This window comes from Fundulus heteroclitus, chromosome 18, assembly GCF_011125445.2.
Source record: "Fundulus heteroclitus isolate FHET01 chromosome 18, MU-UCD_Fhet_4.1, whole genome shotgun sequence".
In the NCBI taxonomy this organism is placed as follows: Eukaryota; Metazoa; Chordata; class Actinopteri; order Cyprinodontiformes; family Fundulidae; genus Fundulus; species Fundulus heteroclitus.
Genome location: NC_046378.1, coordinates 32,388,855 through 32,638,341, shown reverse-complemented (window position 1 = coordinate 32,638,341; position 249,487 = coordinate 32,388,855). Strand labels below are relative to the sequence as shown.

Below are 249,487 nucleotides of genomic sequence, written 5' to 3'. Positions count from 1 at the left end.
AAGCAAATCATAATCAACAGAAATAAAGGATCTAAAAAATCATCAGTCTGTGTTATTCTATATAATGTGTTTCCCTTTGTGAATTGAGTTACTGAAATAAATGAACTTTTCTTGGTGACCGGGAAGATGGTGGAGCATTTAAAGCAAGACGGAACTTCACACAGTTCCAGAGACGTGTTGAAGATCTGAGTGGATAGGGGGCAGTTGGTCAATCCTAGTAGAACAAAATAGTTTCACTTAAAAAGCTTCCAAGAATAAATTAGTCAGATTGTTAAAAGTCGTGACATGATTAGCCCGAAAATTTTTTGGTTTCAAGAGTCAGTACAAGATGGATTATGGTGTGTTTGTGAACATACAGGTACCGTGAGAATTCAGCTTGCAGGCAGGTTACTTCATCTATGGATTTGCCTGCTCTTCAGCTGAGCTTTGAGCTTGTTGCTCTGGTTTGGACTCATCCCATCTCGCCGTGCTCCTTCTGCATGCTGACTCATCTCCTTCCTCTCCACATCTTCCTACTCCTACCTCGTCCGGTAAGTGCCTCAAAAACTCATCAATGCCAAAGGATTGCCGAGGTCACCTGGCTTCCACTCCGGCTCTTACTGCCGTGTCGCCAGGCCCGTCTTTTGCTCCTCCTCCTTTTCTCAAGCCGCGGCTCCCGCAGCCCAAATTTCAACTCTTCTTTTCCATTGACGCTTTGTTCATCTCTCTCCAGCGCTCCATATAATCTCTCATAGAGCATCTCAAGGAGTTCGCCCCCCAATTCTGCCAAGTCAATACCCCCTCTCTCTTCCACTCATCTTGCCTCGCAGTCCGGTCCTTGGCTCTTGCCAGTGCACTCAGCTTTACTAACGCCCACCCCAGCTCATATAGGTGAGATGTATTTCTTCATTTCTCCTCTGTTTTTTTTTTTGCAAGCATTACACATTTCCCATGCTTCCCTGCTTACATTCAGGCAGATCCTATGTTCCTATACATTCTAAGATCCCACCCAGGCTCTCCTCCAAGACTTCACAGGTGCATCTCATCAATGTGGTATCTCCTGAGGTTGACCAATGTGTCGCCTCTTCTCGTGGTTTTACTGCCATCTTTAGATTCTCTGATCCCCGCCTCTTGAAGGATCTTTCTATATTGCCGAGATTTGGCTGCCTTTAGCACTTACAGAGATGTCTTTTGTTCAGTTTAACCTGAGCTTGATACTTTTATGTCCCTCATTGCTGACCTTCATCTCAAATATAACTGCTCACATTTACCAGTATCACAAATCTATCGCCAAAATAGCTGCATCCGCCCTCATCCAATCAAGTGTCTGTCTAGACACAGGAAAACAAAACTTTCAGGATTTAATAATTCTCCAATCTGTAACAATGTCAATGAAGGTGTTTGTTTCTTTGCCACCTGTCCTTTTCTTCATATTTGCAGCTTTACAAGGAGGCTTATCCAAAATCTGACTGTCCTTGCCACTCATCTCTCTTCAGAAGCCATTGAGGACCCAAAACCTGATCTCCTGTCATCTTTGCACTCCCATTATTATTCCTAAATGTTGCTTTTCTTTTTCACCATCATCTGTCATCATCATCCTTTCGTTGAGTTCTTCCTCACCAGCTGTTTCTCAGCGTTTTTCATAGTACTTCCTTCCCCTACTTCTTCTCATGTTTGTGCTAATCTCAGTTCTGTGCTACGTGAACCGGAGGTGGTTAAGGAGGCTTTCAAGGGTTGTAAGATGAGGCCATCTAAATCACCCTTCTCTTCTTTCCGCGTTAGCCCTCTGGGGATAGCCACTCGCAAATATTCAGACAAAAGCTCCATAATCGACCTCTCAGCTCCTCACTCCTGCCCTCATCCCAGTATTAACTCCTTTATCTCTAAACCCTCCTTTTCCATTTTCTACGCCATGTTGGACCTTGCAATATAGCTCATCAAACAACCGTGCAAGGTGCTTGGCTCGCAAAAGCTGATATTGCAAATACTTTCAAAACTTGCTGGTTCCCGTCTCCCAGTGGCACATCCTAGGTATCAAATGGGATCCACATTTTCTTTCTTTTACGGTGAAGCTTAATTTTTGACTGTAGGAGTAGGTCCTGCTTGTTCAACAAATTGTCTGAAACTCTTTGTTGGATCCCCCCAATGTCACGAATGTTCCTTCCGTCTTCATTGATCCCCTGGCCCCTCTCTTCTGAAGCTCCAGCAGTTATTTCACTAGTAGGTAGGCGTCCCCCTGTCTGTGGAAAAATGGCAGGCCCAGCCAAGCAGCTCAAGTTCCTTGGCATCACCCTGTATTCTGAAGCCATAGTCGCTTTGCTGCCAAGGACAAAGTATCTCGCATCCATGAAGTTTGTAAGTCCTCCCCAGTTCTTTTTTAAATACCAACTTCTGTCTCTCCTGTGCCACCTTAATCTTTCCATGCGTATCATTCCCCAAGGACATTTCTTTATATCCTGCCTGCTCAACCTGGCTCTATCTTTTGTCCCTTCTCTGCTTTACCAGGTCACCCTAGACAATGGTTATCACTCTGACCTGGCCTTTTGTGCCAGTCTTCTTAGGGACTGAAGTAGAATCTCCTTTCACAACATTGTCATGTACTCGTCTGACTAGTTCCAGTTTTTTATGGATGCAGCTCCGTATGTAGGTTTTGGCGGGGGGGTGGGGGTGGGGGGGGGGTTCTTTCAGGGAGAATGATTTGAAGAAGTATGGTCTACTTCCTTTCCCCAGTCTGAATCCTGAGCTTTCCACAAGATCTTCCCCATCACTGTAGCATGTTGCTTCTGGGGCTAACTTTGAAAACTGAAGCGCATTACTGCTTTACATAGTAACGCAGCTGTGGTCGATGCCATTAGCAAAGGCCACTCATCTCCCATGACTGTCATGTTTTACCTCTGTTGCAACAGTGGCAGGCAATAACTCACAACCTCATCTTTCCACCCAGAGTTTTCTGCAGTCTCTGCCCATCAGCCAATGCTATAGCTACACCAATTCCTCCTCTTGAGGATCTGAAGTTAGACTAAATCCATCCCTTCATCCACTTCTTCAGTCAGCTATTTTGTTTTAAATTATATCTATCTCCTTCTACTCAGGTTGTATTCTCTTGCTTGGCACACCTTCACTAAATTCTATCACACTCACAATACTCCTTTCATCCCAGTCCTCATTTAAACAGTCCTAGCTTTTGCCGTTTTCTGTTTCGATAACAGCCGCTTTAAGCTTTCTTACATTCACAGTTTATTAGCAGGTATCAATTTTCTCCAAATGTCACCTTTCTCTGCCCTCTCCAAGCCTGTTCTCAAATCATGCCATTAAACTCCTTCTTAAAGGCATCTCTAATCACCGCGTCTCTCAGCCTGATTCACAAAAGCCAATTTCTCTTCCTACCCTTAAAAACTTCCTCATGGCCTTCTACTCTCGCCCTCCAACAGCTCTGCCAATGGTCTTCTTCCGCATTCGGCCCTTTTCCATTAAAAGCCCCAGAAATTAAAGCTCCAGGCTGTGGTTTCCTGGGGTAAACTGAAGGCTGGGGCTTTTGGGTTGTTGTGTTTCCATCTTCTAGAGGGCCATTGATGTAAAACATTAATGACATATGGGATGTTGTGAAGGAAAACGGCAGTACCACTCTGGTCCAGTGGGTGGTGGCAAGAAGACAGCGGTCAAACAAACAAAGACAGAGAAGTTGTACCCATATCCTGTATGAGGTAAGATCACTGTCGAAATAGTCTTGTACATAAAAGGACAGTTGTGTGCATATTAGTCAGACGTTGTGCATAACAAACATTTGTAAACTCATAATAATTGAAATCGCATTCAAAACATATAACATACAGTTAAAATTAACAACTTCAGTAACTAATATATATGAATTTCAAGTTTTAAATTTGTGCTTTATTCTTCAAGAACACAAACAGCAGCGGCTGCTTGAGAATACGGATTTTTTCTTTGAGAATACGAATTCACAACAGTGGTCCTTTTGTGATACATTAAGATTATTAAGTCGATAGGTTTTGTTCTCTCTATGTGTAATCAGGTTCATATTACACCCTTTCTATGCCTTGTCAGGCATGGCCCAGTCCGCACAGTCTCTAAGCTTTGGCAGACATGGATGAGTCCTCATTCCAAATACCTCTCTGCATACATTCTTCCCTCTCTATGCCTAGTCAGGCTCTCATAAACCCTCTCTATGCCTAGTCAGTCTTTCATCAACCCTCTCTATGTCTAGTCAGGCTCTCATCAACACTCTCCTTGCCATGGCATGCTCTTATCGTCACCATCCCTAGGTCCTCTAATTATCTCCCTCTCCTCTGACACCTCGCACTGTAGGCTTCCATACTGAGCTCCTTCCATTCATTTTTGATTCGGCACCCTCTCTTTGGAAGAAGGCTTCACCAATTGTAATCCTAAAATAAACATCGAAGCTCATAGCCATTCATAGCTTTCACATCTTCTTCCGGGATTCAAGCATCAAATTACTTTTACTGATTTATGATTTATGTTAATAAATCTCTCTAATTTCCTCATCTGTCTGTGTCTGAGTCTTTCGAGGTTGAAATTAAGTTTAGACGTAAATTCAAACTGGAAGACACACCCCAACTTCTCCGGCATTTCCCTAAGGTCTCGTCATGCTCCTATTTTCAAGCCAACCTGCATTAAGTCCTCATCCTACTTTAGCCTGTCATCCTGCAAGGTTTTGCTTATAAAGCTCTCCATCCATGTGGTCTCCTGCTCTTCAGCTGAGTTTCGACTCACCTCCACCCCGTCTCTTCCTTCACGCCCTCAGGCTCCTCCTGGCTTCCTTCTCTCCTCTGGCCTCCACCGCCAGTGTTCGGACCCCGGGGGAAGATTTCACTAATCCTAATCTTAAATTGAACATCCAAGCTCATAGCCATTTACAGCTTTCACGTCTTCTGCTGGGGTCCAAGTGCCAAAGACTTTTACTGATTTATGTTAATAAATTTAGCTAATTCCCTCATTTGTTTGTGTGAGTCTTTCCAGGTTGAATTTACTTCGACTCACTACCTTTTTAATAATTTCTACACCTTAAATGACAAAAATAGCCTTGTTACTTCAATTTAATTTAATCTTATTTTCATTCCAGCTTGTCATTAAAAAAAAAAGAAAAAATAACTAGATAACTTTCCCGGACAGAGTGTATTTGAAAGTAGTTGGAGGTGGAACAGTACTAAGTTGATGCCAAAAATAAAATTAAGAGGACAAATAAAACAAAGAACAATATTGCAGCTGTATGTAGCCTAGCATGAAGATCTCTGTAGCAGAGAGCACAGAGAGCCTAAGCAAAATGTAACAATCAAGCACCAGTGAGGAGGTTGGTAGCCTAGGAGGGCAGATCCCTTAGCCTTGTGAGACCATCCTGATCTCGCGAGCTTTCAAGGTTTCACTCTCAGATCAGTCTGGCTACTTTCCATTAAAGAAAATTTGGAGCCGTTCACCAAACAAACGTCCAATCAGCGTTGGCTTTGAGGCGGGTTGAGGTGTGACGCAACGAGAAGCGCAACAGTTCAGTCTAAAGAACATGGCAGCTTCAGCCGATGAAACTAGCGTTAGCGTGGCTATCGAGTAAGTTTTATCGGAATTACAGAGTATTTATTCACTGAAAGAAGAGCAAAACACTGCTCTGGAGGCTTTTCTCAGAGGAAAAGATGTTTTTGCTCTTCTCCCGACTGGTTTCGGCAAGAGCTTGTGGTTGTGTTTTCGTCGTCACTGTTAGTATGTCATATGTTTCGTTGATCTGATTGGTTTATTTGGCCCGTCTATCACCAACATAGGCCAATCAGCTAACCAGTATTTTCGCCCCTTCCCAAAGTTACTTCAACAGAAGGTTTCCAGATGGATATGCGGAGCAAATCCATCTGGCGGAGTCAGGTTACAGATCCCTGGCCATATCTAGAAGAATTTTTCAAGATGGTTGGATGCAAATTTAAATTTAATAGTGTTGCAATCAGCTGTAGCATTGAGCATGTCAGGTATCTCTTAGGATAATTTGTTATTTTTTTATGTTTTGATTAATCATTTGGATTAATCATTCATTTTGACAGCACTACCTGTTGTATACAGACAACCACACGAAGGTAATTCTTGCTAAACCTGATCTAGAGTCTGACCTGTTTTGTTCTCCAGTTGTGTTATCTTACATCTGTTGCAAAGCTGAGCTTTGCAACAGATGCAACCTCTACGGTTTGACTTTTTGGAGAATTAAAATACTTTTTGTTGTTGCTCAATAGCACACATATAAGGTCCTTTGAAATAGTTGCATTGTACTAAAATGCATACATTTTTAATGGGCATATTTGTGGGTGAAACAGGTAACCCATTTCAAATTTTAGAACATTAACATCTTAATATAACATTCCGGTCATTATGGCCTTTTACAAAACGCTATTTTTTTGGGGGCGGGGCACTATAGGCTCATGTGGTGCAGCCTAAGTTTTTGTCCTTTATAGTATTTTTTGTCATCTTATATTATTTTTACTTTTATACTTAAAGTAGTTTTGAAACTTTTATACATTTACTTGAGTAAAAAGCTTGACATGTTACTTCAATTTCTACTTGATTTAAAGTGTTTTTAAATCTAAGTATCTTTAAACTCTACCTGAGTAATAAATGCGAAGGCTTTTGACACCTTTGCTGGCATAGAAACACCTTAGGATTCCCTAGAATGATCTGGAGGATGTAGCTGGGGAAAGGGAATTCTGGGTTTTCCTTGTGGACCCGTGTCCCCTGCGTGTCCACCCAATCTCGAATAGGCAGTTGACAATGGGTGATGGATGGATGGATGGAAGTCCATTGCTGATTGCATCAGGCAAAAACAGGAACATTCTTAAATTGTTGACATTTTCTTTAAAAACATCAGTCTTCATAAACCAAAAATAGTGGGAATTTAAAAATGTATTAAAATAAACTTGAATCAAAGCTGCTGTTTTGAAATATTCATCATTGGACTGAAATATATTTCAAAAGTCACATGAGAACTAATCAAGTTTCTTTTAATCTTGGATTGGTAATACCTGAGGGAAAAAGTATTATCTATAAAGCTTATTTTGTTTCTGGCAGTTTACTGTGAAAATAAAAGATTGTGAAAATAACAAATCTGGCAGTCCTATGTGTGATGTTGGAAAAATTAGCATATTTTCTGTGAAGTGCATTGAAAAAAGGTATATGTTAAGCACCCTTTTGTTTTTGTGTTTCACCTTGTTTTAATGCAACCAGAGAGTCATCTAAAATTAGCAGCGCAGTTTGAGAAACAGCAGGTACAGCGCACCGTACTAATAGACTCTGGAGGTGAATTAGCCATTAACTGAAAAGGCTAATTCACCTCTAAACCAGATGTCTTTGTAAAAGTGGAAAAAGTAAAACTGTAAATAGAACATTTAGAAATGTGTTAAGGGATATATTTAAATTTTTGTGGAACTGTCTATTCATGAACACCTGGCACAAATTCATTTGATAAAAAATATAATAAAAATGTCAAGCATCAATGACATAACATAGTTTACATGTTTTTTTTTTAAACTAGAAGATGCTAGAAGTTAAATTTATCACATTAAGTGTATTACCTTTCCTTGTGATTCTCAAATGAGTGTTTCCATTACCTTCTACTGCATTTTACAAAAGTATTAATAGTTTCCACCTTTTCTCAGGGTACAGCATCAAACTTCAAAATATTTTATCAGGATTTAGTATGATAAAACACAAAGTATTATTTAATTGTAAACTACAGGATTTTCTATTTTTTTCTAAGCAGACAAGAAATATCTAATAAGTGTGACAGGGAATTTGGTCAGAGCTACAAGGAAGATTGATGGAACAAAATACAGGGCAAACCAGGAAGAAAACCTCTAAGAGGCTGCATAGACCTGGGTCTAGCATCACAACAATCCTAAACATACACCCAGAACTATATTGCAATGGTTAAATAAAAGCATGTTCATGTGTTAGCATGGCCCAGTCCAGAACTAAATCCAAATGAGAATCTGTCTTTTAATGAGAGACATACCCCAAAAAGCTTGCAGGTACAATGACCATTCCTTTCATCTTTTTTTCTTTTTTTTATATAATGGAAACCCTCCCGTTTCAGTTATGTGGTACTTTGTGTTAGCCTGTCACATAACATTGCAAAATGTAAAGCTGTTCAAGGGGTGTGAATACTTTTTAAAATGCTGCATTTTCTATTTACAAATCAAATAAACATAAAACACAGACACATGTGCAAATAAACAAGTTAATCCTCTTGTTTCTGTCTGACCTCTTTTTCTTAGCAGCCTAACATATAGGTTAACTCCCGCCCCCACCTCCCTCCGAGACATGAGGACACCATCAAAGTCTTGTTAGTTGAAAAAAGCAGAACCTGAGCAGAGTTTTAACAGTTGACCTGTATATTTTGCTTGAGCTGAAATATTATTAAAACATACGGATTTTTGTGAACCATCCACTAGCCTGAAAGTGTTTCCTTTCATACTATTACTTATTTATATCAGTTTATTTCACTTTGATGTGAGCAATGGTTGTAATTGCGTGTACCTCAGTCATCATGTTTCCTTGATGAAATTTTTATCTGTGTATAAATTATGCACTAGTGATGTATAATGCATTGATGGAATTCCGCTTTTTCGACCAAACACGACTTTTTAAAGTTTATTTTCTTAATTTAAATTCTTCTTGGTGGGAACCAAATGTATGATGCTTGTGTTTTGCAAGCTCAAGGAACCCCTTTTTAAAAACATCATGATAGTAAATGCAAACACCATAATGCATGTTAAACAGACCTTAATCTTAGAGAGCTCTTTCAAGGGTTTGCAGTGAGTGCATTGGTAATTTGCTTAAAGCCTTAGGTGGACTGTGACACTCCTGAAATACTTGCAGTGGACCTCAGACTTTAATTTCAGGAGAAACCGTGGTACGGTAATGTACAGAGGCCATAATGTCATGTTTTGTATTTCACAATATCCAGTATTCTTTTCCGTGCTTATATCCACAGTGAGTTGCATTGACCATAAAATTCTCGGTCAAATTTCAACAATAAAACCACCCAAAACATGATACAATAGACCAAGTAAAAGGAGCACGTAAACGGGGAAGCAGAAGTAAAAATGTGGCATGCATTTGTGTATTTGCGTCCAAGTCTTTTGCGAGTCTTATGGAGCGTGTCTGCCAGTTTATCAGTTAATCAAGCCTAGCCACTGTTTTTCGTTTGGATTAAGGTCTGGACTTTCATATGACTATTCCAACATGTGCATATGCTTCAATCTATTGTTCATTGTCGCTCAGGCTGTGTTTAGGCTCATTGTCCTGCTGGAGGGTGAACATCTAACCTTCTTACAGCCTCTAACAAGTTTCTGCTGTTTAGCTTCTTCCATCTAGCCATTAAGTTTGACCAGCAGTGGCGGGTCTACGCCAAATTTAGCAGGGGGGGCCGGGTGGAGCAAATGATTTTCATGGGGGTACAGAACAAAAGATCGGGGGGAAAAAATAAACAGGTGAATATTTCATGGTTAATGATAATGAAATATTAAGTGAGCCAAAGAGCCAATTGTGGCTCTGGAACTGCAGGTTGCAGACCCCTGATCCTATCTCAATACGGCTGGAGCTAAACGTGAAACAGCTTCATTTTGAAATTATTGTTAGAGTAAAACTGTAAAGGTAAAACATACAATTGGTCCAAGTGGCCAATTAGTTACAGTATCTTTGTCAGCATATATCATTGTAAGAAATTCATTTAATATCATATCTTTAGTACAGGGGCCAGGACCAGTTCTACGGGGGCACTGGCCCCCGTTGGTCCCTGTCTAGAACCGCCCCTGTTGACCAGCTTCCCCGACTCTGGTGAATGAAAACATCCCTCCAAAATAAAGATGCCGCTACCATTTTTCAAATTGGGTAGGGGTTGTGAAATTTGATGTATAGAACTAGTTTTCTGCCACACATAGCATTTCACATGCAGGCCTCGGTTGATAAGAGCACCTTCTTGCAGTTTGCCCCCTTGGTTTGTGACAAGCTAAAAAAAAAACTCTATTTATGTCTTTCTTTCAACAATGGCTTTTTACACGCCACTGCTCCACAAAGGCCAGATTGGTTTCAGTGCACGACTGAGAGCTATCCTGTGAATCTTCACAGCTCCTCTAGAGTTACCATGGGCCTCCAGGCCACTTCTCTGATTATTGCTCTCGTTGCCTGGCTTGTCAGTTTAGGAGGAAGCCATGTGTTGGTAGGTTTCCAATTGTGCCATACTCTCTTTATGAATGGATGGATTGAACACGGATCTATTGTTCTATAACCCAACCCTGCTCACACGTTCTTAACAACATTCTCCATGCTGTGTTGGTCTTCATAAAGCTGTTTGTTCTCTAATACTCTCTAACACACCTTGGCTTTTATAGAAACGCTGGATTTATGCTGAGAAACTGAGATTTAAATACACATCGTTGGACGTCGATAGATCTCCTTTATGGCAGCTGGACAAAGGGGTCCGAATTAATATGTATGCTATATTTTCAAGACCTTTATCAGCAAATTTTTTTTTTGGAAACCGTATATTATTTTCTTTTCACTTGTGAAAAAACATGGGAGATGTTTTGTCACAACTAGGTGAAGTTCAAGGGGCATTAATATTTTTGCTAGTCAGTTTATGTAGCTGTTTTTCACTGTGACAAAATTCTGAATTGAAATTGATTGATCTAACTTTTCATGGTTTGCGTTTTACCGTTAAACTTATTTCTGAGTTTTGAAAGCAGAATTAGTCTATTTTTTTAGAAAGTTATGCCAAAAACAGCACTACACGCCTTGATGTATTTCACCTACATTCAATGCTTTCAGGTCTAAGAATATACTCAGAATAAACCTTTCCACTATTATTCATATTAAAGGGGAATGACTATACAATTTAACGAAAACTATTTAAAGGTTGAACAAAGTAGGTAAAACAACAGTTTCAAGTGGATCTGTTCTATCTTTGCTAATTGGGCATTTAAAACATTGGCTGTCCTACAAAATAGGTTGGAATCCTTTTAAAAAGTGCTTGTATTTTACTTTGTCATTGTTCTGTTTTAAATTTTGCATTGTTACTGTAATAATAATCTGTGCATTATATTTATTATATTGCTCACACTTTATGTATTTTAATGATTGTCTCTTTACTGTTGTCTCACATGTTCATTGTGGCATTTGCTGCTGCTTTTGTTGGCCAGGTTAGGCTTGTGAAAGAGATTTTAATCTAAATGAGTCTTTTATCTGGCTAAATAATGGTTCGTCCTGATAGTGTTTACTTAGTCCTTTTTGAGCCTAAGAAGAATGTTACACCAGGTGTAATCCGCATACATTAACATTGTTGTGCCATCTGCCAGCATTAACTCAGAACCATCAGAAAGCTGGAGACAGTTGACACAGCTACTGTAATTGCCAGTCGACCATCCTGCAATGCCTCTCACTAAAGTGTCAGCTCGGTGAGGTCAAAGACCAACCAGATCTACAGAGGTAGGCTTACCTAACTTCTTTCTTTTTGCACCTATTCTGGGCTTTGTTGACTCGTTCGGCTCCATTGCTTCTCCTTGTTTAGGCTCTGCGTGCATACGGAACATCGTACCTCCAGTCATGTGGTCTTGCAATAGCAAATATACACAAAAGCGCTTTGTTTACTAACAAATAGAGCAAAGACAAAGTGTGTCAACAAGACGTAATAATTTCATCGTAAAACCTTTTGTATGCTTTGTGAGCTACTGGCGTCGAAATTCATAAAGTCATAGTACATGTCTTGGCCCCTTTAAAAGAAATGTTTTATTTATTGCTGAAAAAAGAGAAATTATCACCCTTAATTTAATTTAAACAATCTGATGTAAAAATGTATATGTCAAAACTCTGAGAATCTACAAAATGAACGTAACGGAAGCCGTTTGTGAGTTTATATGTCACTTTCTTATTAGGTTAGTCTCGTTTCAGAACTATTAATTAGTATTCAACTATATTGTGGTTCCTTGGGCTACCAGCATAATAATGGATACATTTTCTCATAGTCACTTTTCAACGTTAGAACAACAGGAGAACATGTCTTTCAAGGGCAGATACATGTCGGTTTTCTTCACTTGCGAATATGGCTACAGGTAATAGCTTCTCTCTTAAGCTTGCCCACTTCTACAGTTAGCAGGATGGTAAAGGTGTAATATTCTAGGTTCTGTTTTGGTTTGTTTACTCTCCTGCCTTAGGTTCTCTGGCTGCTTTGAGTTTTGTCTTGTCTAGGTTCCTGTTTTGCTTGTTTACAGTTAGTTTATCCTGTTTTGGTCATCTGTGTTAGTCTTGGCTTTATCTTCTGTTTTAGTTTTATACTTCGGGGTTGTTTTGTTTCTTATAAGGTCTGGTGTAGTTTGTTTCTGTCCACTTGTCCTCTCAGCTTTTTAGGTTTGGTTTCTGATCTGTTCTTGTTTTGAGCCTCAGCACTGATGTCTGGTCTAATTACTTACTCTGCACACCTGCCTAACTCCACCCCTGCTGCAATCACCTCTCACCAGTTTCACCTGCCTCCACCTCCATATATACTGTTGAGACCAGACATCAGTGCCAGGTCGTCTTGTTGGTCTTGTCATGTTTTTGGGTGAGTCAATCCTGATCTGATGTTTGTTTTTGGAATTTTTTTTGGAAGTTTTTCCCTTCCAGAGAACCTGAGTTATTTTGTCATGTTACCAGTCAGTTTCTGTTCCTATGAAGTTCTGAATGTTTTTTATTAGTCTTTTTGATTATTCAGTCCTTTTTGCTTTGCTCTGCTTTTTGTTAAATAAATCCCTTTTTTAAGAACCTCTGCTGGTCTGGCTAAATTCTTGGTCCGCTGCCGTGATTCATTACAAAAGGAGGTAAAAAAAAAAAAAAACATCTCCAAAGCTTCCTGTTAGAAAACAGCTGTAAAGTGTGGCATCTTGTGTGTGACAAAGTGTCAATAACACCAACTTATTTCTAAAAGTTTTTTACTAAGTAATAAGCACAGCATATGGCAATGATTGGGATTGACATTGTGTAACCCTGCACGCAAAGGTCTTTGTTTTGTAGGCTACATTTCGTATATTTTAGTGTTTGAGATAAAGCGGAGAGGGAAATTATGATACAGTATCAATACCAAGATTTACTCAGCGGGAAGGAGATGTAGAGGCAGAAGCTGGCACATTCAGAAGATTGGCAGCAGGGAACAGATGGTCAGGAGGAGAAAGGAAACATGACCAGGATGTGTAGTTATGCAAAGATAAGCAAAGGAGGTGCAGGGAGTGCTGATGAGCTCTGAGACACTGGCATCCTAATTCTGTGTATAATAAAGCTTTACAAGTATCAAAACTTCTGGTAGGAGGAGGCAGCAAAAGAAGTTGTGGAGTGTCTAAATAGCTCAAGTTTGGTCGGTTCTGTTAAAGAGCAGATGTTGCAACATTATTGTTATTTATTTTTTTTGATTCACGCAGCTATTTTGGCTTCTCACATTTTAATGTCACCCCTATATAGATGCAGTATCAGCTTAGATCACAGGTTTTTGCGACATAAAAAGGACGCCATGATGAATCATTTTAAACTTTTTCCACCCTTAGTGGGACATGCATTTTCTGTACATTGCAACTGGAAAAAAAACTACAACTAATTATTGAAGGGAAAATTGAAAAACAACGGCAGTTTGGAAATCCCATCCAATATAGTGAATTTGATTAACCTCAAGTATTGTTCTGCTGTCCTAGGTGGATTTGTAGAACGTTTGTCTACTTGCATAATTTAGCCAAAGCTGTAGTTTGTAGATGGTTTATAGAGCTCAAAATTATCTCGCTGTAGTGTGAGTAAGGGTAAGGATTTAACACATTCTACAGAAGTGCATGGAAAGAACATAAAGAATAAACACTGCATCCCCAAAAGAGCAGCATGTCTATGGTGAAACATAGTGCAGGTGGCATCCTGCAGTGGGGTTACTTTTTTCAGATACAACTGGGGTTTTTAGCTGGAGTGGAAGATGAATAGTGACTTCATATTTTAGCGACAGGGTGAGTCTGAGCATACATCTAACTCAACAAAAGAACTGGTTAAGCAGAGAAAGGGTTTTAAAAGGCTGAGCCAGAGACCAGAACTAAGCCGGACAAGAAAAGAAAATCTCATGTGAAGAGGTTTGGGGGGGGGGAGCAGATGTCCACACGACTTGATTGATTTTGCAATGATTTGAATGTTACACTGGGCAAGTGTTTTCAACGAAGTACGAGAGGGAAAGATTTTCTGAAATGGTTATTTTATATTTTGCATCCCAAAAGCTGTGGGGTTTTACATGAGGTGGACGGATTTCTAGGATCCGCTGTAGATCTGCGTCGCAGCTTGGAAAAGTTGACCCGATTTGGTGAATGTGTTGCACTGATGTTGCTGTTTGAAGGGACATCTTGCATTCTTCCAGAGTGTAACAACATGCCTGCCTGGTGTCCAACCCTCATTTCGAAATAAATGCCGAACAGCTGCACACTAACGACGTTACTTTATCAAAACTCAAAATGAATTTTCCTAACTGCAAAACGGACCAGCATGCTGACAAACCTGAGGCTTGGGGGCTTCAAATCTCTGTTTTATAATCTTATGCAATTCCATAACTAAGTGGTTCTGGCCCTGATAATTGGCGAGTGAAAAATCCACCACGGGCAGCTAAATCCTAAAATCAGCCCATTTTCCATGCAGTGGTCTGTGAGAACACCAGCTGCCGGTGCGCCAGCATCGATGCGAGCCCCAGCACAAAGCACTTCATTCTGCGTAGGGCGCGGGGTTCTGTTAGCGTCGATATGGATGGGGAGATGGAGGAGGGAGATTGAATATGCATTTACGCTGGTCCCAATGGGATGGTGCGTGTCCTTGAAAACATCCATTTGTTTGTGAAGTTAAAACAAAAGGCCAACACTGGTTCAGTTATTGCAGCTCTTTGCTTCAAACGCTGTGCAGTAAAGATACGGTCATTACCACAGATCTCTCCTGACCCAAAGATGACTCATCCTTCAGCGGATGCCTCGGTAGATAATAAAATGGAGCTTGATTATGTTACCAGGAAGATTTAGCCTTTCATTTGCAGTTCTTGAGACAGGATAAAGATGAAAAAGTTTCACTGCAAGGTGAGCCAAACATATGAAGGCATCTTTGTAAGCATTTCTTTACCAAATGATGCTGCAGTGTCTGCGCATCACAAAGAAAACTGTGGCATTGGGTTATATCTAAGGGCATTGTCAGTATTAATGTTTATACCTTCAGTAAAGAGATATTTTTTAATTTATCATGGATTAAAATGCCGGTGAAGATTTTGTCTTATGGTTTACTCAAGTATACTTTGATCAGTTTTAAAAGGCCCAGTTCATCGAAAATAGCTAGGATGTAGAGCATAGACGTCCTTCAGCGAGTCTTTCTGGATAAAGTTTTCATACAATGAACGTTTGCTTCTATAGAATAGAATAAAATGTAATTTTTTTTGTCCCACAGTGAGACAATTCAGGGCATGCAGTGTTCAAAATGTGGAACATGTACTTTGGAGATCTAAAACATGTAAAAGGCTGAAATATATATATATATATATATATATATATATATATATATATATATATATATATATATATATATATATTTTTTTTTTTTTTTAAATGATATAGTGTACACATCCTTGACAAAATGTTAAGTAAAAATAACTTTTTTTTCCATCATCAATATGAAACATGTATCAAAAAGGAAAAGAAGCTAATGAATCAACAGGATGATGTAAAAATAGAACGCTGCATTAACCTGGCTTCACAATGCTAATGCACCTTTTTTATTCAACTTTAGTAGTCGGCCTTTTTTGATGGGAGTCTATATTATATTTGTCTGCTATGCCTTGCGAGTTCTTTAGATATATCAGGTTGTAGGAAATTGGTCATCCCCAGTCCTCTGCTGGTAACCCCACAGATTTCCTGTCCGTTTATAATTTTTATCCACCTTGACAAATCCCCAGTTGCATCTGAAGTGAGGTACATCCACAGCATGATGGTGTCACCACTTTGTTTCTCTGCCTGACTTTACATTCTCACGCGATGCTCCTCAGCCACCTCCCAGCCATCACTTTCCTTGCTTAGTTCCACCTGCTGCCGCCTCTAATCAGACTCACCTGGATCACCTGTCACTCTCTTTATATATACCTGCCTCATTCCACTACTCCATACCAGAACGTCTTGTCTGGTCTCACTGTCCTTGGATATTTTCCACAGTGTTTTTGTCGCTTCTGTGTCTCGCTCAGCCCACGCTGGGATCGCTTCGGCTGTTTCTGGTCAAATTTGTTTCTGCCTGCAACCTCTGATCAAGTCTGGTTCCGCCTGCAAAGTGCTGAAAGCCTGAGTTCTTTTTAAATCAAGATTAAAAACACGTTTGTTTAGGATTGCCTTTGACTGTCCCAGTTTAACTGTTTTACTTAAACATCATTAGTTTAACTTTGTAGTCCAACCGTTTTTAATATTTGCTTTTAGGTTGCATTTTCCCATGTTTTATTTTGTTTAAATTTTTCTACATTTTATTCCAACTTGCTTTTATTGTGTTTTTTATTTTCCTGTATTTTAATCATGTAAAGCACTTTACATTGTCATTGTACTGAAATGCACTGCACAAATAAATTTGCCTTGCCTTGCCTTGCCTTGCATCGTCTGGTCAGCCATTCCAGCTTGCCTGTCCTCCCTGTCACCTTCCTTCTAAAATAAACATTTTAAAACGTAAACCTCTGTGTCTGGCTGGAATATTGGGTTTCCAGAGTACACAATTCACTACAGCCCAGAGATTTAAGTTTGGCTTCACCAGACCACAACAGACTCTCTTATAAGTTTTTTGTGAGATTTTAGCTAGTCATGTATAATTTCACTGAAAGACAAAACGTTTGTCTTGAAGAACCATTATTTTCACTTAAATAAAGGAGGACACAAGGAGATTCCTAATTGATGTCAAACACAACCAGTACTTGCAAGAAAAGCCTTTAGCTTTTCTATCCTTGCGAGTGGCCTCTTGACAATCTCCCTGACCAGTATCAATATTGCATTTTCATCAGTTGGAGAAATGTCTTGTTTATTTGTAACGTGTAGCACTTGCTGCCATTTTTTCCCCCCCCTGTAGCAACAAGGTCCTGGTTTGAATTTGTTTCTGCGTTGAGTTTGCATGTTCTCTCGGTGCATGCATAGGTTCTCTGCATGTACTGCGGCTTTACGGTTAATTGGTCTCTCTAAATTGCTCTTAAGTGTGAGCAATTTAGAGAGAGCAGTCCCCCGCTGATGGACTGACAGCCTGTCCAGTGTGAGCGCTACCTCTTGCTCAATGATAGATACCGGTCCCTCTGTGCCCCTAAATCGATAGGCGGGTATTAACAATGGATGGATGGATGTTGATGTTAGTTGTGTGCCAAAGAAAACTAAATACTCAAAAGCTGCTTTAACAAAGCATTAGTTTAGACAATTATTAAATCAAATTATTGTCTCTTTTTTTTTTTTTTTTTCATTTCTCTAACAGATTTGTTTGTGTTTATTTTTGCTGTAATTGCAACAAGTATATGTAACATTAAAGGTGGAAAAAAACGTTCCATTTTAACATGGGTGTGAGGACTTTTGAGATCCACTGTACCCCATCATCGTTGGCCTGTGAAGCGACTGATAAGCAAAATATTTTTTTTAAAATTCAGTATTCATAATGTTCTATGGCATAACATGTTCCATGTTCTATATTATAGCTTATTTTCTTTAACTTGTTTTTTTCTTATCATGTATTGATATGTTCATTTTCCATATACACGTTATCCTGTATCCTGAGAAGAAGCCCAACATCCACAGGGTGAGGGGTGAAAAACAGGTCAACAGTCCATCACAGAGACAAATGAGGCAATCATGCTCACTCGCACTCACACCTTTAATCAATTTGGAAGCCCCATTTAACCTAACCTGCTTGTTTTAGGACTGAGAAGAAAAACTCTTTGGAGGACATTAAAATTTCTCACAAAGAGGTCCCTTCTAAGATTTAAAATAGAAACCCTCTTACTGGCAAGTGATTTGCATAGCACTATTCACACAGGAGGTAATTGAGTTGCATGGAAATAATGGAACCTGGGTAAAGAATTTTTTCAGTCATAAAAAGAATCATTCAAAAGTTGCAAAGAAGCATAAAAAAAATGTTCAAATGCAAATCTGTAACAAATACTCACCTAAAACGTGATTGAAAAGGTAAAAAGTTACTGCATGATCTCAAAACTGATTTAAAGAACCCAACTGTTGATTGGTTTATTTTTTATATTATTTATGTTTTTCTACAGAGACCAGTATGGACACCATTACAAATATATAACTACAACTCAAAAACATGCTCCAGTTTCTGTGTCCTGCTTCAACTGCAAATCCTTTAACATGGCAAGTTTTAAAGAAGGCAGGACACTGATTAAGAAATACACTTTGCAAGGTTGTTAAATGTTAGGTTGGAGTCCATGGAGTCCAGGCCAACACCTAGATGTCTTGCATGCTCTGTGGTTTTTAACCTAACTGAGTCTAGTTGTGTACTAATCTCTCTCCTTTCATTTTTGAAACCAGATAAACAATGACCAAACCAAAAACAATGTTCTATCCACTCATTGATATTTTGGACACAGGGACTTAATTATTGTGAGGGAACGGTGACCATGTGGTGAACGAGAAATGTAAACCTAGATGTCTTTAGCATGCTTTTGTTAAGATATGTTATTGTACTCCAGAATCTGAGCCAGACGGAGCTTATAGATATTTAAATAAATGGGTCCAAGAATGTGGCTTTGGGGGACCCCAGGTAAACTGCATTTGTTCAGATTTATAGCTGTCAAATAACCCAGAGTAGTCTATGGCCACCATTTCAGATCTGAACCAATCAAGCACAATACCAGACAATCCACTCTATAAATCAGCATGTTATGATCAGTTCTGTCAAACGCAGTACTGAGATCTGGTCCTACCAACCCAACCCATCTAAATTCGCTAATACAATTTAAATAGTTTTAATTTACTATTATAAAACATGCAACAGAAAAAAGGAAATTACTTCCACGTCTGATAGAGGCATCATGGGTCTAAAATGGTTTAATACTAGGTCTCCCCAAATGTTTAAAAAAACATGGTTTCACAAAGCTGCATGATTGTTGGTTACTCTTCAGCTTGTTGGCAAGACAGCACGTATTAGGTTAGACAACTGACAAGATGAGGCCAGTATATTTACACTTTTATTGGATAATAGTAAGCACAACATGGTATACAACTCCAGACAAGATATCTGAGTGATTACCTCTAATTTGACCATATACAGAGATATTGTCATACAGTCCAGACTCGCAGTGTCCCATGAATAAGGCAATAAACAGATGAAATTGTATTCCCACTCGCCATCAATAACAAGTATTGCTCCTGGGGTAAGAAAGAAAAAACCAAGAAGCATATAACAGTCTCAGCACACTGTCCAATTTCAGATTTTACAAAGCTTGAGAGAGCAGCTGTTATTTCCCAGAGGAACACTGACAAGAAAAAAGCATGTATGTGTCTGACACATTGAATTATAAAATTCTGTTGACAAAAATTTTGAATCATTCTTTCTATTTCTTTTTCCTTTTTTTTTTGCTGCACTGCAGCAGCTAGTTGACAAAGTTTTCAGACTGTGTCCTGATCTGTGCAGTGTTTAACAGATAATCATTTATATGGAGAAACATGTTTGTCATAAACGTAAAACGTATTGTGCGGAGTGTGTCTGGAACAGCTGTTTTGATCAGTGAGTTGGTCGGAATCCTAACGCTGATGGGTTAATGCATATTAATGACTCGCCTTCGCCGTGCCTTTTTGTCTCACCGTTTGTTTTGATTTCTTTTGTGCGCTTTGGAAAACTTGCTCTGAAATAACTTGAAGCCTTTTTCAAATTGTCTTGTGTCACAACAGGTAGTTGGGATTCGGATGTGGGTCTTGCAACCTCGTTAAATCTGGTAGCGCACATGACGGAGCATTCCAAATGAAACAAAGGAAGGCGCAGAATGCAATGAAACGACCCACGGATATATGCAAAAAGGGGAATGTGCTCTTCTGCATCACAGATCTGTGTCAGCACCCCAAGCTTTTCTGCTGAACTCACATGGTCAATAAATTCCCGGCGTAAAGAAGGTACATGAGTAGAATTCTACTCTCGAAGATCTAATGAAATGACGAGAAACTGACCTTCAGGACACATGGGATTGATTCTTTACCCCCCCATCCTCTTGGTAATTGGCTTTGTATAGTTCTGCTTCGAATTATAAGTGAGTTGTAAAGAGAATGTATGTAACACAAGAGCACTTAGTCCTTCAAGGTTTACAGTTCAGATGGGCATCGATAGCTCCACTGGGAATAGAGATGTGCATGATTCCAATGCAGCATCGGCCCATCTAAGAAAAAGGTTCCCTTTCAAACTGTGCTGATTAAAAGCATAACTGATTCCAACATGAAAACATACTGCATTCATTTCTTTAGCGGTCCACCTGATTGTTTCGACAATTAATCTTGCCATTGCTTTTTTTTTTCTTCCCCTTTCCCACTGAGCGAGAAGCTAAAGATGTAAAAAGCCTGGACTATATGTTCAGACCCACATCTTTTCTCAGGTGGCTGACTCAGGTCAGCGATTTGATTTGAAGTGGGAGTGGCGTGGAGGACCACTGTGAAAAATTGAACCAAATTTGGCCGGCAGAATGTTAAACCATGTGTAAAATCCTTGCGATCTGCCTTGAGAATGCTCCCTGGCTGAAGCCGCCATTTCCCCTTCCCACCTCTGTCTTTGGGAACGGCCACATTCATTTCTCTCCGCCTCGTGGGAACCCTTTGAAAGAAGGGAGGATGTCCAGGAGCCCATTTACCTCCCCTGTGCATGTGCAGTCATTCCTGACATGCACTCAGACACTGGGTTACCACCTCTGTAAAGCAATAGCCTTTACACACAACACGAGCTGGTCTTTCTGTCATCACTATATGCCGTCCTTTTCAGCACTTTAAAAAAAACAAACAACACACGATAAGCAGTAATGCATTAGGCAACATTTTGGTTACTTTCAGTCACTTGTGTTGACTTCTGGCTTGTTTGCTCATTAGATGTGAAAGAGCTCATTTATGGCGTCTTTTGAAAAATGTTCAAACTCCTTGAACATCTTCAAATTTTGTCATGTTGCAAGTTGCAACCCCTAACCTAAATGTATTTTATTGAGATGTTATGTCATAGACCAGCACAAATGAGCACACAACAGTGAGAGAAAAATGACGCAATTAAATATGCATACGTATTAGCACCTTTTATTTTGCGATACCCTTAAATGAATCCAGTGCAATCAGTTGCATTCATCATAAAGACCAAGAAACACACCAGACAGCTCAAAAATAAAGTCGTGCAGAAGTCTAGGTTAGGTCATGAACGAAAACGCCAAGCTTTAAACACCTCACAGAGCAATGCTCAATTCATCGTGTGAAAATGGAAAGAGTGTGGCCCAGCTGCAGACCTACCAAGGCACGGTCTACCTAAACTGTCAGTCTGGGCAAGGGAAGACTTGATCAAAGACCCAGCCAAGAGACCCTGTGGAGGAGCTGCAGTGATCCACAACTGTGGATAAGACAACAATTACCAGGGCACTCCAGAAAGCTGTCCGTTATGGAAAAGTGGGAAGAAGAAACCTATTGTTGAAAAGAAAACAGTGAGAAGTCCTGTTTGCAGCCTGCAACAAGGCCATGTAATAAATGTTGTAAAGATAACAATAATCAATAGTAATAAATGATCTATATTTGTCATTGCAACATGCACTCCAATGAAATTCATCCTCTGCCGTTTAACTCATCTCTTAGGGACCAGTGGGCTGCCACTGTGCGGCACCCAGGGATAATTCTGTGGGCTAAGGCTCTTGCTCGGGGATCCAGACTGGCAGTCTGTGGGATTAAAACTCAGAATCTTGCAGGCTCTCCAGGACGCAAGAGACCATGTGTGGAAAACATGAGTAAAAAGATCCTTGGTCATTGATTAAAACCTATTTTTTGGGGCTGCACACAAAATGTAATGGAAAACTAACCATGCAAATCACCCTCAACACATCAATCCTTTGTTGGAACATGACCATGGTGGCATCATGCTGTGGAAAAGTTTTTTTTTTTTTTATAGAATTAATGGGAAGATGGACTGAGCTAAAAACCACCAGGAGCATCCAGGAAGACAACATGTAAAGGACTGAAAAAGGGGTTGCAGCTGTGATGGCCAAAGCTTATTGGCATTTTAGAATGGCCCAGTCAAAGTTCAGCCAGAAGCTGGAAACGGTTAATCTCACACCCTCTTGTGACAAAACTAAAGCCATTCTGCCAAGACGAGTGGGCAATAATGTTAGTCTTTAGAAGCTCAAAGCTTATGGACAAAAATAGCTAATTTTACACTTTTCAGATTTTCATTTGGAAAACAAAACAAAAAAAAAACGTCCTTTTTAGAGTTCCGCAGTGAAACACCAAACGACAGATTTCCTCTAAAATAACGAGAAGAGTATAGCCCATTAAGACCATTATAGAACAATCCAACTCGTTGGAATCATTTAATGTCATCATATTTTATGATTACTTTTTGGGGAATTCAGCTGTAGAAAAGCTATGGACACATTCCTGCAGCAGCTTTTAGAAATTCTTGCCCTGATCACAACAACAACAACAACAAACACAAGAATCTAAAGATTTCTGTCCCTGCTCCAAACGCATGTAACAAAGTAGCTGTGTACTCAGTGTAATTGTTTACCGGAGATCAGAAGTATTTCTAGGTGTTTTTCATTGGCGAAGCGTCTTCATTAGTCAAAAAGCGTGGGCGGGACTCTAGCTCTCTGCAGCGACTCAAAGTGGAAGCAATAAAGGAAAGCAGGAGCTGCACTTTGCCGACGAGCACCTCTGCCGTCCTGCTACACCACAGTCATCACTGCCCCCTCTGATCAGCGGAAACACACGGGGACTCCTGCGAAAAAAAAAACGGCAGAGTTCATCAATGTAACTCGGGTCAGTCACAAAACTGCGCCGTTCAGCTGGATAAGTCCAATCTTGGCAGAAGAGAGAAAGAGAGAGAGAGAGAAAGAAAGAAAGAGTGGAGTGTTGGCGTAAAATTGTGCAGGAAAAAAATAGAGAAGAATATGATGCTCAAGCAGCACTTGATCTTCATCCTCTACAGCCTCTGTGCGAGCGTCTTTAAAGGTGAGCCACCCCCCCTCGGATGCATGTTGCTGTTTTGTGCAGACGGGCGTGGTGTGCGGGGAGGTGGATGCTGCGTGGAGTGCGAGAGATCATCTGGCCGTCATGGAACATGTGAGCGCAAGTTGTGTCGTTCATGGCAAATGCGTGAGAGAAGAGAGAGTTGGCTCGGCGCTGAAACGGCGCAGCTCCCGGCCGCAGCGGTGCGCGGCCGCCGCTGTCTGCCGTCAGAGCCCAAGTGTGCTGGAATGCCTGGGAAGTTGACTGGTGCGGCGCAGCGATGGGGCAAGAATGCGGGCTGCACAAGTTTCGGTGTCGGGGGGCAACTTGGACGTCGCCTCGGGGGCGCGCCGTTAAAAGCATGCGGACGACTTCACCGAAGCCTTCTGTGTGCTGTGTCCCCCCCCCCGGCTGGTGCGGGTCTCCTGAAACTGATACAGGGTGCAGGAGAGGTGGCTGGTGTCTTGTTTGCTGAGTCCGGTGTCATTGAGTGGATATTTACAACCACAGACAGGCTGTGCGCTCGGGTTCACTGTAAAGAGGGTTTAACGCGTCGATTTCTTTTTTTTAAACAACGAATTTACAAAGAGAAAGAAAAGTCACCTATGCAGCAATGGGTGCATTAGGTAAGATTTTTGCACTGCTCACTGTTTAAAGTCTCGGCAGCACGTATTGCGTGTGCATCCCCAACAGTGGTGCTGCTCATTGGGCACAGCGTCGTGCGCCGCTCGGCCGCCCGGAGACGTAGGTGAGGTTGCGTGACTTGAAGCCTTTCTGCAGCTCGGTTTCGATGTCGCCTCACGACAATAGCCCGGTCTCCCCGCAGACCGTCCCGCTCCTGGACATGCCTGCGCAGCCACCGCCCTATAGGCGACCACCGTTCCCTAGCCCCCCCTCCAGAAGAGCTGCTGGTGGTGCCGTTAAAGTGTTCCATATGACAAATGACCAAATTAATCTGCCTTCCTCTCTTATTAAATGAAGAAAAAACATCCCATATGACAATAACGACATTTTCATCGATTTTGTGCAAGGTATTATATAATGACAGTAATCAGAGCAATTTTAACATAAAGCACTGAATGATTTCAACAGATTACTACTCAAGATCCCAGTTTCCCCTATTTGATCCTGAAGCAAAAAAAAAAAAAAAAAGTTAATATCAGTAGGACCCCTGTTCACTGAAAAGTCCTGCATTTATATATATTTTTTAAAATGACATTGAAGCGTAACATTAACATATTTTCTCTATATTAGTTTTAGATTTTCAGCAGATAGCCCCTCTAGATAGCCAGTGAGGGCACCAGAAGGGTTTTCAAAATGGGGGCAACTGATAATCTTGGGGGGCGGGCGGCATGGCAAAATTAAAAACCACCAGAGAGTTTTAGGAGCTTTTTATACCGTCAATCAAGGTCTCCACGTTCAAAAGTTGTGTGATGTAGGACAACAATAAATAACACAGGTGAGCATGCATAAATGAACACATATATAGATTATTCATTAATTAATTAATTAATTAATAATGCTGCAACTTACTGAAAGTTTTTCTTCCCTCTTAAATCCATATTTGTAATAAATATTAAACATAAAAGCCCCCCTGTCCCAAGCTCCAATTTGGTACTGATGCAGATGCTATACATTAGTAGTAGTTTACATACTTATCAGAGATGCACCAAATTTATGAAGAAACAAAATCACAACATATTTATAAAATATCCCTCAATAAATGATCTGTTTTTTTTTTGTGTGTGTGTGTGGGGGGGGGGGGGGGGGTAGTTGCTTTCAGCAAGTCTTGCCTCATCTAACATAGCTGTCCAACTTGAAATGCCATCATCTGTTATGCACAGCTGTGACCCGAAAAGACATCCAACCACATCCACAGCCAGCCACAGCTTGCCTAGAGACATGCCCCTTTTGGAGAGGATTAGGCGATGGTTTGAGTTAAATAACCTTGGAGGATTTTTGCAAGTTCTGTGATGTATTAACCTCAAAATGCTCTCATAACCTCAAACTGAAAATGTTATCTATCTATCTATATGACTCTCCCTCTCTGTCTGCCTGCCTGAGTCTGAGGTTAAAAAAAAATAAATGCTCTTGGTTTGCACACTGTACAGACAGATCAAATGGACAGCAGTTCGTCTGTCTGAGAATTCTTTAAACAAGCGCACCGCATAATTAAAGCAGACAGTAAAAAGCATTTTGAAAATTAGAATCACCTGTTTAGTTCCTCTCTAATAAAGCAATCACTTTTAATAACGCTCTTAAGAGGCACAGACAAATTACAGAACAAATGGACGCCGAAGCAAAGTGACTGTGCAGACAATGTGTCTGAGATTTTGAATTCAACTTAAAGCATCACTGGCATAAGGAATTTAATCCACCTATGTCATGGAATGTTCTGCAAAAACAGAGGAAAATTAGATGAATAAAAAGCTTTACATATTAGTTCACTACAAACACACGACAGGGCAGGAGTCGCAGTTACTATTTATGCTGAAAGAGTCCGATAAAATGATTTAAAGGTCCACTGACTTTAACTTCTGTCAACAGCGGGATCATTGTGAGCCTATGACTAATAATACAGAGACATTAGCATAGCTTTGAAGGCTTAGTATTACTGGTATTGACGGGGTTCGCTAAAAAGGGGGAAGTCATTAAAGACTAGTGAGGGTAGTGGGAGTAGCACAGCAGCTGCAGCAGGTAGAGAGAGAAGGGATAAGGATCATTTTAGTTTTCTATTTTGTCAGATCAAGTGAAAGATGTCTTGTAGTCTTCAAAGCTTAAGGAATGTAAAAAAAAAAATGCTATTCATACCTCATATCTGAGACGAAAATTATGGCTGTGAACTACACAGACTGATTTCGTTTAAAATTAGCCCCAATGTATTTGTCAGCTGGTGCTTTAAGTGGATGGCCTTAGCCAATTCCACTTAAAGCTTTGCTACCCCCCCATCTTTAAACTTCTATCCCAAAAAACTGCCAATCCAAGAATAGGCAGCACCAACATTTGATATGAATAAACTCTTTCTGCATCCATTCATAACTTCCCTTGCTCAGTCCCATGTTCTCTCTCTCTCTCTCTCTCTCTCTCTCTTTTGAGGGCATCAGATTGAGTGATAGTGATGCAAGAAGACTTTGACAAGGACATAAAAGTTTTACCACGACAACACTCTCTTGTGTGGATGTTGTTATTGGGTAAAAAAGACTTAAAATTAGATATTTCCAGTATCAATAAGGTGTTAAAATTCCAGTCTGGGGAAACATCCATCCATCCATTATATAACACTTCCATTCCTCATGGGGTCGTGAGGGGTGCTGGTACCTATCTCCAGCTGTCAATGGGCGAGAGGCGGGGTACACCCTGGACAGAGACAAACAGGACAAACAATCATTCTCACACACTTTCACACCTAAGGAGAATGTAGAGAGGCCAATTAACCTAACAGTCATGTTTTTTGGACTGTGGGAGGAAGCCGGAGTAACCGGGGAGAACCAACACATGCACAGGGAGAACATGCAAACTCCATGCAGAAAGACCCAGGGCAAGGGTAGGACTTGAACCCAGGACCCTCTTGCTGCAACAGCGCTACCCACTGTGCAGCCCTCAGGGGAAGCAGATGTAAGCTATTTAAGAAGGAACGTGTGTTTTCTACAGCACGTCAGGACAGGTCTGCAGGTTAGTCAGCTGGGACAGAGCGAGAGAGAGCAAGACTTTCAGCAGATATCTGGAAGGACGAACAGAGCGCAGCAAAGGTCTTGTTTTTCCCCCTTCAACTGTCTGTTATAAAACTTGGTGGATTTGGCAATTCTGAAAACTTTTTGAAAATCTTAGTTTAAGGAATACACACAGTGACTGATTCTTAGTAGCGTCAGCCAAGTATAAGATGCTACAGACAGATATATAATGTCAACTCTGCAATTCTTAAGCCTTTGTTTAAAACCATAAACCCCTTTAGAAATCGAAATTGAACTGAATTGAATTGATTCACAGCAAACGCTCTCTTATAAACTCGTCCTGCTTATCCTTGCAGGATCATAGGGGACTGATGTCTGTCTCCGTGGCCTGTGACGGAATGGCACACACAGGTTGCCAGTCCGTCACAGGGCAACACAGACAACACAAAATAAACAACCTTACATGTCCAAAAACTCATATCTGAGGGTGATTTAGAGCAACAAATTTATGCAATAGTATTTTTTTTTGGGCAGTGAGAGGAGACCTGAGGGCCCGGAGAGAACCCATGCATGCATGTGGAGAACCTCCAAACCACTTGCAGAAAGACCCCAGACCGGGATTAAAACATCAGACCTTCTTGCTGCAAGGCAACAGCGCTACCAGCTATGTCACTGTTTGGACTTGTAGTCTTAATTCAAATAATTCAAAGATGCATTGTTTTTAATGCTGTTCCTTTACATAACATTACATTACTTTTACATTCCATTTGTACATATGTTTTGATTTGCACCTCTTACTGGTCTGCAGTAATGGCCCTGTTGTCTAGTGCGACACCATGAAAACCTCTCGCTGCACTGGACAGCCTGCCATTGTTTTTATATACAGTAGCTTTGCTTGATTGTAACTTCAGATGCGTGGCATTAAAGAGCTGCGATCAAAGATTCATGCTTTTATGTCTATCATTTTATTTTTTTTTTAAACAGCCACCATGACGCACCAAACAAAATTGCAAGGACCTGCCTTCCCTTTTGTCTTTATAGGGCTTTTAAAATCAAAAGCTTCAACAAAAGTTGTGCCAGTTTTGAGGTTAAAAATAGTTAAGAGAAAGCTAGCCTACTTGGCACCAGATTTTGGTTCATGAGAGGAAAGAGAAAGAACAAGGCCCAGAAAAATGTATCTTGTCCAGGGGCTGTTCTGAGATAGCGCCCACTTCAAGGGCTACTTAAAATATTTATGATATGAGGGTAAAGTTTAGATGCACGAGGTGCCAAGGCCAGTGCTCCAACAGTATAAATCATATATGTTGCTTTTTAAAGATGTGACAAGTCGAACAATGACTAAAAAAAAAAAAAAAAAACGATACAGCAGGTAAACAGAGCACAGCACCAAGAGAAAAGCTGCATAATCACCTGAACATGTCATTAAAATGATTTGAATTTTTAATCTGCTTCAATTGTGGACTCTTCTCCAAACATTTGTGCAATTAAATGATATGACTTATGAAAGAGGTTTTCAGATTGTTATTTAAGTAAAGCAGTAAACTGAGCAGTCCTGTGGGAGTAAAAGCTTAAAATATTAGCAGCAAAACGTATTTCTCCTAAGGCCCATTCTTCATCCTGCATTTTCTTTCTAGTGCATAAGAAAACCACGTGTGCTCGGCTTGTCTCTTCTGGATTGTCCAACAAGTTCAATATCAATGGTGTATATGCATCTATTTTTTAATAAAGAAGTGAAAGGGAAAAGACAAGGGGAAAATATATTATAGCGCCTATTTGGGGAAGAATATATAAACATTTCTATTCAGGGACACAATGTAGACTTAATAAAAATAATTGTCGTTCATGTAAATAATCGATGAATAATTAAAAGAAGATATGAAAAACGCTTTTGTAATAGACTTTTCTCCTTTTGCCTCTTTATTCTCTTTAATATAGAACGTGTACAGTAGCTAATGAATGACAATGAGGTGAGAAGTTTAGAGGGGGAGAAAAAAAAAATGGCTCTCAGATCAGTACACTTTCGGGTCTATGCCATCCCCCTGTTTCCTCCTGAAGTCATGAGCAATTTTCCGAGAAACCATCCTCTCTAACAGGCAAACAAACAAATGGGACTGAAAACATAACCTCTCCAAGCGCAGGTATAAGGGAGCGGATCTACTGAGCGTTCACGGCCTAATCGACAGTTAAATTGCAGTGCGCCACATCACATACTGCAGCGATTCTGTAGACAAGACTTCAGCCTCAGCAGCTCTGTTCATGCACCATAATGTTGTGAGTCATTTCACACAGACTCATCCCTTTTTTTCCCCCTTCTTCTTCTTCTTCTTCGTCGCAGAAATATGCTTACTATTTTTTTTTTTTTTTTTTGCTTATGTGAAATGCTGGAATCCTATTAATAACTTCAGCCAACGGTGTGGCGCGCTGTCCAAACGTTTAAAATGTCGGCTTGACAGAATTTGTTAAACTTGTGCCGTGTGCCGCTGCTCTAGGAAAGGTGCTGTTGCACCCATATGTGCAGGAGTGGAAACTCGAGTCAGTCGGTGAAGTGTTGGAGTATCATCACACCATCAGAGCATATTTCACCAAAGGCAGCTAATGAAGACAGCAGACAGACTTGTCAAAGAGAGTTATCAGGTAAGATGGCAGGCAGGCTAGTAATGCTAATTAGCCATGTGGTGCAGCCATACCCAGGCTCTTTGCAAACCCCTCGACTGGTTGTAACACGGATCTGCGTCTTATGATCCGCACGCTTCTTTGTTGGACGGAGTCTTTGGCTTGATGTGATTTCCCTTCTTCTCGGGCGTTTCATCACTTTCCGTCTTACTAAGCCCAAAAAGCTCCCACACCACGAGGGGAACTTGTCTTTTTTTTCTTTTTTTTTTTTGTTTGAGCACGGTGCCTTTCATCATGCTTTATCTCATCAGACGTGTTGGCGAGAACAGCCTGGCAGGTGACATTTGGGTGTGCGTTTGACCATGACGTGTGGGGGGGGGGGCAGTGACGACGCTAATGGAGGATAAATAAAAAGGTGAAAGTATTTAGTCTCGTATCAAATACGCCGATGTATAAAAACACTAATAAAGAGGTCAGGCGGTATACGTTGAACATTCTTTTATGACACCAATTAAAAAAAAAATGTGCTCCTCGATTAGAGAGGGGATGGAGACTAGTCATTAAAATACAAACCTGGCGAGTGAAGGTTTTGAAATATTAGTCTAACAAAGATCCACACATTTTTGAAGTTGTAAAGACTCTCAGTTTTAAATAGCTCCTCTCGGTACATACACATATTATCTTACGTAGTTTGCAGGGCTAGCTGCAGAACCAAACATGGAGAAGCAGCATTTAGTTCCTATGCTCCACTTATCGGGAACAAACATCCAGAAAACTGTAAAAGTGCAGAAAGCCTGAGTTCCTTTAAATCAAGATTAAAAACACATTTGTTTAGGATTGCTTTTAACTGTTCTAGTCAAACTGAAACATCATCAGTTCAACTTTGTAGTCCAACTGTTCCTAATGTTTGCTTTTGGTTTCTATTTTTCCATGTTCTATTTTGTTTCTACATTTTATTCCTACTTGCTTTTATTCTGTTTCTTTCCGCCTATATTTTAATCATGTAAAGCACTTTGCATTGTCTCTGTACTGAAATGTGCTATATAAATAAATTTGCCCTGCCTTGCCTTGCCTAGATCCCCCAGTTTTGGCAACTGCTTTGCAGGTGCTATTTGCTTTCATTCAACACAGGATTTACAAAGCAGGCTGCAATAAATACATACAGATGTAAACAAGCCCATCAAGTCCAGTAGATAGGAGAAATTCATATGTGCTCCAGGATGCAGCAGTTCTCTCTTCAGCACCAGAGTATGAAGAGAAGTGATCAAAGAGACGGAGAACGGCGCTATAAATCATTAAGTTCTGGAGCAGGTCTCAAAAACCAGTGGAAGGATGCATCTGCGCAAATCCTCTTCGCTAAATTTGTAATTATATCAGAATAAATAAAATAAAATTGTGCCAAACTAGTGCTAGTAGTTTTTCGCCCAATCAGCTGCATAGCACCAACAGCTGTTGTCTTTGAGAATGTAATGCAGTTTGCTCCAGCAGTAAGGTACACGGCCATACATTAAAATGAGCGCTTTCATCTAAATGCATGCACAAGGCCTCATTTAAGTTAGGTCAGACTGCACTGGAGCAGAGAGATGTTATCCGGTTGGTGAAGCTTTATTTTTACGACAAAACTCCTTCTACGGAAAAAGAGAGACAAACTTGGAAATTCGGGAACTCTTGTCTTGCTACAAAAAGGTAGTTTGTATTTTGGACTCTGACTTTTGTTAGTGGAGTTTGCATGCTAACTCTGGGGATTTTAGCTTCCAACCAAAGTCCAAAAAACATGCATTTTAGGTTGATTTGCCACGTTAAATTTCCCTTATGGCAAGGCAAGGCAAGGCAAATTTATTTGTATAGCACAAATAGAAAAAAGTGCTTTGGATGATTAAAACATAGGAAAATAAAACAGAATGAAAGCAGGTTGGAGTAAAATGTAGAAGCAAAATAAAACATGGGGAAATAGAAATTAAAAGCAAATATTAAAAACCGCTGGACTACAAAGGTTGTCCATGAGTTCCTTCATGGTTGTCTGTGATAAACTGATGTCCAGGATATCTTGTTCTGCTGACATCTAGGAAAAGAAAGAAAAGGAAATGCATTCCTAAAGCCTTCTTAAATAAAAAACTGACAGTGTTTCATGATGATAAGGAATATTGATGCATAACATATATACAATATCTTAAAAGTATTCGTTTTGAACATTTTAATTTTGAATGGGAAATAAAGTTTTTCTGTTGGGGGAAACGTCTGAGACTTGCAGCTTGCACGTTCACACTTTAATCAGTCTAACAACACTACAAACTATTCAATCTGCAGAAAGAAGTCAAGGGGATCAGAATTAAATCAAGCGTCGCCTCTTAGTGTTCTTGTTTAAGCAACAGTTGACTGGTTTAGAAGCTTATTGTTGGGTATACTGAGAAGCTGTCACTCTCACCATTAGGCTGCTTGATTCAAACAGGATTTTAACGCTTCTGAAATCAGCATAAATATGAAAAGTGCCAACCGTCTTGCTTGTTCACTTAAACTGTCACATTGGGCATACTTTCAGACTGAAACTGGTGCAGCAGTCCTTATTTTGCTCTTCTCTCGTTCTTTTTTTTTTTTTTTTTTTTTTTTTCTTTTTTTTGGAAAGTGAGTTCTGTTACAGCTTGGATCTGATTCCAGCCAATGTGAACCACAAAATGCCAGACTGTAAGACGCAGGGAGCCTGTGAGATGTGTGGCTGAGCACATCTCCTGTGGGTTAGAATAATCAGTCAGCAGGAATAAGCTGGCTGAGCTGACGACAAGGTATGGCGGAGAAGGGAGGTTTACGTTCAAGGATACCCTTTCTCCACTGCTGAGGGTTAGCTTATCCCTGCAGAATTTCTCCCAGCTGCCAAGTGCTGGCTCTGGCGGTATATGCAGCATGCCACTGCAAATGATAATCCAGTGAAAAGAACCAATATGCTGCAAAAGAGCCAGCGGTGCCCTGCTTGCTTTCTGTTGACAGATATACATCTGTGGGGATAAACCCCTAGCTAGAGGCAAATGTGCCCAGACAAGTGGGGAAGGGGCTTTAAGATTCACCGCTCAACGCCTTAGCGCCATACTGCGTGAAGTCAGACTCCCTTTGCCCTGCTCTTTGTCATCCCACATTTACACACCATTCACCTTCTGAATGGCTGTAACCCCAGCAATGAATCTAAAAGACTGTAAGGCAATTACACCATAAAAGATTATTTTCGCCCGTTCCTGCGGGGGAAAAAAGGCTTAAAATCGTTCCATCCTGCCGTGAAGCCGTCATACCTGATTCTCATGATAAGCTTGATGCGTCACTTCTTCCTATTAAAAAGCAGTTAAAGCAGTGTTTATACCCCACTTTAAAATTCAGGAAACGTCACTATTCAGACATCTTCATTGCTTATCAAACATAAAATTACGTGCCGTCCGTTTGTCTTAGTTAACTCAGCCTGTAAATCGAAACATTTACTGATGCAGTAGCTCGTTGTGCAAAGACTTATGGAAACCTATACCAAAAAAATAAAAAAAATAAATGCTGGCTGGCAAAAGTATTCACATCCCTTTGACCTCTGGAGCTCGAATGAGGTGACGTCTGAAGCTGGACAACCTTAATAGATAATAAAAGGATTCCTTAACATCCATATTTCTTCGTATGTATTTTCGTTCCATTAAAATTCAAAAATTATTTGAACTTAAAATATACTTTTTCATACTCCTTTTAAAAATATCTGTTTTTATCACACTAACGTAAGAAATCTGTTTTGTTGTTATTTTATGTATTCTTTTTCACAAATTAAGAAACAGGGTTGATATAGTGTAAGGGTGATAACTGGAGGATTTATAATTGTATTAGTTTTTGGGAATATGGGCAAATTTAGATCTTATCATAATCTATAAAAAAAGAAAAATATGTAAAATTAGTAATACCTTCATTTCACAAAAGAGTCTTTGTTTATCTTTTAGTAACTGGAAAACGAAAAAGATTGTGGAAAACCAAAAATAAACTGCCACTACGGTTGACCACAAAATTATTTAGACCCCTGGCAGAAGTAGAATTAAGATAATTTTTCATTCAACTAAGAAGTTTGTTTCTGATAAGAAATTAGACTTTTAAAAATTGATAAAATAATGTAAAAGGCTTCTCTGTTTTTAAGCATGTTTTACTTAAATTTTATTCAAATATTGTGTGTCAAAATATATTGACACTTCTAATTTAATCAATGCAACAACAACAACAAAAACTTAATTGCCATCACAGCAATCAATCACTTAATTACTGTACGGCAATTAAACCCTTCTAATTGTTGCCGAGCAGCTTTTTGCATGTTTCTTCTGGCATTTTGACTATTTAACCTTGGAGGTGAGCCCCAAACCTTTAAAGCTGGAAGGCCTATTTACCATCACCCTAATCCTAGCTCCCTTCACAGATTCGCCATCAGATTTAAATTAGGACATTTATTGGGCCATTCCTACACATCAATATTACTACCAGTCAGGAAAAAAACAGCTTGGTAAAATAAAAATCATTTAAAATCTGTATCTGGCAGGAGGATGAATAAATTTGGATTTAAATAATACACATTTTATTTTTTTACAGAAAATCCAATAGTTAGCTTTTAGATAATGGAATACGATTATAAAATAAAAAAAGACTGGGAACTCAGTTTTTTTTTCATTATTCATTTTTTTTTTTTTTTTCCATACTTCACTAAATAAATTCCATACATTCCAGTCTTTTCAAGACCCCGCAGAACCCCGAAACATGGCGGGCTAAACATCTGCTTCAGTGGCAAATAAGCCTAGGTGGAAAAAGTTTTTTTTAAAAAGCAAAAGTGATTTAAAGTTTTGAAAGTATTCAATTTAGGCAGCAGTTTTGTTGAGAACTGCAGCAACACAAGAACAATGCCTGTTGAGTATCTGAAGAGACAGGGATTACGGATGAGCTGCGAAAAATGACATCCTGAGGTTTTTAAGTGATCAAATACCCTCTCAGAAGTGAAGCATCTCGTTAATGTCACATTTTAGACTGAATCATATTCAAGGAACAATTTAGACTAAAATCTGGGCCCATGTTTGACTGATTACTGCTGCGGCATCACATAATGATGTGCAGACTTTATACCACCTACCATGTCATGGCTTCTGCACATATTTACACTCATTGAGTTGTGCAACTAAAGTAAATGTCTAAAAAAGTAAAACAATAAGTTACAAACAATAAATAATGCATATATGTATTAAATGCAAATCATACGTTAGATGGAATGTTAAAATCTTTGTTATAAAAACTGTAAGTAACGGTTTTAACAGATTCTTTTTAATGTAGAGTTGCACTTATAACCAAAGAAACCCCTTTGTTTATTTCTTGTTAAAGCTGCAAATTTACACGTGCTGAATACACATTTTTTTGTTTAAATACATAAAATATTAAGGCCTTCATTTTATTTAACTTTAACATATCCTAGGTTGCACCTTAAATGTTTTTTTTTTTTCTTTTTATGCATACATTTTGTTGGAATGCAATGACTGCCAAATTTGCCTGTTAAAGAAACTAGCTAAAATTGATTTGCTTTTGATTTTCAGATTAATTGATTAATAAAAAACAAAACAGAAAATTATATATATATATATATATATATATATATATATATATATATATATATATATATATATATATATATATATATATAAGAAAAAGAATATATATATATGTATATTTGTTATTAGTTGCAGCCCTAATTTGGTTGCACATTATTGTTTTTGGGGTATCAGAGTAAAGAGAGCCTTATACACTTGCACACCACACTTTGTAGAGATTAATTTGCAAGAAATGTTGAAAGCTATTTATCCTTTTCGTATCACTTCACAGTGATGCTCTGCTTTGTGTTGGTCGATCACGTAAAATACCCCCAAAATACGTTGTGGTCATAACATGATAAAACGTGCAAAAGATCAATAAACATGAATCTTTGTGCACAGACCTGTATGTCTGTGGAAGAGCACAAACTGTTGAGAATTTACGTTGTTGTCTTTGGATGGTTTCGTTTTCCGCATCGTGTAAGGCAACGCAAACAATTCTGTGGCAGCAAGACATTTTCATATTCGTATTTAAAGCACATTTACATAACAGGATAAAATGTGCTGTCATAGCTAACCATACATCTCGTATGCCATTCGATCCTATGTTACAGTTTGTGCATAATAAAGGGTTTTATATTGTTAACGGTGAACTACATTTCATAATGCCTTTGTAAAGGCAGAATTTATGTAAAGATTTATTTGAAATGCGATGTTTAAGGTAAGCCTTTGAAAAATGGAAATATGAGTATGAGAATATGAGGATATCTGATGCAGGTCCTGATGTGAAGCTGGGTGGTAGGCGTGTGTTCTGCGAGAGGTTTGTGCATTCCCGACATTACAGTATTATGTCTGAAATGAAGCCTATACTTCATTTCATTGCTGTTTGCAGAGTTGACCTTTACCATTCTCTCTTGGCCTTCATATCTGTTGAAGTGGGCTATTGCCCGACTATGGATGAGCCTGTGAATCTCATTTACTTTGTGCAATGATCTCCCTTTTCTCCTTTTGCTGCAGTCACTGAACAAAGTTAATATTTTCTCTACAGAAATTGCATCAGTACACTATTCTTTGACCCAACAGGCAGGTAATCTGTTAAGTTATTTTTATCACAGTGGGTTGTTGTACTGCAGAGAACTCGCACAACTAAAGTTTTCTGTTGTCTTTTCAAAACCTATTCTCATTATACAGTGTGAAAAAAAGGACATCTAAGAAAAGCAGCATTACTGGGAATGTGGCCTAAAAAGCATTTAAAATGTCAATGTGGATGCTGTATACTTGTTTTTGAAATGTTTTGGATGTTTATATGAACAGACAAATGATGCCGGTGAATTGTGGGATGGGGCCTTTTGTCTGCAGGATTTCCAACAAGGGGTCCAAAAAAGAGATTTGTCAAAACCATTTACGAATCCACCAGTCCAAGCCTTTCTGAATCTGTTACTGAGTGCTCCTTTCTGTCTGTGTGTGTGAGGTGTCACTTTTCTCATTTTATGCCCCCGCAACATCAGTTGCGAATTTTCTTTTTTAGTCTGTGAGAAAATGGAAGTGTGGTTGTAAGAAATTGTGTAAAGTGTGATGTGCAGGAGTATCAATGAATAGGAGTTTGGGACTCTGTATTGATAAAGGTTGGAAGATAATACATCATTGTATCGATGTTCTGGCGTAATCTCTTGGGATAAATTGAAGAAAGAAAAAAAAAAAAAAACGAAACAGATACAAAAGAAGTATGTTTGTAGTTGTGCACCTGAACAGAAAATCATTACTTTTATTTTGCTTCACCGTAAAAGTACTGCATTTTTGTAGGCAATATTTTATGTTTCAACCCAAAAAGGATTTTTTCGGCAAGCAGTTCAAGAGAGGGATGTTTTCATGTTTTAAGTTTAAATAACAGCATTTTTTAGTCTCCTCTATGTCCTCTACTGAATACCAATCTTACTCAAGTTATGGCTGAAAACAGCAGGTAAACCTTCCTTTGGTCTTGATGGGATCTTATTTTGATTAGGTTTGTTAAAAAATGTACACCTGTGTAGGTTTGATACCCAACGCTATTAAAATTCTAAAAGTGGGACTTTGTCAACCTGCTAAATGAGATACTATTATTATTATTATTATTATTATTATTATTATTATTATTATTATTATTATTATTATTATTATTATTATTATATTAGTCCCCAGTCCATCCCTTGCCAAACAAGGCTAATGGATTCCTCTCAAGGTTAATAAAGACTAACCACCTAATCTAACATACATGTTTTAGCCTTTAGAAGGAAGTCAAATGACCTGAAAAAAGACACATATATAGGGAAAATACGCCAAATCCAAAGAGAAAAATCTAAGCAAAAAAAAAAAAAAAAAAACATACATCTTCCTGCTATGATGGGATCCAGGTGCATCCAGCAATCCTTTTTATAAGGACAATGGGATGAAATTGTAATTCACTGTGCATTTGTTTTCCTCCTCTCTATCTAGAAAAAGACAAAAATAGAGTCTTTTGAACCAGTCAATTTTATCTTTGTATTCCTGGATGTCCTCAGCTGTGAAGATTGCATGTTGCTACCAGAGAACACATGGTTTCTCACTCCATTGTCTTGTAATTTCGGCTCCTAAGCGGTCTGCTGCCTTGCCAGGGTCCGGTACACAAGGATGAACATGCAGAGATGCTTTTACATCGCTTACGGAGAGAAGCCGATTCTAAAATTTACTCACGGTATAATGTATCTTTTTCAATTTTAAAGACTCCTATCAAAACAGAACGCAACTGCATCCAAATCACAAAGAAAGATTTACACCTGTGATGCACCAACCAGACTTTTGGATCTGATTTCTGGTTTTTGCCAAGCTCTGACATGCTGATACTGATTTAAGCCAATTCCAATTTCTCTTTTTGAACTACAATTAAAAGCATTAAAAATTATTTCTCTAGCCCTTCCACCCTTAACAGGCAACATTGAATAATAGTTGAATCAGAGGCAGTGTTTTTTGAGTGGCTGCATGTTAAAGTTTTACAGAAAATTTAAAACAATGACAAAATGATTAGGGAGATACAATTTTAAGCTTTATTTAGCATCATACAATACAGATTAGTGTTGTTAGCATTAACTGTATACACAGTGCCTGTGTGTTCTTGCTAGAGACTGGCCAGGGCCGGTTAAGCTGAAAATCAGACAGTTCTGCTCTACAGGTAATTTCCGGTGGCATCTTAAAGTTTAACCATAATAGCAATATTTGTTTGCTACTCTAAAGCTGCTACTGTTAAGTAGCAACTCAACAGTAGCAAGTATTAAAGATATTTTCTTTTAAGATTGTTTATTATCATTGTGATTTCTGAAAAATCCCATAATTTCAACAAAGTGAAGAGCAGATATTAAAGTGCAAACAAGAAATCTACTTACACTCACGTGTTAATGCAGATAAATTTTGGATTACACCTTTTGCTGTTTTATTTAAAACCACACCAACATGATACAATAAAAGGAAAATATGTGAATATGCACTCCGTGGTAATGCGAAGTCGCCGCAAACCTGATTTGATGTCAACAATGACTACATCCCAACGTTTCAAAACTTGTGACTTTGTATCCATGGTCAGTTCCTTTTTTTTAATACAGTATTAGCACAGAAAGTCCACCAGTTTCACATAGCCAGACAGATTTTGCATCACTGGGTTTCTGTGCTCATAAAGGGCCTTCAGTCAGGCAGTCAGGCTGGATGAGCTCCAGATAAAAAGACTCTACTGCACTATCTTTGGAAAATTGATAGCTCGCTGGAATAACTAACACATTTTCAGGGACTTGTAAGCAGCAAATCATAGGCAGTGTAGTTCTTCATTGCAGGGTCAGAATTAGAGTATTGGTATGAGGATTTGATACGCTTCGCAGTTCTTCACACAGGTTCGCAATAAAGAGGTTTTGCAAAAACATCAACCACTTCAAAGAGTTACTGGCAGAGTATATAAAAGATGCAAACCATATCAACACTAGGTATGGACGGGTATACGATCTCAGTATGATGGCCTTGAGTAAAAACACCATGGTTTCACGGTATTAAGACTAAGATTAAAACAAAATGTCAATAATTTAAAACACGTTGCCAGCTAGCTTATTCCATGCCAGCTATAGTTTTGATAACAGTGCCATATTATTGAGCCAATGTGCACGACTCATTACGTTTCCACAACTTGACTGTCCATCCACCAATATTTCCAAACAGGCCAAGTAGTCTTTGCTGTGGCTAATAGTAAAGTAGTAGCCTCTTTTCAGCCTGCTGACCTGCAGTGTGTGGCAACAGGGGGTTGGAGGGCAGTGATGCCTTATTCTAGTGCCAAAGAGCTGGAGAAAATACTGGTTCACTCCAGGACTTGGTCTACATCTAATTAAAGAGCTTTAAACTGTAGGAATTGGTATGACTGAAGATCTTTACAAAATTATACTTCTTAAAATCGCCGTACAGCGTAATACTGTTTAGTTTGCATTCATGCTGGGGACAATTATCTTTTCATATTTGCTCTCCTCTTTTTCTTTTGTCCAACATATCTGTTTCACAACAAATAATTGAAAAAATATTCAATCGTAAATTGATGCCTACAATTTCTGTAAGTTGGGACAGGAACTTTACAAACAAATTGCGAGCATCCCTTAGCTATGATCCGGATAACAGTCACACCTACCGAATGAGAAAAGTAAGATAATGTCTTATCATTATTGCCGAATATCCATAACTCACCTTTCCGAAGCTTAGAAATGTATTGCTGCACCGGCTCCTGTGTCCTAACTACTGTGTCAGCATACTCATTATCATTACTATCTGTCAAATCTACTTGATAACCCTCACAATGCCATATATTACAGCTGCTTTCTGCCTCTTTTTCATTTTCCTAAATGTGTGAATCCATTAAGCGGTTGTGTCTGCCTCTGGGCTTGCGTACCCGAACCCAACCTCTTTAGCCTTTGGCAGCCTTTGTTTTTTTTTTTTTTTTGGCTTTATCTGTTGTAGTTTTATTTATAGATTTTTTTTTAAAAACAAATATGAACCTCTGTACTAACTGTTTAACACGTGTCTGAGTCATACTCTACAGCCCCAAACACTCTATACACTGTTCAGGAGTGCAAAGTGATGGCATCGTGGCTTTAAACCTCTCGGGTCATTACCAGTGTAGAGGCTGTTAGAGTCACAAACAAATTCAAACCTGTATGTTTTTTTTTTTTATGTAGCCAAATAAAAATTTGCTAAATGGGTTAATACTGACAAAATTTATGATAGAGCAAAAAGTATATACATATATGATTTATGTGTGACAGATACACATACATTCTGCGCCAGCGTACCAAGGGGGACAATTATTTTGCTCTATAACCTGCTTAAGTGAGATGCCAGCCCCCCAAAAAAAACTAACTTTAGGATAAAGACTCAAAAAGCACAAGCTTAGGCTCTTGCATGTTTATACCCTTTTATTGACTTCTTCTTTAAAGGCTTCCCACAAGTCTCAGCTAAAGCTGGAGTTCAGATACTGAATGCAGGCATATTTGCAAGTGAAGGTGGGGATAAAAGCGCTGAAACTCATGTCCTCATAAAGAGAGATCAGCAGTGTGTACGGGAGCTGCATACCGATGCAAGAGATGCCAATGCTTAGAGCCAGAGAGCACACTATGCTGGGGAAAAAAAAAAAAGCCCTAAGCTGAGAGCAGAGGGATAAAGAAGGAGAAGGTGAGAAGCAGGGAGGCACATAAACTGTGTAAATCCGAGGATGTGTCATTATGTAAGGTATCTGCCACTTCCCTTCCCTGCTGTGAGTTTGAAAATGCAAAAGGGGTTACCACAATTATATGTGAAAGGTTAACTATTACATGTGCTATCACTGATTTACCTTCTGTACACGCATTTCAGATATTAGTAGTCTGACATGATCATTCCTTTACAGGCGTATGCAGACAGATGTTTATAGGTACTCGGGTTTAAACCAGGTTTTAGGGAGATATCAGCAGGTTGCCAGGAAAACTGAGAGATCAGCAGAGACTTGGAGCAGTTTCCTGCTGCAGAATTGTAACATTCGGAAGGCTTGTGCACTTCAAATATCTTTCTATTAGAGTTACTCTAAGGGGTCAGTTTTTTTTTGTTTGTTTTTTACCAGATGCACTCAGAGACTACGGCCAATATGTCTCTTGTTCTTTTTATTTCATCGTGTTGCAATGAATATCAGCCAACGTAAAAAGTTTTTTATAAGACGTAACATTTTTTTTAATAACAGGTCAGCGAAGATGTCTGTTTGATCAAAATTATTTTTCATGGTTTTGGGCTCGGCTTAGAGAAATGCAAGTGTGTTACAGCTAGCCCATTAGACTGCATACTTAATTAGTGATGTAAACAGGGTTATAAATTACGGTAGACCGGGTAGATGTTTGTGGAGGATTTCCAATCTCAGATTCTGGTAAAGCTTTGAACCTGCTCCTACTGATTTTAGCTGTTTTTGATTTCACTTTAAGAACCATAACATAAAAAGAGATAAAAACAGTATTCAAATATTGTTTTCTAGCCATATTACCTAATAAAGACACTTTTTTTGCATTAATACATATGCTGTTACACTGCTGTTTGTATATATTACATTGTCCAAAGTATTCATTCGTGTGCCTTCACACACCTATGAACTTGTGAGAAATCCCTTTAAAAATTTGTGAGGCTTAATATTATGTCAGTCTACCCTTTTCGGTTATGACAGCTCTCCTAGGAAGGCTTTCCACACGGCTTAAGCGTTTTTGGAAAGCATTGACTGTTCTTCCCGAAGTGCATTAGTGAGGGCAGAAACTGATGTTGGATAAGAAGGCCTGGTTGACTGTCTCTGGTCTAAAAGTGTTCTGTTGGGTTGCAGTCAGGACGGTGCAGCCCTTGATTTGTGCATTGATTGTCCATCGTGTTGGCAGCATAGAATGTTTCAGAATGTATTAATATTATTTCATTTATTATTATTTAGACAGCCTGTGCTTTAGACATTTTTCTAAATAAAAGAAACTGGTAAAGCAAATAAAAGATAAAATAATAAATAAATCTGGAAAAGAATGCCACAGTGCTACATAGTATTAAAAGTCTTTGTGAATAAAAAGGTCTTAAGTTTGGATTTAAAAAGGCCAAAGTCACATAGAAACTCTATAAATCTGAAATGTAAGATGGGTATGGACTCTTATGTCCTTTAAAAATGAACAATGAGAACAATGTCTATTTTAAAATGCATTCTAAAATAGACAGGCAGCCAGTGGAGGAAGGATGACGTGCTCGTGTCTGGAGGTGTCAGTTAAAAGACGTGCAGCTGAATTTTGGACCAACTGAAGTCTTATGCTGAAACAAGTTTATTTTTTTCACTGCAACAAAGACATCAAGGCAACTTCTGAAACAAAAACCCACCCATCAGCTGTGCACCAAACAAAAGGGCATCAGGCAAGTGCTTTTTTCCTGTTAAATGCCGAGCTTAGAGTTGTCCGCTCTGGTTACCAGACAGAGATACAAGATTTGTCGCTCCAGACTTTAACTCTAGACTGCTCTAGAAGTCAATTGGTGGCATCCTTTACACCGCTGCATGCAGCTGATGCTTTGCATTGGACTTGATAGCGTAAGGTTTAGATTAAGCTGCTCAGCAATGGAAACCCATGCCATAAATTGCACTATGCAGTTTTCCTGAGCTAGTGTAAGGGCACGTGAATTTTGGAGGTCTGTTTGTATGGACTCTTCATAAAGTTGCTGACCTTTGTGCTCTATGTGCCTCAGCACAAAATGACCGCACTCTGGTGTGTTTGTGTTGTATACGTCTAGATTAGTTGGCTATGGAGCTCCAAGATAAAACAGAGTCCAAGAAGAACCAGCACCAAAGCAGATGTATCTTAAAACAACCTCAGTCTTGAAAACAGCATAGGCATTAATGTAAAAGCATAAACAGCATGAAGCTTCAAAACATTGTCATATTTGGACTGGACAATGATTTACATTACATGATTATTTCCATGGGAAATGGAGGTAGGAGGCAGTGCACCATCAATGACTGTCCTGTTCTGAACCACTACAAGAGCAACATCTGGTTCTGGTCAGAAAAAAATTGTAAATGGACAAGTTGTATATTACTTTTTTTAGTCACATTCACCCATACGCAATTACAACATTATTACGTTCATACACTGATGGGGTAGGCAACTTTTAGGTTCAGTGTTAATAATTAATAATTGGCTTCACTGTAAATAGTGTTTCCATGAACCACTATGACATTTTGAAATTTCAGTTATTTTATGACGGTAGAAGCCTGCAATGGAAGAAGTCAAGACAGATTTATCTACAGTAGGTAAACTACATTACATACATCTAGATTATCAAACAATGCAGTCAAGTTCATTTTGTTGTTCAAATTGATTAAAAAGTTGGTAAGGACACAGCAACTTGCATCAATATTGAGCAGATTAACTATTAATGGAAGATTACTTGAAAAATCCTGTACTATCCCTTTAATATGAAAATCCCTGTAGGGGATCGGCATAGCCCTGTAGTTAGAGGGTAAAAATGCCTATTTAAGTTTAGTAACGACCAGTACACAATTTGAAATATTGGTGCATAGAAAACTTTGTTGAACATTAAGTTAACTTTTTTCAATTGACGGCAATGAATAAAAGTGAAAAAATGAGCTCTGAACATCAAAGGAGCCTTTGGTGTTTTTCTTGGAATGAGAAAAAAAAAGTTTTACTTAATGCACAAGGTAAAAAATACCCTGCAGGAGGGCTAGATAAACTGGGCCATAGAGAACACTGATTAAATTTGTAAAAAAATGTAGGAAAAAAGTGGCAGAGGGATTTTCTACAGAAGGTGTTTATTCTTAAATTCAAGTCTATATTTAAAAGCTAACTTTTAAATACAAACATTTACATTTCAATGGATGAAGAAAAATAGATTTTTGAACATGCACCTCTTGCAATCGATGACAATCTACATTTTTGTTTGATGGACTGACCTTGTTCAGTGCCATACATAAGAATTCACTCCCACTGGCTTTTTATCTATTTTCTATATTCCAACTTGAAATTTAATGTTTTTAAATCTTATTTAATGTGATGGCTCTGAACAGTATAGCCAATGTGGGTGACGCAAAATGAGAAAAATATATATCTAAATAAGAGTTTGATAAAAATAAAAATAAAAAATTGGCACGTGCATATGCATACAGTGCCTTTGTTTTAAGGCCTCATAAATTCCAGAAGGAGCTGCAGAGTTCCGCAGCAGAGACTGGAGAATCTGTCCATAGGACCACAACAAGCTGTAGGTTCCATAGATTTAGACTTTATGCAACAGTGGCCAGCAAAAAAAAAAGTAATTACTGAGACTAATATTGAAATTTCCGGTCACCGAGAAAACTGCCATGTTTGGCACACAACCAACATCTCCCATCACCCTAAGAACACTATCCTCTCAGTGAAACATGGCGGTCGCAGCATCATGTAGCGGGGACATCTTTCAGTAGCAGAGACTGGGAAACTGGTCTGAGTCAAGGGACAGATGGATGGTGCCAAATACAAGGAGATTCTTGACCAAACTGGTGCCAGTCTGCCTGTGATTTCAGACCAGGACGAAGTTTCCCCTGCAAGCAGGACAATAACCTGAAGTGTACTGCTAAAGCAGCACACAAGTGGTTAAAGGTGAAACATTTGAATGTGTTGGAGTGGCCTAGTCAAAGTCCAGACCTCAATCCAATTAAGAATCTGTGGTTAGATTTAAAGATCACAGTTCACAAGCAAAAACAGTCCAACATGAAGGTGCTGGAGTGGTTTTGCCTCGTGGGATGGTCAAAACTTCCAGTGGCAAGATGTGGTGAGCTCATAGAGACTGCTCCAAAGCTGTAATTGCTGCAAAAGGTGGCTCTACAACATACTGACTTTAGGGGCTGAATAGTTATACGCACTAAAGTTCTCCGTTATTTTTTTCCTATTTCTTGCATGCGTCCCAATAAAACAAATAATACATTTTCAAAGTTGTAGGCATAATGCAAACTCTCAAACAGCCAACTTTAAGTCCAGGTCGTGCAGCAAGAAAACATGAAAAATGCCAAGAGTCGTCACTATTTTTGCAAGGCACTGTATCTAAATTCCTCAATGTCAGACACCTTATAGTTCTGATAGCAGTACCATATTATAAGGATCTTGAGAAATCAAGAAGCAGAAAGTACTCTAAGTATTACTAAGTCGCTTCTAATTAGTTATGCACCAACAAATAAGCCAGCTGCAGAATTGGCCAATTTTCTAAAGGGTTATCAGCAGGTCAGATCAAATAGCAGACTTTTTAAATTGATTAAATTAATTCTATCTATCTATCTATCTATCTATCTATCTATCTATCTATCTATCTATCTATCTATCTATCTATCTATCTATCTATCTATCTATCTATCTATCTATCTATCTATCTATCTATCTATCTATCTATCTATCTATCTATCTATCTATCTATCTATCTATCTATCTATCTATCTATAGAACTTGCTTTATCTGCAGTGAGTAGGCATGATTTTGTAGTAATGTTTCTACTTTTCCTTTTACTAATAGGTTTAGAGACACTTTAAATATTACAACAATAATACAAATAATAAATAGACAAACTGGACTTGGAGAATGTGTTGGCATTTATGCATTTGGATGGAATGTATGAATTTCAGGCTATTTAATATGAAGGTGAAGGAAACAATGTTCTGAAATGTAGACACTAGTGCTAACAGAGTAAAAGAGTGAACTTTGGTGTCAATAACAGCCCCACCTTTCCCTTTGTCAACCACATCTGCTATCTTTCAGAAATCCTAAAAAAGAAAGATGCACTTTTTAAGGATGGCAGTGCTGAAATAGTAGGATATAAAGCCGAGATGGAGCCTACAATAAGCTCCTGTAATGGTCAGGCTGGATAGGCCCTGGACTCTGTGGACTCTGGGATGATTATACATTTAGTATCCTCTAGTGTGAGGACATCGAGTGTGCGCTAAGTGACCTTAACCACTAGAGCTGTAGCATCCCCCAGATAATGACTATTCTGAACCCCAGGAGCAGCCCTCATCACCCCATAAATACAGGGACCATATGGACTCGCAGTGGAAAGCTACAGACTGTAACTTTTCAAATGGACACGCACTTGTTGGGGGGGTTGTGCTGTGGAAAATAAGAGAAAATGGTTGGCATTCATTGGTTCATGAGAACCTTGTTGTTGTGGAGGCTGTATTTCAGCTATACTGGTCTAAATGAGAGACATAAAGAATTTGCCAATATTAAATTGTATGTACTAAGTGAGGTATACTAAGCGTGAAAAATTGCCTCTGATAAAAACAAAGAAACAACGTTTTGGATTCTTTGGAATCAATGTGGGCAATCATCTTGAATTTATGTTTTCCGGCAATGCAATCTTCACAAAAGGGTACCCAATATACATTTTATTAGTTCATCCACAAAAAAAGAGTATTTCATAAAACCCAATAAACCTAAACAAAGGCTTGCCGATAGGTCACTGTACCTGGGAAATATATTTTTCCTTATATAATAAATATGGTTGAGTTGATGTAAAATGTTTTTTTTTTTTTTCCAGATTGGGAAAAAAAGCTGATTAAAAATGCAGGTACTCTTTCTTTACAAAGGTATCACAGTGCAAAAAGGTTTCCTGTTTCGATAGTTTCACTTCTGCCTGAATTGTCACTGTGGGGCCCCACTTTTCACTCGATGTAGAAGTGGGCCCTCTGGACACAATTGCTCTCTGTGGTGCTGACAAACTAACCGCTTGTGTTGTGCAGAGCTCCAAGCTTCCATAAGATTTCAAGGGTAGTAGTCTAAGTAGAATCTGAAGACATACTCGGAAATGCAGACTTTTTTCCCACATGAGCTGACTTGTTATTTTAACTAAACTATAACATGCTTTGCCAAAACTGTTCACAGCATCTACTTACTCAGCTGGCACCATGGAACAACAGCAAACCTCAACGTATTTAATGAGGTATTGTGTGCTGGGTTAACACACTAGTTCATAACTGTGAAGGGGGAGGTAAATGATACAGGATTTACACAATCTGATGAAAATACAAATTCGAAAAGGTGGCAAACATTTGTATTTAGCTCCTTCTGTCTTCAATAATCCAAAATTAAATTCAGCACAGCCAACTGCATCCAGAAGTCACCTAATTACTAAATAAAATCCATATGTATAATTAAATTGTGCTATAAATACAGGAAGACCAAGGAGCAACCCCAGACAGGTTACGGATAGGGCTGTGGAGGGGTTTGAAGACTGATTAAGTTTTAAACCTATCTATCCATTATCTAAAACTGGAAAGCGTGTGTCCCAGACCAATGGCAACCACACGCCACAACCTCAGACGCCACGACCTCAGACCTCAGCCCTGCATTAGCCTCTCAATTGACTATATAGAAATAGAATGGACCCTGAGGAGTAACTAGTGTACTATTCCCACCTAAATAGGCTATTCTATTAATTTATTTGTTATATTTATTTTGGTTACTTTTCTGGTCACTTTAGTTTATTCTTTGTCAGTATTGAATAACATAACTCAGGTCTCTTAAGTTATTTTGCTTTAAAAAAAATTCTGTTATGGTTAAAAAAGTTGGTTAAATAAAGATTTAATTGGATTTCTGTGTTTGTGTTCTTTATTACAACTAACTTAAATCATTTAGCAATATCATAAAATGTCCAGGCAGAGCTGCACATAAAATATGGTTTTAAATATTTTCAATAATTATCGATATCGATCAATATGCTTTTTTTTTTTATCGATACGCTTTTTTTACTATATCGTCCAGCCCTAGAAGAGCTGCAGAGATCCTAAGCTCAGGTGGTAGAATGTTTTGACAGGAAAACATGTTCTTCACAGATCTAGGCTTTCTTAGGCTGCAGCAAGATGAACCATAAAGGTCACACAGTTTTTTCAGTATATCTGTGAAAGAAGATGCTCTCGTCAGATAAGATGTAAATTACAATCTTTATTTCAGTGTTTGTGTCAAAGCAAGGCAAAGCAAGGCAAATACATTTGCTATACAAAAAAAATACTATACAAATGTATTTGTATAGCTTATTTCAGTACAAGGCTTATTTCAGTACAAGGACAACGCAAAGTGCTTTACATGATTAAAACATCGAAAAATAAAAACAGAATAGAAGCAATTTGGAATAAAATGTAATGTCAGTGTTGTACACACACATAGGCCTCATATTAATTTATGTATCCATCTTTGAATTTAAACTATCTCTTCTTTAATAAAGTCAAATAAACTAACTAAATTTTACAGGGAACAGTCAGTGTTAGTTGTGAACAGCCGTTATTTTAAAAAAGAATTTGGGAACCTCTGACCGTTTTTGTAGAAAAGAGTTGTGAGGTTTCTTTTGGAGGGCAGGATCTGGTTGTCTGAGTCTGGTTTGCTCTTCAGACAGCGTGTGTTGTGCAATTTGTCAAACCAAATGTCAAAATTAAGTGAATAAGGATAAAAAAAATAGCGTTTGTGAGAAATAAAGTGACTTCTGTGTGATGAATTGGAACTTTTTAAAAGCCTTTTCTCAAAGAAATGACACAGTACCTTTCCAAAAAAAATCATGTATTACAAACTGTGAGATAAATAACAGACTTATCTGAAAAAAAAAAAAAAAAAAAACGGTTTCAATGTTAAAAGCTTTACAGCTCACATCAAAAAAGTTCACATCGTTTGCTCTTTTATGTAACTAAACAAAAAGAAAGGAACAACAGAAACACATAATCACAAGGCAGGATGGTTGCCTTGAAAATAAAATGAAATTTACATGAGTGTTTGAAATTTATAATAAAAAGTGATCAGAAATATTTCCAAATAGCCATATATGTCTTTTTTCATAGTGAGGGGAAAACTGCTGTAGCCTTTTATGTATCAGCTGATCTGTAGTGGGCAGCAACATGTGTGGGAGGGGCAGCAGTGTGCTAACCTATGGTTCTGGCATCTCATTAAAATAAAAAACTAAAACTTACATACAGCATGATGACATTTCTGTGTTTGTAAACCGTAACACTTTAAACTGGCTATATCTTGACGCAGTAATGAATAACTCAACAAATATTGGAAAACTGTGCAACCATGATGATTATTGCTGCCGATTATCTTCTCTTAAAAAAACACATCTAGGAAACACCTTGAGAATATTTCAAGGTATCATAAAAACTTCACCGGGCAGATTCTGAATTACTCATATTTATTTATGGCAGCAGAAGAGCAGCAAACGGAAATGTGGGGTTTAAGATATTTTTGGTTATGTGCAGGCCTTACCAAAGTTATCCCACACAGATTTTTACATTTAGAAGTGGCACTGAAAATGAAGTTGTTTCATTCAGATCAAAGTATGAAAAAAAAAATACAAATGGTCTGATCAACTGACTACAGCTCATGACAGACTACCGTTTAGCTAGAAAATATATTATTTAATGATTTTTTTTCTTTTCAGATTTCAAGTTTGTAACTAATCAATCGAACACACAGATAATATAACATTGTTAGAATGTTAGCTGGATATGTTATTCAATCTTTGTAGGGGGGCACACTTTAACCCCCCCCCCCCCCCCCCCCCAAAAAAAAAAACAAAACATTTTACATGCTTTAGGGTGAACAGTAGCTCTGTGACCACTCCTACAGTGCCGAGGTAAAAAAATGTGTGTGTGTGTGGGGGGGCTTCTTTTGAACACATTTTAATAAAACGGCATCTCCGTGAACTAATTTTATTAGTAAATGTATTTTTTGAAAAGAGTAGAATCTGTCAAACCTGACTGACATCATCAATGAATAACAGTCCCTGGTTAATCAAGTGTCACAATTAAATTGTATGGGTCAATGTTGTAAACAACCTAGATGGGGTGCTGTTCTACTGATCAGCCTAAAAACTGTTTCATGGCTGTGTATGAAAGAGAAATGTTAGATTGATCTATACTCCATGAGTGAAAAAATTTTTATATCAAGTTAGATTTACAATTCATGTTGGTAGGCTATGGATAAGAACATTTCCGGTTGATTATTAAAGTGATCTTGTGTGTAATCTGTTTGCCTAATGTTTAATATGCGCTTAAAAACAATTAATCTCAAAAGGTACATTTTGTCGGTCAACTGAGCCTTATTGGATTTCAATTTTTAATTGATTGACTATGACAGTATATATGCGTTTAAGTACACATCATATGTGCCAAGAGTATACTGCACCAGTTCTTATCCTCTTTGGTATTCTTTTCAAATTATTAATCACTGCCTTTTTGATAATTGTAAATGAATGTTATTCTTAATTTAAAGCAGGCTCCATACAGATGTAAATGGGCTGTTAGTGGTCCAATCTTTAAACTGCATTTCGTTTAAGTCATTTAACTTAAATTGTGTCACTGTGCAGAAAAATGATTACCAGAGCAAAGTGGCTCTATGTAAGTGGAACATTAAGGTTGTTGACAGATCCTTCCAGCCTCAGACACCCAGCTGTTTCATATGCCCTACGAAGGTGTGACATTTAAGGAGAGATCCTTTCATTCACATCATGAAATCTAACACATTTCTATGTATAGTGTCAGGAAGGAGCTGAACTGTATGCTGCTCATTGTTTGGCCTTTGGACATTATTACAGGGTTTAAAGTTCCCTTCTTTAACATGGTAGTAAGTGGGTGCAATTATTACTGTGAATTAAAGGAAACCATGGAAACGGCACTTGCAATACGCTTGCCTTAAAGTCACATTTCTCAGAAAAGTTTTTTAGTAATTGGCCCAGTGCTTCAGAGTGCACGACATTTAACCAAAGAACAACCACAAGCACAGTTTATTCAATCTTTACTTGAAATATACAGCAATTGTAATTCATTGATTTTCTCACTTTTATCTGTTAGTGCATCTCGGCCCACGTTCCAAAAAAAATGTATTGCCATTTACAAACAGGATTATTTGCATAGCTCAAAGTCCTTTTGGTTAACGTAGAGTGGTTGAAATTGTTATAGAAGGTAAATGAAGCGTGTTCATGATTGCTGTTCAGAAGAAGGACAGAAATGCTGTAAAGCCTCAGAAGTCTCTCTCTTAGACATACATGCAAACTAACTCGCTCCTACACATAAGCAGAAAGATTTAACATATTTAGCTTATTAAAACCATTCTAAGACAGTGCCATTTTTTATCACTGATTACGCATAAAAATACGTTAGAAAATACGTTTACCTGAAAACTTCATTCGTGACTCCAAACAGTAACGATGACACTTTCAGCATTTGTGCTGTTCTGATTTACAGATTTACAAGCTAACTTGATGAGCATCTTAAGTTGGTGTTATTCATGTAAATTCATTCCTTGCCAGTAGAGCTGACTTTCCAAATTCATACACCATGCTGAGTTAAGTGTAGCAGCAGTGGGTCGGCAGGGCGCTGAGTTGTACATCATGATACTACTCTAGATTAATCACACTAGTTCAGAGGCGAGACACACATCTTTTTATTTACTATCAAGTTAATTTACTTTATATTTAATATTAATCATCATTTATTGGCCCTATCTGTGAGGGTGGGATTACACTAGACATTTCTTTTTTTAAAATTACATTTCAAATCAGGAGTGATTCTAGTTGCTTTTTACTGTGAAACATTTCTGTTATGATGCCGCATTTCCTATTACTTAGTATGAACTGCTCTTGATCATCACATAATTGAGCTAACTAATCATTATATACTGATTAGGCACTTTGTGTGATAGATGCCGTGTGTGTATTCCATTCTGATATTGGTTTCCGTTTGCTTGAACAAGGGCATTGTGATGAAAACAGTCCAGCATCCCTTTAAATGCATAGTCATTGGCAAATAATATGTGAAGTGTGTTTTTTTTTCTTTCATATGAAAATGTTTCATCATATGTTCTTAATTAATAAAGCGGCACCCCTTTTGTCTCAAAAGTATTGTTTTTGTTTTAATCAAAGTTTGACTAGAGTACAAAAAGTCTTTGATTAGATCTCTTTTAATATAGCACAATATTTCTTGGATCATTAATGCATTGTAATTTAACTTTTATATGTGTGGTATCTTTTAATGTAAAACAGTTTTCGCTGTATCTGAATCTCCATTGGAGCTAATGATTCTAACAAGTTTAAAGCTTTTGATTATACAGTGTAGCTCTATGCATAACAATGCGTTGTCGAGAATATATCAAAAGATCAGTTTCCGTTTTAAGATTACATTACTTTTATTGTAGTAATATAATTCAGTAGCCGTAACAATGAACTCTAATGATAAAGTCCCTTAGTATTGTTTCAATATAATAAGGAGATAAATCTAACGTAACTGGGCCTTTCCAGAAATATTTTTTCCAGCAAGCACTTTTAGGTTTATCCCCCCATGTTCTAAAGAATGTTACAGCTCTTTTGTTTTTTTTAGTTCAAACAGTTAATCAGGTATATCTCATAATTTTAAAGTATAATAATATGTTCAGTGACTTAAAGCTGTACGAGCTCAGAAGCAACAAATATGTACAAACTATAATATCACCACTATTTTGAGCCACAGGGACTGATTATTGCTCTTCACTTTTTTTCTTTTGGGACATTCTGTTTTCTCATACGTTTATGATTAAGCAGCTTAATCAACATTTTGATTAACTGCTCAATGCTCCACTCTGTAAAAGAGAGGTTCTCCTCCTCCTGATGCCCTGCTTTCATATCATTATCGCTCATTTGTTGATGATGCTTAAACAAACAAGCCTGTAGTTGTTCTGAAGTCATCATGGACCCAACTATATTTAAGTTTATGTAAATTACAGCCAGAGCAAACAGCATCACATTCTCAAAGGTCAAGAATATTAAACTGTGGACCCTAAATTCAAGCCAAACACTGAGTTGTGTTAAAATGGTTTAGTAAACAAGAAACCTAGATGCAGTCTGGGAACCTCCACAGGACCAAGCTGGTTTCTAACAGACAGCGGCAAGATCAAGTTTTTCTCTGGGCAGAGGCATAAGGCAGAGATCAGGTCACAATTCAAGGGGCAGGCAAGGGTCATACAAGGATAATCAGTGGTAGGGAGACAAATCTAAAGCATTAGGCAAGCTCATGGGTTAGGGTACAGAAAATAGGTCTTGGGCCGGATATCAGAAGCTCGGTAGAAGTCCGACAAAGGCAAAGCATGGAACTGAGATTAAAATGTGATAATCAGGCATGGGAAATTGCTGAACATCTACTGGCAAGAGCTTTCAGTAATCTGGCCCTTACTCAGGCTACGTTCACACTGCAGGTCTTGATGCTCAATTCTGATTTTTTTGCTGACATTTTTTTTGAGGTGGCTGTTCATACTACTAATAAATGGAACTGCCATCAGACTTCTGTCTGAACAGTCCAAGAACGCAAAGAGACCTGCGTGTGCGGATAACAGGAGTGAATGTATTTGTTTCTAGGAGTGTTCAATAAAGTATTGTTTAAAAAACAAAAAAAACAAAACAAAAAAAAAACATGGATACTGGCCGGCATCTCTTCTTGCTGTTATTAGAAAGGTGTTGAGCGATGGAAGCCGTAACTATTAAGACCACATCATAGCAAGACTATGTGAGGTAAGAAGAAAGCAGCACAGCTACTAAAAATTGTCTTTTATTGAGCGCTAACTGCTTCTACTGTTTGTGGATGTGTAATGAGAGTCAGGAGAGTAACGTGAAAGACAGATAAAATGCGACATGATCGTTCAGACTAAGGACACTTTGAAAACAATAATTGATACTAATGAGATTTTTTTTTGGCCCGTTCACACTGCCATGAAAAAGACATATATGGGGTGCATATGGGCAAAAATAACTCAGTGACTGTGGAAAACGTAAGTATACTTAAGTGTTCCTGCATTGGACCTGGTTCCTATAGTGCAGGAACCAGGTGCAGTGCATGAGGCTAATTGCAGTGGAGCAGGTGGAACAGATCTTAGGTGTGAGACCTGAGGCGGATTACAGCAGACAGGTGGGAGTGGTGGAATAAAGATGACAGGCACAAATCATTTAATAATTTCATAAAAATGATTGAAGAACATTCAACAAATGTTGCAAATATAGAGATTAACAAACACAAACTTTTCTGAATTACAAAAATGTGAATATTAACCAGTGAATCTGGCAAAAGGATTTTAAAATTTTTAGTGTCTCAGTTTAGAATGGACATAATTTCTCCACTGTAGAAGGAGCATTGAGAGGAAGCACACATTAATTATACATTTTTAAAAAACAGAAGTTTTCAAAGAATATTGCCCATTATTGTAGTTGAATGTTTTTTAACTTTATAATTCATCAGCAGATTGACTGAAATTGTAGGAAAGTTTTTATTTTAGACCAAACCCTTGCATTGACCATTATCCAGTGTACTACGTGAAGTTTTCTGCTGGAAAAGCATTGTTTGTGGACACATGACATATCACTTTCCAGTCCTATTAGCAGCCAAAGTTATTTTACCAAGGTATTCACACATCTCCCTTGATGGTATCATTGTGGAAAACCATTAATAAGCTATATATATATATATATATATATATATATATATATATATATATATATATATATATATTATATATATATATATTTTTTTTTTTTTTTATTTTTTTTTTTCGTCTTGTGCCATACTTTTAGAACTTCTAATTTTGAAGTGAGTGGGAATTTTCATTATGGTGACCTCAAATTTCCATTTGTGCATAGTAGAGTAAAGAGTCAAATCAAGCATGTCTATTGTTTAGTATATTTTGAACTAAATTGGCAAAAGAGATTTATTTTTTCATATTCTGTTAGACCATGTTATCTCTTTTTATTAGTTATTGTAAGATAGACTTTGACAGCTATCCTCACTTGGATAAGATTCACACTTCACATTGGAGCTCATGGTAAACAAAGACAGAATTTGGAAAGGAAATGGTTAAAAATCAGTCCATCATATGTCTTAAAAGCTGGACATTCAATAAAAGTCCAGATTTTTCATAAATCCAGCATCTTTAAGTGTCTAGCCTCGCACTCTTAGTCTGTCTGAAAAAGTTGAACAGCAGCAGCCTCATATTTTTGCCTAGCAGTTACATAACTGGCCTGCATTCAGAAGTAATTGCACTGGTATGCTTGTTGACAGTTTCAGTGAGTAAGGGAACACAACAAGGGATGCTGTGGTTTTAATTTCTAAAAAAAACAAACATTAAATTAAGTTTTAAGTGACTGGCTTTCTTTATCATACTGCAAATTACATGAACAAACATCACCCTTGATGCTTTGTAATGCAGTATGCATTATGTACTACTGATGATCAGATGTGACTCACTACATTAAAGGAGCAATAAGCAAAATTTCATTATTTTAGCTAGAACAAAAAAATTGTTTTTGTGAGGAACTAAAGGTATTTTTGTAGATGGACTATGGTTAAACATCACACACCATGTGTGTGATGTTTAACCACAAACAGTGGAGTGGCTAAAGGAGTGGCTAAGCCCTGAATTGCAGCCGTTCACGTGCACATACTTTGATGCCATTAACTAGGTTCCCTTGTATAGGAAATTTTTTGACCAATCTGTGTAATCTGATTGAATTTGACTTTGGAAAGTGCCTTGAGATGACATGCTTCATGAGTTGGCGCTATATAAATAAAGTTTAAAATTGAAATTGAAGTTATGAGTTACTTACTTATGAGTTACTTACTTCATCACTTGAAGTATTCCTCTGAAAGATGATGCTGCTCTGCTTTGTATTTATTATTTGCAAATATGCGCTTAAGAGCTGATGGGTGAGAAGGGGAAATGGGTGCTGTGTGCTGGAAGAGTTAGAGGGAAACCTTGCTTGATACACATCTTCTTTTGGTCTACAGACAGTGCTCAAGCTCCCCCTAGTGGTGAAAAATCACTTATTGGTCCTTTAAGGTAAACACTGGTGATTAAAAATAATTTGGGAAACAGGACTTTTTTCATATGAGATCAAACAGGGTAAGAAAATCAGCTTGAAAAATAAGACTTATATTAGAATTAGCTTAGGAACGTTGTGTTAAGCAGTTATAGTGCTTATATGTAAGTACAATGACTGTTCTTCAGAAATGAAAGCCTCTCAAGCTAGATCCTTATCTGGTTATCAAGCTCAGGTAATTATTTTGTGTCTAACTAGCCAGTCATCACTCACTGGCTTAATTTCCTTTGCTTTGATCAGTGATTTACTGGTCAAATTAATAATAAAAAACAGACCCCCCCCCCCCTCCCCCATCCCCTAAAACTAAGAAGTCCCACCATTTTTGCTCTATGAATGCATCAAAGGACCACAAGTACTTTTACATACTTCTTGAGTTAAAAAGAAGACAAATGTTAGGGATACATGGTTGGATGCATGAATAATTCCTAATCTTGTAATATCTTCATTTTGGTTATGAATTCAAAGCTACTACTTCTATCAGCAAATCATCTGCGTATGCTCGTTTTCTCCTTTATATGTTACAGTGTTGGAAAAAGCAGACAGTTTAACTAACAATCCAAATCCGTATTAAGGGTCACAGAAAATCTTGAAGCATTATCAGTTTTGTTTGCAAGCTCATTACTGCCACTGCTCTGCTCTATAAGAATTTGCCTGTGCTTATCAAAGAGTGAATTATAAAGCATGACATAAACAGGCATAATTAGACCATCAATCAAGAAAATTAGCTATGGATTATCCTTCCGCAATTGACCCTTTTTTTTGCTACATAGCTTCAAAGTGACACACAACGAAAGATTTTAAAACTGAGTCTACACTGTTTTATGTTTTGATTCTTGCCTTTTTATAGTTTTAAATACATGCATTGAATTTCAGCTAACAACAATGTGGTTTGCCTATTCACCTGTTGGTATTTTTGAGGTGACTCTTCTTTTGTGTGTGTTTCGCACGGCTACAACAAATCCACATCTAAGAGAATCTAGTTATTGTGGCTTTTTTCCAAAGCAAATAAATCTAGGCTGCAGAATATCATATTGTAAACATGACATACAGCAAAATGTAAAACCATAGTTAAATAAGAAAAAATATGTACATAACTCGCTAATAACCAAATGTTACATTTTCAAGTCTTTCCCTTCTATCATAACATAACTTACAACACTCTCTGTGTGTTTAAGCCTCTTAGTCAGCACCATCTAAATATGTGTAGTTAAGTCTGTATTACAGCAAAAAACGGACATGTTGATATTGACGGGGTCTTCAAACTATTTAAAGGCAATGTTTTGGCAGTTTTTCCAAGTTTATCACCTCCAGAATGCTTGAAATAAGAAACTTTCTGGTCAGGCTTCAGATCCTTAAATGAAGTTGAAATGCTATATCAGTGGAGACCCCAAACAAAGGAGCTGCCGATGTGTGAGGTTGATTGCCATGGAGTCACTTGTGGGTCTTCTGCTATACCTGAGTGAGCTCCTAGACAGGTTCTGAGACTCTTTTTGTTAAAGCAAGCAGAAAGTCTGCGGTTCTGACGTCTTGAGACGCCGAGCTGTGCAAGAGGTGGGGCAGCTGTGTGTGCATCTCGATCCTCGGTACATACCCAAAAGGACGTGACTGCTGCTTGAAAATCACTTAACCACATCGCAGAGTGGAAAGAAAGTTATATGAATACGCTGAGAGCCACAACGTTGTAGTTTTCCTTATTGTGCCCATTAAAAAAATAACCATGCGTTCTGGTATCATGTTTAATGATAGAATGCAGTGCAATATAATGTAATATGCGAATTGCTATGCATTGCACTTTGATGGATTACAATGCAATAGAAAATGAGAGAATACAATATAATGAAATATGTCACAATATAATGTGCTATTATGCAGTATAATGTGTTACAACATGATGCAATGCAATATAGTTAGCTACAACATGACACAATGCAGTATAAATAATATCAAGGATTACAGTTTGGTATAGTATGATAAAATAGAGGTAGAACAAAATGATGCCCTACAATACAATACAATAAAGTAGGAGAGTAGATCTCTTGCAATGGGAAGGTTGTGGGTTTGATTCCAGCTTCCTTCTGTCACATGTCGATGTGGGCAAGGCACTTAACCCCAAGTTGCTCACTGATCTGCATACTGGTGTATGAATGTGTGCACATTAGTGAGTGCGATTGGGTGAATGTAGCTGTAGTGGAAAGTGCTTTGGGTGGTCGGTAAGCATAGAAAAGCTCTACATAAGTTCAGTCCATTCACAATGTGATAGGTTATTTATTTGTTCACTATTTTAAAATTAAATATAGCCTAATGCTTAACACAGAGTGAAAATCCATGTAGGAATTTTACTACTACCCACCGACACTTTTCCTGAACAGAACTTTAATGTTTAGCTCACTTAAGAAGAGATAAAGCCTGTGTTATATTGGGGACTTTTTGGAAGTCACAGGAATGCCTGAAATCAGCGTGGTCATTAAATTTACTCAAATTTGTGTAATGAGTATGTTCAAGGTTAACAATATTTTACAAGACATTATTGAATAAATAAATAAAATGGAGCATTTCCAGGTTTAAATAGCAAGATTTTATTTTTTATTAAGTTGAGACTTCCTTCAAGCTGAACAGCCCATGCTGATCTTTATGTGCAGACTGCTGGGAGTTAAGGTCAAAGATATCTTATACAAAGCACAACACTTGAAAAAAAGCCCTGTATTCTCCCTTTCTAAGGTGTCAAAACCCGCTGTTGTGCCTGTGATGTCTCTGAGAAACACACAAAGTATCCTTTGCTGTCGGAGCTCTAAAGGCCCCAGCCATGACACTATTGACGAACGAAAGGAAATACTTTTTCTTTAATACATTTCTTCAGTTCCTCAATGTTATTTAAAGCCAATTTGACTAAATCATGTACACATAACTTCTCAAAAATTCAACAGCGATGAACAAAATTCAACCCTATGGTTGTTTGTCTGCTCCTAAACCTCAATTTGAGGAAAATAACTGTGCAAAAATCAGATAATTTGTAATGATCACAGCTTTTGGTCTGATTATTTTTTCACGTTGGCCATCTCAGCCTTCCATACAGTGGCTGCTCTATTTCCTGATTGCTAGCATCTGTTGTTTGCCCTGATTACTGGCACCTGTGATTGGCATTATTTAAGCTGGCCTTCCACAGCAAGCTGGTGCCAGATTCTCGAAAGCCTTGTGTTAGTAGACCTTCCAGCATTTCTTAAACCTGCCTACCTGTGTTCGACCTTTGAGTATTCTCTGGATTCCTGCCTGTTGCCTTGCCCTTGTCGGTCTCTTCACCGGTTCTCAGTTTCTGGACAACGACCTCTGCCTGCCTCTCGACACTGCCTCTCTGCTCAGTCCTCTCTGTACCTCTGCCTGTTGAAAACTGGATTTTGGACCTTGGAAACGGACTCGGACTGGACCTGTTGGATTTCCCCTGTCGCCTGCCCCCTTCAGGAGAAAGGACTCTGTTTTGGATTCAACGTCTTTTACGGATCCAATCAAGAGCAACCAGTCCTGTTCCCTGAGGCTTGTTTTTTCTACTACGTTACTTTTAATAAATTAAGTTTAACGTACTCTTGGTGTTGTGTGAATTACCGGGTCCGACTCCTGAGATTCATAACAGTAGAATCTGGCCAAAAGATGGACCCGTCCGCAACACCAGAGTGGCGTTCAGGTGTAGACCGGGCTGTTTCCGGGTTAGAGGGGCACATGAATGAAATCATTGATTTGTTGCACAATGTGGTCATTACTCCTAGGAGTCCGGTCAGTTGTGCCGCCGCAGCTTGTGTTAATCCCGCAGCCGAGGTTCTGGCTTCTGCGCCCGCCCGTGAACCCAGATTGTCTCCCCCAGAAGTGTTTAAGGGAGAGGCCGATCAGTGTCGCCCTTTCATCACCCAATGTGAGATTCAGTTCGAACTGCAGCCTTCCTCCTTTCCCACAGAATACTCCAAAGTAGCTTACGTCATCTCGTTGCTGTCTGGCAAGGCTAAGTGCTGGGGAACTGCCGAGTGGCAGAGAAGGTCTCATCGCTGTGGCTCTTTCAAAGCATTTTCAGAGGAACTGATTCGGGTGTTCGATCCAGTACTTCCAGGTAGAGAGGCGGCTAGAGCCCTGATGAGGACCCACCAAGGAGGCAGACCTATGACCAGCTACATAGTAGAGTTTCACACCATTGCTGCAGAGAGTACATGGAATGAGGAGGCTTTGATGGATGTGTTTATGGAAGGACTGGATGAAAGAATAAAGGACGTTCTGGCTACACGGGATCTCCCTGCCTCCCTTAAAGAATTGGAGGATTTGGCTACTCGTGTTGATCTCAGATTGGCAGAGAGACAAAGAGAAAGAGAGTCCTACACCAGAAGAAGCGTCACTTTCAAGAGGTCAGTAAATCCTGTGGCTCACCTTTCTGCTCTTAAGGTTTCAACAAAGGGGAATTCCATGGAGGAACCCATGCGGCTTAGGAGGTGCCGATTATCGACTGAGGAGAAGGATCGCCGCAGGAGACTGAAACTCTGCATATATTGTGGACAGAAGGGACATTTCATCCGGGATTGTCCTGTTAAAAGACCTGACCCAGTAGCAATACGAAGACTACTACTGAGCCAATGTCGCACACAGTCCTCTATCAGTGATTCTACATTTCCAGCCACCATCCAGGTACGAGAACGTTCTTTTTCTGTACCTGTGTTTATTGACTCTGGTGCCGACACAGAATTTATGGACGAATCATTTGCTCACAGTTTAGGCATTCAGTTGGTCCCTGCAGAGACCAAACGTAAGGTTTTAGCTCTGGATGGGCATGTTTTGAATCAATCTCGTTCCCAGACTGCTCCTGTCCAGTTCTGCATTGGGGGTAATCATTTTGAAAGTTTGGTCTTTACGACCATTAATTCTCCCGATCTCCCCGTGGTCCTAGGTGCTACCTGGTTAGCTAAGCACAACCCTCACATTAACTGGAGGCTTAAGGAGATCCAAGGCTGGTCAGAAGAATGTTTGGCAGGGTGTTTAACTAAGGCTGAGGGCGGCTCCAGTTGCAAGATCAGTAATGAGGAGACTTATCCTGACCTTACCAAGGTTCCAGAGCAGTACTGGGATTTGAAGGAGGTTTTTAATAAACATAGAGCTACTGCCTTACCTCCTCACCGCCCTTATGACTGCCCTATCGATCTGCTTCCTGGTACCATGCCTCCTAGAGGTCGTACTTATTCTCTATCAGCCCCGGAACATGAGGCCATGAAAAAGTATGTTGAGGAAGCATTAAGGGCAGGCATCATTAGACCTTCCTCATCTCCTGCAGGTGCAGGTTTCTTCTTCGTCGGCAAGAAGGATGGATCTCTTCGCCCATGTATAGATTACCGGGGTTTAAACGCCATTACTGTCAAGAATCGTTACCCCCTACCACTGATGGATTCGGCTTTTGATGTTATTCAAGGTTCCTGCATTTTTTCCAAGTTGGACCTAAGAAACGCTTATCATCTGGTGCGCATTCGTGAAGGGGACGAATGGAAAACTGCATTTAATACACCTACAGGACATTATGAGTATATGGTTATGCCTTTCGGATTAACCAATGCCCCTGCTGTGTTCCAAGCCCTTGTTAATGACGTGTTACGGGACATGATTGGTCATTTCGTCTATGTTTATTTAGATGACATCCTGATTTTCTCTAAAGATCTGGAGACCCACCAACAACATGTCCGTTCCGTACTTCTCCGCCTTCTTCAGAACAATCTATTCGTCAAGGCGGAGAAGTGTGAGTTTCATCAGTTTTCCACCACATTCCTGGGTTATGTCATCTCCCCAAACAAGATCTCCATGGATCCCGCCAAAGTATCTGCTGTTTTGGATTGGCCGACTCCTTCTGATCGCAAGCAATTACAGAGGTTCCTTGGGTTCGCTAATTTCTATCGTCGCTTCATCCGCAACTACAGTCAGATTGCCTCTCCACTTCATTCTCTTACGTCCACCAAATCCAAGTTTGTCTGGTCTGAGGCTGCCGACAAATCCTTCGAGCGACTCAAGAAATTATTTACTTCTGCCCCTGTTCTCAACTCTCCGGACCCAAAGAAACAGTTCATTGTGGAAGTCGATGCCTCTAACATTGGCGTAGGAGCTATTCTCAGCCAAAGAGGGGAGGACAGCAAGGTTCACCCATGTGCTTTCTTTTCTAGATCCCTATCAGCCTCAGAACGTAACTATGACGTAGGTGATCGAGAACTGCTGGCTGTTAAGCTTGCATTGGAGGAGTGGCGTCATTGGCTGGAGGGGGCCCAAGATCCTTTTATTGTGTGGACAGACCACAAGAACCTGGAGTATCTTAAGACCGCCAGAAGGTTAAACCCAAGACAAGCAAGGTGGGCCATGTTCTTCTCCAGATTCCGCTTCTCTTTGTCTTACAGACCCGGTTCCAGGAATGTTAAACCGGACGCCCTGTCCAGGATCGAGGAGAACCAAGGAGAGGATGAGTTTGTTGATACAGGAGGATTCATTCTACCTGAGAGCGCTCGCTTGGCAATAACCAGAACCGAAGTGGAGCAGAAGGTTCGGGACTTTCTCCTGAACTTTCCCGTTCCTGAGAAATGTCCTAAGGGGAAGTTATTCGTACCTGATCATCTGGTCTCACAAGTACTTCAACTTTGTCACAGTTCCCTTCTAACCTGCCATCCCGGATTTAAGAAAACATCTGAGGTTGTAGCGTCCCAGTTCTGGTGGAGTACCATGGCCAAGGATATAAGGGAGTATGTTTCCACCTGTTCTGTCTGTAACTCTGCTAAATCCTCCAGAAGACCTCCCTCAGGATTACTGCACCCCCTGCCTATTCCTTCACGCCCATGGTCTCACATCTCTATGGATTTCATTACCGGTCTGCCAGCATCTGCTGAGAACACTGTTATCCTCACCATTGTCGACCGATTCTCAAAGATGGTTCACTTGGTTCCCCTCCGTAAATTGCCGTCATCCAAGCAATTAGGGGAGATCCTGGCTCGTGAGGTTTTTCGTCTTCACGGCTTCCCAGTTGACATTGTGTCCGATCGTGGCCCTCAGTTCATCTCCAAGTTTTGGAAGGAGTTCTGTTCCTTACTAGGTATGAATGTCAGTTTGTCCTCTGGTTTTCATCCTCAGTCAGATGGTCAGTCCGAGAGGATGAACCAGGAGGTGGAGACAAAGCTTCGTGCTGTTTGCAGTCAGTTTCCCGAGAAATGGTCTCAGAACCTGCCTTGGGTTGAGCACGCCATGAACTCTTTACCTTCCTGCACCACTGGGGTGTCTCCATTCTATGTTGTGTTTGGTTATCAACCCCCGGTTTTTTTCGATTCAGGAGAGGGTAGCTAAGATTCCTTCTGCGCACGCCGCTGCCCTAAGGTGTCAGCGAGCTTGGAGAAAGGCCAGACGGGTTATGTCTAAGATGGCCCAAGGTTATACCAAGTCGGCTAATCGCCGCAGAGTCCCTGCTCCCACCTACCTTCCTGGACAGAAAGTTTGGCTATCCACCAAGGACCTACCTTTGCGTGTGGACTGTAAGAAACTGGCTCCCAGGTTTATTGGGCCTTTTCCTATCTCCAAAGTCATTAACCCTGTTTCTGTCCGTCTCCAGCTACCTCGTAATATGAGAATCCATCCTACCTTTCATGTCTCCCGAGTTAAGCCCTTTTTACAGTCTCGATTCGAGCCCACCTCCGGCACCCCTCCTCCCACCCGGCTCCTGGATGGGGAACCTATCTACACTGTCCGTCGTATTATGAGGTCCAGGCGCAGAGGTCGGGGTCTCCAGTATCTAGTGGACTGGGAGGGTTACGGTCCGGAGGAGAGATCCTGGATTCCGGGCCGTTTCATCATAGACAAATCCCTTATTAGGGAGTTTCATCGTTCTCACCCTGATCAGCCCAGAGGTCCGTCAGGTGCCGGACCTTGAAGGGGGGGTACTGTAATGATCACAGCTTTTGGTCTGATTATTTTTTCACGTTGGCCATCTCAGCCTTCCATACAGTGGCTGCTCTATTTCCTGATTGCTAGCATCTGTTGTTTGCCCTGATTACTGGCACCTGTGATTGGCATTATTTAAGCTGGCCTTCCACAGCAAGCTGGTGCCAGATTCTCGAAAGCCTTGTGTTAGTAGACCTTCCAGCATTTCTTAAACCTGCCTACCTGTGTTCGACCTTTGAGTATTCTCTGGATTCCTGCCTGTTGCCTTGCCCTTGTCGGTCTCTTCACCGGTTCTCAGTTTCTGGACAACGACCTCTGCCTGCCTCTCGACACTGCCTCTCTGCTCAGTCCTCTCTGTACCTCTGCCTGTTGAAAACTGGATTTTGGACCTTGGAAACGGACTCGGACTGGACCTGTTGGATTTCCCCTGTCGCCTGCCCCCTTCAGGAGAAAGGACTCTGTTTTGGATTCAACGTCTTTTACGGATCCAATCAAGAGCAACCAGTCCTGTTCCCTGAGGCTTGTTTTTTCTACTACGTTACTTTTAATAAATTAAGTTTAACGTACTCTTGGTGTTGTGTGAATTACCGGGTCCGACTCCTGAGATTCATAACATAATTTGCTTTAAAGATAACCAACAATGACAACTGTCTAAATGCCCACAATGCAATTTATTTCAGAAAGAACCTGCTCATGACAAAGTCTGAGGACACTCCGGGAGAAATATCGTTTTATGTCAGACTTTCTTGTCTAACAGTGGAAATTTCATGGTGTGACCTATTTTCTATGTTTACTCCTGTATTCATTGTATCACGTTGTAATTGTGGAGTAAAGTCTCTGAAGTACTGGGTATTTGCTGTCCTGTGTTCCAGTTGTGTTTGTGCATTTGTGAAGGAGCATGCAGGGAAGGCTCATGCTGAGGATATCTGTCACTCCACTACTCCAAAGAGCTTATCACAGAGGGAACACTTTCTGCCTCACAATTTATAGGAATTTGGATTCTTTCAGTGCAGCAAGTCTGTGTAATGCAGATTTTCAAGGGATGGTGGTTTTAAGGTGCAACTTTACTGTGTCTTGCAAAAGTATTCCTACCAACTGAACATTTTAAGTTTTTGCCATGTAACAGCCACAAACCTTAATGTATTTATTATGATATTATGTGAAAGACTAATGCAAAGTACTGCATAACTGTGTACTGAAAGGAAAATGATGTACTCGCTCCGTTAAAGCTTTTGTCTTCTTGTTGTCACATTGAAATATTTCAGATTATTAATCACATTTTAGCATAAGACAAAATTAACCTGAGTAAATATAAAATGCAGTTTTCAGATCATGATTTGATTTATTACAGGACAAACAGCTACCTCAACCAACCTGGCCCTAGGTGAAAAAGTAATTACCCCCTAAAGCTGTGCCACCTAACAACCGCCATCAAGCATTTGTGATAAATTGCAATGAATATTTTGAATCTTGGCGGAGGAATTTTTGCCCACTCTCGTTTGAAAAATTGTTTTGAAAGGGACATATCAGGCAAAATCTTATAATAACCCTTAAATACATTTTGTTGTGTACTATTTCTTAAGCGTGCAGAACATGTGAACATAGTCTGTCCAGGTGCTGAGTAAATATATTTAGATTATTTTCGTGTCATATTTTTCAAGCAATTCATATCTCGCTGTTCTCTCTGATTTAAAAAAAAAAAAATTACATGAAAGTATTTGCTGCGGAACTTAACAAGGTCACAGACTTCTGTCATCTGTTGTTCATTACACTGTCCCCCAGCATCCTACAAAAATGGCCGAATGGGCTGAAGTGGCGTGACGTTCCTCCTTTAGGTTTAAAGAGACAGCACCAAAACAACTTCCTCTCAGACGCATCTCAGAATAGGGGTAAAAGGGGGGACGTGGGAGTAAATTAATGAGGATTTCAGACCAAAGCATTGCAGTTCCACTTGACATAGACAACTACTGAATTATTTCAATGTAAAAAGGAAGGATTTAAAACCATATGTCTCCTTTAATAAAGCCACATTGGAAAGTTTAATTTAAAAGGTAGTGCCACAGCCTCTCAATCGGTTTTGTGTCCGGAATTGACACATGAAACCCACTCTTTTTTTTAACTTTTTTAACCAATTTAGAGTACTTACTTGTGTGCTTTTGTTTACTGTCCAGCTGCTTAACCCAAGTGCTCTGGAATTTAAGGTCACAAACTGAAACTGGTAGAGAATCCATGCTTCCATTAGTTTATGGAAACTATGGCAACTCATCTATACCCCAGAGACGCAAGGCCCCCGCCTTGTTAGATTTTATGTCTGAGTTTTTGTTTAGTTTTTATTTACTGTATTGGTTTTATATCAGACGTGGCGGGATGCACACATTTCAGAAAGTTATACTTTGGTCTTGCAAGTCCATATAATATTGTCTCTGAATTTTACAGGTTAGACAGTAATCTGGACCAGATCTGGGTCATGAAATTGACCCCAAAAACTTGATTAGGCGCAGTTAATTCATGGTTTAATGTAGTGGTCGTTACTTTTAACATGGGGTTAAGATGCTAAAGATTTTTTACTTTAATAAATAAAATCAGTATTTGAAAACTACCTGTTTGATAACTTTGTGTAAGGTATCTTTGTCTGAGCTGATTTTTTTGGATAATATTAAAACATTTAGGTCTGAAAAAAAAACAAGGGATATCAGATGGAAAATGATTTAAAACAGAAATACCAATGTTTTCGTGGTAATCTTCCACTGGTTGCTATGAATACATAAATAATCTCAACTGCACCATTATGCATATTTACCAAGTTAAAACTTTTGAAACAATTTCTTATTCTAGTTACTGAACTAAATAAATCTTCATTTTTTTTTTTTTTTTTTTTTTTTACTCACAGTGGAACTGTGCCACGGCTATGGATGAAAGGCTTTCTTTGTGTTGGTTCAGCGTTCTCACAGTAGGCATTAATGTCAAACACACGAAGAAGCAGATGGCAAAATGATGCCCCCAGTAAAAGTCCTTTAACGGCATCTGTTAATTGTTTTTGAAGATGAACAAAAGTTGGTGCAGTATCCAGGAACTGTATTGAGACAGAACTGTTCCAATTTGATGTTGTACTTTCTGATCAGTATTGATAAGTCAGGCTATTCTGTAAAATTGGTATGGACTGTTGCTTTTGTGTTTGCAACGTAACATAAAAAGGTTTAATCGTTTGAATTCATGGGCAACTCTTCTGTTATTGATTTTGCAGAACAAGGATTTGCCAGAAAATGATAACTTTCATAGCTTCTCACATTTTTGTTCCTTTTTAAATTTCATTAGAAGCCATAAACCATTGAAGGGTAGATTATGTTTCCACCAGAAAAGGCTAAATTGTTCCTATTGAGATACTGAAAGACTTCATTTCAATTATCTCCAACAGAATGTATTAAATTACCTTGACCAGGGTCTAGCAACACTAAAAAGTAACGTAAAAAATGAATTCACTGGAAATGATTAGTAATTGTATGTGTGTTAACAAAAAAGAAAGAAATGCAGGCCAGTTAAGTATAGCATTAATGTTTACTGCATATATTTTATCCTGGGATTTCTTGGCTGTATATTCTTGGGTTTATCCATCAGAAATGGTGGCAATAGACATACAGTGCCTTGCAAAGTATTCAAACCCCTTAAACTCTTAGACATTTTGTTAAATTACAACAACAAACCGTAATATATTTTATTGAGACATTATGTGGTAGGTAACTCAAAGATGTACATAATTTTAAAATAGAAAGAACACTATATCTGGTTTAGTTTTATTTATTTATCTACAAATAAAGGCCTTAAAAGTGCACCATGCATATGTACTCACCCCCCTGTGTGAATACTTTATTGAACCTTGTTTTGCTGCATTTGAAAATCATGTTCTTCTTTTTGTTCAACTTCAGAAATATGCACTACTCTGTGGCCATCTGTCACATGCCTGTCAAATTAAATCTAAAGAAAATGTTTATGGCTGTAAGGTGACAAAGTGTAGGAAAATCCAGGGGATATACATTTTAAGCAACATAAAGCCTAAATGACACTATTGCAGCTAGTGAAACATCTGATTTATAAACCTTTTTTGTTTCTTATGTTCCAGGTGTTTTCGTTAGTAAATCTCATTATTAGCATCATTCTGCCTCTACTTACATTCAAGATAAACAAAAAAATAGATCATACACACAATGAGCAGTGAGCAGTTTGCCAATAAACACTAAAGGCACAGATCAAGCATGGTAAATGATTCTCATTCTCAAGTTCATTGCGTCAGTTTGAAGAAATGTCAGATTTTATGCATGTCAGTGGAGTGGCAACACTCATGCATGATAGATGTTAGGCAAATAAAATAAAAGAAATGTCAAATTTCATCTTGACATTCATATTTTTCCCCCCACACTGCTTAAATTCATTACCTGCCTCACATTGATTTGCCCTCTGCGTGCCCCGGCGATCCCCATTCTAATTCGCTGAGAAAGATATTCAGTCATTGCCCTTTTTAAAAGCCCAAAGTTTCCCGACAAACTTCACGGTAATAACCAATCAGCCCCAGAGTGTGCCGTTGTGTTGTTGCCTGGAATTTATTTGTCCTCCTATAAATTATTCAGTATTTTGCATCGACTAACTGCCATACCTTTAAGGTTGCGGATCCAAGACCTTGGCACACCTTGCATGTTAATATGGGCAGACACACGAGGTGGGAAACAAATCAAAAATGACCAGGGTCTTAGTTGAGTTTTTCTGACAGGAACAACTTCTCTCAAACCTCTTTGTTGTTTGTATATTTTATTGAATAGTAGAGCTTTATTTATATATATATATATATATATATATATATATATATTAGGGCTGGGCAAGTTAACGCGTTAATTTTGCGTTAACTCATTAGACTATTAACGGCGATATTTTCTTTAACGCGCATTAACGCATGTTGCTTACATGCTTTTATTTTGTGAAGGTCTGTTGCTGCGGTGCGATAATGCGCCAATAACCTCGCTGTCAGCCAAGCCTCGGATTCAGAGGAAGAAAGATACTGGCCGGAAAAAACAAAGCCGACATGCGGAAGGCGGTGTTTCCCGCAGGTACCGCGAGCGAGCTTAGGCGAGGCGAGGCGGTGAGTTGGCGGCCGGAACAAGTTTTGTGCGGAGCGGAGCGGGGGGGTCTGCATCGACGCCGTCGGTGAAGTCGCTTCTCGTTTCAAAGCATCCATGTGTTTTTGCCTGTTTTTCCCTGCCATTCACTATATGCACGCGAGAAAGCAACAACTAAAAACCGTGTGTCAACGTCAAATAAACGCAAGCAACGCAAGCATATCGAGTTAGCAAGCATTTCAGTTTAAAGTTCTTCCAGCATGGAATATGACAGAAACAAGTTAGTTGTAACCACTGCCAAGTTAAACTTTGGTATTGAACATAAAATGGTAATGCTGCTCCCTGCTGTTACCTCAGAAATTGCCTGTTTTTGGTAGATTTTTTTTCCCCATAAAGAGAATTCCCTGTCAGTGGCAATAAGCTTTAATTTATTATTATTGCTATTTTTTGTTTTACATGTTTAAGTTGAGCTTTACACTAAATATGTGTTACTGATAAGTGCTACAAATGTTACAACACTTTTGTTCATATGGCAGCAGAACATTAAAATAAAAGTGTTCTTTACACTACTTTTGAATTCATTCTTGGAGTTTGTAAATACAATGCGATTAATCGCGATTAATCGCGATTAATCAGGGCGATTAATCGCGATTAAATATTTTAATCGTTGCCCAGCCCTAATATATATATATATATATATATATATATATATATATATGTATATATATATATATATATGTATATATATATGTATATATATATATATATATATATATATATATGTTTATCCTCTACTGTAAACTCCATGCTAAGCCTGTTGCTATCTGAATGATGCAGTAACAGCTTGTAGGGCTGAGCATCAGATTATTGCACAGTGGAGGCCTCCTTTGTTGTCGGGCCAGCATAGTGTGAGGTACTGTGGTCTGTCACCAACAGAATGTCAATGCAGATCCCCAGTCCATCTGTCTATAGACATCTACTGTGAGGGCACATCCCATCCCCTCCGACACCCGGCGCAATTACAAGTGCCTGGCAGCGTTACGCAGCTTGTAGCTAAGCTAATACACGCTCCCAGTGAACCTTGCTGCTCGCGTTCAATCTCAGTACTTGTCAGGAAATTAAGCCGAACCCATGCATGACAGCTGTGTTGTCGTTGAGGGCACTCCAGACAACCATCATTCCTGCAACCATCAATAGATTTAAAACAAAAGGGTCAAACCTGCGTTAGTTGGTAACGGAACTCAAGAGAACAGTGTTGGAGGAAGAAATAGATTTGAAAACACAATTTATGCTCAGTAGAAGCCCATGGAAAGCAGTAGAAGCCGTGTTTTAATGTAGATAAAGCTTGACTTTGGAAAAATGGGCCTGCTCAAATATTTATCTTTCATCATAAATGCTGTTCCTCCTAGCAGGGGTGAAAAATGCAAAGTTTAAGGAATTTGCCATTTACTGGTATTAGGTCAGCTGACAAAGTAAGGCCTTTAAGCATTCAGATATTGAAACAAATATTTCCTACTGCCAGCTGTGGCGTAGGTGAGGTTTTCTTTAGCTGCTAAAGTGATGAAAATACCTGCTGTTTAAAGGCTAATGAGTGCCTTGGAAAAATAAGATTTTTGCAAAAAAGGTTTTAATAGAAAACTCTGATGAAATGATCAATCTTGTACAGCTCCTTGTCAGATATGATTGTGAATGTGATAAAGGAATGTGAGGTGATGAGGTATCAGAAGTGTAATGAAATAGCTCTTTGTTACCTTTCCATGGTGCGGTGCCTTACACCTGCTACACATATATTTACAGAGCTGTGTGTTTATTTGAAATTATTTTATAAAAAATATCATGTTGTATAGTGATGCTTAGGTTAATTGAGTTGATCATGTTCAGAAATTGTGCATCTGTTATAATAACCCTTACCTAAATCATCAGGTTACATAGATAATAAAACAATGACAGTGCTTCATGTCGAAAGTGAAGCCCCGCCTCTTTTAAATCTATTTATTTTACCAGATTACCCAAAAGGCTCATAGACTGATGAGCTTTCCAATGCATACGCCACCTTTTGCCCAATGACTGCTGGAAATAGGCACAAGCCCTCCCATGACCCTGCATTAGTAAGTGGGTATAGACAATGGGCGGATGGATGAATCCCCCGAAGGGAAGAACAAAAGGTAAAATATAAAGCATGAATGATTTGTAAGCACTGTGGGAAATAATGGTCTAAGCTGCAGCTGGTTAATGATGCTGTAGTTGGCATCTAATTAGTCTTTTCTACAGTTTATTTAAGAAATCTTAGCTACGTTTGAGTAGCCCTGCTTCCAAGCTAAAGACTTAAACTGCTCAAAGCTGAACTGGATTACTCTACAGCGGACAAAGAATCTTTAAAACACAGTAGGAGTTTCGGAAGCCGGACAGAACACCTGTAATTTCAGCCAAGCACTGAGACGCGTTCAAAAGGTTTACTCAGGCAGCGGACCTCTGCGGGAATGAGCTGCAACAACCTGGCAGTGACGAGAGCTGGCTTAACTCACGCCAGCGGTGTCAGGCAGAATGGCAGAGATCAGATCGTAATCGAGGAGACAGGCCAGGGTCAGGCACAGGTAGTCAGAGATGAGCAACCACATACAAAACGCTAGGCAAGGTTCGTAGGTCAGGGCACAGAATCAAGGTCTACATCCAGAGGGTCAGAAGCCTGTAGAAGTACAAGAGCACGGCAAGGCAGGGAAATCCAGACGTGATCAAGGTCGTGACATCGTAATCAGGCGTGGAAGGACAGTTGGACATCTACATGCAAAGCTTCATATATGGACTGAAATATTGTGCACAGATTACAGCTAAAAAGTGAAAAAAAAAATAACTTTAATCTGTATGTGAAAACTAAAGCATGAGAATTGTCTCAATCTAAAGAAAGCACTATTTTGTATCATCTTGTGAAGCCAAGGTGTCAATACACCAAATTTGCTGTTTTAAAAAACACAACCAGACTTGCTGGTCCACCTCGACTAACGGGCTGGATGAGGAGATCATTAATCAGACGAGCCGTTAACGGCCCATGGTAGCTCTGGAGGAGCTGCAGAGCGGAAGCTTGCTTTCTAGCAAGACAATGGCTTGAAACATAAAAGCAGACTTTCAACAGAATAGTCCAGACAAAAGCACATTTTTGTAACAGAATGATCCAGACAAAGTTTAGGGATATATCCAAATGAGAATATGTGCCGAAATTTAATAATCATCATTCATCCAATCTGACTGATCTTGAGTTATTTTGCGATGAAGAATCTAGACTCTCATCTACAATCTCTAGATTAGCAGTCATACCCCAATATGGAGCGAAATATGACCTCAAAGTAGTGACTTATTTTTTGTAAAAATAATTTGGAAACCATATATCCATTTCCCTCTGCTTCAAAGTGGTTTTAAATGTTAAAACAAATTTGAACTTGATACCAAAAGGAGGGAATGATGTTAATCTAAAAAAAAAAAAAAAACATAAACTTGCACGTGTTAAATTTATTTGGCACGCAGAGGACACATTAAAATATACTTTCTGTGTGATGCAAGAGAGAGCAAACTACCTAAACAAACTAACCTTTGATAATTCCAGTGCAATTTAGTAACATTTTATCTCGACTTTTAGAAGAAAAAAAAGTAGCTAAACTTGGAACATGCAGAGATACTTTCTGAAATGATATTGCTGTCAGTTTTAATAGCAGAATTTTAGGTTGCAGCTGTGATATTTTAGATTTGCTTTTTGAGTGGCCATCACGGATGAGTCTTACATTTTTGCTTGCGGTTCTTCTATCCCTAAGGAGCTTTGTTATCTAACCAGCCTCTGTTTCTGTGTCCTGACATTAGCATCTATTTTCTTGGAACCTTCTCACACAGGTTAGTGCTGATGTGGTAGCTGCAAGCAAGTCCTCTTTTTTTCATACAAATTTATTCCTGCATGGAGGACCTGGTCCCACTCGCCCGAACCTCAGTCTCTTCATACGGCCGACCGAAAACACAACAACTCATGTTAACTTCCCGAAGCGCTGATCGCTAAGCAGTTGCTCTGGAGTGGATGAAGGTTACGTGGCTTTGCTCAGAGGCAGCCTTAAGGTAATCATAACGCTGGTTTTCCCAGATGGAAAAAAAAAAAAAAAAGATTCCCAGATTGGATTTAAATGGCTTACCTTCTGTTCATAGGTTCAGTTGGCTTACAGATTTACATGTACAGACAACTTCATAAAAAAGCTGGGAGGCTTTAGCCATTTTGTTTCAAATGTTCCTTAACAAGCACAACAAAAAAAAAAAGGCTTTCTCTTTCTTCAGATATCAGACACCGATTGCGTTTCAAATGTATGAAAGTTTAGAATTTTGTGTGAGAAACAGAAGTAAAGAAATATTTGCTAAGTGTTTGATCTATGCAGCTCCATCAGAGGCACCACGGGCCTCTGGGTTGCTTTTCTGCTGCTCTCCTTGCTCGTTTTTTTTTTTTTTTTTTTTTTTTAGGTGGAGGGTCATGTCCTGGCAGCTTTGGAATATTGCCTTTATCCTATTCATTTGAGGGTGCGGCATTGAAGAATGCCTGAGATATTTTCTTTAAACCATATTAAAAGAACCGACTGTTTATACTGAAAGTCAATTGGACTCTATTTACAGGTTACATGACTTCTGATGGCAATTAGGTGCGCTGCATTTTTTTTTAAAAGGATATCAGCGTAAAGGTAGCAGAAAAGAAATGCACCTATACACTGTTCAGATTTTTAATTGCAAGACATTTTTAGATAAACCTGGTTTCCTTTTCCTTGCAATTCACAATCGCGTCGTAATTTCTGCTGGCCAGTCATGTAAAATCCCAATAAACATTACATGCATTTTAAAGAATTTTATGAAAAAAGAACTGTGATAGAGGTCAAGGGGTTCAAATACTTCTTCAAGGCACTTCTCCAAGAAAACTAGCTAGCAGTTGGGACGTGGCGTCTTAGCATGCTCGCTTTGTCAGCTTGGTAAATGTGTTAAATAAGATAATCAACATTTCTAAATAAGCACTCAGTGACACAAGAACGGGGCAAAGAAATGCACTTACTCCGATAAAAGGAGCTGTCAGAAAGGATGAGAGAATTATCAGTCCAGCCTAATCTCCCTCCTTCAGTCATTACACATCAGTATGTTGAGTGTCTGCGTCCTCTTGCACAGTTCATGTTAGAATCACTTTTATTCAATCACTCTTTGCAAGTTTGGATGTGAGAACCATTATAACAGACAATTACGCTGTAAAATGTGACATTTTCAACAAGGAAAATTACAGCCACAATGTCTGACCAAAGGGCCTGAATAGTTGAACGTGAACATTTATAAACAACTTGGAGAACTCGAGAAACCGAATACAATCCTTCTTTTGCGACTACAGCACTTATGTTAAAATACGTAACCTTGAATGCTTAATGGATTCAGACCTGGGTAAAGCACTGCTTTTATATTTTTTGATTGCAGTAGGTTCATTTGCTTCATTGTGCTGTAGCGGACGTGAGTTCAGGAGTTTTGCATTAAAACAACAAAGTCTGTTTGCACAGACACTCGAAATCTTCAGAGGAAGGACACTTTTTGAAGAAATGAGACGGTGAATTATCTATAGGCAGTTACATATTTAAGCCAGAGTGACCTCCAGACACACGATGAGAACTGATGTCTAGCTGAACAGGGTTGTCTCCAACCACCCGCCATACTGGTTTTCAACAGTACAAGTAATTAACAGTATTGGCTGCCATATGATCCTTTGGCATAATAAACTTCTATTTTCAAGAGATGTAAAGTCAAGGCAGACATTTTTTTTTTTTTTTTTTTTTTTTTGTATAGGATCATTCATACACATGGTAAATAAAAGTGCTTTACAGGGGAAAAAGACGATTAAAGAAAACTCTTTGGCCTTTATGGGAAAGCTTCAGTAAACAGTAATGTTTTCAGTCCTGATTCAAACGAATCAATGCTTTCTGCAAATTTAATGTTTATTGGGGGGTTAGTTACGTGACTAAATGCCATCTCCCTTTGTTCTGTTCTGTTCTGTTCTGTTCTGTTCATGGTAATACTGATTAAACGAGGCCCTGATGACCTAAGGGATCTAGTACTGGCCTCTGGTGCTGCCCTCAGGGAGGCCATTTTGTATTACATAGCAAACGTAAACTATGAGGTTTCCAAAACATTTCCCAGTTCATCATGCCCCAGTGACAGAGAGAAGTTGAAATCTGATAAAGGTAAAAGGGAGCACCTTTACTGTAATATACTCAGCTTTCCCGGTATCTGATGAAGTTCCCCGTTTAAAAGCAATAACCTTACTGAACGGCCAACATGCCTTCTTTAAAATATAGGTTCCTTTTAAATAGCTTCTTACACTTTGTTCTTTGTCTGACTTAAGGTTTAAAAAAACTTAGACACTGACAGCAGCTAACTTTACACCTTTTGATTTCAGCAAAAACTTCTACACATGAGTGTTGCTTCCAATTGGGTGGGCTGATATGGTGAATATAAGTTGATTTCAGTCACATTACATTTCTCTGGGCTCCTTAACACATGTATTTACATTTTGGACTCTGAGGGTATATTTCATTTTAAGCAATAACTGGAGGTTTTTAGTACTGATTTTAAAGCTATTGACTGATTCATTTTAGGACAACAGCCAGGATTAACAAGATCTTGTGTTTGCTAAAGATATTTTGAAGATGCCACTTTGGATCCAAGTTTCCACAGTCATGCCTCCTCACTCACTTTCTTTTTATGCACCAGTTCAGCTGTCAGATAATTGCTTAGTAAACAACACGCTAATGAACGAGCAATTTTTTTTTTCTTCAATTTGTCAAGCTTCTTTCCGGTCAAAGTCAACTGAACTGTCAGGAACCTATGAGCTCATTTCCATATTGTTTGCAGTTGTATAATGACTCAAAATTAGCTTCTAATTAAATCCGAGGAATTCACACTTGAGTGCCGATAAGCGTGTGCGTTTGTCTTTGTGTTTTAATGTACACACTTTTGTGTATTTGTGTGTACACCGTGGCACCATCTAGTGAACTTCATTTTGTTGTTCTTCAAAGTGGAGGAAGAAAATAATGGGTGACAGACTCGAGCAAAAATGAGTTACACGGGTTTTGCTTCCCTTTGGGTAAAAGTTAATGGTATTTGGCTGACGCGGAGTAAAAACACAGAAATATATTTTCCCCCACATTTCAACACATTTTCTCGTGCTTCGAATTTTGCCGCGATTTATGGGAATCTTTTGCGAAGCGGACGGTCAAAACGGCTCAATGGTTCGCGCTCAAAAACTCTGGTTTGACACAGAAATATTGTTGCCCGCTTTTAGTTGCATTGATTCTGGAAGCCATGTTTCTACACCCCTGGCATTTAAAATGTGCTTTGCTTCCACTTTGTCTTATCCTGCCTGCTCCTGCATGGTGCCTGGTCTGAAAAATCACTTATCAATAACTTCTCTCTGGTGGCACATGTAATCAATCAAGCAGCAACCTGCAAAAGCAATAGATTTAAGTGTGATTCTTTTTCCATACAATGTACGCTTGTTATTAATCAGCTGACTGTTGTGTATTTCTTTCTCTCCTTTGTATAAATAGGGATTTTAAGGTGTTGTATGTAATTGCAGTGTAAGATCATCAAACTAATTAGCTAATTTACTCCACAGTCCTGTACACCATATACGTGGAATGGCGCTCCGTGAAGGCAGATGGTTTTGTGTGTATGTGGTCGTTAAAGCACACGGTCTCCTTGCTGATCAGTTATTTAAATTTGCATTTAAATGTGTTTGACCTTGAGACGTTGCACACGCTGCCTACTCTTTGTTGCTTCACACCTTTAATTGGCTAATTATTTTGGGTTTTGTGCTCTGCCTGCTTCATTATAATTTGCATGTGTGTTCTTTTTTCCATTTTTTTTGTGTGTTGTTGGCGAGAAGTGATTAGGCAGGAGATTTGTGGGTGTCGTATTTCCCTCCAATTTTTGTTTTATCGTTTTGAGTCGTCCTGAAAAGGTGTTTTCAAACCAAACGATCTTGGCCTATCCCGTCGTTTAACTCTTATGCTAGAGGATAAACATCGTCAGAATGGCCACCCTGCCGTCATATTTGTTGCCCTGTCAGTTGTTCTTTCAATTAGTTTTACCTACAAGTCACTATTGAGGAGACTGATAACATCACAAAAGCATGCAAGTAGAAGTAAACATGCGAGGAGAGCCTGGAAATGTCGTGGTATTTAAAAAGAGCAACACTTCTAAGCATTGGTAAGATCCTTTAAAAGTTTTTGACTCACTAAGCTTTTTAATGAGGTTCTGGTCATTTTGTCTGTACCCCTTTGTACTTTTGAGGTTTTGGTTATTTTTCGCACCGGGCCTTTGGAGCTTTAAAAGAGTTGTCTTACTGTAAAAGTTTTGCCTGTGCAAATTCTCAGTTATCCTGGTCATCGCAACAGCAAATCAGCTTGAACCGTAGGCAAACGTTCTTTCTGAAAACATTTCGACATCTATCCAAGAGTCTTTGTCAATTCTGGTGGCTCGCACTTGAGCTGTAAAAGTTTTGTATCTTGCACCAGTTTAGTCATTGAAGACATTTCATACTCGCTTTGACAATTTATGATTCAAAGTGATTTTCTATAATCTATCCATAATCTGCTGTAAGAATAGGCAGTTCTGTAATTCCAGTAAACACCAGAAGGTTGCATAGATTTATTTGGCTTTGATTAGAAGCCATAATGTTTTATATTTAATAAAGATCAGCTAGCTAAATGGGGATCGGAAGCACAATAACTAAATGCCAGATAAGAAGACACAAAATCTGGATTTAATGAGACTGAGACAATATTTTAACAGCAGCTTGGGGAAAAACAAAGCACTCCTTCCTGTTTTGTTTTATAAAACTCTCTATCTCTATCTCTATCTATCTATCTATCTATCTATCTATCTATCTATCTATCTATCTATCTATCTATCTATCTATCTATCTATCTATCTATCTATCTATCTATCTATCTATCTCTCTCTCTCTATATATATATATATATATATATATATATATATATATATATATATATATTGTGTGTGTGTGTGTGTGTGTGTATAAATAAAATATCTGAATTTGAATAATCCAGCTGAAGGCTGATCAGTTAAAGGAGCAATAGGTGAAATTTCATTATTTTAGATTGAAAGAACTAAAAAATTGTGACGTGAAAAATTAAAGGTATCGTTTTGGATACGTTATAGTAAAATCAGAATCAGAATCAAACATCAGTATAACGTCACTAGTCTCTTGTTTACAAAGCCGGCCGGCAGCGTGTGCATGTATGTCCATGAGAGCAGCTGCTACTCAGGGTTTAGCCCCTCCCTGCCCATAAAATACCACCTGCAGAGCAGTGTAGCATAGAAGCAAAATGGAGGAGAGCATGCACAGCTGATCAAAACATTATCATGCTAACAGCATTATAAAGTTATGAGTTACTTACTTTTTCACTAGACATGTTCCTCTGAAAGGTGATGCTGTTTTGCTGTGTATTTTTCCTTTTCACTTAAGCGCATACGAGACGGATGAGAAGGGGAGGGGAAAGGGGGGGCCGGGTTGCAGCTGGACTGGAGACAGAGAGAGTTGTGGCTTGGCACACATCTTGTTTTGGTCTACAGACAGCGCTTAACAGCTTACCTGGTGGCAAAATTTTGCGTATTGCTCTTTTAAAGCACTAGAATTGATAGAATTTATCAAAGGCAGTCTAAACTTTATTAAGGTTATTTCACAATGTGAATGAAACCAGAAAAGTTTGCTAAAGGCTAATGGTTAGCCAGTTGCACATCCTTGCAGTGCTTCCAAACAGAGCTGTCAACTCTCACGCATTTCCCTGATGGCACACACGCCGTTCCGGCTTCTTTCACAGCTTGTGGCCATCGGTAATTCCTGCTGCAGTTGGTGTCAACAGAGCAGCTGGAATAGCGATCAGAGTTATAAATAATTTTGGTCTTAACGTTATTCAGTGATTATTTGTACATTTTGGGTCTGTTTCATTTGATCCATTCATGCAGGTATACCCTATATTTGGTGTCAGCAGACAGAATTTCTGGAGATGAGCAACAATCAGAATAACTTGTATTTTTGTCAGAAATCTGGAAACGACCACGGAACCGTTTGTTTACAAGGTGCAATATTGAGCTTAAATGTTATGGATGGAGTTTAAACAGATGTGATTCTCCTCATATTGGGCAGCCTCGACATGTTGAAACAATAAAGGGATTTTTTTTTTCTGTTTAAACCCACTAACTGAATAAAAAAGTGTCGACACTTTTTAACAAAAGTAAATCATCTTTTTACTACCAAGTAACACAAATTCTGACACACACACGGGTTAATAGTGGTGGGGCCTCCTTTAATGCGTTTGGAACCAGATATCAGGCCTAGTCCACACCTAGCAGGATTTTTTAAAGACAAATATCTCCCCTACACTGTTTTAAAAAAATAATGCCATACACATGGGGAGGTTTTTAAGAAAACTTTTCATCCACATCAACCTTCAGAAATACACCACTGAGTGTGTTTTTTATCAAATATGCCAGACGCAAAGGGGGCAGTGTACCGCAAAACCAGAACTTACGTCAGCCAGTCAGAATCCTTCAAAACAACCACGACCTCCTGTTAGGAATGAATCATGGCACCGGTAGGTTCGATTTTCTGGACATATAAAGAGGTTGAGCATCTTTTGAACACCATATTACAATATAAAGTTAATAAAACCCAAGACATTGTCCAATGGGAATCATGTTAAACTGGCGGCGGCGGCATTGAACGACATTGTTCCTCCATAGTGGATGGAGAGCTGGTGCAATGCAGCTGATCTCTGAGCGCTCTTTCTCCTCTGCCCCTCACTGTATTCCAGCATTTGGGTTTGTAAAAATAATACAACCAAAAAGTGTCTGATGCAATGTAAAAATCAGCACCTCTCTGACGAAATTCATTTTTAACTCCGCCGTATGGCCAAGTGTATAAACAATGGTCTCACAAGCGTGACGCAGCGCAGGAATATTCGTGGCAGACCACAATGCGCGGGACATCGATATCCGTCTTTTCATGTACACACGCAGGCTCAAAACCATTTATAAATCTCCCCATTTGTCTGGAGTTTTTAGGATCATTCGTTTTAAGGGATGTATAACGCCGTTTATGTGTGGCTGAAAGACATAACCGATCAAAAATGTCTCGTTTTTCCCAGATATCCCGCTATGTGTGGACAAGGCCTCGGATTTCATGACCATAAGTCTTTATTAGTCAGCTATGTGAGAACAACAAAGGAACTCAAAACTGCTTCCTTTCTTACTTTAAAATAAGAGTTTCAAACATAGATACTGCAAGCTTTCAAACTTTTAAAGAGCTCACATTTATTTTCAAGTCTTCAAATAGTAACTAACTCTTCACCAGATTAAGTTACATACGGACCGCCTCCCTGGTGAGGTGTTCCGGGAACGTCCCACGGGGAGGAGACCCAGAGGAAGACCCAGGACACGCTGGAGGGACTATCTTTCTCTGCTGGCCTGGGAACGCCTTGGGATTCCCCTGGAGGAGCTGGAGAAGGACGTCTGGGCCTCCCTACTGAAGCTGCTACCCCCGCGACCCGACCCCAGATAAGCGGAAGACAATTGATGGATGGATGGAAAACACAAGTTTAGATGCTTTGTTACATAAATGGCAAAAATCTTGTACTTGCTTTGTTTTGTTTCAGATTCATAACGACAACTTCTATTAAAGCGCGTGTGGCATTTTTTCCCCCCTCTTTTGTTTAATTGACCAGTAAAATAATGTAAATTAAGTTTAAAGCTGGGTGGTCAAATTAAACTTAAAAAAAAAAAAACAAAAAAAAAATGGAAATTGGAATTGGCCCCACAAAAATTTGATAGGTGCAACTCAAAGAGCTCCATCATCCGAGGGGATCTCAGCGTCGCGTTGCTGTTCCTCCACATCAAAAGAGGGAGTTCTTGTGTTGGGGCGAGGGATGTTTTGAGTTTCCCTCGTGTGCTTGTTACCCCTGCAAACCAAAGATAAGCAAAAAATAAATAAATATGGATGGACGGATGTCTGTCGGCCTTTTTGGTCTGTGACCCGTTATTTAGGTGCTGTTGTTATAAAGCAAAACCTGGTCATTTTTACAGAAAGACGGAAAAATGTGCCACTTCACCTTCAAGTTCAGCATTTCAGCCTTCCCTCTGTGTCGTTGACATCTCGTCTCCGTTCAGACTTGGGCCATATGTTTTTTGTTCTGTAACAGTGGACTGAGGCATGTAAGGAAGTAATCAGCAAAGGCTCTCATGTAAGTGAAAGAGCATTAATTGAGGGATAATAATTAATTCAGATTTATTAGTTAATTGCTGCATCTGTTTATGGCTGCAGATTTGATTTTAATTTAAGATCGCGGCAGGCTTTTCAGTCAACCTTGCAAGTGCTCTGCTTCCCCCCCCCCTCATGAACACACACATGCAGTGATGATCCCCCCCAGTACCATCACACGCGCTTAACGCTGTCGTATCAGTACAACCGTTTGTCATTTCGCTCAGCCTCTCCTGGGCACAGACCATAACCCCAGTGAGAACTGCCTACATCCCCGGAAGCTTCTCGCACCAGTGGGCATACCCTTGTTTGATGAGGACACGCATAAACAATCAGGTTTGTTTTAGGTAACATAAATATTCAAAACAGATGGAAGTTGGCCTCCCGAGGATCACTGATGAAAGCCTTTGTAACGACGAAGAACTGCTAAGGTGGAATTGTTTTCTGTCAGCAGTCTCATATTTCATATTTCTTTTCAATTTTATCATACCTCCTTAAAAAAAAACTGCTTTCAGGTCGAAGGGGCTGTAAAGCACAGATTCTCTATCAATTTCAAGATGGGACACCGGTTGCTGTTCTCCAGAACATTAATTTAGCTTCCAGTCAGAAGGAATTTGTTGATAAAATGAAAAGATTCCTTTAACCTTATACCTGCCAGAAGAATACATATTGTTCAGCTTAACAGTAAATTCACTGCATGCAGGGCGACATGTGCCAAGTGTTTATTTCTGTTAAGTTTCGTGATCGTGGCACACCGCTAATGAAAACCCAAATTTCAGTTTCTTCACAAATTGGAATATTATACGAGACCAATGAAAAGGGATTTTTAGTCTAGAAATTTAGTGCAGTGGGCATTTTATGGCTGACGCCAGGTGTTTCCTAAGTACAGTCAGGGGGCCATTTGTGGCCCCTGGAATGTTTTTATGTGACCGCCAACCAGAGTTTAAGAATGGTACAAATTTGACCCGCCAGCCCAGGCAGTTATAAGAGATGGACAGTTTTTGTAACTTTCTATTGCTGACCAATTTATATCTTAAAATGAAAAATGTTAGATACATTAAAAAAGTGAGGTATGACTCATAAAAATGAGGAAACTATGTTTCAAATCTACAATGATTTACAGATCCCTTTAAAAAAATTAGACCGCTTTGTTCCATTAAAACAATATTAAATCGCTAAAAGGGGGGGGGGGGGGGGGGGGAGCAACAGTTTATGCAACTTTGATTAAAAGAGAATATATATTTGTGCAGTTAGTTACTTGCCAATTTGATCTGCATGGAAAAAACAAACAAAGGTATGCCACAAAAGGTCATGGAAAGTTGCTGGCAGTGCAGCTTTTTGTTTACTCAGTACTTAACTGCGTACTGTTATTTTGTAAATAAATTAATGCCTTTTCTGTTGCTGCCCACAGAGGTTAGGGAGTTTGTCTTGCAATTGGCGGTTTGCCGGTTTGATCACCCGCACTGACTGTCTCTGTCGTTGTGTCCTTGGGCAAGACACTTCACCCGCATTACCTGCTGGTGGTGGTCAGAGGGCCTGGTGGCGCCGGTGCATGGCAGCCTCGCCTCTGTCAGTCTGCCCCAGGGCAGCTGTAGCTACTAACATAGGTCACCACCGTCAGGGTGTGAATGTGTATGTGTGTGAATGAATGAATGACTGAACTTTAGTGTGAAGCGCTGTCTGTCAACCAAAACATGATGAGTGACAAGCCACGCCTCTCTCTACCTCAGCTTTTGCTGCAACCTGGCCCCCATTTCCCCTCCCCTCACCCGTCGCCTCGTATGCGCCTATTTGGAAATGATAAATACACAGCAAAACAGCATCAACTTTCAGAGACACACGTCTAGTGAAGAAGTAGGCAACTTATAACTTTATAATGCTGTTAGAAAGAGAACTTTTCAATCCGCTGGACGTGCTCTCTGCCATTTTGCTCCGACGCTATACTGCCCTGAAGGTGAAACTTTATGGGCGGGGAGCCCTGAGTGGCAGCTGTCGGCCTGGCTGCCGGCCTGGCTTTGTAAACAAGAGACTTGAATAACACGGAATAATGGTATGTATCATCATACCATACTCCATCTAAAAAGACACCTATTTTTTAGTTCTTTCTATCTAAAATAACAAAGTTATTGCTCCTTTAAGTAACAGACCAGAATGAAGTCACATGGAAGCCAAAAGTTTTTCAACATACATACACACTGATCTGTCTGTCACCCCTCACCGATGATAAATTAAATGGCCTTACAGAAAATAAATAGCCCCAGAAAGCTTAAGTTAGGCATATTTTGTGACTGAACAGATGTTTACTTATGTTTACTGTGTCTATCAACCTTATTTTCAATGGAAATACAGAGACAGCAAGTTGACGTTTTTTTGTGCGAGACTTCGGTTGTTCACTTCCAGTCACTGGTTAGCTGGCTAAAAAGTGATTCATGGAGCCAATTCGTACCAAATTATTAGTTATTATAATTCCGAGGAAGACCGGGAGCGTTTGTACAGTTAGAGGCTGTCATAATAACGGGTGTAAAAGAAAGGTTTACGTGGAGCAGGAGTGTTTTATTCATCGACCGTGTACAAGAGCTGCGGATGCGAGGCGTCCTACTTCCTTTAACACTGATACTCTAAAAAACAAACTGGAAATAAAGTTACAGCTTCATTCTAAAGCTAATTTACATTTTAACGTGACAAGCTTGCATCAAGATTTTTGAGACCACACATCGGATTGGTACAATTTCTAAATTCAAGCCTAAACATTAAGTAGGCAGAACGTTTTGATATCCTTTTACAACATCAGTTCAATCCCAAATATTTAGCACTGCTGTCTTTACTAAAATGGCCTTTTGACGTCTTTTTTATGCCAATCAGGTTGACATCAAATTGATAATTTGCTTCAAAATATTTTTATTTTAATCAGTTTTATTGATAATGATTAAAATCAGTTTTATTTTGTAAATGCCACCTAAAGCATATTTGCTTATTCTTTCATTAAACTTTATTCAGTTTGCATCAAGAACACATTTCCTGAATATTCTGCTAAATGAAAGCTGTTGTTTTATGTGTCAGTTTTTCTGTTTGTTAGCCTGATTAAAAGGCCCATTCTTCCCCAGAGTTTTATTACAGCTTTTTGGCAAGACGGACAACATTTTTATCATCAAGCTGTTGGACCCCTTTGATAGACTTGTCTGTTTTCAAACCAAGCATCTGCATCTTGTTTACTCTCCATGCTTTTCAGTGTACTGTAGCAACTGCGAATGAGACCATCTGGTTGTGTGTCGGAACGTGGAAACACTAACTGGTTTAGATTTCAGACTAAGAGGGAGATTCTAAGGAAAAAAAAAAAAAGTAACTACATCTTTATAGAGCCGAAGACCGCTTACCTGCTTTTTTTGTGTCTCATTAGAGCTAAAATTCAATTTTTGAGGCACATGGACCTCTAAACTTTGTGTGTTGACTTCACAGTTGAGTTACCAGCAGTTAAATTGCCACAGTGGTTGATAGCGTTTAGTGGCTTAAAGAGAAATGTCTTTTGATGTGTAGCAGAGAGATCATACCAAATAAAACACAAGTGGTTGGACATCAGCTATAATTGGATTCGATTCCAACTAAAAAAAAAAAGAGCTGCTTTTTCAACAGTCAATTGCTTTATTTTGTGTTTGTTCTGTTTTGATTTTTTGTGAACTTGCCTAATGATATTAATCATCAGTCACTGGGCCGTGGAGCTGTTCTGTGAAACGATATTAAATGTCACAAATTTGCCTCAAAACACATTTCAGATTACCAAACCTCCTAAACATAGAAGCTGACAAAGGATGAAGAAATGGAATGACAGATGATAGACAGGAGGATATTTTTGTGGTATTCTGTCAGACACCTTTTTTTAAAAAAGACGGAAATTACATAATCTACACTGAAATGGTACATTTGTGTTTCAGCAGAACTCAAGACTAGGATAAAAAGTTGGCAGCTATTCTAAATTTGAAATGTTATGAAAAAAATACTTTTCTCAATAATCCTATTATGTAGACTTTTTTAAACTCAGTCAAAAACTATGAGTTGGGGTCTATTTATTCAATTAGTTTAGCTCTTGGATAAATCATTATTTAATCAAGATATGATTTAGGCTCCCAAAACAAAGCTTCAATTTACACATTGAAGCTCTGGTGACATCACACAAGGCATAAGGCAACATTTCTTTTTTCTTAAATCCATTTGTAATGTCTGTTCTTTTATCTTTTTCTCTTTATTAGCATGTTACTATTTTAATTTGCTTACTTCTATTCTGTGCACCTGCAGCAAAAAAAAAATACAAAGCAAAAACAAAACAAAAACTCCCCTTGTAAATAGTGAGTGAGTATTCAAAGCATGGTACTCTCGGTGTTCAACCATGTCAAGACAGGGTATCTTATCTGTGCTTGACTATACCTTCTTTGTCATTTTCTTCGTCACCTTCTGTGTATGAATTGGCAAAATAATGAGGAAGTTGATCACGTGTGAGTTTACTGCTCAACTTTATCCACAGTCATCTCATTCTGAATGTGGCTAAAACCAAGGAGATGATTGTAGATTTCAGGAGTAACAGAAATTGTACCAGCACCATTACCATGCTGGGAGAAGAAGTGGAGATGGTGGAGGAGTATAAATACCTCGGTGTTCACCTGGACAACAAACAGGACTGGAGACGCACCTGTGAAGCTGTCTACGTGAAGGGACAGAGCAGACTGCACTTCATGAAGAAGCGTAGTTCCTTCAGGGTTTGCAGGAAGATGCTGCAGATATTCTATAAGTCTGTTGGGGAGAGTGTGATGTCTGCCATCATCTGTCAGGGTAGCAGCATCAGAGCAACTGACTTGAGAAGGCTGGCTCTGTTCTGGGGACCCATCTAGAACCTCTAGAGATTACTTTGCAAAGAAGGGTTCTTCATAAAATGATGAAATTTATGGATAATTCTAAGCATCCTCTTCATCAGACTGGTGGTCTACAAAAGAGTGTCTTCAGTCAGAGGCTTCTCCAGAGCCGCTGTAAGACAGACCGCTACAGGAGATCCTTCCTGCCACCATCTACAGCAACTTGTTGAAGAAACCCCCATGAGTTGCACCAGCATTTATTTTCCCTTTGGGATTAATAAAGTATTTTTGAATTGAATTTGAATTGAATTCTGATGTCATCATCCCAAACATACACACAAAACAAACTGTTATTTTTTTCCATAGTGTGTCAAACCCTCAATGAAATGCAAAAAAAACCCACGCTGTGCTTCCCATCTGTGTTTTCATTGTCATTGTATATTTAATTTAGAAGGAAATACACCACAGAATAGTGTCTTTAACCTTCAAAGTACCTCATTTTGGATGGATGTTGTTCTGTTGCAACAGTAGTACACATGTCTTTTTCCTGAACTAGGGGAGATGAGGTTGATCGTATCCTCGGGGGGGCTTTATATGACTAAGATCAACAACATGAAAAAAAAAATGTATGCACCACCTAGAACAGCAGCAACAGCAGCTATTGATACAGAAGGATGGGAGTAGTGGGCTTTCAGGGTCTCTTCTGTATAATTGGTCTGTAGCCCATTTTTAATGGTTAGCAGATGTACAGACTAGTATGGAAATTAAACATCCTTTTTCTACGCAGAGAAACAGTGAAATTTATGTAATTACATAAAGGTCAAATGTTTTTATCAATAGTCTTTTTTGTTGCTGTTGGAATTGAGGTCAGTCAACAAAAAATGTTTTATTTTCATACTTGTTCCACCTGAACAATCTGGATCAGTATTTATGTGAACCTTTTCAACTCTTTCTTTGTGTGAGCACTAACAAGGGTATTCTTGCACATATTAATGCACATCACAGCACTAAAACTTCTGCTCCTTTTAGCGTCCTGAAATTAGTGGAGAAAATCAAAATTGGAGAACAACTCATATGTAAATCGTTGCACTAAATCCTTTAAAGTCATGCGTTTAAGAGAAATAGTATTTACATCTTCAGACTAATGCACAGCATGTTTAAAAACCAGGTGCAGAATTTCCAGAGATTTCAGATTGTAAAGATTCTCCTAATTCCTGACACATAATAATTTCAATGTCTGTTAAAAAACCATCTCTTTACACTGGCCTATGTCTGATTGAGTATTAGATGCTAAATAGTTCTTTTTAACTTTTTAATTTGAACTCTTCTGTGTTTTGGTCATCCTTATTACAATTTTATTCTACTATTTTTTTGACTGTTGGCGTAACTTTTAAGTGCTTTTGTCAACTCTTCTTTTTTAAAGTTTGCTATATAGATACATTTAACATCATATTTGACATTGGCCTGTTCTGTTGCTAAAAAACTCATTACTTAAATATTTTGTAATGACGTTACACAAGTCATTCCAGATTTTCCAGTGTTGACCTGTTTTATTTTGAGAGTTCTTAGCCAGAATCTTAAGCTGTTTTGCAGGTCTGGATCAACATTGAGATCTGTTTCCTTATTCTAAAAAAAACGACGTTCCTCAAATATTCTACAGACAAGATGAAAACCCAAAATTACTCTCAGTGGCAATACCTTTCTTGCAATATATTTGCTCAGAAAAAGACATAAAAGTGCTGCATATAAAATGATGTATTCTTTTAAAACCCATGTCAACTTACTTGCCACATCTCTGCTGCACACCACCCACGACAGATACAACAACAGCTGACTAAACCAACATGTTAACTCTTACTCAAACTGTTTAGGACAAATGAGCTACCTAAACAAAGTAACTCATATAGGTAGAATTGAACTGTTGTTGAACATTTAATCCACACATTGATACAATGCATTTGAATCATATTTACTTTGACCCCTAATATTTAACAGAGATAAAATAAACTGAATTAATTTGGTTACCTGTTGGAAACTATTGGGGGAAATAAATCCCTCCTTAAATTGTCTTACAAAACTATTTTTGAGATTTGCTAACAAACAAACAAAAAAAAAAATCAAACAAACAAGACACACACTTCATTTATTGAATTTTAGAGAGGATATTTTTACACAAGGCATGCATGCCAATGGATCTGCGCACCTTTGATGGATGCGATTCACCAGCTACAGTCTTATAGATTTTGTAGGGTTCAGCAGTGTTATTTTAACAATCTCTTCCGGCTCCCCCCCCCCCCCCTTTTTTTTTTTTTTTTTTTTTTTTTGAGTAGACGGATGAAGGTAGGTATGGGCACAGTGAGGGCAATGGAGTGTGCCTTGCCTCAACCCTGTCACTTTGATAGAGTGAATACATTGTGAGAGATAATGGAAACTTTCTATTCAGCAAGGGCTGGAATAAAGAAAGCCTTCCTACTCATTCATCAACATTGATTACTGTACAGCCCATGGCCTGGAAGGAGCATGGGAGCACCACTTCTCACAAAGACTCTGCTGAATTGCAGGTACAGGAATAAAAAAACAACAAAAGTGCAATACTTGCCTTTTAGGAAACATCACCCCAATTTGTTTTAAGGTGAAGCTGTACAGCATCTGATACATTGAGCTCTAGGGTTATGAGGAAAGCTGTTTCGAGTGCTGTGTACTACGTTGTATAAACAACATGCTACGCCCCTCTGATATTGATAGTCTAACAGGGTGTAGTGACTAATCTTTTGTTAAATCTATATTTGCTCCACAAGAGGCGGAAGCTAATGGCGCATTAAGTGAAATCTTACACGAGACAGGTGCAGCTTTTGAAAAGCTTGCAAGGACTCTTTAGAAAAAAAAGAATTCTGAAACAGAACACCTTATGAAGACTATATGAGGGTTAAATTGCTTAATTTTTTTCAATTTGCAAGTTTTAGGGATTCGTTACTCTATATGACTCCCGTGGGTTATTCATAAAAAAAGGCTTTTATATCTCATGACTGTCACTAATATTTACTTTTACTAGCTTGAAAATGTAACTAAACCAGACTGATGCTAATTTGCAGATGCTGTGAAATTAATTACAGTTAACTTTTAGAAGAAACAGTTTCAGTGTGTTTTTTTTTTGTGTATATATTTTTTTAAGATTGCGACTAGGACTTATTTCAACATTATGTCATTAACAAATCAGTGTTTCCGTGGGAACAGGACAATGGGCGTCAAGGTGCTTCTCTGACGGGAGAAGGCGTTGCCTTAAATCAGGGATTGCACTTGTCTGAGTGCTCTGGTGTTCTGCGCCGCCATATGAAGCCGCTGAACAAAGAAGACGGAGACTGATAAAAAGAGTGGTAGAAACATTAGAATCAATACCGTGCCGTTGACGTTGCCATAAAAAAGTAAATAAAACAAGCCGAAATCTGTTTGTCGTGTTTTAAAATTGACATAAAAAAATAAACTGACGAATTATACCTGATGTGAGCAACATTTTTTTTTCTTTCAAAAAGAACTCATGGTTTACCAGAAATGACTTTAACAAACATTCCAGGTAAAGAGTGAAGCAGCAAACTGATGGAAAGTGAAATCCACAGGTAGCTTATAAAGGAAAACACGCTTCAGTGAAAGACTTGCACTTAACTTTTTCTTTAGAAGTGCAGCTGCTTTTAATATAGAGAGTGAAAATGTTTTCCATGTAGTCTGTTTGTAGTCTGTTTGTTTTGCTTTTTAACAAGTAAAGGCTGATTAAGTAGTCTACTTTGATCCTGTTTTTTTTTACCAATGGGAAATTCCCGCTTATTTGTTATTTTATTTAGCAAAACCTCAGTTTAAAGGACAAAATGACAGAAATTTTTTTTTGGTGTCAAGGTTAGAGACAAATCAGAATAAATATAGAAAATATTAAAAAAAAAAATCCTTTTTGAATTTATTTTAACGTTTTCTTTGCTAAAATAAACCCTGGACACGCTTTTACTCTGAAACTGAAAAGTTTAAGACAGTTTGTTTTTATTTTGAGCTCATCTATCAGATTTGCAAATTACATTACCCAACATTTGATGACGACCTGTCCAACCTGACTGTGGTGGGGGGATTATGTTTTTATTTCTTTTTTAGATTTGTGCATTGATTTTCATAGTTACATGGACCGAGTTTTCACAACATTTTTGCCGTAACTTTTATGTGCTAGTATTTCCTTCTTCAGCTGATATGGTCCTACGATCCTGACATTATTTAAGACGGCACTGTAAAAGGTTAACTTGATCAAAAACAGATCTTATTGCTGAAAACCTTACCCTAATGCCTCGTTATGGGGCAAAAAAAATGGAATCCTGCTGTGTGTGAGCCTTGTTCATTTATCTAGACAGTTTTTTTATTTTTTATTGCTTGGTCTCCTAATTTTCAGGGATGTCTCAATCTGATCCCAGTATTTGGCTTGAAGTTCCAGTTGAGGCATTTTTCAATTTTCCGTATCAGAGTAGCAGATTGCACTTATTTCTCAGTGTGTGTTTTCACCCTTCTAGTTGTGTCGTTGGGAAATATTTCCAGTTAAACAGTTAAGTTGCAACTTGCGAACAAAAAAGGCCACAGTAAAAGAGCTACATAGAATTTTACCTGTATAATTTCACATTTAAAAATGAAACTCTTGGCTGAATAGGAGTTTCCCATTGTAACACTGACAAAAAGCTCAGTGGATCAACTCACATTTAGACTAATCTAGTCAGAGAGGACATACGTACGTTTCCAATACACAGGAACAGAGAAAATAAATTATACAATGGTGGACTGAATTTGTGGCACTGTAGAGGAGAATATGGGCTTATATTTAATCTGGTGAAAATACAGTATAACACAATGCTACCCAAGATAAAAAAAAGTTCACTATCACCTGTGGGTTATTTTACCTTCTGTAACTGCTATTGGCTTGGATACATTGTTCTGAGATTTTGCTGGAAATCTATAGTCACATACCTTGAAATACATGCCCAACTGTTTTATCTATCAAACTGCAGAGCTAATATATACCCATTAAGTAGATGCTAAAATGAGGGAAAATTGACAAAACATGTGCCAACTTCCTTTTTTTGAGATAATGCAAGAAATAGAAAAAAAACAAAACAATGGATTACATGAATCCAAGCATGCTGCTTCATGCACAGTCTTCAATTGGTTCTGCACAAGGGACTCTAACACTGCAGCATAACAGAAACTGTGACTACTAACAGGAAGAAAGCTGATTTGTTCAGACACTTCAACTTCCCGTAGCACTACTAAGGTGTCAATCATGTGCATGAGATTTTTTTTTTTTTTTTAGTTTTACTTATGCATGTTACTGTCGTGTCCTGTACTGTAAAATATGCAGAAATTGGAATTAAATTTAGCATCAACAATTACCTAATCCTAAATTACTAGCATTGTGTATTTTTTTTTTTTTTTGATGCAGTAATTTGTTAACCCCCCCAGTAAAGGTAACATTCTTAGTTTTGCCACCGTTGATTGGTTTTGCACCAAATAGGATGACACCTCAACACCTTAAATATGCACAGAAGTAAACGGAGAACAGAAGACAAACTTGAATCCTCATCCTTGAACAGCTGTGGGTTTTATTTGATAGTTAACCTGAGTTTATTTGATGCGTGTAGTCTTTTCCCAGCTCGGTTCTAAACTTGATGACATTTAGGCACATTATTCACTGCATGATTCTCCCATCTTTTTTTCTTTTTTTTTTTTTGCAAATGTGCCTCTCAGATGCTGGATCTCAAACATTAACCCTTAAATTTTGTGGTCTGTGCAGGCGAACGTGAAGTAGTCAAGCTTCAAGTGACAGTTGGGAGTCATCCAATTACAATTTTCTTCTCCTGCTGCAAAAAGCCTGAGCAGCAGCAATAATTGTCGTTATATTATTATTTGCTTGAACACACTCCAGTGGTGCTTGCTTGTCAATATTTTCCCAATCCCCTGGAACAGGTGCTGTGAATCGCTCACATTGTTCTTGCGAGCCTTGTGTTCTGCACCTCGTTTAGGATCAGTGCTGTTGGTGTTACTTGGATGGCGTGTCATTTCACACTTTGAGGTTGAGATCATTTAAGCTGAATGGTTCTGCTTTCTATCCTCATTTCACCGGGCTGTAAAGTGAGACCTTTAATGCTGGTAGGTCTCAAAGTTGTGGGTAATCTTTCTGAAAGTCCCAAGTGGAAATCTTGGAAAACAGTGGCAGTAATAACTAGTATGTCTAGATCAGAATGCTATCGTGCAGCAATGTAGACTTTCTTTACTTTAAGTAATTTTTAGCTAATAGGCCTGACTAAAATAAAGTTTTGTCACTAAAGCCGCCTATAATATCCAGGTCCAAGGTTTGGCTCGACTCTGCAACTGTTGTTTTTATCCCCTAGTATATGGTATGGTAATAATATATTTGACTATTTATATTGACTTATACATAGTGCATTCCATGTTTGTGCATGTTGTCTAAAAATAAATGAATAAGACAGGGGGAACATTAAGAGAACATTAGTCCTCCAGTTCTACTTTCAAAATATTCACCATTTGTGAACATGAGTGCATTAAACATAACGTACATCTTAAAATCCACAGAAACCTTTACTGATTCGCATCAACATTTTGGGATCCACATGATACTGGCAGACTTCATACAATTCAAGGAACGCTGAATTTTGAAATTATTTTTCTAAATGAAAAAATAATTTTTCAAAAAGAAAAAGTGACCCCAAACAGGTAAAAAAGAAAATACAGCTTGTATAATGGTCAAGGCAATCACCGTCTTGAATCCAATTGAATTGAAAACCAATTAAATGACCTGAAGATCAGTCTTAAATAAACTTCAAGAGTTGGAGACAGTTTAACGAATGGGTCGAAACCACAGCTGAGCTATACAGATAAATATTATATGCATATAGAAGATAGAGGTTTTATAACCAACAAAGGCTTTTGTACTATTACATTCATATAAGCATTTTTAGTACTCATTTCCTGTCATTCCACTGCGGTACGTCTAGTGTGGCAGAGCATGCGCAATGTTTACCTTTTTTAGGGCCGTTTAAGGAGCACTGAAATATATTAAACATGCAAAAACCAATGGAGTCATCATTTTCAAAAGCACCTTTGCTCGAGACGGTAGCCTGACTTATGGAGAGCACTAAAAAGTTTTTGCTTTTCCTACTAACTTATTGTAGCATCTTTCCCTGATTTTGAACCAAGCAATAATAAAGCCGTCCCTCAAACTAATATCAAGTTGAAGCAGCAGCAAAAGAACATAAAATCGCTGCTGAGTGTGATGAAGTATAAGCCAGGGGGAGAAGATTGTTGTAATGACTTTACATCAACAAATACAATTACAGTACATGCAGCAGATCTAAACTAATCTGGATGAGATTTGGTGAAACAATTCTCTCTTGCTGTACATCAGCTTCTGCACTCCGAAAGTGAAAGGTGAAAGCATTATTAGTTCTTCAGGAGTAATGCTGTCCCAAGAGTTTATAATAAAACCAATAAAATCGTCTCTTGAGTAAGCTGCTCGGTGTCCATATGAGGCGAGACTTGCTTGTGCACCCAGTTCGTCTAAATTGTCAGTGGAAAGCTTTTAAAGGAATCTTCGAGTAAAAAACTTTTTTTTTAGGACATCTGTGATGAACGAAACAAAGACAACAAATAATCAGGTGACTGCAAATGCTGACAACACAAGCCACACAATGTGAAAATGATGCTAGAACTAAAAACAACCAGCAGAACTGTAAGTTCTCTTGGCAGGTAAACAAAGGTGTGAATGTGAAAATAAAGAGTGAACTCCTTTACTAGATCTCATTCCTGCATCCTGTACATGCATATGCCTGACTGCCTTGCATAACTCAAATATTGCAAGATGGATTTGTAATAGTGCAGCCAAAGAAGGATATACCGCAGCTGAAAAGTTAGGCATACATTTGTATTTCTCGTATTTTAATATTTAGCAAAACCATCCAAAGCTGCAATTACAGTTCTTTTGTATTATGTCTTCATAATGCACATCTAGAGATGAAAATTTGTTCATTCTTCTGTGCAAAATAGAAGAGAGAGAGAGAGAGAGAGAGAGAGAGAGAGAGAGAGAGAGAGAGAGGAATGAGTCTAAGCAACTATTTCAGCTCTCTTAAACCTTCTAACCCATTTTCTTTCTGAACTGCACCATCTATCTTCCCACCAACATGATGGTAGAAAACATGATGCTGCCACAACGGTTTGCGGTTGGCAGGGTGTGTTTATAATGTTAATTTTCTTTAAGCGTTTGTATCTAGAGCAAAGTGACATATTTCTTATACATATGACAAGACCATCTACTTCCACGTTTGCTCTGTCCCGTACATGACTGGTAATAATCTGCAAATGAGAATTATTTCGGCTTTCTTTCAGAAATCTTGCCACACTTCCATAAAAAAAAACAGATTTGTGGAGTACATGCCCAATAGATGCCCTGTCAACTATTCTCCCACTTGAGTTGTGGTTCTTTGCAGCTCCTTCACCATAACCATAGGCCTTTTGGCCACTTCCTTGATAAGCAGTTTCATAACCTGGCCTGCCTCTTTAGACTTTGTGGTTTTGCAGTTGAGTAATAAACTTCCAAATTTCAGATGATAGATTGAACAGTGCTCTGTGAGATGTTCAGATATTTTCTTTGGAAGAACGAACTTGGCTCAAAACCTTTTATATTGTATAAAGTTATTAAGCGAGCATCTTTTAACCAAAGCCTTGATCTTTTTTAGCTTTCTCAAATTGTTTTAATGCCTGAAGCACGCCTAGCAGTTAGTGAAATGGAAGAAAGCTCGAGCACAAGAAAAATGTAGTCTCTAAGTTGAAGGTCCTCCCAATTCTTCTTCTTACTAATACCAACTTTTATCTTTTTGTAAAATAAAACTTCACCATGTCTTAAGTTCCAATGAAAATTATTCTTTTGATAAAAATTAAACAAGTCTTTTTACCTAAAAGCTGAACACGGAAGTTTTGTCAAAATGCATAGCTATTTTGAGAAATGCATGAGAGACCAGATGCATTGAAATCTGTAACGTTTAACAACCAAAACTGTGTATTGGATTCAAAAGGAAGAATTGCCTGTCTTTTCACCAGATTTATAAAGAGTGACAGAGGTGAAGAACACTTTAATAAATGATACATGTGAAATTGAACAGGTGCACAAGCCTGATTTCAGCTCCCCACTTTAACAGTGAAGGGGAGCCACAAGTGACACTGTAATTTTCATATACAAATATTATTTGTATCACAACACAAATTACTCAGTTTTCTTTCATTTTTCTTTTTTTCTTTACTAAAGTTATTAATAATTAGGTACAGAAAAGGAATTATGTATTTACTCAATGCTCCCATTGAGACTTTTTCTACAATCCAGGGATCCGGGAGCCTGTTGTGCACTCTTAATCTGGTGTAGAGACCTAGAGTTTTAAAACATCTCAATTTTGATATGCTACTAGTATTTTAGAAGACTATTTGGACTTTTTGAAACTATCTTTTGACTATTCTCTTACACACCGTACACTATATTTTAAAAGGCAATGAAGAGCTGTTTGCTCAGTAGTAGCCTATAGAAGGGTGTAGTACAGTCAAATTTCATTCCTTACTGCAGGCTGATTTAAAATGTTGGGTGCTAGCAGGAAAGGCAAGTATGTCCTTCACATGGAGAATTTGATATGATCAGCTCGTTTCGCCACAGCCAGGCCCCAGCTTGCTCAGCATTAACCTAAGGAGTGGAAAGGTAGACAAAGATGGACCTTAAGTGCTTGCTGGCGCTTTTTTAATAAAGTTAGCACTTTATGTTAATCACGTAAATTTAATTTAAATGTTTGTTCATGCATATGAAATTAAAATAAATAAAACTCCCCTCAAATGACCGTTGTTCATTTTACCTTTTACTGTAACCAGATCTGGTTGAAATTTCTCCGTGCTGGAAAAGTTTTTGTCTTTTTATGATTACTACTGCCTAAAACATCTTAGCAACAAAACCAGATTTTTTACCTAGAAATCAAAACTTTGTCTATGTGAAAAGCCAGGTAGACAGAGTGGCTTTTCACCTCAAATCCCTCAGCGCCGCATTTGATTTCTAGGAATTTGGTTGACTAGGAAACGAGGAGCTGTAATTGATAGAGCAGGTCAACTCATCCTGGTTGCGAGCTGGTTTTGTCTCCATAGATAGAAACTTAGAACAAGTGCACTGGAGAGTTTCTATATAATAGCATTCACCAGAAGAAAACTCAGGTTGCCTGGCATATCCAGTAAGGAGTAACTGCAGAGCTGTGGGGGCGTTCCGACTGTGGGGGCGTTCCGACTGTGGGGGCGTTCCGACTGTGGGGGCGTTCCGACTGGGGGCGTTCCGACAGAGCGGCCATCTTAGGTCAGACCAAGGTGCAGTCAGACACAATACAAGTCAATTCAGGAAAATGTACTTTATGTTTTCAGACACTGGATCCGGTGAATTCTCACCCGTTTTCCAGATAAATCAACTGACTGAAAACGTCACCCCTTTAGGGGCTACATAGGACCAATTGATTGAATTCAATTATTGTCTAACTTAATAAATTATTTCGAATTTGTATTGAAAGTAAGCAAACTTCCAGAGCTCCGTCCGAGGATGCCCGATTTTTGCTCCGCTTATGGGTGCGCAAATAAAAGGACACTTGTTTTTTATTAAACAAACCATACATTGAAAAATATTGCAGAGTTACACAAAAGCATCCGAAACTTTCGTCCGTTGAAAGGCAGGTGACAGTCCGGATTTTGAATGCCCCACACACATATTTGTCCTTCTTTTTCAGGCTTTATGGTAGGAAGCGGATTTTTTTTTCCAACTTTGCCTGGCTCCATGCAGCAAAATGTCCAATCGCCTACTCGCACGGATCTGTTTTTTACCTGGGATTACATGTAATTAATACGCTGCGCTGCAGCTGTGTGACAGAAGCAGCGCTGTCAACTCTGCCTCTGTATGCTTTCTTTTTTTTCTACAGTCGCTGGTACATTTCGTGAGTTGTTTTTTTTTTTTTTTTTTTTTTTTTTTTAGCTTTATTTTTGAACGTGCAGTCGCATATTTGGGGTGTTTCTCCAGTAGAAGCCCTTATCCTGACATAGTCATAATAGTCCTCGCGCTGTTGCTTTCTCCTGACACCGCGAGCCGGTTAATATCTGTCTGCATACAACGCCGTTATTATTACAAATCACATGTGGTCCCTAGGTAAAACTAATACCCTGCGATAGGGATTTTTTTCGTCGGGACGGATTTTTTCAGCGGGACGGACATTTTTCGTCCGTCCCGCTGAATGAAGGAGATGGAGGGAAAAAATATATGTATTGAAGTGGGCAAATCAACGAACCAATCGTGGTTTGCGTGGGCGTTCCGACAGTGGGGGCGTTCCGACAGTGGGGGCGTTCCGACAGTGGGGGCGTTCCGACAGTGGGGGCGTTCCGACGCTCTGCAGTTATACCCTTCTCGGCATATCTGGGTATATTTAGTAAAGGAAAAAAGAATTAGGATTACCAAACCTGCAATTGACTTTCCACCCCGAGCCACTTTCATTTATTAAAGGCTATAGAACACACTCTGTGTACCCCAAATCCCTTGGAATGAGCAGTTTGCAACAACGTAGATGGTTGCTATGTAACAACATTTCCAAAATGCTCCCACTATATGCAATCTCGCCAAATATTTATCGATATGGGTTTCCTCAGTGGCGAGCCTCTAATTAATGTGGGAATTACACTGCATGGTGATGAAGGCTGCACAGGTGACTTTCTGACCAAACCCAACTCTGCTGATCACAGTTTGCATAAGCATTGTTTCTGCAAGTATAACAGAAGGTAAACTGCAGTGCTGACTTCTTTCTAATTAAGTTTGTTCACTGTATCGGAATCGAGGGCTCTCCTGTGGTGATTACCTACTGGAAATGAAAGTTGTGACACTTTCTTCGATGCCAAATTATGTTGATTGGAAACAAAAAAAAAAACACAATAAAGGCAGGTTCAAAGAATGACTTGCTAAGCCTGGACTGCTTGAGCTCTCCCATTATGTGCCAAGTGGGACACACAGATTAAATCTGCTGTTGATTTGTGGGTTTATCAACAGTCACATTGCCCTTGGCGAGGCCTCCTGTTGCTTAAATAAAGCACTGCTTGTGGCCATGTTTGTCTTTCCTGAAAAGATATTAGCCTCCACAGCTGAGATATGAGAATTGGCATCCAGGCCTTGATGTTATTTTAAAAGGCTATTTTGTACCGGTCCAACTCAGAAATTAAGATGATTTCTAACTGCAAGTCAGGAGGAGTAAGCACTTAGCTCTCAGTAATTACGTTACATAATAAAAGGAGGAAAGAAAAGGAAAAATATGTGGCATTATAAAAAAAAACATTTAATTTTAGACCAATGTGATACGATAATTATAAATATGAACATTTGCAGATCTGGGCAGATTGCACAGGAAACCATCTGCCTGTGCGTTTTAGAAGTGATTTCAACATTTTATTGTTTGTTTTAAAAACTTGAAATTGTCTGACACCTCATTATCTCACTGAGCTGTTAACTATACATACTCCAGTAAGACCCGTAAGGTTTGCTGAGCAAAATCTTCCGATTCTCAGATCCAGGTTAATACATAGGGGAGACTGGGTTTTTGCCATAGCTGCTCACAAACTAAAATAGACATTAGCAGGGGCGGTTCTAGACCAAATTTACCAGGGGGTCCAAGGTGGGGCCAGTGTTTTTTCACAGGGGCACAGAAAAAAAATTTAAAACAATAAAATGGCAATATTTAACTGTGTAATAATATTAAGTGAGCCACTTGTGGCTCTGGAACTGCAGGTTTCAGACCCCTGATCTAGCAGTTGAAAATTTGCCCCCTGCTCAATACGGCTAAAGCTAAACGTGAAACATCATAAGTTTTAAATTCTTTTTAGAGTAAAGCTGTAAAGGTAAAAAAATAATATTGGTCAAAGTGACCAATCAGTTATGGCTTCTTTGCTGTTGCAAATAATCATGAGAAGTTTTTTTAACATCATGCTTTTAGTACAGGGGCCATAACAGGGGCCAAGGCCATGGACATTAGGACCTCTCCTACATTTAGATGTTTTTGAAATTCTTTAAAACCCCTTTTTATTTGCTTTTAAACTTGGTTTCTTTCATGTCTGTGAAGTCATTCTTTAGTTTCTTTAAAAATAGATATTTTGCAAGTTGTACAACAATTTGGTCAGCTCTTGTTTTTAAATCCGCTCTAAAAATGTACGTCACTTTTATGCTTAATAAATTCTTTAGGGAATAAAAAAGGTGTGAAAGTTTCAGTTTTTTTTTTTTTTCTCCAGCCAAAGGATATAGGATCGGTAATTCATGTTCAAAAAGCAGGATTTTCCATTAGTTACAGCTATACTGACACTTTGCACAACTCTAATTAACTATTTGAAATTCCTTTTTCTTTCCAGATTCTTCTTTTAACTTTTCATTTTTTTCTTAATTAGATTTTCTGCACCCCAATCTAAACTTCTCCTGATAAAAAAGACACAGTCTAATCAGTTAGTGGATGAATTCAGTTCAGACATTTTAATAGGAAAATAGCCCAAATTTGAACGATTGTTGACACGTCAGTAAATAATTTTCCTCTTCCAATAAACTTTCAAAGCTTTCATATATTGCTCTACCAGGGGCTTTAATAGGTTTCGATGAAGGCTACTATTGTGCTATAGCAACACTTATAAAGTTGTCTTGCTTCTGTTGATTATTATTTATAATTATTCTTTATTTGGATACCTTTGCTAAAGGCTAAACCTCCATCCCTCTATGTCATTTTCTTGTATGTACCTTGTATGTATAATGACAAATAAAGCACTTTGCTCACTTTACGTTTTACTTAAAGAGTATTGTTAATGTCAGCTATGTTTTTCTCTGTGATCATTCATGGCTTACATCTCTTTTTGCAATTCTCTAAAATTATATGCAGTTAAAATCACAGAAGTTTTATTTTTCTTTATGCAGTTCATGACTTTAGTGCTTTGTTGCTAAGTAGTAATTTGTAATCAGAAGTGTTGTCTTACCCTGTAATTCCACATCCTCCCCTCCTGTACGTGTCTATTCCGTTCCAAACTGCCGCCATGAGTCCGTGATAGGAAAGCCTACTACATGCGTGGTTACTCCGTCTAGGTCCGCTCCAAAGTTTGGAGCCTAAGGAGGAATAATTGTCATTACAAGCATCCTCACTAAATCTATTTGGAGAGGATAACCATGTTTCAAGTAAAATTTTTAAAGGACAAATTTGCTTCCTTATTTGGTGCAAAAACAGTGGTTTGCATCCATCCATCCATCCATTTTCCGAACCGCTTTATCCCTCAAGGTTTGCATCCAATATTTAAATAAAACAGTTAATTTTATTGTGAGTATTTTTTTTTTTAATTACTGAATTTGTTGTTAAGATCTCTATTTACACAAGTTAATTTTGACAAACCAGAGGTTGTTGACGTTCTTTTTCCTGTTTGCTACGAATGCAATGACGGAGCTTGACCCACAATTGCAATCTGTTCCGTTCCCGACGGACCGGAATGGAACAGAAAATTGGAGTTGTTCCGTAATTTGGCGATGATCGACGGACAGCGGGTCCCCTAATGGTGACGCTCGGAGTAGTCACAGAAAATGTGGAACCGTTCTCATTTATTAAAATAACAACGTAGTTGCTCCGTCGGTCGGACGACCAGGTATGTGAACGGAACAGAGCAATCATGGAGGATGTGGAATCTGGGGGTTAGTTGTTTCAGCACCACTGTTAAAAAAACAGAATTCCTCAGGTCAAATCCACAAATGTCTGCATCAGAGGGACTTCAGAGAGTTTGTCTTCACTAGCCACCTTAATCTTGATCATATTGGCTAGAAAGGACTAACTTTATAAGGCAGTGGAGACAATGAGCACCACTGTGAAAGTCATTTGTATCATTAGAAAATATAACCAATATATAATGCTAAGCAGGTCAGCCGTAACATGTTGCTCCATAGGGTTAATTAATTAATAAAGCTCTTAATATTCTGACACTACGTTATTTAAATGTACACAGCTTTTTCATCTGTTTCAAAAGATATATCTAACCAGACACTCTCAGCTATGTTTTATGAAGGAATGTTTAGCTAAAGTCAATTAATTTCAATTAAATTGTATTTACATAGCGCCAATTCACGACAAATGTCTTTTCAAGGCACTTTACAAAGTCAAATTCAATCAAATTATACAGACTGATTGGTTAAAAAGTTTCCTCTCTAAGGAAACCCAGCAGATTGCATTAAGTCTGGACAAGCAGCTTTCATTCCTCCTGAAAGAGCGCAGTGCCACAGGGAGAGTCGTCTGCATTGTCCATGACTTTGCAGCAATCTCTCATACTGAGCATGCATGAAGCGACCGTGGGGAGGAAAATTCCCCTATAACAGGGAGGAAAACCTCCAGCAGAACCAGACTGGAGGTTCCTAAGCTAATGGAAGTCCTAAGCTAATGCTTGCATTATCATTTCTAGAAATTATGCCGCATTTTCAATGAACTTTTTGAAAAAAAAAATATTTTAAAGGGCCTGAAAACCTTGACACTATGGAGTTTAAAAAGGAATCAACTTTCTAAATCCAGCCCTGCTTGCCAGTGTCCACATGTGCAAGAGAGCTTTTTGATCTTTACTTAAATTAGTAGTAAAGTCGACAGATGCACATAATAAAAGATTATAAAACGGCTGTTGGGTGAGCACACTTTATGGATTCCACTTGTTTTGTGCAATAAACGTTTAAGTCGTAATTGCTTATTAATTTTATAGGGTTGTTTAGAGCTGAAGATGTTTAAGGACGCATGACTTACAAGGTCCATGTAAGGTAAAGCGATTCAATAAGCAATACGACCAAACCATCATGGTCATAATAGAGCTTCTTTATGGTCTATAATGGCTATTTCACAAAGAATGCACTGAATTAAATCGGATTGTTACATACAAAATAATACATCTACAATTTAGGTCAATTTCTATCAGCTTGATGTATGTTAAAAAATATTTCAACCTTTCTTCTTCAATTATGGCCACATTATTGTAGACTGTAGGGGAATTACAATTTGCAGATGTAAAAGGACAAACTAGATTAGGAATATAATAGTACATATTCAATATATTTCTCTCTCTTCAGCTATAATAGTATTGCAATCTATCCCATATCCTTCTGTAAACAGGCTGGAGTTTTGCCCCATGTTTAAATTGAATATATATTTTTTTACCTGAGTGTGCCATATTATCAATATTTGTGCAATATTTACTCTGGTATTTAATTTTTACTTTAATTTTTTGTGTTTCTGGTAAACACACCCTCTGTTGCTTTAGAACTAGATCAGATTAGCTTGTTTTCTTTTTTTTTATTACTATTAATTGTGTGTAATTCTGTCTTTTTGCCACTGTCACACCCAGATTTCCCCATTGTGGGACAATAAAGGAATTTCTTATCTTATCTTTTCTTATCTTTTAATGGGAGTTGAGACCCAACCGGGCTGCCGGCCAGATAGGTCAGAGCAACTTAATCTCCAAACAATGTGTTTAGTGAAGCAAAGGGTCTAATTAGTTTTAAAATAAAGGACATTTCACTATTAGTTGTAAAAGGAGCAAAATTAAATAACATTTCTTAGCTACTTGCGATTAAACTTGAAATAGAAAAGGTGTTGAGAACAGTGTCACAACTTGTCAGACCTAGTATGATAAAATAGCTTTGAAATTAGGAATCTTCAGAATAATATCAAGCATTACTTTTGACACATTTAGAGATACCCATGATGATAGTGATAAGAGCCTCTAAAATAATCCTACCTTCTAATAGTTTGACAGATAAACAAATTAAGAGGTGATAGCCTACTTGACCGTGAGTTTTATTTTGTAAAATGCCATTATTTACTCAGTGAAGCATGTCAAACTTCAGTGAGTGCTATCGTGAAATAGGCTCATCTGGCAAGTTTAGATGGACTGTTTGTTTTGAGATGTAACTGCTTGGCCCTTTTTTTTGTATTGAAATAGAGTCTGTTATGACAGTCTGTTCTGTTAATACCTGAAGTACAGTATACTTGACACATGGTGGGCGGCAGGAGACAGAGCATACCACCCCCATGTGATGACCTCAGCAATCAGCAGCTCTAAAGTGGCTTTGCAGTTGTGCTTTGAGAACAGCTGGGATTTTCTGAATCAGACAAACACACAAACACAGCAAATGTGCCGTACAGGTTAGAAGCAGACTGGAAATATTTGGAAAGATGGATATTATAGAATAAAATAGAATAGCTGTTATTGTCATTGTATAGGATACAATAATATTTGAGTGCTACTCCCTTCGGTGCAAATTACAACTGGCATAAAAGGCAATACTAGTATTAAATAAAAGATACCCAAATTATTATTACTATTATTACAAATCAGCAGCCGGGAATTGCTTCCTTATTTGCATTTAAGTTGGTTATAGGTTTTAAGTAGGAATGTGTCCTAAACAGATATTTTTTGTCCCAAAGCAGATCTATTTCTATTAAAATTAGTCATCCACTACTGAGTCTTAGTATGATTCTTTATTAAAAACAATGCAATGCATTGTTATAAAATAACAAATCAGTTATTCCTGCGCTGCGTGATCTACTTGACTCTTACTGTGACTCTTTTAGCACTTAAATCACTAAACAATGACTTGCTGGACACTGCAGTCTCTCTGGAGTAAATCAGAGATTCTGCAAGTCAGCCTAAAAATATTGCTTCAGCACGGGTTACTTGGTGAAGAATGCTGCTGTAATGGTTTTCTCGGTTTTTAACGTGACCTGTTGAGAATTTGAAGGGTTGCAGTGCAGTTCCAGTTAATGATTTGTGGACCAAACTTTCAGAAATGAAATGTCATAAAATGCAATCGAGCTTTTCAGGTGCAGTCTTTGCACCTCTGGCTGGAAAGCTCGACACATCTGACCATAGACAGATCAAGAGCTGCATCATGCAGCTCAGTCCTGTTGACATTGTCAAAGTCACTGTAGAGGATAAAATATACATAGACTGTTTGGTCAAAGTAATAACTTTGTAAAATTTGGCAAATTGAAAAACATAGCTTGTTTATATTGCTAAATTGGACCTCACAACTTGTGTGTGCAGCTGACATTGCAAGCAAGTAAAGTTTATTTATTTATGACCTTTTGAGATTTGTGGCACTGATGGGAATTAGTTGTCATGCCAACAGACTCTCATTTACTAATTAGGTGATTACTGAAGTCAATTGGTTGTAAGGGATTATATTAAGGAACATCCACGTGACGGGGAGTTGAAACAAAGGCGTGTCACACTGTTCACGTTTTTATTAGTATGTTCTTTCAATTCCAGACACTTCCTGATTATGCACTATTTTGTGTTGCTCTAATACATAAAGGATTAAAAATGCATTGCATTGTGTCATGGTAACATGTAATAAGTAAAAAGTGGTATGAGTAGTTTTTTTTTTTTCAATGACAGCGTCGCTAGCTGTAAATAGTTTCTTTTTATATGGTCAGATTTAGCCTTTTGCAGGAATGAATAAACAAAAATGGGTTATTTTCAAACTTAAGTTGATATTCAGAGTCAGGCTTTTTTCAGATAGGTGAATAAATCTTTTCACACCTCCCATTCAAGGTTGGTTTATTGTGTCTTTGGGCCACAGTTTGTCATTTGTAAGAAAAACAAATAAAACCAAAGTCCAGAGCTAAGAGTATTTGGGACAAGAATTAGTAAAGAAGCCTAATAAACATTTGTGTCGAGCTTTATTGCAAATAGAATGGTGCCCTGGCTGCCGTTGAGGTGCCGAGCATATTTGGGGAAGCTTTTTACCTATAAATCCTCCCTTGACGCCCAACCCATGATTATTTTTTTTTTTAAGGTATTAGGTACAAACTAAAGTCGAACAAGACAGAGAGAGATGGAAAGAGGAATAGCAAGGACAAAATAAAAGAAAGAGAGAAAAGACGGAGACATAAAGAAAATACTGTGTAGAAAAAAAATTAACCTGACAACCGATGCAAAAAATAAAATAAATAAACCCTCCCAAAAAGCTTTCTCCTGGAAAACCAGGAAAAGGCGACCACAAACACCTACAAAGTGATAAAACTAACAAAGAAAAAAAAAAAAAACACAGACAGCAACTACACTAGCAAGTTTTATTCACACACACACGACACATTTACACCACACACACAAGGCTGCTGAGGGCAGGAGCTCTGCCTGGTTCCCTACCCCTGACATTGCCTGTTGCAATTGCTTGGTGGCGGAGGAGTGACGTTTAATTACGCGTCACACATGCAGGAGGTTCAAACTCCTGCTCTGACCGTCTCAGTCATTTTGTCCTTTGGCAAGAGATTTCACCTACTTTACCTACCAGTTGGCGGAGTTCGGAGATCCTGATGGCATCGATTGTAGGGCAGCCTCACTTTGGTCAGTCTGTCCCAGGGCAGCTGTGGCCACAATGTAGCTCACCACCGTCGGTGGGTAAATGTGCGATCGGATGGGTGAATGATTGAGAGTGAGATAATTTGGTTGCCTGTGGACTGGACTGAGGCTGGACTGTCCTCTGGCCTGCCTATGTTGCTCCTGGTTTGGGATGTTGGGGGTCTCATCCCCCTCCTTGCTGCTTCCTATTGCTTGGGGTTGCGGGCCTCTAGACTCCACCCCTGACTCATGCTTCGGTGACTGGGGCCGGGCGGGATTGGTAGTTTCTTGCCCCTGGTTCTTGGGGTGGCAGGGTGGGGGTGGGGGTGGGGGGGCTCTACTCCATAACTGTGAGGGCTTTGCAGTGGCCCCCTGCACCCATTACTGAGCACAATGTAGCACCACGTTTTTCATGTTCACACACACACATACTTAAGCACTAACATCTGTGTTTAAGGAAGAGATGGGGCAGCATTGACGTCACCGCTTTGATTCTGCAAGATGAGGATTTTTAAAAGCACATTGTCGCAATACTTCAGCATGTTTGTTTGGTCAATTTGTGTAAGCAAAGAGGGGCCTCTGTTGCATGACATGGACGCTAACTTTGCTGCAATCTCTTCAGAATGTCATTAAAACATCATAATATCCTTTCCCATCAGGGGAATACGCTTAAGCTGTGGGTGACTTGTCTTAAAGCTAAAGAGCAGCTTCGTAGTGACTGCAAGATCTTTTATAATTATTGGCTAAAGAATCAAAATAAAGATAGCTATTGTGAAGGAACACATTTTAATGGTGGATTGTAGTTTCATTTTTCTTTCAAATTACATGCCGCTTACAGACAAGGTGACATCATGTCACCTAGTCTCTTATATACTGAAAGCACATGCAAGTCACATTCATTGCTCTGAGGCATAAATGTAGGTGAATGATTGTCTGTTGTAGCCCTATGATTAACTGTTGAGTCTTGTGTTGTGTTTCTCCGCCTTTTTCTCGATGTGTGCTGGGATTGTCTGTGTGACCCTGAATAACAATAAGGGGGCGAATGAATTATTTATTTTATATTGTTCATTTCCCACTCTGATTGAACAAGGGACGTGCCATAGACTAGATCACATTAGGATGTGGTTTATCATTCTTGCAGTCAAAGATGGGGCTTCCTTCACATTTTCATTAACCAAAGTAGTTTTCTGAGTAGTTTTCAGTTGGCTTTAAACCTTTTGGGCTCATTTTTTCATGTTTAAAAAAAACATGTCGGACTGTTTGATGCATCTACAATTGGTAATCGCTGTATTTCCCCCCAAAATATTACTGCGTCAGCTCTACAGTGCCTCCACAAGGATTCATTTGCTTGCATTATGCTTATACTTATTATACATCAAATGCAATGTTATGACACAAATCTTAGTATTTCTCTAGGATTTTACATAATAGAGCAACATAAAGCGGTCTTTAGATTTTAAAGTGGTAGAAAAACGATGGATGCTTTTAAACATTTATATAAATGATTAAGTAATATTCAGCCCCCTCTGAGTAAAAACTTTGTTGCAATTATAGCTGCATATAACTTGAGGGATATCTCTAACAATTTTGCAGTGACTGACGTTTTAGCTCATTCTTCTTTGCAAAATAACTAAGCCGGCTTGAGACCGTCTAGGACAATTTTCAAGATCAGTTTCAACATTTATTTCTACATTTTGACTGGGCCTCTCCCACAAATGAATATGCCTTCGGCTCAATCGTTCCACTGAACATCTGGCAGCATGTTTACAATCTTTATCCTGCTGGAAGACCCATTCCCAAGTCATTTGCAAGAGAAACATCTTGATGCAACAGCCACAATGTTCTCAGTCTGGATGTTTCATACAGGGTGCAGTGGAAGCTTCTGCACAATACATAAAGTTCAGTTTTCTTTTTTTTCTTTTTTTTTCTCGAATCTGACCAGTGCACCTTATTCGACATGCTCACTGCACCCCTTACATGACTTTTGGCAAACTGTGAACATGAGCTTTTATGGGTTTTATTCAGCCATTCTTCCAAAAAGGGCAGATTTTTGGAGTGCACGGTTAAAGGTTTCTCATTGACAAATTCTCCTACCTGAGCTGTTGATCTCCACAGCTCGTACATAGTTACCATGGTTTCTGATTATGGGTTTCTCTACTTCTCAGCTCAGGTGAAGGGGCCATGTCACAGAGGGTTTGGAACTGTGGCATATTGTTTCCATTTCTGGGTAACTTATTGAACAGTGCTCCGTGAGATTCAAAGCTTGGGATATTGATTTATTAACCAGCCCTGCTTTAAATGTCTCTACATCTTTATTTCTGACCTATTACCAGTGTTACTTGGTCTCCATCAGGCTGTTTGTTCTATAATATCTTCTTAGTGTCTTAAAAAAACAGCTGTCATTAAACTGAGATTAATATATGTACTGGTGGACTGTTTCTACTCATTAGGGAATTGCAAAGGCAAATTGTGGCAGTCCATTTTATTTTGAAAGCAAATGGAGGATAAATACAGATACTGTACTTTTCAAATTTTAGTGTTTACATTTGAAAAGATGTGTGTCCTTTTCTTTCCAGTTCACAAGTTTATGCTACTTTGTCTATCATGTTTCTTTATTACAACAACACAAAATGTAAAAGACTTCAAGGACAATCAATGATTTTGTGAGGCAGTCAATTTTTTTTTTTGAAGGTCAATTACCTTTGTCCCCTTTTTAAGTCTGTCTATATATATTTTTTCTATTTAACTGTAGTGTTAATCATTGTTGTATATAATATTATTCATTTCTAAATTCAGAAACAGTAAAGAAAAATGCAATATAGTTCTTTGTTTTTGTATTGTTGATTGTTTTCTATAATGCTATCTCACAGTTTAAATCATAATTTGTTCTTTCAAAAGCCATTTGCTTCATCTTTCAGGGCAGTTCTAACATTTCTGTGGCTATCCCGTCTGTAAAGAGATTTCACAGTTTATTTTTTCATTTGATCCTCGCATCTTTAGTTGATTATTTATTAATGTAAATCCATGAAACAAAATCCATTTTGTTTTGACAGATGCTTGTTCTAGGGCTGCGGCCAAAGCTCAGCTTGATTTTTTTCCGGACTGTCACACAAAGACTTGCAGTTTTTTCTACTTTGTTGTCGAATAAATTTGTTCATTTGGCACGCAAATGAATAATCCCTCTCCTCAAGGGGCTCCAATTGTTGAACAATTGTTGATTTATTTGAAAAAAAAAAAAAAAAAAAAAAAAACCTTGGGAGGTTTTATGTTGCTTCAAGCTCTGTATTTGAGTTTGTGCTTTAGATTACAGGTTTCCACTAGAAGTATTACTTGTGGGAGATTTAGGAAACCCAATCAGAAATCCTAAGAGACCTGAAAAGTCGTACCCTTCATGCAATAGCTGTTAATTATGTGTTTAATCATTTAGGGTGTCTTTAATTTCAATCTTAATAACTCACCCTTTTCCCTCCAGCATTTAATAAATGCAGCGGATTAGCAGTCATGTCTAAATGTATATCTCTAAAGGTAACATCGGTGTCATTTCTTGGAGGGAGGGAGTTAGAGAGTTTAAAATGGATGCTTGGTAGAGATTTTTCATCAGCTTAAAAATAAATCCAGAAATCCTTTATACAAGGTGAAACAGTGAAAAGTAGGAGCTTATTTATTTACAGTTGTTGTAACAGCCCCGAGTGATCCGATTTAATCCTTTCAGGTAGCTAATAAGCTTTTATCACAGAGGAGGTGGGTTCTTTTCTTTGTGAGAGAGGGAGTCATTATCAAACCGCTTATTCTTAATGCCAACTGGGCTGTGTTTGTTCAACTGTTAAGCATCAATTCAAAAGGTCCTGACTGATCTAAAAGGCTCTTTATGGGCCAGTGAGGCACAAACAATGTTGGGCTGACAGTCAATTTTTCTTGGAAAAAAAAAATGTAATTAGTTCATCCCCAATTCTGTGTTTATAGAACAAAATCATTCTAATGAAACATTTAAACTTTTCTATACTTTGTTACATTGCAGCTATAAACTATCATGATCCTTGGGTGTTATGTGTTGGGTTGCTATTCTTTTTCTTATTTCATAATTTTTCTGTTGTTTATGTTCTCTAGTTTTTGATGTGTTTGTCTGTGCTTAGTTTTTTTTTTTCTTGTGTTTTTTGTTGATTTGGAATTATTCCTGCAAATTACATGTGTTAATGTACTTAAGTTTAGTTTCTTCGATCTTGGACACAAACAATAGACAATAATCAAGCATCAGTCAACAGTTTGTCAGAGTTCAGGTACAGTCATTAAATCAAATTATACATCATAAATGTTACAAAGATCGAAAAGGTATAGGCTGAACTTATTCAGCTTATAAGTACCTGCCCTTGCGCATACATACAAACTTTTTCCTTTTCTTTTCCCTCCCACTCCCTTCTGCTTGTTTTATGAGCACCATTAATCAAGTTTTCTGTAATTTTCTATCACGTTGGACTTGCAATTTAAAAAGATATATATTCATTGCTTTAGAAAGTTGGTTTTCCAGAGATTTCCATAGATTGACTGCTTTTTAAACTTGTTCTCATCTTGGCTTTATGGAAGAATCCAGTACCTCTGAGATTGTAAGTGGATTTTCAGGTTTGGAACAACTCTTGGATAAAGTAAAGAAGCATGTAATTTTGCACTTTGTGCACAGTAGTGTTGATCTAAACACTGCTGTGTCTAGGTCAACAAGATCATGCAATTGTAAAATATTTAACTTAATAAAGCGTGGATGTGTTGCAGCAGAATAATCTGCATAGTTGATCGCTCTGATTTCTTTTGTAATCGCAAAATAGGTTAAATGTTTGTTTCATTATTATTCCCCCATATTTCCACACAATAATTTAGGTATGGGAGAATGAGATAATTATACACAATATACAGTGCATTTTGATTTACAAAGGTTTTGATTTTACATAATATGCTAATACGTTTGGATGTTTTAGTTTATAAAGTGTTTATATGCAATTTTCAATTAAACTTATATTCAATATTGATTCCTAAAAAAATTGTGGCAAACATCCTTTCAATTACCACCTCACCAATTTTGGTGAGGAATCAGAACAATACAGACTGGTATTCTCAGCAAATACGTAGGATACAAGATCATATTTTTTACAACTTCACATCTATCATTTATCTACTTGATAACACGAATACTTGATAAAGTAAGATGCTAAAAAAAGAACAGGAGGGTGAGGGAGATTTGAAGGGCTCATGACTAGGCAAAAATAAGGACACAAATCAGATGTCTTTCATAGCAGCGCTCAAACAGCTGAAAATTTCAGACATTACTTGACATTTTTCACAGTGTGTCTTTAGAGTGCTAAATCAATGGGTGGTGAGTCTGTCACACTAAAAATTTAACTCTAGCAATTTAAGCTGACAACCATATAATTTCTCACACCCTAAAGTTTGCCACACACCATTTAGGGGGTACACCTGGCTAGCGTGGTGTTTCTGTCAGATGAGACCACATTTTTATTTTAACACTATGGCGATAACATCATGCTGTGGGGACAGGAAAGCTGGTCAGAGCTGATGAGAAGATGGACAGAGCTAAATACAGAACAATCCTGGAGGAAAATTTTTGAAATCAGTTGGAGGTTCATCTCTAACAGGATGACATGTCTCAACATACAGCAGGAGCTACAATACAATTATTTAGATCAAAAATATCCATGTCCTAGAATGGCTCAGCCAAACTCTGGACCTAAATGCAGTTGAGTATCTAATATATGTTCACAAAGACATCTCTCGTACAATCTGTATGAGCTTGAGCAATTTTGCTAAGAGATTGATTCTTTTGATTTGGTTGATAGATTCTGGAGAGCTTAATACAAATGCCTGCCACACTTTTCAGAATGTTTTGTGCAAAGCCGTTTGCAGACCATGTATTTTTTTTTCTTCCACTTCACAATGCTCCACAGCTTTTTGAAAAATACATTGTAGCTGGTACATGGGGGGGAAAAAATGCGTAAACGTTAAATGAGTACGAAACCTTTTGCAAGGCAAATCAGTCTCTTTAATCTACAGTCAAAATTTAAATTTCCAGTCCTCAAGAGAACCCAAAAGAAATTTCGCCGAAGTCATGTTTGGATCCAGCGCCGCCTCATCATTTCAAGCTTTGATAGTGTTGGACGGTCGCAAAGCTTTTTATCCACACAGGTGTTTGCAGCAGCAATCAGCAGGTAACAGTTCACACAGCCCTGCTCAGGCAGCTGGCATTACCTCTGAGGACTGCTTCAATCACACAAGGTTTTCATGTGTCAAAGAATTTGAATAGTGACCTTTGTGACTCACCACCGCGCAGGAGATGTGTTCTGCAGGTTGCAACGCTAATCTTGGCTGGAGTCTAAACAGGGAATTTATTAGCACTGCTGCGTACATGCATAACAAATCCCCATCTCAGCCACATTTTCAAAGCTTTTGAGTATTCTGGAGGTGTCGGCAAGGATATTTGGAGGTGAGTTTAATTAGAGCACAACTCCCCTCTGCAGTGCTGGCAAAAGAATGCATAATAGCTTGAAGACACAAGAAAGCTGCTTTATAGGCTTGTCATGGTTTTGATTTCTTTACTCTAAGTCTTCATTCTAGTTTGTCTGCAGCAAATCAGTTCTTTCATTTACAAGTGAAACAATTGTCTTACAGAAAGTAATTTCGTATCCGCATCATGAAGCAGAGTGTTGAAACTAAATAAATTTATTCAGGGTGGAGAAGTATTGTGGCAAGAAATTTAATACTTATTTTACCATAAAATTCTGATGTAGTGCAGCGTATGAGCAAACCATGGGAGCTCAAAGTGTTTGTTAGAGAAAGTTATGCTTCCCTGGCTCTCTTGTGATTGCATCAAAATCTGATTCTCAGACATTAGCCAAAGTGGTTTTTCTTTTTTTTATGCTTTTCCAAGAGTGATGGAAGTGCTCAATCCTTACAAAATAAATAAATAAAATAAAACAATTTACACTAGATTATTTACTTAAGACTTTGTGTTACACCCTGGTTTAAAGTAAGTTGGCTCTGATCTCAGTTTGGGGCTGTTGACTGTATTTTATTACCAAACAAATTTTGATACAGAAGGCCTTAAAATCGACAAAGGTCCAAATCTGCCATGGGGCTAGATGACAAGCAACTCTAAATGTCGCTCAAAAGAGGACAATAGGCGTCTTTTGTAGGGTTGCGAATTGAGAAAACCTAAAATTGGGATACTATTGTTGGATACTGTAATGAGAATATTGATTGCGGGTTAACCCTAAATTGCGCTGATGATACAGTCCTGAAGATATTTATCAACTGTGGACATACCAGTCAAATAAAGTAAGAATGACACATAAAATGCTATAAACTACCAAATACTGTTATATTGAAAATGAAATGATAGTTTAATTCAAAATATTATGCAGCTCTTTTCCTTTAGTAAAAAAAAAAAAAAATCTTTTCTCTGTATTTTGCACTGACAAAAAAAAAGTTTTCCAATAATGTTTTTTTTTTAATCTTTCTTTGGTTCTATTAAAAAAAATACATGTAATTAAAATTATGATTCAAGGTAAATTTAATTAGGAATATTTTACTGCCAAGGACACCAGTTTAGGTCTGTTTCTTAACTGCTTTTAAATATTAAAGATACCAACAGGCAATGAAGATTAATATTAAAATGTTTTCCATATAAAAAGATTTGAAGAGATTAGTCAGTTAACTTAATATTATGTTGTGAAAATGTTAAATAATGGAAATATTTCCTTTGATACTATACATTAGGCACTCGTAATGTTTTTGTTGTATTTCAGAATTTTCTTCTAAGAAACCTTATGTCACCAATTTGCACCACATTATCTCACCTTGCTGTTGCTACTTTGACCAGCCTAATGCACAGGCTTTTGCTTCTCTGTGCAAAAATTAGTAGTTGCCTGTTTTGACCATCAGGTCCTATTGAGCATTGTGGGATTTTTTATTTTTTTTTTATTATTCCTGTTTCCTTGATTACTTTTGGTTTACATTTTAGGACACTCTTGTATTTTGTCATATTCGGTATTTATTATGTAGCTGTAAGAATAGTTTCGGCTTCTTTCTCTATCCTAGCAATTTCCTTCAGAGTTTCAAGTCAGCTGTTTCCAATTAGTATCATCTGTTCTTCATTCAATCACCACACCTCTTTAAACAGAGCTCTGAAGGTTAATTTGACCACGGTCGGTTTCGCTCTTTGTGTTTTCCCCGATCTCTGCTTAAGTTTGGTTTCTTAGCTTAATAAAACATCAGAATATGTTCCTGAACATAATACTTTGATGAACTGTGAAGATAATCACTAAGACCTTATACAGTACTATGCTTTGTTTATATAGGTTACTTAAATGAGACTATGGAGGAAATCATCGGTACGGAAGAGAACGGCTTGATCTTTTATTTTTATTGTCAAGGTTGAATCCTGTTTGTCTTAATAACTGAAATCACTGCCCAAAGAATGATTAGTTCTAGAATGTTTGTACTGAATCACAACAGATGTAAAGTAAGGCCAAAGGAACTTTAGTTGAACTACTCTCGGCTATTTTTCTGTTTCTGTGTTTCCCGAAAGGCCTGTTTTTAACACTTCCCAGAAATGGAAGAATACACACATGCACAGATGCCCTTCCAAGTAGGAAGGGTGGGCTTTTGGTCCAGAGCAGCGCCTGTACACAGTAAGACATCATGTTCCCATTTACGTCATAATGTATCCCTATAAAGGCTGCAAGTTACCCCATATTGTTGGGATTGTTGGGACTGCTGTGAAATGAAGATGACTGTAAGTCCAGAATAAACTAATCCCCCTGCTGGTCACTGAAGAGAAGTTGCGGTGTCTGGTCTTGTCTGTCTGTTTTTTAAGGTTAAATCCTCTCCCACAAAACTAAAATAGAGAATGAAAGAAAATAACCACTGATTAAACCAAAACCGCACCGCTGTGTGCATTTAGCAGTGCCTTTCGTACAAAAGTTGTAAAAATGTGTTTAATCGTTGCTGCATTTCTTTACCTGTGACTTGTTGAGATTTATGACCTTACCTTCCTCCTTTTCTTGGTGGGAGAATAAGCATGAGTTTATGTCTAGGCTTGTTTTTCAGTTCTAGGTGTTTTGGAGATTTTTATTGTTAGTGTCCTGTGGGAATGGTCAAGTTTAAGTTTGTGTGTGACATAGCATCGAAACAAGCAACCTCATTGCTGTGTTTTTAGCCCGTTTTATGAAGATCAACTGGCATGCCTTACTTTAGTGCCCTGTTCTCTTTCCAGTTATGAAGAGGGATAGTGAGAAATGTTCCACAATCTAACCAGATTTCAGGGCGTTGATAAAAAGTCTTGAATTACTCATTAAAATCATCTTATAACTGATCAATTTAAATTGTACATCAACAGATACATCAGTTACATTTATTTTTTTGTTTTAGAGGTGGGACTAAATTTGGCAATGTGACAAGTAGCGACAGTATTTCGGGGTACAAAGACAACAAACTTGTTATAGTGGAACTCACCCAAAAATCACTGTTTTTTTTAAACTTTTTTTGCAGATAAACTACATAATCTGGGCCTAAAGGTGCTACTTAATGTAACTGTTTGCATTTTTCTTCACGTGAACTTAGTTCTGCAATATTTGTCTTAAAACTGTCTTAGTGCTGCCTTCCTAGGTTTGAATGGTGGCTGTTGCAGTTGAAACTTTCTATTGGTTCAATTGGTAAAGGCTTTTATCATCACAACCCCACATTCGGGTATAAAATCATCTCAGTCAGACCCACGGCCCTGTGGCGAGTCAGTCAGACTCTGGAGTTGGAATCCGCAGTGATTGACAACGTTTTCGTGTTTGTTGCTGCTTTGAACGTTAGCCCATGTCAGCAATGATGCTGCTAACATCACTTTACCACTCAGAAGCTGCATCCACTCCGTCCTCCGCTGTCTCGGCAGCACTGGCTTCGGGCATCGCCGAGTCAGCGCTTTGAGCCAGTGGCTCGAACTGATAAGGCTCCACAGCCTCCGGTGCCGAGGCGGGGGTGAAAAATCCTCCACCTCAAAAGAAAAATCCAGGCCAGAACCACCATTGTCACCCTGGTCACTCCATGTTCCAACATGTCACTTTCCCTCGTCCCGTCATCTCCACACTTAGCCCTGCTCATCAGCGACTCTTGGCACTGCCCATTTTTGTGGCATTTTAGAAATTTGTCTGGGGGCTGGGTGATAATTTTACATCAGGGTGAGTTACACTCTAACTACAACATAGCAAAAGGGGAAAAAATGATCAGCACCCTCTCAAAATTGATTACCTAAAGCGCCTTGGTTGCTCAAAATAGTCGGTGAGTTTTACCTTAACACGTGGCTCCGTTTTTTTATGTTTTTTTTTTATTTTTTATGTGGAATTGTGTTTTTCGTTGATTCCTGGAACAATCAAGAACAGGAAAATGACCTCTCTTCAATCGTCTGCCGGCGTGGCGTTCTGGTATAAATCACACAGCCATCTGTGATGGCTGATCATGGAAGCTGTCAGCCAGAGAACTTTTCAGGCAGTCCAGGTTCATCACCAACTGCTTCCAGGAAAGATTGATGCCAGTGTTGCACTGAGGGATTGCTCTCTGGTGCAGTCATTTGGCACAGAGATTGAGGCTCACCCATGGCAGCGTAATGGTGACATGACTCATCACCAGGGAATTATACAGGGTGGGAGATAAATGGAAAACATAAGGCTCATCTTCAATCTATCCTGTTTACTGGAGTTTGTGAATGAGCCTCAAAAGGGGGGAAAAAAATCATCTGCCCCGCTTTTTAAGTACAGCCTTTTGTTAAATGTCAGATTTTTATTTATGTTTTTTTGTGGTGTGAAGAACCCAGCCTCCTAGCAGTTCAATGAACTAATGGGGGGGAAACAAAATCTCCTAATTCTTTTTGCCTCCAACACTGGACTGTAGTAACTCCAGGTTTGAAAGATAAGATCATTTTAGCAGAAATGTCTCAGTTTAAATGAATTAAGATGCAGTTTTCTTTGACATCAGGTATGCTCATCAAACTGTGGAAGTCAGTCGATGGCTACAATGTCAAGAAAGAAATTTAAAATGCTGCAGTAATCTCCGTTTATGGCATCTTGGTAAGGAAAGCTACGTGATTCTTTTCAGCGTGGTTCTCTTTTCTTTTTTTTTACCACAGAAGATGAAGAACATTTTCTTTTTTGTAAAAGTTACAAGATGACTTACACCTTTCTATGCTTCGTTTTCTTTCACAGATCATACATCATTTTCATCCTCTTATTGTTTTACAGACTTCATAAAAAATAGGTTGTGCCCTTTGATTTATTTCTTTTGTTCTGGTTTATGCAAAGACGAGCTGTCCCTCCACGCAGTCTTTTCTTTTTTTTTATGCGAGTGAACGATTAGCTCTTTAAACAAATCCCTCTACCTGTTCCTATCAAGGAGGACTGAAGGTCATCCATCTGTCTGGCTCTATTTTTCCTGCACTTTGTTGTTGAGTTGCTTTTCCAATATGTGAGGGGAGTCATTCCGTTCAATACACCGCGTGCCTCGGCACTATTGCTCGGCACAGTGATAAATCACAACACAGAGAAACAGAACTTTATTTGCATTCAGCTTCCATCCACTTTTGAAGCTGCGGATTTGGAATTGAATTTTTTCCCCCCCCTCTCCTCGCAGCACTCTTTTTCTCCAGTAAGAGGCTATGATCTGAAAGCTTTCAGCTCTGTAACTTGCTTTTTTTTTTTTTTACATAATTTTTTTTTTTTTTTTACAATGAAACCTAATTTATACCATATATTTTAAATAACAGCAAATATTTGCATATGTCCTGGACATGGCTGTTTTTCATGGAGAAATCCATGCAGCGAAGGTCTGTTTAAGTGCTGTTGGAACAATGTTGCAAACTATACAGGTATTTATGTCATTGTGGCTACAGAGTGGCTGAGATATCGACACAGAAGATGCACCCAATCCTCAGATTTAAGAAGATACATTGCAGGGTTATGTGGCAGAGTGTTGACTGGCTTCCGCCAGGCTTTGCAGTCTGCAAAGGGGAATCTATCATGTCAAAGAGGCCGTAGCCTCCAGCACACTCCAGATTGCTCCCTCTGCATACATACGCTCACACACCAGCACATTCTCACAGCCGTGCCTGCTCAAGGGCCGGCCCCTTCCACTTGACCGCTCTCGGTGGCAGGGAGAGGGTATATACTCCCTGTGACAGTGGCACTCTGTCGTCCTCCTGGAGACGGAGCTCAGCCCCTCCATCCTGTCGCGCCACCAAGAGCTGGCCCCCGCATCCGAAGCCTCGTGCGCTACGACCTTTGTGTCCTACAAGCAGAGGTGGAAAGCCGAGCGAGCTTGGAACGACGCTTTCTATCAGTTTTAATGCCAGACGATGTTTCATCTGTTTGTCCGCACTGAACGAATTAGAGATAATTTTGTATTCATCTGTGAGTCAAATGAGTCAACAGTGTCTGCAGTGTAGAGCCAGGCTAATCTGCTTTGCTCGCTGCTGTTTGAAAATTACTGACAGAGTGCTGATAAAGCCAAAACAAATTCAAAGCTCAGGCCACTGTTTCATTGGAAGATCCCAGCAGATAGCTCCCCTCGGATTTCATTTTAGTGGAATCGAAGCACAGGGAGCCATGGTAATCTCTTTTTTTTTTTCTCCTTCGCCCCAAGTCGTTTTTACTTTAACTTTTAATAACAAAAACAGACTAATCTTAATAATTAGTAAACCAACACATGTTAAACAGCATGCACATAAACCCGTGTAGTGACTGCTGATTTTTGGGATTTACAGTCTCTAATTATAGCTAATGGAAAGTAATTGCCTCTGGTTAAAGTCATCTCTTTGCCAACTTGTGCCCCCCTTTGGTACATAAAGGTTGCCATTTTGTTCCTTCCTGCTAGCACTTATGTGCCCATAAAAAATATAGAAGCATTAAATTATTGTGTATTAGTTTATTTCTCTTTGCAGGTAGTATTTTCATTAATTATGGAAATAAATATCCATAAAGAAGCTCAGTCTCACCAATGCTTTAACTGCACAGTATTGTCTGACAACTAAAATCTATGTCCATTTAACATTTCTCACCATTTTGTAACTATAAATTGTTATTTTATCCCTTTCTACTTTCATTCTATGACTGTAAAGAAATTGTTTCATACCTATTTACTTAAATTATATACTTAAATTCCTTGTGCATGAATATATATATATATATATATATATATATATATATATATATATATATATATATAATTATTATTTTTTTTATTTTTTTCTTATTTATTTATTTTTGTTTTTTGCAACATGACATATTGCCAAGTGTTATTGTTGAAGACATAATAGCCCAACAGCTGTCCATCGATTATGGTTTTGATCCCTGTTTGGTGCATGGGCCATTTAAGAAATGTGTCAAATCATGACCTATCGTGATCTAACAAAAATAACACTGAGGAACACTGCACAGGGTAACATTTATAGGCGTCACAAACTCATTTTCTCTTAAGTAGATTTAAGAAAATCCCATTTATTCATTCAACATGTTGTGGCAAATCGGTTCTGTCATAAATAAATAAGGTGGGTGTAAAACAACCAAAACTTCAAATATATGCAATGACAAAGGGATAAAATGAAAGCACCCAGAAACATTCAACTGTAATACACCATAAAGTTTGTAGTTGTTATTGTGGAGATTCCAGCATGAAATATTCTAGGGTATATGGAACACACTATCTTATAGAATATTATGGAAAAGGAACATTCGATTTTCTACATTTGTACTTGTTTTAGCAGGATACTGAATAAAAATGAGACAATAACTACAGGCCCCTAAATGAAAATTTGTATTTTTTTTTCTTTATCAGAAAATAGCTTTGGACCCTACTGATAGCAAGAGGCAATGAGCCCATCCAAATGTTGTAAAGCTCATTTGTTTTTCTTTTTCATTTGGAACAATTGTTAATTTAAATTCGAACACTAGGATGGTAAATTAGATCAGGTTTTATTGTGCTCTGCTGTCATCAGATATTTTAACCCTTTATTTGTATTTAATTTGAACTTACCTACCTTCAAGAAATGAATCCTAAAGCTTGTGTCAGTGTTACTGACTTTGAGCCACAGGTTGTTGGGGTAGCTGGAAATGTTTCTTACCTGGACCCAACTGTGAAGAATTGAAATGCATTTTGTGAAGTTTCAAGTTCTCTGTCTTAAACAAGGTATACCTGAATTTATTTTTGTCTGGTTAAGAAAAACGCTTTTTGCATGAGGTATAATGAGTTAAAAGATGTAATTTGATATTACTGAGATCAAGCGAGTCCAGCCTTTTTCAGTAGGAATAAGCAGCGAGCTGAGGACAACCCGGGATGACTTTTCTCTGCCAATGGCACATCGAGGTGCTGAGCCTTTGCTAAGCAGCACCTCCACCAGTGCGTGCACAACAGGGTATGTAAACAGAGCAGCATGTTCTGCCGAAGCCCCGGGGAAGGTAGCGATACCGCTCCTCCCTTTCACTACACACATCTAAAAAGCCTAAAAGGGTTTAAAATATATATAGTTTACCCTAGACATAGCCATTTATGTCAAAGGAAACGAAGAAAGACCCCTCGTTGAAGCCTTGTTTCCTCTGAAGGATTGTGCATGAGCTTGAGCCGCATGTTTAGTGTTCAGTCACATGCATGTCGACTGAGAGGAGACCAGGAGGGAGAGAAGGAGGGTTTCTGATTGGGGGCGGGGCCTTACAGTTCAAACTAAACTGTTCTCCTCACTCATGTTTTGGATTTGTGCAGGTTTAGGGATAGTTCCTTTAAGAATTCTTTGCAATTGTGTTGGAATTTGTGGATACTGTTGAGGTTGCTGTTGATCTGCGATGTTTACTGAGTATTAAGGGTGTCGGTTCGCCAATCACATGCCATTTAAAAACATTTTAAAAAGACGTGAGCATAGGCAAGTATGTCCTGCCAGCAGCAGTGTGTAAGCCACCATCTGTTGCAGAGACCATAACCCGTTTCGGACATAGTGAAGAGGCAGAGGACAGAGGCGATTCTCCTGCCAGGTCAAGCACCTCAAGCCTCTGTCTCCAAGAGTGAATTACATCAGCACAGAGTACATTTTTATCACTGAAACAAACAAGATTTTGGGAAATTCACTGCAAGGTAACTCCCTTTATTAAAACATATATACTATATATGACTTATAGATATTGGAACAAAGTTGTTGCATTAATGCCACAAAATCTACCCACAAGATCAATGAAAATACTTGAGAATAAAGTCACTATAGACCAGGTTTTCACAGTTTTATTTACCACTTTCCATTTGTCCCACATGTATGGTGGATTTTCCCCAAGATAATAAGAAATGCTGAGAATGTGATACAAATATTGATTTAACAATAAATTCCAACAGTGCTGACATTTTCTTTTTGACTGACAGTATGCACTGCTTGGTATAATTAACTCTTTAAATAGTTTCTAAATAGCTCTCTGTTGTTCCTCTCCAGCAGCAATGACTACAGGATTTTAGCAGAAGTCACAAGTCACTTATGTCATTAAAATCACCACTCTTGCATTTGTTGTTTTATGCACTGCTGACCTTAGCATCATTAAATACATTAGGCATGCCATGATTAGATCTTGAGTGAATGCATTATGTGAAGAATTGATTTGTTCTTTTGAATAATCATTCTAGCCCTTCTTAAATTTTGTCAATACAGTGGGAGGTAATGAGTGGCTGGTGGAAATGCATTGGAGGTCCTTCGACACCTCACTGGGTCCCAGATTGCTTCAGGCTCTGACATCCATTCTTGCTTAACCTAATGAAGCATTGTGCTCTCCTGTGGCAGACTACTTAATCTCCTAACCATGGCTGCACTGTTTGAGAATAAACCCTATGTTGAAAAGTTGGAGGTCAGAGCACAACTTCCCATCAGGACACGCCAGTTCACACAAGGTGCCATCTGTTGACATGTTACAGTCCATTCGCTCTTATGTTAGAACCAAAGGTCATTAATTGAGGGTTCTGCTCCTTTTTATTTTTCATTTTTAAATATGAAAATTGTTAGCTCTATGTTGCACGTACTTCTAAATTGAAGTGTAAAAGCCTTTTCTAATAATTATACTGTAAAATCCCTGTTATTTCATATCAAGTCAAACATGTCTACATTCTACATGAAGAGACACTTTATACATATTTTATGAGGTTGTCAGAGGCAACTGGGCACCCTCGTGCGCTGAAAAGCATGCCTACCACACAGACCGTAGCTAGCTAGTCTAATTTTCACAAGACAGTAAGTGTATCCGAACAATCTATGTATCAAGTATGCCATTGATCTATGTTAAATGAAAAAAGTTTAGCCTCTTTTCTGTCTTACTCTGAAGGATTGGCTCATAAAAGTAAAAAGTAACATCTTGACCTACAAAAAAAAAAACATTTTGTCATGCATAAACCATTTTCCTCAGCTTATGGAAATAGGGGAGCAAAAGGGTGTAGGGTTACAACTTGCATTTCAGAGCAAGCAGGTGCCATGTTTGTCCATCTCTATTCCTGTTTGGGTCTCCTTTTATGTATTTATTCATTATTTCTTGTGTTGTTTGTATATGCTTCATCCGTTTCCTTTCTCTGCCACTAGACAGTTTAAAGAGGTCCATAAAATCCAACAAAAAACAAGAACATACTAATTCATATTGATATAAATATTGATTCATACAAATAAATGTACTTCTAAAACAAAAACTAAAGAAGCTAGCCTGTACTGTATGTCTCATTCCTGTAGATAAAGTGTTTTATTTGGAAACTGAAAGATGTTTGGAGATTTGGTGGATAGTTACGTTGTAGGTGGAGAAATAGTTCTGTTCCTAGCTATAGTTGCATTTTGGATTTTAATAACTTCAAAGTCTTGGGCAAAGACACATCGGAGAATAAACATGACACGTTCTGCACTTCTGTAACAACCAACGGTGGAACAGATGAACATGAAGTGGCTTTTCTTTAATTGTAAAGTTACTGAGTGCTTCAGCAGATTTCATCACACTGTCATGTTTATGTTGGCATGTTGAAGGGTGAAACATTGTTATAGAAATGCATTACCACCCTTCATCAAACTGAGACCAGTCACAGGCAGGATTATGTAAATGAACCCTGATATGAGAATCAGTATGCCCAGGACAGAGCCAGCAGTGCCAAGATGAGCTGGCTGCGAAGCTTTTACACCGAGCCAAGAGTCTCTGGCTCCAGCAGTGGAGAACATGTGTTGGTCTTGATGTTACAGTTACTTTGCATTTTTGCTCCTGACAGTCTTCATCACCCTTTTGGAAATCATAGGGGTAATTGGGAATATGTCAGCAGTTTATCTCCTCTTGGACAAAGCTTTGTCCCAACCTATGCCGCTCTACAAATTCTGTGTAATGGACCTTTTTTTCTTTTTTTTTCTTTTTAGCAAATCAACAAAGTAACACCCATCTGTGAACCTCTCAAATTGGCTGGTTGAGTAGGCACAAAAACATAGAAGTAAAAAAAAAAAGGTGGGTAACATACAGTTGATTGCAGAGTACTTTTAAAGAAACTCTGTTTCTGTTGCTGGGGCTGTTGTCATTAGTCACCATCGCATGTTGTTTCCTAAAGGAACTGCAATCTGAAATAATAAAAAAAGCAACACACTAACAAAACAAAGGAATGGATGAATGAATGGAGACTTTCAGACATGAGTGTTAGACAGTCAAAACAGTCTAATTCAGCGTTTTACAATAACATTAAGTATTCTCTGCAGAGTGAGACTAATCCTGTCAGCTCAGGGCGAGAGCAGTACCTGCACATTAAGGCCAAGTGCCTGCTCATTTCCCCACACAATAAAAGACAGACATCTTCCCAAGTGAATACCATCAGGCACATTTTTAATATTCTCGCCATGAAGGGGTACCTTCATAAGGAGCATCAGCATCTCTGAGCGTGTGGCTGTCCTGGGAAATGAAACTCCACAGAGCCAAAGGTAATGACCATATCGCCCGGAGCTCTTCAAGAGAAGGCATGAGTGTTGCCGGAGGCCACTGTCAGGAGAGGAGGGCAGTGTGCAAAATTTGTCACGGCTCTTCTTTAAGAGTCGCTCTGAGATCCATATCCTACTTTCCAAACTAAACTATTGGAGTTAGGAATATCATACTTCTAATAATGGTTGCAGTAACAAAGCTCTGATGTGTTCTTTGTGAAATGATCATTTAATGAGAACAGCTGGGGGCATACTCCACTTTATAAATTATACCTCACACTATCCCCCAAAGATGTTAGCTAGCTTTATTCCTGACATCCCGACCCGTATATTTTAAGACAAATTTGCAGCTTTCTTGAAACATCTAGTGTGTTGCAAGAAAGGGTTATTTGAGAGTAACATTATTATAATGGGTGGGGCATTATAATATCATCAAACTGAACAATTTCCCTAAAGTTAGACACACATCAGAAAAGAAGTGTGGCTATGGGCCTGTGGAACAGGATGAATAATGCCCTTGGCTTTAAGCACTTTGTCTCAAAGCCACAGATCACAGCCTGCAGGGCCCATGGCCCTGTAAACCCCCACTGGGCAGGGGACATTACTAAATGACCAGTGGTTCCTATGTGATATTGCATTCTCCCTTGAGATATGCTTCTGTAACAGAAGTGCCATATTTCTTTTTTGTCACTCTGTTAACGTCATGTTGCATAGAATTCGATGTGTGGTTTGTTCTGTGGATTTTAGCATTTCTCATGAAATGGCTTTGGCTTACTCGGGTATTTAAATGGTAACATTGTTTTGTTTTTTTGACATCAAATTGAGCATTTGTAAAATTGTGATGCAACCTAAAACTGTTATTTGAAAGAGCATTTTTGCTATTCGACCCCAGACCTTCTTTCCAGCAGCTTAATTATCCCGAGCCTTTCATTTTACACTTCCTGTCAGGGGTGTGCATGGTCTCCAAGGTGTGCCTTTCCTCTGTGGGGTCTCAGATTGGGCTGGTTAAGTAGGATCAATGGCACAAAGGGTTTATTTTTCTTTCTTTCATTTTTACATTTAGTGGCACTAGTGGCCTTTATTCAATTATTTATACAGGAAAGGGGTCAGAGGGAGAAGGTGGAAGACATGCAGCAAAGGTCCTAGAGTCTGGAGTAGGCTGTGTCAAGGTCGAAATGCCCGTATATGGGACGCCTACTCTACGCTACGCCACACTGCACCCAAAGAGTTCAACTGCATGACTATTGGTTCACGCTCAGTGATCTGGGGACACACAAGTCCACTCTTGAGTTTTTTGACTTTTTATTGAGAATATGGTTTAAAAGCCTAAGGAATTCCCTCTTATCTTTGCTGGAAAGTGTAACATGAACCTTTAGTGTTGTTGTCCCTTTGCAGCAATGACACAATGTTGACCATTGTGAAGTTATTTTGCCATTTGCAGATTTATAGTAAATGCCATTAATTTTATCAGGCTAGAAACTAGGGTTATTTTACCCAATTATTGCTTGATCCAAGACCCAATCAAATTACCAGGGTCCTGGTAAATCATACCAGGAGCATTACTTTACCTTAAATAGAGGTGTAATTATAATTATATTATGCAGTCATGAGCAGTTAACGACAGGAATGCATTTAACATTTAAATATACTAATAAAATAAGCTATTGAAATTATATACCTAATGAATTCAGTTAGATGAGGATCTTTAGTTTAAGTGTATGTAGAAATATTTGGGGATTACGACCAATAATGCTAAAATTCTGTGACGAATGATTAAGCACAACAACAAGCTAGATTTGTCTATTGTTAACAGATTTTATGTTGAAAAGATGTTACTTGTATTCTATTTCAGAGTGTTCTGCTCTGAAATAATAATAAATTATGACTGGGAAACACTGGGAGGGAGATACAAAACGACACTCTCCTCTCCATGGATCATGTAAACAATGGATTTGTGTGTTGAAAACATTTATTTAAAGTTTATTAAAAATGTTGTGTGTTGCAAGAGACTGGACAACTCTGCCCATTAAATTTGTTGCAGGAGAACAACAAAATGTGCTTAAATACGGGCAGTTTTTATCTGGTGATCATTTAAGTGTACACAACACCTCCAACGCCCCTGGTGTATGGTTTGTACGGTTGTGAAAAGGCTGGAAATTGTGAACAACCCCTAACTTAGCAAGTACAATTCACAAACACGAAGGAATTATATAACCTGACTCTCGCCAGATGGATTTCGTTCCACAGAGCTGCACACTGCTCTCCACATTCATCTGGAATCGATGCCATTGGGAGGGATTTCAATCAGGATTGCTGGGCGGGATTTCGTAGATGTGACGTATCAGAGAAGCGTCTGTTTGGATTCAGACAAAAATGGCGGCTCGCTGCGAGGAAGCAAGCGGTAACATGCTGCTATTTCATCAGTTTTGTCCAATCTACCAAATATTCATCATTTAAAAGAACACCAGAGAACAGCTTTGAAGGCTTTTGTTAGTGGAAAGTGGGTTTAGCGAGAGATTGGAGCGCGTCAGTAAACACTAAGGACAAGTGGTTTATCCAATCATACGCAAGGATTGTTGATATGGTCCCTCCTTCTGAAACACATCTCCAGTGGAGCAATCCCAGATGGATGTGTGGAGCTCTGCGGAACGAAAACCATCTGGCGAGAGTCAGGTTAGCTCCTTGGTGTGAAGAGCAGTAATTGGTTCGAGTTTTTACAGGCCTGCAGCTCCCACAGAGATCATTTTTTTTAACCTTCTTTTTCCTGAATACATAATGTATTGACTACTTTCAGCATGGAAGGATGATTGTACCCAGTATAATAAAAAGGGTTTCTGAACACGATTACCAACTATAGCTTTAAATGTCATTTGTTTTCACATATCAATATTGTTTAACCTACGACTTTCTGGTCTTTATTAAAATTTTAATTTTGATGTTGTGTGTTTGTGGACCACATTGCAATATTTATCTGTAAAATATATAGAATACCCTTTGTCCTGGGGTTTACGTATACGTAATTGTTTCCGTGATCATATAATAAAGGCAGCTGTCTTACAGAACAAACGATAAGCCTTACATCATGCATAAAAGAAATAGGATGTGAACAATTTTACTCAAAGTGATTACATTGGCCAGCCATGAATGTATTTTTTTTTTTTTCTTTCCTGGAAGCCCACCCGGCCACTATGGGAAGCATAACCAGATTTATAGGGTATCAACTACAACCCTGCATTCTTCAAGCCAGTTGGCTGCTGGTCGATTTGTTAGTATTCACTCTCATCAGGGATAAGCTGATACCCATTTCTGTCAGAGCTGTATAATGATGATAATTCTTTAGAGTGTCATCTTATCCCTTACTGCTTCAATGGGCCAGTTAATGTAAGAGTGTGGCTTCCTAGCCTCATACAATAGAGTAGTGGATGTGTGTCTGGGACCATACGGAAGCTTTTGATGGACTCTGAGGATCTGGATATAGGGATATGTTTAAGTGGGGTCACACACTGCAGACTTCAATATACATATTGATCTGTTCATAAAGCACATATTGATTCATAGCAGTTTAAAAATGGTCACAATGCCTGGGTGATTTTTTTTTTCTTCATACATACAGTCCCCTACACACTTATTGGCACAGTGTGTCAAAATGTGAAAAAAAGGTTTAAAATAAATCCATCTTTCAATGCAGTAGCAGGAGTTCACCTAGACATTTGTAATTAGTATAATTTAATAACCACAATTTAGTATATTTATTCAGTGTGAAAAAAGTGCAACGTTATGAAATTGTTTTTCACTGCTGCCTCTTGTGCCTTTTTTTTTTCTCTTGGTAACGGTATCCGGTTACTTTTAATTAGTAATCTATTACTTCCTCTTTCCCTAGGGTATAAATATGGCTTGACACAGATAGGATTGGTTCAATACTTTTAACCACCCTTCAAAGTGGGAATGATAAGACAATGTGCAAGTCAAGTAGGGCTGATTTGTCCTGATCTTAGGAAGATAGCTACTTGCCTAGACTTCCTAAGATCCAAGGAAGAAATTATATAAAAAAGTGGAATCATAACAAATAAACTAAAAAGCAAAAAATAAAATAAAAGCAAATGTGCATACGACACGGCGGGTTTCCACCTTCGTCAACAAAATGTGGAGATTAATAAACAGTACTGGGACTTAAACTGGAACAGCATGCTTTGGTCAGACGATAGTAAAACTGAGCTTTTCAGACGATCCCTTCAAAGTTGAATCCTAAAATAAAACAATGGATTTATAGGTGAAAAGGGGCCTCACCCACATTTATAAGTATAGCGGAGGATCTGTAATGTTTAGGACCTGTTTCTTTAAGGTCATGTAAACCCATGGTCATGGTCTCTTTATTTCAAATTAATCTTGACTTTAATTCTGGTGGCATCTGCCAGAAAACTGAGAATATGTAATTGTTTGGTCTTTCATCAGGGAGGGAATACAAAACTAAATCCTACAGAAAACCTGTGGGATAAACTAGAGACTTGAGCATAAGACGCACCAGGACTAATGACAATCAAGCGAGATTATGCAAAGAGGAACACTAAAAGATTCTTCTCTCTTTATTTGGTAATTTTATTGGAAAAGACTAGACGTTTCTTTATTGTTGTTCAAAATGTTGACTAAAATATGTAATGTGTAATTTTTTTTGATAGGACAAAGTTGATGAATCCAAAACTGTTGTCAGAAGCTTTTAGCTCTTCTTCTCCATAAGAAATATGTGCTGCATATTTGTTTTATTGTACTGTCATTTTTTTTTCTTCAATGGTTTGGTATTCATCCTATAATATTAAAATCTGTCACATTAATACCTGTAAGACCTTTACATGAGAATTATAGATTTAGGCAAATATAGCTTGCATAATTTGTTGTTTACAGCTCATTAAAGTGGCCATGTGAAGACAGAGGTGTAAATAATCACAATTGGCAACAATTATCATTTTGTGTCAAAGTAATGCTTGTTAGAGACCTGAGAGTTGTGCTCAAGTAGTTTCACCATGTAAGTTTTATAAGTGGTGTGTTGTCTGGCAAGGAGGAGGAGGAGTGGCTGCAGTGAATCACTACTGTGAGTTCTGAAAAGTCAAAGCTTGATAGTTCCAGTGAAAGACAACTTTCACGCTGAGCCGATGTTACAGGCTACTGGAACTCTAACATTTTATTGTGTGTCTCCCTTCTTCCTTTGCTTCCTCCCCAAAATTGTCTGCTTCCCTCCTGTCATGAATCGTTGCTTCTTTGCAGAGTTGGTGAAACCTTTCACTCTGGCACTTTCTTGTCTGCTACTGGAACTAAATGATTGGAATACTTTTAAAGTAAAGATGCTGCTTATGATACAATAGAGACACGTCAATGACAAATCTACTTTTATAATTGCTATGTCTTGTAACTTTGAAAGCATTATGCTATAGACAAAAAACAGCTGGAGTTAATTTGGCACATGCCCCTACACTATCCTTCCAGTATGAAAATAGAAATGTTTCTCTCCAGCACTCTTACCCCGTCACCCTATTGTGCATCTATCTACCTTTCATTCCAACTGCATATACAGACATGCTGCAGTAGGAATATAATTCTTCGTCTTTTTACTATGCCTTTAACCCAGCAGCATCCATGAATGGATCACCATTAGCAAGGCTGCCACATGTTTTTTTTGTTTTTGTTTTGTTTGCTTTTTTACATGGAAAGTGGAAAAATTTCTCTGCATAAGTGCCAAAGTTTTCAAATTCTATGTATACCAGAATTATGCACAACTGCTACAGCATTTAGACACACCCTAAAATAATATAGTAAACACCTACTTTATTATCTAATTACTTGGGGGTACACATATAAAACTGAAGTTTCAGTCCCAGATGGTCAGTTGATTCTTTAATCTGAAAAAGGAGAGTTCTGTCTCAGTAAAAGTATCATATCCTCTCCTGATGCAGTAGAACACTAAATGTCACATCCTTGATCCTAATATACATGCAGTATTCAGAATACAAGCATATCAGATGCCACAGATAATTCAAAAGGTATAACCCAACTTTATGCTTTACAAAAATGCTATTTCGGCTATTTCCTCATGTTAGGACCAACATAGCATCCTGTTTTCAATTTGCAAGCATACAGAACAACTAAGACAGGAAACAGTGTCAGAGCAGTTTTAGTTTCTGTACTCATCTCAGAGTCCCTAACCATATTTGCGTGTGAAACTGCTTATTTGTTAAAATGGAGTTTCACATTCACAGATAACCATGTTAGAGCTAGAGATGCACCGATAAATCGTCTGTGACCGGATTTTCAGCTTGATCTTTTTCCCACCATCGAACTTGTTTATCGAGTCGCACTAACAGCAAGACTCCGAAAAGTGGAAGCAGTTACTGCTGGAAGATCAAAGCTATTTTTTTGTATTTGTAAGTTGATTTAACGTGAGGGCGGCAGAAATGCAGAGATTTAGGAAGCTATTTAAAATGTTATTGTATTTTCTACAACTTACTAAGAAATGGCTGTGGTTTATTTTGGGTGCAAGACCGTGAGAGCAAGACTAAGCAGATAACAGAGACTTGGAAAAGTTGGCATCTTTTTGGAAATCTCAAAGCTAAGGTAAATATCTATATTCCTTAGAATGTATATGCGCAACCCTAGCCACAGTAAAAGCTAATGTATGAATCTAAATTTGGTTTCAAATATCAGCTCCATAATATTTTTTTTCTGTTTTAATGTATCATGAAAAGCTTGTTTTACAGTGACTGATCTCTTATGCTGCAGCTTGACCTCACCTCTACTCCTAATATAATTAATGATGGCTCACAGCGGGGAATGCTAGAAACATATTATAATTGCTGTTTCTGCTGGTTCATGAAAAATTGAAATCAGCTAAAATACTTATTGGCAGGTCAAAACTGTGCAGAAACTGGAAATTAGTCACACAATCTTGATCAGCACATTTCTATTGAGAGGCAATTTTAGGCATTGCTGCTTTCATATTTTTCACTTTACATTGACGTACATCACTTAAACATGTGACAACATGACACTAACTGAAATCAAGATTTTATTTCACTTGTTTTACACAATCAAAAATGACTTGCAATAAATGTAGCAATTTTAGTTGTCACTCATGCTGGCTCCAGAGTATCATAGATTATTGTATTGGGAACACAGGTAGATGTGGGTAATCCGCCGACTGGGACATTGGGTAAGTGCACAGCACTCATTAGATTCTCATTAGCTCTCGTTTTCCTTGGAATATTGCCCTAGATGCTAATGCCATAGTATTTTTATCTGTTCAAGCTGCTGTCATCAAAAATAATAGCGCTGTGGGGTAACGGCTAAGAAAAGTGTAGTGACTGCAATTTCTGTTTCTCCAAAAGAGGAATAATGAAGTTCATGGTCTGTGTTCCCCATGGGAGATGTAATTTTGTCTCTGTGCTCTGACAGTATATGATGTGCATTTCTTTCCCAATAGTAAGAGGGAAAAAAAAAAGATTTATTTGCTTTGCCACTTTTATCTGACCTAATTGGACATTATTCACATAACATCGGTGACAGGCGCGAATGTACCTGAAGAACTAGTAGCTAAAGGAAAGTTAAATGTTATTCCCCAAAGGCATTAAAAAGAGATGTTCAGGCCTTACAGTGGAGCATGAAATACTTCATGCTTGCTGTCCTTGGTCCGTGTTATATTTCCAAACTGTCAGATAAAGCACACACAACCGTGAATTAACTGAGACACCAGGAGCCCAAACTTTGCACTTTCTCTCGAGCTCTGCAAGCTGATAGTAACATTCTAGCTTTTTGCCACTCGTGGATAGACGAGCTAAAGCTCTGTCAACCATGTCAACAAATCTGTGGTGAACTTTTGATCATTCTGCTGTTGTTCTAACCTTCACTTTTATTGCAGCTCATGTGTAAAATGGTGCTAGTGCTGCAATCTGCTGTCCAATATCAGCTGTCCTGTAAAACCAGAGTAATCTGTCTCTGCAGGTCTGTTAAACTGCCTTCATCTCACAACAGAAATGTCAGTTATGTGGCCAGAGATGTTATTATTGCCTGGTAGCATATAAACTACAGTCATGCTTGATTTCATCTGGCATATCATCTGTGACCAACCCATCTTGAGTAGACATTATTACATTCAGAATATCAAGATTCACTCATCTTGACTTCACAATGTCATTGCCATATATGTCTGACATATGGCTGTGAAATGTTGTGTGTCATAGTTTTTCTTATCCTAAAAGGCATCTTAAAAGGCACATAACCTTTTCGGATTATTCCTAGGCACGTTACTTAAAGAGCTGATCTTTCAGTAAAGATATTTTTGTGCACTACTACTGAAATATTAAATATTATAAAAGAAGAACACAGTCTCTTACCTTGCCTTGCAAAAGTAAACTTTAGTGTAGTTTATATGGGGTTTACAATATAGACCAACAAAAAAAGCTCTGAATTTTGAAGTGAAGACAAAATTGTACATTTAAATAAGCTTTAATGTGTGAGGTGCATCTGTAAGAAGAAGAAATCGTTGTGTCTTTGCAATTGTACATTCCAATGAAATTTGTCTTCTGCATTTAACCCATCCCTTAGGGAGCAGTGGGCAGGCCCTGCAGTTTCTACGCTAAACAACCCAGGGAGTTCAAGATAGCAGGTTCTGCGATAAACCTGAACAAAGATCCTTAACCTAAAAAATGGAGTGAACTTCATCAGGGGATAAGGGGTAATGAGGGTTAGGGTAGGGTTAGGATAGAATGTCCGGGTTGGGGTCATTTTTAGTTAAGAATTAAGACCGATTAGGTTTGGAAGGTTAGGTTCAGGTATGAAGGTTAAAATTAAGGAACATTTGTGTTGGATGAGTGAGAACTGGAACGTACTATAAATCAGTTAATAAATTACCCAATTAGTACTAACAGTTGGGGTTTGGAATAAGATTTGGGAAAAGTGTGTTCCTTATTCTATCCCTATCATGCCCTAATGTGTAAACCCCTTGGATCTACTGTATTTAATTGTCTAATCCACTTCCTCACACCGCCGTCTTTCCCCATCTGAAATTCTGGAAGAAAACCTGTGAGATGAGGCAAAAGATTTTGAACTGAGTTAAAGGTCCACACTCCGATAGGTCAACAATTCTGAACATTTAACCAGAGATTAAATGGAATAATTTAGATCAACACATAATCATATGTCAGAATGGTCCAGACAAAGTCCAGACCTGAATCTACCAGAGACTCTGTGACCAAGACTTGAACATTGAACTTTACAGATGCTCTTGGTCTAGTCTAAGGAGGAAATACACCGGATTTACAAATAGGGTTTTGAAAACTCACAGATTTTCTTTAAAATATTTCACATTTGTTCTCCCAAGAATTTTTTTTTTACACTGTGTGTAAATCTGTTAAGTTTTTAGCAAAATTGGCCTGGATTCCAAGTTTTCAAGGTTAATATCTCCTTACACCCAACTGCAGGTAATCAGTCTCTGCATGTGTGTGTTTTCTCTGTCCACTTGTGAGAAGTGGGATAGACAGCTTTGCTGGGGACATCACTAAGTGAACACCTCACCCAGCTCTCCTCTCTCTCCAGTGGCTTAAATGATACTTCACCAATGGTGTGTGAACAGCCTGTGTCCCACGCAGTTTATCCATCACTGCAAACACATAGAACGCCTAACATATTAGCCCAAGGTGATTGTATTTTAATTGCAAATGTGCTGTTTTTATTAATATTTATCCATTGTGGTTTCTTTGTTGCATGCAGTAGAGCAACCTAAATCCAAAAGCCCTTTGTAGTCAAGGGCATTCAGAGCGCAGCTTTACTGGGATCACGGCTGAACTGACAATGCTGATAAAATTGAGGTTCTTGTTTTTCTGTCAAAAAGGTGACATGAGCAAATCTGATGATTGTTAGTCTATGAAAGCAGCGATCAGCAAGACCGTGATAGATATGGGTTATGACAGTGCAAAATTACACACAACACAAGCAGCCGAAACGTGAGTGAAAGAGACACTTGCTTCGACAGTTGCTGAAATTAGAAGATGCTGAAGTTGAATTCTAAGGAATTTGAGAAGTTAGTTTAGGCAGCAACGGTCAATAGTTATGTATTTCCTATTTCCTCCAGAGTGAGGAGCAAAACACTGAATGCATAATAGAACAAAGCCAACCCAGTCCAACATAAGCAACAACCCCTGCAAGACCTATTAGTATGAGCAACATGAGCTGAACATGAACCTAATTCCAATTTTGCTCAGTGTTGGTGTATAGGGAATAAGAACTTGCCACAACATGAAATGAAATAGCAGAAAGTTACTCTTGAATGCACAAAGGGGTGGAATGATTTTGCACAAAAAGGAATAGTTTCCGTATGATTGCTGTAATGAACATACTGTGTCTTATCTGGAAGCAGTGTCTTCACCTTTAGACTCTGTCAATTGGTGGATTAGAGAGCTATAATTATCGAACATGTTTTGAGAAAATGGTATTTACTGGCTTTATCTCAGTTCATGATGTCACCCTGACTCGATTAGCTCCTTTAGTCAGGAGCGAATGAGGTTACGGGCCTTATCAGGTTGGAATGTGCCTGTGAGCTGTTTGCCTGTTTACCTTTGTCAGTCATGAAGACCTTCTTATTGATGGCCCAGGTCTGGGAGGCTAAACCGATATTACAGTTTTTAATGGCAGCCGAGCAGATACTGTCCCCCCCCCCCCCCCCCCCCCCCCCCCCTTACAGCTCAGTCAGCCTTGTTCTTCATGCCTCCAATCAAACGTGCCTTTAATCAGCTTCTGGGTACCGTGCTGAAGAGTATCTTAAAAGCTGTGTTAATTAATGAAAAGGAAAGATGCACCACTGTGTTCAAAGGCAATGGCTGCTTTTCACTCAGCTGTCTTCATAACAACTTTGTACTTTTCTGTTTATATTTCAGTCCAGGTAGCATGTGAAGAAGGATTCAAATGGTACATTAGTGAAACATGAGCTACAGTATTTGGCTGAAAAAGCAATAGGTAAATAAATGATCCAAATTAGTGAAGAGACTTTAAAAAAAGTGAATACCAAAATCCTGGATTCAGTAGAAATATACAATAAAAATGAAAATCCATTAAATGTGTCTTAATAACAGTAATGCCACAATATTAATTTCCAGTAATAATGCATCAAAGAAGGTTTGATCTGAAGGGCAAATGGTGGTGTTTCCATTGGTGTTTCGCTAAAAAAATGGTTTTGTTTATTTAACAGGGACATTGTGTAAAAAAAAAAAAAGAAGAAAAACATTAATAAAAGATGCTTTGCACCAGATTCAGCTTAGGCTAGTTTCCATCTCTAGTCCCTGATCAGGTGAGTTAATAATGCAGTCTAAAATCCTACAGCAACATACGTTCAATGTCCACACATACCCTGTTTACAATCACTTTACAGAGTTACATAAAATTATCACAATATAACAAACAAGCAAAAAGACCTGAATAATGAGCCATTACAACTACTTTTTTTTACACCAAATATTACAGCAGTAATGGGAGAGATGCAGAAATGGGTAGATTTTAATAAAAAACATTTGCTCAGAAATAAATAAAGAGAACTTTGCTGTAGGCACCTTGGCCATCGTCATACATATATATATATCTTATTTCATAAGTATGGCATGCATTTGTAATTAAGTTATTATCCTGCAGGAAAGTGAACTTCCACCCCAGTCTCAGGATTTCTGCACCCTGTAGCAGTTACGTTTTTTTCCCACTCAACAACTCTGACGGGCTTCCTTGTTCCTGCTGAATAAAAGCATCCCTACGGTAAAATGGTGCTGCCACGTTTCACTGTGTGGCTGGTATGTTCAGCGTTATGTGCATTTATTTCCCTCACCACCCATAGCACATTACATGTGGGCCAAAAGGTTAAATTATTTTCTAATTTGGTCAGTAAAACATTCCCCACAATGTTTGCAGCAAACTGCAAATGGGTTTCTGGATTTTCTATACAAACATTTTGAGTTTACCACTCTCCTCTGACTGACTCACCAAGCTGAGCTCTGGATTTCTGTAGCTCCTCCAGAGATACCATGAAACTCTTGGCTGCTTCTCAGATTAATGCTCTCCTTGCCAGGCGTGTCACTTTAGGCTGTGAAGGCAATGGTTATAATGGATTTTGTTCAGGGGCATTTAAGTAAAGGATGATTCCAAATGCATGTAATGCTTGTTTCAGTGACGCCATTTATCCTTTTCTTTTCTCATCACAATTATGCACTGCTTTGATAAAATACATTGGAGTTTGTGTCTGTATTAAGACAAAAAAAATAAAAATAAAATAAAATACAAGTGGTATGGAAACATTTGCAAGACACCCAGGCTTCTTAATAATTGGAATGCATAAAGATGGTGGAGTGTTAAGATGAATGTGTTTATTTTGTCTTTGTGACTTGTGACAAAAAAGACTGGATGCCCTGAGAACACAGCTTCAGAGATACCTTTTGCCACCGTGCCCAGGTGTGAAAACATTGCAACTGCTGGTGTATAACAGGTGTGTGAGAGAGGACAGCTCGGAGGCTCAATAATGAGAGGTGTGGGAGCAAGACCCCCATCTGCTGCCATGCACAGAAATCTGATCCAATAAAGTTTGACACAGTAAAGTTGTATTAGATGAGAAAATTCAGCCCCCAAATGAATGTTTTTTTTTTTTTACTCTGAGAAATTTTACACAACATTTGTTCATACATTTATTTACTTTAAACCAAGTATATAATTCCTAACCTGACTCTTGCCAGATGGATTTCGTTCCACAGAGCTCCTCATATCCATCTGGGATTGCTCCATTGGAGATGTGTTTCAGAAGCAGGGGCCGTATCAAAAATCCTTGCATATGATTGGATAAACCACTTGTCCGTCATCTTTACTGAGGTTCTACAAGCTTTTGCCAAAACCGGTCGGGAGAAGGGCGAAAAAACATTGTTTCCACTAACAAAAGCCTTCAAAGCCGTTCTCTGGTGTTCTTTTAAAGAATTAATATTCAGTAGATTGGACAACACTGATGAAATAGCGGCATCAGTGTTACCGCTTGCTTCGTCGCTGTGAGTCGCCATTGTTTTCTGAATCCAAACAGTCGCTTCTCTGATACGTCACATCTACGAAATCCCGTCCAGCGATCCTGATTGAAATCCCTCCCCATGGCATCGATTACAGATGGATGTGTGGAGCAGTGTGCAGCTCTGTGGAATGAAATCCATCTGGCGAGAGTCAGGTTATATAATTTGTCCGTGTTTGTGAATTTTACTTGCTAAGTTAGGGGTTGTTTGCAATTTTCAGTCTTTTCACAACCGTACAAACCATACACCAGGGGCGTTGGAGGTCTTGTGTACACTTAAATGATCACCAGATAAAAAATGCCTGTATTTAATCACATTTTGTTGTTCCTTCTGCAACAAATTTAATGGGCAGAGTTGTCCAGTCTCACGCAACACACAACATTCTTTATGCACAGAAATAAAGCCCACATGTGAGTGATCGGTTCACTGCACTGTCCGTTCAGAGAGCAGCCTAATGTCCTCTGTGGAAACAGCTTCGGCCGCTTTTCACAACTCCTGCTGCTGACCCGTGAAGTTCACTTAGAAAACAAGTGCACATGCGCGTCGACTTCCAAAACACAGCAGTTGCTTGGTGATTGATGCATTTAATGATATGACATGCTACATCCAGTCCTCAGATGTAAAAAAAAAAAAAACACATATATGCGATTGTGAGTGTGGCAGGTTATCGATGTGCTCTTTTTACTTTTTTAAGTGTGTCTTCTACCTAGTAGACAGTGTTTGATGCATAGTACAAAAGCAACATCAATGTTCAATCATTTTATCTTTTTTGTTGTACTACTGGTAACCCATGAATCATGAACAGACCATCCTGACCTGTAAAAAGAAATATTTATTTTATTTTCTCTTTGTTCTGAACTGTTCTGATGTTCCTGTTTTGTAAAATGCGCAATGACAACAATTTTGCCGAACAATAGTCCCGTATATACGTGGGTTCTACATCTCTATTATAATAAAGTGGGGATTGCCTAAATCAGCCCTTTTATGCAAAAATCATTAACTCGTTCATTGTGCAGATATGTAAAAGTTCATTATGTAAATATGTAGACTATTTAAAATTAGACTTTGTTGCTGTGTAGATAACTGTATGGGAGTTATAATGGACTAAATCTTTTGGAGCACACATGCTGTCCTTTGCTACACTAAAAATCAGCTTTTTCTGTCTGTTTCTCTGAATTTTATTTTTCTCAAACTAACTTGGTGTTTGTGTAGTTCTCCCTTTTCAATGTTGTTGCTCCTCACTTTTTCATGATCTCTGGGTGTTAGGTTTTTGGTTTATTTTTTGCTTGTGTTTTCTTAATTTCCCTGTTTTTTTTAAAAGGTCATGCCTTATTTATTCCTTGTGTTTATTTATTTTTTTACTTTGTCTTTGCGTTCTGTCCTTTGTGCATTTGGATATATTTCTCTCAGTTCGGTGTTTATCTTTTCCCCTTTATTAGAAGTCTCTTTGTGTATCTAAATTTAGCTCCACTCATGTAAATTAGTCTATCTCCTTCCGTCTCCCCACACACAATCTGCCCCAGCTGCTTCACATTATCCCGTGATTTACTGACCTTCATTCTATGTCACTATCCAGTTGTCCCTCATTGGTTCTCTTTGTTCGTTGCTGGTTTCTTCCGTTACTGCCTCATACTCTGTTCTATCGTTTGTCTGACTGTACTGTATGCCTTGTTCTCCTTGTGTTTCACCATCTGTAACAGCAAACAGGCTTAGATCGGAGTCAACCGGACTTTCGCTCAGTTTTGTAAAAAAGTTTCAACACCGATCCAGGAGTCTTTGTCAATTCTGGTGGCTCGCACTTGAGCAACCTGTTGTTGGAGTGTTGCTGTTTTTAAGTATATGGAGGCACATCCTCCTAGACGCATTTCAAGGAAGTGTGAGCAATCCTCGCTGCATTAGACAGAATACAATACACCGCTCAACTGTGGTTTGGGTGTTCTGTCTTTGGGATGAACCAGTTTTTGCCTGAGAGTGTTATTAGGTTGTTAATTTACCAGTATGTTATGTTTTGAGAAAATTGTCTTGAGTTTCTCGGAAACTCCTGACACAAATGGGAAGACAATATTTTTGCGTCTGTTTTTTCCTTGGTTAAATGCTGTGTTGTTCCTGATAGTTTTGTTGACCAACTCGACAAATGACCAGTTAGGGTAACCACATGCTTGAAGTGATTTCCTGACGTGCTTGTATTCCTTTTGTTTCTTCTCTGTAACAGAGGGAATGTTGGCAGGTTGGCGAAACTTCTTCAAAATACTGAGCAAACGTTTGGTTTCCTCAGATTTAAGCCTGTTTGCAGTTGGAATGACAGGAATATCTGAGAATTTTCACAGGCACATCAGGAATGTTTGCCTTTTTTAATATTAAAGAACTCTAACAGTTTATATGCATTTGAGTCCTTTGCTTACTGCCAAACATGAGACACTTATTATATGTTGCTCAGAATATTTTGCAAAAAAAAAAAAAAAAAAAAAAAAAAAAAGAGCTGAAGGTTTGCCAAAACTGTACAAAAGGCATAGGCTCTCTCACTCTTCTTGCTTTATTTAAAATTTTGAAGGGGAACAAGACAGTCTTAAAAAAATAGGAGGGAATGATGGCTCTGGGAGCAGGGATACTCAGAAGTTTCCCCTACACCACTGATGTTTGTGAGGAGATTTCCTACTGTCAGCCAAGTGGCTCCCGTGTTGCTGGATCGTGGTGTGTCTGTTATCAGAGACAAGTGAATCCCCGTGCAGCGTACTTCCAAACCTGTCAGGGAACTACATTCAGTGTGGCAACTGGCTCGTTTCCAGCAGATAGCTTGTCTCATCCACAGCAGGGCGTGTCTCTGGTCAGGCGGCTGTTGCCTTTTTTTTATCTCCTCCTCTGAGTGCCTTTTCTCTTTTTTTTTTTTTAGATTTTGGAGGCCAGTGTGTAGCTCACTCATTTTTAAACGATTTCCCTGTGTGCCATAAAAACAATACCATAGTGTGTTATAGCTTGCATCCAAGCTATAACACACATTAGTATTTTTTACAGTCACAGTAAAAAAAAAAGGGATTTATCCAGTGGCGAGCAGAAAGCCAAGAGAAAGTGTTTATCTTATCTGGAGACCTAACAAACCAGGACCCAACCCAGGGTTTTAACAGCTCTATATGGTCTCCTCAGTAATTCACCACATAGGTCAATGATTACTTGTTAAACAAACTATACAATTAAAAAGTGTAATTCTTGCAGCGTTTAGGTTCTATTTTGTAAAAACATGTCATATGGCATGCACTAGAATGCCAATTTTATCATACAACTGTGTTAAAAGGGCCTACTACACACTGGGGAAAACATTATGGTAGTGAATGGAAGTAGCTGAAAGCTACACTGATTCAGTCTGTGTTTTACATGTGAGTGTCTAACTACAGTGATTTTGCTGCCCAAAAGGTATTTGAGGACACCGTCAAACCACAGGCAATCTAATAGTCTGTCTGAAGTTATTCTTACAACATGTTATTTCACCCTTAAAAGTAACTTCAACCTAATTCCACAAATGTGGTAGCTGCAAGGGAAATATAAACACCGTTATAAAATCTGTCATTCATTTGGCTCAGACATTAAGAAAACAAGTTGCTAGTGCTGCTAAGCATTAATACATACCAGCCTTTAGTCAGATAAAACCCCAATATGAGTTTAAATCACTTTTCAAGAGGTAGATGATTAATTTACTATTTATCATTTTTCAAGAGGGACCTGGCAAGGACATCAGCACCATTTACACATTTCGACAATTAGATTCATACAGTGACAATTATGTAGGGTAAACATGTAGGAGGAATGTTTAGAGAGAGTGGTAATTGATTTAATTTGATAAATGTAATCTGTGAACATCAGCAGACATCTACTTCTAACGGAGGACACATAAAAATAAACATTGTGGTAAAACAATATTTTTTCTCTCTGTTGGAATTCAATACTCACAGTCAGTCAACTTTTTTGGCAGACTGCAAACTCAGCTAGATCTGTCATCGCAGCAGTGTCAACTTTGTTGTCTACATATTTTTCGTGCTGTTTGTTTTCTTAAGGTCAGGAGTGTATCATAAACCTTGGGCAAGAAAGTGTTTTGAATCGAGAGACTGGTTTTGGTGGATGAGGAGAATCCCCCTCTTTAAATATTTACTGTAACAAATTTTACCTTCTCCTGAGTAGCAGGATTTTGCAGAGAATAAGAACATTCATGCCATCTTTTTCCATATTGCCAGTTATATATATATATATATATATATATATATATATATATATATATATATATATATATATATATATATATATATACACAATTTTAGCTCTAAAATATATTTTGTCTTTTAAAATGTGTTCTTAACTAGGGAAGAAAGAAAGGAATTTATTCAGATTGAAGAGAATCAACAGAAGAATATACCCATCACAAAAGTTCATCCACTTTCATTTCACACAAGAGGAGCTAGTTGCTGGATGCCTAAATTGTTTATGTTTATTCAGGGTTTTTTTTCTTCCGTCCGTTGTCTGAATCCGCTTGTCCTCTCAGGGTCGCACACCGGCTGGTGCCTATCTCCAGCAGTCATTGGGCAAGAGATGGAGGGAAAGATAGGCTGCACCCTGGAGATGTTGCCAGTTGGTCAAAGGCCAACACAGACACACAGGACAAACAACCATGAATGCACACACTCATACCTAAAAGTCATGCGAGGAAGCTAGGATCCTACAGAGACAAGGGGGTACATGCAAACTCCATCATGCGGTCCATGTTGTATAAAGATTCCTAAAAAAGTAAATCAGATCAAAAAACTTGTATACAAGCTTTGTTTTGAATATAATGTGCTGAAATTAAATAGTTTTTATGATAGAGCGCCAGTCTTCTAATCCTGTTGATAAAAGCCCATGAAGGCAGGGCAAGTTTATTTATGAAGCACTTTTCAATAATAAGACGATTTAAAGTGCTGTATGAAAGCATGTCTGGACTAGCCAAGCTAATTATATTTATAAGGTACTTTAAGAAAAGCAATCATTCACCACAGTGTAAAAAAAAGCAATGAAAATACACTAGAAATGAAATGCTTAACACTTTTTATATAACAGTGAGTATTTTTTTTAGATTAACAGTTTTTAGGAGATTTTTAGGAGAAATATTGAATTTATTTAAAAGTAACATTTATCACAATAACACGTTTTTGATACAGACTAAATGTTTAAGAATTGTGCAATTTTTTCTTTTTATCTCAGAAAGATTTTAGCAAGATATTTTCATAGGAAATCTCTTAACTCTCAATAGATGTAATATATTAAGACTAACTATACATTCTGATCATTGCATTCAATATAATTTATTGATTATTTAACACTCCACATTGAACCACATGCTGACATGTGAATAGTATATGAAATATCAATAGTTAAACAATTTCTGCTACATAAAAATACTGATATGCTACTGAAGTCCAAGTGGGATGGTCATAGGATGCTTAAAGATAGAAGGAGAAGAAGAAGATGGCAGACCCCCAATAGACTCTAGTGCTAAAATTCCTGAATTGGAATGGTTCATTCTGATAAACAACTTTCACAATATATTTCACCCCTAAAATGAAATTCCTGGCTGGGAAAAAATAATATTTTGTAGAATTTAAAATTTGAATTGTTTGACTGTGATGTTACATTTAAGTTTGCCACGGAAAAAATTCCATGATTGATGCCTGTATTTTTTTTTCAACTTCTGAATAGCATCTTGTAAATCTGAGCCAGTTTCCAGTTTAGGCTCCTGTGATGTTGGCACAAGTCTTTGCAAGCCCAGATGAAGCATGAACTGCACAAGGAGGTAGAAAACAGTGACGCTTTTGTAAAAGCAAACAAATTCATCAGAGTGGATTCTTTTTCAGCCTGTAGCTCTCTCCCCAGAGATTGACCCTCTTTGGAGTTGCATTTCTGTGACATGGAAAGTAACTGTTTTGAATGATAAGTAACCGATATACCAGCAAGGTGATAAAGTACATTTCAGACACTTTATGACATTGCACCGCTTTGTCACAAAACGCTTTTGTGAGTTACTCTCACCAGCCTGTTCACTCTTATTTTTCAGCACTTTAAAAGTTTTGAAATATCTTATCCCATTCACCCATGCTGTCAGTCTTTCTTTCTCTGGGGCAAAGAAGGTGAACATGTCACACTTGTCAAGGTAAAGAAGCTTGCCTCACCAGTTCATTCAGTGAGAAAAAATGTATTCAACAAGCATTTGCTTTAAAAATCAGCTTTGTTACACAGAATGAAATTGTCTGAACAGTTCAGAATACGTTCCATCATTAAAAGACATGTTTCAACTTGTAGTATCTTAACTTTGGAACATGGTCCATAATAGAAAAATGCAAAAATGAGCTACTTGATTCAAAATACTTTAAATGTTACTTATTTTACATTATTTTCAAAATTGCTGTTATTTCTTACTTGTTGTTCAGTTTAGTGTAGTTTTCTCATGTCCTATTACCTCTTGAAAGCCATTAAATCTATTTGATCTATTTGAAATTCTGCTCTCATAAACAGTATGTTCAAAGTCGAATAGCATTCTACTTATGTTTTTCCAAAAGCAAACTAATTTACTTTTTTTCCCCAAGACTTTGAGTTTGTAGGTGCTTTTTAAAAATAATAACGAACACCACAGGGTTTGTTTAATATTGAGATAATCAACCAATTTTCATGAGATTTTCCCCGTCAAATCTATTTCTAGCAAAACATGCAATTGTCTACACTGATGACTTGTCTTCTGATCATGATGATCTATGTTGTGTAGAAATCTATTTATTTTTTGTCTACATGTTTCGCATGTTCTACATAAACATGTTGCGTTTGACAGCATCTCCAACCTGTTTGGCATAAACTAGGGTAGAGCGGTGCTGTGCATTCCTGCTGTTATCTTTGGCGGTGTCACAAAGACTTGGGAGGACTCAGGAATTCTGTATTGCCGTGAGCGGAGACTCTAATCAGCATGCGTGGGGCTTCAGCAAGGCATCTGGGCAGTCACATAATGTCAAGCAATTTTCTGTAAGTGAAGGAAACCTGATTTGGTGCAGAGTGGCGCAGTAGATGGGCTCTCTAAAATTACTTCGAAACATCTGAGTTTACATCAAATACAGCTTAGCTGGACTGAAGCAGAAGCTCATGGCATGCACAGCGTGGTATGCACACTACACTACATCTGACAGGTAACGCTTAAGGACAGAGACTACACTTTGGCTGACCTTGTGTTTTGCTTAACACAACTGAAAAAAAGTGCTTGAGTTACTATGTCTCAAACCAGTAAAGTTAAGGTCAATGCTTTAGTTTATAAAAGACTTTCCTGCTTCACTACTCATCTGTTTTGACAAAGATGGACAACTACAAGAAAAAAACTGTAAAATATAATATGAAAATGTCCACATCTAAATTGCATTTAAAAAGCATTGTAAAAAACAGTTTGGGCTGTGAGTCATTCTATTTTAAAATGATAGGGCTGTGGGTACTATAAATAGATTGCTTTGGCTTTTTTTATAAAAAAAAACAAACTGAATATTGTGATAATAAGGACCACGGTCATCTCTGGGGTATCTTATTATTCTGTGTCTTCGGAGGCTGGTCATTTAGTAACAATAAAGCGTTCTGACTTGACCATGTGTCAATCTGTTTCCACATTGGAGTCGTTTTCCTACTTGTCTAGGCAGCTAATGATTTCAAAGAAATGTGGTTTCGGTTTTCAAAATAACAAGACCAGCAGGAGGTCACTCAGTTCTTCTGCTTTATTCGGGGATCATAATCAACCATATTAGAGAAGAAGTTACCCCTCAAGAGGGATCTGAACCACAATCAATGGAAACTGGAGGTTCTGTAAACCTTCGAGAAAATAATGCTCAATTAATTCCAGTTATAAATGACATTTGAGCAAACCTTTACTTATTTATCTTCATTACTCCCCAAACTAAACTGATATCTAAAGATAAGTATGTGGGTATGGATATAGGAAGGGACAAAATGTGAGTATGACTTTGGCAAAGTAGCAAACTGAGCCATAGCCATCTTCAGTTATATAGCTGTCTTCCACAGATTTTTGCAGAACTAATTGGAAATTTACAGTAGAAAGGACATTTCAAAATCTTCTATTTATAGCAAGAAAAAATTGCTGGTTTGAAAGCCTTAAAACTGAGTCTTCAAGGAAAATAATGTAAGTAACCAAATGTCAGTCTTTAGTGTTCTAGACACATGTTAAAATTCAAGAAGGGACTGGACCTGCAACTTAAATGTTCATATCTACATAAACAGATTGATATGAGTTCCTTTTTTTCTTCTTTTTTTTTCTTTTCATAGGAACCACCATTTATTAAAGTTGGAGCTTCATTAATTTGGAACCTTTTTTTGTTTTAATTACTGTAAATTGCTGAAGGGGTGAACATTTGTTAGTTTTGGAGTTGCTACAGTGAAACACAATTAGTTGACAAACTCTTGACACTGGTGAGATTATATAAAAGCTAATATACTGTAGTTCTAAAGCTTTTAGGAGCAGCTTGTTGACACTGGCAGTTTTGTGCAGATTTTTGGTCAGTAGTTTTAAGTTTTACAATATGTGAAATAAATGCAAAGTCTCAGCTAAGACGTTGTGATGCAGGTACTTAATGTGTCAAAATTATGTCAGTATAAATTAAGATATACTGCATTATATTGGCCCCCAAGGAAGATTCGTTGTGGGCAGATGCACAGCGAAACTGTGACGACACACAGACATATTACAATATAAAACAAAGAGAACAAGAGAAAACCCTGTCACAGTACAGACAGAGAACAATGAAAAAAGACATGGCACGAAGCATGGGGCAGCAGAATTACGCAAAAGTGTAAACAAATAGGAATGGTTTGCTCATCCCAGCACAGTGCAAGTTCGTATAAATTGCAGTAACTAGCATTAAAAAGCCAATAATATAAGTGAATATAAAAAGTAATTAATAGGTGTAACACCAATCTGAAATAAATAGGAAACTAGCACTTTTCATCATGTAACAAATAAGTGGTCAGAATTTACTAATATGAAAGAAAACTGGCACTGGAACTGAAACTAAAAAAACTCTGAATCTACTCCCCGCAGTAAACCTGCTTCCACTCGGAAGAGCGTTGCTTGCTTTTGGGTTTCCAACCGCCTGATCAACAGTCATGGCTGGTCAAGCAGAAAATCAGCCAACTCAGGTCATTAGCAGATTTCTTGGAGCATCTCTCGTTTGACCACGTTGCTTGTTAACCTTTTAGGCGCCACTTGCTTTGATACAGGCCAAACTTCCTTTTTAGGTCTAATACAAAATAGCTGGTAACAGTTTGATAAATGGTAACTAAAAGCAATATATCTTCCCTTCAAAATCCCTTCCAATTGTAACAGAGTAGACTGGTTTGAAAGGAAAATTATACAATTATGAAAATCTTAAAAAAAAAAAAAATTCTGTCTAGACCGTCATTTTGGTATATATGTAATGCAATGCATATAGGCTGAACTTTCATGTTTTATTACAGATTGCTTACAAGTCTTGAATGGTTCCTGGCAGTTTTACATAAGAATCTGTATCTATTTAACACGTGTAAGAAGAATATTATTGGATTTTAAAATGTAACATGCTCAAAAAGCAAGTAGAGGCTATACACGTTCTTCCTGCTATCACCTTTACAGTTACCAGCATGCATAACCACCTGGGTTCCCCATTCAAACTACCTTTTGATTTCCCCTTAAGGGCATTTGGATGTTAGCTGACATAAAGATGAAGTGCTTTCCCATCAAATGTTTACTTATGGGTAGATTGTCCTTCGGGAGTTTGCTGGGGGACATTGGCAAAGGAAGAGCAGTGACCTCAGTCATGGCCAGCTGGGGGACTGAGGTCAGCTCTCACTATCAGAAGACAAACCTCTCAGTGGTTGGTTAAACTCCTCACCACAGGGACAAACAGTACACACCAGAAATGTGTCTGACAGATGATGATGGGATGTTGTCACCTGTTTTTTTTTTTTTATCCAGTTCAAATACAAGTAAGACATAGGCTGAGTGATAATGATTTACTACTTTTGTAGTTGAGCAGGCCAATATTCAATCTTTCTTCCTGTGGTTCTCCTCTTCTAATTTATTTCTAATGATTAGACAGTAATCTTTCATTATCCATGTTATTGTTGTTGTCTTCAATGTATTGCATCAATCTGTCATGTGCTGGTTTGCATTTTGTCATAGCCAGGTCTTAAATAATTAATAATATTAATAATAATAATGTTTTGTCTTTACTTTTGGCATCAGTAATATTGTGTAAAAAATGTGTTTCTTATTTTTTTTTGTCAGAGATAAACAGAAAAGACAATAATGCTACTTCAATATGTATCCGTCCTTCTGTTTCTTTAAAGTGGTATATGTTTTTCAGTGTCAAGTAACAACTGCTCTTCATGTGCTGTGTGGAAATTATTTATTGGATACTTGGACGGCTTCAGGTTCATTAAGAAATTGCATTTTTCTTTTCCTAATCGAACCAGCACAGAACTGCTTATTCCGAAGCAATACATCAAAACTATTAGTCGAGCTTATTCAGGGTTATTAAAAGTAATGTTGTTATTGCTATGTGCGAGTCAATTTGTCAGGCACAAATTAAAACCCTGAAACAGCATAAACATATTTTGTGGTGTCAAACTGATCATTTGTTTGCACTGTGCCATCCCTTTGCTTATTTATTTCGAATTTGTCTTTGAAAGTTTATATTAGTGTACCAAATAAATGTAGATATGCACCATCATTTAAAGGTAAATTTCTTTTATTTCAGTTTAGTGAAAGTGAAAGGTATTATGGAGATTCATTACACACAGTTGTATGCTTTAAGCATTTATTTCTTAGTTTGGTTCACAGCTAATTAAAACCAAAAATTCAGTTTTGTTTTGTCATTTTATTTTCTTTGGATGATTGATTAGTCTTACATTGATAACCATTAACAATACATGGAGTCACATAAATTTATATTTATGCATACAATCTTGTAGAAGGGAAATAAATTGTAAAATAAAACAGATAAATTTATGTTTTCTAATCATTTACAAATAGTAAGTAGAATGCCAAAAGCATTTGTTTGGTTTTGCAAACAAACTGAAGCAATTCAAAAGCGTCTAACACTAATCAAAGCTCTTTCTCCACTTTAAGAGAAAGTAACGACCCCAAATATTTCTGGCACTACATTGCCCTCTTCTTTGCATATAATCTAACTACGAATTAAACGTAATAATGCTGAATTAAAAATGCTGTTTTCTTCCTCTGCAACATAACTCATCTACCCCTTGACACCTATCTACAAATTACCAGTGGGGTTTAGGTATGGCCAGTACGGTGACCAATCACACACAGTGATACCTTTGTCATTATGTCATACATCTGTAATTTTGACCGTGTCAACAGGATCCAAGTGTAGCTGGAAAACAAAACCAGTATCTTTAAATTATTTAGACATTTATTTCACACAATCAAAGACTAAAAACTGACATTTAATCTGGTAAACCGATTTATTTAATTGCACAGCTGCATCCACAACCGGCTAAATGATATGGAACATAACTGGGAGGTGGAATTGAGTAAATTAGCATAACAACCCAGAAACTGCAACCCGGAAAGTTCTCGCCAGCGCATTTCAGCGTAACGGCCCATTATGCTGAAAGTTGTTTACGCTGAAATTAGACCGGGAGCGTAGCGGTGCTACATGCTAAGCTAACAGTACGACACCGATGTTTCAGAGCAGCGTAAAGTTCACGTGCATCAGTAAAGTTGTAAAATGCCCAGACAACAGACCTGTATGCTAGCGCTAGCAGTTAATAGCTTCATTGACAGCCTTATAACAGTCTTTGTTGTCCATAAGTTAATGTTTCAATAAATGTTTTAAGCTGTACAGGAGCAGCATATAGTTTTCACAAGCCTAAAGCGCCCTCTTGCGGCTATATGCGGCAATGTTTATGTCTAGGTTCATGTTGGTCAGTGTGAATTACCATTTAAAATTGATATATATGTCGCACCTCACTATAAGTCGCAGGACTGGGCAAACTATGAAAAAGAGTGCAACTTATAGTTCGAAAAATACGGTAGCAGCTCAACACAAGAAATCTTAGTCGTAGTCCGTACTCTGGATATAATGATATCTGTGAGGGTTTGAAGCTCTTGAAGAACTAACTCTCCCCTATCTATTTGTGCACTCTCCCCCCCCCCCCCACACACACACACACACACACTTTTTTCTTCCACTCAACCTTCCAATAATATGCTTAAATATTTAGCATATATTAGCCAGCTTCTGTAAGCAGTGAACATTTGTAGCTTACCCTCCCTGGGAAAGTTGTTAGTGACTGTCTGCTTGACAACTGCCAAGTCATCAGTATTCCCTATGATTGTGTTGGTCATGGCACGGCCATAACACACTATCTTTGAATGAAAAATCTAATTTTTAGTGTTTTCATATAATATAGAATTTTTTTTGAGAAGCTGAATTTTGTGTTGAGATTTTTCATCCTTAGCTTTATTTTTAATGTTGATAGATATAGCTAATTAACAAATTACTTATACAATAATAGTTGTGACTCCAACTGTTTATGTAGTCACAAATGTGGGATACATTAATGCAGCAAACCAAGTGATGCACATAATCTTACAGAGGTTTGTTCTGGGTGTTTCTTATTTTTTATTTTTTTTGGTTTGTTGTAAAAGTTCTCTTACGAATGTCAAAATCTTTTTACTTCACAGAAAGGATTTATTGATATGCTTCCTGTGTGCCGGCAAACATTTCCAGTTCACAGCAATGAGAATCTTATCACGGTGTCTGACTTTGTCAACACTATTGAATTTCGGGAGAGTTGGAGATTAATAACTTCCACCTGAAACAGAAATAGGTAGAGCTGAAGACTTGGAGGAAAGACGAATGAGTGTCAAAAAACAATGCCTTCTCCATTAGATAGAGCCACGGCATGCATCAACTTTGATGTTCCCAGTTTCCTCATCTGATACGAGTTTGTTCACAAATTGCCAGGAGATGACCTATTTTACAGATAAGCATTTTGTCCTTTTTCCACACTTCAGGTTACCAATGACCTATTTTAAAGTCAAAAATAGTACTTTTTCTCCACAAGGCTTCAGTCTAACCCCCAGGTATGAGTACCATAATGAGCGAAATTATCACTGATTTTACTGAGCATTTAGTCTAAATCATAAGCACAGAGAACGTAGTTATCTTTTTTATTTAACCAGCAATAAATAAAACATTGCATACACACATGGGCACATAGTAATTCCTCCAAATTACTTCACCACAGACGTGTTGTTTATTTACTGTAAGGACATACTCCCAGCATTTATCAAATATGCACAGCGGATAAACTCACAAGCTGGGCTTTGGTGAGCATGTTGAATACAAATACAACTTATGGCTTTAGAAATGTCAGTTATCTAACAGCAAAGCTAGAACAGTGTATTTTTCATCATTAATGGAGGAGAATAAGAATAATCCTAGGTTTCTTTTTGTTACAGTAGCCAAACCTACAGAGTCATTAAGGTTATCTGGAACGAATTCCCAGAAGACTGTAAAAGTGCTGAAACCCTGAGTTCCTTTAAATTAAGTATAACAACCTATTTGTTTAGAGTTGCCTTTAAATGTTCTTTTTAAACCATTGCAGTTAACAGAGACATCATTCGATTAACTTTGTAATCCAATTTATCTTGATCTGCTGCTATTATGCCCCTGCTATGTACTTTCCTCTGTGTTTTCTTATTTCTGTTCATGTGCAGCGGTTTGAATCATCTGGTTATTGAAATGTGTTATACAAATAAACTTGCCTTGCCCTAATTTTGACCAGGAAATTTTATTTAAATCCCATATTAAACCGGTTTCTAGGATTTCCTTCTTTTACCTTCAAGGTATTGCCAAAATTAGAAATATCCTATTCAGGAGATGAGTTACGCTAAACAGCTAGTCCATGCATTTGTTCCTTCAAGGTTGGACTGTTGTAATTCTCTACTATCAGGAAGTCCGCAAAATGCAATTAAAAGCCTTCAGCCGATCCAAAAACTCTGCAGCAAGAGTTCTGCCGAAAATTAAAAAGAGAGCTCATGTTTCCCTTATTTTCGCTTTGCTTCATTGGCGCCTTAATAATTCCAGAATAGAATTTAAAATTATTTTTCTCACATATGAAACCCTTAATAATCAAGCCCCATCATACATCAGCGATCTGATTGTTCCATATGTTCCTAACAGAGCACTTCACTCTTAGACTGCAGGTTTACTGGTAGTTCCTAGAGTTTTTAAAAGTGGAATGGGAGGGAAATCTTATCATGTTTGATGAGGGGGTAGCTGGACCAAGGCGCAGACAGAAAATCGGGAGCTGCATGGTGAGTTTGGAAACTTAATGACAAAAGGTAAACTTAAAATCACAATAAGAGGACATGGAACAGAACAGATGATGAGCTGGGGACCATATGAGAGGTTGAATAATTGAGAATCCGACAAATGTGGAGTATGACCAGGCCGCTTGTATTGAGGGAAAGAGATGGGAGGATAGAGAGCAGATGAAGGTTGTCAGATGATTAGTATGGGAAACAATGATGGCAGAGGGAACTGAGGGAGAAGGGCAGCATGGACAGACAGTGAGGAAAAGCTAACTAAACATGCAAGACAGAATCAAGAACCTAATACATAACTAATACTTTTTGGTCCACAGTAGTAGTAACTAATAATCAGAAACTGAATGAAAAGTAACTAAAGAAACATGATCCAGGGACATAGCGAAATCAAAACACAAGCAATCTTTTAGTTATCAGGCTCCCCATCCTGTGGAACCAACTCCCAATTTTAGACAATAGACAAGCCGACACCCTGTCTACTTTTAAGGTTAAACTTAAAACCTTTTTGATATAGCTTATAGTTAGTGGCTTGGGTTAGCCTGAGTTATCTGTATAGGGATGACAGCGGGAGAACATAAACACCACTTTGCCTCACTCAGCTACATTCTCCTACTACTCTCCAATTTTGGATTATTTACTTCAGCTTTTAACTTTGTGTTCTCTCTCTGCTTCTTTCTTATCGTGTTAGCTTTATCTGGCCTGGTGTTCTAGTTAGCTGTGACATGATCCTGCAGTTACTGCTGTCAGCAACTACAATGTATAATTGCCAAATTTTTCTGGAAGTTTCCCCAAGTCCTTTTTTGAATAGCAGCTCATGCTCAAGACCGTCCTACATCCTCTTCTGCTCCTCAAGGGGATCACGTGAAAAAATCTCCCAAATCCACTCTGGTCCTATTTCTTTTGTTTGCTACGACATGTTGCAATTGCCGCAATATAAATAAACTGAATTGAAACATGATAAGAATAATAGTACAGTGATTTTGAAACTTGTGATCTGCTAAATTGGTTGCAATATAATTCTAGGAACTGTGGAGGGGAAAAAACTAAACAATTTGATGTATTTTGCTGAGTCAGTCCTGGCTTAGATAAGGTCCAATACAGGCCTGGGTGGATTTAAAAATAACAATGTTTGGTTTCACCCATCATACTGTGTTTTGAACCCAATAAATAGGTCAAAGCAGTTGAGGGCCATTATTTTACCCAAAGTAACTAGTTGTTTTTGAGGGTGACATCATTGCCTGAACTCAATTATGGCAAAATTACATTCGGTGATAAACTCCAAATGTGATTTCTATCAGCTGCTGGAAACACCAGTTATTGCAAAAAGTGACATGCCATACTGACAGCTCAATTTATATTATGTCACGGTAAATTATTATCCTGTAGTAGAACAATTGTCATGAAATGAAAAGATGTGGACGTTCTTTTATTTCACTGTATGCTTAGTCTGATAGTGTTAATTCAGGCTGTGATTTTGGAGAACAGCTGGCTGTTCTCCACCAGCATAAGTCCACTTTAGCCCAGTTTCTGATTCATATGTACCCCAGAATAGGGCTGGATTAGGGAATAGGATTGATATTATTTTTTCACGCTCTCTTATGAGCTTTAGCAACATGAGCACCATCATCCACGTAAGTCTCGATCCAACAGGCCAAATATCCTATTGGAATGCAAAGTGTGCAACTGGAAAAGATAGTTGACAAAAGTTCACAGTTGGAAAGTGTTGCATACCAAATGATGATGATATTGATGGTATGTTGCAAAATGCATAGTGCTGAAAACTCTACATTCGGCATTGGTCTCTCTTTTTCGCATGAGCCAACCTTGCTAGATGAATTGAGCTGCTAACGTGGATTCACAAATAAAAAATGATAGAAGTTGGTTTTAAAAATAAATACGAGGAGCAGGATAAACACTATGCACGTTTAATTTCTTATTTTCCTTTTGACCAATGCAGGTCAGTTAGACAAAAAGGGTGAGACTGGTCTGAAGATTGTAAAATACCTAGATTGAAGTGGCTATTTTCTCTTGTAAAGGGTACCAAAGAGTGAGCTGTAAAGAATAACTTATAACTAAGAAAGCCATGGTTGATGTAAAATTAATGACTTCTATTTTTAGTTTAATTGTGCTTTAAATATAGTCAGAAATGACAACAAAAACCTCATATCTAAGAATGCTACAGTGACTGACGGATATTTACATTTAGACTGCAAATTTCCTGCTTGATATACAACACTGCATAGCATATTGTTTGTCCAAATTGACAATCAACATATGAATATTCTAGTTTACCCAAATTACTTACCAGGTAACAGAAATGAAAAGAAGCAAATGTAGATTTTACATAATTGTCCTTTGACCAACACATACATTTTCTTAAAACATAATGAAACAATGGAAAATGAATATCAATTTTGGAAGAAAAAACATGTTTTATTTTTTATTAATTCGAAAGCTAATTATGACCTACCCAATATTTATTGGAAAAATCTTTTTCTGGCATAACCGCATTCAAACCTTTCTTATAATTGCTGAACAGCTTTTTGCAGGTTTCCACTGGTGTTTTGATTCTTTATCTCTGGTGATGACCTCCGAGTCTTTGAGGTTGGAAGGCCTTCCTGCCATTACGCTGATCTTTAGATGTCGTGGAAGAGGTGCAGTGAAGTATGATAGGGTTATTGTGGAGTTCAAAATTGAAGTCTTAGAAGAATGATGCGGTTCCTTCTAGACTTCTGTCTCAAAAGTAAAAACACAGCACTCAGGTTATATAAAAAAAACAAAAAAACAAGACAGTTTTTATGCTGCATTTTTTGACCTGTCAAAGCCTTTTTAAACTGGAAACCACTTGCACCCAAGGAGGTTTAGTTTCTTGCCTAGTGATAGTTTGACATTTGGACTGGGTAACCAAGGGAACTGACCCACTGTTGGCAGGAAACAGCTTTTTCTTCTGAGAATAAGCTGTTTTTTTTTTTTTTCAGTATTATATTCCGCCAGAGTTAAATACCAAAACACTTACAAATCCTGGCAGAAAAAACCCTGAACATTCGCGCTACAAGACAACAGTGCTAATAACTGCGCCACCATGCTGTAAGCATATATCCCACATGCAAGAGATCTCTTAAGACACAGTGGTAAAGGTTGAACTAGTTTATTGAAATACAAAGAGAATGTAGATGGCAGATCCAAGGTGTGTCCAGTAAAACTGAACGGTGGATCACTGTGAGGAAAAGTTGAGAGATGACCAGATGGACTAAATGTTAAATCCTGAGAGAAGGGTTCTAGAAATAGAACTTACTGGTGATATGTAGATGACCTGGAGCTAGGGGGCGTGAGCGGAGTTCCGGGGTGTTCGTCTGTGCAGTGAGCTCTAAGATAAGGTGGATGATTGAGTGTTGGAGGGCAGGCAGGTAGGCTGGACGATCCGGAGGACTGATATGTTTTAGCGGCTGTGGAGGAAGCAGTTAAAGACATTTTTGGCACAAACAGGTTTGAACTGGGAATGCAGGGAGTGTGACTGAGAGACAAATCTAGGGGAGAAATCAGAAGGTAACCTTAAGAGAAGGCAGGGAGAGCCGGGTTAGCATAAGTCAGGGAGCATGAGAAGAAGCAATGAGGAAAGTCTCAGAGGGCTACAGGTACCACTTGGGTTGACACTCAGGCTTCAAATGACCTGCAGCCAGCTCCTCTTAAGCTCTAGCTGACAGTTGATCCAGAGTAGGTATGCGGGAGCACACTGCTCAGCCCCACCGTATGAGGAAATGTGCAGCTCCGTAGAGGAGGAATCAACACACAAACAAACACTCAGAAGATACTTGAATTTTATTATCTAATATTCTTGTTTTTATTTCATCCATTACAGTACCATATAATCATCAATTCCTAATAAAATTAGCAATGGATACTTCAATAAAAATAACGTATTCTAAAACGATGGATGGTTGGTTTTTTCATATAAAAACTGGTATAAATTCTAAATGAAATTATTTTTTTAAGCATGATTGTACAAAATCTATCATCCTGATAATTCCATAATGCTATTCAAATCAAGTCACAGTACTATCGCGGTACTATACACGGTCACCCTTACCAAAAAGCTAGTTCTAAGTTTAACTCACAAAGGTTAAAACTGAATTAATTGATGTTCATAGTTCACCACCTGAACGCTTCAAATTATATGAAAAAAGGAAGGACAACATTTCCAATAAAGCTGCTCTGAATTCACTGCTTAAAGTGTCAGAAAGCAAAAGGGATTCTGAAATGTTCCCATTGTATTTTTTTAAAAAGATAATTTAGTTTTTGTAGTGCACGATGTACCGCTCAAATTATACATATAAAAAGATAAAGATAGAGAATAAAATTCCAGACAAAGCTGCTCTCACTTTACTACTTTAAGTGAATTATCAATTTTTCCATTACGTTTTTTCTTTTCTTTAGATAATTTAGCTTTTTATAGCGCAACTGATCCATCAGACATCTTCATTTACTTCTTCAAAGTAAGAGATCTCTCTGTTTGGCAGTGAATGTGTAATAACTGTGTATGAACGTGTGTTGTGAGCCAAAAAGCAACTGGCTAACCAAAAGCATACATGCTTTTAACTTGTTTATTTGAATCCAAACACAGGTTTATGAGTTAAAAAAAAAAACACATAACTGAGCTACAACTATGCTGGACAGTAAAAGTTAAAGTGTCAGTAATCTAACCCATTGCTTATTTACTACTTGATTTTATCGAAAGGTAAATCAATCCTCAGTCACTTATTCATTGCACTGTCAAGTCTCTTTGTACAGGTATAAATTGCACATTGGAACTGAGAGTTAAAAGCCATCTTTGTAATGTGTTCAAGTGCAGTTTTTTTTTTTATACCCCCAGATGCATCCAATGTGAGGGAGCACAGCAGGAGGGGCTGCTGGCTCTTTCCGTTGGTTTGGTATATAAGAGCTCTTAGTTTCAAACACGTATTCGATATCTGAAGTGCTGAACTTAATACGCCATCCAGCACCCTCTATCACCCTGAGAGTATTTTTTTTTTTTTAGATTTGTCAAAAGCAACACTTTAAAATTGCATATCCATTTGAGTGGAGACGTTCATCTTCATCATATTTAAGGGAATGGCAAATTTCTTATACCCTAGGATTTGAATTATCTGTTGCTGATTTAACGGGGCACATGAGGGGAAGTATATGACCAAATCGCATTGTGTTGCATGCCTTAAAGGGCTTACCATTTTCCTGTTGCCAGTGATTGCACTGATTTCACTTTGTTGACATCTTTCTTCCAGATGAAACGAAAGAAAATTTGTGCAAATAACGGTTACTCAGCGGGTACAGTTTCTTCCCTGTTTCTTATCTGCAAGTTTCCACCTTGCTCATCAAATCAAATGACTTTATTTGCACAAAAAATGATAAAAAAGTGAAACTTTGAAATCGGCAAAAGAATAGAAAAGTAGTTTACCATTCCTTTTCCAAACGATCTGTGTGAGATTAAATCAGAAGCTCAGCTTGCTTTCACAATCAGAAAGTGCAGAATTTTACTGGAAGTTCTTATGTCACTCTCTGTGACCTTCTCCTTCTACCACCCCATAAAACAGGATCCATTCCCACTCCCCCAACAAACCGCTCTGTGCAGAAAAAAATATAACATTGTAAAATTACTAATATCAATCCGATAATAATCAATCCAGAAGAAAGGATGGACATCTTTTTATTTTATCTTGATATTTTTTTTTAACATACTAAGATCTCTTTTTGTCACAAAGTTTTTGCTAAATAACAAACTTTGTTTTATGACATCCATAAAAGTTGTTCAATAGTTCAGATAAAAGTATACAGAAGTCTCAAACTATGTAATAATGAATCTGTATTAAATTTACAACTATTCTGACCAGTCCATGTATGTGAAATGTAAAAGTTGTGATTTTTAAATCCATTTTTGAATCAATTCTAAACTCATTTGAAAGGAACACCAAAAACAGCCCTTTGAAATAGCTTCAAATCAAATGCCAACTTTAGCATCATCACTTTACAGCAACGTACAGGAAATAAATTGTTAGCATTCCTTTTTTTCTTTATACAGAATAAAGCTTTAGTTGCACAGCTGGACAAGTTCAAATCTAATTAACAAAATCTGTCTCAGGCCCAGTGACTTAAAAAAAAAAAAAAAAACATTTACGAAATGTTCTGGAAGCAGCTTTACAGACTTTCTTTAGTTTAGTTGTATTGTTTTTGTATTTGTATTGGGAGTTCTGGGTCTTCCTCGGGGCCTCCTCCCAGTATTTCTAAGGATGAGCCCCTTTGGAGGAAGCACATTTCAGCTGTTTGCATCCAGGATCTCGTTCTTTTGTTCCTGAGCAATACCTCATGACAACAGGTGAGGGTTGGAGCACAACAGACCGATAAATCAGAAGCTTTGCTTGAGGCAGAGATGGACTCCGAACACAGAGGGGAAGTCCACCTTTTTCCAGTCGAGAACCAAGGAAGATTAAATTTGCTAATATTTAATAGCTATAATTTAGACAATAATGAGCATTTAAAGATTGAGTAGCTTTATAATCTCCTGCAAAATAACATAGAAATATTAATTATTCTAAAATACAATGAGGTTGTGTCAAAACTATTTTTCTAAACCTCCAGGTCCTCAAAAAATGAAGGCCAAGAAATCTAACTTTGACTCTTTGTGACAGTTTAGATTTTTTCCCCCAGTCCGTACGACCACAGAGGATACTAGTTATACAGAAAATTCTGCAGACATGTTCCACCATTATTCAAAAACCTTTTCAGCTTCTCTTTGCTGCAGGGGGGAGCGTTGCTCTGACTTCCAACCCAGAATACCCAAAAGGTGTCAAAGCTTTTACTTTCTTTTTTAGAAACTCCTGTCTGATTTCGGTGGTATGCTTTGAATTGTTATCATGCTGGAACTTTCTTCTTCTTTCAAGCGTAAGGAGGATGGAAGTTATCCTGCCAACTCATATTTCAGGGCATTCACAGGTGCTCTTGCTGATGTCTATAAATTTCATGTCCCAAAAGCTTTTGCACTTTGTAACCCCCGTATTATTAAATTATGGTAAGAGTTCCTCACTTGGTAGACCAGGAAGTCCAGGTCAAGTTCATGCTAAATAATCTGAGCTGAGCATATTTATCTTGTTCTCATTATAGCAAAGGACGTGCTCCCAATATTCATTAGGCTTCTTTCATGTTCTCTAGCAAAATCTAATTTTGCAGTTTGGACTGTAGAAAAAGCCTCTTTTTTTTCTCTCTTGTACCCCTTTCAGTGAGGTCAATATTTCAGCACCCTGTGCGTTGTATAAGCTGTCAAAAAACAGATTTTCTTTTTCATTTGTAAGCCCTTTGAGGAATTGACTGCAATGTTGCGTGGTTAGTTTCCTCTGCTTTGCCTTGCTACAACACAATCCACCATGTGTACCTAGATTAAATCTATTTATCTTTAGAAATTATAACTTTTTGTTCTTCAGTTCACTTTTTTTCCCTCACGCATACAATAAAGAGGTGCAACTGGCAGTTTCTAAATCGTTTTTTTCTAAGTTCTCTAATATTCATGTATTTCCTGTCTCATCATAAAATACAAAATTTCATTGTCATATAGTATATATTAATCCCTCTATTCTGCGTCCATTTCCTGGTATTCGGTCATGTTGTTTTTCTTAGTATGGAACGACGAACAGCAAAAAAACGCACCGTGCTGTCAATAGAAAGTCTTGATCCCACCTATCTAACTTATTGTTTCCTTGTTTTATCCCCTCACGCTATCAGTGGCTGGGACAAAAAGCAAAGCGAAAGGTGAGTTATTGTTTCCATTTTCTTAGTACATGATTTATGTCGCACACAGTTTGCAATAAACAAGGTCTGGATCAACCTTTTATCTCTCCCAAGAGCCGAGCAAGCATTAACATATGTTGCTTTGGATGAAGCTTTCTCTGCATGTTTTTTTTCTTCTTTTTTTTTTTTTTTCAAACATTGATTTCTTCTGAAGAGGTATACTGAGCCTACTCGCTCTTTCCCAGATACTGGCTGCTTCACATATGTATAGATTCACACTAGGGAGCTGCCCACGTCTCCCAGCGATTCCTCCCCGTATAGAGCTACCTTGCAGCTCCAGCAGCTGGGGCTTGTTCCTCATTCAAGCACAGCTCAGAGAGGCAGATGAGTGAGGGGGACGTTTCTCTGTCTTGCTCTCCATACTTAGATGGTCCAAGTTCCTGGTAACAACATTTTTTTTCAGACTTTTGTACATTAACTCCCCTACTTAATCAGCAGTTATTATGATCAGTTACCTACAAAAACAACAACAACAACAAAAAAAAAAAACGTGTTGTTTCTTAACAGCAAATCCAATTAAATAGCATTTGGTCAAATATTATGAGCCAGTTTATTTATTTATTTTTTGGGTGGGTTAGAACTGAGACTAACCTCGTTATTCCTTGAAAACCGGCGTTTTGAACAATCCAACAAAACAATCTGATTTCTGTGAACTTCTTCCACTGGATGCAATAGAAAATGGCACAATTACACAATCTCACCTTGTAGTATTGATAATTAGTAAGTTGATTGAATGTCTTCAGTTCATGGATCAGGCTTTTCAGGCTTGCTAAGAAATAATCAGAACTACCTAGTCTGAGCTAACTCTTTAAATATCTCCTATGTGCCTCCCTTTGGAGGTTTTCTAGGCAGGTCCCACTGGGAGGTGGCCCCTGGGGTAAACCAAGCACTTGCTGGAGAGAGACTATATATCCATCTGACCTGGGAACACCTTGGGATCCCCCAGAATGAGCTTGGTAGTGTGTTTGGGAAGAGTGATAACTGGGTTTCCCTCCTTGACCCGTTGCCCTGATCGTGGATAAGCGGAAGAAAGTGGATGGATAATGCTAGCTAGAATTAGTTGAAAAGTCAGTATAGACTTTTTGTCATGATTTGTCTTTGGATGAACCCGGACACAGCACGCACACACAGAGCTTGATCTTGAAGTGAGTTTTATTGTATAGAATGATGGGTGAACGACGAGAGGAACCAGAGTCTTATGGACGGAGGTGAAGGGTGCGGAAACTGGCTAGCAGGAGGAACACGGGGAGACTGACCCGGAGGTGACTCGGGAGCGAAGGACCGTGGAGCAGAGCTGCGGAGCTGAAGTCCTTGGAGCAGAGCTGCAGAGCTGAAGTCCTTGGAGCAGAGCTGCAGAGCTGAAGTCCTTGGAGCAGAGCTGCAGAGCTGAAGACCGTTGAGCAGAGCTGCAGAGCTGAAGACCGTTGAGCAGAGCTGCAGAGCTGAAGACCGTTGAGCAGAGCTGCAGAGCTGAAGACCGTTGAGCAGAGCTGCAGAGCTGAAGACCGTTGAGCAGAGCTGCAGAGCTGAAGACCGTTGAGGCAGAGCTGCAGAGCTGAAGACCGTTGAGGCAGAGCTGCAGAGCTGAAGACCGTTGAGGCAGAGCTGCAGAGCTGAAGACCGTTGAGGCAGAGCTGCAGAGCTGAAGACCGTTGAGGCAGAGCTGCAGAGCTGAAGACCGTTGAGGCAGAGCTGCAGAGCTGAAGACCGTTGAGGCAGAGCTGCAGAGCTGAAGACCGTTGAGGCAGAGCTGCAGAGCTGAAGACCGTTGAGCAGAGCTGCAGAGCTGAAGACCGTTGAGCAGAGCTGCAGAGCTGAAGACCGTTGAGCAGAGCTGCAGAGCTGAAGACCGTTGAGCAGAGCTGCAGAGCTGAGAGGATCTTGGAGTTGCAGATAGGCACGGGCGCGGGAACTCTGGCAACCAGACGTGGAAAGATCTCTGGACAGAGGCGCAACAGAGGATGACACAGACTGAGACTGAACGGAAGTGAATACTACGGGCCGGCAACGAGAGCAGAGAGAGGTATGCTTAAATAGGGGTGGGACCAGGTGGAGGCAGTTGCGGGTTAATTGCAGCCCGACAGGTGGAACCCATCAGGCTGCACATTAACGAGAGAGAGGGAGAGAGGCTCAGCATGCAGCCCTCACGCTGCATCCTGACAGTACCCCCCCCCCAAGGCCGGACACCGGACGGCCCAGAATCTCCACGCTGGGTGGGTGGAGGGGGCCTAGGAAGGCGGGCAAGAGTCAAACTGAGAGACCAAAAGCCAGCAAGCACCAAAGGGACCAGAGAACACTAGGGGAACCAAAAGGACCAGAGAACACTAGGGGAACCAAAGGGGTCAGAGAACACTAGGGAACCCAAAGGGGTCAGAGAACACTAGGGGAACCCAAAGGGGTCAGAGAACACTAGGGGAACCAAAGGGGTCAGAGAACACTAGGGGAACCAAAGGGGTCAGAGAACACTGGGAACCAAGGAGCTAGAGAACACTAGGGAACCAAGGAGCTGGAGATCACGGGGGAAACCCAAGGAGCTAAAAACACTGATGTGCCGGAGCACGACTAGGGCGTGGCACATCAGGGAAAGGTCCGAGCGCTTGACAGCGCCGGGGGAAAGAGCAAGCGCTTGACAGCGCCGGGGGAGAGAGCAAGCGCTTGACAGCGCCGGGGGAGAGAGCAAGCGCTGACAGCGCCGGGGGAAAGAGCAGGCGCTTGACAGCGCCGGGGGAAAGAGCAGGCGCTTGACAGCGCCGGGGGAAAGAGCAGGCGCTTGACAGCGCCGGGGGAAAGAACGAGCGCTTCACAGCGCCAAAGGGATTGAACGGGCGTACACAACGCCAAAAGGGAAGGATCGGGCGTACACCACGCCAAAAGGGAAGGATCGGGCGTACGGAAACGCCAAGGAACGGGCGTACATAAACGCCAAAGGGGGAGGAACAGGCGTACACAACGCCAAAAGGGGAAGGAACGGGCGTACACAACGCCAAAGGGGAAGGAACGGGCGTACACAACGCCAAAGGGGAAGGAACGGGCGTACACAACGCCAAAGGGGAAGGAACGGGCGTACACAACGCCAAAGGGGAAGGAACGGGCGTACACAACGCCAAAGGGGAAGGAACAGGCGTACACAACGCCAAAGGGGAAGGAACGGGCCAACAGCAGCGCTAGGGAAGGTAACGGGCGTATGAAACGCCAAGGGGGGGGAAAAGGACAGGCGGACTGATACGTCAGAGCTCAACAGCGCAAGAAAACACTGGAGCACCACTAACGTACAGAGACACCGGGGGGAAAGGAAAGGGCGTGCGAAAACGCCAAGGAACGGGCGTATGGGAACGCCAAGAGCAAGGTACGGGCGTATGGGAACGCCAAGGGCAAGGTACGGGCGTATGGGAACGCCAAGGGCAAGGAACGGGCGTATGGGAACGCCAAGGGCAAGGAACGGGCGTATGGGAACGCCAAGGGCAAGGAACGGGCGTATGGGAACGCCAAGGGCAAGGAACGGGCGTATGGGAACGCCAAGGGGGAAAGGTCTGGCGGACTGACACGTCGGAGCTCAACAGCGCAAGGAAACGCTGGAGCACCACTAACGTACAGAGACGCCGGGGGTAAGGAACGGGCGTGCGAAAACGCCAAGAGCAAGGAACGGGCGTATGGGAACGCCGAGGGGAAGGTACGCCGGAGGGTGAGGGAAGCGCTGGGGCCCAAGGGACGAAATCGCCGGGGCGTGAGGGAACCGCCGGGGCACAAGGTAAGCAACTCGCCGGGGCGTGAGGGAAACGCCGGGGCGCAAAGGAGAGACTCGCCGGGGCGTGAGGGAAACGCCGGGGCGCAAAGGAGAGACTCGCCGGGGCGTGAGGGAAACGCCGGGGCGCAAAGGTAAGTAACTCGCCGGGGCGTGAGGGAAACGCCGGGGCGCAAGAGAGAGGTTGCCGGGGCGTGAGGAAAACGCCGGGGCGCAAGGTAAGCAACTCGCCGGGGCGTGAGGGAAACGCCGGGGCGCAAGGGTAAGTAACTCGCCGGGGCGTGAGGGAAACGCCGGGGCGCAAGGGAAGCAACTCGCCGGGGCGTGAGGGAAACGCTGGGGCGCAAAGGGGAAACTCGCCGGGGCGTGAGGAAAACGCCGGGGCGCAAGGGTAAGTAACTCGCCGGGGCGTGAGGGAAACGCCGGGGCGCTAGAGTAGGGATCGCCAGGGCGTGTGGGAAACGCCGGGGCGCAAGGGAAGAGATCGCCGGGGCGTGTGGGAAACGCCGGGGCATAAGGGTAAGATTGCCGGGGCGTGAGGTAAACGCCGAGGCAGAACGGCCACACACAGCGCCAAGGGGAAGGTATAGGCGTACTGCTATGCTAGGGTTCAACAACGTACGGAAACGGTGGAACACAACTAGCATACAGAAAAGCCAGGGAAGAGGACAGGCGTGTGGAAACGCCAGAGGAAGGTACAGGTGGGCCATGACACTAGGGCTCTACAGCGTATAGAAACGCTGGAGCACAACTGGTGTATGGTTACCCCTGGAGAAAGAACTGACGTATGGGAACGTCAGGGGAAGCAAGAACGAAGGCGTCCTAACACGCCAGGGAACACGAACAGAGGGCGTCCTAACACGCCAGGGAACACGAACAGAGGGCGTCCTAACACGCCAGGGAACGGGGAATGCGCCGAGCAGCAACTGGCCGATCGCACCAGAGGCTCAGCCGGCGACATGGGAGCGCCGGAGGGCTCTGGTGGCGGCTTGCATGCGCTGGGCAGCAACAGGCGGGTGCGCCAGAGGGCTCAGCCGGCGACTAGAAGCGCCGGAGAGCTCTGGCAGCGCCTAACCACAGAAGGAGACCAAACAAGAGGACTAGGCTAGGGAAACAATGGACTACTACACTAAGACAGGGACTACGAGACTAAGACAGAGGCTACGAGACTAAGACGGAGGCTACGAGACTAAGACGGAGGCTACGAGACTAAGACGGAGGCTACGAGACTAAGACGGAGGCTACGAGACTAAGACAGAGGTTATGGGGCTAAGACAGGACTCGAGAGGAACTACAGGGGCTAGACGAGAAAACCAAATAAACCAGAAAACTCGGAGGGGAACCGAAACCTAGAACTAAACTATAAAACAAAGCAAAAACAGGAAGACGAGGGCTGGTTCAGCTAAAACAAATGAAAAACTAGATAACTTAAGCTAGAATTAAGAACACGGGAAAAAACAGGAAATCTAAGGTAAATAACTAGAATTTAGATGCACAACGCAAGACTAAAGGTAAACCTAGAACAATAGGACTGAGCAAAAAGAAAAATAAACCCAAAGCAAACAGAAACTCAACTACTCTAAAGAAAACAAAAAAAACTCCTAAATAATTCTAAAGTACAAAAGATCCTAGGGTAACCAAAACCATGGTTAAACCTATATGAATTTTCTGAAAGCAGAACAACCAAACTAAAGAACTCTAAAGGAACACTGGAAAACTGTAAAACCAAAGAATGTTGAGTAACTCAAAACCTCGGGGTCAAAATAACTCAAAACAACAACAACTGAAACTGGAGAACTAGATGTCTAACTAAGAACGAGAATCTGGAAAACAAATCCGGAAAATAAGGCTAGACTAGGAAACTAAAGATCTAAGGCAGAAACTTGAGCATGGAGACAGGAACTAGGGATCGCAGGCAGGAACTGGAGACACAGACAGGAAGTCGAGAGCGGGGATCTTGAGACGCGGACAGGAAGTTGAGCACGGAGACAGGAACTGAGGTGGGGCGGATCCTACCAGCTTCCGCACCTAGGCTCTGTGCGTGCTCGGGTTCATCCTTTTGGCCGGCCCGTAATTGTCATGATTTGTCTTTGGATGAACCCGGACACAGCACGCACACACAGAGCTTGATCTTGAAGTGAGTTTTATTGTATAGAATGATGGGTGAACGACGAGAGGAACCAGAGTCTTATGGACGGAGGTGAAGGGTGCGGAAACTGGCTAGCAGGAGGAACACGGGGAGACTGACCCGGAGGTGACTCGGGAGCGAAGGACCGTGGAGCAGAGCTGCGGAGCTGAAGTCCTTGGAGCAGAGCTGCAGAGCTGAAGTCCTTGGAGCAGAGCTGCAGAGCTGAAGACCGTTGAGCAGAGCTGCAGAGCTGAAGACCGTTGAGGCAGAGCTGCAGAGCTGAAGACCGTTGAGGCAGAGCTGCAGAGCTGAAGACCGTTGAGGCAGAGCTGCAGAGCTGAAGACCGTTGAGGCAGAGCTGCAGAGCTGAAGACCGTTGAGCAGAGCTGCAGAGCTGAAGACCGTTGAGCAGAGCTGCAGAGCTGAAGACCGTTGAGCAGAGCTGCAGAGCTGAGAGGATCTTGGAGTTGCAGATAGGCGCGGGCGCGGGAACTCTGGCAACCAGACGTGGAAAGATCTCTGGACAGAGGCGCAACAGAGGATGACACAGACTGAGACTGAACGGAAGTGAATACTACGGGCCGGCAACGAGAGCAGAGAGAGGTATGCTTAAATAGGGGTGGGACCAGGTGGAGGCAGTTGCGGGTTAATTGCAGCCCGACAGGTGGAACCCATCAGGCTGCACATTAACGAGAGAGAGGGAGAGAGGCTCAGCATGCAGCCCTCACGCTGCATCCTGACACTTTTATAGAATTAAATAAAAATTGTAATCCATATTTGCATAGTTATTACGCGTTTAGTAATCCATGGATTCTTTTTAGCCTTCTCTTTGGTAACCTTAACATTAAACATTAATCACGTTAATCCATATCATAGGTTAAAACAGCCCAGTATAGTGGTGCAAAAGCACAGCCCAACTGTGTGGTCTGGATTAGCCCTGTCCCAGGACTGGGTTGCATTCAGCTATAGGTTGACTCTGTTCTGTGGTTAGCACAAGCTAGTGCTTGGTTCAACATTTAAACTTTTTCCAAAGACCTGGTGAACAAGTTAATACAGACGAGCAATATTTTACTTTGTGTGGAAAGTTGAAATACTGTTTGCATGTTTGACACCCAGCAACAAGGTCCTGGGTTTGTATCATCACTGGGGCCTGTCTGTGTGGAGTTTGCATGTTCCCCTCATTCATACACGGGTACTCTGGCATTCTCCATCTGACCAAAAACACGAAGGTCGGCTTAATTGTCCTCTTTAAAATGGCTTTAGTTGTGACTGTATGCATGCATGGTTATTTGTCCTGTGTGTCCCTGTGTTGCTATTTTATGGACTGGTGATCTGTTATGGGCGTAAACTGGCTCACATACACTAATTGCTGAAAATGGAGAACGGACAACGGAGGTGCAACCATGCAAGCATAAAGCCGGCACAGAAAAATATGTATTAGTATTTAACCTAAACACTAGCTGCCTGGTAATCCAGGTTATGGGTTTTGTGTTTCAATCCTCTCTTTGATTTCCTCAATGTCAGACATTAGTCACTTGAAGTAATTATCTGGGTTGGAAACCTAACCAAGCATGCTGGGTCAAGACCAAAACCCAAACCTAGTTATTTTTGTCCCAGCATTTCTAAGAGCATACAGTTAGTTCTTGCTGCCCATTAATGAATTGATGATTGAAATTTTTGAATGCAGCTACAGCATTTATTTTTTTAGTTATTGAAGCAGTTTCAACAAAATGTACTGCCCACTTCAGAAGAAATGAGTTGGGCAAATCCGAACAAAGCAAAATAAACCAACCACAGGCATAACCGGAATAAGAAACAGGAAGGCTGTAACATAGAAAAGCACAAACAAAATGTGATGTATGTCATTAGGAAATTAGGACCGAGTGGGAAGGAGAATAAGAAAGGAAGAATTAACTAAAACAAACCAAGGTTCAGACTTATAAACAGAATGAGACACAGAAACAATAAAAGTCAAATCATGGTAACCACAGGAGATAATAACTTTTAATCACAACACAAATTTTCATTTTTAGAATCAACAGATGCTGTTATCTGATATTTTTGAAACTGTGTGCTTTTTAATTCTAACTAAATTTCCATCTTATTTTGGCCAGTGAGGTTTTTTTTCTATGTTTTTGCATGTACAATGCTTTTCTTTGTATTTTGGACATGACTTCAACCAAACCTACTGATTAATGTTGTTCATTTACATGAATGTATTCCACAGACTTTATTTTACTTTTTTTTTTTCAAACTGCAGTGCTTTCTAATTACAGAAGCAATTAGGGGGGGTAGTTTTTAATTAAGAAAAGATACACATTCAGCATTTGTACTTCTGAAATCTAGTTCAACACTGGAGTTTTTCTTTTTATCAACAGCACTTGCAGCACTCTAATTATGGTTGATTACTTGTATTAATAATTATAAAGATAATATTGTATATATGACAACATGTAGCAGTCTCTAATAGTGATTAATGGCTTTTGTCAGTTTTCCGCCTTCATGGCGATGTAATTTGTTGCATAACAAAAGAAAAAGAATCTAAAAATAGAAAAAGAAAAACCCAGGAAGAAGCTATGATATGTTATCCCACATGGTATCATTATAATGGGAAACATGGCTCTGAACACCCCTCGGAGCGCTCAACTGACCAAATGAGAAAGGGCTTTGACCAATATGAATGTGCAGTAAAAGTGAACCGCTCATCAAAATCTAAAACATCGATCAGAAAAGTAAACTTTGCAAAAACACTGGGCGAATAACCTTTCTTGCAGACACGTTTATTTTTAACAGTTGGATCTAGCAATGCAGCTTATAATATATTTTTCTCAATTCTGAACACTAGGATAAAAAAGGGGGATACCCCCAGTGCCTTGGAAGTATTGCATTTTATACCAGTTTAACTTTTACACATTTTGTCAGATTAAAACCATTACAATCCATGCATTTTATTGGAATTTTTTGATAGAAAAACACAAAGTAGTGGAAAGAAAATATGTTATTTTTCAAAAGCTCAAAAATAATGGGATGTGTTTTTAGCTGCTTTGGCGATGTAGAGACAAAATGTGTAAACTTTTTTAGCTTAATGCTTTAAGTTAACTCAAATTGGTTGTTAAACATATGAAATAAAAGTCTGGACTTTGACTGGATCATTCTAACACGTAGATATGCTTTGATCTTCACTATTCCTCTGTAGCCCTGGTTGTATGTTAGGTTCTTAGTCCTGCTGGAAGGTGAATTTTGGAATCCAATTCGGTTTGTACTGGTTTTATTTTATTTTATTATTTTACAAAGATGTTTGTTGTGAAGAGGTGTATTATAAACAGATCAAATTTAAATCCAGAATATATAATCAAACTAGATCAAACAAATGCAATACCATAGTGTAGACTCAAGTTCATACATTTCAGTCGGATGCAATAATACATTGTAGTTACTTTCAGTTTGTTATGCAAATCGGTAAAGTTACTTATCTGAACAGGTCTAGTCAGTTTCATCTGGGCATTGCCTTTGCAGCAATCCCTCCTTCTCATGAGAGCAGCTTATGGGCCTCTGATTCAGTCTCAACTTTTTGCCGCTATTTATGGGTTTTGTTTGAGCATTTCAGTGGATTTGCCCTAAATCCATCTAACAATCAACTGTGACTACTTTCTCAGTCTCTGTTAAAGAAAAGAATCAACACATCAGTGTTAACCTTCCAACACATGGTTCTTTGGACTCTTATGACTTTCTTCTTGGCATATTTTCATGAAGGCCAGATGTGTGGAGTGCACAAGTAGGAGTTTTTCCTGTGGACAGATTCTCCTACCTGAGCAGTGGAGCTCCTCCAGACATACAAGCTGCTTCTCAGATAGAAACGTCTTGCTCAATCTGCCAGTGTGTGGGCGTCCATGTTCGCAGTTGTGTCATCCACTCTTACATTTCTGTCAATGGATTGAAAAATGCTCCACAAGACGTTCAAAACGTTCAATAGTGTTTTATAACCTAACCCTGCTTAAAACTTCTTCACACTTTCATCTCTCACTGGTCTGCCACGCCGCGTGGTCTTCATGATACTTTTAATTCTCTACTTTGCTCTAACAAACCTCTATGGCCTTCAGAGAGCATCAAGATTTACAGAGTCAATCACACACCTGAACTTTATTTAGTAAGGTAAATCTGAAGATGACTGGTTGCAGGGGTTTTATTTAGAGATATGAGAGTAAAGAGGGGCTGATGCAAAAGCACAGCACAAATAACAAAACAAAAACAAAAGTTCCTGCAACTTCATAAATATAACCTACTCTTTGTTGGACTTACCAACTTTTATTACATAGGATTCTAATAAAAGGCCCCGAAGCTTGTTGTTGCAACATAAAACAAAAATAAGGAAAAGTATAAAAGGAATAAATTATTTTTAGAGGCTGTTGAAACAAATGAAGCTGAAACTGTGAAATTTGTTGCCGCTTGTAAAAAGCATATGGTGCTTTGCAGTTTTTATTTAAAATCACAAGGATTTCTCTGACAGAGACGATTCTCCTGTTTGTAATTCTTTTTCATTAATTGTCTAACGGAGAAACATATGCCTCACCAGACCAATCGTATGGAACCATAATCCCAAAGCTAATTTGTGGAACAACAGAAGATTGTAAGTAATACGATTTGAACTTGTAATTTCTCTTGGAGACAGCACAATATTTCTGACCCACATCCTAAAGCTGAAATATTGCCTTTCCTTGCGTTCCCTTCTTTTTTTTTTAACTGTAGAAAAAAAAAAAAGTACTCCAAAGACCTTTTTCCCAGCAGGGATATTTATTACCAGTTCTGTCGATTTAGCACCCCTACCCTTTCCCCCCAGCCTCCCCCACTGTGGGAAATCACAGGGGAGGATAAAGCTCGGAACCACCTCTCTGCCGGGGAAGGTTCACTCTTGCACCGATGGCATTCAGTAACAGGCACTAAGTGCTTTTCGTTGATGGCGGATAAGGGTGACAGACAGCTCTCTCTGTCCTGGTTATTTCCTGTGTAAAAGACTTCATCAGCTCAATCAAGTGACTGCATCTTTAAAATAACACTATCAGCTCAGACTATGATTACAATACTGGGCTGATACTCAGCTGTATGCTCACTGCTGGGTTATCTGGTGCCCGCGTTGTCTGCGGCTCGTGGAGGCATTGCGGGAAATTACTGTAATCCCAGTTGAGATAAAGGATGAGCAGAGACTAATGTGTCTTGATAAGATTCTGCATTGAGACTGATACCACATGTTTTATTGTACAACTAAAAAAAAAAAAAAAACATAGGAACCATTTGCGCAGAGGTGAACCAGCATGCAGGAAAGATACGGCTCTTTGATTCCGTGCGCTTTAGTGTCTATTCATAACTGACCTGCATGCAGTATATAAACCAGTCCTTGTTGTATTTACATTTTGATGGTGTGTGAAAGAGAGTGACATTACCAGCCTGGGCTCCAGTAATTAAGGCCGTTAATGTTTTACTATAATTAAATGTGGATTTTCTATGACTGAATGAGCTTCGTTCTTGAGGGCTTGTATTGCAAGATTTTGAAATGCTCCCCGTTGACTTTAAATAGAGACATTATCTAAAGCTGACAGTGCTCAAACTGGTAGTGGTACAATTCACCTTGGACGGGTAATTTACAGATTATCCTGAGTTAATGGATCAGACTTAGATTTAGTGTTAATTAGCTGCTGCCCCCACAACAGTTGTTCAAATCTCCCTAATTCACTGGGCTGATTGCTTTTAAAATTGCATCATTTACAGAAATCCCCTGAACAGCAGGTTTGCACTAAACAAGGGATGCTTTTTTTTTGTTGAGGTTAAACCAGTGGGGCATAAATTACGCTGCCAGAGTAAATGATTGTTTTAGGTGACAGATGTGACCTTTTAAGCAGAAATAAATTAAGTGAAATATGTTTTTGCCCATGTGTTTCCTATTGAGGAAAGGTCACTCAACAAACAATCAGATTTGACGGTGCTTGTTCATGAGCCAGCTGATAAACAAAAAAACAGTCTTATCGTCTCTTAAGTCATTTACTTTCAGTGTTTCTGTTATTTTTGCTTGCAGTTTTAGTTCGTTTTTATACCAAAAAACTACATGTCATTTAAATATCAAATGTCAGATTCGTTGATGATTTGTTATCAGTTTTTCTGTTTACGCTTATCCTTGCAGGGAAGGCTGGTGCCTATCTCCAGCAGTCACTGTGGTCGCCAAAGGGCATATGAACGAGTGAAATCAGTAATCACGGATTATTTTTAAATTAAAGTTACACAATAAAATTTGAGAAATGTGATTTTTTTTTAGGTCAAAATGAGAAACCAATTTAAATTGAATTATTAACTTATAGATTTATTTATATTTACAACACAAAGGCAAGTAAATAAAGTATAAATACATCAATTAAAACAGTTGTAAGTTGTGGCAAAATTCCTCTTCTCCTCTCCTCGCTTCCTTCTTTCATTTCACAAAAATATACCTGTTATACATCGCGATCATTTTATAGTGGCTTAGTCAATTTATGGTGCATTTCCTTTATTTTACTCTAGATGACCAAAACACATGACATGTCATATTCAATAAATGACAACATGTGTTCGGATGAGGCTCGTCAAATTAAAAGTATCCTAATTAACAACCTTCAAGTGGGTAATAAGCATACTTTTCATTAAAACAACATTTCTTTATCATTATTAGTCTAATGTAATATTCAAATCGTAAATGTTTTCATCAACTGTTAGCAAAAAAACATCATAATTAACAGAACAAAATGGTTGAAAACATTCTGTGTGTAATCAATGTGTTCCACTTTAATTGAAATTAATGATTTTTATTAATATCTAAAAAAATATATATATATATATGACTGTGTCAGAAAGTGTCAGTTTGATGCCAAGTACTGACTTGGGCAACTGATCAAACCATTCTTTCAGTAGTCAATACTGAATCCCCTGGCTCAACGCAACCTCCGATATCTGTTGTTGATCTACTCTGTGATTTCATGCTAGCAGCAGCACTTTTTGGCCAAAATCTTCACAGCAATGTTGACCTACTTTTATGCGTGTCCAAACCTGTATTATAGGAAATGCACACTGTTTTGTTAATCTTTTGCCAATGCAGACCACACATAAATAGTGAAGGAGATTTTTTATCATTTATATTGACCTTCCCAGTGAAAGAAACCCTATATTGGATGTTACAGTGTGCTGCTCTGTGTCTTTGTCATGTGACCTCCTCTGTACGCTGCGTAGAGACAGGTCTTGGCGTACGCAGAGCTCCACAAAGAGCAGCTGAAACGTTTGTCATTAAATCCTAAGATGTTCAAAGCAAAGTCCTGAGGTTATGGTACAGGGAACCTTTTTTTTTTTTTTTTTTTTTTTTGCAACATTTGCCCAGACACTATTAATCGGAATCACACTAAAATATGTTGCGAGGAGAATTATCAGCAGTCACGTCAGAAGAAAAGATGAGCAAGCTAACATTAGCATAGCAATTCAGTAAACTGCGCATGAAGACATGCGTTTATTGAAGACTGTAGCCGTATGTGTCGAGTCAGACATATCTTCCAAAACGAAGGCTTCCCACAAGAACCTCATGTTGTGATAACAGCTGAGTTTTAATCATGTACATGGTTTTGAGTTTAACTTTTATATCAGACTGGGATTTTTTTTAAATGACTTGTTTCAGCACTGCAAAAGGGAAGTAAAAGTAAGTAATATTTTCTTGAAATGAGTGTGATTGTCCTTGATTTGAGCAAGTAAATAAGATGATCTGCCAATAGAATGAGTATTTTGACCCCTAAAATAAGATAATTATATATAAATAACTTGAAATAAGATGATGGAGATGGATTTTTGGTATTTTAAGTGTGAAAACGTATTCCATTGGCAGATAATATTATTTACTAGCTCAAAGGACAAATAAACTAATTTCAACAACATTTTACTTACTTTTAGTTCTCTTTTTCCAGTGAGTGACTAAAAGGTCCCGAGCACGGCGTCAGTATAATAAATGTTCAACTTTTCTCCATAGTGTTTATGAGACACTACATCTTTTTATAAGATAAGATATTTTATTCCAGTATATTGAGCAAAGTTAGCAAAACATTTTACTTTGTAGAAAGGTTTCTGTAAGCATCAGCCATAGACGTCATTAAGTAGTGGGTTTATTTTTTTGCGTTTATTGTTTGTCGTTTTAGCAGACTGTAGTTCTTTGGGCTTTTTCATTTTTTTCCTCAGTCAGTGAAAAGTAAATGGTTTTGAAATCCGATGACTAACTTGACCATTTCAGGATGATCCATTTCTTTATCTTAAAACACACATGGAAATCTTTACCAGTGTGTGTTTTTGGTCATACTCCCACTCGGAAGGATAATCCAGTTTTGCAGCATTTGGAATTCTGAGCAGGACACGCTGATGTATGTCTGCATTGATTCAGCTGCCTTTGTCTGCTGTCAGATCATCAGTGACCCAGTGCCATCTGAAATCATATTTGCTCTCCAACATCCAGGTGTTTTACAGATGACGCTCTGTGCTGGAGACCAGGAGCTATTTCACACTTTACTCCTGTGTTTTCAATTTATTTATGTTTTCTTTCGTTCAGGTTGAGTTTAGCTTCACTTGTCTACAAGATGCTCTTTGTGGAATTTTTCTCCCTTTTAATTCAACTTTTTGAGCAAAGTCTGATCTTCTGGACTTTCTATACACAAGTTGTATGAATGGTTTAAATCCTGTAAAGAATGTTTATTCAGTAAGATTTTCTGACAGTAGAAGAACGCCTCCTAATGAATGCAATTTGGTGGATGTTGTTGGGGAAGTTTTTATTCACATAGAAACAATCAAACCACTATCACCCCTGACACCCATGCTTTTTAATGCTGGCTTCCTTTTAATATGTTAGTTTTCACACTCGTAATAAAAGGCAAAAAGCTCCAAATACAAAAAAAAAAAAATCAGCTTTAGCTGCAATATTTATGTTATACTTGGTGGAAAGTTTAACTCATGAGCAAACAAAATCTTGATGTTGAAGTGGTAAACAACATTCTGAAAGCCTTGGTCTTCTCTTGGTCTCTTAGTGCTCTTTTTAAGTTTTTCTTCTATTTAGGGAATTTCCTTTTATCTTAGTCACCATCCTTCCTCCCACAGTTGGAAGCACTTTTTAATTTTTTTAATGTTCCCAAAGTCTGCAGACAGTTATTTATAAAGCAGTTTTGGCTGGCTGGCTTAACGTTTTTTTTTTTTTTTTTTTTTTATGAAATCGTTGCTGTAATTTGGGCTGCATTTTAAAATATTGATACAGTGCTCAGTTTGAGTGACAGAAGCAAAGTTAACGACTCAATGCAATCGATTTTTAACTGTCGATGCATGTCCATTCAGGTGGAGGGATTGTTACAAAGTCAGTGCCTTGATGCAGACCGCTGGGTTTTCCTAACATAGAAAACCTTTTACAGATTTGTTTTATCATCAGAACTTGACCGTGTTGTTTAATAAGAAGGATGAAACTGAATTATACCCAACAGACATTGAAAATTTTTTGATTGGATTGAACTGGAGTGAATTGGCACTATGTGAATAAACTGAATTTGAACTAAATTTAATGCAGTGCCCTGCAAAACTCTTTATACTCTTGAACTTTGTTACATTTTGTCACATCACAACCACTTTACATTGTGATTTCATGTAGCAGACCAACAGAAAGTCATACATAATCGTAAAGTGGGAGAAAAAGATTATTTATGGATTTCAGTTTGTTTACTAATAAAGAAATAAAGACTTTCAAGATCAAAACTTTGCAGAACCCCCTTTCACTGCAATTACGTTCAGTGCAACTGTGGAGCATAGACTGAGGTCTAGAATGTGGCCACAGCATTTTAACAAATTATTGTGTTTTGATCTAAACCATTCTGGCTCCTACAGGTTTTATTCCTGGATGTTCTGTTCTAAACCCCATCCATCTTCCCATCAACTCTGATCAGTTTCTTTTTTACCTGCTAAAGAAAATAAACCAACAGCCACCACCATGTTGTTTCTTCTTGGGCGTCGGCATGTTTAGGGTCATGTGCAGGCAGGCAAACCAAATGACATTTTGCATATAGGCCAAGGAGTTCAGTTTTGGTCTGATCTGATCAGAGCAAAAACATTACATGTTTGCTTTGTGGCCTGTGGCAAATTGTAAATCAGACTTTCTTTGACTTTCTTTGAACAATCATGGCTTTTTTGCCACTCTTCCACAAAGATCATATTTCTGTCGAACCCAACTCACTGATGTCCTGTCAACAGATCCTCCCGACTGAGGTTTGGTTCTCTGCAGCTCATCCAGATCTACCATGAGCTTTTTGGCTGGTGCCATAATTTCCTGGCCTGTCAGGTTCAAGCCAGGAAATTAAGCTAATTTGTCATACATTTTCAGAAAAGGAATTAAACAGAAAACTACGAGAGGATCTAAGCTTGGGATTTAGTTTTGTTTGTTTTACTCTTTATACTGAAATTAGGTTTAAAAAAGACTTGTTTACCATCCAAGGTAGCTGGCTGCTCTGGGTTTTACTTAGGGGTATAAGAGAAATGTTTGCTGACAAAAATGCACATGACAGTTTTCAGATTTTTGTTTTTAAAAACTTTTACAAACGATGTATCATTAAACTTTGTCATTATTTTGTCTCGGATTATCTGGGAAAATCCTTCTAAAATATCTGAGCCGTGGCATTATTGCATGTAAACTCTGAAGAAATATTTAGTATAATCTTTTGTTCGCTGTTGGATGTGTGGAGTGTTTGACGTTTTTATTTTAACTTTTCCAATACAAGTGAAAAGGTGGCTATGAATACTTCTGCAATACTTCTGTATAGTCAAAGCTTAAATTATAAAGACTTCATTCAGGAGTGAACTCTGTAATTGAGAACAAATTACTTGGAATTGTGTCGTACATGACGCAACGCTAGGAGAATTGATGTCTAGTTGTCAGAAAGTGGTTGTACAAAGGCAGGTTTCTGCTTCCATAATTATTTATGTACATACAGTAGATTTCTGAAGCGTAATTAAGGCCCTGTATGTGCAGCACATTGCGTGCCCCTTCACCTCACATCATTATCCTGCAAGAGAACCACTGAGGTGGAAGTTAAAATGCTTCTGATTCAGCACGGAGGTGAAACCATTTGCATGGATACACACAAGCAAAGGCACTGCAGCACAAAGGTGTGACGACTTGATGACATTTGGATTGTGCAAACGGCATGCCAGGAGGATTTAGAGCTGTGGACAATCAACAGTAAATGATCCTGCAACCTTATAGCAATTGACAGTGGCTTATAAGACCTTAACATCGAGCAGCAGATGTGTTTATCTTAGTTCCTCGATTGGGTTTATGTTAACTCTCAGAGCAATTAAGTTTTCAACACTAATGTATACAGTGGCCTTCTTAGTTTTTCAGTTTCTCAGATTTTCACAGGATCTATCTGGGTGTCTCTCCATGACACTGACATACAGTGCTCCCTTGGCAGGGGACCTTTATTGAAAACCTTACTGCATAAATTTAGATGTAGAACAGTGAGGCCAGAGACAGACCACCGCTATTTCTGTTGTTTAAAAATAAAATAATAATAATTAAGTTAATTTATTCGAGCTGCATGCTTTCAGTATGGGAAAAGCTGCTTCCAAAAATGTTCACACATTTTATTTTGGTAACTTTTAAAAAGCCTATAGTACTTAGTGTCATCAGCCAGAGCCTTTAGAGGCTTTAAACAAAGTTATTGAGGTAAAAGCAAAGCTTGTTAAGATAGTTAAAGGGGGGATGTGTGTTACAGAAGAAAAAAAGTCCAACAAAGCCATAGTAAATATGGACAAGTAAATAATTTATGTTAGTTTGTATCAGAACTTTAGAGCCAATTATTTGGATGAGTTGTATGTGTTCTACAGCTACCAAGCATTATCCTTTCTGTAGATGTAACAAGGAGATTTTCCTTTTCATCTCTGCTTAGAGTTAAACACGAATCCTCTTATTTTCTAAAAAAAAAAAAAAAATGAAGTTAAGATGACTTTAGAGTACATTACGTAGTGCTATCCTTTCTCTGCTTTGTATTCAGTCTCCATGAGAACCATCTGATATACTGGTCTGAAAAGACTACCATCACCCACCCAATGGTAGTCATTATTTAAACTCCTGTTCCTCCACACCCCAAAATGGGTTGGACTAGATTGAGATTTAGTGACTGTGGAGGCCACTGGATTACAGTAAACGTGCTATGCTAAAAAAAAAAAAAACTAGTTTGAGATTGCATGAATTTTCAGACATGGTGCATCATCTTGTTGAAATTAATCATTGGAAGATGCACTTCAACAAACCCTCTAAGAATGCCTTAATATAGAGACCAATATATTGTTGTCTGACTGGAACTGGAATTGACTTTTTTTTTTTTGAACTTCAGATTAGACTGGTTTGTTCTTTTTTCTTCTTTTTTTGTTGCTAATAATTATGTGTAACTGTCTCTGTCTTTGCCACTGTCACACCCGAATTTCCCCATTGTGAAACAATAAAGGAATTCTTATCTTAACTGATATTAAATGGAGTGGGCTAACCAAAGTCCCGACGTGAATCTGATACTGGATTTGTGGACGGCACTAAAGATTAGGATGACAAGAGGCTTTCCGACCTCCTTGACTTGGATCTAACCACCAAAGACAGTTTCTCAAAATGCCAATGAATGCAAAAAGCTACTTACCTCATTGCTAAACAAGGGTTTTATTGCTGTAATGGAGTTTTCCATTGATTATTAAGAATGTTGTAATTCATTTTCAATAAGGTATCTTTTACAACATATAAAAACACAGATACATTATTTCAGAATACACAGTCTTTTGAGAGTCTCATTTTAGAATCACACTTTATTGAATGAAAATAACCCAGCAGAGCAATTCATAATTTTAGCCTTTAACTCCACTATATATTAACGATGAACTCATGGCAACAACCAGTGCAACTTTATCCCTTGTAGTGAGAACCTTGAGGTTAAGAAATTATGTCAAAGTTGCCACTGCTGTTTATATAATCCCAAATAAATGCTCTCACCTGTCATGCTGACTTAAGTCAACGCCAAAAAAATACACTATCATCAAGATCTATGTGTGTGCAACCAAGCAGACATCAGGTTCTCCCTCCTTCAGAGCCAAACACTTTATCCAGGGTTGCTCTTCAGTGTTTTATAGGTCAGCCTAATAAATACTTTAGAGGACAGAGGAATCAGAATGATTTCTCAGCACAGACAGCTAATGTGGTGTTGAATTGCAATATATCTTCCATGTGCTTAACAGGGTGGAAGGGATTGCTCCTGCAGGTATTTAGTGCAAACTGCTTTGTAAATCCAGTGCAAAAGCAAAGTAAATACCGGGAACATTTGTTCCCAAATATAGTGGCATGATTTTAACATTTGTGTGAGCTGTGTTCACTCCAAATTTATCTTATAAAAATACTAGTAATTAGGTTTAAAATGATCAAAATTTGAGTTTCACTCATGGACGCATTCACGCAGAACACTGAACACCGTTGTTTTCTCTATCTTTTATCTTTTATAAATGTCACATTCTAATGCTTTGAACTGATCAATTGGGGTTTAAAATGGCTTTATGTTAACTGATCCGTTTTTTGAAAATTTGCAAAAAAAAGATATGTAGAGAAGGGTTTTTACCTAGAGTTTTATCACTGGCAGACAGTGGAGTTACTACAACTCATCAGTATGCTGAGAGGAACCCAACACCTCTATTTGCAAAGAAGCCTCTGCAAAAGCATGAGAGGTGAACTTGCTGCTTGATAACTGCCTGGAAATCATTCCACGGGAAAATGAATCATTGTTATTAATCCCTAATGAATGAGGGCATTTCTGGAACTATATTTTGAGTTATTTGTTTTCTTTCACTCCCGCTCACAGTTTACAGTTTATTCTGCAGCGGCGTGCTTGACTGCACTCCAGCCATTCATCAAGCCACCGCTTTCCATTATTTGGTGCAGTCAGCTGAAACTGAGAAAGGTTTTTGGGGTGGTAAGCCTCATTCTTCCTCCACCAACTCTCTGTTCCCCTAAACAGAGATATTCTTCATACTGTTTCACGTATGCGCTGGCTCACTGGTCATTAGATGATTCGGTAAATTTATTTACCCAACTGGATTTCATTATGCTTACGTTTTCCAAAGCTGCCCCAATAAAATCTAATAAAACGGTACAAAGACAATAGCCATAAAGCCCTCCATGTACAACCATTTGTCGGTTTTTTCTTACCCCTGTCTCGAGGTGTAGCCTCACATTTTCTGCATACAGAATCAGACCACAAAGCACACAGAATCAATAACCTAAGTATCACATTCTTTGTTTCTAATATTGCCCAAGCAGCTCGGATTTCATCAGGCTATGGTCTGAGCTGCATTCCGATAAGAGCCGGAGCTCATCTGAGATGAAATGAAACAGTTTATCGCTAATGTACACTCAACTGCTAGTCATTTTAAACATCTGTATTCATTTTTTTTGCACGCTACACCTGCTGCACAGACTCTGTCCCTCGCAGGGAGAAGAAGCATCTACATTTAGTCGGTGCTGCGTGTTAGCCGACATCTGTTTCTATGGTTTCTCTTCAAAATCCAATCATCAAACATTTGTGTTTACAGCGAAGATGCAATCTTCTCACCTGATTTACATTTCGACGTATTTTAGCTGTGCAGGTAAATATTTGATTCATGAGACGACGTCACCCGACTCTGTATGAAAGTTAATGTCACCACAGAGAGATGTGTCAGCAGCATTCTAAATGTGTGAAGCACAGCAAACAGCTTGACTAATCTCATGTGTGCTGACATTGTGACTGATGATCAGTGTGCTGGTGGCCCACCTGAGTGTGGACTATAATCTCTTAGCTCGTGGTGATATTGCCAGGTTCAGCTTTTCCTGGAGTAGCCTTTTCTCTGCTCTCATAGGATCAAATGTACATATGTAGTCTTGCATCCGCATGATTGTCATCAAATAATAAATAGTCAGGAAAGGGGGTTGTTGGTGCCAACAACCAGTTGTAAGTTAAAGAGATAGACTCAAAAGCAGGCTTATGTTGAAGGGATTGGATTTTTCTGAAGAAAAAAAACCACAAAATAATAAAAACCTTTGATTTTGACGTATTATTTACATTGTGAAGTTCATTTTTGGGTCGCATTTTTTTATATCTCAAATTTTAAAGACTAAAAACAGGAGAGATAAGAGGACCTAATGGGATGAGATAATGAAATACTTAATACTACTTAATTTATAAATTTATTTTTTGTTTGTCTGCTTTTTCTGTCCTACTCCATGGTATTCACAAATTCAGAGCTGAGAGTTTCCATCATCCAACAAGCAAGCTGTTACCATTCAGTAGCAGTCTTGGAATAGGGAAATATATATATTTAAAGGTACACTGGTGTCCAGTGCTAAGATCCTTTATTCTGTTCAACCATTCCTTATTCTGATGCAGTCCTGGGTTCAAAACCTTAGCCTGGGGTCTTTCTGCATGGAGTCTGCACGTTCTCCCTCTGCATGCGTGGGTTCTCTCAGGGTACTCTGGCTTCTTCCTACAGTTCAAAAACCTGACTGTTAGGCTAATTGGTCTTTCTAAATTGTTCATAGGTGTGTGTGTGTGTGTGTGCATGCTTGGTTGGTTGTCCTTTGTGTCTCCATGCTGTGGCGCCCTGTCCAGGGTTTACCTCACCTCTACTCTATTTGCTATACTCATTTATGCAATTCTTGTTTTTGTTTTTTGCTGTTTTTGTTTTTTTTGTTGTTGTTTTTTTGCAGATGATGCAAGTAAATTTGGGACTTTATGAATTTCATATTGTAAGAAATATTGTACTAATAATTGCATTTTCTTCTATTGTTTATGATCCAGTTTAAATTGGATCATAGGAAATCATATCAAGTTATTCCACAGGGGAATCGTAAAAAGATCGTTCAGTCACAGTTATATAACTACCTTCAAGAAATATCACTTTTTAATGCAAACAAAACTAACAGTAAACTATTTTAAAGAAAGATTCTTCATAAAATGAATACTATCCCGAGCATCCTCTTTAGTCAGACTATTTCAGAACTGCTGTAAGACAGGCCGCTACAGGAGATCCCTCCTGTCGTCTGCCATCAGCATGTACAACAACGCTGGAGAAACCTGCATAATATCAGTTACAACAAGGTCTAAATTTTTCTTTGGGATTATTAAAGTATTTTTTGTTAAGTTTAGCCTTGGGGGTTTACCATTAAATAAGTGAGATTATTGAAATTATTAGCACATCTGTTTTAGATCATATAAAGAGTTCAAAAATAAAGGATTAGAAAGCAAAAGACATCACAGTTTGTACTTTGCGGCGCCTCCTGTGTCTTTTGTATGACAGCATGAATCTAAAGTTGACAGCATGGAGCCTTGTCATGAATGTTTTAAAACCGTATTTCAACATAAGTTTTCAGACAGTTTTGGATCTGGATGTTTTCCGGCTATAAATCTGTAGAAAGGTTGTTATGCTTTGTGCTCAGGGGCAAGATTCGTTCTGATCTTTAAAAATGGCTCCAGAACCAAAACTACTTATAAGATCATTTGAATGCCCACCTGTGAATTTAATGTAGAGGTGTCTAATACCATTGATCCAGCAACGTTAATAGACATACCAATATTATCAGTAACAGTGGAAATCTGCTTGCTTTTCTCTGGTAATCATCTTTATATCTTTGATTGCAAACATATAAAGTTTCAGCCACTCATCCACCACTGGAACCTCGACTCCTTTATCTGCTTTTCTGTTTGATTTACATGAACGCTTCCTTTTTACATGCTTCTGTTTTAGTTATAATTACTCTTAAAAAAATAAAATAAATAAAGAGCAGATGTGTTTTTTTGTCTGTTCCACTATTTCGACTGACTCTTTTTTTGGGTTCATGTTTTCTGTCAATCAACCAGCTGCAACAGCTTATCAAGGTCTGGAAGCGACTTCATTCAACTGCAGACTAACTTGCAGAATTAAATATGTGCAGGTATTTAGTTTGAAGATGCAGAAAGGTTTTTGCCCTTTCTCCAGTCCATTTTTTTTATCCAAAAACATTGCAGTATAAAAAGGTTGTGTAGATTATTGGTCTGAATATTCAAATAGTGCCATATCCCCTTTCTGCTACAAAGTAAAATAACTAATTAAATACTCTTCATGATTTCTGATCTCATTTTAAGTAGTTTTTTTTTTTTATCAGATGGCTGAAGATGTTTACTACCATGAAGAATACTTGAATATATTCTATTTATGATATAAACATTTCTAACCATTTACATCTGTTCTAAAATTAAAGAGGACAATACACTATACTGCCCAAATATTTTTTTAAATATATGCAGAACATTGTTTTGATTTAAAAAAAAATAAGGCATACATAATTCCTTTATTGCATTTTTTCTTGTTTCTTTATTTATAGCTTTTATGTGCATACATGTGACAATAAACAAACAAAGTTTCTCTGTAAAAGCTCTTTGGCCACCAGCAGATCCGTTTCAGTCCACCATCTTCCAAATTACAGCTGAACCACTGCAGCTGAAGCAGAACACCAATCTTGCAGCAATACTCCCTCACGGCTCATCTTAGTAATTGTAGTGGAGACACATATGTCCAAATTCTTCAAGCTGAATTCTCCCATATGTGTACAATTCGGCTGAGCTCTAGAGACAGCATGGACCAAAAATGTATGATTCACCTTTTTCACACTCATCAAATCATTCAGTGACCCTATGGATTGGGGCATTCTCATCCTGGAAGAGACCACTCCCATCAGGATAGAGATGTTTCATCACAGAGTAAAGGTGACCACAGAGAAAAAAATGGTATTGATTTGTCCTGACCCTACCTTCTGAGAGCAGAAATGAACCCAAACCAATGCTATAGCAAAGAAGCGCTGGATACTTTCACTGCATAGTCCTGTTTTTTGTTGTTGTTGTTGTTGTTGTTTTTTTTCCCCTTAATTTGTCATCCGTCTGTATGTATACAGTGAAGGTGATGCTGTTATTTTATAAAGAATTTGAGCAGTTGGAAAATAGCTTTGGAAGCCAATAGCATGAAAATTTTAATGTTTTCAGGTTTGATTATATATTTGTTAATTATGTATGCGGCTGTATCTATAATTTTCTTAAAGTGTAAACTTCTTACTTCTCCATTTTGCAACATCTAGCTAGAATGACTTGTTTTGATGATTCCTTTGACATTTGGCATTTTGTTTTTCGTTTTGTTTTACTGTAATTATTTTTTAGCAACATAGTTTGGAATTGTTCAAAATAAATTCAAATTCAACATTCAAAAAATGTTCACAGTCTAAGGACAAAAGAAGAAAATCCACAGGACAATGACGTTTATGCCTTTTTTTCCACATTTTGTTAAATAACAATCAAAAATTTATGTTTATTATAGGTTGGGGGGGTGTATTACAGGCAATCAACAAGTACTGCAAGATTGTGAAGAAGTAACAGGAAATTGCTATTTAAAATCTGGAATGTGTGAAGGTCTCAAAAGCACTTGTATCCATCCCATGGATTAAATAGAGCCACACGTTGCTGCATTTTATGCCTGTAGGGCTTTTGGAGTTTGTCTTTATCAGCTTTTCTTATGTAGAGACTAAAATTGTTTAACACTCAAACACAGATTAGTTGAGGAAAAAGTGCTATATTATTTTGTCCAGTCTTGCCACTGACTCTAAATTGGATTTAGGCCTGGTCTTTGACTCGTCCATTTTATTCTATTGAACCTTTGGGTGGATATTTAGATTTGTTGTTCTGCTGGAAGTTAAACTTCTGTTCCAGTTTGAAGTCTTTTAAAGCCAATAACATATTTTTTTTTCTCCGGTTGCCATGTATTTAGCTCTATCTTTCCCGTCACAGACTAGTTTCTCTGTGTCGGCTGATGCTTCACTGTTAGCCTGGCCAGCCAGACTCAGTTTCGCTTTTGCTTTGCTATACAGCGAACTGAGTTTGGAACTGCTCCCATAGAGTCTTCTTTCCTGATACTGACCGATCACAGGTGAGGGCAGGCCTCATATGTTGAGTGACGTGTAGCACCTGAGGATCCCTCAGCCAAAACAAACAAGATGGCCGCAGCTACAGAGCGTTCGTTTGCTAGTGCGCTTTCTTCTGTTTTAAAAGTAATCATTCAAACATAATCATTTTTACGTCATGTCCACAGTTTCTCTGATTGGTTTACTTTGCGTCTCTTAACCCAGGTCCCAGAAAAAAGCCGTCTATGCGAGCAATTCCAGAATAACTTCAGCCGTATCAAAGAGAGGCAAAAGTTAGTCTGGCCGGCCAGGCTACTTGACCATAGCATGATGCTGCCTCCACAATGTTTCCTGGTGGAGATGGTGTATTCAGGGCCATGTGTAGTGCTAGTTTTCAGTCACATTGTTCGTATTGAATGTAGAAATAATTCAGTCTTGCTCTCATCTGACCAGACCACCTTCTTCAATGCATTTAATGTGTCCGCTACCATCTAGTAGCAAACTGCAAAACAACAATTCTGGTGATATTGTTCTTGTCAGTTTTCCAGATTGTCAGATTTAGAGAGGGCATTACTAATAGTTGTCCCCTCAATGATTGTTCCCTCAGGAGAAGCTGCAACAATACTGCAGATCTTTGTAAGTCAACTAAGGTCCCCACTAGGCTGCTGTTTTTTTTTTTTTTTTAATAAACACTCTTCCGGGCCTGTCAGAAATATGTCTTGTTACCTTTGTAACTGTGCCATACTTTTTTCTTTTTTTGCATGAATAACTGAACTGTGCTCTGAGAGATGTTCAAAGTTTGAGATATTGTTTTATCACATCCTTCTTTGATCACATCCGATTTGTTCCCTAGATTCCTTGAGATCATGATGCTGTTTGTTCATCAGTGTTCTTGAAAAAACATCTGAGGCTTGTCAGAAAATAAACACGAGTGGAATCTATTTATTAACTGGATTCATTTTAGGAATACCAATGTGAAGGGAGCAGAAAACAAATGCAAGCCACACTTTTCAAATTTATATTCTAAAAAAAGCCTAGTACTTCCACTTTGTAATTTAGTTTTTTTTACTAAAATGGAATATGAATTATTTAATAAGATACATTGAAGGTTTTGGTGCTCATGTGGCAAAAAGTTAAGAAGCTTATCCTAATACTTTTATCAAAACACTGTAAATTCAAATGTATGTAGCCTGGGTTTTCAATGTTGTTGTAGCTGTGTCATAAAATTATTCACCGTAGAAGAGAAGTGTTCAATTACGTAGTGATTAAATCAATACGACATTATTGCATGATCCATGTATGTAATATCCCTTGAACAGTAGATTGTGTGAAAAAGTTTATGTAAGACTTCTTTTCCCTTGATAATATGGCATGCACTAAATCACCTTCCTGTATGATGCATTTATACTACTAGCATGAATAATGATAATGCTGAAAACAATCATACAGGTTATTACAGTTTATTTAAAAATGTGACGAACAAAATTTAAAAATATCCAATTTTTTTTAAAGGGATATTAAAATACATGCCTGATGCCAAACGGAATAAAGAATCCCATAAAGAACGTTAACGTTAGTCTGATGGAATCATTTTCAATCACTTTTCATGGTCAAACTTCCCCTCACCTCCGTCAGACGATGGGCTTCATCATTACAATCTAGGTCAAGGAAGGTCCCCAGATCTTTGGCTCTCCCACCGTCCGCTGCACCCATGTGTGAGTGGGACTAATGAGGCAGACAGCTGCTCCCTAAGCTAAAACATCCCCGCGGTGAACTGTACCTAGGAAAGACACAGACAATGTCACCTTCAAATCCAGGGACATAGGTGTACCAATGGAAAGCAAAGCAGATCTGTAAAATCCATAGAAACATGTAACTCGTCTTAGCTTGTCAGTCCTATTCAGCCTCAACACAAATTCAAGAGCTCTAACGCAACTATTGCTTACTGACATCCTAAAAGGGTGGATTTGGATTATTTTTTTTCTTAAATCTCACCAGCCTTCAAAGGAGTATCAGTTTAATACGTGTTTCTGAAGCTAGGAGAAGCTCAATAAAACGCATACAGAATAAAAAAATAAAAATACTTCTGCAATGTAATTAGGGGGGACTTTGCTTTGAGACGACAAGTACAAATGTGGAATAAGAAGGTAGAATCCAGCACGGCTGGGCGATTAGGTCTCATTTAGATGTATTCGGTGCACTGCAACAAGCGGTTGTTCTGGGGCATGGCAGTTGCTCGGATCGAAGGTCCACGATTGGGATTATGTGTCAATTTACCACCCAGCTGCAGCTCCACACTCTGCAGCAGAACATGACTACCTCTAATTAGGCCACGCTACCAATTAGGTCCTTGCAATAAGGCAACAGAGGAGGCAGTCTGGGTGACTAAGACCTACTATTGTTGTCACCAGAAAAAGTGACTTTAGTCCTTTAGCTGCAAAGGATGTTTAAAGCTTTTTGTGATGTGCTGAGAAGAATATTGCAACTGGGAGTCGTAATGACATAATGTAAAATTTGATGGCAAATTAGATAGGGGGGGGGGGGGGGGGGTTTAAAAGAAAAGAAGTTGAAATGCACTTCATGTTGGAGCAATGATCTCACCCTCTGTCTTTTAATAATCCCACAGGTAGCCAGGGTCAGTTCCCCATCACTCAGAATGTGACGGTGGTGGAGGGGGGCACAGCCAACATGACCTGTCGTGTGGATTACAATGATAACACTTCCCTCCAGTGGTCAAACCCTGCACAACAAACTCTGTTTTTTGGGGACAAGAAAGGTGAGTGACGTTTTCCAATCATGAGAAGAAACTGAAACGATGCAACGTTAAGATGTGACAAATACGTCTTAGGCAGATTAAACTACATGGTCTTTTCAAAAGGTTTTCTTTTTTTATTCTGAATGTTAGAACATGTCTCATCGTTTTTGCCTGCGAGCGCACAGTTTGACTGAATACACAGCAGAGACATGATAAAAAGGGAAATGCAGTCATTACCCCTAATGCTGAAGAAACTTTTTATGTTGGTGTCCCAGGGCGCAGACTAAGCTGGAATAGACTGTTTTTGTATTGCACTTTCGTAATCACGCAACACTTACTGTGCTGTTTACAACATTGTAGAGCCTGTGGATGTTGAGATGATTGGTCTTAATTAGTGTCTGCGCTGCCCTAAATTTGTATTGTTGTTTTGATATCACTCTGATGTGGAAGTAGAGTGTTGCAACCTCGTGAAACATGGCCTCAGCTAGGATGAAACACAACGCGCTCTCACCAGCCAAATCCAATTTAAAGGTGACAAAAGTCTGGATTTGATAAATTAGAATTGGGGTGAAAGGGGGTGTAACAGAGAACTGGTCTTGTAAGGGTCGGGGTGCTCATCTATCAGTGTTTCTCACAGCATATTACCCATTTCATTTCTGCTGTAGCTGCTAATACAATATCATTGGTTCAGTGATTGAAGATGAACTTTCCCTTTGAATAACAATTGATGGGGAAAGAAAGATGCCGGCAAACCAGGAGAAAGAGAGTCACAGCCTGGTTTGAAGAAATACTTTCCTCCCTCACAACTGATTGGATTTAGTAATGAGGTCTTAGGTGTTTTATTAGATGAAATTGCTTCCAAATACAATTAAATGAAAGTTAACTGAATTTTAAACAGATCCTCTTGTGTGATTGGTGTGGGTGTGCCCTGAGGATGTGAATTAAAGTAGAAATCAAAGAACATAACCTATTCCTCTTCTAAACAGATTATTTTATGTGTCGTGGTGTGCTATAGATTAAGGCAAGCCAAGTTCCTCTACATAGCATCCTTCATCCACAAGAATATTCAGAGGGCTTTCCTGGAAAATGTAGAAATAAAGGTAAATAAATTGATAAGAAAAACAAGAAATGCATTTAATGGATGTTAGAAAAAAATTAGGAATCACAGAAAAGAAAGAAACTAACATTTGCTAACGAAATATTTATTTGACATTTATAGGAAACCTGCAGTGAGCAGCAACGTTTTCAGTCTTGATTTAAAGGAGCCGACCATTTCAGTACATCTCAGTTTTTTTTTTAGGGTGTACACAGAAATGAGGAGCTAAGAAACTGAATGCTGCCACCCTTTGTTTAGCTCTGGTTCTTGGAACACTGACTAAACAGGGCTCTGATGACCTGAGGCTTCTACATGGGTCATGCCTGAAAATTATCTGATATGCATTCAGAACAAAGTCTTCAGTGTTTTAAAGACCAAAACAATGTTTCAGAATCTATTATTTTACAAACAGGAAGTCAAGCACCATTTTGGATCAGCATTAGCTGACTGATTTTTCACAAAGACTGTTTACATCACAATAATCTAACCTACTGAAAATGAGAACGTGCATTAGTTTTTCTTTGTTCTGCTTCTTTGTTCACTTTTTGGCTTTTAACACTGTGTAGTTGTGTGGTCCTCTGTGTCTTTTTTAATTTTATTTTTTTTTTTGTTATGTACAGTACATTGGAAACTTTTTCTGTTGTAAATGTGCTATATAAATAAAGTGGATTGGATTGGATTAGATTAATGGGTAAACCTCTATTCTTGCAAAGTTTGGAAGATGGGAGAAGGCTTATTCGGTTATAGACTGTATGCGGTTGTTAAAATGTAGGTCTCATTCCTTAACTAAGCATATGTTTCTTGCATGTTCTGTGCTGAAACTTAACCATGCATTGTGGTAGCAAAAATATTGCTCTGTCTTTTGTATTAGGACAAAGGAAATTGTGCCCTATCCGCTCACTTATATTATGAACCCACCTACTTAGTAACTGCTGTAAATGCCTGTAGACATGTGGTGAAAAATTAAGTTGTGCATCATAAGCATGCATGGTATATGTTCTAATACTTTTTTTAATCAGAACCAAGGGAAGCACATATATATTGAATAAAAGTGGCCCAAGAATGCAGCCTTGAGGAACTCCACATGGGATCACTGTTTCCAAAAGTCTTTTAAGGAAGATCTGAACCAATTTAGCACATCACTCACTTTTCCAGTCCATTAGGAAGTATGATACTGTATAGTCAAGACTAGATAAGGCATCTTCTTTTTTTGCAAAAAATGGCTTTTTGTTTTTAGTTGTTGTTGTTGTTTCAACAGACCTTCGAAGAGAAAAAGAAATAATGTCACTTTGCTCATCTTGGGTAACAATTTTTACTACAGGACAAATTCCTTTTGCTAAGCAATATGGATGACAAAATGAATGCTGTTAATGCCAGTAGAGGTTGACAGAGCTAAGTGTGGGAACATTTCCTCTCCATCTCCCACAGCCAAATAAAAAGCTTTATTGGCATAACTAATGCGATGCCTGGGAGGCTATCAAGAGAAATGGGAGGCGTTGAACAACACAAGATTCATATGTAGAACAAAGTGGGACACCTGGAAAGATATTTCTGCTGTGCCAAATCACCAGTTAATTGCTTGGCATAGAGCTGCAACTATCCTCTTACTTGTGTTGGCCTCTTGTAGGGCCGTTTAAGAATGTTGCATTTAACCTCATGCTGACTTTCAATTTAGCATAAAACTGTTGAGTTTAAGGCAGCGCTGCTCACTTTCTCTGATAAAAACCTGGTCATGAATTGCTGTGACTGAGTAGATAAAATTATGACAGCAATGATGCATTACCCCATTCTCGGTTTTTATTTTTTTTACATATCTGTTTGTACCTGCTAGATACATATCAATTTCTTCTGATGCTTGCAGTCCCTGTTCATCTGTCCTGTTGTACTATTGTTTTAGGTAACCATAACAGTTCTCTTCTGTCACTTCAGGAAGATTCAACACCAAAGCTTTTTACACTTTTGATGTGTGGTACTGCAATGTATTCTTTGAGGATTTTTCATATCTAGTCGATCTCATTCCCTCTAGCTTAGTATGAACGATAATAGCAATTCTCTTGATGTGTTTTGCATCGAGAAAAAGGTGAGGGCAATGAGTATTAAAATTCCCTTTAAACTTCCCTTTAGACTAGCCTTTGTAATTTCTAAAGTGATACAGTAACGTAAAAATAAAATCTGATCTTTGACCTGTCTATAATTTGTTCCACTTTTGATTAGGTGGCTAAATTGGATTGCATAGAATGTAGCTATTACAACAAAAGGCAAATTGACATTAAAGTGATCAAAGTTGCAATTCCTCTTCAACAACTGTGGATAATTTAGTATAACAGGAACTTTTAAAAAGAGCACTGAAAATGCTTTTCTTTCTGCACAGAGAACTTTCTGATCTACAGATGTCACACAAGGTTGTAAGACAGTAGGTGCCTAAAAAAGTTGGGCTGACACAAAGATCAGAGGTTTAGGATGATTTGTTGGCTTTGGGTGGGTGACTTTAAACAGACTGTGAATTCTGAGGCATTTTCATCCATTCAGAAATACTTTTACCTTAAGGAATAAAAAGCTGACTGAGGAGGTATTACTGCTGCAAATGCCTCAGCCAGAATAGGACTGATGAGCCACTAACCATGGTAGACGTGAGCACAGAGGTAGAAACTAGTGTAGACGAGAATAATGATCTTCTTCAGAACCTCAACCGATTCAAATCAATTTCCGTTCCATTTTGATTTTTTTTTTTTTTTCATTTGATTTATTCTATTGTGTGTTCAGCAATTGTAATCTCTGTATGTGACATACCAGAACAGCAGGCATGGATATGAGATCAGACCAGTGCGCTGCTATATACATGAAATGTTACACAAAGTGCACAAATAGAACTGAGGACTTCATTTTGTCACTTGTGCATTACTGAATTTGGCAATAATGATTGCTACAGTACACTTCATTCTTTATGCTGTAATCAGAAACAGACCTTGGCTCAGGCATTGGAACAGACCATGTATCTTGTGTAGTCATAGTGGAGCTAGTTTAACGTGGGCCAATCGTCAGTCTATCCGCTTGCTGAAAATTGTGATACTGTTGCAGTTCCCAGTTGGACACATAGTTGATTTAAAAAAAAAAAAAACTTGTTAATTTCAGTCAGGTTTTTATTTTTTATTTTTCTGCAAACCGCTTTTATGCATTTTCCCCATTGATTTATATAGAAACCTACAGGTGTTCTTAACATATGGTGCAGGATACAGAATGCTAAGAAATTCCACTACAGAACTGTTAATAAATGAACACACAAAAGAACCAATTAGTCATAGTTAAATGCATTAATTGCAATTTTAATTTTTGAACCTACATTGATGTCATTGAGTCGTGTGCTGGGAATGTGGAGGTTAGTTTGTTGTAAGGGTAACTTTCATCCAATTAAATGATAATGCACAACAGAATACAAAAAAGGAATTGAAAAGCTGCAAATTTGTTTCAGAGAAGATGAACCATATGTTGTGTGCACTTGGTTGCTTTTTAGTCTCAGTCTGGCCAGCTTGTTGGAAAACATATAAAATGAAACATAATTGCATTTCACTTGGCTGGAGGGTATTAAAGAAGTACTAAGCTGTTTTCCTTCAAACATCAGCAAATCAAACATAAGTGGGAAGGGAAGCGGGCACCTGTCACATCTATGTCCCAAAGCAGAATGTGTCAACCAAGCCAGTTCAACTCCTGGTTCAGCAATGTCTGTCTATCAGCTTGCATTCAGAATATATACTGGTAACCAAATTATGTGGATGGGTGGTAGTTGTTGCTACTACTTCAAATTCTACTTTAACTTTTAGTTAGAGGTGGGCCACCTCTAACTAACATAACTTACCAAATGTTGGTAATTAACTTAATCGCCTGCAGGCAAAAACAAAATCTGTTGCAAGCAGCACTACTACGCCTAGCTGCATTCATAGTTATTGCTTCGGAACTTGTCAAAAACAAAAAAATTAGTAGTCTTTTACTTGCGGGTGTTCATGAGGCTTGTGTGCTTACCAGAGATGGTAACTAAAATCTCAGACTTAAGGCCCCATTCCCATTGCAGGCAAATGTTGGCCGAATCAGATTTTTTATTTTTTATTTTTTTGGGGAGGGTTTAAGAGACCGGGTCAGACTTTTTAGAACAAGTGTCAACACTCAGATCTGACCCATCAGATTTTTTTCAAGTCACTTTTTAGCCACTTCCATATGTGGTCCTGAATCTGTGACTCCAGTGGAAACAACCAAGATGGATTTGACGTGACTTTGACGTCACTTTCTATGGACATATGTCACAAATTTGCGCCAGCTGCCGCTGGAAGTGATAACAGTTAGCAAGATGGTTGGCTTATGTGACAGTACTCAACAGTGGAGGGACAGCAAGATAATTTCTACATGCAGCAAAACCTATGTTCTAGCCAAATTGGACGGCTTGTATAGGGACCGTTTGGATGAGGAACGTAGTAGCGCACACCTTGGGCAAACAACGAGTTGTTTGTTTGTTTATGTTACATCACTGTACTGTTGCCTATTTGCACGCTCTTCTCTAAGGAATATCAATTACACATGTATGTAAATGTAGCCTCAAAATCATTGCACAAAGGCACCTTATTACCTCATAACTTGTGATTCTAGGACGGACTAAACTAATCTATGTAAATTGGCTCATATCACTTGCGAGGGACTGATATCAAGCCCTTGGACTCTGACATAAACTTCTTATATTTGACCCTTTTTATCTTTTGCATGCTCTTATGTGGAAAAAAATGGCTGTAAACATATTTACTGTATGTTGTTTTTTTGCGTTTACTCTAAACTGGAGTACGTCCTGAAAATAATTTCACCACAGTAACATGCAGCGACAATAAAGAGTCTTGAATCTTGAACAACTGAGTTGTTTGCCCACTCTGGGCCGGGCTCCACTCTATTCTAATTATGTTGGTTTTCAACTGACCAGGTAAGAACCATGGGTTGGTGAACGCCTCTTGTTAGTGCCTTTAGTCCCACCTCCAGCCATCAGTGTTGTGCCGCTATTCAGCATTACTGTGTGATATTCACATTAACCCTTTAAAGAAATCTGCGAGAAACAGTAAAGGATAAAAAAATTAAATAAATAATTGTATATTTTTTAAGAGTAAAATAATGAACGTCTGCACAAAAAAAGTGTCCTTTTTCTGTTCTGTTGTTTTCTTCATGCATGGTGTATGCTTTGTAAATTAATACAATGATATTTTGGTTTGACCCATTCTGATTATGGTGGTCCCCGTTGCTTTTCAGTTTAACTTTCTCCTGAAATTCCTCGGAGAAAACCTTCTCGTTTCTCCTCACCCCTCGGCCAATCAGTGAGCACGTCACATCTCGGCCCTATTTCACTCTAATCGGCCCTAGATCAAGAACAGGGCCAATAAAAACCCAGCCCAGGGCTGAATAAACTATATTTGAAATGTGCCCTAAGCTAGCTGAGCCGAGTAGAGCCGTGCCAAATGAAGCCGGTGTAAAAGGGGCACAGACCACAGCTCAGACAACTGATATTCTCCTGTGAAATGGTGTGTTTGATTTATTAACCAGAGATAATTTATTTACCAGAGATGTTTTTTACAACAGTTCATATTATCTGTAGCATCACAATGATAACAACAGGGACGGGTTCTCAAGCTGAACTCTGTAACCAACAACTGGTTCATTTAAAAAAAAAAAAAAATAGGTAAAATTAACTTGTTGAATTCACATCATCACAGAGACATTTACAGTCTTCCAAAATAAAGGAATTTTAGATTTAACATTCCCCTTGCATCAGTCTCTACATTGAGCTGGATTCTGATTTGTAGTAAATATACTTTGCCACATATTAATGGTTTGACTTAACAACCAGAATCCCGACTTGAATCCGACTTGAATTTTTTTTGGAGGTAGCTAAATATTAAGGTGATGGCAAGGACACTTTCACCCTCGAAGACTTGGAGCTCATTGCTCAAAAATAACATTGGGGACATGCAAAAAGATTGTCCTTAATTATGAGAATGTTTCAATTAATCTAAGGTCAATAAGGACCTTTCTGTTAATTATTGAGAAGGTGAGAAATAATCTTCAACATGGCATGTTTTTTTGAAAGTATAAATAAGGTGATAACCCTTCAACATGTCTCGTTGTGATACATTTGTCATTTCCAATTAAAATAAACCTCTTGCTTGAATAAAAGTGTATGCATGTGCATATATATATGTATATATATATATATATATATATATATATATATATATATATATATATATATATATATATATATATAGCTAGCATTGGCAATGATTACCACAGATTTAACATTTTTATGTGTTATTTTTTCACATAAGCTTAAAGAACAGTTATTAAACAGTAAAGTAGGTAGACAGTGGCTTTATCACATAATAGACTTTAGGGGATAACTATTACGGTTCAGTGCTTAGACGAGATCTCATAACATCCCAGAATAAGCTTAGTCGAGCTTTGTGGAATTTCAGAAGAATACTAACTGACCTCCTCTGCCACATGAGATCATGAGTTGGTGTCTCTTTGCATATTAGTCGAACGGTCAAGACATCCCTCGTCTTTTATCATGCCAGCTTGCTCGCTGGCCTGCTCAGACTCATCTATTATGTATATCAAAGTCTAGGCTGAATTTGACCACCGGAGAGGCTTCACATTCCACTTTGGTAAAGATCTGGTTCCTGTACAGGCTTGAAAGAACAGAGATAAATTGCCCTAATAGTTAGGCCACTGCTTCCCTCATACATTAGGCCAATTAGTGGTCACTGCTAGGGACCAGCACTTTTGGTGGGCTGCCCTAATAAAAAAAAAAGTGATTCAGACCATATAACTTTTGTTGAATTATCCCTATCATAAGTCGCCACTGTTGTGCATCATTATTCCTGAGCAGGACAAATGAGAACAGAGCTGTCCTCTGCTGTCTTCATTATGATTTATTTCACTCTGGCTTCTGTGGGAAATGGATAAAATGCTAGTGAGGCTATAGAAAATGGTAATTGCATTCACGAAGGCATACAGAATCTTTTATCAGATATGGTGAATATGAATAATGCAATCATTAAAAAACTACTGTGGGATTCACGTGGAAGGAAGATAGCTAATTTCATCAACAGCGTGTGCTGCAATGTGGAGATGTCTAACTATTTAACTGGTATATATGTATTGGAGATTTATGCTTCAAGCCCCAAGATCACATCAGCGTTCTTCATTACATTGTCCATTTCTCCATTTCAGTCCCATCTTTTCTAAGTTCATGGTTCATCATTCATGACATTTAATTGGGGAACTCAGAATGAATCATAAAGGTCACGAAGCAAAATTGATCTTAATTGGCTTGTTGTAATCAAAATGCTGTTATGTGCTAAATGAATGCTCTAATGTGAGCATTAAAACATTCATTAGCCTGAGAGAATGAAGGATAATTACCAAGGATGCAATTACAGGAGTGAACACCAGTAAAAGCACATTTAGATCGCAAATCTAGTAAAAACATAAGATGTGTTGTTCATTTTAAGCAGGTTAACCAATTTATTATTATTATTATTATTATTATTATTATTATTATTATTATTATTATTATTATTATTATTATTATTATTGTTGTTGTTGTTGTTGTTGTTGTTGTTGTTAATAATTATTTTATTATTATTTATTATTATTTCAATGTCTTTCAATGATTTTATACTGGTAAGAAGCCACAAGTTTGTTCTTTAAAGTGGTGTTTACTTTTCAGTTAATGTTTTTAATAGGAATGCAGAAAGGGGCCTCATGGCCATGGCTAATGTCTTCTTAAGGGACTAATGGGCTTTTAAGTATACTGCTTTACTTCTAGCTTCACTGAAATGTGAATTTACCATTGTGTCACCATGCACTTTGCTGCGACTGCTAATGTGAGAAACAGCTCTGGGATGTAAAACACTGGATCTTGTTTGACAATTCAAATTCACATATTTTTATATTTCTATCAGCTCCTTAGATCAGCAAAGAATTGTGAGTAATTTTAGGTTTATTTTTGACAAAGGCAAAGTTGTTGCTGTGTATCTCTTCACCCGTGACTCAGTTGTCCGTATATACATAAAGTGGGATAACGTGAAAAAGTTAATGTGCTTTAGTGATTTTAGAATTGCAAAATGTACACTAATTTGAAAAGATGACTTTAGACCACAGAGCAGAGAGCAACAGCCCAGAGCTTTTTCTTCCTATCCTAGATAAGATGCCTGTGATGTTGTTTGGTTCAGAAGTGGCTTAACATAAGGGATGCATCTGTACCCGAGTCCATGGAACTTTTGAATATCCCCCACACTTTTAAATGAGCTTTATTTCTTCTCAAGTCTATGGTTTTTTAGCGTTGCTTCTGAACCCATTTCTACCACACTTCCTTTTACTCAACTTTCCAATAATGTGTTTTGAGGCCACCAGCCTGTTTTCCAACCCCTCATTGTCACTTATCCTCTTTGTTGAAGGCTTCGGTGACTTCCTACTGGACAACTTTCAAGTCAGCAGTCTTTCCCAAGATCATGTGGGCCCTAACGTGGCCATAGCATAACATTTATGCATTACAAACATCCTTTTTTTTTTTTTTTTTTTTTTTTTTTTACCTGTGTAACATTAACATTTTCCAAGACTCTAAAATGTTTTTTTTTCAGCTATAAGTTAAAGTCATCAATATTAGCAGAAAGACACGCTTGAAATGTATCACGCCCGCGTGTAATGAATGTATAAAATACAAGCGTCCCTTTTAAATTGAATTGCTGAAATAAATTAACTTTTCAATGATGTGATTTAAGCCGCTCTTGTAAAAAGTTCAATCTCACAGGGTACAATAAAAGTCCTATGTTAATGGTCTGAGAAACACAAAAATATATTCAGTCTCATTACTTCCTGATTGAATCAGGTATATGTGCATAGCCATAAAGAGATTTCCTCCTTCTTTGGTATACCGCTTCAAGCACAGAAAATTAGTCTAATTTGAGTAGCATCTGCTCTGTGGGATTTCTGAGCGAGCAGGCAGTGACAATGGCCCTCTGGAACAAGGCTCTTTCCTTCTGTTAATTGTGGCCACATGTGTGGTGCAGAAGAGCCCCCTGCCTGCACCACTATATACTTGGAACTTGTCCAAAATCGCCCACACAGCCACCAAGTGAGCACAGCCAGCAGCAAACACCCTCTAATTGCAAAGAGTGGAGCCCATGGATGGAAAGCAGGCAGGGGGTGCTTGCCAGGATTCTGTGTTCCCGCTGAAGGACAGCTAGTGCTTTCACATTTCGAGTCGAGCTCAAAGTGGTAATAGGCAATGCAAAAATGGTGACATGGGAACGCAGATGTACAATATTTTGACTGAACCTGAGAACTCTCAGTTTGGTTCCAAGAGTAATGGATGGATGTAAAATGTACTTTTTTTTTTTCTGTCTGGGGTTTCTGTCATTGTTTGAGATTAGAGACATTTTTTAACATCTGTGTTCTAAAAGATAAAGTGAGTGTCACGCCATAATGGCGAGTCCAGTTATCTAAGGACGGATCCAACCTGGCTGTCAGCCAACCTCAGAAATCTCCAAATACATCCCTTTATTGTGAACAGATTTCATTTTAATTATACTTTAGAATGCTTTATCCCTATTCTGGACAAACTAAAATTGAACAAGTTTTAGCTTTAACACTTTTGTGGTTAAAGTTGACAAAATGTTACAACAAAGTGTCCTGTGAGTGTGTTTGGCCTTCTACTCCCTGTGCAGAATTATTCATATCCCTTCAACCTGTTCAAACCTTTGTCACATCCAGCCACAATTTTCAGTGTATTCAGTAGTTATTGTTTCTTGCGATGTATTAACAAAGTGATGCATAGTTGGAAAGTGGAAATGAAATGATGCTGTCATCATCCTTTACTGTTTGTTTTTTGAGTTTGCTGTTTTCTGGATCAGCCTTTCCTTAGTTACTTTTCCCTTAGTGTTTGTATTAACTCTTACTTTTGTGGACCAGTTAGTATATTAGTTATTTAATAAGTTTCTGATTCTCTGTTGTTTAGTTAGAGCTCTTCATATATTTCCTCCTTGTCTACGTCTGTCATTCGTCTCCCTTTCCCTTAGCTCCCTGCCTTCATTGCTCTCAGCTGCTCTCCTCGCCTTCACGCCTCACTCCCTCTGCATTTAGGTTTTTTTCTCCTTTCATGTACCGGTTCCTTCGTCAAACCGGTCTTTATACCTGCTGTAAGCTTCTCTGATTATCATCTTCCTTTTGTGCTCTACCCTCCTGTAAGTTCTTTGGTTTCATTTTTATTAAAACCTACTTACCATAATCTTGTCTCCGGATAGCTGTCAGCTTTCGGGTCTAGCCACAACCTCCGGAAACATGACCGATACATTATTTATTGAGTTTTTATTATAATATTATTCATGTTTTTTACAAATAAAAGCCTGGCATTTCTTTAGTAATTCTGCTAAAGAAAAATATCCCCACAGCTTTTTACTGCCATACAATTTTATCAAGATGGAAATAGTGTGTTCAAGGTTTTTTTCAGTGAGCATACTATTTTACATGTATGCAAAAAATGTTAAGTTACTGTCTCTCTGAGCGATTTTTTTTCACGTTAACTGTGTCCTTTACATGGCTTATGGGTTGTGTGAACTGATTCTCCCAACCAGACTGTGGATATTTGTAGCCTCTTTGGACTAACCAAAGGTCCCTTTGGGCCTCTTGACCGTTTCTCTGATGAATGCTCTCCTCCCAGGCCTGTGACCTCAGGTGTACGGCCATGTCTTCGTATATTTGTGGCCATAATCTTTACGTTTTCTGATGATGGATTAAACAGTGCTCCATGAGTTGTTCAAAGCTTGGGATATTATTTTACAACTAGTGAAGATTCTCAGTCATCCAGGTCATGATCATTCCAAAAACAGTTAAAAAACAAAACAACTGGACTTTTTTCCGAAGTTTGAAGACGTTTCGCTTCCCATCGAAAAAAGCTTTCTCAATTCAAATGTCATCTCTCCTGTAAGCCAGGCCAACAATGACCCTAGCGTCTCCACATTCCAAGGGGTGGACCAGTTTCAGCTTAATTTGCATGTTATCTAAGACAAAACAACGCCATTATTTGGGCAATAATATAAAGCACTACTCCAGACATTTCAATTGAGAAAGCTTTCTGGATGGGAAGCGAAACGTCTTCAAACTTCGGAAAAAAGTCCAGTTGTTTTGTTTTTTTACTTTTTTTGTAATTATTTTATAACCTAACCCTGCTCTAAACCTCTTCACACTAGATCCCACACAGGTGGACCATTAACTAAGTAGGTTACATCACGACGGTTGTACTGGATTGTATTTTGTGCTAAAAGAGTAAAAGGGCATTCATACAAATGAGCATCACATTTTTCGTTGTTTCAATTAAGGTAGTTTTTTTATTATGTGACAAAATGCAAAAATAGCCCAAGTTTGTCAAGGCACCATAGTGGCTAGAGCTAAGTTCTGTCAGGAAAATAAATTAAAGCCTCCATGCAAAGAGCTGGGCAATACGTTTAACTGATCTGAGACAACCTTGGGAAGGCCTCCATCACGAGAGACGCACTCCTGCCACGTCGTTTAGCTGCCACGCTACAAGGCTGCTCCATACACAAGGTCAGGGTGCAGATTTATGTTTCTGCCTAAGCAGAATGAACAGTAGCAGAGCTATCTAGGGTTTAGGGGAAATGAACCTTTTCATCACATTGATTTCCCAAAGTACCTGGAAAAAAACTTTGTCAGCCGTGGCATTTGGGTTTGATTGTGACGGATCTACCCACAACCTGGGCTCTTTGCCTGTATTGGATTCCAAGTAGTTTGTTGTCCTGATCATATGGTATTTGAGTAACAGATAATACCTGCCTTTCGGTTGTACATCTTATTCCATCAATATACCTTGACTTATTAGGGTTTAATGCAATTGGCTTTTCAGCAACATAGCACCCAGTCAACATCTTTTTTTTTTAAACTGTAGGTTTCGGTCATTTCTTGGCTTTTGTCTATCAGATTCAATAATTCAGCAACTGACATTTGGATATATTTCAGTTCTGAATTGTAAAGTGACGTTCATGAATTACAGAAAATGAGCTCAATCCTTTTAGCTTTAAATGTCACTTGAAATTATCAGCCTTCTGTATTGCATTGGGTCACTCCTTGGTATTTAAAAAGAGACGTTGCATCAATTGAAAGGCAGACATTGTTAATGGGTCTTTTTAAAGTTGGTGATAGAGGAGTATGAGATATTTTAGCTTTACTCTCTATAAATTACAATGACAAGTGCATATCATGAAATTGGGAAGAATATCTAACTATAGCAGTAAACCTTCAGGGAAAACTTTGTTCTGTAAGCTTTGAAACTAATATAACTCTGTTGAATTATATATTTATACAGTTCCTTCATATGCTTTTGAACTTTTCTACATTTGTCTCGTTAGAACCAAATACTTCAATAGATTTTATGGTGATTTGAAGTGCTAAACCAACACAAAGCAGTGCAGTAGTGGCTTGTTTGGAGAACACATTTTTGAACATTTTATACAAATAAATGTGCCACTAACTACTGTCAGAAGTTAAAAATTGTAAATAATGTCAATCTATGTACAGTGTCTTGCCCCAATATTCAGCATGTGAGGTAACATGCTTTGTTACCTTCCAACCTGACATGACTATATAGATCGGTCTCTCTGAGTTGCCACTTGCACTCTTGTCCACTCCCCAAGTCAAAGCTTCTCCAGTTCCTTCATGTTGGATGGTTTTCACTTGTGAACAGCAATCTTTCAAGTCTAGCATCAAATTCTCTATTGGATTGAGGTTTGGACTTTGACTAGGCCATTCCAACTAATTTAAATGTTTTCCCTTGAACCACTTAAGTTGTGTTCTAGCAGTAACGCTTCAGGTCATTGTCCAGCTTGAAGGCGAGCCTCTGTCTCAGTCTCAAATCACAGGCAGACTGCCACAGGCTTTGCTCAAGTATATCCCTGTATTTAGCCCCATTTCTGTCCTTTGAGTCGGACCGGTTTCCTAGTTCCTGCTTCTCTGGGGTGATTGGCATGTGTTGGGTTTGCGTCAGATAAAGTGTTTCAGATGATGGTGTAAAAGTTCTGTTTTAGTCCCTTCAGACCAGAGTGCCTTCCTCCATACATTCGGGGAGTCGCCCACATGCCTTTTGGCCAACTCAAAACATGCCTTCTTATTTTTAACACTAAGAAATGACTTTTTCTCTGGCTTATTGTGGTCGGATGGACATATCCTCTGGTCTTTGCAACTCCATCAGGGTTACCTTTGGTCTGTGTTCTGCCTCTCTGATTAATGCCTTTCTTGCCTGGTCTGTAGGTTTTGGTGGGAGGCCCTCATTTGGCAAAGTTTGTTGTAGTACCATGTGCTTTTCATTTGAAGATGATGGATTTGATGGTGCTCTGGGTGAACATCAAAGATGTTGATGCTTTTTCTATAACTCCACCCTGCCTTGTACTTCTCAACAACTTTTCCCCTGACTTGTTTGGAGAGCTCCTTGGTCTTCATGGTGTGATGCTTCTTGCTTAGTGGTGCTGCCTATGGGGCTTTTTAGAAAAGTTGTGTTTATACTGATAGATCATGGGACACTTTGATAGCACACCGGTGGACTTCATTTAACTAATTATGTGAGTTTTGAAGCTAATTAGTTGTGCCATAACATTTTAGGGGCTTCATAGCAAAGTTGGTGAATGCATATGCTAACCTTCAGTGTTTTATTCTAATTTTGTGTTCTTATGCTTTTCTCTCATTTCACTTCACCAGCTTAGACTATATTTTTTAAGATCTATCACATACAATTAAAATACAAGTAAAAACAATTAAATTAGAGGTTTGTTACAAAATAGATAAAAAAGCCAATGGTGGTGATTGCTTGTGCTAGGCACTGTATGTTTGATGAAAATCTAAAACCGCACATCACCCTGACCACACTATCACCCCCATGAAATGTGATGACAGCATCATACTGTGGGGGATGTTTTTCTTCAACAGCGACAGGGGAAACCGGTTAGAGATAATAGAAAGATGGATGCAAACCAGCTGCAAGAGACTTGAAACTAGGGCAAATGTTCACCTGAATGCCTTAAACATACAGCCGGAGCTACAGCGAAGTGGCTTAGATCGGTGGAGGTTCATGTTTTAGAATGGCTCATTCAAAGTCTTGATTACTGATGTTCACAAACACTCTCCGTCAAATGTGACTGAGATTGACCTATTTTGCAAACACAATTTCAGTCGGCATGTGCAAAGCTGGCAGAGGATACCCTCGAAAGACTTGCAGCTGTAATTGCAGCGAAAGGTGGTTCTACAAAATATTGACTCAGGGGGGCTGAATGTGAAGGCACACCACCCACTGTGTTAAAATTCAGGAAACATGAATATTTTTACTCGGCACGGTATGTGCCACTATGGAGTACAAAAATGACAAATAGCACAATATTAAACCCGCATCTGTAACGATTGAAAATGATACCTGCAAACCAAGGGGAGTGCGCTCTACCAACGTTGGGGAGTTTCACCGGCATTTTAATCCTTGTTGACAACACTATAAATGTGGCGAAACGGATATCATTTCATGCTGGTCACACCTACTGGAAGAAGCCGCAAATGTCTCATACAAGTTTCTGGCAGTTTATCACAAAACAAAAACAGCAGCTTTCCATCATCAAATCCGTGTTACAGAACACAGAGAAAACATTTAGCAGCACCTCAAAAAAAAAAAAAAAGGTGTTTCCAGTAACAGGGGGCTTGGAAGGAGAAAACTTGGCTTGTTTCTTTCTGCCTCCCCTCCATGTGTCGCAGAGATAGAGGGATATAGGCAAGGAGAAGCGTGTCATCTCATTCACTGCTTTGATCCTCCCAGGCCGTAATTCCATATCTTGAGTAGCTGTGCAATGTTTGCTTAGACCTTGTCACCTCTCCGGTTTGTGGATCCACCAAAGACTGCCGTTTTCTGCTGAAGCCTTTGGGCAATTTTAGGCTGGATTGGGAGGATGCTTAACTACAAAGAACAGCTTTGTTTCAGGATGCCGTCTGCTACTGCAACGCTGTCAAATGTTTGTATTAGACGCAGTCGCAGGTAATAAGCTTGTAATAATTAATGATTCTTGCTTGAAGATTTCATTTATTTACACTGCTCTTTAGTCTTCAAAAAATACAATTTAAGTCTTCATTAAGAAACTTCTTCCAGGCATTGGTCTTTTTGTTGCTTCTAAGTGCATATCACAGTCATTATGTGATAACAATCATCCCATGTAATTAAGGATAAAAAGCAGCATTTCTGATAATGATCTGTTTTCTGTGTAAAACCTATTAAACATTTCAGCCAATTACTTTTAGCTGTAATTCACGTGTCTACTGCTTTCGCATCTTTGAAATCAAATGCCAGGTGTGACCTACCACTGGCTGTAAATCCTAATCAGCAACCTTCCTGCTGCATTTTGCCAGATTTTCTCTTCGGAGCACAGCACAACAGAGTTTAAATTACCTCGAATGGGGGGAAAAAAGTCCCAGGAGAGAGCTGGCCAGGCCTAAAGGGACTGAGGGTTAAGAATGTCTAATTTATTCAATGAAGCCACTTTGCCTCCCGCCCTCTGTGGTTGTTCACTTGTGCTCGTACAGAAGACGAAGGTTATTCGGGATTTAATACTGTAAAAAGGGATAAAAGGTACAGGCTGACCTTAGTCAGTGAAGACTTCTATTTTTTGTGAGTTTTTAGATTTATCATCACAGTTGAATAAGGAGAGATGGATTCAGGCTATTTTAACATTAAAACGTCTCTATTGAACAGGTTGTTGTAGATTTGCTCAGAACACTTTTTTTTTTTTTTTTTTTTTTTTTGCTGGTAGTTTCAGAAATGTTTTAATACTGTGAATGTCAATTATAAACAGTATGACCACATGCTTACATACAATATGTAAAGAGACAAATCCACTTCTTTCTGTGTGCCATTGAACCAGACTAAACTTTATCTATTTCAGATCAGTTATGGCCACCAAAATCGCTTCATTTTGCCAAATTCCAGAATAAAAAGAACATTTCTTAATGATTTTTTTTAATTTACTTTCTTCAAATTCTGGAGTTTACGCAAACAGTGTTATTTGGCAAAATTCCCATTTAAGCTAAGTTGGGTGAAATCTTTTAAATATTTTTTTTTTATTTTTAGAAATGGATATATTCTTAGACACACCTTTTCACATGTCCCAATATTTTATCTATAGGACTGAGATCAGAACTTTGAATTAGTCACTCCAAAACATTGACTTTCTTGTTCTTAAGGAAATATGTAAATAATTTGGAGGTATTGTTTTTTGGTTACCTTTACATTTCAATGGCGTTTGTGCCCAAGCTTTGACCACCTAAAGGCAGTGAGCTTTATCAATATCATCTCAGAAGCTGGATTTAAGGCTTCTTATCCATTCCAAAACCAGTTTTGATGTGTCTTTAAGGTCAATGTCCTGCCTAAACACCCAATGGATGTGGTGTCTAATTAGGTTCTTAGAGGACTGATAATAAAGCAAGCAGATTCAAAGAGCTGAAATCCCTCCTTTGCATGTCATCAAGTTTTGCAGAGGCCTTCTATTTGATTTGTGTGAATGTGTTGAACCAGGGAAGCCTCTGAAGCATGGATGACTCTGGGCCTGGATGATCTGACTTTGTACAGTGTTCTTAGGTTTGAAACCTTCATTTTGAATAAATTCCTGCCTTGTCTGACAGTAACGCATTTCCTCAGAAGGCTTTTGGACTTGTCCATGTGGGCTAGTTGGCAAATATCAGTTGAACTTGAAAGCATCCACTTTAGAGCAGATAGTTTTTATTTTTTTCTGCATCATATTTGTGTATATTTCTGTAAGAGTTGCTTCATTGTGTGCAGTGACACTAATGTTCAGGCGGTTTAACGTTTATGAAACTTGTTTGACATGATGGCCTTGGGATCAGCAGGCAAAATATGGCTCCAAAAGATCGTTCGAGTTATGTAAATCCACAATTCTCCTTTCTTAGATCTTCTTTTAATTGTTGGTCCATACAAGGAGTGTTGGCAAACAGAAACTACCAGATGCTCTCAGTCACGGTCACTACCAAAATGCTTTGAACTTGTAAAGTGAAGGCATTACAAAATTGTCAGGACTATTTATTCATGTATACTTGATATTGTGAGTATAATGAGAAACTTGCACCGAATTCTCGTTTTATAAGTTTTATAAGTTTTCAGACATCTTCTTCTTCATGATCTTTTTCTAAAATCAAATTCCCAGTTGGAGTTAAAGTTGTCATTCTAGCTAATTTGAGAACACTTTCATACAAGCCGGATGGCACAAAGACAATTTGATCTCAAACATGGCAGAAAGTTGATCATAACCTGAGTCCTTGGACAGATCCCGATTCACAACTCCTTTCCTAGGCTTCATACTTCTGATTTTGTCCTCTACTCCTCCACTTGTCTATTATACTGGTATTGGGCATTGTGTGCTGAAGAAATGGGCACAAAATGTTACAAGAAGCCAGTCGTTTAAGAACGCAACTAAACACCACAACCATTAGGTGTAAGATAATATTTTACATTAATAATTAAAAGCCCCAAATTAATATCACAGTCATGCCACGATGAATGGATGAACACTCCGGACTGGACTAGCTGAGTTGTGTCAGCTTGTAGACAGCAATGATGCATTGCTTAGGCTATGTCTCCACAACACAGAGTTATTTTAATTTTTTTTTTTATTTCAAGAACACGGAGTTCTTGAAATTAATTTGACTAATTTTGTTTGGAGACTATTGTGTTTGTCTGTAAGAGAAAATGACGCCAGCAAAGCCAGTTGCTAAATGTATAAATAAATACCAAGAAAGTAAATGATTATAGAAAAATAACACTATAACTTCAAGGGCACCAAGTTTTTGTAGATGTTGCACCTCAGTGACCTCCACTTATGCTTTCTTGTTTTTCTGTGACTGTGAATAATCTTGTCAGGCTAGAAACCTAAGTAGCTAATGTAGTTGGAAAAGTTAAGACACTGTTTATTCAGCCTTGTTCTGGTGAAGCTTACAGAAAATGTGCACAGTATCTCTACAGCCCCAGTTTCTAAGTCCATATAATTGTCCTCGTTAGTGAGATGTGGTTGTTTTTCTATGCTCTTTGTCATTCAGTTTCCTTCTTCTTTTCAGCTCTGAGGGATCACAGAATTGAGCTTGTACGAGCCACGTCACAGGAGCTCACCATCAGAATCAATGACGTCAGCCTGTCAGACGAGGGGCAGTATACGTGCTCACTCTTCACCATGCCTGTCAAGACAACTAAAGCCTATCTCACTGTTTTAGGTAAGAAGAAACATGCCTTTGTCTTGCACTAGATATTTAACATGTTTAAATTCTGGTATATTCTGGTATATGGTATATATGTATCTATAATATCTTAGCACTGAAGTTCAATGCAGACATGTTTATAAACTAATTACAGACATACCAGGTTAATAACACAAGCTCCAACTAAGCTAAAATTTACATGACTACCTGAAAAATGTCAGAGTGCAAGTCAATGTAGTGATCAGAGCAACCCCCCCCCCCCACACACACACACACACACACACAACTACAGCCAGATTATTACTACAAAGTTACTAAAAATCAAAAATTCAAAGCTAGTGAATATATGTGGAGTAATGTGACATCCTGACATGAAACATGTTGCACTGCTGCCATGCCAGCATGCTTTTTATCCAGAAGGTTTCTCTGTTTTTACTTTATATCATTTTTGTTAATTATATAGCATTCAGACTAGGAGTAGCAGTTGTAGGAGAAATACTTTTGACGCTGACAATGTTAAAATTTCAATTTCACTGAAACGCAGCATCTGCGAAAAGTTCAAAGTCTGAGAATGGCTGAAGATTTCTGACTATAGAGCTAAATGCCAGAAACAAGGTTGTGTAAAATATAAAAATAGTGTTGTTTTTTTCTCTAACATAGCTGCAGAATGTAAAAGAATATGAAGTACAAGACTGCCGTTTTGATAGCACCATTTATTTAGAATCGAATAGAATAGAATGGAAACATCCTTTATATTCCCACAGTGGGGGAATTCATGAGTACCAGCAGCAAAGTGGAAGGCAGATTGAAGCATACAGATATACACAGAGGTTTATATCTATCTATCTATCTATCTATCTATCTATCTATCTATCTATCTATCTATCTATCTATCTATCTATCTATCTATCTATCTATCTATCTATCTATCTATCTATCTATCTATCTATCTATCTATCTATCTATCTCTCTCTCTCTCTCTCTCTCTCTCTCTATATATATATATATATATATATATATATATATATATATATATATATATATATATATATATTCAAGAAATTGGAAGAGGAAAATACTCAGAATAATAGAAATGTACAACTCGGTGGGGTTTAATTGCATAATTGTACAAAATGTGGATGCATGTTTGTGTACGAAAAAAAACAACAAAACACCTGTAAATAATAATAGCAAAGAAAATACAAGAATTAGAAGGATTTCTGTAAGCAATAACAGCAAAAAATTGTTCAAATTTAGTATTGTTGGGAACAGTGATGGTTAAAGTCTTACAGCTGCTCTGGAATGATCTGTGATAATGTTCCTTTGGGCACCAAGGATGCAGCAGTCAGTCATAGTGATTCACATACAAACAACATTTATTGAACTTGAAAACTGCTGGTTATTGGGTCCAATACCGTTTGAAAAAAGTGGTTTGACTCCACTTGATTCATTATTATTTATCCTGGCAATTTTTAAAGTAATTTTGCTAACAGTTGTTTTTGTCAGAAAGACACGAAGAAAAGAAACATTATACAACACAATTTAAGAAAATAAAAAGCTGAGAGAAGTCAGAAATGATAACGCTATCTTTGGCCTTGATGTGTAAGCGGCAGTAAACAGTAATGTTTTCAACCAGAGCTAACATTTTCTGCATGTCTTAGGCTTTCATTAATTTTGTTCCAGAGCTGAGGAGCATGGAAACTCAATGCTACTTCCACCTGTTCAGTTCTGGTCCTAGGACCACAAAGTAAAGGAATATCTAATAATCTGAAGTGTCATCAAAGTTCATGCCATAGAAGCGACAACACCAACAATTTAAATAACATTCTCTTGACAAAGAGGGAGTGATTGTGGTGTTTTAAGGTCTAGAGCAGGGGTGTCAAACTCATTTTGGTTTAGGGGCCGCATACAGCTTAATCTGATCTCAAGAGGGCCACACGAGTTAACTCATTACAAGATTAAATAGAACTAATAAATGTGGACTTGTTGTTGATTTTTATATTAAGTTAATTTCACTTTTACACAATATATTATGAATAACCTCAGCGTTTTTAAGTAAAGTATGTGCAATTTCAACAATACTTTTACTCAGTTAAACATTTACTTGTGCATTATGCATAAGAACTGATCACAGTGATTGTACAATGTTGAAAAACATTTATTCACATTTTTTGGAACTTAAAAACGCTGTCCTGCATGACAAAATACATCAAACAGATAAAAATTAAGAAATTATTTGAATTTTTCCACACCTGAAGCTTAATCTGCTAATTAAAACACAGCGCCCCTCGTGGACAATATAGGAACTGCATATTTTCAATTAAACGAAGTACATGTTTTTTTTTCAATAATTGTTTTATCATTCTCTTCCTTTTATCTTGTCCACTTGTGAAAGTCAAATCTGATGAGCTCTTTGTGGCATCTTATTGCCACATTGCCAGACAGGACACTGGAAAAAACAAAAACAAAAAAAAAACAATTTTTTTTTTTTTTTTTTTTATAATGATAATGCATTTAGCCACAGGGCTGGACTAAATTGTTCGGCGGGCCGGATACGGCCCGCGGGCCGTATGTTTGACACCCCTGGTCTAGAGTAATGTGATCCATTTTTCTGGGGTTGGTCAAGAACAGTGGAGCAGCATTTTCGATGAATTGCAGCTGATTGAGACCTTGACACCGTTCCAATAATCAGACTAAAATCAGACAAAAACATGCACCTGTTTCAAAGGAATACTGAAAATTATGCATATGATGTTTTCAGAGGAAATTATGGATAACTAAACTTAAATGACTATCAATTAGCAAATTGGTGCTTCACATGTTCAGAACGGTAATCTTGTTTGTGTTCTGGTGCACCACAGGAGTGCCAAGTCGGCCAGAAATCACAGGATTTACGAAACCAGCCATGGAAGGAGACGAAATCACCTTGACATGCATCACATCAGGCAGCAAACCTGCTGCCAACATTCGGTGGTTCCGAAATGACAAGGAGGTCCAAGGTAAGACTGTGATATGGATTTAACACAGAACTGTATCCTCTCTTCCAAGCTGAACTCTCTGGGACACATTTGTTCTGTCAAGCCATTCATGCTGCTGCAATTCCTTTGTGCTCATATTTTTGCTGTTACACTGGTCTGGGCATTGCTGCTGTCCTTGTAACCTGACAGATGTCACTGAACTGGCCACTTGTGGGAGATAGATTAAATCAGTTCCAAATTTCACAGCAAATAATCTGAGTGGTAGTAAAATATCTCTGTACAAGGTGTATTGGTTTGTTTAAAAGAATGAGTGCTGCTTATGGTAGATATTAGACTAAAAGCTAAATTGTTTCTGGATAAACCACAGTCCTGTCACCTCGAAAAAATGTGTTTAAAGCTTATAATGTCGCCCTGTTTTTTGCAGTATCTTTTAGAATGAAAGTTGTAAAATATGTGTTATGAATATTGGACAGAGTAAGTTACTTTTGCCATGGCTAAGGGGGGAATTAGGAGGATGTTGGCCCCTGGGCCAAAGCCAATTTTGTTGACCTACACACACAAGGTTCTTTTCAAAGGCACATTACAACAGATTAATTAATGCTACACATCAACGTCAATCTTAATATGCATTTTCCTTGCAAATAAATAGAGTACTTCTGAGACAATTTTTGTATTTTTGATGCTTCTAATAAGTCCCTAATAATAATGGCTCTTGTCATTTCCACATTTCTTTCTTATGAACTTCTATTTCAAACCCTTAATTATACTATTCTGTACCACTGTATTTAATCATTGTATAACTGGTTATTTTCCTTTGTAGTCAAGTATTTTTATGAATTGGGGTGAAACATAAAAGCTTCATGTATAATTCATATGTATTTTCAAAAAACGTGTTTGTCTTCAGGGCCAATTGACCCATGAGAGATGAGACAGGTTGTAACCCTTTATCAAGCCTAAATAATTATGTGTAACTTCTTCCAGGTGGATATTATTTATTTGAGTCTTAAAACCACATTTCCTTACAGCAGACTATAAGTCGAATATAGCAAATCACTTTAAGTTCTCGGGTGTCAAAACCTGTACGAAACACTCAACTTGTGGGTGTGGTCCCTGTGAAAAGTCCATTGCATGTTGGTCTTTTTAATTAGTTCACTCTCCTGTCTTAGTATTACCTCTGGTTTTTATTATTTGCTTATGTTCTGTTTAGTCTTAGGTTTGGTCTTTATGTTGATTTTGGTTCTGGATTGGTCTAGTTTAATATCTGTTTTGGTTTAGTAATTCGCTTCATGTAATCAATTCTGTCTTAGGTTTAGGTTATGTATTAGTTTTGGTTAATGGAATAGTTTGAGTTTTAATGTGGTTTGATTTCGTACTTTGTTTTATATTATCAGTTTCTTCTGGCCTGCTCTGATCAGTTCTGTCACCAGCCTTTATTCAGTTCACCTGTGTTATGCCATAATAACACCATGATAAATAATTGATCTCGGATTGGATTCTGAACAGTGGAAGAGGGTCACAAAGGAATTCCACTCTGCCCGTAACATGAGACCCCCAAGGCTTGGATGGCCCTTCTCTCACCAGGGGTCCTACTGTGATAACACCTTCCTTCCAGATTACTTCAGCATTCTTCTGCAGATCTGTTCAGCTCCACTACAGCTCTCTGAGAGCAGACAAAGAAGGCCAAACCATGAGGGCCTGGTTGGCCCTTACCGACACACAAGCCAGCAGCTGAGGGAGATTACCTGGACCAGCCACGCTTGATCCAGGGTCTGCTAGGGTGAAGTTAAAAAGGTTTATTGGGAAATGTCTTGTAAACCGTGTATACCTGGCGTTTTGAACAAAGGGCTAACAATATAGCATTGCTAGCATTTGGTACCATGTCACTGTTGAGTGCGTTTTAAACTTTTACCAGAAAGGTTTTTTTTACATTGATGTGAAATTAATGTTTATGTTATATTGTCAGTCAAGATATTAGCTTTGCTAACATCCGGTCTCGGACATTTGAAAAGGAGTTAGTTTTAAAGCATAAAGCGTAACTGTTCTGCCCCGCCATCCTCTGATGGTGTTATGAGCCTTATTCCCGCATCAATATGGTATATTAATGCTGGTTTTCAAGGTAATTTTGATAACTATAGATTTTAACCAGGTTAGCGACGATCGATGTAGCGACCCCTAGCGGCCGGAGGTACAATCGCATAAACAAAGGCAAGCGATTCTGATTTAAATGATTTTACAGGACAAAACACTCCTCAGAATATTATTTCACCAAATAATGTTTTGTTTGACTTGGGCTTTGCATTGTGAATGGATTGAAATACATGGCAAATGTTTTAACTCCACTCCATGTTTTTGGAATCAGACTTTCAGTGAACAAGGATTCACTGAATTAATCTGATTATGATCAACCACTCTTGTTTGTCTTTTGTTTGTTTTGCATGTAAATAGTTCCTTAGCTTAGCTTCTTTTGATATTGATTTTGCTTAGTAGTTTAGTTAAGTTTCACTAGCCTAGTAGAGAGGATTTATTAATCAAAATATTGTGTTAATTCAGGTAAACAGCATTACATAGTGATGTTCTCTGGATGTTCATTTTATTTCTGTTAATAAATTCTTGGACATGAAAAGAAGCTGTCACTCCTTTTATTCTATGTGTGTGCAGGTTTTGCTGTTAAAAGATTGCTAGTGCTCAAATTTATCCCTTTCAACCATTGTCTTGATATCAGCTTAAGAGCTGATCATCACCAGACAATCCTTAACAGACAGAGAGTTATTTATGAAACATTAAATAACTTTAAACAGTGTATAATTGCACAACAACCTGCCAGCATTCTTTTGTCTTCCTCTTACTCCCCTTCACCAGTCACCATCCAATCAGCTTCAGTTTAGTTCCAGCCATTTTGTCTCCCCTGATCAGCTCCACCCACTCTTGTAATTCGTTTCACTGTGTTCAGCGGCTCACTCCCATACTTATATCTGCCTCTGTCTCCTGCACTCTGCCAGATCATTGTCTATCAAGCCATTGGTGAGTTTAGTCCAGCATTTCCCTTTGCCTGTTGATTTAAACCAAGTGCCTGTTTTGACATCTGAGCCAACCTGATTCCTGATCCTGTTTTTCCCTGCCCTGTTCTGACCGCCTGCCTGTTACTGACCACCGATCTGATTCTGTTTTTGGATAACTTGAGATTGCCTTATCCCTGTCTGTATTTCTGCTGGTTTTGGACTGCTATTTTTGTGTATCGACTCTGGACTATTATTTGACCACCGAGCCTGCTTATCCCCGTCTGACTTATTTTTGAGCTTTATTAAAGCCTTTTTATTTGCACTTTCTTGTCTGGCTGAATACTGGGTCCTCAATCTGTCTCTGGTTCGTGACACCATGCTGACCTCACCACCTGTGCTAAATCCTTCCTCTCCTGTGCCGTCCAGCTCCCATCCCACACTGTAACACAGGACGCTTTCAATTGTGGCTCTATAAAAGTTAATGCACAGGTGAGTAGAATGTCCAGTCCATTTCAGATTCCTGAGAAAGAAGAGACGTTGTAGGGGCTTTTTCACAAGATGGTAGGTGTCAGTCCAAGATAGGAGGAGATGTGAATGCCCAGGAACTTTATGCTGTCCACATGTTCCACCACATCTCCCTGTATGGAGAGAGGAGTGTGTTCAGTCCCCCTAGACTCTCTGTAGTCCACTATGATCTTCTTGATCTTGCTGGTGTTCAGGATCAGGTTGTTCCTGGAGCACCACTGTGTAAGACTGTAGACCTCCTCCCTGTAATGGGTCTCATCGTTGTTGGGTATGAGATCCACCACAGACGTGTCTTCCACAAGCTTCACAATTATGTTTCTGGGGTCGATAGCAGAACACTTATGGGTGAAGAGAGTCAAAAGAGCAGAGCTGAGGACACAGCCCTGCGGTGTTTAAATGTCGAGGATCAGTGTGGCAGATTTGCGTTTCCCTATCCTCACTACCTGGAGCCTGTTGGTGAGGAAGTCACTGATCCAGGAACAAAGTGGGGATACCAGGTTGTGGAGCTTCAGGGCCAGCATGTCTAGAAGCAAGGTGTTGAAGGCTGAGCTGAAGTCCACAGATTGCATCCTGACATTGGTGTTAGAATGCTGCAGAGGAGTTAGAGCTGTGGGAAATGCTAACGAAATAGCATCCTCTGTAGATTGATCCTCCCTATAGGCATAGGCCAGCCTGGAGAGTCTGCATGCCTCTCAAATCCTCAGGATCCTCTCGATCACTGCAGGATCATCTCAAAGCACTTCACGATGACAGGGGTCAGAGCAACAGGACGATAGTCAGGGAGGCAGGTGATGGTTGTTTTTTTTTGGGCACATATAAAATAATAGAGGATTTCGGGCAGTAAAGGACCATGGAGAACTGCAGGTAGAGGTTAAAGATGTCCAACAAAACCCCTGCAAGATGGTCAGCACATGATTTTAGCATCCAATCTGACACCATGTCTGGACAAGCATCCTTGTTGATGTTAATCTTCCTTAAAGTGGATGTCACTTGGTACAGCTGCAAGACGGGGGACAGATGCTGCACCTCTGACTGAGGATGTTCAGACTTTCTGCTCCTTGAAGAGTCGCAGCTTACGAACAAACTTTTTGACCTAGGGCAGAAAAACAGGAACAACAGAGACATGGTAAATAACGGCAAGTGTAACGGGCGGATCCAGCAGGGAACAATTCCCAACAGTGGACTTCAATATTGATGGAAGTGAGGAGAATGATGTTGGAAGGTCTTGTGATAATCAGAGGATAATGAGGAGCAACTGAGACAGGGGTTGAGGGAAGGAGGATACTGTCACACAAATGAAGCTGAGCTATCTAATTCTGACCCCCAACCATGGGGGATAAATAACCAGAGAAATAAAATCCAAATGTACAAAGAACAGAACACAAAAATAAACTAATAAATTTAACAACAGGATATGGCAAGACCCGTAGAACATAATGAACAACAAGAAAAGGTACAGTGGACAATCTTTTTTCTGCTTAGAGTTCCAGGGGGATTGTGTTATCCATTAGTTGTCCCACAAGCCAATCATTGTGACATGCTCATGTAACGCCAATGTGGTCATTCCTGGCTACTTTCCTCTCGCTGCGCATGTGCATTTCAAATGTTTATGTATCCAGTGAGCTTTACTTTGAAAATGGCTGAGAGTTGCAAGACACAAACTGTCTTACAAGTTTATGAGAAGAAGCAGAAGGCCTCAGAACAAAGAGGAGCGGATAGTGTTGTGCATACCTACGTAGTTATTCAAAAAGTGGCTTGGGCATTTCTTACCTAGATTTCTGGGAAAGTCGTCCACAGTGCCTTTAACACAAAATAAAAACCAAAACCAAAATACCTGGAGATAGTGGCAAAAATATCATGTTTGCAAAACATGTATTCAATTGAAAATAGCTGTTGGAGTCCCACAGGCAACATTCTCGGTAAGCCCATGCTACAGTTGGACCCAAGCTTTTACATTTACCTTCTTTTTTTAATAATTGCCTGAGAATCTGAGGATTAAGGTTAATGTTCTATACAAAGTCTGTATAGTCAAATAAACATTTGCTGAATTAGTCAGAAAATATGCCATACTGCCTTCACCTGGAGCTACTTTCACTAGGCATGGCAAGGTGAGTAACTTTTCATCAGTGCAGATGAGTGTTTGCATAGCATAGCATGAGATTAAATTATGCTCTAGTGTCATTGCTGCAACAAGCATTGTTCATATGGTGTTCCAAATATGCAACCCTCGTTCACCAGAATATTTTTTTTCCAAAAATCTCCTTGTGGCAGTCTGGCTTCAAACTATGTATGCCACAATGTCAGATGGGTAGGAAAGCATTAGTAGGATGCTATTTATTTAAACTCCACTTCTCATGTTTGTAAACATGAGAAGCTAAAAATAAATGCAGAAAGCAAATACATTAGAATATTTAATAGAACATTCAAGAACAGCTGGTCCCCAGCTTAATGATGGGGAGTGAAGCACACAGAATTTTAACACAATTGAGCTTTCTGTGGAGGCTCTGTGTGACAGTTGCTCTTTATTGAAGATTTGCACCAGAGAGCTTTTTCTTGGTGGTTCTGTCTGTGTCTGCCCAAGATGGCATGATGATTGATGGGAGAAGGTCTGGGATATGAAGTTTTCCTGTTGGAATGACATGCACGTAGCTTCCTGAAAGGCCAGCGGAGAGCTGGCACACAACATCACAACCAGACATGCTGTCCATCTCAAGAGGAACTGAGATTATATCTTTTTTTGTGCTTTAGGGTAATACAATGCAACTTAAGATAAATAATTTACCCTCAAAAATCTATATTAGTATATAGGTGTGTTTTTCGTGCACATCTGAAGTATGAACTGGTATGTACATCTTTGAAGAAACACCTTATCGCTAAAAATAATCAGGCTCCACAAATCTGCATCACACTGGTGTCTTTTGAACACACGTTTTATTAGTTTTACTTGGGTGCACTGGGTTTTATGCTGCTGGGACAAACAGACCTGTGTGCGCCTTACAAAGAGTGATAGCGAACATCGCAGAGACTGGAGGTCTTGACTTAAAAACCTGATTTCCATGTCAAAGTGTCAAAGATGGGGAATGTCAATCAGTGCTCCAGGATCTAAATCTTTTGTAGGCTCGGCTTTAAAGCATTCTTTGGTGTGTATGTGCTAGGAGCAGCATGGTTTGCCACTGGTTCGTCTCCGGAAGATCATTGCCACCAGTGTCTGCTGTCAGTCAAATTTATACCTGCGGGTGGGTGGGGGGAGGGGGGCAGTCTGTAAGGCTCCAAGACGACTGCAGGTGTAATTGCAAAAAAGATGTCACATTTATTTCATGCTCTGATGATTTGTTTTTCAAAAATGTATATTAGAAGCACACAGCCTTACAAACTTCAAAGTGCAACTGTCATCCAGAGTCAAGTAATTTGTTTACAGGGTGCAGAGCTATACAGATTTCTTGTGCCACTGAATGACAGCTCAGCTTCAAATTGTAATCTGCTGATTAAAAATCCACCCACCATCACTCCCTTTGCATACACAAAGTTTTCGGTTCTTTGTGACACAAAAAAAGAATTCCAATTATCTAGTCAAGGCAAGGAAAGTCATTAAGACATTTGAATTCAGATAATGAGGAACCATGTTATCATGATTTTTAGATCAAATTCAACTTTGATCAGTCCAGCTTCTTTTTTAAAGAAAAAAAAAGCAGAGCAAGAGAGAAATATCATGGTGCAGCGTGGTGTACTGTGCCAAGGAGTTTGATTTCTATGTATTTATTTGGATTTCATGTGAGAAATTTACTCAAAATGGCATGTAATTGCAGGGTAGAAGGAAAATTTAATGGCTTTCGAAAGCTTTGCATATAAAAATCTGAAAAAGTTTGACAAATTTGAATTTGATAAATAAAACATGTCAGTCTGTCAATAGAGGTTGGCAAAAATCTACATGGCCAGACCTATCTCATACCCCAGTCTTGAGGTCATTTTGTAGGACTCTGGTTGTACTCCTGTTCCTTCTTGCACAAAGGAGCAGATACCGGTCCTGCTGATGAGTTAAGGATCTCCAACGACCTTGCCCAGCTCTGCTAGAGTAACTGCATGTCTCCTCCATGCTCTTGAGACCATGCTGGAAGACACAGCACACCTTCTGGCAATGGCACACACTGATGTGCCATCTTTGTGGAGTTGGACCGCCTATGCAACTTCTGTAGGGTCCAAGTTTCTCCCCATACCATCAGTAGTGACTCTGGCTTCAGTGAAATACAAAACTACTGAAAGAAAGTAAAAACAGGGGGCAAACATATCTGTGGCCTCCACCTGCAGAACCATTCCTGTTTTTTAGGTTGTCTCATTGTTACACTGTCAGTTCACCTGTTATTAATTTCATTAACACCAAAACACTGATTAACAACTCTATCTGCTACTGAACTGAACAGGTCTATATCCCATAAGTTTAACAGACCTGATATTATATTACATGTTCTTTTATCTATTTGTACACCTATATTTAAAATGTCTTCCTTGATAGCAAAGTGTCACCTAAGCCAAATTATTTGTTCTTATCACAAACTTGATGAATGAAGCCGATTCTGATTGCATTTTGTGTTTGTGGACAAACTGTACCTACTATTTCCAGGACTTTCTGAAGCTCTGTGTGAATGCTCCTTGGCTCATGAACTACTCCTTCCATTATTGTTTTGACCCTGTTGGAAATCTGTCTGAAATCTTAAAGGCACCTGGCTGTAGCTGGTTTATAGCAAAAGTATCGCTCCATTATAGCTTTTATTATATATTTTGGCTCAAAGGGCACTCACTGAAACATTCAGAAGTTTAAAACACCAGCTGTAACCACTGGCATTGGTAAATTTAGCAATGGTAAGACTTTTTTGTTTATTTTTTTGCATTTATCAACCGTACCACTCTGTGGAATTCTTTAGTAAAAAGAAACTGTTTATGGCCCATCTGTTAATATTAAACCAGCTGATGGTCCAAGATGGTTTCTTGGCTTTCTATGTCTTTTTGCTCAATTGTTTGCATGTGTCAATTACTCTGTTATGAATTTAATGTCAATATTTTACTGGGAAAAATGTAGACTTATTTTTGTCCATTGTATTTGTTATTCAGTATGCCAGGTTGCAAGCAAGGAAACTGTGTGAAACCAGCTTTTACACACCAGCAGATAGTTTAACTCATACCTTTTTACCAATGAATAATATTAAATGTACTAAAACTCAGTAAAGCTAAAATAACTTAATCATTTAATACTTTACCAACTTGTCCAATAAAACAGTCTTTTGCTTTTGTTGTGATGAATGGATTTATGCATCAAGGCATTGCTACAGCTACTGAAGTGAAAAAAACATTTAAAACTAGACAATGGGTTACAGGAATGTATGCAAGTTTCAATCTACTCTGAGCAAGCGCTTCCTAAAGACTTGGTCTGAAATTATCTGACGCCCCTTAAAATAAACAAATGAACTTTATATAGATTTATGTCTTAAGCACGACATGTTGACCCAATTAATATTAAACTGTAATTAATCTTAGAGGAGGACAGCATATTAATTAGTGTATAACAAGATCTCCCACAATGAGTTTTAGTCTTATACGATCTTGAGCATCTTTGAAGTCAATCAAACCATACCACTGAGGTGTTGATGCCGAGGCTGTAATTAGAGGCACGTTTAAATTTGCCAGAGTTTAGATGCTCTGGCATCTTGGGCGTTGGTTCAAAGCAGATGCACCTGGGCATATTCCTGTTTCTTACGAAAGCTGGCACAACATGCTCTCTGGCGACGCCAGCAGCTGCCTTGAAACAGGCTGACAGCTTCTCTGTTGCAGCTCCAATGCTGCAGGCGGCTTGACAAAATGAAAGTAAACACTGCAGAGAATTGTGTTTTATGCCGCAGAGACACTTCCTTTACCATCTCTGTACTGATAGGCAAAATTCAGGGCATTCGAACTTTAGATGCAAGTCTTGTCATTTTGTCGTTTTAGTTTTTATTATAAAGGCACATTTTTATTTATTTATGGTAATTACGTTTAAGTGTGTGCGCCTTTTAGGATTATTATCACCTGATATAAAAATGTATTTAATGATATATGATTGAAGGATACTTATGAGTATTTTAATATTTTATTAAATGATAAACACATTTTTCTGAAAGAATAAGTGAAGATGAATAGTAGATGAGCCTGAGTTTTATTGTATATTGCTTTTAACAATTAATAAACTAAAGGATTTCATGTGACATGTACTATAATTAAGAGGCACCTCTTAGGCCACTGCTGGTAATGTCCTTGTTCTTTTGTTGTTGTTTTTTTTGTTAGTTTTTTTTTTAACTGAGGCAGTACTCCAGAGTCCTGGCTTGAGTCTTTGAAAACTACACACAAATGTTTCAACTTTTAAGCTTGTATAAGCCAATTAAGAAACCTTCGCAAGTCACCCAAAAACAGACCTAAAGACGGCAACTAGAGCGTTTTAATGGCGAACATTTGCGAATGAAACTAAAACAAAGTAAAAGAACATGTGAAAGTGTGACAACCGCAGATATTCCCCCCAGTCTTCTGGTGAAGTGTGTGTGTGTTTTTTTTTTGTTTGAGTGGGATGTTTGAGAGATGGTCCTAGAGGAGCAAACACGCTCAACCAACCGAGTCAACGCTCACATTGCTCTCTCTTCTCGGTTCTCTCTTCCTCGCCTCAGCTTTCAAAGGCCAAAGATTCTCTCCCTCAAAGGAGATACAGAGGAAAATAACACTGCAGTGTTCTTTCCCACAACTGGCATTTTTTCACATAGATTTTAATACTTTTCTTTTTAAAAAATTAACAATGAAACTTTTGTTAGCCTGCCATTTCTTCATGTTGTCACTTAACAACCACAGACATGGAGTTGGATGTAAATTATTAGGATGGCACACACAAGTACGTGACACAGAAATTATGGGGATCAAGGGGCCCTGGTCGGATGAAACCAGCACCGAGCGTTTTATGCCACATGCAAAGTGATATGTGTAAAACTAACACCCTTAATGTATCACTTTAACCTTGAAACGTCCGGAAGGCAGCAACGGGTACTGGGGGTGTCTTTCTTAAGCAGGAGATAGGGAGGGTGGTAAGAGTTGATGGGAAAATATATGAAAGTACATTCAGGGCAATTCTGGAATAAAACCTGTTAGAAACAGATGGGATCTCCGTGGCGACCTCTGAGAGGGAGGAGCTTAAGGATGGAGGACATGAGACTGGTGTGGAGGTTTATCGTCCTGCTGGACAAACAGCCTAAACATAAAAACCAAAATGGATAAGTTCAATTATGCACCGTTTTATTTTTGTCTCCCACACACAATCGCAATAAAGTTCCAGGCGTATACATATTTTTTCAAAGCAATTTATCTTAACACAAGCTTATGTCAACAACTGGAATTATTTAAAATAAATTATTCAAGCTAATTGGCATATACTTTGTTTTTCTCTCTCTAGGCACTACAGAGGTCAACGCTACAGGAAAATCATTTACAGTAAGGAGCAGCCTGTTGTTGCAAGTGGACAAACGGGACGATGGCGTCGCTTACACCTGCAGTGTGGAACACGTGTCTCTGTACAAACCCTACATGACAACTGAGGTCCTGGAGGTCCACTGTGAGTATCATCACCCATAAAGACGGATTAGGCGTAAGCACTGAAAAGGAACACAGACAAAAGAATAAAAAGGAGCTTACATTTAGGTCTGCATGTTTAGCTTTGCATTTGTTATGGATTAGTGTAGGATTAGTTTGCAGGTAAGGGATTACTTCCAAAGTGCAACAGAGATACAGGCTAGAGCTAAGGCTACTCAGAGGGTAAAGAGCGAACCACCTTTGCTTTTTGTTAGTATTACAGCTTCATGCACACAGGTGGGTTACAGTATTGGAGATTTCTTCTCTTCTTTTTCTTTTTTGCAGATGCACCCCAACTAGAAATCACACATTCACTGATAATTCCCCAGGAGGGGCAATACTTCAAACTGGAGTGTGTTTCCATAGGCAACCCAATGTAAGTTGGATCACATTCACAACTACAATTTATATTTGCTACCTTTTTAAAGACTAGATTCGGGGCATAATTTCTCCATGTATCTCCTTTTATGTAGTTTATCAATTACAAAATCATTGGGATTATTATTTTTTTTATTTTTTTATTTTCTTGTCCCAGACCCGAACCAGTGCTCTGGTCTAAAGATGGAGGAGAGCTGCCAGACATTGAGCGCATGATTGTGGAGGGCAGAGAGCTAACCATCACAACACTAAATAAAACAGACAACGGCACGTATCGGTGTGAGGCCAGCAACCATGTGGGGACCAGCTTTGCTGAGTATATTCTCTTTGTATATGGTGGGTACTAAAGCAACGGCTTGTTTTTTTTTTTGCATATGATCAAACCTTGTGTTTCATAACACTTTATTGATTTACATTAATTATGTATTGAGTAATGGAAGGGTCATAATAATTATTTATCTACCTAGTACATGGAAAAAGAAATAAAAAACTATTTAAAAAAAAAGTTGAATATTGTTAAGCTTCAGCTCTCACTTTAATGATAAAGCAGTTTTAAAAAATAAAAAAAGAGGAACTTCAGCAACTTCTGGATTTTGTTTGACAATCACCAAGTGATATTATAAAAATATTCCACATAATCTTAATGTCAATCTAAAATAATTGAGTGAATTAAGATGATTAACCTTGTTCAATGCAATTCTCCATTATTTTTATTTATTTTTAAGTTACCTGTACTTAAAAAGGTTTTGAGACATAAATGATGGTTCTTTTCGCAACTCATAACATTACAAGATGTTTTATGAAAGCCAAGCCCATTTATGGTCCTGAGTACAGTACATTTTAAAGATCAACATTTAAACAGCAATAATCAAGTTTTAATTAGTATTTCATCAACGAATGGGACACTGAATGTCATTTCACTTTCACTCTCTATTCAAAATATACCAGACTGACGGAAACTAATGGTCTGCTTGCTCCATCCGATATGTTAAATATGAACCACATCCCTTTAAATGCATTTAGTTTTGGCACTAGCATCCAAAGTGCTGTGAAAAACTGTGTGCTCTGCCAGATTTCTTTTTTCTGTTTTATTTTCTTTGTCACACTTTGGTGTTTGAGACCATAAAGCAACTTTTAATATCAGATAAAGATAACCTGAGTAAATATGATGTTCAGATAATTCTGTTTTTAATAAGGCAAAAAACAACAACTATGTAAACAATATTTGACCGGTGTGGAAAAGTAATCGTCTCCTAAACCTAATACCTCCTTGAGATCAAGGGTTTGCAGTAACTGTCGATCAACCTTTTACAATACTGTGGAGGGATTTTGGCCCAATCCTGTTTACAGAATTGTTTATTCCAGCTATATTGGAGGATTTTTGAGAATTAACAGCCTTGGTTAAGGTGACGCCACTGCACCTCAATTAGGTTTAAGTTGTGACTTTCACAAGAGTACTCCAAAATCTTTATTTTGTAGATTTTTCAGCCAGCTAGGTGGGGAAACACTGGTGTGGTTAGGACCAATACCCTGCTGCATAATCCCAGCATTCCTGGGCTAAAAGGCCTTTAACTGAGTGTCAGATATTTTCATTTAGGATTTTAGAATACACACTATAACTCATGGTTTCATCATTTACGGCATGTAGTCCAAGTCCCAAAGCAGCAGAACAGTTTTACATCATTAAACTACCGGCACCATGTTAAAATGTTGGTGTGATGCTTTTTTCTCAAATGTGTTCATTTAAATGTTTCACTATCGATACAATATTCAAGAAACTTTTGTCTCTTTAGTCTTCATACTTCCAAAGAAGTCTTAGGTAGAATCAAAATGTGTTTTTTTTTTAATGTTAGAAGGGACATTGTGTTCTTTTTGGGTGAGCAGTGGTTTTCACCTTGGACCGCCCACATGGGTGCCATTTTTGCCCAGTCTGTTTCTTGTTGTTGACAGTCACGATCTGCAGTGCTTTAGATATTGATCAATCCTGTTTTGTGACCTCCTGGATGAGTTTTCAGTGCATTCTTGAAGTAAACTGATAGACCGTCCACTTATGGAAAGGTTTACCACAGTTCCCTGTTTTCTCCATCTGGGGATAACCCCTCTCACTGTGGTTCCCTGGAATCCCGTGTCTTAGAAACGTCTCTTTTACCCTTTCAGTAGCAATAGATGTCATATGTGTTTCTCATCAGTCCCTGAAAGCCTATAGATTGGGACATGGTTTGTTGCTTTTCAAGATCTTTCAGCACACTTCATTTATCCGACAGGTTATAGTTAAGTGCTTTTTCTATTATACAGATCAGGCAAGAATCAGGCCAGGATGTGGCCCAATTATGAATGAACGAGATTGAATTAATTCATGTTTTAACGAAGCGTAATCTTGTTAGATATTGAAATTTGCTAAATGATTTAAAATGTTTAAATGTGAAAGAAAAAGAAAGAAAATCAAATAGCCTCCAAGCGGGCAATTATTTTTTTCTTAAGACTGTATCTTAATTGCGTATTGCCACAAAAGAAATGAAGCCTGGTGCTCGACATGTATGTAGAAAGATTGTCAGGCAACAAGAAAACTACCCAAAGTCTAGATAATGGTCAGAATATGAAGTAAAGTCAATGTTTTAGCTGTGTCATTTAATAGCAAACCTTAAATTGCTAGAAAAAGCCCCGATCTGTATTATCAACAAAATAATGTCCACAGCGTACAAATTCATTTTGCAAGTGATGCGCACAGGAATTGCCTGTGATTGTTAGAAATTGTCTGCGTAAAACACCCGCCTCACAGCTCACTGGAGGTGTATTTGACAAAAATCACAGGAAAAAAAAAGAACAGCAGCAGGTATGAGGAGCTGAATTTGGTCAGGGACTAATAATCATTCAGCAATCCCTTGACTGGGAATTCCCAGACAGGTATGATGACCCACACGTTTAAACCATGACACACGTGATTTCTTGGCGTTATCAGAGTGAGGAGTGCATGTGTTTTATTAATATCAAGACACAATGTAAACGCCCTCTTGTCGTCATCTCCGAATCAACATGTTATACCATATCTGACACAAATATGGCAATACATATTGTAAGAATTTTTAACAGCTATTAATTTTGTACCTCATTGTGATGGCCAACAGAATGATCTATAGTCCAGGTCTCTTCTAAAGCTTGCACTCAAGAATATTTTCTCCGTTATGACAGTGCAGCATCAGGGGACGAATCTGGGGGAAAAAAGGAGAAAATGTAGCTTAGGTTTAGTTTAGGAAGAAACATAAACATCCCAAGACAATCAGTGGATTGAAAAAACTGACGCTTTGCTGCTGGAAAAAAAAAAATCATTGCAGTCTTAGAATCCTGTGTTTCTGCGATCTATTAAATATATGAAAAAATATAACTTTGAAATAAGGAACAGAGGACTGTATGTTCAACTTGGACAATGATTTTTTTTTTCTTCCTGCAATTAATTGGAGCTATGCCAGAGCACAGTGTGTCTGAGAGGAACCTATTTCTGTGGGTTTCTCGACTCACAAATCGTTACTTGATGCAAGGCAGCATCTTTGGGAGATTTAGAAAGGCTTCAGGATAAGGAAAAAGAAGTCACACGTTTTTTTTCTTCTTCCAGACTATTATCTTTGTGTCCTCTTTCAGCATACTCATTGAATGAGAGAACACGGCAAAGCCTGGTTATTCTATGTTATCCTCCCATAGCTGGCTACCCTTTGGTGATTCTTTGTCACATTTCAAAGCTAAGGAGCCTGCCTAAGAATATGTACTGTTATTTAAAATTTGAAAAGGAAATGTTGAATTTTCTGGTTCTGAGAGGTTTTTATATGCTTCGAAGCTTTTAAGCCTACGGAACCAACTCAAGAAATAGAACGTGTATCCCTCAGTAACACTTGCACACCGAGGGCCTAGTTGCTAGGGGAATGAAAAATTGAGTTAAGAAGGCAAAAGATGTGTTAGACAGGCTCATTTCCACTGATGATGACACTCATTCTTTAGGGCTACATTGTGATGAGCTGAATACTTGCCAGGTCTTTTCGGATCATCTCAGCCTCTAAACCTAATTTGCTAATGACAGGGAAGCCGGGGAGCCATAAATGTCATCCATCAAGCACAATTTATCACTGTCTAAAAATAAGGTCTTTTAATAAACTGTTTCAAATACAAATAAGAAACACTGCACACGAGATGTAGCAACAGAAAGTAGTTTTCCTAAATGCAGATGGAAGTCCTCTAAAGCTTTGGATCCATTTCTTACCATTTCAGCATCATATTTGTGTCTTTGAATCTACATTTGACCCAATGAGCATGAATGCAAGTGTTTAAAGACTTCATTGATGTAAAAATAAATCTTTTTAAGCAATTATCATCTACAGGGCTGCAAAAAAAGAATGCATTTCCACCTTACACACTTGTCGTGTTTTCACCTTTCGACATCCTTATATTCCTTTATAATCCAACTAATTTTACATCAGACAAAGATAACCAGAGTAAATTAGAAATACAGTTTCTAAAGAAAATGTGAGATTTATTAGGGGGGGAAGAGGTTTCTAAATCCACCTAGGCCTATGTGAAAAACTTTCCTATCAACTGGTTGTGCCACCCTCAGCAGAAACAAATGCCCTTAAGCAATGGCGATAGCTGGCAATGAGTCCTTAAAATTTAAGAGGAGTAAAATGGCTCACGCTTCTTTGCAGAATTGTTTAATTCAGCCGCACTAGAGGGTTTTTGAGCTTGAATGGATTGTTAAAGGTCATGTCTCCATTGTCCTGCTGCATAACCCATGAACTGATATTGCCCTTCATGGTGAGAGAGAGAATTCTTTGGTTCCCAAATTCTGCAAAATATCCAGTTTCTGAGAGGGCAAAAAAGAAAGAAAAATGAAACGCAGAATGTTAATACTATGACTTTTCCTGTTTGGCAGAATGTCCATTTTGTGAAATGTTGAGTTAATTGTACACCACACGAATTCAGAACTCCCATAAAATGTCACGCTTGTCGTGTCAGTCCACAAAATAATTTTTCAAATTCTTGAGGATCATCAAGATGTTTTTTTGACAATTATGGGTCTGTTCTTTTCTTTCTGTTTGGTCACCAATGGTTTTCCCCTCGTATCTCTTGTCCAGCTCCTAAAGCAGCAAAAGATCCCCATCAGATTCCCACCACCATGACCAAATGTTGGCGTGATGTTCTATTTTTCTTCTTTGTTTTCTTATTTTTATTTATTTATTTCATTTTGTGTGATGTTCTTTTGCTAGATTCATTTTAGTTTTGTGAGTGATGAGACGGGTAGCATGTCAAAAAGCTTGACTTTTGTCTATTCAGTCCCCAAAATATTTCCCCAGAACGTATCGGTAAATGCACAATGGTTTTGTTATGTTAGACAGGTCTCTGTGTTCTTTTTGGTGAGCTGAGATTTTTACCTGGGAATCCCCCCTACGGATTCCACTTTTGCTCGGTCTGTTTCTTACGGGTGAACCATGAACACAGACCTTAACTGCGGCAAGTGAGGTTTTCAGTGATTTAGATGCTCTTGATTCTTTTGTGACCTCCAGGATGAGCTACCATGTCTTCTTAGAGTAATTTATGTGCACTGACCACTCAAAGTGGCTCTTTTAGCATTTAATCTGCACAGCAACTGCTCTTTTTTCATACCATGCTCCGGCGGCTTTAGGGCGACCTCACACAGTGAGAGGTGGCGTCCTGGTGAATGCAAGCATCTTTCTGCCAGGTTGGAAAAATAGCACCAGAAAACAAATAATATTTCATGACAAACAAATACTCTGTAGTGCCAAAGGCGATATTTCACAATATACATGTCTATAGTTGACTTTGGAGGGCTTTAAAAAAAAAAAAAAGCATGACATAGAACCTTAAAAGGATTTCTACATTCTACAGGTCAGGCAGTAATAAAGTCTGGGTGTGGTGAATAAAAGGGGGGCAATTACTGTTTAAAATAGTTTTTGTCTTAAATGAAATCATCATTTGAAAACTACGGCTTGTATTCACTCTGGTTATCTCTGTCTGATATTAACATTTATTTAATCAGAAATGTTTTTCACGTGACAAAAACAAAACTAAACTAAAACAGATCTGGAAGACATGAGTCCAACCGTTTTAGCTCCATTTTGATTTTCAAAAGCATGCCCAGCCTCCTATATGTCCCTTTTTTTATTTATTTTTTTGTAAAGCAGAGATTCCAACATCAGATTAGTGCATTCAAAGCCTCATCAACAGGTACACTTACACCCTGACTGAGGCCCCGACTCAATACCTCATGCACTCACAAACATGTTGCTCAGCACACACTTGATGATTGATGAGCTAACAACCAAGCTATGGGCTAGAAAATAGACTTGTTTCAGTTGATGAATTCAATGCGCTCTCCTTTTCATTTTCCCTTTTTTATACGCAGAACTGTTTTATTACACTGTTCCAGATTAGTTCAGACATCACAGGAGCAAGTTATCACATTATTTATTTCATATTTGCAAATGACTGCACAAATATAAGTATATTTGCAGAGGCGGAAAATAGAAAACGCAAACTGTTTGGAGTGTTCTTCTGCAGAAGGGTTTCTACCTGTTTAACAAATCAATAAGCATGCACTTGTGCTACAATGACTACCAAAATCATATAATCCGTGTGCAAGCATTGGTTTATAGCTCTGAATGTTATTAGTGTAGCAGTGTTTATGCATGACTTTTTAATACGGATCCACAAGAGTACCTTGCATGTAAAATATGATGAATGGTTACCATGACAGTTGAAATAGCTTTTGTGTTATAACAGAAAAACGTAAAGGGTATGAAGATTTCAGAAGCAGTTTGTTTTTTATGAGCAGGTCATAAACTTTGTTTGGTGCAATTCGATTTCCTTTTAAATAACCAAAGTTTTTGTCTGTACCTGATGTTTTTAGCTAAATTCTCTTTTCATTAGGATTTAGCAAAGATGTTGAAGCAAAATTTGCAAGGCTACTCTTGATTCACCATTTGAAAATTATTTGCAAGACTTTTTTTTCCCCCCGCCATACAATCCTGCAAACTGTAATTGTGGACTACTGCTGCAAACTTTAATCGACTGCAACAGAGAATATCAAAATATTGGAAATGCAGCTTGGCAATAAACCCCAGAAAAATGGTTTACTTGTCTTGAATGTGGAACCGATCGTGCATTTTCCAAGCTGTATTTTCTTAAACCTAATATCTACAAAATAACATCCAACACAACGTTTACAGGGAAGCAAATTACATTAAGACGAGCTTCGCAAACGATAATGCTACATCTAAACCGGGCTAGCACAAAGAACTGTGGAAAAGCTTTCCGCTTTCAACAATTAAAGATTTGCTAAGTGTTACATGCATTTGTATTCAGCCAATTTTATTTTGATGCCCCCAAATTTCCCGGGAGGCCCCCTGATTAGGAAAGTTCATCAGGCTTTTATTTATTCTCAGTTAAACACAGCTGATTTATTAAGCCTGAGCTTTGTTACAGAACTTTGGTGAACAAATGGCATCATGAAGGCCCAGCAAAACACCAGGCAGGTGTAGGATAAGGCTGCAAAGAAGTTTAAGTTTTCAAACAATATCCCAACCTTTAGACATGTTGAAGAGCACAGGTCAATATATTGTTAAAAATAGAAAGAGTATGGTTGAAAGTCCACATCTATGTCCAATTAAGGGTCTATGGCAGGGAAGAAATGTGGTCTTCACGAACACTATTCAGTCAGTCTGTCTGAGCTTAAGTTGTCTGCAAAGAAGAATGGGGAAAATATTTCAGACTCTAGATGTGTAAATCTCACAGAGACATATGCCAAAGCAATAGCTGTTATAAATGCAAAAAAAGGGGACTCTATACAGTATTGACTCAAGGGGCTGAATACAAATGCATTTCCCAGGTAATTGTCTGATTGATTTATTTATTTATTTAAGGCTCTATCCTTTTTCTTCCCACCTCACAATTTCTGTTCTGTGTGGTGGTCTATTGCCAAAAATCATTGAGGTTTTTAGTTATGACACTAAAAATGTGAAATAAGTTTAAGGGCTATGAATATTTTTGAAAGGCACTCCAGAGTAGGGGTAGTGATAACCATCTTTAGCATCCTCACTATTTCAAAATGGCTACCGATGTCCTCTATTAAGCTCCATCAGCACTAAAATAAGAGTTGATGACCAGACACTTTATATCATGAGTAAGGATACCTATAATATTTCTGGCCCCATAATAGGGCTATGTTACTAACTTCTGAAAGTCTCTTAAGGTATGTGAATTCAGCATAGCAAACTAAACGACCAGAAGTATCACTTGGAGGGGAGAAAAAAGGTCATATCCATAAGAGGAGCGATCCTCAAGATGAGATTGCTACAGAATGAACACCTCAAGTTATTTACAGCTGAATTCCCATGGAGATGTACTGTATGCTGTAAGTGTATCAGAAAGAGGCTAGTCAGCTCCGGCTCTCTATATGAAAAAAAAAATACATAAATTAAGCTGAGACTAAGTAATAAGCATGTTTTCCATCATACTCTAATATCTAAACTATATAGACTAAAAGACAAGCTAATGACCCATTCAGGGCTTCAGCTGAATAATGCTGGAACCTAAATTTTACAAATAATATTTCATCAAGGTGCTGGCCAATAAATATCCTCTGCACAGCATCAAAGATGTTGTTCTAGGTATCATCGAGACAATGATGAGTAGGTATAAGGCTCAAAACATGCGAAAAGCACACAAGGGAATCAAAAGGACCACACAGGTACTGATTGCGCCGATTGACTGAACAGTCACTCAAGACGGTAAAATTAGACTGAAAAAAATCTGTGCGCTGCCTCCGACTAAGGAAGACAATGACGTGTGAACTAGAAATGCAAGAAAAAAAATGGAACGTCAGACAGACACTAATTGCTTTAATCTAGCACTCAATTGGACTTTAGAAGATAAATCTAGAGGCCCACTCAAAGCTGCTTACTGCACAAATTACCACCGAGTGCCAGGCAACAAGGATGTGCTCTGTCCTTTTGCTGTTCTGATCTGGCTTTGACGATCTCCCCCAGTCAGTTGCAACCAAATATGTAAAAAGACGTGCATGCTAAGACAATTGACTGGCTAAAAGAGTACTTTAGAACAAGAAAGTTCCTCAAAAATGCACAGAGGGTGTCACTGTGAGTCCAGCGATATAAAGCCAGAACAATACCACTGTGGGTTCAGTTTATTGCTAGGTTTAAAGACGTACGCTGCACTTTTGTGGCGTACAGCACCAAATGGGCAAAGATTTTAAAATGTTGCATTGGTGATAAAGTATAATAATGGATATATAACACATCTAACATATAAAAGTCAAGATTCAGAGACCAGTTCAAATCAAGTGCTGAAGAGGAAACATTTGTTTTAAAATTTAGGTTGCCATTTTCAGCTGTGATGTAGCATCACTTGCACTAAAAATAATTCTGTTCAATTCAGTTGATCTGTATCGTGCCAATTTATAACAAATGCCATCTCAAGGCAATTTACAGAAAAACAAAAACCCAAATTTTTATATATAAATATCTTGTTCATTCAATCCAATCTTACAGTCGAATTCAAAGTCAGTTTAATACGTTAAAGCATATGTGCATGCTGCCAGCAGGACTAGTGCTTTATAACACTAGATTTCCTAATAAAAAGCAGAAGCAGCGAAAAACCGAGAAAGAAAAAGGAAGGATAAGATGCTATAATCCAGAGAGCTCTTTGGGGCTTGTAAAGGAGTTCTTTTTTTCACATTAACCAGGAAATTTCCAGTTGTTCGAGAGCCCAAGATAGATATATTCTGTGTAATGGCTGCACAGGGATGGCTTCACTCTTTTGCTGAGCACAATGCAAATCTGGAGTTGGGCAGCTCATGCAAAACAAATAAATGGGTTTCAGAGGTGTCATTGTCACTTTAGTCTGAAAACCCCATAAGACTCTACACTAAGTGAACTGAGGAAAGGTAGGGGGAAGTGACCGTGAGTTTATTTTGAAAGAATCACAGAAGATTCAGGGAAATATAAGGATGCTGTACAAGAAAAGAAATACGCCTTTTTGCAGAGACATGAAGGGGAGGTGTATAAATCCTTGTGGAAGTCTTATATATGATCTGGAAACTAAAGGAGCTGAACATATTGTAACCACAGGGACTAGTAAAATGTCCGCTCCAACAATCAAAATAGCAATGAAGTACAAACACACAAGAGCAATGGAGACAAGAGTCTACAACACTTGACAGGACCCCATACATACCCTCTGCACCAGGGGTCTGCAACATTTGCTGGGTGGAAAACAACATGGCTTGGCCTATTTTTCTAACCCCGACCTGGGTTACTTTATCACAATAGGGCGTGGTTATTGATTTGACCTGCCATATTGGATATTAGGTAAGGCAACTGTGCTAAAAAAACAGTGCAGCCTCAAGAGATCAATGAATACAAGCTATAATAGGTTTTTTGTCTCTTAATTGAGCAGTAAAAATGGATCAGATTAAAAATTAAAACAAATAACTAATAATATTAGCCAAATACCATACCCTATTTATTTAAATAGCATATTAAGAAGAATAAAAACACAGTGCTGGACAAGTAAAACACAAGTGAGAGAAAAAAAAAAATTGAATCCTAAAAATACTAACATCAAACAATATAACCAGACAAAAAAATAGAACAAACAATGTCAGACTGTGTTAAAAAACTAAGAGTAAATCTGTGTTTTCAAGTGAGATTTAGGAACATCAACTGAGGGAGCTCATCTTATGTCCAGAGGCAGATTCTTCCGATGCTTTGGGGCCACAACAGAAAACACTCGATTGCCACTCAATTTCCTCCGTTACTTAGGGACCAGCAGCAGCATCTGGTCAGCTGACCTGAGGGAACGAGATGAGACATGGGGTGCAGCAGGTTGGACAAATATGCTGGCGCAAGGCCATTAAGGCCCTTAAAGGCAAACAAAATACCTTTAAAATTGATCCTGAAAGAAACAGGCGACTAGTGCAAAGAGGTAGTGATGCGCTCACGTTTCTTTGTACCTGCTAAGAATCACGTTGCCGCATGTTGGACTTGAACCTATGACAGAGCGCCCTGGTTATTTCCTGTTAAGAGTTACAGTAGTACAACCAGGAAGTTCTAAAAGGATGGATTACTGAATGGTTGACAATTTTGGCCCGCGTGACAAAAGCTTTGGACGCTTTGTCGCTAAAGCTAATTTTATATTAATTATAAAAACTGATTCTCTAGTGTGAAGTGATTAACAAAGGATGTTAACATTAACATAAAGAATAATTTTGCCATCAAACCAATTCTAATTTTCAGAGGTTTAGTTCACTTAGATCATGTCAATGTTAGTTTAAAACGGCGGCCTTTGAAGAATGAGGGTCCTTCTAGTCTCTTCTTCAACCCAAGAACCTCAATAACAATTTCCCTCCTATTATTTGATTAAAACTACCATGTTTTTTTCTCAATAGCCTAAGCCAACATTTGGATTAAATTAACAACCGTTTTTGAGAGAGTAAAGGCCTGTACAAATTCTGCAAAAACTGAGAAATACATCCTTTCTCCAAGATCAGCAAGAAAATAATTAAGTTAGTTGGAAGTTCTCGCCGCTTGTTCTCGACACATCATCTGTGCAGCTTGTTTCACTCCGAGAACCATTCATTGTGGGATTGGTCAGATATTTGTTGGTGTGTTCGATGGCTGGGTTGGGCTTCCCTGGAGTTCTCCAATTGAGTTCCTCATGAAGTCTGAAATGTGCTCGGAAGAACAAACTTTGTTCTTGTTCCTGCCACCTTAAATTGACAAACAAATTTCCTGTTTAATGTGGAGAATATACAGGCCTTATGTTTGCAATCAAGTGAAGAAAAAAAAAAACCTGGACTTAATTCTTCATAGCTAACATGGGAGCTAATATTTTTTAAGCATGGACTTTAAGCTTTCTAAGAACATGTATATAAAACAAACATTATCTTCTGCTGCTCACCTAGTGAATATTTTTTCTGCAATCTAGCTCAGCACGACAGCAAGCTTTCTTCTGTCACTCCTGCACCCTATTAAACAAAACCCAAGATCATGCTGAGCTATTATGTTTTGCTTTGAAACCTGTGGTCACCTTTTATATCATGGTGTTGTTCCCCTCATCTTCCCCTACTGCTGTCACTGTCTACAACCATGGCAACAGCCAAAGATTTTCCAGGGCCTACAACAGGTAAATATCCCAGTGGATGATCGTTGCAAGCCAGAATTAGTGTGTGTGATGCTGGAACTGGCTCTGGGTCAGGACACATCATGGCCTCACCCTGCATGAGCCAAATCATCAACATGCATGGATGCTCGCTCTGCTGACACGAGTCGCTTTCTATCTATTCATGCCACGGACTGCATAAGTTACAACACAACATGTTGCTATTTTTTTTTTTTTTTTCCCGTTTTCATACTAACTTGTGCCTGCGAAAGTGAAATGCGAAAAATTGGATTCGTGGTAGTCTTGTAGTTTAGCGTATAAATGTCTAAAAAAAATCCTTTGTAGAATCTGGCCATGTCCTGAATATAACATCATATGTTTGCAAATATGTCCCTATAGTTTAGATAGCTTTTGTATACATTTATATGCTACTGAATGATCCTTTCCAGAATAAGTACTGTAGGTGTAAGCTACAACAGCAGATGTCCATGCAAAAATAAATAGGATAAAGGTCCTTATTTCATGTTTTCTCAATGTCACTTAAAATCAGAGCAGCCAAAATACTGCAAGGTGAGCTGCTGATTCCATTATGAGCTGCTAAACGAAAGGAACTGCGGTTTTCCAAGAGGTGCATAGAACCAAGAGTGGCTGGTGACATACCACTCCTGCTGTAATAGCATATGTCAACTCTTTTGTGATCATCCGCGACTCTAGAATGGGATTTAGTGGCATATGCCAAATCAACAGCAGTGACTCACTGTCCCCAGATGGAATGCTGGTCATGTTTGACCGACGCCAAGAAATGCTCAATGCCTCAGACTGTCACATTAACACTGCTTGCTTGGTGCTTAATATATGTTGGGATGCAATTAACCAAGCTTTATTGTCAGTGGAGTGCTATGAGAAGTACTTGAAGAAATGTAATAGCACTATAATTTCCGTTGCTAAGTAACATCATTATGAAAGGCGGTATTTTAAGGAAATGCTTTTCAAATGTCTTTTCAATAGCAAAATGAGTGAGCTATTTAATGAAGTTTACAAAAAAAAAAAAATCAATCAGTATATTAATATTGCTTTTGCATAGTAATGTTCTCAATTAAATGCCCAAATTAACATCAGATTTTGTTAAAACTGTTATGGCCTTGATGTATGCATCAGAAGTTATGGTATACTTGTAGTTACCAGTAGAAAGTAATTTTAATATCTAGATCTAATAATCATATTAACAAAGAGCATGACAATTTTCATGCATTAAATCAACTACACCATGATTGCCATATAATGTTTGTACATTAAATAATGCAGTATATTACCAGGGTGGAATAATGATACAATAAGTAACAATTTGGCCAAAATTATCAATGTTTGGAGGAGGCAAAGTAGGAAAATAATACTCACATAAATGCCTTACTATACATTTAACCCTGTAACATACACAGATGGATCACATCATAAACTAGTCATCCACCGAGTGTTTGGGCATGTTGAAAAATCCCACAAGCCGAGCAATGCAGCTCTTGAATATAATGTAAACCCCACATCTGCACCAAATTATACTTCAACTCAAATGTAACAACAAAGACCTAGTAATAGCATCAAACAATCTTATACTACAATAAAGAGGACTCTACTTATCTCAGATGTAAGTTGGTTGAAACTGAAAGTAGCTATGTCTACATGCACAAAATTTGACGATCGGATTGAAACGTAATCGGATTAAATAATATAGAAATAAAAAATCGGATTGTATAGGCACACAATCAATTGATCCAATCAAGCTAGCTTTATTTAGAATAGAACCACTCTGACATGCATAATTACCAAATTCATTTAAAGAAATCTATGAAATAAGTATTTCCGTCTTTGCTGAGCAACAAAAATAGCAAAGCAGTAGTGTACCAGTTTGTTTGTTTTCCAAGCGTCCAGGCTGGACTTGCACCAGGTTGTAATACGGTTGAAATGTTACTGAATGAATAATAATTTTTAGCTCTTTTAATGTCACTAACACAAAGGTTGTATTGAGAGCACAGCCAGATTTGCTTCCCGACGTATTTCCGCCACTCAAAGCAGAAATACGTCACATTGACGTTGGGCACTCACGCGCACTTGTGTCAGTTTGCCACATTCAGAATAACTTGACCCTGACAAGCGTTTACATGCATGCTGATCGAAATGTCTGTCGGCATAAACCACCCGTCTCATTCAGAATACAAGTTCATTCCGATTGAGCTTAATTTGATCACTATATTCCAATTGGGGTGTTTACATGACACATTTGTATTCAGATCGGCCCTTTATTCCAATTACTTTTGTCCATGTAAATGTAGCTTATGAAACTTTTAACCCATCACGTATCGTATGATTCATCTGGCCAATAGTTATTTGCCCACAATGCCCATGGAGTATGGAAATATCAATCCCAGAGAACCTTTAAAACTTTTTTTTAATGAAAAACTAAATAATAGACAATACGAAACGGTGAAATCATGGAAAAATAATGTACCCGATCATAATACAGCAGGACACTGGGAATGCTATGTCTTTGTTAACTTTTCAGAAAGTAAGTACATCAAAAAACAAAGACATAACAGGGCAAGATATTCCACTAAATCTCCTTCAACATCTCATATTTAGACCTGCATCACATCAGTTTGGTTTTTAAACGTAGCACCCATGACAACATAGGAAACACAAGGATATTAACTTGAGCTAACTGCACCAGAATTTGCTTGCAAGCAAACTGTGACCCATGTTTACAGGTGGACTGAAGTTTACTTGCTTGGACTACAGCAGAGTTTGGATGAGATTTCAAAGCTGCCCAAAAAAAGTTGACTATACAAAGCAATGGCGCCACCAGGGGGTGGCCAGGGTGTCCATGGCCACACCATGCCATGTCCTGACCACCCCACTGGCCACCCCACTGGCCAGTGTAAATTGTAGTAGCGTCAGGTTAGCATTTCCTCCCAATATGCACAGCCAGCAAGGCAGCCGCTCTTCTTGACCTTCTATCGCACCTTTATTTTTATCTGTCAGTATCTACTTTCCCCTAGTAATTGTTTTGTTTTTCAATAAATCAATAAATGTGCACCTTATTCCTAATATAATTACACAATAAAATTAGATTTTTGTTCGACTCAAAATGTTAACTGTACTGTTATTGGTCTATGCACATTAGATCATTCGTAACATTAGTGGTGGCCTAGTGGTTAGAGCACAGAGCTTCAGGTCCCAGAGGTTCTGAGTTCAACTCCCACAAGCTGCCATTCTGGGTCCCTGAGCAAGACCCTTAACCCCCAATTGCTCCCCAGGTACTGTACAGTGGCAGCCCACTGCTCCCCAAGGGGATGGGTTAAGATGCAGAAGTGAATTTCTCCATTGTGAGATCAATAACGTTCAATTATTATTATAAAAATCAAACAATAAACCAAAAGATATTAGGCATTTACTTTAGGTCTCTAAGATGGTTTTCTACATACAGCCTTACTACAACTTTAGAATAAAATCCTGAAATTATGGCTTTTAGTTTCAGTGTGCCACCCCAAGACTCCAAGACTTTAAGTGACCCTATCTAACCACCCCCCCCCCCCCATCCACATAAATCAGACATTAATATGGATGATGAGGGTAAGTAACTATTACATTATATTACAGTAAATCAAAACTGTACTTCTGTAGAAGTTGCCACTGAACCAGAAGTGCCGTCCCATCAGCAGCTCTGTGGTGTTGTCACTCTTTAGTTTTCCTTTCTGGCTCTCTGTGGTATCTTACATGTCATCCTATTATTTGTGTGCACTTGTTCTTAATTTTGGTTTTGCTGTTTTTCTTCAGGATTGAAATGAGAAAGGATTTAATGGTTACATGTTCAAATTTACACAGCATGCTTGGGTACATGTGGTTGCCTTTTCCTGTGTATTTTGTTTAGTAAGTACTAAATTGTGTTTTTCACAATGATAAGAACGAATGTGAACAAGTGACACGGCATTTGCTTATGCCATTTGTTGAGAGGGCACTACAAATCATCACACCCATCAACATTCAACCCAGCTCGGGTTACTTTTGAAAGTAACCATTGTCTCAAAACCCAATGTGGTAACTCATGGGTCCCTGTATTGTACGTAAAATGCATGGGATTTTAAAAAGCATGTCACACAACTTCACGTTTTTCCAAGTTTCTTTTTTTTTTTTGGATGGTAAAAAAGAGGGTTTGAAAATGTTGCATTTACAAGGTTTGTTAAAATGTAACCGCTATAATTTCCTGAGGTCACTTTGCAAAACTGAGCATGAGCCATGGCTATTTATCAGCTTGAGATAATGAGAACACAAGAGGTGCACCGTAAAGACACAGGCACTGACACTTTATAATAGGACAGACGTCAGGGGGCATCATACCGAAGCTTGAAAAACGCTATCCTCATCCTCTGCTCAGAGACCTCAATGCAACTTGGGGAAGAGAAAAAAAACACACCCTGATGCTGAATTGCAGAACGTATTATGAAACAAGAACTATAAATGATGAGGGCCTGCAACTCTGGCAATGTGAACAAAACTTTTCTCAGCAGTTAAACCGGATAGCACCTCGTAGATTAGTGGATTGGTGCTTTTTGTAAAGATTTGTGGTTTTATCTGTGATTATTTGCATAGTTCAACAAAAGTAAAAGTTCAGGGTGCAAGTCTCACTTCTCTACACATAATAAGTCTGTGTTTAATTAAGGACAGTTTACCTGTGTCAGACCACTCAAACTCATTAGGTCTGTCTGCAGTCACTTTACCTTGTCCTAAAACGTTTCATGAGGCTCATGCTACACATCCCTTCCTGTTAAATCCAACATTTGTATTGTTTCATAATTCTGGTACAAAAGCTGGTTCCAGGTTAGATGCTGTTGTTGATGGTTGTGGAGAAATTCATCCTCTTCATCCATTTACTTTGATCAAACTGTGCTCCCGTGTAAATAATCTCTCGGGTTTTATTGTCCAGAAAACTGTTCAGATTTCACGACAGCGCTATTAGGTGCAATGTCATCATGCTTATATGGCCGTGCCTTCGTGTTTTAATGGGCATGACACAGACGTCTCTTGGTTCAGAAAAGTGAGCATTAACCCGTTTTAAAGAGACAATAGGTTTAAGTCGACTGTTAAGGGGCTAAAACTTCTATCCTCTTTGAAAAACAATGAAAACGCCGACTGCAGTTAGCTTCAAGTTTCAACCCTTCAAGATTTTTTGACACAAACGTATGACAATATAAACATTTCTTGATGACTTTTTCTAAATGCTAAAAGGTGCCTGACACCATGGCAGATAAGTCTATTCTTCCACATCCATACCTCTGCTTGTTTTCTTTCAGATCCTAATGCTTTAGGACAACATGTACCTGACCATGCTTTAATCGGAGGTGTTGTTGCAGTCGTGGTCTTCATCACCTTGTGTTTGATAATAGTCCTCGGAAGATATCTGGCTAGACATAAAGGTAAAAGAGGTCACTTTCTTTCTTTTTGGATTGAATATAAAAAAAAAACATGCTTTGAACTTTTCTGCTGGTGGATTTTTTTTTATTTGGCCGCATATATATTTACAGGAACATATCTAACACACGAGGCCAAAGGAGCAGAGGATGCCCCCGACGCAGACACGGCTATTATCAATGCTGAGGGAAACCATGTGCATGCAGAGGAAAAGAAGGAGTACTTCATTTAGACCTCTTGCTCCTTCCTCCTTCGTTTCAACATTCAACAAGAGACATGCAATTTTAAGCTGCCTCAGTGTCACAACATGATCTGGGTTTACCCCTCACTTTAGTTTTTTTTCCAGAAAACTCATGGTTGGTTTAACGTCACTTTAAAAGAGCTTTCTCCTTTCGTTATCGATACAGCTAAAGGTTGGATTAGGTTTTAGTTTTTTGGTGCCTAAAATGAGACGTTTTTCGGCATTTCTTTCATTGACTGTGTCAACAACTTTCTCTACTCTCTTACATAAATGTCTGCAGATCTTTTAAAAACAGAGGGGACAAAAGATGTGCTCGGTTTTAAGACAGTCAAGGCTGAACTCTTCAAACCCTTTTACTTTAAGAACAGAATAGCTGAAATGCATCAGTTCATCCAACATTTACATAATAACTTCTTTCTGAATTAAGCACTTGTCTTGGATGTCACCTGGATGTTATCCTGCCACAGCCATAATGTGTAACATAACATGACAGACATTTTGATATAACAAAACGTACAAGCACAATCTAAACGATTGTCCTAAAAAGAAACCATCTCCTCAACAAAGGTGTATACGCTGATTATTTGATTTCAGTTGTGTCATATCCTGTTATTTTATACTATGAAAGTCAGAAAATTAAAGCACAAAGTCTGAGGACTAAAAAAAAAAAAAAATAAAGAGGGAAAATATGTGAACTGTATCTTGTCTCAGGATTCAAAACGAGTCTAGATGGAGAGATGGAGTCTGTCATGTAATAAAGATTTTGGTCATCGTAATGGATCAGGAATTTTTTTTTCTTCTTTTTTTTTTGGTTGGCTATTTAAATGTAAAATCCAAACTGAATGAGTGGAACTTTGTGGGGCTTTATTATTTATGTTGAATTTTATTGAACAACAACTATGCTTAATGTGTGGATATTGCTGTAAAATACTTTGCTAACGTGAATATTTGTGAACAATATTGTTGAATCTCGGGATCCCTGGCACATTACGTTTTGTATATTAGCATATACACTATTTAATGTATTCCACATCTCAAGATTTTTTTTTTCTCCATTGAGTTTATGTTGCCACAAGGCATGTACAGTGCTGTGAAAGAGCTTTTGCCCCCGTATAGATTTCTTCTTTTTTTGCTTTTTTTGTCATGACAAATGCTTCAGATCAAACAAATTATAAAGGTAGACACAGATAACATGAAAATGTACAAAAAGTAGTTTCCAGGCACTACCCGTATGTATTTGGGATGCACTTACCACTCCCAGGTCGCTTTACAGTCAGACCCATAGAATCAATAAATCACTTAAAGAGAACATGTCTGACAACATGAAGTCAGCTAAAGTATCCCACAAAGCCACACACCACACATTTTGCCCCAATCCACAGAAATTAAAAGTCCTTGACACCTGTTTGTAAATGGTTACAATGCCATTTCTAAGACTTAATGACTCTGGTGAACCACTGTGGTCAACCAGCCTAAGAGGAGCCGGTCTACCAAAACTACTCTAATAGCACCACTAAACAGTCTTTCTGATTCGATCATTAGAAATTGTTTCCATTGTCGTGGTCCACAGCAAAAGCCTGTGCTGACAAAAAAAGAGCAAAAGGCATATATCATATTTGTCCAAAAATATTCTCTTGGTTAACCCGGAAACTTTTGGAAAATTCTTCTGTAGATTGAAAAAAAGGGAGCTTTTTGCAAAGTGTGCATCTTGTTATATCTGCAGAAAAACTTACAGCATTTCTGCTTGTGCAGTGAACTGGGGCTGCTTTGGTCATGTTTACAACCCCTCCAAATGAGAGCAAAAAAGTTCCTCCACAGCTATGTTTAAAACTCGTTGCCCTTTATCACATATGCTTGATGTCAGTCATGGCTGCCATGACTGACACAACCAGTGATTAGGTTTAGTGGGCAATTATTTGTCACATGCAGTTGGTCTGGATAGGGTTTTCCCTTAATAGATGAATTCATCATTTGAAAAGTGCGGTTTGTATTTACTCGGCTTATCTTTTAAAAGCTGTTTGATGATCTGAAGCCTTTCAGTGTGCCAACAAAGCAAAAGCAGACAAAATCTAAAAAGGGTAAATACTTTTTTCAAAGCTCGCCAGATAATTTCAGTAAACAAAAGAGGAATGCGTTTCATTCCTGTCTCTTTGATGAGTGTTTTCACACTTTTGAAGGTTTCTTCAAACAGGGATTCTAATGAATTATTTAAAATTAAAAAAAAAAAATTCTGACTATGTATTTATTATTATGACTGATTCAGATTTATGATATGATACTATATTAATTAGTATTATTGTTGTTAACACTGAAGTAGTTGTCTGACATTACATTTTCCATTTTTTAATTCTGTAATTTGTCATAAAGAACAGTACAAGGATCACCGTTATGGCCTTTGAGTTTGCTGCAAACAGTTCATGACATGACATGTTGAGGCATTGGTGAATCAAACATCCTCTAACTGTATATAGCCATTGTATCCAAGAAATTGAACCACATTGCCAATGCTCATACATGTTATTTTTTTGGTTCCGTACGATGCTATAAATAGTCATTTTGTACAAAGATTTAATTGCTGTAATTAATTTGCTTTTTATGGAGGGTGTCTGAGGTTTGCTTTATTTCTCAGTACTGAATATTCATTTTTCAACTATGCCACTGTAAAAAAAAATATTTAAAAATAAAGAAAAAAAGAGGGACAAAGTGCGAATTAAAAAAAAATGAACAACTTGAAAACTGTCATTCTGTTGTGACTAGATTTGTGGTTTGAAAGGAACTCAATATCAATGATTTTTACTTTGAATTACAGGGCTCTTACTTGCAGTCATAATATCAGTCTTTACATCTACTGGTGGGTGAAAGTAGCATATATTGATTGACAGCTCTTGGGCTCAAGCTGCACTGTAATTGTTATTCAATGGAACTGTAAAGTCTTAGCCTGCAGTATTATAAATATATGCAAAATTTCTATTTCAAGACAGATTGTTTAAGGCTCTCGCCTTCAATCATTTAATGAGCATTAGAAACACAAAAAGATGAATCTCTGATTTTGTTTCCTGTTTTACAGCATTTACATGCTGCAATTAGCATTCATATGTTTTGTCTATTTACTGGGATAAAATATATAAAATATTGTGGACAATGAAAACTGAAGACAAACTGCCTGATTTTAGCTTTTCTTAGCTAATTCTACTAATAAATAATAAGAAGCAACTGAATATGTATGAAAAAAAAACTTTAATTATTATTTCGGATTTTACTGTAACTTACCGTACAATTTTCCCATTTTGGCACTTAAAGGAGCAATGATCATATTATCATTATTTTAGATAGAAAGAACTAAAACAAAGTTTTGTGAAGAACTAACGGTGTTTTTTAGATGGACTTTGGTTAAACATCACACCCTATTTCTCTGCGTTGTTCTCCAATCTCTTGATTACATAGCCGGGGCGGCACCGCACACACGTGCGCATGAACAGCTACTGCTCAGGGTTTAGCCCCTCCCTGTTCATGAAATGCCACCGCCAGGAACAAAATGGCAGACAGCACCCCCAGCCGGTCAACATGTTCTCTTGCTAACAGCATTATAAAGTTATAAGTTACTTACTTGTTCACTAATTATGTTCCTCTGAATGGTGATGCTGTTCTGCTATGTATTTTTCCTTTGCAAATACGCTCATACGAGCCAATGGGTAAGAAGGGGAAATGGATGCCTAGTGCTGGAGCGAGGTAGAGAGAGGCCTTGCTTGATACACATCTTGTTTTGGTCTACAGACAGTGCTCAAGCTCCCGCTAGTGGTGAAATATCACTCGTTGCTCCTTTAAACTACAAAACACAAAAACATTTTCTTAGAGATTTGTCGGAGAACATTAGTAAACAGATATGAGGGTTACTGCCAGCGCATTTCAGCGTAATGGACCGTTACTCTGAAAGTTATACTGAAAGTTAGACTGTTATGCTCAATAAAAATGAACGTAATGGTCAGTACGACACGGATGCTTGAGAGTAACATGAAAAAGTCAGTAAAGCTCTTGAACGTGCGTCAGCCCATCTATAACCATCCCAAACAACATAAGCTAACGCTAGCTGTTGTTAGCTTGTCGAATAGCCCGCTTTGAGCTGCACTACCCAATGCTTCGCTGCAGGATTGCATCCAGAGAAGCAGCAGAACGACACACCAACACAGCACCACGGGTATGATGAAAAAAAAAAACAATTCTGATGAGGAACCAGAATACCATAATGAAGTCCAAATGAGGGGCATGGAGGAGGCCATGTTGCTGAAGGAATGCCACAATAGAACTGGTCAAATGAGATAAATGAATGTTTTTACTATGTATCCATTTCGTTCCACCTCTCAATTATACACTGCTTTTTATGATCCTTGGGGTTTTAAAATTTTAATATTATGAATTGTGATTCTCTTTTTAAGGTTTTTTGTTTACAAGGGGAAAGAAATGCCTCTGTGAGGTTGACTCTTTTGTTTACAGACTCTTGGGCTTTAGCTCTGTTGTTTGTGTATAGGTTTGGGCTCTTATTTTAGTTTTAGTCTTTTCATTTAGAAGATCCATTTGTGTCTTGTTTAGTACCGCTGTGTATTCAGTCGGTGTTCATTATTCACTTTCCCTCAGCAGTCCACTCCTGTTCCCTACCCATGCTGACATGCATCCCATTAATTAACTCACCTGTTTGACATTCCGGCAATTACTCCTCCCCTGTATTCAAGCATCTAGCTTTTCTTTTAGTCCTTTTTTCAAAGATCTGAACTGTTTAAAATAGTTTTTCAACAACTCGCTCAACATAAGACAGTGAAACTCTTTCATGAGTCCTCTCAAAATCAACAACCCCAAGATATCTATTGTTGTGTTGGTCTATGACATAAACTCCAATAAAGTATATTAAGGCTTTTGGCTGTAACATGTTAAAAGGCTCAAGGGTATGAATACATTTTCAGGGCACTTTAGGTTTTTAGTGAGCATAAATGTTTTTGAGATAAAATCTAATTTTGTACCTTTCAAAATACCATGCATTTATGGGGCGTATGTTCAAACATTTGGGTGCATAAGTATGCGTTTTATTCACAACACATAAACTTAACTGTATGTGAATAAAGGGTAATTACCTGTGTAAGCAGCGTAAAACAGCTGGGTGGTCAGAAATACACACGGGTAAATCCGGGTAAAAAGTGAAAGCTGATTACAGAACCTTCAAAACTAATCTGAATGCTGCTAGGATACTGCATGCAAGACACACCAACAAAGCAGAAATAAAATAGGGCACATTTTACGGTCTATTAACACAAATTACCCTTTTGAAATTTGAGGATTAATTTGACAGCCTTGTGCGGTTTACCCAGGTCATATTAAATATCTCTGCATCCTTGTAGGGAGATCTCGTTCCAGGACACAAGACGCAAGTCATAATGTTCCTCCATTCTTCAGCTCCCATTGACCTTGAGCATAATGTTGCTTCCCAGTAGACTAATGTTGCCATTATCAACAGACTGTCCGGCGAACCATCTGCCTGCTTCATGCAGCACAGCTCCCCCTCTTCTCTCACAGACACTGCTCCCAGTGCTCACTTCATAATCATTACCAGCAAAAGCCCAGCCAGTTCAAATAAACATCAGCTCCCTCTATTGCACTCCTTCACATTATTAAAAGCTCAGTGCTTCGTTAAGCTATGTAAATTGTGATAGACTGTGTTGAGTAATGCCTTGCAGAAAATAATGCTTAAAATCCATCATAATTTAGTAATTGGATATTGAGAACGGGGAACATTTCTGTGCAATCGCAAATGGTGAGTTGGCAAATGGATTTTCTCCTTACCCTTGAAATTTGAGAGCCATACCGTGGGCTATGTAAGAATCACAGCGTGACCTCTAAGGAGGCCTTGTAAGTCTGACAAAAGTGAAGAAACTGATCCCCACTGTACCCTGTGGGCACGGTCCATATAAGGCATCCAGCTTACAATAAGCTCTTATCATGACAGAACAGAAGAGTCTAACCAAACCTCTTTCGGGACAAATTGATATCTTAAAAAGAAACATTAACAGTTGCACACATTATGTATGCAATGTGATTCTGATTTTGGAAATGGCATTAATAACATAAATTCCTGTGTTGACAACCTTTTCCCTAAATCCTATGTAATTTAATCCCCATAGGCATTCAGCCTCTCCAGTCCAAACATCAGCATGATAGGTTCTTTGTCATTTCACAGCTTGGTCGCATAGGACACATAAACAGATAAAGGGATTTTAGAGATGAATTGGAAGCTGTATAGTTAAACATGTTGAAGAAATATTTTTATCTGGTCCAAATTTTAATTAACAAATTTTTAAACAAATTATCTATTTAGTTGGTACGGGCGACGACAAACAGTGGCAATACTTGCATAAAAGGTACCTTGGGCCAAATCCTCCTTCTGTTATTCCCAACACCACTAAACCCATATCCTCACCCCTGACAAAGCCCGTTTTCTAAATAGATAAATAAAAATGACATCCTCCTACTTAAGGACATTTAGTAGCTCCTAATTTCTTCTGCTAACTTCAAATCACGCTTTAAATTTATCATTATGATTTTTCTATCTTTCTTTTACAGACGGTGCCCACAGCCTATTGAGTTGGCATAAAAACAGGCAAAATTCCAATCCTGCAGATATTTTCTTTTCACATTTTGAACATGTGGATCTATTATCAATAATATGAATATGGCATGCCAGACTACAATGATATTTTGACATCTACCCAAGGTGGAGGAAGGCATAAACTATTCAAGTAAATAAAATACGCTTGTCATTTTCTGGAGTGTTGGAAGTCTTATAGTTTCCGGTATTATTAAGACTTACAGCATGCAAAAAACCCAAATTAAATTTCTCAGAAAATTTGAATATTACATAAGGATTCAAAGAGGACATTTATCCAGAGAGGTGTTATTTTGGACATGTCATGGCAAACACTACTTACTTGAAAGTTATCGAGTGAATGTCCTCTTTTCTGATGAAAGTCAATTTAGTGTTTCATTAGGAAATCAAAGCCACAGAGTCTGGATGAAGAAGGGTTCAGAATTTAAGTTGCTTGGAGTCCAGGGTGACGTTTCGACGGTCAGTCATGACTTGAGAGCCATGTCATCCGTTTTTTCTGTCCCACTGTGTTTGCGCTTGCATTTGACTCAAAGCTGCAAAGTCCACCTTTCCCTTGCATGTTGCTTGCAACACAGGAATTAAGGACATAATCTTAATATTTGTCTTTTATTGATCATATTTGATGAGATAGTATAGATCACTCAAAGTTCTGTGAGCAAGAGAGCCGAATATAAGTTGGAAGGAGTCAAATGATTTGGAACAACAAACTTAAAACTTGGCAATCCCTCTAGATGCATCACCATGCTGTTAGCTCAGATGGATGTTTACAGTCAGAAACGATCCCCTGATTTGCTGCATGAGGGGCTCCTCTTTGTGCAGTAGCAGCTTCGCTGCTCAAATGAGGCCACACGCAGGTCCATGGATTGATGACAGAATACAGGGCTAACCAAGTATTTTAAACCCATTCATCTAAACTGACTCTCACTCTCTTTAAATAGCCTGCCCAGGGATCGCGTGTCTGCCATTTGATTTATTCTGCACTGTACTTTCAGACCTAATTAAAACAAACTGTCTGCAATTGTTAGACTAAATTTAAAATGACATGGACAAAATAGCACGTAAAGGGAAGTGCTACTGTTTATGGAAGTGGTAGAAGGGTGTGTGTGTGTGTGTGGTGGGGGGGGGGGGGGGGGTATTCTACCTGTAGCATGAGCTATGCAATAAACAGCTTGCCATCTGTTTGAATTTGAGCTCTGGAGATTGCTCCAAGGAACCCACTAGGGGCTTAATTAAAGTTGGAATATTATTGAATAAGAAAGCTGTGTTGCTCCAGTAAAATGACGTGAAGATTTCTCCATTATAATTTTATAGCATGGGGTTGTCGTCTTCTTTTTTTGGGTTTCCTTATGTAGGTGTGAGTGAGCGTGTCAGATATGGTGCTGAGCAGCGGGGAAAGGAGCAGGCTTAAATAAGCTTCTTCCTGCTCCTTTTAGGACATGTTTAGTTTCTATTTGTTTTCTAGATGTTTTGTCCTGTGATTGTTTGTTATTGGCATAACTGTTTTTTAAATTTAATCTAGCTTTGATCTAGAGCTATGTGGTATCAAGCATGGTCGAAATAAACAGCATTCATTCATACTTTTTTTCTTTTGAAGCAAAAGAAAATATTGCTTTGACCGTAAATGATACTTTTAAAATGGACTTGTAATTTGAGATCTACCATAGAAATGTCCCAGAATAGAAAATTTTTAGAGACAGTAAAGTGTAAAAGATTTAGGAAAAACACTGTTGCCTAAATACACATCCATTTACAGCACCAATTTGAGTTATTTGAAAAATAAAATGTGTTAAAAAAAACAAAATCAACATATCAAAAGAAGTATTTTTGGAAATACAAAGTGCTGATAACAGCGTTTACAGTTTTATACATTTGTAAGACTGGACTAAAATAGCCTCTTTGGAGATAATTGGATTTAAACAACAGGAGAGACATGCTGTCTAGGGTCTGGCATATTTCAGCATCAAGGGTTTTTAAAGGGAAATTACTTTTTGACAAATTCTCCTTCATCTTTGTTTGATAAATAATTACATGACTGGATCTGGGCTGAATGATTTTTACACTTGAAGTTAGAGTTACATAATTGTATAAGCTGGTAAAAGCCGGATCATTTTTATGTTAAAATCATGACATTTGCAAAGAAGGTATTTGCTCTTTCCAATGTAAATCTATCTTTAGAAAGGGAAGGGAGTCATTCTTGTATAGAGATGAGGCCGGTTAGAAATACAGCCATACAGATCCAAATAAACGACCTAACAGTGACAGTATTATCAATTCAATTCAATTCAATTCAATTTCATTTATATAGCGGCAATTCATGAAACATGTCATCTCGAGGCACTTTACAAAGTCAAAATCAAAATGTTGTTTTCTATAAATGAGCCCAAAAAGTTAAACTCGTTGTTTGTCTCGTGTATTTTTGTATTGTTTTTGTATTCTTGTGAGAATCAGCTCTATTGATAAAATATTTTTTTTGTGTGTATCCACTCATAAATTATCCAGTTCAAAGTATCAAAAGACCTTGAGACTTTGACCAAATTGTTTCGAATCTGCATTAATAAGCAAGTTTGTTTCATTTCTTAAAAAGGAACACTTTTTTAGATACAAGGTTTCTGACTGACAGCAACAATATATCGATTATCTACACAAAATGGCAGCATATATTTCACTTATTTATTTGCCGTTTAGGTTTAGTTTTTTTGACATTTAGTCAGAAAAAGCAACAAATCGGTTATCAAAAGGGACTACGCAGATGTATCCATGACACGGGCCACAACATTTGCACTTCTTGTGTGTTGAGACACTCCTGAACTAGAGACAATGTCAGCGTCATCTTACACGAGCTAATGTGAAAGAGGCGTTGGCTCATTGTTCAAAATCCCTCTTTCATGGTCCCAGAGTCTATAGGATGAGAGGAGAAGTTGCCTGAGGTACAGTGTGAAGTCTCTACCCTCAGTGATGATTTTGGGAGCCATGTTATCTGCTGGAGGCAGGGTTTTATCAAGTCTAAAGTCAGTGCAACGATCTACCAGAACAATTCAAAGCTTTTTATGCTTCCCTTGTGCTGATAGGCTTTATGGAGCTGAAGATTTCATGCACCTGCCAATACAGCTAAAAGTACCAATAACTGATTTAATGACCACGGTATTACTTTGCTTGATTGGCCATAAAACTGGCCTGATGTAAACCCCACAGGGAACCTTTGGAGATATGTCAAGCGGAAGATGGGAGACAACAGACCGAACCATGCAGATGAGCTAAAGCCCGAAATAAAAGCCTCCTTGACTTCCTTAACACGTTAGCCAAGCCACAAACTGATCACTGCCCGGCCACCATGAGTAAAATGGGCAAAAGGAAACCCAAGCAAGTATTGGTTACATTTACTATACGTACGGTGCATGGAAGGAATTTTCGGTGGCCTGACATTTCTGTTCTATAAATTACTTTTTTTTGTCATATTATGTAATACAAGAGTATCAAATCTGGAATTGAGTTATCTTTTCACTGATATCCTGATTTATTAAGCTACACTGATAATATAGAAATCAACATAGATGGGTTGGTATTTAGCTTTGTTGTGTTTCAGCAAGAAGGTTCTATGTTTGAATCCAGCCCAGGCGTTTTTAAGTGCTCTGTATGTTCTCCCAGTGAATGAGTGGGTTTTCTCCTGGCACACTAGCTTCCTCCTTCAACCCTACACAGTGTACGTTAGAATAACGGCCCACTCCAAATTGCATTTAGGTGGGACAGTATTTGTGAGTGCTTGTCATGTCATGTGAGTCTCTTTCTTAGACCTGTGATACAGTTTATCATTGGTGGAGAACTGGAGACAGGAAGGACGGATGGATGGATAAAGATCTAAATGCACATCATGGGCTATGGTTCACAGTAGGAATTCCCCAGACAAACTGGCAGCTTTCACTGCCTACAGAATATTAATATGTAAACAGCATGTTGAAAAGGTTCTGACAAACTGCTGTGCCTGCAGGACGCCAGCTGTCTAGATGTGGGTGGGCATCAGATGGTGCCATTAGCTTCATTATCATAGTATTATCATAGGACGACATAAAATGTAATTTTTATAACATTTGGTTTCTCGTCCACTCAAAAAAAATCTTAATCGCGTTTTTCGAAAATTCAGAACAAGTTAAATAAATACAGATAAAATAATGAAGAATGGTTTTTTTTAAAAAAAATCTGTACTCAGAGCGGATTTACAGCTGATGCTTTTTTCCCCCTGTGCTGTAATGAGCAGCTGGGAGTGTTCCTCTCAGCTACCTGTTTCATATTTTCAGTTGCAAGATTGTGGCACAGTTTGCAGGATGGTGCTGATAACCATTTTGGAAAATGCATCCAGGGCGTGGGATCAGGACGTGTCACTGGGAGGAGATCCAGGGCAGACCCAGGACACACTGAAGGGACTTTACATCCCCTCTGGCATGGGAAGACCTTGGGAG

General features: G+C 38.5%; 1 protein-coding gene across 4 annotated transcripts; it reads left to right on the top strand.

The window, feature by feature from the left end:
* The first annotated feature begins 22,861 nt into the window (after nucleotides 1-22,861).
* Nucleotides 22,862-241,055, top strand: cadm2b (cell adhesion molecule 2b). 4 transcript variants are annotated; one of them, XM_012879607.3, is made up of 11 exons: nucleotides 22,862-23,201; nucleotides 158,866-158,892; nucleotides 186,440-186,589; nucleotides 205,854-206,006; nucleotides 208,853-208,990; nucleotides 219,953-220,111; nucleotides 220,414-220,504; nucleotides 220,664-220,842; nucleotides 232,681-232,707; nucleotides 238,026-238,148; nucleotides 238,257-241,055. In XM_012879607.3, exons 1-11 carry the CDS (start codon nucleotides 23,141-23,143, stop codon nucleotides 238,373-238,375), a joined length of 1,227 nt encoding a protein of 408 aa, XP_012735061.1. In that variant the 5' UTR covers nucleotides 22,862-23,140; the 3' UTR covers nucleotides 238,376-241,055. The 4 variants fall into 4 exon arrangements, with proteins under 4 accessions (XP_012735061.1, XP_012735064.1, XP_036005442.1 ...); XM_036149549.1 differs by lacking the exon at nucleotides 22,862-23,201 and adding an exon at nucleotides 23,223-23,312; XM_012879610.3 differs by lacking the exon at nucleotides 158,866-158,892.
* Nucleotides 241,056-249,487: the final 8,432 nt, after the last annotated feature.

Bases quoted from the DNA above. Each gene is read 5' to 3' on its own strand.
- cadm2b (XM_036149549.1), top strand. From the start codon at position 23,225: ATGTTGCTGTTTTGTGCAGACGGGCGTGGTGTGCGGGGAGGTGGATGC. The intron at 158,893-186,439 runs GTGAGTTATTGT...ATAATCCCACAG, and splicing joins GACAAAAAGCAAAGCGAAAG to GTAGCCAGGGTCAGTTCCCC. The intron at 238,149-238,256 runs GTAAAAGAGGTC...ATATATTTACAG, and splicing joins ATATCTGGCTAGACATAAAG to GAACATATCTAACACACGAG.